The 288358-nt window shown below is 46.6% G+C and overlaps 3 protein-coding genes and 1 pseudogene across 18 annotated transcripts; 2 read left to right on the top strand and 2 right to left on the bottom strand.

Moving 5' to 3' along the window:
- Positions 1-8458: 8458 nt before the first annotated feature.
- Positions 8459-123403, top strand: MTM1 (myotubularin 1). 7 transcript variants are annotated; one of them, XM_060183550.1, is made up of 16 exons: positions 8459-8531; positions 26827-27025; positions 36362-36434; positions 40780-40852; positions 43274-43368; positions 55791-55901; positions 61401-61502; positions 74957-75040; positions 77063-77212; positions 84112-84300; positions 92488-92673; positions 101456-101662; positions 103288-103380; positions 103883-103996; positions 112129-112305; positions 121672-123403. In XM_060183550.1, the coding sequence occupies exons 3-16, from the start codon at positions 36372-36374 to the stop codon at positions 121837-121839; spliced, it is 1812 nt and encodes a 603-aa protein (XP_060039533.1). In that variant the 5' UTR covers positions 8459-8531; positions 26827-27025; positions 36362-36371; the 3' UTR covers positions 121840-123403. The 7 variants fall into 7 exon arrangements, with proteins under 7 accessions (XP_060039533.1, XP_060039534.1, XP_007530549.1 ...); XM_060183551.1 differs by lacking the exon at positions 43274-43368 and having other exon boundaries at positions 8465-8531; XM_007530487.3 differs by lacking the exon at positions 26827-27025 and having other exon boundaries at positions 8480-8531.
- Positions 123404-148195: 24792 nt separating this feature from the next.
- On the top strand, positions 148196-206927 carry MTMR1 (myotubularin related protein 1). Of its 6 annotated transcripts, XM_016191460.2 has the most exons (17): positions 148197-148540; positions 155263-155368; positions 169639-169662; positions 171752-171802; positions 175349-175424; positions 178036-178130; positions 179372-179479; positions 183239-183340; positions 183676-183759; positions 184860-185009; positions 186376-186564; positions 189095-189280; positions 189923-190129; positions 195182-195274; positions 201116-201229; positions 203068-203244; positions 205335-206927. In XM_016191460.2, the coding sequence occupies exons 1-17, from the start codon at positions 148392-148394 to the stop codon at positions 205497-205499; spliced, it is 2076 nt and encodes a 691-aa protein (XP_016046946.2). In that variant the 5' UTR covers positions 148197-148391; the 3' UTR covers positions 205500-206927. The 6 variants fall into 6 exon arrangements, with proteins under 6 accessions (XP_060039526.1, XP_016046946.2, XP_016046947.2 ...); XM_060183543.1 differs by lacking the exons at positions 169639-169662; positions 171752-171802 and adding an exon at positions 174895-175017 and having other exon boundaries at positions 148196-148540; XM_016191461.2 differs by lacking the exon at positions 169639-169662.
- Positions 206928-208164: 1237 nt separating this feature from the next.
- On the bottom strand, positions 208165-281783 carry CD99L2 (CD99 molecule like 2). Of its 5 annotated transcripts, none has more exons than XM_060183540.1 (11): positions 281601-281783; positions 237983-238039; positions 224885-224950; positions 224717-224800; positions 222420-222482; positions 216994-217038; positions 216542-216661; positions 215290-215380; positions 212336-212401; positions 210877-211942; positions 208165-210531 (listed from the first exon to the last, which is right to left on the bottom strand). In XM_060183540.1, coding segments are annotated over exons 1-9 (594 nt in total). In that variant the 5' UTR covers positions 281668-281783; the 3' UTR covers positions 208165-210531; positions 210877-211942; positions 212336-212400. The 5 variants fall into 5 exon arrangements, with proteins under 5 accessions (XP_060039523.1, XP_060039521.1, XP_060039522.1 ...); XM_060183538.1 differs by lacking the exon at positions 215290-215380 and adding an exon at positions 213098-213115 and having other exon boundaries at positions 281601-281776; XM_060183539.1 differs by lacking the exon at positions 215290-215380 and having other exon boundaries at positions 281601-281771.
- LOC103120125 (NEDD8-activating enzyme E1 catalytic subunit-like) lies at positions 260242-261843 on the bottom strand (annotated as a pseudogene).
- Positions 281784-288358: the final 6575 nt, after the last annotated feature.

Here is a 288358-nt window from a genome sequence, read left to right as displayed (position 1 = left end):
ATTTTATCGAGTGAATATTTCCATTTGACCTTTGTTGTTAAAATTCGGAGTCTCCAGCTGGCCGGGCTAGCTTCACGGGCGGGTAACAGACGCGGAGACAACGGCTGGGCAGGGAAGCTGTATTTCTTTATTCAGGATCAACGATTTATAAACTAAGACAAACTAATCACCAAACAGAACTCTGTTGCTTCTTTCCCCCCGCGGTGGCGCAAGCACTTCTCTTACTCTCCAACTCTGGAACTCTGGAACTATGGAACTCTCTCGGGGTTCCTTGGGGCGGGGCCAAGTGGGCCCACGAAATTAGCAGGACTGATCCAATTTTCTTGGCGGGGGAGAGCTAGAACAACCCAATGTAAAGCATACAACAGACCTTAATAGCTGGGAGGGTGGATAGTGTTTGTCAATGAAGAATAATAGGAGGTTGGTCCGAGTTTTTGTAAATATTGAAGAGATTTAATGTAGTTAAGGCTTTTGCCAGCTGGATATTGGGGGGGTACATTTCCCCTTTTTATTTATTTAATTGAGCCTTAAGGGTTTGATGAGCCCTTTCGACAATGCCTTGTCCCTATGGATTATAGGGAATGCCTGTAGTATGAGTAATGTTCCAGAGGGAACAAAAATCTTTAAATTGTTTTCTGGTAAAATCAGCTCTATTGTCAGTTTTAAGTTGAAGATGTATGCCCATTACAACAAAACAGGAGAGCATATGGCTTATAAGCTTTTTTGAGCTTTCTCCCGTCTGAGCTGTAGTTCACATAAACTTAGAGAAGCTATCAATTGAGACAAACACATATTTTTGTTTGCCAAAGTTGGGTATATGGGTGACATCAATTTGCCAAAGAGTGTTGGCTTTTAAGCCTTGGGTGTTAACCCCAAGATTTTGAATAGCAGATGTTTTGATTAGACCTGCACAGGAGGAACCTGTAGCAAGAATACGTTTCAACTGTGCCAGAGAAACATCAGAAATTTTAGGGTGTTTCTTTCTGTTTCTACACACACATACCCTCCACATACACACAAAGCCACTCAGTTTCTCACAGAGATAGCTAGCATTAAATGTGTAGATCACTTTTTGGGAACATAGATCTTTTTAACAGTGTTTACTTTTAGATTCTATGATGACTGTGTGTCTTTCCATTCCTCTGTTTTAATTTTTCTCATCCATGTTTTATTATTCTCAGTACCCATGTCTTTCCCATCCTTGATTCATTCTTAAGTTGCTGATTCTTCTTGATTGATCAACCTTAAACACTAAAAATTCCATTCGGGTTCTTCATTTATATGCTGACATTCTAAGTCTTTCCTCATTTTCCCCCTCCTTCTTGCATCTATTCCTGTTTATTTCCAATCTCCCATCTGTGTGTGTGTGTGTGTGTGTGTGTGTGTGTGTGTGTGTGTGTGCGTGTGTGTGTAATAGCATGTTACAGTCCCTCAGCATGACTTGGGACATTTCATTCAAATTAGGAGGGGAGGTTAATAATCAGGATTTTTAAGCACTTTAAATTAAAAATATTAATATATTTTTATGAGAGAAGAGGGAAATAGAGAGATAGAGGGAGAGGGAGAGAGACTGGGTGTTGGTGCACTGGTTAAGCACACACAATACAGTGTGCAAGGACCCAGGATCAAGCCCTTTGTCATCACCACCAGGGGGAAAGCTTTGCAAGTGGTGAAGCAGGGCTGCAGGTATCTCTCCGTCTCTCTCCCTCTCTATCTCCCCCTTCCCTCTCAATTTTAGGCTGTCTATACCCAATAATAAAGACTTAAAAAATTAAGAGAGAGGTGGGGGGAGACTAGAGAGCCATGGAGCTCTGATTTCTGTTAGTGCCAGCAATTGAACCTAGAACTTATAGGTTTCAAGCATGTTAACTCCTCTTCACTAGCATGATGCGATATCTTTTATGCCTCAAAAATCAGTTCTGATACAACAAAACTAACTGCTGAATCCTGTGGAAACTATGGTGATTACTCTCGGGAAAGGGGGAGAGGTGGGAGGAGTGGAGAGTTTTCCTGTTTAATTTTTGTCAAATTATTTATGAGACAGAGCATCATTTTGGAACATGTCATGCAAGATTTGAACTCAGGACCTCATGCCTGAGCGTCCAATGCTTTATCCACTGTGCCACCTCCTGGGCCATAAGAGAGGTCAATGTGAAGGTGTGATAGCTTGGAACTTTGGTGGTAGGTGCAGAGAAGCATATACACACACACAGAGGAGTGAAGCCAGACTCCTGAAATTGCATAGTGTTGCAATCCAATGCTAAATCAGTCAATGTGACTATTTTTTTAACCATAATAGAAGCCATGCCAGCCTCTGGCTTCTGGTTGGACTGGGCTTTGAACTGGGAACCTTTAGTGACTCAGACATGAAAGTCTTTCTTGCATAGCTACTAACCAGTCTTCAATGTGATTTTTTGAAAAATCCATTTTGAGTGCAATGCACTGGTATGAATCATGCAAATTTTTCTCATGGCACTGCCTCTAGAATACTTTTAGTTTGTGAAACTGAGTTGTGATATGTCTGCATTTAATACTTTAATGAGAGAGATACAGAGAGGATGACACAGATATAGATGATAGATAGATAGATAGATAGATAGATAGATAGATAGATAGATAGATAGACTGACCAATCAGAGCTCTGATCAACTCTGCCTTATGGTGGTGGTGCTGGAGACTGAACCTGGGACTTCAAAGCCTCAGCATGAAAGTCATTTCAGAACCATTATCTCTCCAGCCTCAAACCGAAACAAACAAACAACAACAAAACTCTTAAAGGGGAGCAGGGGGGGGGTCTCTCATATGAGGTGGCCTATCTTGTTAATGGCTTTTCTTAGATTTGTGATGGCACAAGGGCCTGGGGCAGGTCTGTCACTGCTGCTCAACGGTTAAGGGCCCAGAATCCTCCTGCACTGCCCGATGTTGAGTAACAAAGGGGGTTTCTCTGGGAGCATTGTGATGTCACAGTAACAGTGGTTGCAGGTCTGGCTTGTTCTCTTGCCTGGAGTGCTTTTACCACTCATTCCTTGGCTGGAGTTTTTATCCAGCACATGGGAAAATAGACCCTGTGGACCAATGGGAGGCTCTCACAGTAAGTGGAAGGGAAACCCCAGTAAGAAACAGCAGGGTTCAAAAGAAAGGAAGGAAAGAAAGGAAGGAAGGAAGGAAGGAAGGAAGGAAGGAAGGAAGGAAGGAAGGAAGGAAGGAAGAAAAGGGAGGAAGAAAGGAAGGAAGGAAGAAAGGAAGGCAGGCCCAGCTTCTTGTCTGTATGTGGGCATGTAGTCTGAACCCACAGTACAGAGCTTTAGTTCCTAGGCCTTCTTGAGAGAGACTGTAGGGGAAACTTCTAGCTTCTGGGGTACACAAGTGTGATGCTCCATCTCTCTAGACAGGGTTGCTAACTTACACAGAGCCCCAACAGCTAAGCTTCCTAGATTTCAGGTAAGCCCTGTCTGCCCCATCCCACAGGGGTGTCCCTCCCCTTCTGACCCCTGGGTGAAGGTGGAGGGGGTTTTCACTAGCCCTGCTGACCTACCTAAGCTCTTTGGTCCTAGTCTGGTAAGTGTCAGCACTGTCTCCCCTTCAAGGCCCTTGAGTAACTGGCTACCCACCTGTCCATTCAACCAGACAGACAGACTGGCAATCCTGGGCAGTCCCAGGAGACATGAGGCAGGCTACTTCCTCCCCTCTCTGCCTTCTTCAGCCTCAGCCTGACTGAGACAATTTGCAGAGAGTGAAAGCTGCCCACTTCTGGGTTAGGCTTCAATGAGTCTGGGCAATGGTGGCTAGTATATAATATTCATCACAGTCAAAATCTAGCACATTTTCATCATCCTGCCCCACAACCCACAGTTCCTTCTTGACTCTTTGAGTCAGCCCTGTCCCCATACCTGTGGCCTCAGTCACCCACAAATATGTTTTCCCTCACTCTAGTTCACCCTTCCCTAAACGCAACATACATGGAGCTAGGCCTTCCTAACTGCTTGCATATTTCACATAGCATGGTAGGTCAGAGATGCTCTCCTGTCACAGTGCTTGTAGCAATGGCTCTTTCTGATTGCCCAGTACCACTTGGTAGCATGCACCGATCACCAGATCACAAGCTCTCTTGTCCTAGAACTAGGGATCCAAGTTCTTTATCTTTTTATTAATATTTATTAGTGAGAGGGATAGGAAGAGAGAGAGAGAGAGAGAGAGAGAGAGAGTGAGAGAGAGAAAGGGCCAGACATAACTCTGCCGCATGTGCTGCAGGGGGTTTGAAATTAGGACATCATGCTTGAGGTCACGTTATCCACTGTGCCACCTCCCCAACCACTTATTTATTTATTTATCTATTTATTTATTTCTTATTGGATAGAGACAGAGAGAAATTTAAAAAGGAGGAGAAGATAAAGAAGTAGAGAGACAGGGGAGTTGGGTTAAGTGCACGCGGCGCAGAGCGCAAGGACCTGTGTAAGGATCCCGGTTTGAGCCCCCGGCTTCCCACCTGCAGGTGAGTCGCTTCACAGGTGGTGAAGCAGGTTTGCAGGTGTCTGTCTTTCTCTCCCCCTCTCTGTCTTCCCCTCCTCTCTCTACTTCTCTCTGTCCTATCCAACAATGATAACATCACCACCACCAACAATAATAACTACAACAATAAAACAACAAGGGCAACAAAAGGGAAAAGAAATAATAAAAACAATTAATTAAAAAAAAGAAGTAGAGAGACAGAAAGATACCCACAGCCCTGCTTCACCACTTGAGAAGCTTTCCTCCTGCAGGTGGGGACCAGGGGCTTGAACCCGGGTCCTTGCATACTGTAATTTGTGCTCTTAACAAGGTGCACCACTGCCTGCCACCCTAGGACCACTTGCCATGTTTTTTTATTTTTAAAATTTTTATTATATTTATTTATTGGATATAGACAGCCAGAAATTAAGAGGGAGAGAGGTGATAGAGAAGGGGTCAGAAGGTAGCACAGCAGGTTAAGCACATGTGGCACAAAGTGCAAGGACCAACATAAGAATCCCGGTTCAAGCCCCTGGCTCCCCACCTGCAGGGAAGTCGCTTCACAGGCAGTGAAGCAGGTCTGCAGGTGTCTTTCTCTCCCCCTCTCTATCTTCCCCTCCTCTCTCCATTTCTCTCTGTCATATCCAACAACAATAACTACAACAATAAAAAAACAAGGGCAACAAAAGGGAAAATAAATAATAATAAAATAAAGTTAATTTTTAAAAAGGTGATAGAGAAGGAGAGAGACAGAGAGACACCTGCATCCCAGCTTTACCACTCATGAAACTTTCCCCTTGCAGGTGGGGACTGGGGGCTTGAACCCAGGTCCTTGTGTACCGTAACATATGTGCTCAACCAGGTGCACCAGGGCCCTCTTTTTTTTCGTTACCAGAGCACTGTTCAGCAATGGCTTCTGGTGATATAGAGGACTGAACATGGGACTTCAGAGCTTCAAGCATGAGAGTCTCTTTGCATAACCATTATGCTTTCTACCCCCTCCCAGAGACCTTTATCTTTGTAAGAATCCTTTTTACAAGGTTTTTGGGAATGTTAGAATACATGACTTCTCCTGAACATGAGAGTCTGTCCCCAAGTCTTACCTATCAACACCTAGGGATGTATTGTTGGGTCCTGTGGAAGTTTCTCTTTATACACCACTGCCAAATTGTTCTCCAAAGTACCAACACCATTCTGCCAAGGCTGGTTTTGAATGAAGGGTTGGGACAGATGTAGGAAGGCAGAAGTCCTCTCTGGTTTTCCTACAGGTAGAAGCCAGTCCTAGCACCTAGCTGCTAATTCCTCACAGGAAGCTTATAGTCGATGGTCAAAGCCCCATTTCACAGATGAAGAAACTGAGGCAGGCAAAGAGATATACTTGTCAGAAGCCATATACCTAATACATGGAAAAATTATAATTTGAGCCCAGGGTCCCTTGTGCTTACTTGTGTGGTGGTGAGTCTCCCCACCCCAATAGTCATCTTGACAGCTTGAGGACACTGCTGGCTTGACACTCAGTGCCCACATTCAGCAGTCTCCTTGTGTGAGGACACAGCCAACATTTTGCAGAGGAATGGCAACCCTTATTCTCAGAGAAAGCAGCAAATGATTGGAGGAGTATGAAGTAACTTTCCCAAGGCCAACAGCCAGCTCCTTTATCTAGAAGACAGTCAGTCCCTCCCTTTCCCTCGCCTTCTTCCACCCTAGAGACCAGAGGTAGAACAAACAGATTGCTGTCTCCAGAGGCCACAGTGGGGTCTGGGAGGTCACCTCATGGGGGGAGGGTGGCAGGCATGAGGGAAGTGTGTAAAGGGAGGGAGTAGGCCACAGGCAGGCTGGTTTCATTCTCAGGCCTGTTTCTTTCCTAGGCATTCCGGGGTGGCAGGAAGTAGCTCACCTGGCCAGGCCAAGGGTACAGAACTTCCTAGCCCTGCCTGCTCTATCCATGTCCCCTAACTTGGGAGAACAGGATGGAACACTAGAGAACAGGAGACACCTCCCTGGACACCAGCCTATGCTTTGACAAATGCTGGAGGACTGTGTGTGGGGGTGGGGGGTGGAAGGAGTGGAGTGGGGAAGGGCTGTAGCCCCAGCATGAGTGAGGCTAGGGCAAGGGTATGTGGGAGATGCTCCAGAGCCTTCTGCTTTTCCAGTCATCAAAGTGCCCACACCTACCTGGGAAGGTGGCAGAGCAGTAGTCCCCACCAGTCCTCTCTGCTTGGGTCATGTCCTGCTCCAGCTGGGGTGCAGGCTAGGGGTTGGACCCAGGCTTCAAGTGTGGGAGAAATGTCCATAAACACCTCCTTACGAAGCGAGGTGGTGGGGGTGCTCCTCTGATCTCTCCCCAGCTGAGCCAATGGCTTTGGTGTCCTTGAATCTGGAGCCTGCTGTGTGCAACTCCCTCAGCTAGCTGATGTGCTCCCTCTAGTTCCACTCTCCTCCCTGGCCCCAGTTTTTCTTTGTTTCTTTTTTCCTCAGATATGCAAGGATCAAATCTCTTTGAAAGTCAATAGGAATGTGATTTTAAGTAGGCAGCAAGGGACGGGGAGTCAGTAGAACAGAAGTGTCAGCAACCACTGACCTCACTGCCGAGGAAGACCTCCAGGAGACCATCCATTTCCCCCTCCCTGGGATCCAGTGCTGGTCCTGTCCTCAGTCTCTCCAGGGGCATGGCAATTCCAGCAGAAAGTAACAGTGTGAAAGGTCTAGAGGGAGTAAAGAACTTGCCTGTTGCTGAAAACCTAACCCCGGGGGAAGGCTGGGGAGGTATAACTGGGAAAGTGGCAAAAGACTATGTTGGAGTCTGAAGAGCCTTGGTTCTCAAAATAACTGTGGACTCTTCAACAGGGTTAATATCTTATATAGTTATAAGCATCATGACTTACATACATGTGCATACATACAAACATATCATATACATGTCTACCTAAATATATTGATATAATGACACATAGTCTAGAGGTATGATTGTTTTATGGTGTTATTTATATATGTACACATATACAGGTATCAGGTAAAACAGTTGTATAAGCGAACATCTAGATGCTGATACAGCATAAATATGAAAACTTAATGTGTTTTGGGGACGTAGTACAGTATTAGACTATCAAGCATGGTGCCATGAGTTTGACTCCTTGCATCACAGGTGCCCAAGTGACGCTCTGGTTCTGTCTGTCCTCTCTCATAAATAAAATTTTTTAAATGAGAGGAAAATTTAAAAATTTATTCTATACATCTGAACTGTGTATGCCCAACTCTTTTTTCAATGCAAAGAATATTACAGCGTTCTGTGTCTTGTTCAGTTTCTTTGATTCTATCATGCACTGAGTTCTGTTCCCAAAGTCGTCTTCCTTCTTTCTCTTTGTCTCTCCTTTCTTTGTACTTCATTAATGGTCATCTGCCTCAAAGGTCAGACAACAGAAAGAACTCTCACCAAGTTTCCAGAGCGGTGGAATAGGAAAGACAGACACTTGGGCTGTGCACTGACTTTTGCAAAGTGTAAATTCCCCACCAGTGACATTTCTTCATACCGTATGACAGTTCAATTTCACGAAGCCAGCTGGCTCTGTGTACCTAGTGAAAGCTCGATGTAGTGACATCTACTAAAGTTTGATCTAGACAAGTTTACCCTTCAAACTGCCCATTTCTGGAAGAAAAATAGACTCCTGGAACTACTCTTTCCAGTGGCCTCCGTTCTGTGCCTACTCCCTATTGGAGAGGACTGCCCTATTGGCCCAACTCGTCTGTGGCCACGCCTCTAGAACTACAACTCCCAGAAGCCTCCCAGGCTGCGTGCTTCCTAGATTCTTTCCCAGCAGCCTACTCGGCTTGAAGTCCGCCCCCTAAGAGGCGCTCCCTGGCCGCTTTCCGCCCGTTCACGCCCGTCATGTGATACAACTGACCAATCAGCGCGCGGAGGAGGGCGGCGGGCGGAGGCCTGGGGGCGGGGCGGGTCCAAGGGGCGGGGCCTGGAGGGGGCGGAGCGGCCCCCCCCCTCCCAGAGCGGAGCAGCCTGGCAACCGCGGTGGCGCCCGGAGCTCGAGGTGAGTGCGCGCTCGCGGCAGGCCTGGCACCGAGCTGGGCGCTGTGGGTCCCCGTGGTGGGGGGTCGACCAGGAGAAAGTTGGGACTCCCTGGGCCGGCGGGTCCCGCTGAGGACTTCGCACCCCCGCCGGAATGGGCGAGGGAGCTAGCCGAAGCGCATTCGCTGTCCCCACTGGACAGGACCGAGGCCGGGGAGCAGCCAGCAGGTGCCTTGGGCTTCCCTCTGTCCTTCCCACCCAGAGTCCCAGGGTCGGCGGCGGGCGAAGGTCGGCACGGGAATGGGGGTTGGCGGCCTGGGGGCGCCAAGGTGGGGGTGTCGCTGCCGCTGCCAGGACTTTGCTTCCCGGTCCCGGACTGGTGATCGCGGCCAGGCAGCCGCCCTGCCTCCCCAGCGACGCTCCGCGGCTGGTCCTCGCCCTGCCCTCTGGCGCGGGGTGGGCGCCGCCGCATCCCCCGCGGGCGCTGCGCAGTGGCCGCAGCCGGGACTGGTGACGGAGCGGTCATGGGCACTCCGACCAGGGGTTCGCTCTCACGCTTGGGAGGTCGAGCTGCTTTTGCAACTGTTGAGGGAAGATGTGAGACCGAACGGTTAGTTCCCTGATACGCAGTCGGAAGTCTGCACAGGCATGAGCAAGCGCCCTTGGCCGGGTTGCCTCCCTTCGCAGTCTTCTGCACTCAGGAAGTGAAAACTAATTTTAGTTTGTGCCTAAGCAAATATGAAATGAGTCTGCTGCAGAGAAATTACATATGGGCGTCCTAGACGCGAGCAGAGGACGAGGCAGAGTGGATTGTGACTGCTTTGGAAACGGACACAGTAGACCTTCACCAGGATGGAATCTTGGCACATTACAATTGACCGAGACCTTGAAATTCATAGAGTACATTTGTTTCCATGGTGGGGAAACTAAGGCCCGGAGACGTTAACAAAAGCGGCCCAGGCTTCAGGCAACATCATGGCAGTGCTACTCTCCCTAGTCTTGTTTCTGCGGGTATTTTTGTGACTGCCTAGCCTGGGTCATTTCCCCCCTTTTTTCTTTTAAACCACAGCTTAGTTTGGTCCCTTGTAAAGTTGTAAAGTACTCTAGAGACTGAGCCAGTACTTTAGCTGTACAATTCTTAAGACCATTTTGACTTTTCACAGGTACCAGATTGCCTAGCGAACGTCAGTCAGGTTTGGCGCTTTGCTTTCAGATGGGAGGTGTGACCACTTCCATGAGTACCAGATTTGACTCAGGATGACTTTTGACTCTTTCATAAAACCAGATCTCCCCTTGAGATCCATCATGCCTCCGTGGGTACTTGAGAGTTGAGTGCTTACTTTGACTTTTGGAGTCTGATTGTCTCCTTCGAGTTCTGTCTTTAGTTTATCAGCTTGTAAATGGTGTCATTCATTCACTGAACCCTGCTTGCCCATCGTGTGCCCGCTGTGCTCCTCCAGCACTGGGTGGAGACAGACCAACTGATGAGCTTCTTGCCTTAGCTATGTGCAGGGAAACGGGCAGTAAGATCCACTCTGCTGCATTCTCCGATAGACCTGAGCTCTGTGAGGAGAAACAGCTCAGAAATCCATGGCTGGCAGTCTGGCAGGCAGATTGAGAGTGCCTGGGACATTCCCACTGTCATCTGCTCCCCCACTACACCAACTATCAGATCCCAAAGTCCATCTGTCTGGAGTTTGTTCTATATTTCTACAGCCAGTGTCTCTTGGCTAAGCTCAGGCCAGCCTCATTCTGACCTGTGCCTCCGCCCCTCCCCCCACACACACACATGCAGAGTGGAAGTGGTTTCCAACAGCGAGGGAGGTTTGTTGTCACCTTGGTCAGGCTCCTGCCAACTGCTTTCCAGAAGGGGCTCTGTCCCTGCATGCTGGTTTGTGTTGGGAACCAGCCATCTGATGTGACCCACAGTCGCTGTGCTCTGTGTGGTCTGCAAGGCAGCCAGTCCAGTTTGAAATGACCTCAAAGAAAGCACCCAACTTGTCAGGAAGGAAAGCACAGATCAAGTGGCTCCCATCCATCTATCTGCTCAGGGCCTTTTCACTTCTGCCATATTTGCATGCGCAGTGGCTTCCCAAAAAACATTTTCATTTCTGCAGGTTCTGAAAAGCGATTAAAATTACCCAAAATAACCCCCCTCCCATCCTTTGTTCCAAAGTGAAAGGAGGCTGAACAAAATGCAGTTCCTTGAAAAACCACTGAAAGAACATGTGGTTCTAGCTTCTATTGATGGTTCCAAAAGCAGGAGAGAAGCCAAGGCTCCTCGCGGCTTTGCTTTGCAGGAGGCCTTTCTAGCCAGTGGCCAAAGGCTTTCAAAGGCAGTGCCTCTTGTGAGTTCTCAAGGTTTCCCACTTTCTAAGTGAGTGAGAGAGGCTGTTTTCATGATTTCTTCAGTAATTCCCCCTTCGTATTGCTGACCTCTTTGAAGTTCTGCTTTCTCCATTAGGCAGTTTCTTGGTTCATTATTCCTTTTTGGCAGCTGGGGAGGGAGGAGGCAGTGCTGTCATTTGCTTGTAGGTGCTGAGCCCGCATGGGAGTTTGGAACCCTGACCCAGATCTCTATGTCTTGGGACAAGTTACTTCTCTCTGTGCCTCAGTTGCCTGATGCGTGGGGTGGACAGGAATCGTGAAGGCACATCCCACGAAGGGTTGTCAGCATGGCCAAGCAGCAGTCTCTGCAAGGTGCTGGGCTTTATGCCTTACACTTAGTAGGCACTCAGGATAGGTCCACTTGTGCTGACTTGGACTTCACAGAGCTTCCATTTCTTTATTTTAAATAAAGAGCACAGTGTGCTGCTTTGCCCTGTATGCATCCCAGGTTCGAGACTGGTCCCTGCTGCATTGAAGGAAGCTTCAGTGCCATGGTCTTTTTCACTGTCTCTATAAAAAATAATGAGAGAGAGAGAGAGAGAGACTGAGACCCAGAAACCGTGCCCATGTCCTAGGAGGTTCAGAAAGCCTAATTTTCCAGACTTATCTCTGCATTGCATTCTCAACTCTTGTTTTTTCAGTTGTGGGAAAAATGAACTCCCCTTGCTGCTGGGATGCAGAAATGACTCAAAGCCATAGTTTGCGGCTCTGGACTCTTTTTTTGTTTTGTTTTGTTTTGTTTTGTTTTTTCCAGATCCTCTGCTTTGTTCACACAGTGACAGCAGAGGCCCACTCCTCACCCTTCCTGGGAGCTTGGGCTTTCATCCTCAACGCTTACAATGTCTGCTTCTGTAGCGAGCCCTGAGTACTTGCCTCATCTCTCTCTCTCTCTTTGTCTATCTGTCTGTCTCTCTTTAAGGATGTGGCTGGCATCTCTGTAGCTCTTTGGCATCCTGCACCGAGGTTTGCTTTCTGCTGCTGCCCATAGAACAGCCAGTGTCTACAAGCTTTTGTCTATGTGAGGTGCTGGACAGCTTTCTGCTTTGGGTTTCTGGAAGCTGAGTTCATTCCCAGCACTGCCCACCTTGGAATACTGGACACATCACTTCTCCTCATGGCTAGTGAAGCCATTGGCCCACCTGCTGAGTTGTCACTGGACAATGACAGTCCCTGAGACCAGCACTCACTGGTCTAGCCAAAGTATCCCCCATATCCGGGGACTCAGCTGCTGCTCTCTGCCTTGTTACAGAATGGAAGTCTTTCTGTCTCTTTCTCAGCTATACCTTTCCTTCACTCCTCAGTGCAACTCAAGAATGTGCTGCCTCCCCACCCCCACCCCATCTTCCCTGCTCCCCAAATCTAGGGGCTTGAGGGGACCGTGTCTTGAGTGCTACATTCTCGTGACTTGGATTTACTTCTCAATATCTTTTTTTTTTTTTTAACCAGAGCACTGCTCAGCTCTGGCTTATGGTGGTGCGGGAATTGAACCTGGGACTTGACAGAGCCACAGGCTTGAGAGTCTGTTTGTATAACCATTATGCTATCTACCCCCGCCCAACTTCTCAATATCTTGATAAGACTCCACAAGTTCTTCAGTATTCCATGTCCCTGAATTGACAGTTATATAAATGCATCTCACATATTTGTCTTCATTACATCATAAGAACTTTTCCTGTATTTCTTTCTCCTTTATTTTCCTCTTTTTGTTACCTTTTTTATTGTTGTTGCAGTTATTATTGTTGTTGTTATTGGGGTCAACGTTGTTAGGACAGAGAGAAGTGGAGAAAGTAGGGAAAGACAGAGAGGGGGAGAGAAAGACACCTGCAGACCTGCTTCACCGCCTGTGAAGCGACTCCCCTGCAGGTGGGGAGCCAGGGACTCAAATCGGGATCCTTATGCCAGTCTTTGAACTTAGTGCCATGTGCACTTAATCCACTGTGCTACCGCCCGACTCCCCTTTTCCTGTATTTCTTTTTAAATTTTTTATATATTTTTTTATTTATAGAGTGGAAATATTGACAAGACCATAGGATAAGAGGGGTACAATTCCACACAATTCCCACCTCCAGAACTCTGTATCCCGTCCTCTCCCTTGATAGCTTCCCTATTCTTTATCCCCTTTCCTGTTTTTCTGATATCATTCATTTGACAGGAATACCTGTGTATGTCAGTGCTAATTTATTTTTCATCTTCCAGTCCCATGATAGAGGGTCCTGAGTGCGCAGATATCTTCTGGGCATGTGAAGTCCTCCCTGTGCCTTACTGCACAGTAGACATTCAGCTTATTGAACTTGAACTCAACAAAGGAGCATAGAGGAAGGTTGCTTTGATTCGTTCATACCTGTAAATTCCACTGGATACCCAGAGCTAACTGCTCTTCACACCAAGCATCTCTCCAGGGCCAGTGAGTGAGTGACCAAGAACATTCTGCAAGTCCACACACAGCTTCCCTGCTGTTTATTTCCAACTCTTGGCGTTTGCCATTTGAGTCTTGATGTGTTTCCTTTTTGCTTAGCTCCTTGATAGTTTGGTAGTGGGGCAGGAGTTAGGAAGTTCAAGGGCAGCACTGGAAAGTAAGACTAAAAGTTCCTAGTTTGTAGTTCATCCCACCCACATCCCTACCTGCCAGCCCTGCCTGCGCAGCCCTGCCCTACCTCCAGCTCCTGATAATTGTAACATGTTGGTATCAGCTCCTTGAGCTTCCTGGAGATGAAAGCCGGGGAGCTGATAGTACCTGTCCAAGCAGGCGGGCTGCCACGCCAGGACTGGATGGGCCACAGGACGGCTCCTTTAACACTGGCTGGTGCCACTTGAAGGGCCCTGCTGTGCTCTGAGGTAAGGACAGGTGAAGAGGCCTGTGCCATGCCAGACCCTGCATCTACAGTTGGACCCCGCATCTACTGTTGGGCTGTTTGTTCAGGTGCTGACTTCCGGCCTGCCAGTGCTGGTGCTGCCTTTGACACTGTGGCCTCTCCCAATCAACACCCCACTTGCGCTCCCTAGTTCCTGTGTGCTCTTTGCACTTGCCTGGGAGGGAAAGGGAGAATCCTACACCGCCTCTCCCCCGACACACACACAGCTGGGCAGCTTATTTCTGGAAGTCTAGGCTGAATGTATCCCAGTAGGCAGCTTCGTCTTTCTGTCATTACCACTTCAGGAAGACAACCTTTCTCAGAACGGTCCCCTCACATCCACCCAGATGTTCTTCGTTGTTGATAGAGATGGACTGGATGCCCCAGAAGGAATGCCCCAGAAAGGAATGCAGTGTCTTATGCCCCACCCAGATCTACAGAGATGCCCTCCACCCCCCCACACACACCTCTGCAGACACCTGCATTTCAATAAATCCTGAAGGCTGGTCTAAGGGGCAGGTCACACCCTGTCTTGGATCCTTGGAGAGAACGCTGTCCCTTGGAAACATAATGTCAGAGGGCCAGGCAGTGGTGCACATGGTTGAGAGCATAAATTACAGTGTGTAAGAACCTACGGTCGAGCCTCTGGCCCCCACTTGCAGGAGTAAAGCTTTGTAAATGGTGAAGCAGTGCTTCTGGTCTCTCTCACTAGCTGTTCCCTCTCAATTTCTCTGTCTCTATCCTAAATAAATAAATAAATAAAATATTTAAAAGAAAAATATACATACTGGCAGCCTCTGTGCTTTATTTATGGGGCTCGGTGCCAGCACTATGAATCCACTGCTCTTGGTGGCCACCCCCCCCCATTTTATTGACAGGACAGAAAGAACTTGAGAGAGGAGGGGGAGATAGAAAGGGAGAGAGAGATAGATACCTGCAGACCTGCTTCACCGCTATGAAGGGTCCTCCCTGCAGGTGGGGAGTGGGTTCTTGAAGTTATGTCCTTGTGCCTGGTAAAGCGTGCACTCAACCGAGTCCGACACTGCCCAGCCTTATATTTTATTACTTTTAATATTTATTTATTTTTGCCACTAGGGTTATCAGTGGGGCTCAGTGCTGCCGCTATAAATCCACAGCTCCTGGTGGCCATTTTTTTCCAGTTTTTTTCTTTCTATTTTTAAATTTTTATTTGGCAGGACAAAAAGAAATTGAGAGGTGGTAGTGATAGGGAGAGAGAGGGGGGCTGGGTGGTGGTGCACCAGGTTAAGCACACATAGTATGAAATGCAGGGATCTGCACAAGAATCCCAGTTCAAGCCCCTAGCTCCCCACCTGTGGGGGGGTCATTTCACAAGCAGTGAAGCAGGTCTACAGGTGTGTATCTTTCTCTCTCCCTCTCTCTCTCCCTCTCTATTTCTGTCTCTCTCTGCTCTCAATATTTCTCTTTTCTATCCAATACATAAATCCAATAAATAAATAGTGACCACAGGAGCAGTGGATTCATAGTGCAGGCACTGGGGCCCCAGCAATAACCTAGGAGGCAGAGAGAGAGAGAGAGAGAGAGAGAGAGAGAGAGAGATACAGACCTGCTTCTCCACTTGTGAAGCACCCTCCCTGCAATTGGGGAGTGGGGGCTAGAACCTGGATTCTTGTGCATGGTAATATGTGTGCTTAACTGAGTGTGCTTCCACCCAGCCCCCCACCATACTTTATTTTTTCCACCAAGTCCTGGAGACTGGTGTATGCTGCCTTCACATTACACCCAGGTGGTACATTTCACAGTCACATAGTCAGTGCGCCAGGGATTGGACAAGCCCCATGTCCTGTGTTCCAGAGCTGCCTGGCTGAAATCAGGGAGGGTTCACACTGTCCTCTGGGCTCGGTTTGTATTCCCCCAGGCCTGTGGCATGGCCCAGTTGCCCACAGGGTAGACAGCTCAGGTAGGAAGGCCATTGGGCCCCAGCCCCAGCCACAGGCTGTATAACCGGAGTGAGGTTCCTGTGACAAGCCCTTGGCAGAGTCTATAACAGCGCTCATGTGAGCAAGGTCTTCTCTCTGGAACAGTTGGAGAAGTAGGGCTCAGAAATCAGCTTTGGTATTTGTGTGTCATGTGTGCTTCTTTCTTGAGTGGATCTTCAGAGACCTCAAGGAATATGTCCTTGTTGGCCTTTGGGGTGCGGGTACAGAGTCCCTAAACCCACAGTAGTTTGGACCAGTGCTTTATCATGCTGGCTGCCCCTATAATCACTTGGGGAGCTTGAAATTCCTGCTGCCAAGGAGATAGATGTAGTCTGGGGAGTGTTGGTCCCCACACCCCCACCCCCACCCCCCCGTGCAGGTCAAGAGGCAGCCTGTGGTTGGAGCACTCTTCCCATGTGCTCGGTGGCACCTGGACAGGGCATTCTGGGGGAGCCAGAGTTGAACTCCATGGGTCTGAGCTGGTCTAGAGCCATCCTCTCTGCCAGCGATCACCTTGCAGGGGCCCATGAGGAAAGGGTCTGGCATTTGGCTTGGAGTAGCCAGCCACATTGAGGCACCTGGTGACCTTCCCTTTGCCCATCCCCAGGCTGCCCATCTGGAGGCTGTGTCAGGAGGTCCGGATGAGGCTCAGGACCTGCGTTTGGTTGGGGACATCAGTGGGAGGGACTTCTATCAGCATTCTACAGTCCCCCCTTTCTTTTTATTTTATTCTAATAAGAGAGACAGAGTAACTGGGACCAGTGGTGGCACCCCTAGTTGAGCGCATATGTTACAATGTGTAAAGACCCAGGTTCAAGCCCCCTGGTCCCCACCTGCAAGGGGAAAGCGTCACAAGAGGTGAAGCAGGGCTGCACGTGTCTCTCACCCTCTCTACCCCTTCCTTCCCTCTTGATGTCCTTATGTCTTTATCCAATAAATAAATAAATAAATAAATAAAATTAAAAAGCAAACAAACAAGAAACTGGGGAATGTTATGCATGTACAAACCATTGTACTTACTGTTGAATGTAAAACATTAATTCCCCCCCCCAAAAAAAAAAAATCAGAGTAAAAAAAAATGGGAAAAAAAAAGAAAGACAGAGAGAAAGACAGCACCTGCCCAGCTCTGACTGATGGTGGTAATGGGGATTGAACCTGAGACCTTTCATGCCTTAGGCATGAGAATCTTTAGCAGAACCATTATGCTATCTCCACACTCTCCAGTAGTCTCTCCTTTCTACCTTAATGGAGATCCCCCCCCCCCGCCCTTGTGCTTTGAACATGCACAGTTCCACCACTCGTGGCTGACTTTTTCATTCAGATCTGTAACCAGCCAGACAGGGAGGGAGAGATGCCACAGTACCAGGCCCGGGCTGCACACACGGCAAGACAAACACCCAGCAAGCTGTGTTTCTCCAGCCCATTTTGCCCTCTTTAAGCCTCATCGCAGTGGGCAATTTTCCCACCTGTCTTTGTATCACTTGCCTCATTGTTGTGGCTGGTGTGGATTCACAGCCTTACTCATTGCTGCAGTTATTTGATGATTAATTGATTGATTTACATTTTTAGTGTCACCAGGGTTATTACTAGGGCTCAGTACTGGCACTGAATCCACTGCTTCCACCGACCATTTTTTCCTTGTTTTCTTTCTTTCTATTTTTATGTGATAGGACAGATAGAAATTGAGAGGGGAGGGGGAGATAGAGGAAGGCAGGGAGGGAGGGAGAGGGGGAGAAGGAGAGAGAGAAAGAGGAGAGACTGGCAGCATCACTGCCTGGCCTTCCTCACATCGCTTTTTGATTACTTTTTTGTGTGTAGAAACTGTGTATAGTTTTTCAGTTTTATACTTCCATTTGTCCTTTTTCAAATGTGATTTAACATTTTTTTCTTTAGATACTAGAGACAGAGAAGTTGAGAGGGAAGAGGGAGAGAAAAACACCTGCAGCACTGCTTCACTGCTGGTGAAGCTTTCCCCCTGCAGGTGGGCTTGATTGCGGGCATGATAATATGTGCTCAGCCAGTTGTGCCGCCGCTGCTTGACCCCCCCTATTTGTCCTTTATAACAGCTCTGGAGCGATCAGTGGCCTGAAAAATCATTTGCTCTGGCACTGCCAAGGCAAGTGGAGCTTTGGTCATATTGTTTCTTTCTTCTTCTTTTTTACTGTATTTAATTAATTTATTTATTAGATAGAGAGAGAACTTGAGAGGGGAGGTGGACATAGGGAGAGAGAGACAACTGCAACACGGCTTCACCACTCAAAAGGCTTCCCTCGCTGTGTGGAGACCAGAGGCCTGAACCCAGGTGCTTGCTGATGGTAATGTGCACTTTGAACAGGTTGTTTCACCAGATGGCTCCTCGGAGCTTTTTCTCCTAGCAGCATTTGACACTCATCTTTTAGTTGATCAGTATGTGTGGCCTGTGGATGATGTCATAAACCCCCAAATAGCCTTTGGCATAAACCAGGTTCCTTACCCGCATCTGTTTCTCCATATGGGGTTTGTCCTCTTGCCTCCTGTTCGTGTGCCCTGATGGGTCATGACCACAGGCTGTGTGATACCCTCCCCTGTGGTTTCTGCCAGCATAACCCTGCTGACCACAGGAGGTGACTCACCTGTCTTCTGTGAAGCGTCACCTGCTTTTTATTGAACTGTCTGTCCTGAGTAAGTGTTCTTAATTTTTTATAATCTTTATTTACTGGATAGAAACAGCCAGAAACAGACAGAGGAAGGGAGAGATAGAAAGTGAGAGGGAAGGGGCGAGGTAGTGGTGCACCTGGTTAAGTGCTCACATTACCTCATAAGTGTACGAGGACCCAGGTTCAAGTCCCTGATCCCTAGCCGCAGGAGGGAAACTTCACAACTGGTGAAACAAGGCTGCAGGTGTCTCTTTGTTTTTTTCCCTCTCTATCTCCACCCCCCTCTTAATTACTCTCTGTCTCTATCCAATAATAAATAAATAAATAGATTTAAAAAATAAAAATATATAAAATAACAATAAAAGCATTACAAAAGAGGGAGAGACAGAGAGACACCCGCAGCACTGCTTCACCACTTGTGAAGCTTTCTTCCTGTAGGTGGGGACTGAGAGCTTGAATCTGGGTCCTTGTGCATTGTAATGTGCACTTAACTAGGTGCGCTACAACCCAGCCCTCTGAGGTTTTAAGAGTCCTTACGGTTTTTGGATACAAGGTCTTTATCTATTAAGGGATCTGCAGGCTCCTTCTCCCACACCAGCTTGTCCTTTTATTCTCTCCACTGTGCCTTTGGCAAAGCAACACTTTTTTTCTCTATTTATTTATTTATTAAAAAATCATTTTAATGAGAGAAATGCAGAAAGAGGAGGCAGGAATATATATGCAGAGAGAGAGACACCAGAGTACTACTTAGCTCTGGCTGATGGTGGTGTTGGGGATTGAACCTCTCCTTTCCTGTCAGGTCTCTTATCACCTTTGCTGGAGATCAGCTGACTGTGGTTAGAACTTGTGTCCTGCAGGCTGGGAGTATGGATCGACCTGCCAATGCCCATGTTCAGCAGAGAACCGATTACAGAAGCCAGACCTTCCACCTTCTGCACCCCATAATGATCCTGGGTCCATACTCCCAGAGGGATAAAGAATAGGAAAGCGGGAGTCGGGCTGTAGCGCAGCGGGTTAAGCGCAGGTGGTGCAAAGCACAAGGACCAGCATAAGGATCCCGGTTCGAACCCCGGCTTCCCACCTGCAGGGGAGTCGCTTCACAGGTGGTGAAGCAGGTCTGCAGGTGTCTATCTTTCTCTCCTCCTCTCTGTCTTCCCCTCCTCTCTCCATTTCTCTCTGTCCTATCCAACAATGACAACAACAATAATAACTACAACAATAAAACAACAAGGGCAACAAAAGGGAATAAATAAATTAAATAAATATTTAAAAAAAGAATAGGAAAGCTATCAGGGGAGGGGATGGGATACGGAGTTCTGGTGGTGGGAATTGTGTGGAGTTGTACCTCTCTTATCCTATGGTTTTTGTCAGTGTTTCCTTTTTATAAAGAAAAATAAAAAGAACTTGTGTCCTGGACTCTGCTGTTCTATGGATCTTCACACAAGTCTCCATTCCCAAAGCCTTCTAGTCAGTTTGGAAATAAAGTATCCTCCCCCTCCCCTCACCTTGAGACTTATTTTGCCTAATCTTGGCCATCTACCTTCCCATACTAATTTTAGAATCATCCACCTATATAACAAAGCCCATCGTATCTTGACCAGGGACTGCATTGAAACCATAGACCAATATCCATTTCTTAACAAGAAGCCTTTTAAGATTTATTTCTTTTAAAAAATTCCTTAAGCTTTGTTTGTTTGATAAGACAGAGAGAAAGAGAAATTGAGAATCGAATGGGTTGACAGAGAGAGAGAGAGAAAAAGAGAGATCTTTAACACTGCTTCACCACATGGGGACTGGGGGCTTGAACCTGAGTCTTTGAGCATGGCGATGTGTTCACTCAGCTGGGTGCATCACTGCCTGACCCCTTAGGATTTCTTTCTACATGCACTTGGACCTGTTTCCCTTTGAGAGGGGGCTTGTGCTCTCCAGGGTATGAGTCTTATGTATGTCTCCCAAAGTATTTCCTCTTGTGTCACGAATATTAGTTGTATGCTCAGTGCTTTGTTTTTCATGGATAATACAGGTGCAGTTTTATGCTTACCTTGGAACCTTGCAACCTTATTGAGTTTTGCCAGACTAGCTTCGCGGGCGGCGCGGGCGGGAGAGAGACGACCAGGGACTCATGGCTGAGCTGGGAACGCAGTTCAGTCTTTACTGAGCGGGAATGCAGTGTGATCTGGGTAGCTCTAATCACAATCCTGTCCTATATATAATCTCCTGAGGCGGAAGTGTCAGGAGGAGGAAGTACGTAGGATAGGGGGTAGGGAGAAGGAAAAAGCGCTGGAACCAGTGGGGATTAAACCAATGAAAACAATGACTATGTAAATAGACCACAGCGTAAGTAATACAAGCGAACCTAATGTGATGATCAGAACAGAAGGTCTTATAAGCAGAATTTAGAAGCATACCAAAAGAGTTTACTTAGTACTTGTAAAGTTTTCCTGCAGTATCCTTAGGACCATTTTCCATATACCAGCATGATGTCTGCAAACCGTTTTACTTCCTTCTTCCAACAACTTTTTTTATTTGGGTAGAAACAGAGAGAAATTGAGAGGGAAGGATAAGATAGAGACATCTGCAGCATTACTTCACCACTCATAGGGGCTTGAACCGGGATCCTTGCTCATGGTAACACGTGTGCTATAGTGGATGTGCCACCACCTGATCCCTTCTCCGAGTATCTTATGCCTTTGATTTTTTTCTCTTTCCTTGTTAACTTACTGCTAAACATTCTGCCCTGTACCTCTTAGAATATCCACCCTTCTTCTTCCCCAGTGGAGGGAACACATCTGATCCTCCTCCTCTGAGAATGATGTTAGCTATAGGCTTTTCCTGAGTACCCTTGGCAGCTTCTGATTTGCTGTGAGGTTGTGGTGATTAGATGGTGATTTCGTGTTGAATTATGTTTGTAGAATCTGTGTCTCAGATGTGGTCACATCAGATAGCATGTGTCACCAATATGTCAACACATTTATTTCTCACTAGCAGTCACCACTACTCAGATTTCCTCCATGTCTTGGCAGTCAGTGTAGAGCTTCTTGGGGGCTCCTTCCATTATTCTGTGGAGTGCCATGTGTCACTCCTTCAAAAACCCTAAATAGTCTCTGTGTCAGATTCTTGTGCCTTGTTGTTATGGTGCTGGAATTTTACCATATTTTTTCTAATATATATATATTATTTGTTTTATTTGAATAAGATACACATGCACACACGCACGCACGCATGCACGCGCCACAGAACACTGTTCAGCTCTGGCTTATGGTGGTGCAGGGGATTAAACCTTAGACTGTGGTGCCTCAGGTATGAGAGTCTTTTAGCAGAACCATTATGCTATTAACCCTACTCTTTCAGTCTTCTTTTTGCCACTCTTTTAACCCTGATTTTAGTTCCTCTTTATTTTCAAGACTTTCTTTCCTATTTTATTTTTCCTTAAGATTATTCCTTCTATATCTACTAAAAGTTCCTCCTTGCTAATAATGACAAATTCTAAATGGGGGGGGGAAGAGAATGAGAATATGACATGTGGGCATGTATGTGTGACGTAAACAGCAGCAAAAGAAAAGTTTCCAAGGGCCAGGAGATAGTGTGCCACGCATGAGGCCCTGGTTAGAGCCTGGGTTCATGGAAGCACCAATGTCAGCACTGTGGATGGGTGGGTCAGTGGGGGAGCTACATAGATGGTGGAATGGTGCTGTATCTCTCATCTCTGTTCGTCTCTAAATAAATTTTTACAAATGGCCCCAAGAAATGCTCAATGTGGTCAAGCACACACGAGGCCTTGAATTCATGCCCTAGTGCTGCATTTGCAAATAGAGCCCAGTCCTTTTGTCTTCTTATGGGACAGGCATGAGTGGAAACTCATCAGAATCCAGTACTGGAATAAGGTCCTAATCTTTGCCTTCAGAGCCCAGGCCACCTTCTCTTTTTTCTTTTTTCTTTTTTCTTTTTCTTTTTCCTTTTTCACTGTTTAGTTTTTCCTCCCCCACCCCAACTTCAATGTCACCGTGTTGAGGACATATTGATTGATGCGCAGGGCTGGTGTTGTCAGAAGGCACATCTTCACAGTTGCCATCAATGGTGTGAAGTCTTGGGTGAGTGGCATCTGGCATTTGGCTCTTGAGCAAAATCATCTCTGTGTAAATCCCTCTTCAGTATCAAGAGTGGGCTCTCATGCTATGGGAAGCATTGTTTTTCTCTGAAAAAAGTGGGATGAAATAAATTCATAAGATGCTGTCTAATGCTTTAGACTCTGCAGGAGTTTCCAAACAATTACTGGAGTGTCCTCTGCACAGTTCTCTGCCTGTCTGAGCTAAGTGCTCACACTGACAGAAGGGGCTGCTTGAGAAATGTCATACAGTTTTATTTGTTTGTTTATTTGTTTTTATGGAGAGGTTAATGACTTACGTACAGTTGTTGATACCTGGGTATAATTCCCCATCTCACCATGATAGGTGTCTGCAAAACACTTTCACCTCCAGCTTAGGTCCTTTTCTACCATCATGCACAGGTCCTGAGACAACCTCCCCCCCCGCGTGCCCCCTGTCCTTCTTCCCCAGAGTCCTTTACTTTGCTGTAATACAACCAACCAGTCCAAGTTTGACTTTGGGTTTCTCCTTCTGTTCTTGTTTCTGAAGTTCTGCTCATGAGTGAGATCATCTCATATTTATCCTTCTCTTTCTGGCTGATTTCACTTAACATGATTCCTTCAAGCTCCATCCAAGATGAGGTGAAGAAAGTTACTTCATCATTTTTAATAGCTGGGTAGTATTCTATTATGTGTATATACCACAATTTTCTTAGCCACTCATCTGTTGTTGAACACTTAGGTTGCTTCCGTATTTTGACTATTACAAATTGTGCAACTATAAACTATGGATGGGTGTGTTTGCTTAGTTGAATTTGCTCCAGTGACCTGATGACAAGTTCTCATAGCATCTAAGCTGTCCCTCATTCAGTGTTTAGTCTTCTTTTGTCCTTGAGGGATGTCAATATCCATTTTATTATATATTATGTATATATATTATATGAATATATATAATGTCCAATATGTATATATTGTTGGACAGAAAGACAAATTGAGAGGAGAGGGGGAGATAGAGAAAGAAAGAGACAGAGACATCTACAGCCTTGCTTCACCACTTGTGAAGCTTTCTCCCTGCAGGTGGGGACCAGGGGCTTGAACCTCGATCCTTGTACACTATAATATATGTGCTTAACCAAGTGCGCCACCCCCTGGCCTCCAGCTATTCATTTTCTTGACTGTAGTTTATTTTTTTTCTCCCCAAAACCCTGCTCAGCTCTGGCTTATAGTGGTGCTGGGGATTGAACCTGGGAGCTCAGAGCCTCATGCCTGAAAGTTGTTTGCATGACCACTATGCTGTCTCCCTGCCTCTGTTGACTATATTTTGAAAGAACTCTTCTGTGACTTAAAGTAGGATTGCAGTGGGATGTAGTGGCTCAGTGCCTTATAGACTTGAATTTGGGGCATTTGCTTAGTCCTCTTTTTTTTAATTGTTTAAATTTATTTTATTTTATTTATTCCCTTTGTTGCCCTTGTTGTTTTTATTGTTGTAGTTATTATTGTTGTTGTCATTGTTGGATAGGACAGAGAGAAATGGAGAGAGGAGGGGAAGACAGAGAGGGGGAGAGAAAGACAGACACCTGCAGACCTGCTTCACCGCCTGTGAAGCGACTCCCCTGCAAGTGGGGAGCCGGGGTTCGAACCGGGATCCTTATGCCGGTCCTTGTGCTTTGCGCCACCTGCGCTTAACCCGCTGCGCTACAGCCCGACTCCCTTGCTTAGTCTTCTTTGAGAACTGGCAGCCAGGAAAGTGATTGGCAGGTGGAGCACAGGACTGGCATCCTTGAGGTCCTGGGATTGGTCCCCAGAACCCCACAAACGAGAGTGATACTCTGATTTGCTCTCTCATTCTCTCTCTCTTTGGCTATCATTAAATAAAAAATAGTATTTAAAAAAACATAAAAGGAAGGGTAGAGTGAATTTTTGTGACCAGCAGATTTTTTTTTCATGGATGTGATATTCCAATGAGCCTTTAGTTCTTTTTAAAATATTTATTAATTTGATATAGTCAGAGTGAAATTGAGAGGGGAAGGGGAGATGAGAGAAGGAGAGAAAGAAAGATACCTGCACACTGCTTCACTGCTCATAAAGCTTCCCTCCTATAGGTGGGGAGTAGGGGCTTGAACCTGGGTCCTTGTACATTGTAACATATGTGTTCAACTGAGTGTGCCACCAACTGGGTGTGCCACCACCCGGCCTCAGTTGTTTTGATTCATCTGTGGAAGAAGGCATGCATGTCATGTTCTAGTTTATTTATATGCTGGAGAACCCACTGGGAGTGGACATCTGTCAACAGGTAAGAGGACCAGACTGACTGGGTTTGGATTCTTCCATCCACAGGTCTCAGTGGGCATGCTGTGTAGCCTTCCTCTTTGGGGAGGGGTGTGCTGTCATGAACACAGTCATGGGAGTTGCCTGCAGGGACTGAGTGAGTTCATCTTGGGGAGCAGTAAATGGTAGTGTGGTCACATGCACTGAGTAGAGGGTCTGCACTGGTGCTACCTGCATTATAATCTTTCCTGCTTTTTACTTCACACCGTTCCATTGTCTTTATTTTGGTTTGACTTGTATTATTTTTTCTTAATTTCAGCTTTTTATTAATGATTCACAAAGTTATAAGTTAACAGGGGTATAGTTCCACACCATTCCTATCACCAGAGTCTGTGTGTCCCCACTGTAGTTCTCCCAAGGTCACAGAAATGGGTTGACTCTGTCTGTCTGTTTGTCTGTCTGTCTGTCTATCTATCTATCTATCTATCTATCTATCTATCTATCTGTTCATCTTATTCACTTCTCTGGCCCTGCCTTTACTTGTCTATTAACTTGTATTATTTTCATTCATCACTCCAAGACAATTCCTTGAAGACCTATCTCTGTTTTTTTTAATCTTCCAGAGTAGTTGCCCAGTATATATTTCTTGATTGCTTTTTAAAAATTGAAGTGGAAGTTTATTTCACTGTAATGACATTTTTATCTGTGTAAAACTAAGAGTGATAATGTAACAAAGTGGCTACTTTTAGGGGGTTCTTGGGTCATCCTGAGAAAGAATTCATATGAGGCCTGGGAGACAACACGGTGGTTATGCAAAAAAATATTGTCATGCCTGAGATTCCAGTTAATTCCCAGCACCACCATAAGGCAATAAGTCAGAGCTGAACAACGCTCTGGTAAAAAACAAGCAAACAGGCCTAGGCAGTGGCTCAAAGTGGTTGAGCACACGTTACACTATGCAAGGACCTGGGTTCAAGCCCCCAGTCCCATCCTGCAAGAGGAAAGCTTCATGAGTGGTGAAGCAGGACTGCAGGTGGGAGAGAAGAAGTATCTTTTCTCAACCATCCAAGTAGTGGTCCCTTTTTACAGAGACCCCAGGAAACTCAAGTAGTGCACATACATCACTTAGTGTCTGTCCCCTTGCCTCTTGAACTACTGCTGACAGTGTCATGTCACCTCAGGGTGGTTGGCTTGCCTACTCTTTTCTCCCATTCTCCATCTTCTGTGGATAATCCAGATTTCTCAGTGTGTTTATGCAGGGTCAAAGGTGAGGGGAAAACCTCCCACAAAAATCTCGTTGTCTGTCTTACATATGTGTACCCAAAGTAGGAGAGATTTACAGGAGTGTCCATCCCAGCACCACTTGCAGTGTTGGTACCGGGAACTAGTTCCAACAGCCTCTGAGAAGAGATTGGAAGACAGAGGATGGACATTGTACTACTGTGCAGCAGTGCCAGTGACATTCAGTGGTCCAGTCGTACGTTGCTTCAACAACATTAAGTCAATGACAGACTGTGTCTTGTTGGAGGGCCCTATAGACTCTATCATTGCATGCATTTCTCGGAACTAGTGGAGACCGTGCACTATGACCCTTACCAGGGTGCTGTGTGAGGAAAGCAGGGGACAGAAGGATGCCTCACACGTCCACGTATGTCAGAGTCAAAAGACACTTACAGTCAGTGGATGATTTAAGGCTATGTGCCAATGCAGAAGATTAGAAAGTCATTTAAGGGGGTTGTTGACAAAACTAAACCCTGATGAGGGAGGTTGAACGATGTTTTATGGCCAATGACTAACTTTTCCACTGTCAGTAGAGATAAATGAGGTGACGCCATATTCATACATTCATAGTCATTTGTTCACTGAGTCCCCACACTGCTTTGTCGAGGTGCCACTTGAGCAACGCTATGAACCGTAGCCCCTGCCACTTGGGCGTTGTGACCTAACACAAACACTGAATGTCCGGGTGTGTGCTGAGGAATTGACTCAGTGGTAGAGCACAGGACTTGCACACCCAAGGCCACAAGTTTGATCCCCAGCACTGCCTGTGTCCGGATGATCTTCTCTTTGGCTCTGTCTCTTAGTCTCATTAATCAATCAACATGTAAATCTTTTTATTTTTTTAAAAAAGAATGTCCATGGAGAAGTACGAAACACCACAAGAAGTGAGATAAGCATATGGAAGAGTGAGGTATGTGCACCTGTGCATGTGCTTTCCTGGGGAGGTAGGAAAGCTCCCTGGGTTTGGAAGCAGGTACATGAGGACCCGGTGCCAACACAACTCCTGCTTCTCCCAGTGAAAGCACCTGGAGGAACCGGTCCACACACAGGCTAGCATCTCCAGCCTCTTCTGTCTACATCGGCTCTCGAGTTCTTTCTGGTTCCTTTTCCACCACCAGCAGTTTCACTTGGGGAGATGTTTTTTGTCTGAAATACTCAGTGCCTGGGCTTGCCTTGGGGGGGTCCTCCGCTCAGAGCTAAGGACGTCTTTGAAGAGCCAGGAGATGCTGTGAATGGACACCTTCTCAACTACCAGGGTTAGGACTGTGGGCATGTTGGTTGTTCACCTTCTGCAGTTAACCATTTCAGCTTTTGCTCAAGGAGGTGCTTTTTTCTGATGTGCTACAGATATCTTTGGGGGAGCTCGTTCTTACAGGGGAAACTTGTTCCACAAAACATGCTTTTGTCTTAGAGCAGCTTGGCTGCGTTCTGGAGTTTTGGAATTGGCAGGGAAGTGAGGAACTTGATCCTGCTCCTATTTTTAAAACTCTGTTTACTGGTAGGTATTTGACTGTCACAACAACCATTGGTGGATTGGATGGTCTGTTTAAACTTGTGTGGTGTCATGGCTTGGTGGCCTTCATATATTAAAAAAAAACAAGTGAACCTGATGGTCATTGACTTTTCTAAGAGTTAACATGCTGGTTTCAGTTTGTAAAGCATGTGTAAGTTGTCCTACACTGTGGCCCTGGCTTAGCTCTCCAAGGCCAATCAGCTGTCTTGAAGATGTGCCATTTGTCATGAAGGGACCTCGTAGCAGGTTGGGTGGATCAGCTCAGATCCAGCACTGAGCAGTGGTAAAAAGGATTCCAAAGCATTGGCCAATAGGTCTAAATGGCTGCATCTAACCAAAGGCCTTTGCATTATTTAAAGGAATATAAGCAAGTACATTCTGATCTGTTAAAAAATATTTATCTTATTTATTTTTATTGGGTACGAACAGAAATTGAGAGATAAGGGGAGGTAGGGAGATAGGAATATAGGGGTAGAGCAAGAGAGAGGGAGAGGGAGAAAGAGAGAGAGAGAGAGAGAGAGAGAGAGAGAGAAAGGGATGCCACATGAAGCTTCCCCTCTGCAGGTAGAGCCCAGGGGCTTGAACCTGGGGACTTGCACACTGTAATGTATGCTTTCTGTCAGGTGCACCACCACCCAGACCCTGGAGAGAGAGTCTTGTTGACACACAACAATTCCTTTTTTTTCTTCTTTTTAATATTTTTAGATTGTTTTATTATATTGTTTATTTTGGATAGAGACAAAGAAACTGAGAAGAAAGGGAGAGCTAGAGAGGGAAAGAGACACCTAAATATTGTTTCACTGCTAGTAAAGCTTCACCCCTGCAAGTGGAGACCAGGGGCTTGAACCAGTGTCCTTGCCTATGGTAACACGTGTGTTCAACCAGGTGTGCCACCACTCAGCCACTCTCCTCTATGGCTGCATTAGTGGAGCAACACAAGGACGAAACTGGAAATATTTTCTCTTTGGGCCCTTCCTCAAAGGAAAATGTATGAATATGAAGTATATCAACTTTTGTCTGAGTACTATGTGTAAAGTACACATACATATTCATAAGCCGAGTCGAAGGAAGTCTGCTCTTACTTTTGGTGACTCATTTTGCACTGTTACCTGGTTGAGCATATGTGCAGGTCAGATTGAGAGCGACCCTGGTCTCAAAGTGGCTGGGATGTGAACATCATCCCCCTTCTATAAGCATATATATATATTTTTATTTTAATGATTTTATGTATGCTTTGTATAGGGACAGGAATCGAAAGGAGGGGGAAACAGAGAGAGAGAGAGAGAGGGGGAGAGAGAGAGAAAGAGAGGCCTGCAGCACTACTTCACCAGGGAGGGGGAGAGAGAGAGAGAGAGAGAGATTGACCTGCAGCACTACTTCACCAGTGAGGTAGCTTTACTCCTGTAGATGGAGGACCAAGGCCTTGAACCTGGGTCCTTGTGCATGGGAACGTGTGCACTCAACCAGGTGTGCCACTGCTTAGCCCCTGGGCAAACAACTGATTCTCTGGCTTTCTAAGTAGCCAGAATGAACACACCTGACTATCTACTGAGTGACTTTTAAGTTTGGGTTTTATTGCAGCCAGGGAAGTGACTTTGCGATAGAAACCCCCAGATCTGCATTTGCTCACTCTGCTTTCCTGCACCCCTTCTCCATAATGAGATTTGCGGGGGGAAGGGGGGAAAAGGGTGGCTCTGGGTTCCTGGTGCATGATGGTGGAAATGGACCTATGCTGGATGTGAAAGTCTATTATGGGGAGATGAGAAAATCTACCCGTATGTCTGCAACTGTACTATAAACCATCACCCCCCCATAAATATAGAAGAAAGAGATGTTAGATCCCAGTGTTGAGCCTACATCCTACGTCAGGGAATTCTGTCTTCATCTGAAAGCCAAAGTTGTCCAAACTTGTTGCTTCTGTTGTTGTTATTTAAGGCATTAGGGGAAAAATGAGCCCTAGCGGAGTTGGGGCAAAGACAGCATGTTGGTCATCCAAAAAGGCTTTCATACCTGTGGCTCCTAAATCCCAAATTTAATCTCCTGCTCCACCATAAAGCAGAGTTAAGCAGTGCTCTGGGAAAAAAAAATGTAAAAAAAAGGGAGTCGGGCGGTAGTACAGCGGGTTAAGCGCAGGTGGTACAAAGCGCAAGGATCGGCATAAGGATCCCGGTTTGAGCCCCTGGCTCCCCACCTGCAGGGGTGTCGATTCACAAGCGGTGAAGCAGGTCTGCAGGTGTCTATCTTTCTCTCCCCCTCTCTGTACTGCCCTCCTCTCTCCATTTCTCTCTGTCCTATCCAACAACAACGACATCAGTAATAATTACTACATCAGAAAAACAATATAGGGCAACAAAAGGGAATAAATAAATAAATAAATAAATAAAGGACTAGAGATAGGAGGTAGTTCCGCATGTAGAGAGCCGTGTTTCTTATGTGTGAGACCCTGTGTGGAGCCCCAGCACCACACAGAACACCACCACACTGACTGACTGAGCTCCATGTCTGCTGAAGTGGTGATATGGTGTCTCTTTCAAATGACAATCAAGAATAGAAACTGGAGCAGGGCACCCAATACATGCAAGAAATTCTGAATTCAGTCCCTGGGACTACAGAATAAATCAGTGCATTGGGCCATTGAAAGAGCTCCCCGGGATAATGCACTGCTTTGCTGTGTGCATGACCCAGGTGTGAGCCCAGCTTCTGCTACACTGCAGAGAGCTTCAGTGCTGCGGTCTCTTTCACTCTCTCTCTGTCTTCTCTGTCTCTATCTGAACATATAAATAAAATCGAAGTTGGGTTATCAGAAAAGTCGAGGTGTATTTTTCTCCTATAGTTTTCTATACAAAAATGTATCATGGCCTTTCTAACAACTTTAATAACAAAGTGTATTTATTTCAAAAAGTAGATCATTAAGCAAAAGACTTAAAGCTTGCTCATTAGGCATTTGGATTCAAATGGCCAGTAACTAAAAGGGTAGCTGACTTTGGTAAAATTCATTATAGTGGGGAGTCGGGTGGTAGCTTAGTGGGTTAAGTGCAGGTGGCACAAAGTGCAAGGACCGGCATAAGGATCCCGGTTCAAGCCCCCGGCTCCCCACCTGCAGTGGAGTCGCTTCGCAGGTGGTGAAGCAGGTCTGCAGGTGTCTATCTTTCTCTCCCCCTCTCTCCATTTCTCTCTGTCCTATCCAACAACAATGACATCAATAACAACAACAATAACTACAACAATAAGAAACAACAAGGGCAAAAAAAGGGAATAAGTAAATAAATATTTTTTTAAATTCATTATAGTGTCAACTATTGAGCTATATTGAAACTGATGTTGGCATTCTGAGGACATAGAGAGACTTGCCAGGCCTGTAGTTCCATAGCCCCAGGTCTGGCTCTCCTTCTCGAACATTCTACACAGTACCGCATGGCATACCCAGCTCCTATCTCAGACATACTTTGCAGGCCCCTTTGAAAGAGAAGCTTTCTAACAAGGTCACACTGGCCGTGTGTGCTCTTCCTGTAGTGCTTCACTTTCTCTCTGCTACTTGGAGGCTCAGTACTAGTTTGTAGAAGAATGGACCACGGTTTCTGCTTTCAGTAATTATCCTTTCATCATTGAAAATAAAAAAGCATATTGTTTGTTAACGAATGGAGCAGGGCCCTCAATGTGTGCTTCTGTGTTCTTTTTGCCCGAGCATGACCAAGTGGAAAAGAGATAATAGCCACCGGAGCCAGCCAAGTGCAACAGCCTGCCCAAGGTCAACCAGGAAGCCACCGGGTCAGCCTGCTGCTCAGCTTCTGTCCCCTCTCAGCATCAGTGGGACCCTCTCCGCAGAGAGGCTTGCCTACATCTCTTCTTGGAACTGACTCAGGAGACCTAGCCCCTGGGTTTTCTCTGATCTGTCCTTGGTCCCCCTCTGGGGTGGCCCCAGTAGAGTGACTGGCTAGGAAGATGGCACTTCGTAATTCTCCAGGAGCTGCTAAAAGGGAGTCAGTCCAAAGTGCTAGCAGCAAATTCGCACTAACTTGGGATGGGATTCTGGGGATTCTGGGGAGCCAGGAGTGATTTCTGCTGAGTGTGAGGCTTCTCTCTGGGGTAATGAGGCGGGTGGGTGTGTGTGGGTGTGTGTGTAGGGGGGTAGGATACAGCTCAGCGCTTATTCTCAGAGTCAGGCATTTATAGACGTGACCAGGTGGGGCTGTGTAGCGTGTACACTGTATCTCTAAGGGGATAGAAAATTGGGGGAAGAGGGCATTTCTGTTACATTTCATTTAGTTTTCAACATTTTGTTTATTCACTCATTCATTTATTTATTTGGTAGGACAGAGAAAAATTGAAGAGGAGGGAGAAGTAGACAGGGAGAGACACCTGTAGAACTGCTTCACTGTGTGTCAAGTTTGCCCCACCGCCCTGAAGGTGGGGACCAAGACCTTGAACCCTGGAGCTTGCTCATGGTAACTTGTGTGCTCTACTGGATGCACCACCGCATGGCCCCGCATTTAGTTCATTTTTCAATTGAAACCTAAAAAAATGAATCTGAAAGAAAACAGGAAGATGTATCTGCCTTCTCTGGCTAATGAACAGGAATAGGAGGGTGCGAGCAGAGCTGATGTTCATGCCACCTTTCTGACATGCTCTTGACTGTCTTGTAATGTTTGCACAAAGACATAGAGTTCTTATCAAAATGTTGTCAGTATTGTGTCTAGTCTCTGAAAAGTCTTCATTTCTGGTACTGCTGGAAAAGAGTGTCCCCCCTCAAATATATATATATATATATATATATATATATATATATATATATTTGCTTCCAGGGTTATTGCTGGGGCTTGGTGCCAGCACTACGAATCCACTGCTCCTGGAGGCTATTTTTTCCCATTTTGTTGCCCTTGGTGTTGCCTTTGTTATGGTTGTTATTGTTGTTATAGCGGTCATTGTTGTTGGATAGGACAGAGAGAAATGGAGAGAAGAGGGGAAGACAGGAGGAGAGAAAGACAGACACCTGCAGACCTGCTTCACTGCTTGCGAAGCGACTCTCCTGCAGGTGGGGAGCCGGGGGCTTGAACCAGGATCCTTACGCCGGTCCTTGCGCTTTGCGCCATGTGCACTTAACCCACTGCGCCACCGCCTAGCTCCCCCCTCAAATATTTTTAAAATATTATTTATTTGATAGGACAGAGAATTTGAGAGAGGAGGGGGAGATAGAAAGGGAGAAAGAGGGGGTCGGGCGGTGGCGCAGTGGGTTAAGCGCATGTGGTGCAAAGCGCAGGGACCGGCGTAAGGATCCCGGTTCGAGCCCCCGGCTCCCCACCTGCAGGGGAGTCGCTTCACAGGCGGTGAAGCAGGTCTGCAGGTGTCTATCTTTCTCTCCCCTTCTCTGTCTTTCCCTCCTCTCTCCATTTCTCTCTGTCCTATCCAACAACGAATTGCGTCAACAAGGGCAATAATAATAACCACAACGAAGCTACAACAAGGGCAACAAAAGTGGGGAAAAATGGCCTCCAGGAACAGTGGATTCATGGTGCAGGCACCGAGCCCAGCAATAACCCTGGAGGAGGAAAAAAAAAAAAGAAAAAAGAAAGAAAGGGAGAAAGAAAGAAAGGCACCTGCAGCCCTACTTCACTTGTGAAGCTTCCCCCCTGAATGTGGGACTTGAACCCACATTCTTGTGCTGGGTAATATGTGTGCTCAACTAGGTGTGCTATATCCCAGCTCCCCAACCCCAAATATTGAGTTATCAGCATCATTTCAAGACATTTCTGGAACTCTGGGTGACTTGGCTATGATTTGAGCTTGGGGCTAAAACACTTTGCAAAGCCCACTGTACTAATCTGTTCAAAAATCGAATTCATTCTATTCTATTAAAAGATTATCATTCTTTTTTGTCCTCATTTTTTTCTTTGCAATTTTTCATTTTTCAACATTTTGTTTATTCACTCATTCATTTATTTGTTTGATGGGACAGAGAAGTTGAAGAGGAGGGAGAACTAGACAGAGAGAGACACCTGCAGAACTGCTTCACTGTGCGTAGAGCTCCCCCCTGCATGTAGGGATCAGGGCCCCCACCACAGGTTACAGTGTTTAAAGCTAACAGTGTAGTGCCACACTACACCCACCACCAAGGTTCTGTGACCCCACCTTCTCATTTCCCAAAGAAAATAAATAGGGCTATCATTCTTTAATCTTTTCCAAATTTTCCTTCTAATCTTAGGTTGTGCTACCCCTTGTAGTTTCAGATGTTTGTTTTTCAGGTTGAATATCCCTTTCTATACAGAAGGATTTCGTTTTCCCCTAATGGTTCCTGGTTAAGTCTCAGTAGTCACCCCTACTTCCACTGCTCTGGGTTCTGGAGGACAGTATACAAGCTCACCCCACTGAGACATATATCAGTGTGGGGTGTTCTGCACTTGATCAGTAACTCTTTGGTGACCCCCAGCCATGCTGTGGGAGAGCTGAGTCCTGGCAGGTAAGCCTGGCGGGCTTCACCTTCTCTGATTGTCCTTACCTGGCCATGTCCTCGCTTCGTCATCCTGGTGGCTACCCCCATCTTCATCTATTTCTCCTCACCATTGGGCTTTTAAAAAAATGTTATTGCCGCCATGGTTATCACATAGGGCTCGGTGCCTACACAATGAATCCAGAACTCCCAGAAGGCATTTTTCCTTTTTATTTTTCCCCCTTCTCTCATTATTTGATGGGACAGAGAGAAATTGAGAGGAGAGGGGAAGAGATAGATAGATAGACAGACAGACAGACAGACAGACAGACAGACAGACAGACAATTACTGCACTTGCTTCAACACTTGTGAACCTTCCCCCCTACAGGTGGTACTGGGGGCTTAAACCTACATCTTTTCACATGGTAACATGCCCTCAACCAGGTGTTTCACCGCCTGCCCCCTCGGCCTATTTTTAATGTGTTTCCAGGGAATGAACCCAGAGTCTCATATGTGTATAATCCCACTGTGAGGCCTCTTTGGCTTGTATGTTAGAGGGTAGGAGAGAGAGGAGAGTTCCCAAAGGACTTCTCTACTACCCTTGGGGCTCCCTTGCTGTTGTCTGTGGTGCTGGGGCTAGAACTCCTTAATGGTAATGTGTGTGCTCTATGTGCTGAGCCATCTCCTCGATTCTGGGGTCTTCCCCCCTTAACTCATTTAAAATGTTTTTTTTAATATTTATTTAATTTTTAAATATTTTATTTATTGACTGATTTGATAGAGACAGAAAGAAGTTGAGGAGGAAGGAGGTGATACAAAGGGAGAGAGACACCTGCAGTAATGCTTCACCACTTGCACAGCTTTCTCCCACAGGTGGGGACCAAGGGCTTGAAGCTGGGTCTTTGCACATTGTAACATGTGTGCTCAACCAGGTGCGCCACTACGTGACCCAAAGATTTATTTATTTCCATAAGAGAAAAGCAGAGAAAGAGAGAGGAGACCAGAGTACTACTCCACTGTGACTCGTGATGGCACCAGGGATTGAACCTGGGACCTCTGAGGCTTCTGCATGAGGTCTAGAACACAACCTCTGCACTATCTCCCTGGCATGCTCCTTCCTTCTTTTCTTCCTTCCTTCTTTCTTTGGAAATGTTGATTTGTTTGCAAGACCGCTGTTGCCACAGCGCTACAGTTTCATGTCTCTCCAAGGTAGGTGTCAGCATGCTGTGCCTTCCACCACCCAATTGTCCTTTGCCTCTACTGGCAGGAGACCTGGGGACCTGTCTTTGGGACAGTGACCAGCCATGCACAGAGGTCAGGTCATAGGGGCTTACACACAGCTGTGGGCCTCTCTGCCTGCATGCCTATCTCCTGGTGGACTGTCACTCTTTCGCGAGCCTGGCAAAAAGCATCCATTCTGCACAGGGACTGTGCCTATGTCTCCTCCCCAGCATTAACTTTGATAAATAGGATGGACAGCCTCCCCATGTTTCGCTGGCACTGTGATCTTTGCAAGTCTCAATAAATCCGTGAGTTCAGACCATGCTATGTGTGCTCTGAATGGGATGTTTTCATTTATGTCTCAGCTGCAATGAATATGCATTATTTAAATGGAGTCTATATTTTGCCCCAGAAAATGGTGATCGGCTCAAATCTTGCTGATTTGATTTCCTTCCATTTCCTGTCACTTTCAATCACTTCCCTTGAGCGAAAGCATCTCTTAAAGGAGGAATTGTGTGTTTAGTTGTCTATCGTTTTCATCATTCTGCTGGGCTGCTTTGAAATCATCTTTACAAGTCAAGTGTGGAAAGTGGAATCCTACTGCACAGTTAACAACCGGTAAGGGCTTTGGTTTATTTATTTTTATTTTCCTCAGAGAGAGGTAGAGAGACACCAGAGCACTGCTGAGCTCTGGTATATGCAGTGCTAAGGGCTGAACCTGGGGTCTCTGGCATGTATGCCCTGTGCTCGACCACTGAGCTCTCTTCCTGGTCCGACATTCAAGGTTTTTAGTTGATAGTTTGCACATAGGCTACAAATTACTGATTCAGGTGCTTCCTCACCCCTGTGTGTGCTGGGATATCTTGTCCTGTGGGAGTCCCCCCATAAATCCTGTGCAGGCCTAGCCTGATGTCATCTACTGTTCCCAGCGCCTACATTTTCAGTTGATGTTGAATGTTGTCTTGTGATGCTAGCTGGTGGTATACCCAGTTGAATGTTAAAATGCGCAAGGACCCAGTTTCATGTCCCCGGCCCCCACCTGCAAGAGGAAGCTTCACGAGTGGTGAAGCAGTGCTGGTAGTGTCTGTCTCTATCTCTCCCTCTCTCCTCTCAATTTCTCTCTATCCTTGTATAATAATAATAATAATAATAATAATAAAGTAAAGTTCCTTGAGTATGGTTCTGGTGATGGAAACAATCAACTTGAATGTTGTCTCTCTTGGTAGAGTTTCCAGTATGGCCTCTGCACCAACTTCTAAATACAACTCACACTCCTTGGAGAATGAATCTGTTAAGCGGGTAAGTTGAATTTTCACATTTACCTCTATCTCATTCTCTGCTTGGCTCTTTCCTTATTTGAATAGTTAGCTGTTCTTTGGTGTTACTGAATTATTTCTTTCATTAGTCACTCCCATAACAGAAGTACTTAAACACACAGAGGATTGCTTACCATCCTACCCTGTTCCAGAGCATTGTAAGTGAGTTTTGCTTTTCTGGATTCTTCTGTGGAATTCTGGTTGAGAGCCTGTTTATCAGTTGAGCTGCTGTGGACATTGCATCTGAGGTCCTCCTCCATCCCTCACCCTGAAAGCTTTCTTTGACAGAGATTAAGGCCAAGGACCACAGCCTAGTCTACTGTTACACCTTCCTGAATATTGGTGTCATTTTCTATTTGTGATGATAAAATAGCCACCTGGTCTGAACAGATACAACTTTAGCAGAAGATCGCATGGCATAGCAGTGGTGAATTGCAGAACTAGAAGGAGATTTGGGGAGACAAATGATTGAAAGTAAAAATGGCTTTAAAGTATTTTTTTTAATTTGTATTCCTTCAAGACTTTTGAATGAACACCTGACTACCCAATGGAAAGGTAATTCAAACTCCTGCCATCAGTTTTCAGCCTAAAGAATGCAAACTGGCATCTTTTCCCAGGTGTAACCTCAATTCATCCTTTTTAAAAAATGTATTTATGGGGGTCGGGCAGTAGTGCAGCGGGTTAAGTGCATATGGTGCAAAGTGCAAGGACTGGCATAAGAATCCTGGTTCGAGCACCCAGCTCCTCACTTGCAGGGGAGTTGCTTCTCAAGTGGTGAAGCAGGTCTGCAGGTGTCTGTCTTTCTCTCCCCCTCTCTGTCTTCCCCTCCTCTCTCAATCTCTCTCTGTCCTATATAAAGACAGTAATGGCAGCAATAAAAACATCTACAACAATGATAAACAACAAAGGCAACAGAAGGGAAAATATACCCTCCAGGAGCTGTGGATTTGTAGTGCAGGCACCGAGTCCCAGCAATAACCCTGGAGGCCAAAAAAAAAAATAAATAAATAAAGGTTTTTTTTATTTATTTTGGATAGAGATGAGAGAAATTTCTCTTGGAGGTGAGGGTGAGATGGAGAGATAGAGATAGAAATAGAGATAGAGAGAGAGAGAGAGAGAGAGAGAGAGGGAAAGAAGAGAGAAACCTACAGTACTGCTTCACCATTCATGAAGCTTCCCCCCTGCAGGTAGGGACTGGTGGCTTGAACCCATATCTTTGCACATGATGATATGCATACTCAATCAGATGCACTGCCACCTGGCCCCCGATCCATTCTTTTATTTCCTTTAGAAAGAGAAAAAGAATAAGAGACACTGAGAGAGAGATACCACAGCACCACATCACCATCCATGGCTCTTCTCCAGTGTTGCCCCTAATTTTCCCATGCGATTCTGGGGCTCAAACCCAGGATCTCACACATGGAAAGTAGTGCTCTAGTATGTGATCTTTCTCCTGACCCTTGCATGATTCTTTTCTACTGATGTGAACATGATTTCGAAGATGTTATATTATTAATCTCCCTTAAATGTACATGGCAAGTAATTCCTGTGTGTTTTTTTTAAATGCATTTTATTTGTTCTATTTTAATGAGAGGGAAAGAAAGACACAGAGAAAGACACAGAGAGTAGTGCACTGGAACCTGAGACTTCAGAACCCTAAACAGATTTTTTTTTTGGCATAACCATTATGCTATCTCCCACACCTAAAGGGATCTTCCCCCCCCCCCCTCAGGACACTGCATAGCTCTGGCTTATGGTGGTGTAGGGGACTGAACTTGGGATCTTTGGTGCCTCTGGCATGAAAGTGTTTTTGTATAGCCATTATGCTTTCTCCCCAGCCCCCCAAGCTATTGTTAGTTAACCTTTGAAGTATATTTGTAGCATTTTGTTTTGATTTTTGAAGTACAGAGGTTTAAAGTCTTTCGGCAGTCACATCCATGGGTCCTTTCTGCAAAGTTTGCTTCTTCGAGTATCATGTTTTCAGGGACCTTTTCAAATTGCCAAGATTATATATATTATATAGATATATAAGATTATATATTTAAAATGTCTACTATATAATTATGTTTTTTAAATTAGATCTTAGTAATTTTATGGTATAAGAAGTATCTCTTAACTAAGGAATAACTTCAAGAAGGTGATTATAAATATTCATGTTCCATGGATATGAAGTCTAGCTCATGTTAATTCTATGTTGTCCTGTGTTAATCAAACATTCACTTCCCTGAACCAGCAAGATAGCTCACTTGGATAGTGCACCTGTTTTGCTACATTCATGACCCAGGTTCCAGCCCAGCTCCCAACACACTGGAAGATGCTTCAGTGTTGTGATGTCTTTCCCTCTCTCCCTGGCTGCATGCTGAGCCGGTTAGGCATGCTCTCAGTTAGTGTGAGGATCCGTTCTCCCGTCTCATCACTTCTAGGTAGTATTGCTCGTTAAGGAAGGCATACATCCTGCCCTGCTAGTGAAAACTGCATCTTAGGTCGCAAGCACTAGTGCATGTTAAAGGTTGACTGCGGATTTGCATTTTGTGTCCCAGCACAGAGAGAGAGAGAACTGTTAAAACCCGGTGAAACCTGCCTCTGGCTGCTCCATTCCTCCGCAGGTGTCCAGGCCCGTGGTTTTTGTGTCCTCTTAGCTTAGGTCGGCATCTTCCCTGCCAGTTCCTATGGTGCCTATGCATCTTGTTTCCTGCGTCTAATTCCCCTCCAGGGGGAGTATTGCTAACTTCACACATGCAACGGTGGCAGGGAAACAACTTGAAAACATAGAAAGAAAAGAGGCCACAAGCCCAAATAGGTGTTGTGCGCACCCCCACCATAGCTGCATAAAGAAAATGCCACCTTCTCTGGGCATCCATGTCTCTATGACTAGCTGGGCAGATGTCATCCAGAACTCACCACTGGGTTCAGGAGGCCTCGCAAACAAAGCAGTAAAGCAAATCATTGGCTTCTAAGGTCTTGGTCAGCTAAGAAGTTTCTAGACCACCCTGAGCTCACTGCCTACACAAGGAGGCCTCTTGGGACAAGAAAAGAAAAAGTCCCAATTTGGGGGGATGGGCAATGGCACACTCAGTTGAACACACACATTATAGTATACAAGGACCGAGGTTCAAGCCCCTGGTCCCCACCTCCAGGGAGGGAAGCTTCACACATGGCAAAGCAGTGCTGTAGGTATCCCTGTATCTCTGCCTCTCTACCTGTCTCCCACTTCCCTCTCAGTTGATCTCTTTTCCATCAAATAAAAAAAATAAAGAAAATATCTTTTAAAAGAAGTCTGGTTTGGTATAGCAGCTATTTTTGACATTGTATGAATCTCCTGCCTAATTACTGTATTGTTTTTGGAGGGTTTTTAGGTAAGGCCACATTGAAGCACAGTTCCCAGGCTACTCTTAACAAAAGATGACAAACTATGGAATAGAAAGCGGCTGCATACGTGCTCAGTGCTTGTGATTTTGTAGCCCAACTTGAAAACACAGAAAGAAAAGAGGCCGCAAGCCCAAGCAGATGTTGTGTGCATCCCCACCATAGCTGCATAAAGAAAATGCCACCTTCTCTGGGCATCCATGTCTCTATGGCTAGCTAGGCAAAGCTTTAGGAAAGGATGTTTCAAATCCAATGCTGTGGAGAAGCATGTTAACACTCTTTACAGACTGGCAGGTAACATTGCAAATGAATATTTAGGTCAAGGTGCATTTTTTTTAGTATTTTATTTATTTATTAACGAGGAAGATAGGAGGAGAGAGAGAAAGAACCAGACATCACTCGGGTACATGTGCGCCAGGGATTGAACTCAGGACCTCATGCTTGAGAGTTCAGTGCTTTATCCACTGTGCCATCTCCTGAAAGTTGTATTTTTTGTTGTTTGACTTTTCAGTGCCAGTGTTCTATAACAGGCATCTTGCTCAGACTTTCTCTTGAATAAGTCTGTTTTGGGCTGCTCACATGCCAGGTGGCGTACACACATGTGCAGATAGACCGTGACACTTTCTTTTTTTTTTTTTTTAATTTAATTTTATTTTATTTATTTATTCCCTTTTGTTGCCCTTGTTTTTTTATTGTTGTAGTTATTATTATTGTTGTCGTTGTTGGATAGGACAGAGAGAAATGGAGAGAGGAGGGGAAGACAGAGAGGGGGAGAGAAAGACACCTGCAGACCTGCTTCACCGCCTGTGAAGCAACTCCCCTGCAGGTTGTGAGCCGGGGTTTGAACCGGGATCCTTACACCGGTCCTTGTGCTTTGCGCCACCTGCGCTGAACCCACTGCGCTACAGCCTGACTCCCCCGTGACACTTTCTGATGTCCCTGTGTCATGTGTTTTGTTCCAGACTTCTAGAGATGGAGTTACTCAGGATCTGGATGAAGCTGTCCCCCGACTTCCGGGAGAGACTCGGATTACTGGTAAGGAGCCCAGGAGGTTGGGATCTGCAGAATTTGAGAAGAGGTCCAACAGGGCTTGGTGGGTTCAACTCCTATAACTCTTTAGAATTCATCAAATGTGGAAAAATAGGTGTGCTTTGTTTAGAAGTGTTCAGATAGAGAGCTCTGTCTTTGTTCCTTGATCTCAGAGTTCCTTCAAAGCTCCCCACCCTTGGGCTGGGTAGTGGCACACCTGGTTGAGCACACATGTTACAGTGTGCAAGGACCAGGGTTCAAGCTCCCAGTCCCCACCTACAGAGGGAAAGCTTTGCAAGTAGTAAAGCAGGACTGTAGGTCTCTGTCTATGGATCTACCCATTCCTTTCAATTTCTGGCTATTTCTATCCCATAAATAAGTAAAGATAATAATATGTAAAGGAAAAGAAAAGCTTCCCATTCTTTGAGGCTAGTGACTTATATCCCCTCAGGACTTTAAACTGAGAATACAGTGGGGGAAAATGTGCATTGTCTCCCAAAAGTTTCTTTTGTGACTATATACTCTCATGACTTGAGGGCTATAAGTAAATGATAGCCACACTTGCTTATCTGTTGGATAGAGACTGTCAGAAATTGAGAGGGAAGGGGGTGATAGAGAGGAAGAGAGACAAAGAGACACCTGCAGTCCTGCTTCACCACTTGTGAAGCTTTCCCCCTGCAGGTGGGGACTGGGGCTTGAACCTGAGCCCTTGCACGCTGTAGCATGTGCGCTCAACCAGGTGCACCACCACCTGGCCCCAAGTCACACTTTCTAGTCTTTGTTGTATATCTTTAAAATGATCAACTCAAAATACTTAAAGTAACTATTTTCTCTTCTTTGAAATTCAGAAGAGGGTGCAGATAACATAATGATAATAGTCAGGAGACATTTTAATTGTTGATTTTCTTTTGAAGGGCCAGGTCATTCTGACTTAAGACCACAGAAGTGTCTGGCAGATTCCAAGCCAAATACTGGCATGGTGGATACTCCCTACTTCATTTTAGGGTTGACACTGCCCTCTCAGATTCCTACTACATGTAGTGACATTATGATTACAGGGACCATTTAGACCTATTCTCCCGTGATCTGGGATGTTTGGGTTAAATGGTTAGAGCATGGCGCCAGTGAAGTGAGGGTCACAGCACGGTGTCGTTGTGAATGAGGGAGGTTTGTATCATGAGCAATGAGTCTATGTTGCAGACTTGTATGTATCTACCCCAACATCCAGGTCAGAACAAAGCCAGTCCTATTTTTGATGGTCCTTATACATGAACTTTTGCTATTCTGTTATCACCGTCCAAGTCTGAACCCAGTTAGTGAGTTACCTACCATATTAGCATGAGGAAGCCTTATTGGCAGTCCACATTTAGCACCTGAGGAGAAAAGAATTTCCATTGTTAAAACAAAAAATGAGAGATTTAAAATCAGTGATGTTTTCAAAGAATCTTTGAAAAACATTTTCATTATAATAAATGACTTCCTGGCTGGAGCAAATAGCATAATGCTTATGCAAAGAGCCTCTCATGCCTGAGGCTCCGAAGTCCCAGGTTCTATCTCCTGTACTACCATAAGCCAAAGCTGAGCAGTGCTCTGGTGTTTCTCTCTGTCTCTCTCTCTCTCTGCATCTCTCAAAAAATAAAATAAAAATAAATTAAAAATTAAGAAACCACGCAGTTTTAAAAAATGACTTCCCTGATTAATTCTGTTCTTTTATTTGAGCTTACTAAAGGTGTAATTTTTTTTTTCTAAGAACCATCCAGGAAATGGCCTGGAATGGAACATTGAACACATTTATTGGGACATATTTACACAGAAATTTTTGGCAAACTTTCCCATGAAATTGGACCCTTTATCCAATTATGTGATCATGTGTCATTTTTTTTATTTAAGAAAGTATTAATTAACAAAACCATAGGGTAGGAGGGGTACAATTCTTGCCTTTCTGTTTTAGATAACTTAAGTGTTTGAAATGAATAGACAAAATTCTTCTATGAACTTTTAAAACAAAGACTAGCTTACACTGCAGAAGTGTTTCCATCTCTGCTGCGAACATTCATTTATTAAGAGCACCGTGTTTGTCTGAGTAAAGGTTAGCCAAGCTCAAACCCCACCTAGATAGAGGAGAGTCCCATGGGAGCATTCTAGATGGATTACCATCCTCTGGTTGAAGTGGCTCAAGAGTTATCTTTACTTGGAATACCTCTGGGGAAGCAGCAGTAGCACTGTTCACTTCTACCACCAGTCGCTACGCCTTGCCCCAGGTAGTGACATCATTTAGAGCAAGTGCAGAGAAGCACCCCAGCACCTGGCGGTGATTTTTCTATTTTAGTTATTGCTAGCCAAACAGTTGATATTAAGTTTGTGCCATTTGTTATGTATCTTGGTAGAAATTTCCATTATTTTAGGGTACTTTTTTTATCTTAATAGACAAAGAAGTTATTTACATATGTCCTTTCAATGGCCCCATTAAGGGAAGAGTTTACATCACAAATTATCGTCTTTATTTAAGAAGTTTGGAAACGGTGAGTAGACTCTAACAACATAAAGATGCTCTTTACTGTTAAAGATAATGCTGAACTGTTTCTTTCCTACCTTGGCAAGTGAACTGAGGTGCGGATTAACAAGGGAGAGGGGCTATATTTGCTTCTTAACTCTTAATTTTGGGCTTATGCGAAGCTCATCTCACTAACATCTTTGTGTGGAAAGAGGCAAGCAAATAACAAATGAGAACCTTGTCCTTTGTCAGAGTGGGGTGGGATTGGTGACAGTCCCCTTTGCTAGTTTGGAAACCATGTATAACAGGCCTGTTCACCAAAGGCACAGGTGGGAGCTACTTGGGAAGCCCAAGAAATACCGCAGATGCCCTAGCTATTCCATATCAGGCACCTGCATTCATGAAAGCACAAAAGAGGAGGATGGCTCTGTGGGTCCCCCATTAGGATCCTCTGCCCTAGAGCTTTCCAAGAGTTTAGTTGCAAAGCACCAGGGGGCAGTTTGAATTTTAGATGGCTCCGGTATGACTTATATCCCACCCATGAATGTGTACCATGGCATCTCAAGGGCTGTTCATTTGAATGGAAAGTTTACATAGAGAAGAGACGCTCTGGAAGGTCCTTGTGGCTGTTCTTGAAGTACCTGAGTGGTGTGGTAGTTCTCCCTTGCCCTGATCAGTCTTCAGGGACAGGGAGAGTTTGGTGGAGTAGATGGAGGGGACAGGCAGGTGCAGTGCACACCGTAAAGTAGGCCTACAACAGCTTGTACACAAGTGATGTGAAGACTGTGTGTGTGTGTGTGTGTGTGTGTGTGTGTGTGTGTGTGTGTGTGTCGGGGAGGGCATCTGTTTGATTGCTTTTACCACCTGTTCCTGGACGGCAGTTTTAATATGAATTACTTTGCTGCTTTTCAGACTTCTTTACATTATGTTCATTAGTGTGTCCAAGTTTGGGGAAATATTCTTAAAACAAATCCATTTGCCTTTGCAGTGAGAGCCTATTCTATTGTGTTCACAGCCTGGCTACGTGCTGTTGAGATTGGCTTTTTACTCCTATTTGTCTATCTATCTATCAGGCTTCTGTGGAAGCCTGGAGCCAAAGAAGTGTTTTGGTTTTCCAGAATGTGAAAAAAGATTTTGGAAATCAACACGTCAGTAAGCTGGATGTGAACCCTTGGTGACAGTTAGAGTTAATCATTTCGTTAGATGAGTCTTAACTACCTAGGAGAAAAGGAAGCAATTGGGTGTTGATATGCGCCTTGATTGAATCAAGGTATGTGGCAGGCCCTAGCAAGGACATATGGTGTACTAAAAGCTCATTGCCAGCCGAGAAGAGTGGTTACTAACACACCTTGCTGGGGTGGTGGGGTGCTCCTTCCTCTGCAGTGATTGGGATACCATGCCAGTGAGCCCACAGGAGCATAAATGTCCAGTATGTGAGAAACACCAAGTGTCTAACAAACTGGATGACAGAATTGGGGTTAGAAATGGCCTTCAATGACTATGATGTTAGGGTGGGAGTAGTTACCTCAGTAACTGGTGGAGGAGGTCTCTGTTCAAGAGGCCACCACTTACTGGGTCTAGTAATGGGACATGATTGGTTAGAAAGTCAATGTACTTGTAGACTGAGCTGACGGGAGTACAGTATAATGAAAGGACAAAGAGAGGTGGTAGGCCCATCTGAAGGCTTGTGCTCAGATTCAGGGGCCCTGTTTGAGAAGGGGCATTGACCAACTCAAGAAGGTTCTAGGCTACTGAACAGGCTGTCACTTGAATGAAGATGGAAGTAGAAGCTGGTTTTCTGTCCTGAGAAATGAAGGATGTGGGACAGTGGGACCCTTGGGATATCTGGCACTTATTCTGCACAACTGGATTAGATGAGTCCTTCATAGCTCCCGCCAGTCAGATGGGAACAGACTGAGGGATTTTCTGCAAATTCATGTGAAAGCCAGCAGAAATTAGAATGGAAGCCAATGCTCTGATGCCCTTTCCCTCTGACACTCTTGCCTGTTGACTAACCATGCAGCCCCAGGTCTGTTTTGTGTTGAACTGGGCAGTCATTAAAATTGTGGAACTGTGGTCAGATATGTGTATGTGGTGTAGCTGCAACTCCACAAAACAAGTGACAACTGTAGTGAAGAGATCAGAGGTAAATCCATTCAATGCCCCAGGACTGGGGGTATGTGGAGGGTGGGAGTCTAAATGTTTGGTTTTCTGCTGTCCATGCAGAATGAGCATAGATTCCATTGATTGGTGGTTGAGCACTTAGCTAGCTGTTTATCCTGCCTTTGACACTCTGGAGGGTGGGAGTTGTGCTGGGTTTGTGTGTGTGTGTGTGTGGGAGGGTGAATGCAATGCTCACTCGACACCCACAACTGTTTGCTTTCTCCATTGAGTTTCTGCTAAGCATGTTGACCGATGGGCCACAATATTTAGTCCATCGATAAAAAGCCAACTACTAATGGCAGAAAACGCATCAAACTGGCCAGAAAAGTGGTTATACAAGAATCTAAAAAGCCTGGTCGTTATAATGTTTCTCCAGTCCAGTCCAGTCCAGGCTAACAGTGTTAATTGTGGATTCTGCTACAAAATGTGAATGTTTTTGTGTGCGTTTGCCAAAGGGCTGTCTCCTCCCTGGCATTTTCAAGCAGCTCCCTGTGGGTTTCTGGCCTGGCCACACTTCCTCGGGTGTCAGGGACAGACTCCCCAGGCCAGGAGGCTGTCCCAGGGGCCTCCTTCCATTGGGCCCTCCTTGGTGGTCTTCGATCCCACTCTGTCCTGCCTGCTATATCTGATGACCCCCAGTTTTATTTATTTATTTACTTATTTATCTATCTATCTGTCTATCTGTCTATGTTTTTACCAGAGCAGTGCTCAGCTCTGGCTTATAGTGGCTGGGAGTTTGGAGCCCCAAGCATGACAGTCTTTTTGCATAACCACTGTGCTAGCTACCCCTTACCCTCAACTCCCCACCTTTAGCTCAGATGACCCACTTACCTCTCACTTCCGAAACTATTATTAACCCCCCCCCCATTGCCCACAGATTCAAATATGCTCTCTCGGAGGCCAGAAGATGGCACAATAGGTAGAATGTACACTTCAGTCAGCAATGCCTTAGCTGCTGTGAGCCTCTGGGTTCAATCCCCAGCTTCCCATGGGAGCACCATGGACAGCCCCCAGGGAGAGCTCTTTGAGTGGTGGGCCAGTGCTGGGGTCTCTTTCTTTGTCTCCCTATCTGGCTCTTCTCTGTCTTTCCCTCTACATATAGAAAAATAAATAAATAATTATGTTGGGAGGCTTCCCTGTAGTACCACACATACAAGACACTCCTGGTTCATTCCTGGTACTGCATTAAAAAATAAATATATATCCTTAGGACCAGTGTAATAGCTCCCTTGGATAATGTACCATGTGACTCAAGAGGTGGCACAATGAATAAAGCATTGACCTTTCAAGCTTGAAGTCTTGAGTTCGGTTTCTGGTATCATTTGTGCCAGTGATGCTCTGACATGCTTGCTCTATCAATCTCTTGTTAGTAAATGAAATATGTAACAATCATTTGAAAATGTATGTCTCATAAAAGGATAAACACCCCCCCACACACACACACCGGTGCCTTACAGGATGTACTCTCTAAATCCCTCAGCTTCCACTCATGCTGCATGTGCCATCCTGTGCTGTGCACACTGAGCCCCCTCCCCTCACATGGAATACCACCTCGACAGCCGTTCCTCTCTGGAGCCAACCCTACCTGAACTTTCTTTTCTCAATTCAGTGCCCAGGGATGATCCGAGGCCACTTCCCTGACTTAATTTTTTCATTCTTCGTTTCTTAGTTCAATCGAGGAAAAGTCAGAGAGAGAGACACACAGACAAACAAAGAGACAGAGAGGAGAGTTACTACTCCACGACCCATGGAGCACGTCTGATGCCTTGCAGTGCTCCCATGTGGTACCACTGGGTCATGTGTAGTAAGGTTAATACTGCACTGCAAGCTAGGCCCTGACCCCAGCCCTCCTTCAGATTCTCACTCCTGAGCTTGTGACACTGTCCCTTGTGGCCACAGCCTGTTTACCATCTCTGGGTGGGTACAGTTATTGGTCTGCAAAACCACTGTGCTCCGAGCACACAGGTGGAGCCTGGCCCAGCGGGGGCCCAGTCTGGGGAGCCAGAGGAAGGCCTTCTGTCTTACTGACACTGGCAGTGGTCTTGTCCAGGGGCAAGGCCTTCCTTGTCAGACCAGCCCAGGGGCCGACTGATAGCAGCTATGCCAGCAAAGTGTGTCTGGTGAGTCCCTACCAGCAGAGGCCTGCCTACTGTGCTTTGGCCACTTCTGGGCCCCTACCACACCCAGGCATGGCACCAGCACTGCTGTAGGACTCTAGAACCCCCACAGCTGCCCCTGACCTTAAGGCCCTCAGGACTTCAGGAAGATAGCTTCTTAAGGCTTTCTAGGCACACATGTGGGGAGTTTCCTCATGGGTGAGGACAGCTGAGCTCTTTGTTCATTCATACCTTCACCTCATTCTTCCAGAAACATCCAGTGAGGCCCCATGGTGATTGGGACACCGAGTTGGGTGGCTGCTGTGCCGACGAGTGATTGTGGAATCACTTGGCTAAGCCTGAGGAGGTTGCATAATGCTGGGAGGTGACTCCCAAGTGTGGCTGTCCCTGCCAATGAGTCATAGATCTTTATAGAGGAGGTGACCTCTGAACCCAGTGTGAAAGAATGCTAACAGGTTCCCATACAAGAGGGGTGCTGGGGGAGGGAGGGAGGAGGGGCAGGCCAGTGAGGCTTCTTGTCCACCATGCCTTTCCTGTCACAAGCCAGAAGAGCAGGTGGACCAGCAAGACAGCCAAGTGACATGCTGGAACAGAGGGACAGAAGGGGCATGAGGCTGGATTCTAGCACATTCCAGGCCCTGAGACCCTGTGCAGGATGACTGGGTTTACGAACTCGGCTGTGAGAAGTTTGTCAAAGTCAAGGATGAGAGCCTCAGACTAAACTTTTGTGAGAGACCTTCCCCAATGTGGCTGCTGTGTGGAGGGCTGGCAGCAAGGGGAGCAGTAGGAGGCCCCAGAGGATGACAGAGAAGGGGGTGGCACAGTGCACTTTGACGCTTCTAGCTTTTGCAAATGGGAGCCTCGAGCTAGCAAGATGACACAGAGAGAAGCATCCCATATTTCTCCCTGGAGTTCACTGTTTGAGGGGCCTCTGGGTTCTTTCCTGGCTGTATGTTCCCTGGAACTTCCTAGGTAACATAGTGGGTGAATCTCCCAACCTCACTCCCTGTTGTGCCAGCAACAGCGTCCACCCTTCTTCAGGACCCCCCTGTGTTCTTCATATGCCCTGATAACACCACCATTTAGTATCCTGTCTTTTAAGTATTTGTTAATGATGGGGGGGAGAGAGAGAGAGAGAGTGAAAAGAGGAGGAGGAGGAAGAGGGAGCCCAAAAAGTGCTCTGGCATATGCAGTGCTAGGGACTGGTCTCAACCTCATGCTTGAGAGTCCAGCACTGTCTATGCATCACCTCCCAGGCCGCTAGTGTCCCATCTTACCCATCCCCAAATCAACAGCTGTCCCCAGGTGTGCAGCTGATGTCACTGTCACCTGATGAGGAAGGCTGGCACGTGCCATTTTTCCAACCATTGGTAATCCAAGTTGTGTGTGTGTGTGTGTGTGTGTGTGTGTTTTGTTTGTTTTGTCTTGGTTTTAATTTGGCTCCAGGCACTGAAGACAGGGGCTTGTGTATATGTGATCCAGCTGAGTGGCCTCCCCTGCCTGATGTTCTAGCCTTTAATCTTTCTGAGACAGAGATAGAGTGGAAGGAAGCGGGGAGAAGAGGGAGGGGCCGCATCATAGCGTTTCACCACTCATGGGGCTCCCCTGGTGCCATCCATGCCCCCCCATGTGGTGCCTGGGCTGGAACTCAGAACTTCGTGTTTGGTAAGGCATGTATTCTACCTGGTTTGCTTCTAGTGCATGTACAGGGAATGAATTGATGACCTGTGGTTTTCATGATGCCACTGAACCACCTGCCCAGCTTAATGCTTCCTTATTCTCTATTTTTAGAGAAACTCAGAGAGAAGAGAGAGATACCACAGCAGCACTCTACCACCCATGGCGCTCACTTTGTGCTGCTCATGGTGCTCTCATGTGATGCCAGGGCTCAAACCCAGAGCCTCTGGCATGGTAAGGTGCATGCTGTCCCCATGAACCCCCTCCCGGGCCCTGGGGTCACTATTCCTGATGTCACCAATAGAAAGTCTTCATGCAACCCACTCAGAGAATCATCTTGTTCTCCTCTGCCCTCAGTTCCACTTTGTCTGTGTTTCACTCATCGCTCTTGGCACTTGTGACCTGGCCTTGTGGCTGTTTGGGTCATATGTCTTGTCTTCCAGACAAGGTCCCAGGTTCTGGAGCCCCCAGTGTCCACTGCAGTTTCTGTGACATTTCAGAGAAAAGATAGGGATCCCCCTCTTCTGCCTGCCGTGCTTCAACAATTTCACACACCTCAAGTCCAATTTCACACACCTCAAGTCCTAGACGGCTGGCATGTCTCGGGGACTCATTTTCTGTTTTCTGTGGAGTCATTCAGTCCTGACACTCTTCTCTCCCTGGAGAGGGACAGAGACGGGCAAGATGTCAGCTGACTTTGAGCCTGTCTGCCCTTGGGTTTGACATTCTGGCTTCCATGTGGGTGTGGAGGCTCAGGCCTTTACTATTGTCTCTGCATCTTCCTGCATTGGTGCCAGGTTGGCATTTAGGGTACAGTGGCCAGGCCTCACAGCAGACTGCTTCACAGGTGCACTCTGCATCTGTGAACCCACATAGTCAAAAGTGGGGGTTGTCTGGGCTTTTGGACGTCAGTCCTATGTTAGAGTGACTTGGCTGAATGTGCCAGCTAGACCCCCCCACATAGAGGCCTGCCAGAGATTATTGGTCAGTTCTGTTTGCAGAGCACAGTAAGGGCCTGCAAACACTGAAGTCCCCTCTATTGTGCTCTAGCGACCACGAGACAGGTCCCAGGCTGTTCTCTCTAGCTGTCCCTACTTTATGGATCAGGCTGCCTGTGAGGTACAGTCACTTGTCAGAGTTTCCAGGCTAGTGAATGTCAAAATTCTGGCTTGAGCTGGCTGTGTCTGGCTTCAAAACTGGTGCTTAGCGGTCTTTGTTTTATTGTCTTTATTTATTTATCGCATAGAGGCAGCCAGAAATCGAGAGGAAAAAGGACATAGACAGGGAGAGAGACAGAGAGACAACTGCAGCACTGCTTCACCACTTGTGAAGCTTTTCCACCTGCAGGTGGGGACTGGGAGCTTGAACCCTGGTCCTTTCTCATTGTAACATGTGCGCTCAACCAGATGGACCACCACCTGGCCCCTCAGCAGTCTTCTCTATGATACACACACTCACTGTCTTAACTATGAGACACACATTCTCTCACTGTTAACTTTCTATGAGGACAGTCCACTCCCAAGAACTTGGAGCCAGATGATCAGTTTACCCAGTAGAGTGCACACCTTACTGTGCATGAGTCCCTGGGTTCAGCTGTGACACCACGTAGGAGCACTATTAACAGCACAGGGATGTTGAGTGGTGCCTTGGTGTTTCTCCTCTTTCTCTCCCTTCCTCTCCAAGGAAGGAAATAATGAAACATTGGAGGGAGCCGGGCGGTGGCACACCTGGTTAAGCCCACATATCACCATGCACAGTTCAAGCCCCTGCTGCCCACTACCAGGAGAAAGCTTCATGAGTGGTGAAGTAGTGTTTCAGGTCTCTCTCTCTCTCTCTCTCTCCTTGTCCTCTCCTCCCCTCTCAATTTCTCTCTGTCCTATCAAATGAAATATCAATAGAACGAGGAAAAAAAGTAGGAACATCCAGGAAATAGGTTGGAAAGATATGCTTGAAATATCCTACTTGAATCTCACCACTTTTCTGTTGTTCTCATTTGTGGTATGTTTTGCATATGACACCATGTATGAACTCACATCTCTACCACCAGTCAAGAGAGATGACTGTCCCAGTCATCCCCCAAGAATTCCCTCAGGCTGCCCCAGAACAGTCACACCCTCTGGAAACACATCTCTGTACTTCTGTATGTCTTGTCATTTTTACAATGTCATGAATGGAACCATAGGGCACATTACCTTTTTGGTGAGAGCCTTTGTCCATTCACTGTGACGTTCCCCAGCTTCTCCTGGGCTGTGAGTAGTCAGAAGCCGCTCATTTGTGTGCCTGAGTGGTATTTCCCATGATCCGTTTTGACAGTGCTGCCCTTGTTGGGTTTCTAGATAGACCCAAACTGAGCTCATGTTCATGCAGAAATGTGTAGTTGGCATGTTGTGTTGTAAGAAAGGAGACTGAAAGTAGAAGCAAAACTTTCCTTTTATTTCCGTGCCCCCCTCCCAAGGCATCTATTTTTTTTCTTTTTAATTGCAAGAGCAAGCGAACAGAGTACTGCTCCACCATTTATGATCTTCGCTTTGGTTTCACTTGTTTGTACAGCCTGCCAGAAATTGAACCTAGGGCCTCATGCATTTGAGACCTACACTGCTGAACCACTTCTCAGGTCAGAAAAGGACTTTATTTTTCTTTAAAATTGAGGGGAAACCCTAGTGATCTATTTTTTTAATTTTTAATTCTCTTTATTTATTTACTGAGTAGAGACAGAGAGGGAAGGAGGTGATAGAGAGGGAGAGAGACAGAGAGAAACCCGAAGCCCTGCTAAACCACTCACAAATATTTCTCCCTGCAGGTGGGTCTGGGGGCTCGAATGTGGGTCCTTGTGCATTGTAGCGTGTGTACTTAGCCAGGTGCACCAGCACCCAACCCCAAGGGCATCTTTCTAAAGAACAGTAATTTAGAGCCTGGGGAGGTGGCTCAGCATCAGAGCACATGCTTTGCATGCACAAGACCCTTGGTTTGATTCCCAGCACGGCATACAAACAAGAAAGGCAGGACGGGTGAGGGAATTCAGCAGTAGAGCAAAGGCCTTGCTTGCCTTACATCCCTGACACCACATAGGCTAGAGCTGAGTCGTTCCCTGCATTCTTGTTCTCTCTCTTTTTCTCTCTCCCCGCCTCACTCTCAATCTCCATTTCACTGCATTCCACAAATTAGTTTCCTTATTATCAGAGTCCTCTTCCTCTTGCATAGTGTTAAAGAAAATGGTGGATTTAAAAAAAAAATGTGTAACTCTTCCTATCATGGTCTGTGTGACTACATATTTTAATCACAGTAGTTTGACTGCGTATTCTGTGTGCTGCTTGCCCCCATTCAAATGAGTTTTTCCATGCACTGTGATTATTTGAGAAGCTGCATGCCTGTCCATCGACTGGGGGAGCTATTGTTCAGCTCGTTGCCCACCCCTGACCATCTCTGGCCTTATCTTGCACATGCAGCCATTTCTACCAGTGCGTAATAGCTGCAAGCTCAGTACGTAGGACTGGAATTGCAGACAGGATGGATCAAACCATTTTTCACCTTTATTGGGGGATTAATGTTTTACATTAGACAGTGACTACAATAGTCTGTACATGCGTGACATTTCTCCATTTTCCTCATAACAATACAATCCTCACTAGGTCCTCTGTCATCCTTTTCCAGGACCTGTACTCTCCCCCCCCAACCCCCCACCCCAGAGTTTACTTTGGTGCAATACACCAACTCCAGTTCAGGTTCTACTTGTATTTTTTCTTCTGATCTTGTTCTTCAACTTCTGCCTGTGAGTGAGATCATCCCATATTCATCCTTCTGTTTCTGACTTATTTCACTTAACATGATTTCTTCAAGTTCCATCCAAGATGGGCTGAAAACAGCAAAATCACTACTTTTAATAGCTGAGTAGTATTCCATTTTGTATATAGACCACAACTTGCTCAGCCACTCATCTGTTGTTGGACACCTGGGTTGCTTCCAGGTTTTGGCTATTACACATTGTGCTGCTTAGAACATAGGTATACACAAGTCTATTTGGATGGTTGTATTGGGTTCCTTAGGATATATTCCCCAGGAGAGGAATTGCAGGATCATAGGGTAGGTCTGCTTCTAGCCTTGTGATAGTTCTCCAGACTCCTCTCTACAGAGGTTGGACCAATTTACATTCCTACCGGCAGTGCAGGAGAGTTCCTTTGACCCCACAACCTCTCCAGTATTTGTTGCTTTTACCTTTTCTGATATATGACATTCTCACAGGATTGAAGTGGTATCTCATTATTGTCTTTATTTGTATTTCTCTGACAATCAAAGACTTGGAGCATTTTTTATGTGTTTCTCAGCCTTTTGGATCTCTTCTGTGGTGAGTATTCTGTCCATTTCCTCTCTTCATTTTTTAGATGAGGTTATTTGTTTTCTTGTTGTTGAGTTTGGCAAGCTCTTTATATATTTTGGTTGTTAAACTCTTCTCTGATGCATGGCATGTAAAGGTCTTCTTCCATTCTGTAAGGGGTCTCTTTGTTTGAGTATTGGTTTCTTTAGCTGTGCAGAAGCTTTTTAATCTGATGTAGTCCCATAGGTTTATACTTGCCTTAGTTGTCTTTGAAATTGGATTCGTTTCATTGAAGATATCTTTAAAGTTTAAGCAGAAAAGAGTTCTGCCAATATTTTCCTCTTAAGTATCTGATAGTTTCTTGTCTAACATCTAAGTCATTGATCTACTTGGAATTTACTTTTGTATTTGGTGAAATATAGTGGTTCAGTTTCATTCTTCTGCATGTTTCAACCCATTTTTTCCCAACACCATTTGTTGAAGAGACTCTGCTTTCCCCATTTAATAGTCTGGGCAAATTTGTCAAAGATTAGATGTCCATAGGTGTGGGGGCTTACTTCTGGGTCCGCAATTCTATTCCACTAGTCAGTGTGTCTATTCATGTTCCAGTACCAAGCAGTTTTGATGGCAATGGCCCTATAATCCAATTTGAGATCTGGGAGTGTGATGCCTCCAATTGTGTTCTTTCTTCTTAAGATTGTTTTGGCAATTCCAGGTATTTTCTGGTTCCAGATAAACATTTGTAGCATTTCTTCTATTCTTCTAAAAAATGTGTTTGGGATCTTGGTGGGGATAGCATTAAATTTGTAGATGGCTCTGGGTAGTATATTCATTTTGATGATGTTAATTCTTCCAACCCATGAACATGGAATACCTTTCCACTTCTTTGTGGGATCAGACCATTTCTATAGTCCTTTTAGTGTGAATTCCCAGCCCTGGGTTCAAATTGCAGTCCTTCCCAGTTTTCTTTTTTTAGCAAGCTGCTAAAGCTTCTGGCCAGCCCAGGGACCTTGGCTGGGGACAGAAGGACACCCCTTACATGTGGAGCTGTGTGGCAGAAAGTGAATTGGTGTACTCTGAGTACACTAGGTGTTCTGGACATGGCAGCTGCTGCTCCTGGTGTGATGACAGCTGTGTCACACTGCACTCCCTGTGATGCCCACACCAGATATCTGAGGAACCATGGGCAGGCTTCACCATGCCATCAGCCGTACTCTTCGGGAAATGCACTCTTGCCTGAGATGGGCACTGGGGAGGGAGCATAAGGCAGAGAAGCAGGTACACCAGCAGTCTGATCCAAGTGGTCTGAAAGTTCAGAGGAGAACATGGGAAACTTCAGTTAATTTGGAAAAGCAAAAATCTGCTGATCCAGAGTTTAAGCCCCTGGGAGAATCTTGGTAGTCAGGAAATCTAGATCATAGTGGCCAAAGGGAACCCTGCACTTGGAGCACTCAGACCTGGTATCTCAGGATGACTACTACTACTATTACTACTACTGCTACTGCTACTCCCACCTCTTCTTCTTCCTCCTCTTCCTCCTCCTCCTCCTCCTCTTCTTCTTCTTCTTCCTCCTCCTCCTCTTCTTCTTCTTCTTGTCCTTCTTCTTCCGTTTTTACTTCTTAAAAAATCATTATCTTTCTTGTATAGAGGTAGTCAAAAATTAAGAGGGAGGGAGGAGGTAGGGAGAGAGACAGAGAGACACCTGCAGACCAGCTTTACCATTCATAAAGCTTTCCCATTGCAGGTGGGGATTGGGGCCTCAAACCCCAGTTCTTGTGCATTGTAACATGTGTACTCAACTAGGTGTGCTACCACTCTTCCCAGGACTTCTTGAAGATTGGTGAAGGGGTTCAGTTGGCCAGATGAGATTACTGCATGGGGAAACCTGCAGACACAAGCTGGCAAGGACAACATGGACCCTTCAGTTGTGACACTGGAATGGGACCCTCCTTGGGGAGGCAGGGCAGAATGGCAGATGTTGGCGGGTGGTGGGTGCATCTTAGTTGTATAATAAACTAGCTTACTGCTTGCTCTCTCATGTGTATTGTAGATCATATTTTGTCCTCAGAGTAGTAAAAACCTTCCTGAAAGTCTGTGGTGACAGTTTTGATGTGTGTTTGATGTTTTTTTTTTTTTTTCACTTGACAGAAATATTGACCTTTGTCTTTTTGTCCATTGCAGGATTCTACTCTAATTCTTGATGTTCCTCTGGGCGTCATCTCCAGAATTGAGAAAATGGGAGGCGCAACAAGTAGAGGAGAAAATTCCTATGGTCTAGACATTACTTGTAAAGTAAGAGTTTCAGTGCTTTCTCACACAAAGAAACAGAGGTGCTGTAGTATTGAATGCTAAGGGGAACATTTCCATGCGGGTCTAAAGTCAGTCATAGATGCCTGACCTCCATGGCAAGTGGTGAGTGGGGTGGGGGAGAGGAAGGCTTCAGTGTGTGAAGTCTCTTCCTGTCTCCTCTGTCCCTTTCTTTCCATCTGAAAAAGTTGGCCCAGAGCTGTGAATCTCCAGCAGTGAAAATAAATAAAGTCAAAGACAGCAACCTATTGGGAAGTGTTCAGTTCTAGAAGGAGCAGGAGGCTGGCTTGGAAACCATCTGTCTCCATGGGTCTCATATCCAAATATGGACCATAGTCACCAGGCAGCATTTGTATTTAAATGTCAGAGTCTGGTTTCTATCTCAGATCCAATTGACAGATATTCTTGGAGGGCTGGGGCCTGGAAGCTGGAGTTCTAAAGTGTCTCCAGCAATTGAAGTAGCCGTGCATTACAGAAACCGGCGCACCTGTTCTGTACAAGCCCAGGCAGATGTTTTAGTTCTGGTTGCTCTGTTCCTATTGAACATTTTTCTTTGAGTTTTGGTTTTCCAAGAGTCTTTTTATTCTCCCCGCCAACACACACACACCACCAGGTTTTATTCCTGGGGCTCGGTGCTGGCACTATGAATCGACTGCTCCTGGTGGACTTTTCTTCTTCTCCTCCTTCTCCCTCCCCTTCTTCTAATATTTCATTAATATAATAGAGAGGAATTGAGAGAGGATGGGGAGAGAGAGGGGAAAAGAAGGGTAGACACCTGCAGACATGTTTCACTGCTACAGATGGGGAGCAGGCTTAAACCCTGGTCTTTGTGTTTGATAATATGGGTACTTAACTGAGTGTGCCACCATCTGGCTCCGAGATTCTTTTTATTCTTGCAGAACTGGGGCCTCTCCTGTGTATGATTTTGCTTTTCTGGGCCACTTTTTCATTCAGATAGACAGAAAGAGAAGATAATTCACCATAGAACTGAAACTTCTCCTGGTGCCATGGCACCTCCCATGTGGTGCTGGGGCTCAAACCTGGGCCAAGTGCATGACAAGGCACATGATCTATCTGGTAAGCTAGCTCTCTTAACTAGAGTCCCATTGTTGAGTGGGGTGGGAGTTTGCTGTCCTCCACCTAGTCCTACTTCTTCATTCTGGAGAAGGGGAAGTGAGACCTCCCTTGAGTGGGATTCGCAGCCTAGGGCTGTCCATACTGCCAAAGGAAGAAAAGAATCAAAACTCCAGTCTCCTCTCCTGGCCTCGTGCACTCTGATTGTTTAGGACCAGCTGCTAGTTCTAGTGGGATTATGAAAACAATATGGAGTCTTGTCTCTGGTTTACAGAAGATCCCATCTGCACATTGCCCCAAATCAAAGGATTCCATCCTGATTAGACCTACAGTGAAATTCTCCATCACTTCCCACTTTGGCTTTGTTTTTTCTTTCCAACATCTCCCGTCTCTGACCTCACCACCAGCTACTCACTACCCTTTGGGGCCTAGAAAAAGGGGACTTGACTTTTAAGGAAGGTTTTTTTTTTTTTTTCGTCTGCTTTGTATTTTGCATAAAAGGACCTTTAGGAGGCAAACATTTTATTATAGTACTCAAGGGAAAATGGGGTTGCTGTTTTGACAACATTGAAATAACCTTCCCTTGAATAGAGGCTTTAAAAAAATAAAGCCCTATTGCCTACTTTATTAATAGGAAAACCAGGGTTCTATTATTAATCCCTTGACTTAATAAGACAGAGCCTATTGCTGCCCTTTCCCTGCCTAGCCTAACAACACAGGGCTTAAGAACAGCTCAAATGAGATGCATGTATGTTTCCCGGAATTAGCACAGAGTCCCGCGGTGGTGGCCAGCAGTGTTGTAGCTTAGCCTGCTACAATTCAGTCATCTCCCAGGAAACCTGCTGTTCCACCTGCGCTAACTTCCCTCATTCTCAGCTCTCCAGCTGTGGTCCCACCGACACTGGCAGTGGAGTCAAGTCCTGGGAGCAGTTGACTGTGGTGAGGTCCTTGCTGTCTCTTCATCACAGTTGAACTCAATGGCAAAAAAAAAATAATAATAAGTCATTTTGTCTTGTTACACATTGAAATTATTATCATTTGGATCATCAGCAGAACCCCCCCTCCCCAATATGTTGAGATAGACAAATTCTACTTTCTGGCCATGGGGTAAGGAGAAGGAGGTGATAGAGTGATCTACTGGCCCAAGTAGGAACAGGAAAATAGGAGCTGAAGCCCCTTGGCTGTGGGGGAAGGGGTCCATTGCAAACCTTCCAGAAGGGCTTCATTGGGTGGGAGTGTTTCCTTTCCAGTTGAGTGTATTTTGCATCCCAAGCCAAGAACTGGTAGTCCAATTACCTTAGGATTATTTTCAGCCTCACGTTTGGGTTTTCATTCTTTTCAAAATGAAAGCACTGAGTCTGGGGCTGACAGGACCCCCTTGGTGCCAGCTATATGGAAAAGGAGTTGTCTTGGGTCATGCATGCCTGGTCTTAGGCTCTACTTTTAAATTTTTTATTAGTGATTTAATACTGCTTTACAAAGTTATAAGATAATAGAGGAACAATCCCACACCGTTCCCACCACCAGAGTTCTGTGTCTCCAGTTCCTCCATTGGAAACTGTAGTGGTTCTCCCAAGGTCACAGATATGAGTTGACTATTATTTCTATAATTATCTACTATCAACCTATCTATATTTTGCCCATTTTTTAGGGCTCGGCTTTTTTTTTTCCCTTTTGTTGCCCTTGTTGTTTAACATTGTTGTGGTTATTGATGTCATCGTTGTTGGATAAGACAGAGAGAAATGAAGAGAGGGGGAGAGAAAGACAGACACCTGCAGACCTACTTCACTGCTTGTGAAGCGACTCCCCTGCAGGTGGGGAGCCGGGGGCTCGAACCAGTATCCTTCCGCTGGTCCTTGCGCTTTGCACCATGTGCAGTTAACCCACTGCGCCACTGCCCGACTCCCAAGGTTTCAGCTTTCTTACTAAGTCATACTTATGACTATTTCTGAATGTCTTTCCTTTTTTCTTTTTTCCTCTTCTCTCTCTGGGTCCTGATAGAATTGGGTTTCAGAGCCCTCTAATTGTCTTTCTTTAACTTTTCTCCCTTTCTGGGAGTATGGACCAAATTTCTTTATGGGAGTACAAAATGTGGGAGTTCTGGCTTCTGCAATTGCTTCTCTGCTGTACATGGACATTGGCAGGTGGATCCAGACCCCTAGCCTATGTTTATCTTTCCCTAGTGGGGAAGGGCTCTGGAGAAGTGAGATTCTAGGACAGACTGGTGAGATAGTCTGCCCAGGGAAGTCAGGATGGAATCACAGTAGCATCTGGAACTTGGTGTCTGAAAGACAGTTAATATATGAAGCAGGACAAAATGTCTAATAAACAGGAACCAAAAGTAGAAACAGGACAGATGAGAATAAGGATCTTAGAGTAGAGAGAGCTAGGAAGTCTATTTTAGGGATGTTCCTAGGGGTCCATGACTTTTGTAATTTTTGCTTGAGCTTGATAGTGAACATTAAGGTGGACTGAAAATACTGTCTGGGAAGACTGTGTCAGAGTTAAGAACAGACCTAGAAAGCTGCATTAGGGCAGAGAGTACTTCCCAAACTTGAAGTGAAAATATAAATCCAGTGAGCTGTTTACCACATCAGTCTGACCCAGGGCCTGTGTATATTCCTGTTTAGCACAGGAGTCTGTGTAACCTCTGAGTCCCTGTCAGTCTGAGCCTGCAGGTGAGGAGTGGAGCAAGCTCAGACTGACGTTTCATGAGTGCTGAAGCAGGCTGCAGATGTCTATCTCTCTCCTTCTCTATCTCCCTCTCCCTTCTCAATTTCTTCTGTATCAAATAAAATAGGGAAGGAGGGAAGGAGGGGAAAATGGCCACCAGGAACCGTGGATTCATAGTTCTGTAGTACTGGTGCTGAACTCTGGTGATAACCTTGGTGGAAATAAAATAAATCAAAAAGGAAACAAACAAAAGATTCATTTTTTTCTTTTTTATATTTTATTTTGTTTATTCCCTTTTGTTGCCCTTGTTGTTTTATTGTTATAGTTATTGTTGTCATCATTGTTGGATAGGACAGATAAATGGAGAGAGGATGGGATGACAGAGAGGAGGAGAGAAGGACAGACACCTGCAGACCTGCTTCACCACTTGTGAAGCAATTCCCCTGATGGTGGGGAGCTGAGGCTTGAACCGGGATCCTTAAGCTGGTCCTTACGCTGGTCCTTGCACTTTCCGTCACGTGCGCTTAACTCGCTGTGCTACTGCCCAACTCCCAAGATTCATTTTCATTTGAGAGAGACACCAAAGCACTGTCCCTCTCTGGCATAAGATGATGTTGGGGATTGAACTTGTGACCTATGAGCAGGGAACCACAGGCATGCAAGTCCGGTGTTCTGCTGGTTCACAACCCCCCATCCACACCCCAGAATCAACCCTTAAAATCTGAATGGGGGTCAGAGAGGTAGGTCACCAGGTGCTGTTCATGTCTTGCCATCTGTGACTGAAGCTTGAGCCCTGGCACTACGTGTGTGTGCCACAGCAACGGGGGAAGCATTGGTGCTGTCATCTCCATCTTTCTGTCTCTCTAATTGGGAAAGTTGGCCTGTGTATAAAAGAAACCATATGTGTGTGAGCTTCTGACTCCACAGAAATGAATAAAGGTTGGGAAGATAGCATAATGGTTCTGTGAAAGTCTTTCATGCCTGAGGCTCCAAGGCTGCAGGTTCAGTCCCCAGCACCGCCATCAGCCAAATCTGAGCAGGGCTGTGGTAGAAATATATCAAGGAATAGGATTTGAATTGGAGCATTAATTTTCAGTTCCTAGAAGCGTAACTCCTCTTACCACAGGACTCTTTCACTTGGTTTATGTAGTACTGTCTGAAAGTAATATTGCCTGGGAAAAACAGAGCACTCCTATAGGAGCTGGGAATGCCAACTATTTCTCAATTTTGGGGCAGAGGGAGGTTGTCTGTTGTGTGACAGTGTGAGGTTCTGTTTCGTAGCAGATACACATTGGAGCAGTTCTCTGAATAAACTCGTGTTTAATAATAACAAAGCCTCCCGACATACAATTCCGGTCAGTGGAAGCAGTAGCCCATTTTCAAGTTCAAGGCCAACTGTGGGTTGGCCTTGTGGAGGATGTATTTTAGCTCTGTGTTCACTTTAGCATGAACCAGTGTGTCTTTATCTTCCTGGCAGAAGGATAGGCATTTTGAGGTGCCCCTAAAGTCAATAGTTCAAACACACACACACACACACACACACACACACACACACACACACACACACACACACACACTCACCAAAGCTGCCATATTAATATTATTGGTTCCCAACCCTATCAGGGAAGTTACTCTGCTACTCCGGGAGTTCACATGGAGGGCTTTGAAAAATAATGCTGCTAATGCAATGGGCTTTATCTGGAGCCTGAACTGTCCCCTTTCTCCTCTGCTCTACAGGACATGAGAAACCTGAGGTTCGCGTTGAAGCAGGAAGGCCACAGCAGAAGGGACATGTTTGAGACCCTCATGCGATATGCCTTTCCCCTCACTCACAGTCTGGTAAATTCAGGGTTCTCCTGGGCAGCAGGGGGTACTCAGGGTCTTGCCTGACTTTTTGTACTGTGCTCCCCAGCAGGGCATGTGTGGGTGGTGGGTGTGATGTGGTGACCTGTTCCTAGACAGCAATGGGTGGTCCAGTGGGTACAGCCCCACTGGAGTCTGTGAACCTCACCCACAGTAGCCTGCCTTTCCCTACCTGGCCCACATGCGCAGGCTCAGTGGTCATCGGCTAAAGGCCTAAGATCATGAGGTAGCCAATGGGTGCCTTAGTGCGGCTCTGTGAAGTCTCATCCCAGAGTTCCATGTGCTCGCTCAGCTTGGAGGTCTAAAGAATGATACCTGAGGGCTTCCCAGGTATAAAAGGTGACCATCCTCAGAGTCAACTGTCAGCCAGGCAAACACCTCTGTTCTCCAGGTGGGCCAGGCCACACTGAGTGGGGAGGGTCTACATTTCTGAAAGAGCGGCCTTTCAGATGGCATCTGAAGGTGGTTGGCATATATCCAGCAGGACATAGTAACTTCTTTATCACTTGACTGAGGACATTTTGGTTTATGGACTGTTGTCATTGTAGGGGTAGAGTTCTGCATTTCCCCAAGAGAGCTGTCGCCTCACCACACCTCCAAGACAGGCTTCCAACCTGAAGTCGTTTACAACCTCTGACCTGATCCGTGCCACGATTCAGGACACTCCCTTCCTGCTTGCCCAGTAGGAAATTCTAATAGTGCTCTGCTTTACCAAGTGTGACCACAGTGAAGCTGTGGGAAAACTGGCTTGTGCCAATTCTTTGTCTTCTGTCCTGCTCTTTTTTCTTTTTCTTTTTCTTTTTTTTTTCCACTTTATTGAGGGTTTAATGGTTTACAGTACAGTTATTGACACCTCTCATATTCCCATGACAGGAGTCTGTAGAACACTCTACCCCCAAGTTAGGTCCTTTTCCACCACCACACATCTGGACCCTCAGCCTATTTCCTCTCCTTCCCTAGAGTCCTTTGCTTTGGTGTAATATACCATACCCAGTCCAAGTTTCACTTGATGTTTTCCTTTTTTTCTGTCTTGGCTTCTTCAGTTCCACCTACAAGTGAGCTCATCTGATATTCAGCCTTCTCTTTTATGACTGGTCTCACTCAACATGAGACCTTCAAGTTCTGTCTTGTTGTCACCTTTTTCCTTTCATGCTTCTTCTTACCTCTCTCTTCCCCTGGACTCTAAAGGAACTTGGATTTAAACCCTTCTAGGGGAACCCAAGAAAGAATTCTTTAAAGTGCTTAGGGAGAAACAGCTTTCAGCGAGGGAGTAATTGTCCATCCCCAGCCTCACAAAGAGGAAAGATGTCAACAGCATTGCTACTGTGAATGCATTTTGAGACTTTTCTCTGGTTTTGTTTAAGTAGTGTCACTGTAAAATGGGTTGTTCTCTTTATTTTCCCCAGAGTCCTCCTCAACTTTGGCTGATGGTCGTAATGGGGATTGAAGCTGGGACCTCAGAGCCTTAGGCAGGAGAGTATAACATCACCATTATACTGTCTTCCCAGCTTTCAATGATGTCTTTTTTAGATTACCTTTTTAGCTTTTAGGATAAAAAGTGTGTTGAGGAAATTCATCTTTGAAATCTTTATCAAGGGTGGGGAGACAGCATAATGGTGATGCAAAAAGGCTCCCAGGCACTACAATAAACTAGAGCTGAGCAGTGTTCTGGTTAAAAAAAAAAAATCATTCTCAAAGTAGGAATGTAAGGGTGATTTGAGAGATTGTGGTGTGGGAACTGTGTCCCTTTCTGAGACTCTTATCTCGAGCCCTGATTTATCACCAGTTTGGAGGAAGGCTCCCATGGAGCTCCTTTCTGAGCACTGTGATAGGGAGCAGTAAGGAGTAACAAGAGACCCTCCTGGGGGTGGATGGAACGTGGGCTTAGGTTTGCTAAGCTTAGGGCGGCTGAGGGGAAGCCCACCAAGATTGTAGTCAATAGTACTTTGCTCAGGCCTGGCAAGCTGGGGATCCTCTCCAGTGGGTGAGATGGTGGAGGGTGTGGCATTTCAGATAGACTTGGCTGACTGTGCCTCCCGACAGAGAGGGGCCTGGCTGGTGGCTTTGCAAGTATTTCCAGGTGGCCAGTTCTGTTCAGCTGGGTGTGGAGCACAGGGGCAAAGCCTGGGTGTGGTGGGGCCTGGGAAGTGTTAGAGACCTACTATAGGCACAGAGTGTTCAAACTGGAGTCAAGGTCATGGACAGATACGAGAGCAGTGCCTCTGTTTAAATGCAGGTGCTGAAATTGTGTCCACATGAACAGAGCCTGCCTGGTGACCCTCTCAGGAAATAGTTTGATTGGTGAGGTTGTAGGCTCAGTGCCACGGTTCCTCTTTTATTGATTTCCTTTCTCATGAATTCATCTTTCCCTCAGATGGGATAATCAGAGAGAATATACAGTGTAGATGAGAGGTTTTTAAAACTGTGAATCCCAACCCATTGTTAAGTCATGAAATTAAGTTGCTAGGCTACAGCCAGCGTTTTAAATGGAGTAGAAGAGAAAAATGTTCAGATCACAAGACATGCTACAGACTAGTTGGTGTGGGGAGTATCCTGGGTTCTAGTGGAAATTACCTTACTTTCTCTTAGAAAGGGTCTAGAAAATTTGAAAAACACTCTGAGGCAGGCAGGGAGGTAGTTCAGTGGCAGAGCATGGGACTTGCATGCGGTGGACCCAAGTTCACTCCCTCAGTCAGCATAGACCAGAGTGGTGTTCCAAGCTTTCCAGCCTTTCTCTCAGAAGATGATTTTATGGTTTTCCGTGTGGTATGGGGGCAGGGGTGAGCCAGTGGTTCTGTGCATGCGCAATACTGCCATGTGGCCTCCATGGCCCAAATGGGAATAGTGCACAAAAAACAAAAGCCAGACAGCTGAACCTAGAAGGGACAACTTGGGCTTTAGAGGTTTAGTTCGTTGTTAGAGGTTTTAGGATGTCTGTTAGTCCTGGGCAGCTGAGGACAGAGATGAGAACGGAGTTGAGAAAGTTCTAGCAGAGCAGTTGGATTTGTGGGGTGACTAGCTAGCATCAACAGGAGAGGGGGCTGATTAGGAGGAATGCCCATGCAGAAGGTGGGACGGGGGGTGACATGGGGGCTATGACTGTGGCACTTGGGGTACAGTGAGTCAGAGGTAGGTGCGTGCTGGCAGGCAGGTGGCTTTGGTGGCCCAGTGCTAATGCACTGAGACCTTTTCCGGTTTGGCTGCTTGCAGCCACCGGCATCCATCAACGTGGCCATGATTGCCACAGGAGAAAGCGGTCAGTGAGAAGAGGTGTGACGGGCCACTCCAGGAAATGTCAGCCTCAAATGGCTGTGATTGTGGATGGGCGGTGTGGGACGCACTTTCTCCAGAATGGCTCAGATGACATTTCAGATGTGTAGCTGGGCACCTTCACTGCCGCGCAACTGAAAATGCATTTCCCCATCGAAGAAACAGCCGTCCCAGAATATCAAGTTATTTTCCTGGGGTGAGGGGGCGCAGGAGTGGGAGCAGGAAAATGATGTAAATGAAAGTGCAAATGGCATCTCCATGCTGGCTGCTTTGTTTTCTTTCTTTCTTTGTTTGTTTATGTATTTATTTAATAGCCACCAGGGTTATTGCTAAGGGCTTTGTGCCTGCACAACAAATGCACCACTCCCAATGGTCATTTTTTTCCTTCCTCTTTTTTTTTCCTTCACATTATTTGATGAACAGAGAGAAATCAAGAGGGGACAGGGAGACAGAGAGGGAGAGAGGAGTGATACCTGCAAACCTGCTCCACAGCTCTTGCAGCTTATCCCCCTGCAAGTGGGAAGCAGGGTCTCAAACTTGGGTCCTAGCTCGTAGTAATGTGTGCACTCAACCAGGTGCACCACTGCCACACTGGCTGCTTTGACCTGCGAGACTCTGGCCAGGTTTGGGGGTTCCCTTACCCCTACTGAGGTTCTCAAAACCCACATTGAATGTGGCAAGTCATGGCCAGTGGGCAGAAGTCACCACCTAACCTGGACATGTCAGCCAGAGTCATCCACTTTGCCAAATTTCAGTACCTGCTATGGTTCTGCCTTAAAATTCTTGACAGCCTTCTCCCCTCCCTGGCCTGGAAGCATCTTATTTCATACATGAAGGGGTCTCACTTCTTATGTGTTTTCTGTGCAAGAGAATGAGGTGGTTTCCTATCGCTCTTCTGTTACATGGAAACTTTTTTGGCAAAGGTAAATGCCTTTGATTGACTACAGAGAATAAAATAGGAGAAACTGCTCCCTGAGGTCCCTGGTCAGACGCTGGCAGCACTCTGTGGGAATCAGTAGTCTGTACAGTTTGCTGAGTGGGAGAGAGGCTCACTGTTTGAACGTAGAGTTTTCTTTGCTTCATCCAAAGGGTCTGATTTTCCTAAATGTCATGTCTCTGGATGTCTGTACCCTTGGTGGTGGTGGTGGAGGCATTATTTGAAAGCATAGTTAAAACCACACAGTAGTGGGCTGCAGAGACAACATAATGGTCCTGCAAAAAGACTCTCATACCTGAGGCTCCAAGATTGCAGGTCCAGTCACCAGCACCAACATAAGCCACAGCTGAACAGTGCTCTGGGAAAAAATAATCATAATAAAGATTTAAAACCAATTAACTCTACAACTTGGACTGATGAAATAGCTCACTTGGATAGTATGCCGCTTTGCTATATTTGTAACTCAGGTTCGAACCTGCCCCCACCACATTGAAGGAAGAATTGGTGTTGTGGTCTGTCTATCTATCTATCTATCTATCTATCTATCTAATCTATCTAAAATAACAACTCATCTTGGAGTAGTAAAACTCTAGTGATTGAAAAAAAGTGAAATGAAAATAAAACTACACAGCTTACACAGCCATTCCCTGTAGTAGTGTGGGAATTAGTTTCTTTTTTTTTAATTGGTTTTTAAATTATTATTTATTTATTTATTCCCTTTTGTTGCCCTTGTATTGTAGTTATTGTTGTTGTTATTGATGTCGTCGTTGTTGGATAGGACAGAGAGAAATGGAGAGAAGAGTGGAAGACAGAGAGAGGGAGAGACAGACACCAGCAGACCTGCTTCGCCGCTTGTGAAGTGACTCCCCTGCAGGTGGGGAGCCAGGGGCTCGAACCGGGATCCTCACACCAGTCTTTGGGCTTTGCGCCACATGCACTACCATCCTTCTCCCAGGAATTAGTTTCTTCTGTGATGACCTTCCTTTGGGATGAAAATGATATCTATCAAAGGAAGAGGAAGCAGGACCATAGGAAAACATAGGGGAATATATATAAATATAGATAGTTATAGAAATACTATTCAATCCATATCTGTGATCTTGGGAGAACTACTGCAGTTTCCAATGGAGGGAATGGGGATACAGAACTCTAGTTTCAGGAACAGTGTGGAATTATACCCCTGTTATCTCATAATTTTGTAAATCACTAATAAAATTTTAAAAAATACAGTATCTGATTGATTCTCAAGCATCTGATTCTGAAACACTTCATGGCCAGTTATTGATGACAGTGACCTGCTGCCTTCCATAAGGTGCTGGGACCCCAGTTCAGGAACAGAAAGATAGCTCAGCCTCTTCAGAGGACAAAAGTCATAGCTTACGCAGTGTTTCTAGATGTCATTAAATAGAACGAACTCCAAGCTTGACATTTCTGGCTACTCAGTGTGCCTTTATATAAGTGCTACTTAAAAATAATGACTCATTGAGCAAAAGCTAAAAATTTCTTGTCATACCAGACTGTCCAAGACACAACACTGGTAAATATAACTACACTTAAGTGACAACATGCATTCTCTTTGTGAGAGCTGTTTTTATCCCGAGTGTGAAATTGAAGATTTTCATCTCAACTTTGGCCTTTCGCATTTCTGAAATGTTACTTCATGCTATTTTTAATCTTAGAAAAAATGCATATGGATGCATCTTTATTTTGAAAGTCTCCATGGTTGGTGTCTTTTGGTGAAGTGCCCATATACTAACAGGAAAGTAAACTGGTGGCATTACTTTATCAGATGCAGCTCTATGTAAATAGCATTAAAGGACATAAATTATGATAAGGTCTTGTATGCTACAGCAAATCCTAACAATGGGATTTTCAAAGTTAACCCAGTTGCCAAATAACTTGGTTATAACAATAACTATCTATTGCCATCTTAAACCCTAAGACAGCAGGAACCATCCCCTTTCTCTATAAAGCCCGTATTTTTCCCAGTCTTGGAACCATTAGGGTGGGGCTCACTTTCCTGCATGATTCTCTCGGTTCATACCAACTGATACTGCGTCTGCTGATCCCAACCTAAGCAAAGCAACCAGTACCAACTCAGCATATTTCACTTTGGACAGTGTCCAGAGATATTAGGCGTGAGATGTCAGCCCTTAAGCTTTATTATTCTGCCACCAGGTTTCAGATGCTACCATGATAACAACCTAACTTTCCTGCGCAGATGACACCACCAGTGTGTCCTGCAGCCCTGCCTCCCCACACCCCTGCTCCACTAGGGAAAGAGAGAAACAGGCTGGGAGTGTGGATCGGCCTGCCAAGGCCCATGTTTACCAGAGAAGTAATTAGAGAAGCCAAACCTTCCACCTTCTGCACCCCACAGTGATCCTGGGTCCATACTCCCAGAGGGATAAAGAATAGGAAAGCTGTCAAGAGAGGGGATGGGATACGGAATTCTGGTGGTGGGAATTGTGTGGAATTGTATGCCTCTTATCCTATTGTCTTGTCAATATTTCCATTTTATAAATAAAATTATATAAATTTAAAAAATAAAACTTAAACTCCAGACACTTCACCTGCTAATATTAGGTTTTACCAGTTCTCAGAGGAGAGCTTTAGTCAGGCTTGCAACAAGCTTCCATTTGTGGGAGATTTGGCCCTTTCTTCTTGGGGGATTAATGGTTTACAGTTGAAAGTAAAATACAATAGTTTATACATGCATAACATTTCCCAGTTCTCCACATAGCACTTCAACCCCCACTAGGTCCTCTGCCATCATGTTCCAGGACCTAAACCCTCCCATTCCACGCACCACACCCCAGAGTCTTTTACTTTGGTGCAATACACCAACTCCAGTCCAAGTTCTGCTTAGTGTTTTCCCTTCTGATCTTGTTCTTCAACTTCTGCCTGTGAGTGAGATCACCCCATATTCATCCTTCTGTTTCTGACTTATCTCAATTAACATGATTCCTTCTAGTTTCAGATGGACTTAAAATGGTGAAGTTACCATTTTTTAATTGCTGAGTAGTATTCCATTGTGTATATATATAACACAATTTGCTCAGCCACTCATTTGTTGTTGGGCACCTGGGTTGCTTCCAGGTTTTGGCTATTACAAATTGCACTGCTATGAACTTAGGTATACGCAAATCTTCTTGGATGGGTGTGTTTGCTTCCTTGAGATATATCCCCAGGAGAGGAATTACAGAGTCATAGGATCGGTCCACTTTTAGCCTTGTGAAAGTTCCCCCAGACTGCTCTCCACAGGAGCTGGACCCATTGGCATTCCCACCAGCAGTGCAGGAGGGTTCCTTTGTCCCCATGACCTCTCCAGTATTTGTTGCTGCTACCTTTTCTGATGTATGACATTCTCACAGGAGTGAAGTGGTAACTCATGGTTGTCTTTATTTGCATTTCTCTGACAATTAATGGCTTGGAGCATTTTTCCATGTTTATTGAATTTGGCCCTTTCTAATAACGACGTGCACATGAGTGAGGTGGCTTTAATGCTTGCTAAGTAGTTATGTTCAAGTCTACCTTTCTGTTATGCTTGTAAGCTCATCTTTTCAAATCCTTGCCTTGTTTTCTTATCTGAATCTTTATGGGAAATAAATGTAAGAATCAAAATATCTGGAGAAAAAAAAAAATAGTCCCGGTCCTCAACTGTGGAACAAATCAGCATGATTCTTTTTCTTGTTTCAGTACAGCAAGTTGTTTATGGGCAGCTTGGGCTTTTTTTCCCCCTCAATCACTAATTGGCAAGGAAATATTGGTTTACTAGGTTGTGGTTGTCACAGGGGTACACTTCCACCTCTCTCCCAAGATCGGGGTCATCGCACCTCACCCTCCACCAACTTGTCATTTGCCTGCTATATAGAACATTGGGTCGGGGATGACTTAGTTTTGACAGAACACACACACACACACACACACACACACACACACACACACACAAAGAGGGGGGGGGGCATGAACACTAACATTTAACACTTTAAGAATTAGCATTTCTTGGCATCTAAGTTAATTTATTCAGGTGGTTAAAATACCAGCTTAAGCATACTGCATTTCCCACTTGGAGCTCCAGTTTGGTATCTAGCATGTTGTGTGTGTTTCCCCACAAGAAGCATCTGGCAGTTCTGTGATATTTTTTTAAAGAAAGGATTAATTAACAAAACGATAAGGTAGGAGGGGTACAACTCCACACAATTCCCACCACCCAATCTCCATATCCCACCCCCTCCCCTGATAGCTTTCCCATTCTCTATCCCTCTGGGAGCATGGACCCAGGGTCATTGAGGGTTGCAGAAGGTAGAAGGTCTGGCTTCTGTAATTGCTTCCCCGCTGAACATGGGCATTGACTGGTCGGTCCATACTCCCAGTCTGCCTCTCTCTTTCCCTAGTAGGGTGGGTCTCTGGGGAAGCTGAGCTCCAGGACACATTGGTGGGGTCTTCAATCCAGGGAAGCCTGGCCAGCATCCTGGTAGCATCTGGAACCTGGTGATTGAAAGGATAGTTAACATATGAGGCCAAACAAATTGTTGAGCAATCATGGACCCAAAGCTTGGAATAGTGGAGAGGAAGTGTTAGGGAGGTACTCACTGCAAACTCTAGTGTACTTCTGCTTTCAGGTATATATTTTTATGGATATATATAGTTTATGGATACGTGTGAACATAAGCTCTCTCTCACAGAAACTGGTGTATATCTAGGTTATGGGACTTTGTTAGAAAGTGAACCACCTGAGATGAAATTAGAGTGTACTATAAAAGGAAAGGTCTCACCCGAGTAATGAAGCTGAAGGGTTATCATTCCACACGTGAAGTCTCTGGACACAGTCTGAGGTGAAGTATGTTGAGGTGGTAATCGTTGCGTTGGTTAGGTTGTGATCGGCGGATGCAATATTATTTGGTATGGACTGGGAGACGCATATGGGAAAGCGGGCCCTATCCAAGGGTTCCAGGACTGGGGGAAGTAGGGGCTCTATAGTGGAGATGTGAGGTTCCTGCTGTCTTGGGGTTCAAAAAGACAATCGATAGTTAATGTTATCATCACATTACTTGGTAATTGGGTTAACTTTGAAAAGTCCTTTTGTTATGGTTTGCTGTACAGTACCCAGTATCTTGTATATAGCTGTGCTATTGGATGCTTCTAATCTACTTGGTCTAGGCTTTTGAGAGAGTCCGCATATCAAATACACAGCCTATATATTAAAAAGATTCAGTTTGTGTTTTGAAAAACTTTGAGACATACAATTGATTTTCCCCCTCTCATATTAATTAACTAGTGATTTATATGTCTACATTTTGCTAGGAGTGTACATAAACACCATTCCCACCACCAAAAGACTGACGCATCCCTCCCACCCACTCCCACCCCCCACTGGCCCAGGAAGCTGCATGTCTACCCCTCACCACAGGGTTTTTACTTTGGTGCCCTACTTACAATTTGATCAGGTCCTGCTTTTAGTTTCCCTTTCAGATCTTCTTACTCAACTTCTGGCAAACGCTAGAAGATGAAGAAGAACTCAACTTCTGTTGATGAGTGGGATCATCCCATACTCATCTTTATCTTTCTGACTTAGTTCACTTAACATAATTCCTTCTAGCTCTGTCCAAGATGGGTCAGAGAAGGTGGCTTCATTGTTCTTGAGAGCTGCATAGTATTCCATTGTGTATATATACCACAGCTTTCTCAGCCACTCATCTGTTGTTGGGCACCTGGGTTGCTTCCAGGTTTTAGCTATTATGAATTGTGCTGCTATGAACATAGGAGTACACACCTCTTTTTGGTTGGGTGTTATGGAGTCCTTGGGGTATAACCCCAGGAGAGGAATTACTGGATCATATGGAAGGTCCATGTCTAGCCTTCTCCACAGAGGCTGTACCAATTTACATTCCCACCAGCAATGTAAAAGGGTTCCTCTGTCCCCACATCCTCTCCAGCATTTGTTGCTGCTGTCCTTTTTGATGTATGCCATTCTTACAGGAGTGAGGTGGTATCTTAGTGTTGTCTTAATTTGTATTTCTCTGACAATCAGTGACCTAGAGCAGTTTTTCATATGTTTGTTAGCCTTTTGGATCTCCTCTGTAGTGAATGTTTTGTCCATATCCTCTGCCCATTTTTGGATGGGGTCATTTGCTTTTTTGGTGCTAAGTTTGCTGAGCTCTTTATATATTTTGGTGATTAGTTTCTTGTCTGATGTATGGCATGTGAAGATCTTCTCCCATTCTGTGAGGGGTCTCTCTATTTGTTTAATAGTTTCTTTGGATGTGCAGAAGCTTTTCAATTCGATGTAGTCCCATTGGTTTGTTTCTGCTTTAGTCTTCCTTGCAATTGGGTTTGATTCATCAAAGATGTCCTTGAGGTATAGGTGGGAAACTGTTTTACCAATGTTTTCCTCTAAGTATTTGATTGTTTCTGGTCTGACATCTAGGTCTTTGATCCATTTGGAGTTGGTTTTTGTTTTTGGTGAGATAAAGTGGTTTAGTTTCATTCTTCTGCATGTTACAACCCAGTTTTCCCAGCACCATTTATTGAAGAGAGCCTCCTTTTTCCATTTAATCCTTTGGGCCCCCTTATCAAAGATTAGATGCCCATAGGTGTTGGGATTTATTTCTGGGCTTTCAATTCTGTTTCACTGGTCTGTGTGCCTATTTTTGTTCCAGTACCATGCTGTTTTGATGATGATGGCTTTATAATATAGTTTAAGGTCTGGGAGTGTGATGCCTCCATTTCTGTTTCTTTTCCTCAAGATGGTTTTGGCAATTCTAGGTGTCTTCAGGTTCCACATAAATGATTGTAGTGTTTGTTCTATTCTCTTAAAGAAGCTTGGTGGAACTTTGATGGGTATTGCATTAAATTTGTATATGGCTCTGGGGAGAATATTCATTTTGATGATATTTATTCTTCCAGTCCATGAGCATGGGATATCTTTCCATTTCTTGGTATCAGTTTCTATTTCCTTGAGTAGCAACTCATATTTTTCAGCATCCAAGTCTTTCACTTCTTTGGTCAACTTTATTCCTAGGTATTTGATTGATTTTGCTGAAACAGTAAATGGGAGTGATTTCTGGATGTCTTCTTCTTCAGATTTAGTGTTTGCATAAAGAAATGCCACTGATTTTTGTACATTGATTTTGTAGCCTGATACCTTGATATATTGCCTAATAACTTCCAGTAATTTTCTGCTGGATTCTTTAGGTCTTTCTATGTATACTATCATATCATCTGCAAATAGTGAGAGCTTGACTTCTTCCCTTCCAATCTGTATTCCTTTGATTTCTTTCTCTTGCCTGATTGCTATGGCAAGAACTTCCAATACTATGTTGAAGAGTAACGGTGACAGTGGACAGCCCTGTCTAGTCCCCAATCTGAGGGGGAATGCTTTCAGCTTCTGTCCATTGAGTATGATGTTGGCTGTAGGTTTGCTATATATAGACTCCACTATCTTGAGGAATTTCCCATCTATTCCCATTTTTTGTAGAGTTTTGAGCATGAATGGGTGTTGGATTTTGTCAAAGGCTTTCTCTGCATCTATTGAGATAATCATGTGATTTTTGGCTTTGCTTTTATTGATGTGGTGAATGACATTGATTGACTTATGGATGTTGAACCAGCCTTGCATTCCTGGGATGAATCCCACTTGGTCGTGATGAACAATCTTTTTGATATGTTGCTGTATCCGGTTGGCCAAGATCTTGTTTAATATTTTGGCATCTATGTTCATCAGAGATATTGGTCTGTAGTTTTCCTCTTTTGTTCTGTCCCTATCAGCTTTTGGTATCAGGGTGATGTTGGCTTCATAGAAGGTGGAAGGGAGTATTCCTGTTTCTTCAATCTTATGGAATAGCTTAAGAAGTATGGGTATTAACTGTTTCCTGAAAGTTTTGTAGAATTCGTTTGTGAAGCCATCTGGTCTAGGACTTTTGTTGTTGGGGAGATTCTTAATAACGGTTTCAATTTCTTTGTCTGTGATTGGTGTATTTAGAGTTCTGTGATTTATAAACTCCACTAAAATGTTGAGGTCCAAGGCTGGTTCTCACAGCAGCACCAATGTAGTAGCCATGTTTGTCAGATTCCCAGGCCAGTGTTAAAGTGACTGATGTCATCGCCTTATCCCGTGTATTTGAATGTTCTTCACAATGTGGCATCCTTCTGGAATGATTTCATTAGCCTATCGTATGTCACTATGATCAGGTCACTGTAGTTCTTTTAATTACTTGTGTTCAGAGTTATCTTAAGCTATTAAAGAACTGATAGAGATCATTTGTTTGGACTGTGAAACTTGCATCTTCTGATGAGTTGTATACACTCCAAGCCGGTGATTTTAATACAGGCTACGAAAGGATATTTGAAGCAAAAGAGTTGCTGTCTTATTAACCACTGAGTGCTATGTAGGTGGCATGTAGCCACCTACATGTACATGGGAATGTAGCCAGTTTGTCACAAGAATACAATGACATCAGTGCACATGCTTTCTTTTACTTCTGGACTGAACGTTCAAGCAGCAGACCCTCGTATTTTACTTTGCTGTGAACTGGAGGCTTCATTCTCTTACGCATCCTGGGAAAGATGCAAATAACTGAAAACCAAGAAATGAACAAAAATGAGGGATGGAGGGAGCACTTGAGTCACTGAGTCTGGTTGGAGTTGGGGCATGAGGGTGGTTGATGTGTAGGAGTTATTGGGGCACAGGTGGCATCTGGAGGCATGTGATCTGTCAGTATTCCCTCAAGAGTGAGCCTGGGGGGAGAGGAGGTGAGAGGCTGAGTGTTTCACTTCTCAGGGATCAAGGCATTGATTGGGAATTCACAGAGAGAGCTAATTAAGACATTTTCTCATGTCCTCCTGTCACTGCTCCTCCTAGAGACAGCCACATTTTAATGATCATTCCACAGTCTTCTTATTTCAGAGGCTTTTTCCTGATCAATTGTTAAAACTGATAAAGGAACTTTTTTTTCTAATAGGAAATCTGATTTTCTGCTTAGTGTCATTTTAAAAAATGAATTGAAAAGATCTGTGTGGTTGTAGGAAATTGAGGTCTCAAGACAGAAGGTAGTAACAGTCTTATGGAAATTCCCTACTGCTATTTGTTACCAGTCTCACTTTGGCCTGTGATAACATGGGCCATGAATCTGGCAACAACTCCAAGAATGTCCTATTAGCAGACTTCATTCCTTCTTACAGAACTTGAGACCCTTTCTTTTTTTTCCCCTGACCTTCCTAGCCAATATTTGCATTTGCAAATGAAGAAAAGTTCAACGTGGATGGATGGATGGTTTACAATCCAGTTGAAGAATACCGGCGACAGGTATGTCAGTAGGCCCTGGGACATGTGGTGGACTCACATGTGGTGACGTTATGTCATCCTTAGCCATACCCTTTGAGAGCCATCCATATAGTTACTAACTATATATAGTCAGTGGCAGTGGACATCAGTAATATGCAGCTCATGAAATAAAACAAATGCTTGAGGGCTAGAAATTTCAGACCTATTTCTCTCCCTGACTGGGAAGGGACACTTTGAGACTTTTGTGCATTTAACTATGACTGGCAGTTCAAGTTCAATGGCATCACTGTAGCCATCAGATTCAAATAAATCAGAATTTTCCTAGAGTGATGTCTCTTTCAAGAAAGCTTGGACTGCTTTTTATTTCCATTGCCTTTATCGCTCTTCTATTGATATATAACCTTTGTCTATAAATGCAAGTCTTTGTCATACCAAAAGCCAGAGACTCGGTACCAGGTCACTCTTCAGCGACAGATATGGCTGGCATTTTCATGACAAGGGTCCTGTGCATGTTCTGTAGCAAGAGTTGCACTTTGACCTCTGATGTCATCACATTTATAAGACAGCTAAGCACTTTAAGATGGCATTTTACATGATTCCCATTCTCCAGAGCCCTGGAAACTGTTAACAAATCGTGTTGAGTGTTAAGCCACACAACTCTAGACTCAAGACAAGCCTTCTTGCTGCCATCTTCACTTCCCACCCCTGGGGGATTTCCTTTTTTGGTCTTCATCAGCAGTGTCTATGCAGAAGCACATCCAAGGTGGGGATGGGAGCTTGTCTAGAGTACACTCATGAGAGACTGTGTCCTACTGCTTCCAGAACTGAGATGTTGACTCTTGAGTTTTCAGAGGCTGTCTACACCTCTAGTTTAAATGACCTCCGTTCTGGCTCAACTATTGAGGTAGATGAAAGACTGTCACACCGTTTTTGCAGGTTTTAGAGGCCTCTACAGCACTGGGTACTGAGACACTTAAATCTTATTTTGGCAGTGTCATTGACAGTGTCAAGACTTTACTGTGCGTGAGGTCAGAGCCTCTATGTCGCAGCAAAACAGCCCCCTTAGTTCCTGTGATTGCATGCATGCATGAACTGTTGAAGGTAATTTTGTTCTGGACTGCCGTTATATTCCATCTTTTTTTCTTATAACCTTCTGATGGGACTTTTAACTCTCTAATTGGACTCAGCATCAGACTCATCTGGTCCCTCCTCCATAGGGACCAGACCTAAAACCAAGGTACAATGTCTGTCCCCAAGGCAAACACCCGCCTAGCTCACTTCTGTGTGTGTATCTGTGTATCTGTGAGTATGGGGAGAGAGTATTCCACCACCTCTGGATCTTGTCTGGACGAGATGCAATTTTGTAGGCCGACCATGGGATGGGAGGGTGCCTTCCGTGTCTCCCTAGAGCACTGGCCGCCTGCAGAGAGTCAGATGGCTGCATTGCTCAGGCAACCTGGAGAGCAGTCACCAGGCCAAATAACTCAATTGACAAAAACTCATAGGAGGTGGCGAAATGAGCCTCCCCAGAGGGGCTTTCCTCTACTTCCCCTCTGTGACTTTCTTCATTAGTATAGCCTCTTTCTACGCTGGAGCAGACAGAAGCCTGCTGTCAGGTTTGGGTGGGGAGAGGAAGTTTCCAGATCTCTTTCCTGCCCTCAGATAGACATAGGTTGAGAAGACGCAGTGCACTTTTCTTTGGGCTGGAAGGGGGTGGGTGCATGGGTGAGGGGTGGACTTGGGTTCCTCTATGTTGCACCAGTGGTACAGGCTAGTTTGCTGTGGAATAAAGGAAGACCCAAATCCAGAAGATTCTGTATTACCACTTTGAGCTTAGACCTATGGAAACCCACCAGTGTTTTGTCCTGTGCTGTTATGTTGTCTGGAGTAGACATTGGCTCCCTTATGAAAACCTGTAGTGTCACTTCCCTGTGGTCAGAGAAGCATGTATAAGTTCTGCTAGGAAGAAGAAAGGAGAGCCCCAAGGTCCTTTCCAAAGATGATGTCAAACGGTATTGACTCAGACTTCCTCTTATCCTGCAGGGCTTGCCCAATCATCACTGGAGAATCACCTTTATCAACAAGTTCTATGAACTGTGTGACACCTACCCCCCACTCCTGGTGGTCCCATACCGTGCCTCAGATGAAGACCTCAGGAGGGTGGCAGCATTCAGATCTCGAAACCGAATCCCAGTGAGTATGGCAACCAGAGTTTGATTCCTAAGGAACAGTGGCCAAGGAATCCTGAGAAACACTCATGAAATTGCCGTCTAGCCCATAAGAGGCAGCACTTGCCTGGTAGGAGTTAATGAGTGAGGACAGACAAGTTATCAGAGCAGAGCAAATGATGTGCTTTCAAGGTAGTCAAGCATTTGTGGAGGAAAGGAGGCAAAGGCCAGTGGTGGAACACCCAGTAGAGTACATAAGTTACCATGAACAGGGACCTGGGTTCGAGTCCCTGGTTCCCATCTGCAAAGAGGAAGCTTCATGAGCAGTGCTGCAGATGTCTCTTTCTCCTTCTCTATTCTCCCTTCCCTCTTCCCTCTTAGTTTTTTTGTATCTATTAAAAATAAAAAAGGCCACCAGTAGCAGTGGATTTGTTGTGCAGGTATGAAGCACCAGCAATGAACCTGGCGACAATAAAATGAAATAAATATATAAATTAAATAATTAACAAAAATGGAAGGGAGGAAGGACAGGCCAACTGTAGTTTTTATAGCACAGTAACAAACATCAGAGGCTCTGAGTCAACATGGACTGAGGCACAGTGGACGGAGCACACTGTCTTCCAGCATAAAGCGCTCAACATCCGGCTTCCAGGTCCACTTACCTTGAGCCTGCTAGCTTCTCATCACATTTGCAGGCTGCCTCCAAACCACATGCAGATAGGAGTCAAGTGAAGATCTTTGCAGACAGTGTATTTGCAGTGTCGAGGATCACACAGTTCTCTGTGGCCTGTTATGTACCTGTCAGACTATCTACTCTTAGGCCATAAATTTGGACGACTGAAACTTCAGAGAATTCTTTTCCCCTCCATTAATTTTCAGGGCATGTCATAATAAGGACACAGTTTTGTTTTGTTTGGGTTTTGCACAGTTGAAACAACAAAGGCTGAAGAAGTTAAGATGTAATGTCACCTTGACTTTAATTTCTAAGTGGAGATGTTCTTGTACTTAAAAGGACATTTGTGTAAAACTATCAAAGTAATGATTCATGACTTTGAAAGCAATTTGCTTCTCTAATTACAAGTGCTCTTCATATCTCCTTGATATATATTATACTTGACAGTATGTTCTTTCACTAATTTGCTAGAACATGATGGTGCTGAGGAATCTAGGTGACTCTTTTCTTTTTCTTTCTATCTCTCTCTCTTTTTTCTCTCTACAGCTTGTTGCCTGCACAATTCCACTCCTCCTGGTGACCATTTTTCCTTTTGTTTTTCTCCTTTCTTTGATTTGATAGGAAAGAGAGAAATTGAGGGGAGTGGGGGAGACAGGAAGGCAGGGCGGAGGAATGAAAGACCCCTACAACACGGCTTCACCCTCATGAAGTTTCCCCCCTGCAGGTGGGGAGCACAGGCTTGAACCCAGGTCCTTGCCCATGGTCATGTGTGTGCTCAACAGGGTGTTCATCACCCAGCCTTTCCTTTCATTTCCTGCCTCCACATGCTTTCTGTGTCCTAACCACAGGCTCCATGACCAGCTGACTTGCTAATTCATGCCTTGTCAACAAAGAAAATTAGACCAGGGACATGTGGATTGAAGTTTGCTTACTCCTTCATTCACTTATTGAGGTGGTCTGGGAGGTAGCACAGTTGATAAAGCATTAGACACTCATGCATGAGGGCCTGAGTTCAAGCCCCAGCAGCTCATGTACCAGAGTGATGTCTGGTTCTTTCTCTTTCTACCCCTATCTTTCTCATTAATAAAATCTTTAAACAAAATTATTGGGTATCAGCTGTGGCAAAGTTGTATGTGTATGTGACGGGGGGTGGGGGGAGAAGGGGGAATGAGAATGGAGGTGGTTGAGGACATGAGAGGCAATGAAACTATTGTGCCCAGATTACTGGGCCCTGACTGCCATCTTGATCCAGTAATTGCCATTGTTCTTAATGAGTGAGAGTCCACTGTAGAATGAATCATGTGCCTATTTTTTTCCTTAGTTAGACATCTTGTTGATTCTTCTTACTGTGTGGTGGCCACAGATTCGCCTTTGCTTTTTTCTGAGAAAATGAAGACGTCTCCATCCGTAGAGAGACTTCACTTGGTAAAATCTCAATAAATGTGCTCTTTCCAAAACACCTTCTATGTACCTGATTTTTGACAGCAACCCAGGAAATATCTGTTTTTTTTTCAGTATAAAATCATTTGTATTTACTACTCAGTTCTTTCCTAAAGCTCATATAAAGTATGAAAATTGAAGAGAAAGTGATCTTGCTGTTTTGTATATAATAGCCTGCAGAATATTAGAAAATAACATTGGCTAATGAAAGGATCCTTATACTCTAATGATCCCATTTGTGGTTCAGTATGCCTTGGTCTCACACCGACCTGTCTTAATGTCACAGAAACCTTGACAGGTATTTAAGTGTTTTAGAAAATACTGATCAGCAGAAAGAGCTCTGCCACCTGGTGAGAGCAGCAGTGGGAATCCTGGCCCCAGCCTGTGCAGACTTGGTTTTATTTGGAGAAAGAGAAAGGCAGAAATCACCCCGTGATCTGTCTCCATCTGCTTTTTTCTAGCGCATGCTATCTTGTAGGAACTTTCCATACTGATCAGTATCTGCTCATACCATGCAGATTGCCACGATGCCTTTAATTGGCTTTCTCTCAGAAGATATTGATGTTCTGTTGGCTCTTTTGTTGTTATAGAAAGTGCTGTGATAACATCTCTCAGTGGCTAACTCTTTGTGGGCATGCTTAATTATCTACTGCTTCTAGTTACTTTCACCCAAATAGCCTAAAACACTTTTGCAAAAGCACTTGTAGCGGCTGATTCCTCAGAAATAGTTTTATTTGCATCTGCTTTGAGATCCCCAGATGAAAATGAGATTAACAGACAAAACAACTCAGAACTAGCGTTTCATAACTTTGGAGGGGTTCTACTCTTAAATCCCCCCAAGCAGAGAGAATAGGACGAAGGCAGGCAGATTCTGCTCTCATTGGGCCATCTCTTGCCTGTGACCTAGTGAAAATCATGACTTGATGACGAACTTTACCAAATTTGAAACCTCTTTTTAAAAATATTTTTATTCATTTATTTATTATATAGAAACAAAGAGAAACTGAGGTGGAAGTGTAAGGGAGAGAGGGAGCAAGAAGGAGACACACCTGCAACCCTGCTCCAACACTCTTGAAGCTGCCCCCTACCCCCCTGTAGATAGGGACCAGGGACTTGAACCCAGGTGTTTACACATAACAATATTTGCAGCTGGCCTCAAGAAGCTTCTTCTCTGTGTAGCAGTTTGCTTTTGTTTATTGTGTGTTTGAGAACGAGACCAGAAAGAACACTGCCCCCCCTTATCATATTTCATTTTGGTTTTGTCTTTCTTGATTTTATGCTATGTTGGGGGTGAAGCCTAGGGCCTCATCCTTTTTTTTTTTTTTTTTTCTTTCTTTTTTACCAGAGCACTGCTCAGCTCTGGCTTATGGTGGTACAGGATATTGAATTTGGGACTTGTTTGCAGAACCATTATGCTATCTACCCCTGCCCTCCGGGACCTCATTCTTAAAAGTCCTATGCTCTACTGCAGTGTCACCTCCCTGCCCTGCAAGCTCCTCTTTTAAAAGTGATCTTGACAGGGCCAGGTGGGTGCACCCAGTTGATTCCACACATTACCATGCACAAGGACCTGAGTCGAGCCCCCACTCTCCACCTGCAGGGAAGACACTTCACAAGCAGTGAAGCAGGTCTGCAGTTGTCTTTCTGTCTCCTCCTCCCCTCTCAATTTCTCTCTGTCCTATTCAATAAAATAGAAAAATCAGGGGGATGGTTGCCAGGACTGGTATTATTTGTAGCACCGGCACTGAGCCCCAACAAAACCCTGGTGGTAAATGAATGAATAAATGTGATCTTGCAGGAAAAGAGGAAGACCTTACTGGTAGGGCACATTTCCTATAATGTGCATAGCACAGGTTTGAGCCATAGCACCACCTAGGAATACCACAGCACCAGGGAAAGCTCTACTGTGGTGTCTCTCTTTGAATGAAAACATTGGCCTAGGAGCAATGAAAGCATGCTTATGTGAAACCCCATTTCTACACTCACCCAAAAGAATGTTCTTGTCTCTATAGTGTTACCTCATTTGTAGACCTCCCCTTGCATGCAACAGGTCCTGGGTTCCATCCCCTGGACCACAGAAGAGAGGCAGAGACAAAAGCAATAGGACTCCCTGCATGGTAGGGCTATGATTTGCCCTTCTGTGTCTGCCACTCTTATGAAGAATCACCATGGACACACACAGACCTCATACCACATCAGTATGGCGTACCCCTTCAGCTCACACCATGTTGTGTGTCAGTCACATTGCCATATTTCCAAGTCATTGTGGTGGGCACCAGTGTTTATCATTTTTCACCATGGTGAGGTGAGAGATCCTGGTATGCTTTAAACATTTTTTTATTTACTTGTGATTTACTGGGTAGAGATAGAGAGAAGTTGATGGAGGAGGGGGAGATAGTGAGGGAAAGAGACAGAGAGACACCTGCAGACCTTCTTCACTTCCTGTGCAGCTTCCCCCCTACAGGTGGGGATCAGGGACTTGAACCTTGCACGTTGTATCATGTGCTGTAATGGGTAAGCCACAACCCAGCTCCCCCCTAGGTATGCTTTAATGAAATACTACTACCAACCAAGTGAGTCATAGTTTTAAATGCAATTCTGGGGAGGGGGCCAAGCTCATACCCATTTGTGACACCACTGAACAACTGCCCCAGCCTAGTCTTTATTCTATATATTATGAGAGAGGAGAGAGAGACACCACAGCAATGTTCCACCATCCTTGGAGCATCCTTGGTGTTGCCCCCAGAGCTCCCATGTGGTGCTGGGGATGGAACTCAGGGCCTCACACACAGTAAAGCATGTGCTCTACCCACTGAGCCACCTTCTGGTCATCACTCATTTAAAGTGGGCACTGTTCTGGTTTTTGTATGATGCCATCAGACACCTTTTACAGGTATGGCTTCCCACGTGGGCATTGGGACAGCAGGTGCCACTTTGTGGAGAAAAGGGGGAAGGCGGTTAGATTCTAGGTTGAAGTGATGTTCTGTTCTCTCCCTTTCTCCTCTCTCTCTCTCTCTCTCCACATAAATGACTAAATTCATTAATTAATAGTGGTTTTTTTTTTTTTTGAGAAAAGCATATAAGAGGCCAGGTAGTGGTGCATCTGGTTGAGCACACACATTACCATGTGGAAGGACCCAGGTTCAAGTCCTTGGTTCTCACCTACAGGTGAGGAAGTTTCCCAGGTAGTAGGGCAGTGCTGCAGTTATCTCTCTCTTTCCCTCTCTATCTTCCTCTCAATTCCTCTCAGTCTCTATGCAAGAAAAAAAGAAAGAAAATATTTACAAATAAATAAGTAAATAAAGTATTAAGGGGCTGGAGAGATATCTCACTGGGTAGAGTGAATGTGTTGTCATGTACACAGCCAAGGTTCAAGCCCCTAGCACCACATAAGCGGCTGCATAGCACCAGGGCAAGTGCTGCTATTTCTCTTGCTTTCTCTGTGTCTCTGTCGTCTATCTCTGTAAATGAAAATGCCACCCAGAGTGGTGAAATCACAAGTGTGTAAGAGCCTTGCTCCACAAAAGAAGCCAAACACTGGAATGAGCTGGGAAGATTTGTATTTCTTAGCTGGGTGGATAGAGCATGCTTAGGGAAGCCTTTCCAGCACGTATCCTAAGGAAGGAAAGATAGCACTGTCATCGCTCATTCGGATGGCCTTTTGGGAGCCCACTGTCAGTGATCCACATGAGCAAGGTCACCACCTCAGCAAAGACACCATGACTGCTAATGCTTGGCTATTTGTAGCATGTGCCCTATCTCACAATAATGTGCCCCTCCACATTATTGGGAGGTTAATCATCTACGGTACAGTTGTTGACGCTTAGCTACAACCTCTTATCTCCCCATGACAGACACTTTCTCCCCCAAGCTAGGTCCTTTTCCCCCCACCATCCTGCACCAGGACCCCAGAGCCCCTCCATCCTCTCCTTTCCCCTCCTCCCCTAGAGTCCTTTGCTTTGGTGTCATATACCATGACCCGCTCAAGTTTGGTTTCCCTTTTCTGCCTTTGTTTCTTAAATTCACCTGTGAGGTAGATCATTCAGTATTTGCCCTTCTCTTTTTGGCTTATCTCACTTAACATGATACCTTCAAGTTATTTCCATGTTGTTACAAAGGAGATGACTTCATCATTTTTAACAGCTACATAATATTCCATTGTACATATAGAAACTTTCTCAAGCACTCATCTCTTATTGGACACCTGGGTTACTTCCCAGTTTTGGCTATTATAAGTTGTGCTGCTATGAACATAGGTATACACAGATCTTTTTGGATGGGTTTGTTTGGTTTCTTAGGATCTAGCCCCAGGGGAGGAGTTGATAGGCCATAGGGTAGGTCTACTTCTAGTCTTCTAAGAGTTCTTCAGACTGTTCTCCACAAGAGTTAGACCAATTTACATTCCAACCAGCAGTGCAGGAGGGTTCCTTTGCCCCCACAGCCTCTCCCAAATTTGTTGGCACTATTGTTTCTGATGTATGACGTTCTCACAGGGGGGAAGTGGTATCTCATTGCTATCTTTATTTGCATTTCCCTGACAATCACTCAGTGTGCATTTTTCATATGTCTGTTGGGTCTCTTTGGAGAAGATTCTGCCCATACCTTCCTACCCCTCCCCATGCTTCTATGGGAGTATCTGCCTTTATTGTTGAGTTTGGTGAGCTCTTTTTGTGTTTTGGTTATCAGTCCTTTGATGTACGACACATATATATTTTCTTCCCCTCTGTAGGAGGTCTCTCTGTTACGGTGGTGATCAGTTTGTCCTTTTCTTGACAGTTTTCATGCGCTTACCATCTCTGAACCATCCACAGGTGCTGTCATGGATCCATCCAGAGAACAAGACGGTCATTATGCGCTGCAGCCAGCCACTTGTGGGCATGAGCGGGAAGCGGAACAAAGATGATGAGAAATACCTTGACGTCATCAGAGAGACCAACAGGCAGATTTCTAAACTCACCATTTATGACGCGAGACCCAGTGTGAACGCTGTGGCCAACAAGGTAAGGGGTTTTCTGGAAGCTTCCTTTCACTGGGTGCATGTTCTTCTTGATGTGTTCCCATTCAGAGTTTATATAAAGCAGGTGTTCTGATCAGCAGAGCTAATTCAGGTCACTAATTCACTTATGTGGGAAGCCCATGCACAGTACTGTTGAACTATATTTGGGGGGGGCAGGTGAGATACTATCTTAGTGCTCCACCATCGATGGAGTCACCCCAGGCTATCCACAGTGCTCCCATGTGGTGCTGGGGCTAGAACCCAGGGCCACACAAATGCTAACGGTACATGTACTGTACTTTGAGCCTCCTCCTGGGCTCCTGCACTTCTAGAAAAAAAAATAAGGAAGCACACCTGGAAGTTATAATAGGTAAAGGTGTATCTTAGAAAGGAAATGAAGGCAGACTGTAGCATTATAAGCAGCAAAGCGGTCTGCAGACATCTCTCTCTCTCTCTCTCTCTCTCTCTCTTTCTTCCTTCTCAATTTCTACCTCTCCTATCAAACTTTTCTTAAAAAGGAAAAAAAAAGTGCCGGCCAAGAGTAGTGATGTCCTAGTGCCAGCAGTCAGCTTCAGTGATAACCGTGTAGGCAAAAAGAAAAAAAAAAGAAATTTGTTAATTTTTATTTTTATTGGATAGAAACACTGAGAAATCTAGAGGGAAAAGGTGGATAGGGAGAGAAAAAGAGAAACACCTACAGCACTGCTTCACCACTCATGAAGCTCCCCCCATGCAGGTAGGGACATGGTATTGTGTCACTACCCAGCACCCTGTCTCTGTTCTTACACTGTTCTGATAGAAGCAATGAAAATGGTTTTGAAATTCTGTGAAAAGTGATCAGCGAGCCAAATTGATAGGTGAATTAGAAAACCAAATATTAGGGGCTGGGTGGTGGCACACCTGGTTAGGCGCACGCACTGCAGTGCGCAAGGACCTGAATTCGAGCCCCTGGTCCCCACCTACAGGGGGAAAGCTTTGCAAGTGGTGAAGCAGGGCTGCAGGTGTCTCTCTGTCTCACTCCCTCTCTATCACCCCCTTCCCTCTTGATTTCTGGCTGTCTCTATCCAATAAATAAATAAAGATAACAAAAAAAGAAAACCAAAAATTGAGGAAATCAAATCAAAATATGAGTATCTTCTTGGATTCATCCTTAGTTTCATATATTTATTTTTCCTTTTAAGAAAATATTTATTTCAAGGTGGGAGGGTAGATAGCATAATGATTATGCAAAGAGACTCTCATACCTGAGGCTTCAAAGTACCCTGTTCAATCCCCTGTACCACCATACCAGAACAGTGCTGTGGTTAAATATATATATTTCTTTATTATTTTTATTTTTTATTATTTTTATTTATTTATTGGATAGAGAAAGCCAGAAATAGAGATGGAAGCCTTGGATAGAGAGGAAGGGAGACAGAGAGATACCTGCAGCACTGCTTCATCACTCGTGAAACTTTCCCCCTGCAGGTGGGGACTGGGGATATGAACCTGGGTCCTTGTGCATTGTAACATGTGCTCAACCAGGTGCGCCACCACCTGGCCCCCAAATATATATATTTCTTAATGACAGAGAATAAAGAGATAGAACGCAGGCATCATTCTGGAACATGCAATGCCAGGGCTCAAACTCAGGAACTCATGCTTGAGAGTTGAAAACTGTATCCACTACTCTAACTCCTGGCTCACCCTATATCTGTTTTTCTACTCATCCCTTATGTAAGTTTCAGAGTGCAATATGTGCAAAGAATACAGTCTTTCCATGCGCACTCAGATGGAATAGGGTGTAACATTAAAATGAAGCATTTAGAAAGAATATTTGCAGGAGCCAGGTGGTGGCACAGCGGTTTAAACGCACATGGTGGAAGGCGCACGGACTGGTATCAGAATCCCGGTTCGAGCCCCTGGCTCCCCACCTACAGGAGGATGGCTTCACAAGCAGTGAAGCAGGTCTGCAGGTGTCTATCTTTCTCTCCTCTCTCTTTTTTTTAAAAATATTTATTTTATTTATTTATTTATTTTTGTTGCCCTTGTTTTATTGTTGTAGTTATTATTGTTGTTGTCGTTGTTGGATAGGACAGAGAGAAATGGAGAGAGGAGGGGAAGACAGAGAGGAGGAGAGAAAGGCAGACACCTGCAGACCTGCTTCACCGCCTGTGAAGCGACTCCCCTGCAGGTGGGGAGCCGGGGTTCAAACTGGGATCCTTATGCCGGTCCTTGTGCTTTGCGCCACCTGCACTTAACCCGCTGCGCTACAGCCCGACTCCCTCTCTCCCCCTCTCTGTCCTCCTCCCTTCTCTCTCGATTTCTCTCTGTTTTATCCAACAACAATGATAGCAATAACAACAACAATAATAACAATGACGACGATAAACAACAAGGGCAACAATAGGGAAAAATTATAAAAAGAAAGAAAGAAAGAATATTTGCAAAATGTTGAAGTGTAGAAAGCAAATACTTTGGAGGCCAGGTGGTGGCACATTGGTTGAGCACACATATTATTATTATTATTATTATTTTAATCTTTTATTGTATTTTATTTATTTATTATTGGATAGAGACAGAAATTGAGAGGGAGATAGAGAGGCAAAGAGACAGAGAGAGACACCTGCAGCTCTGCTTCACCACTCATGAAGCTTGCCTCCTTTAGGTGAGGACCAGTGGCTTGAACCCAGGTCCTTGTACGTGGTGACATGTGCACATAACCAGTCGTGCTACTCCCTGACCCTGAGCACACACATTATTATCCTCAAACCTGGGTTCAAGCCCCCTGTCCCTTCCTTCACGGAGGAAGCTAAAGGAATGGTGAAGCAGGTCTGGAGGTGTCTCTCTTCTCTTTCCCTCTGTATCTACTCCTCCTCCCCTCTCAATCTGTACCTATTAGTGAATAATTTTTTTTTTAAACCAAAGCACTGCTCAGCTCGGGCTTACAGTAGTGCAGGGGTTTGAACCTGGGACTTCAGAGCCACAGGCATGAGTCTGTCTCTTTACATAACCATTATGCTATCTAGCCCTGCTGTACCTATCTATTAAATTAGAGGGGGGAAAAAAGCAACAAAGAAAAATGAATTTAAAAAATAGATGAAAAATGGTCACTGGTAGTGGTGGATTCATCATGCAATGAACATCAACAGTAACTCTGGTGGCAAGGAAAAAAAGAAGAAGAAAGAAAAGAAATGCCATATATATATATACTAGCTCTGAAGTGCACTGCCAAGGAGATTTCTTGAAATGCCTCTTAAACACTCAGGAAATAGACCTGTGTTTCTCTTAGTAATGAAGAGAAGGAAAAAGCTCGGGCTTTAAAGGTCTCTAGATGTGTCAGCTCTTTAGAAACCCTGAGTGTCCGCCTTTGAGCTGCATCTCCCTGCCAGCATCTGTCTCCATAGCAACGTGCCCTTGGCCCTTCACTGCCATCCTGCTAGGCCTTCTGGGTTGTTCTTTTCTGCTGCAAAGAAGAATTCAGACCTAAGCAGAATTGGAAAAGTTGAACTTTGGGGAACCCTATCTCTGCTTGACTAATTGCTTCCCACCCTTCTGACTCTCTGTCCCCTTTGAACTTAATTGCTCCTCTCCTGCAGATCACACATTCCCCACCCCCATGCAACAAACAAAACCGCATCATTTTGGATTCAGCCGATAGATACCAAGTCTATGGGCAGATCAATTCTAGCCACAAGCTGATGCATTTTGGCTCCTACACAGCTCTAGATTACAGTGGGGCTGCCTCACTGGCTGTTTTTGCGAGAACTTTTGGTGCTAATAGATACTGATGTTTGTTTGTTTATTTTTAGACCAAAGCATTGCTCAGCTTGGGCTTATGGTGGTTAAGGGATTGAACTTGGGACTTTGGAGTCTAGGCATAAAAGTCTTTTTGCATAACCATTATCCTGTCCCCCCATTTTTTATTTATTTATTCATTTATTTGGATCACTTCTAGGTATTTGTGAAAGAAAGTCTAGAGCTAAGAGTCTCTTTGAAGGGAGCTGGGCGGTAGCGCAGAGGGTTAAACGCACATGGCACAAAGCACAAGGACCGGAGTAAGGATCCCGGTTCGAGCCCCCGGCTCCCCACCTGCAGGGGAGTCACTTCACAGGCAGTGAAAGCAGGTCTGCAGGTGTCTATCTTTCTCTCTCCCTTTCTCTGTCTACCCCTCCTCTCTCTTTCCTATCTAACAATAACGATATCAATAGAACAACAAGGGCAACAAAAGGAAATAAATAAATATTTTTTTTAAATTAAGAAGTTAAAAAAAAAGAGTCTCTTTGAAGACTATCCTTGGTCTGAACAGGGAAGCCACCTATGAGGGAAGCAGGGAGCCCAGCTGTGGGAGAGTGACAGGTTTGCAGCTGTAGCAGAGCCTCGGCTCCCAGTCCCTCCCAGGCCATGGAGTGGACATTGGTGACTTCCAAGGACTTGGTACATCCCAAGCATGATCGCTAGATGCCTGTCAGGTGTTCCTACCCGAACTCTGTACCTCCCTGGAGTGGGGGGGGGGGCAGATGACCCACTTGCCTAGTTGGTCGTTAACTGGGAACTTACTGAAATGAGCAAAGTGAAAATTTACTGTCTTGGAGACCAGATAGTGACATACTCACTTAAGCACACGTGTTACTATGCTCAAGAACCCAGGTTTGAACCCCTGGCCCCCACCTCATGGGGGAATCTTCATGAGTAGTGAAGCAAGTCTACAGATGTTTCTCTCCCTCCTTCTCCTATCTCCCCCCTCATCCCCTCTCAATTTCTTTCTGACCTATCAAATAAAAAAAAAAAGAAGAAAGAAAGGAAAAAATGGCCTTGAGGAACAGTAGGTCCATCATGCAGGTACCACCGAGCCCCTGGTGGCAATAAAAACAAAGAAAAAAAACGTTTACTGTCTTACTACTCTAGAGTCTGTGTATAGCAGGGGCTGAAGACAGATTTCTGTGTCTCCAAAATGAATCTCTTGTCTTGTCTGGTAGCCATCCTGCCCTGGCTCTGACACTGGCACTGTCCCTGGCAGGACACTCTAGCCTTTGTGTCTGTGACCACCTCACTACAGCCGTCCCATTGTCTCAGGTGTAAAGAGGCAGAAGTTGGCATGTGCACTTCTCTGCTGCTTCCTCCTGGCCTCCAGGCCCTGTCGCTGTCCTGATCCCAGCACTAAAGCAAAGTGCCTCTGCTTTGACTAGCCCTGTGCCTGTCCTGGTGACTGCCACTCACCCAGGTGTCTTTACCCCCTTCCATGGCCGGGGGCCTTTTAAAAGGCCAGCAGCCACATGGCTATGCCGTGGGGAGATAGTAAGCAGAGAGCTTAAGAGTTGAACAGCAAAGTCTGAGTATTATTTTTGTCCATGGACAGCGGGCATCTTCAGTAGGCCATGGCCAAGAACCCATGCATACCCTGGCACATTCCTGCTTGCAGGATGGCAGGAGGCAAGAGCCATCTTGTCCCTTCTGGAAACCCTCTGTTCTCTGAAGTCCCACTAGGTGCCCTGGTCTATCTTTAGTGCCTGTAGGGCAAAGCATAACACATAAGCTCCTCTTCCCACTGGCCCAGCAGAGGCAGTGATGCCCATTTCATAGTTTTGGTGTCAGAGACAACATGGCAGAGAGAGACTGGGAGATGGCTCAGCGGGTAGAGCACATGTCCTCCATGTGGCAAATGCAGCCCCAGAAGAGCTCCAGGGATGGTGGAGTGGTGTTTCGGTGTGGCTCTGCAGTCTCAGTCACTCACCAGTGCCGTACATGTGTGAAGGGCCCAGATAATTCCCTGGCATCACCAAAACCTAAATTAATTACTTAGAAGAAAGTCCATAAGTAATATATCTATTTAAAGTATGTCTTCTTTTATTTATTTATTTTTTTCTGAATACTGCTCAGCTTTAGCTTATGGTGGTGCATGGGATTAAACCTGGGACTTCGGAGCCTCAGGCATGAGAGTTTCTTTGCATAACCATTATGCTAACGACCCCCTGCCCATATATCTGTTTTTTTAACTTAATTTACTTGACAGGACAGAGAAAAATGGAAAGGGAAGGGTGTTAGGGTGTTAGGGAGAGAACATGTGGAACATCACTTCACTGCTTAGGAGGTTTTCCGCCTGTAAGTGGAGACCCAGGGCTTGAACCCAGATCCTTGCACATGGCAGTATGTGTACTTAACCAGTCTACTACCTCACAGCCCCATAACTAATATATTTCTAAAGCAATATTCATATTACCTAGGACCTCAGAGTGGCTAGTGTGAGCTGTGAAAGCATGTAATTCCTGTTTAAATTTTTTATTAGTGATTTAATATTGATTTGCAAAATTATAAGATAATAGGGATATAATTCCACACCTTTCCCACCACCAGAGTTCTGTGTGCCCATTCCCAAGATCACAGATATGGGTTTACTATTATTTCTATTACTGTTTGTCTTTATTTATATGTCCATTTTTTTTCCTATGGTCCTGCCTTTTCTTCCTTTCTAAGTCATACCTACTACTTCCGAGTGTCCTTCCTTCCTTCCTTCCTTCCTTTTTTCTTTCTTTCTTTCTTTCTTTCTTTCTTTCTTTCTTTCTTTCTCTCTCTCTCTCTCTCTCTCTCTCTTTCTCTCTCTCTTTCTTTCTTTCTTTCTTTCTTTCTTTCTTTCTTTCTTTCTTTCTTTCTTTCTTTCTTTCTTTCTTTCTGTCCCTCTTCTCTCTGTGTGTCCTGGCGGAACGGAATTAGAGTTCACAGCTCCCTGGTCATCTTGCCCTTATAATTCTTCCCCCTCTGGGAGTATGGACCAATTTTTTTTTAAGATTTTATTTATTAGGAAGATAGGAGGAGAGAAAGAACCAGACATCACTCTGGTACATATGCTGCCAGGGATTGAACTCAGGACCTCATGCTTGAAAGTCCAATGCTTTATCCACTGCGCCACCTCCCAGACCACTGGACCAAAATTCTTTATGGGGTACAGAAAGTAGTTCTGGCTTCTGTAATTGTTTCACTGCTTGTTGTGATTAAAATTAAAAGGACTTGGCTGCAGCGTGGCTGTGAGCGGGTTTAAACTATCAAGGAGTTATTAGGGTGGTACAATAGTATGGGATGTGTATTTTGGGTACAGCAAGATAAGCAGTCATCGGCAGAAGTATAGTTACTCATTATGGCTGTAGAAAAGTCTTAAGAGTGTACTGGCTAGCTGAGTCACACGTGTTCCGTTCCCAGGAGAGGCAGCCATGGCAGGTACCTTGAGCACACAGGAAAGCTCGGAGCTGGGAGTGAGCAGCCTGGAACCGACAGCAGGCAGTGTCCAGCAACAGCACCTCCTGGTGCATGCTTAAGTTCTGTCCTGATGTTACCCTGACGTCAGCCCATATGTAAATTAGTCCATTCATCAGCTATATGCTAATGACATCACAACAACTGCTGAACATGGATGTTGGCGGGTTGATCCATACCCTTAGCCTGTTTCTGTCTTTCCTTAGTGGGGTAGGGCTCTGGAGAGGTGAGGTTTTACGACACATTGGTAAGATCATCTGTCCAGAAAGTTCAGAAAAAATTGTAGTAGCATCTACAACTTGGTGTCTCTTGGCTTAGTGAGTTTTTGGAGAGATCCTGATTGTATTTTGTTGAGTTTTCATGTGATTTTTCATTTTTTTCTAGTTTATCAGGAGCGCTATCTGAAAACAGGTCCTAATCCATAGCCATGCCTCTGGCAACTCTGCATATAGTTCCTTTGACTCTGTGAGGCCTAGGATGTTCACCCCCATGCCATAGAAGAGGACATTGAGACTCAGAGGCTAAGTGCTTCACCCCAGATCACACAGCCAAGAGACACCCAAAATAAACTATCAGGTGCAGGTTGATTTCCTCAGGCCCCATCATGTCCTAGGTGAACACTGGAGCAAGCCAGTAGCACCCCCAGAAGACGAAGTATTGTCCCTCAAGTGGTAGAAGGAGAGGACTGTTAACACCCACTCTGGTCTTCCAAGGTCCAGAAGCAGGGTTAGTCATGCCAGAACCTCTAGGAAAGGCCTCTTCCTTGCAGATACCCATCCTCAGGAAGATGCCAGCCTGCCCTCTTTGTCCTGACACTGGTGGCTCAGCACCAGGTCACAACAGTTACTGGATGTCCCCAGGAGGGTGTCAGCTTGGTTCGGAGGGCTGATAGTTTTGGAGGTGTCTGTGAAAGTGACCTGTGAGGGAGAAAGCCCAACTGATGGCTGCTCTCCTTGTTTCCTAGGCAACAGGAGGCGGCTACGAAAGTGAGGATGCCTATCCCAATGCCGAACTCTTCTTCTTAGACATTCATAACATCCATGTCATGCGGGAGTCTTTAAAAAAAGTCAAAGATATTGTTTACCCAAACGTGGAAGAATCACACTGGCTGTCCAGCTTGGAGTCCACTCATTGGCTAGAACACATCAAGGCAAGTACACCTGCTTGAAGTTTCAAACGTTGATCTCTGCTTTTCTCATAATCCCCTGTGGAGTATAAGTAATAGAGTTATTTGCCATTTTTTATTTGTGAATAATAGTGATTTATAAGATTGTAAGATTACTGGGTATATTTCCACACTGTACCCACCACCAAAGTTCTGTGCCCCCACCTCACAAAAATAACTACCATGGTTCTCACACACTCTTAGAGATAGTTTATTTGCTTCTACTCTCTCTTTCTTCCTTCCTTCCTTCCTTCCTTCCTTCCTTCCTTCCTTCTTTCTTTCTTTCTCTCTCTTTTTTTAAGTTCCTGCATTTCAGGCCTCTTGACTCCATATATGAGTGAAGTCATATGGTAATTGTCTTTCATCTCTTATTTGAGTACATGTAATCACTTCCAGTTCCATCCATTTTGTCCCAAAGGACACAGTATCATCTGTTTTTAATTGCAGAGTAGTATTCCACGGAGTATATATCCCATAACTTCTTTAGCTATTCACCTGCCAATGGGTATTTGGCTGTTAATGAATACTGCAGCTATGAAAATAGAGGTGCATATCTCCCTTTGAATTAGTGTTTGAATGTTTTTGGATAAATGCCCAAGAATGGTATTTCTGGGTCATGCAGCAATTCCATTTTTATTTGTTTAAGTACTTTCCAGCCCAGTTTTCCAAAAGGGCTCTACCAGTTTGCATTCCCACTAGTTGTGGAGCAAACTCCCTTTTTCTCCACAACCTCGCCAATACCTTTTATTTCCTGATTAGTTGATGTAGGCCATTCTCACAGGTGGTAGAATCTCAGTATAGTTTTGATTTATATTTCTCTGTTAATAAGTGAAGTGAAGCATTTCTCCGTGTATCTATGTGCCATCTGTATCTCTTGTCTAGTAAACTGCCTATTTGGTTCTTTGGACCACTGTGTTATTGGGTTATATATCTTGATGAAATTTTTTAAATACAAAATATGCACTTAGCTGTATTTTAATCAAAATGAATTACTCACCAGGACAGGACTCGCAATTTAATTCCTTAAGTCAAAAACAAAAATAATAATAAACAGGGACACATTATTTGTGGGGCAGGATTGTGTGCTAGATGGCTGTCCACACCTTTCTAATTTGCCTAGTTCAGACAGTACTTTGATAGCCTCGACCTGAGTCATTTCAGCATGTGCGGGGTCTCATTCTCCACCTCCTCAGCACTGAGTCCTGGAGTTGCCCACATGGATTTGTTGAGGAACTGCCCATCTGTTGTCTGAACATCACCGAGCATCACCTTCCAGGCCCCAGCAAGATTGCCTTACTGCGACTCGTCACAGGTTGACTGACTCTAAGATATGCATGTTGTATTTTCACTGTATTCAGTGCTCCATCTTGACAAAACACCCAAAGCCTCCATTCATTTTTTAATATTTGTTTAATTAAATTTTCGTAGTGTGACAGAAAGGAATCAAGAGGGGAGGGGATGATAGACAGAAAATTGCAGCCCTATTCACCACTTATGAACCTTCTCTACACGTGAAATCTGGGAACTTGAACCTGAGTCCTTGCACACTGTAATGTAAACACTCTACCAGGTGTGCCTCCACCCAGCCCAGATGTCTCCATTCTTTTTGAAAGTCAAAGTTCTTGAAGTTATCTGAGGCAGCCAGCACTCTAGAAAGATGCCTTTTAGTTCTGCAAGCAAACATTCATGCCAGCAAGCGAGCTCGCCTGGATAGTGTGTACCTGCTGTGTCAAGTGCATGATGCAAGTTGGAACCTGGTCCCACTACACTGTGGGAAGCTTTGGTGCCGTGGTGTCTTTCCTTTACCCCTCTGTCACTCTCTTTTGTCTGAAAGTAAATAGTTGGTTCAGAGTGGTGGAGCTTTAGTGGAGGGGGGATCAAAACAAACAAAAAGGCTGTTTCAAAGAGGTGAATGGTTTTTCTTTCTCATAAGGTGATCCTGGTTTATAAGATCAAACTTTTACTCCTGCCAGGGCTTCGAGCCTACTTAAGTCCACTACTTCTAGCAGAACCCCTCCTTCCCCCTTTTCGGTCACAGAGAGAAACAGGGAGTGGGAGGGACAGATAGAGAAAAGAGAACACAGTGCTACTCTACCACTTGGAAAGCTTCCTCCTTGTGAATGGTGCTCCCATGTGGTGCCACGATTGAACCCGGTCCTTGTATGGTAAAGCTGTCCACCAGCTTTCTTTCTTTTTTTTACATTTATTTATTTATTTATTTATTTATTCACTTTTGTTGCCCTTGTTGTTTATTGTTATAGATATTATTAATGTCGTTGTTGTTGGATAGGACAGAGAGAAATGGAGAGAGAAGGGGAAGACAGAGAGGTGGAGAGAAAGATAGACACCTGCAGACCTGCTTCACCACCTGTGAAGCGACTCCCCTGCAGGTGGGAAGCTGGGGGCTCAAACCAGGATCCTTACGCCGGTCCTTGCGCTTTGTGCCACGTGCGCTTAACCTGCTGCGCTACCGCCCGACTCCCCCCTGCTTGGTTTCTGACATCTCCCCTCTCCCGATGAGTGAGCTCTTCAGGTGTTTGTCTTTCTCTTCTGACTTAGTTTGGTTTAACATGGCTGCCTCCAGCCCCATCCATGTTGTAGCAAGTGGCAACCATTCTAGCAGCTCTCTTCCACTATGTAAAGAAACCACAAATTCCTGGGTTTTTTTTTTTAAATTTTTTATTTAAGAAAGGATTAGTGAACAAAAACATAAGGTAGGAGGGGTACAACTCCACACAATTCCCACCACCCAATCCCCATAACCCACCCCCTCCCATGGTAGCTTTCCCATTCTCTATCCCTCTGGGAGCATGGACCCAGGGTCGTTGAGGGTTGCAGAAGGTAGAAGGTCTGGCTTCTGTAATTGCTTCCCCGCTGAACATGGGCGTTGACTGGTCGGTCCATACTCCCACTCTGCCTCTCTCTTTCCCTAGTAAGGTGTGTCTCTGGGGAAACATTTAATTATTCATTTATTTATTTTTGGAGACAGAAAGACAGAGAAAGAGAGAGTGGATGAGACCACAGCACAGAAGCTTTCTTCAATGCAATGAGGTCTGGGCTTGAACCTGGGTCACACACACATGGCAAAGCAACGCACTATCCAGGTGAGCTATTCCGCTGGCCCCATAGGCAACTCTCTTATCCACTTACCTATCTCTGGGCACAAAATTTAGCTCCCTGTCTTGACTATTGTAAAAATCTCTGCAGTGAACATAGGTGTGCAGATAGCTTTTTGGATTGGTGACTCTATGCTTCACACAGATAGTTACCTAGATTACTGGATCCTATGGTGGCTTTACTTTGGGCATTGTAAAGCATCTCTAGACTGTTGCCCGGAGGATCAGGGCCACTTCCCTTTCCATCAGTGGTGTAGCAGATTTCTTTCTCTCCATGTCCCCACCAGCACATGCTGTTTCTGTCCTTATTTTGTGGCCATCCTCACCGGTATAAGGCATTAAATCACTGTTGTTTTAACTTTCATACCTCTTGTACTTAGTGATTCTGAGCAGTTTCTTTTTGTCTAGCTATTGGCCCTCTGTGTCTTCTTCTTTGCTGAAGTGTCTTTTCAGATCTTCTGCCCATTTAAAGTAATTTTTAGATAGGAACAGGGAGGCAGAGAGAGAGAGTGTGTGAAAGAGACCACAGCATCAAACCTTCCTTCAGCGCAGTGGATGCTGGGCTGAAACCAGGGTTGTGCATATGGCAAAGCAGTGCCCTATCCAAGTAAGCTACTTCATGAGCACTCCTTTATGTATTTATTTATTTATTTATTTATTTTTGTTAGGGGTATTTTTGGCTGTTGTATTTTAAGTTCTTTATTTTGGATATCAGCACTTTGACAGGTAGGTGCTGTACTTTTGAAAACATAGTATAAAAAAAAAGGAAGGATTGAGGGTCATTTGATTTTGAAAAGGAGTTTTGTAGACAAAAAGCTATACAAAAAGTATATACAAAAAGATATACATGAGGCATTTTTTATTTCTTTTTTTTTTTTCCCTCCAGGGTTATCTCTGGGGCTCAGTGCCTGCACTCTGAACCCACTGCTCCTGGTGGACTGGTGGACTTTTTTTTTTCATTGTTGTTGTTGCTGCTATTGTCATTGTTGTTGCTGCTGCTGGATAAGAGAGAAAGAAATTGAGAGAGAGGGGAAGACAGAGGGGGGAGAGGAAGATAGACACCTGCAGACCTGCTTCACTGATTGTAAAGCGACCCCCCCCCTGCAGGTGGGGAGCCGGGGGCTCGAACTGGGATCCTTGAGTCCATCCTTGTGCTTCACACTATTTGTACTTAACCTGGTGTGCTACTGCCCAGCCCCCTTTAATTTCTTTTTCATTATCGTTGTTGGATACATACAGCCAGAAATGGAGAGGGGAGGGTGTGCTAGAGAGGGAGGGAAGCAGTCACACCTGCAACCCTGCTTCACCACTCGCAAAGATTTCCTCCTACAGGTGGGGACTGGAGGCTTGAACCTGAGTCCTTGTGCACTGTAACATGCACGCTCAACAAGGTGTGCCACCACCCAGCCCCCCTGACGCATTTTTTAAAGAAAATAACTACACAGACCTTAAATAGTTAGTATACTTGGATTTCATAGTAATTAAAAAGGAAGAGAAGTTATGACTGGACAGTGAAATACTGTGCAGCCATTAAAATCATGCAGAGGGATATCTAATAGCATAGAGGAAAAGCTCCATGTATGAAAGTGATAGGGCTTCAAGAGCCCCAAGTAAAGGAGAATTCTGTTTGTACACAGAGAAGTTAAGAGAGACTGCCAACATGTAACAGTTATTTTTTCTGAGTTGATGAAACTGTGATCATTTTCTTCTTTCTACTTGTCTTTGGTTTCTTTATATTTCCCAGTGAATATAAATTCTTTTAATCAATAAATCAGAAGCTTTTTTCCCCCAAATTATTGTTAAAATGAGTCTGCTTTGAACTAGATAGAAGAGAAACTGGGGCGCCGGGCAGTGATGCAACAGTTAAAAAAAAAAGCACAAGAACTGGCCTAAGGATCCCGGTTGAAGCCCCCGGCTCCCCACCTGCAGAAGGATCGCTTCACAAGTGGTGAAGCAGGTCTGCAGGTGTCTATCTTTCTCTCCCCCTCTCTGTCTCCCTCTCCTCTCTCCATTTCTCTCTGTCCTATCCAACAACAACGACACCAATAACAACAATATTAATAACAACAAAGATAAACAACAAGGGCAGCAAAAGGGAAAAAAAATAGCCTCCAGGAGCAGTGGATTCGTGGTGCAGGCACCGAGCCCCAGTGATAACCCTGGAGGCAAAAAAAAAAAAAAAAAGAAGAAGAAGAAGAAGAAGAAGAAGAAGAAGAAGAAGAAGAAGAAGAAGAAGAAGAAGAAGAAGAGAAATTGATAGAGAGTAGTAGCTCAGGGATGGCAGGTGATTCACATGGTAGAACACACAGGTTTCCATGCTTGAAGAGCTGGGTTCAAGTCCTAGGGCACCGCATGGAAGTACCTGCAGGGGGTTGCTTCACGGGTGGTAGCAGAGTGCTGCAGTGTCTCTCCTCTTTCTCTGTCCCCCTCTCTACCTCTCCTCTCTAGAGAAAAGAAAAAAATGGCCAGTAGGAGTCATGCAGGCAGTGAACCTTAGTGGTAACCTTGGTTGAAAGAGATAAATATAAGTAATGGCTCTGAAGTCTGGGGAGATCAGAAGTCAAGACCAACTGCAAAAGAGGAAGTATAGAAGTTGGGACTCAGGAGACTAGCTGGAACATGTAAAGGGCTCCTATAGGTTTTTATAGTTTTCTCTATAGAGAAGGAACTACAGAAGATAGGAAAGGAATTGTCACTGTTCCTTGAAGAGGCCATGTGTGACTAGACCGTACCTGGGTCCCTGTAACAGCATGTGACTCAAGACTCCTCAGGTGTAGATCAGATCTCAGCAGCTGAGATAGGGGAGTGGAGCTGTGCATAACTTTGAGCTGGTCCTGGAAGGTGCATGGGATGGGTAAGGCATTTGGGCTGCTCTGACAAACTCTGGGAGAAAGGATTCTAGCCCTCTTCCAGCTTCCAGTGGCTGCTGACATTCCTTGGCTTGTGGCCACATCATCCCAGTCCCTGCTTCTGTGGTCACACAGTCTTTCTTCTGTCTGAAATCTCTATCTGCCTCCCTTCTATCAGGATCCATGGAATATCATTTCAGTGCTGCTGAATAATCCAAAACAATTTCCCCATCTCAGAGTCATTAATATGATCACATCTACAACGCCTCTGGTAATATTCACAAGTTTCCAAAGGTTAGGATCTATACCTCATGGGTGGCCATTTTTCACTGCTAGAGACATGGTCTGGCCATCAGTCACCTGCACTCAGATGACATAGGGGTGTTCCACAGGTGGATTCTGATGATAGGTGTACAGCTGTATATATGACACCTTTACCCCCATGGACTACATGGGGAAGTGCTGTGATTTGTAGACTCTATCACTCACTGTATGTGCCTGACTTGGCAGACACTGGCATCGGAGGGAGAATTCAACATCCATCAGTTCAGTGGTTCTGTTAAGTCATTATCATCATCAGCAGCAGCAATATTATCATTGCCACCAAGGTTAGCAACTGGGGTTTGGTGCCTGCACAATAAATCCAATGCTCCTAGGAGTCTTTTTATTTTAAAATAGACAAAACTTGGAAGGGAAAGGAGGAGATAAAGAAGGAAAGGGAGACACCTGTAGTACTGCTCCACTGTTTCTGAAGTTTCCACCATGCAGGTGGGAACCAGAGGCTTGAACCTGGGTCCTTGCTCATGGTAACATGTGCTTGCTATAAGGTGCTCCACCTTCTGGCTGCTATGTGTACTGCTCCTTATGAGCCATTTCAGTGTACAACCTTGTCAACTGAAAGTGCAGCTGGGGAGACGGTGTGGTGCTAGAGCAGTGGACTCGTATGCCCGAGGTCTCCAGTTCCATCCTTAGCATCACATATGCGAGAGTGATGCTCTGGTTCTGGTTCTCATTAATAGGGAAATGAAAGGCCAGGTGGTGGTACATTTGGTTGAGCTCTTATGTTACAGCATGCAAGGACCTAGGTTCAAGACCCTTGCTTCCCACCTGCAGGGTGGATGCTTAACAAATGGAAAAGCAGATCTGTAGTTTCTCTCTCTCTCTCTCTCTCTCTCTCTCTCTCTCTCTCTCTCTCTCTCCCTCTTTCTCTCTTTGTCTCCCACTTCCCTCTTGGTTCTTCTCTGTATCTATCCAATAAATAAGTTAAGTTTAAAAAAATAAGTGAATGAATGTGTCTTTATTTTCATTAATAAAAACAAAGGGCAAAAGGTGATGTCCATTCTTTCAAGCCTGAGATCTAGATTTGACCTGTTTGACTTATTTTTCTAATGTGATCACTATTGTGGGCTAAGCCACATCACCACCACCACTCTGCACATGTGACAGTCCCAAACCCTGGCATCTCCGAGTGTGACCTAATTTGCAAAGAGGATTGCAGGTGAGATGAGGTCACACTTGGGTCAGGTGGGCCTGATCTACGGGGACTCTGTCCCCAGGAAAATAAGGGTAATGCTACCACCAGCCAAGAAGCTCCCAGAAGTCAGGAGAGAGACCTAGGACTGAGTCCCCTGGAGAGAGTGAGATCTTGCCCGCTCACTTGATCCTGACCTTGGCCTGACATGCCACCTCCAGAGTTGGAAGATGATCCATTTGCACTGGCTTTGCAACCAGCAAGTTGTTCACATATACTCATAATCCAAAGTGCAGAATACAGTTCAACTTTTTGGTCTTTATTTTCTTAATATGTAGTTACATTCAAATGTAGTTTCTACACACGAAGATCAACAGGTCCTCTCTTGTTTTCAGATTTTTTTTTCCTGAACCTTAAGAGCATTTTCAAACAAGACATGCTAGAGTTAAAAAGAGGCCTTTCAGAAACTATGGTATATATACTCAGTGGACTACTACTCAGCCGTCATCAAAGGGGAAACCTTGTCTTTTGCAGCAACGTGGCTGGAACTGGAGATGATGTTGCTAAGCGAAATAAGTCAGGCAGTGAAAGACAATTTGTGGGTGGAGCGGCCAGGTGGTGGTGCACCTGGTTAAGTGTACACACTACCGGTGTGCAAGGACCTGGGTTCAAGCCCCTGGTCCCCACCTGCAGGGGGAAATCTTCATGAGTTGTAAAGCAGTGCTGCAAATGTCTCTTTCTCTTCTTTATCTCCCCCACCCCTCTCATTTTCTCTTTTTTCTCTATCCAATAATAAATAAATAACATTTTTAAAAAATATGGATGGTTTTGGTCATGTGTGGAGTATGAATGACCAAAGCAAATGAGTCAGTAAAATACAGGAAAGGGCTCGGGCTGTAAGAGAAGGGAGGGAAAGGGTAGAAAAGGCCTTGGAGTCCTGGTTCATGATTGATGGGAAAGGAGCTGAGTTGGGGATGAGAGTGTTCTGTACACACCTACTACAGGGAGATGGACAAATGTACTCATGTATCAACAGCTGTACTGCAAAGCTTAAAAATAATCTCATGGACTTTGAAAACCCTGATGGCTTCCAGAAGGAAAGGAGAGGGGGAGGAAGACTGGGCAGGGGGATCAATGTGCCAGTGAGTTGTCACCAGAACTTTGGTGCTGGGTAGGCCGTGGCTAAAACACACACAGAGGTGTGAGCCCGGACTTGCACAAGTGGACAATCTTATGAATGCACGGTGGGTGACCGGTGCTTACAGCAGCCGTGCTTTCAGATGGAAGAGTGCCCTCAGCTGCCTCCTGACTGTCGTGTTTTTCTTGGCCAGCTTGTGCTGACGGGGGCCATCCAGGTGGCGGACCGGGTGTCCTCTGGGAAGAGCTCCGTGCTCGTGCACTGCAGTGATGGCTGGGACAGGACCGCCCAGCTGACATCCCTGGCCATGCTGATGCTGGACAGCTACTATCGGAGCATTGAAGGGTTCGAGATACTGGTACAAAAGGAATGGATCAGCTTTGGACATAAATTTGCATCTGTAAGTATTTGGATCTGCTGCCTTTATTAGTTGTCATGTTCCTAAAATTTCTTTGTGTATGGGGAGTCGGATGGTAGTGCAGTTGGGTTAAGTGCACGTGGCATGAAGTGCAAGGACCAACGTAAGGATCCCAGTTCGAGCCCCCAGCTCCCCACCTGCAGGGGAGTCATTTCACAGGCAGTGAAGCAGGTCTGCAGGTGTCTATCTTTCTTTCCCCCTCTGTCTTCCACTCCTCTCTCCATTTCTCTCTGTCCCATCCAACAACTACGGCATCAATAACACCAACAACAACAACAACAGTGAAACAACAAGGACAACAAAAGGAAATAGATAATAATTTAATGTTTTTAATTTTCTTTGTGTATTAGGACTGGGGGATAGCTCAGCAACCAGAGCGTGTTCCTTGCTGTGTGTGAAGCAAGCCCTGGGTTTGAATCCTGACACCACATGGGAGCACCAGGGGGAGCACCATGGGTTGAACTTAACACAGCTGCATAGCTTTTGACCATTTAAAATTTTTATTTAGGTTTTACTTTTATATTTATTTTTGTTTATTGCCACCAGGGTTATTACTTTTCTTTGTCTTCTGTTTTATTTGGCAGAACAGAGAGAAATTGAGAAGGGTGGAGAGATAGAAAAGGAGAGATAGAGACCTACAGACCTGCTTCACCACTTATGAAGCTTCCCCCTACAGGTGTAGAGCAGAGGCTTGAACTTGGGTCCTGGTGCATGATGGTGTTTGCTGTGCTGGGTGTGCTACTGCCTGACCCACGAACTATTTTCATTTTTAAATGTACAGGTTTTTTTGTATAGAGACAGAAGCTGAGAGGGAAGAGGGAGATAGGGAGAAAGACAGAGAGACATGTGCAGGACTACTTCACTACTCATGAAGCTTTTCCTTGCAAGTGGGAGCCAGGAGCTTGAACTTGGGTCACTGCACACTGCAACATGTGCTTCAACCTGGTGTGCCACCACCCAGTCTTTAAATGTATATATATATATATTTTTTTTTTTTTCTGTGTGGGAGAGAGAAGATGGACTGTGAGCACAGCTTCACCATTTTATGCAGTCCCAGGAGTTGAACATAAACAGGGCATGCACTCTGTCTACCAGTGAACCACCTCCCTATACTTTTAGGCTCTGTCAAACTCTCCTGGTCAATGTGAATCACATTTTCAGGTACCAAGAAACAGTGCTCAGAAAAGAAATGGTGAGTTTTTAATCTTACTTTTAGGAGAGAAAGAAACTCACTTTACTTATTATGATTCGGCCCCATTGGACACTACTTCAAGCCCTGAAACTTTAGCGCATCCTCTTACCCACTGGTGACAGTCGCTTCAGGACAGTCCAGTCACATCTCTACAGCTTCCCAGGGTGTGTCCTAGTCGGGGGGACCAGTCGCATAGCTCACCTGATACGATAGTACTTTTCCATATGACCTGGAGCTTGCAGGCACGTACATGCCTCATTCCTGTTGTTTCCAGAACATTGTGCAGTTTACTCCATCACCATGGAGAAACAGATCTCTGAGTTCCATTTTCCTGCCACAAGGCTGACTCTCTCTCTCTCTCTCTCAGTCATGTGCTTGGAGACTAAAGCTAATCACCTTCATCCATCCATTTCAGAGAATAGGCCACGGCGATAAGAACCACGCTGATGCCGACCGGTCACCCATTTTCCTCCAGTTTATTGACTGTGTATGGCAGATGTCAAAGCAGGTAAGAGGCACCAAGGAGGAGAGTGATATGGAGACAAATGCATCAACCTGGAGGTCCTAGCTGGACCTTCCTCAGAATAACACAGGGCAGAGAGAAAGAGAGAGGAGACGAACTGTGACTGGTTGTGTGTCAACGGTTGGTACGTGGGGGCTTGTGGTTTGAGTCTCACACTCTGCTTCTGGAATGTGTTGTGATGGTGTGGTCAGGTTTCTGTGTTTCACTGGATCAGCTCTGCTAATGTAGGGGAGGTGGGATGGACAAGCCTGAGTCTTCTCTGCTCACTTGTGTATAAGCAGGTCTGTGGGCACCACACCTCAAATGATTAACCCTTAAGCCCTCACCCCAACCCCCACATGTCCTGGGCACTCAGTAGAACCCACAAGTCTGGCCTGTTGTTTCTGCTGCTCCTTTCCTAACCCCTTCCTCCACAAGCGGGCCTGAGGCCCTGCATGCAATGGATGCCAGCCAGGTCCTCACGTTGCCTTGGCCTGTGTTTGTTTAGTTCCCCACAGCTTTTGAATTCAACGAGCGTTTTCTAATGACCATTCTGGATCACCTGTATAGCTGCCGGTTCGGGACTTTCTTATACAACTGTGAGTCTGTTCGAGAAAAACAGGTGAGTGTATGGAAAGGCTCATCTTGGGGCTGAGTGGTAGCGCAGCGGGTTAAGCGCACATGGCGCAAAGCACAGGGGCCTGGGGTAAGGATCCCATCCTGGTTCGAGTCCCCAGCTCCCCACCTGCAGGGGGGTTGCTTTGCAAGCAGTGAAGCAGGTCTGCAGGTGTCTCTCTCTCCCCCTCTCTGTCTTTCCCTCCTCTCTCCATTTCTCTCTGTCCTGTCCAACAACAGCAATGACAACAATAACAACTACAGCAAGCAAAACAACAAGGGCAACAAAATGGGGAAAATGGCCTCCAGGAGCAGTAAATTCGTAGTGCAGGCACCGAGCCCCAGCGATAACCCTGGAGGCAAAAAAGAAAAGAAAAGAAAAGAAAAGAAAAGAAAAGAAAAGAAAAGAAAAGAAAAGAAAAGAAAAGGCTCATCTTGTTCAAGGCTGCCCAGAGGCACATAGTCTTCTGAGAAAGGAAGAGATGTAGCCAGGGAGGGGTTTGGCAGGTGGAACAATCTCCTGTCTGACGCTGACCCTGAGTTCAGGACTCAATGTGTCTGCTAGTCAGTGGGACCAAAGGCATTAACTTTGCCCCTGAGAGAGTAGGAGGGACCCTCCAGTTATGTAAGTCTTCCTCCCCCAAATGACAGAAGATGCCAGAAACGGAACCTGTGAAAGGCATGTTCCCACAGGGATGGGGGAAATAAGAAAGGACTCACAGGGCTGGGCAGTGGTGTACCTGATTGAGCATACACGTCACCATGCGCACCGACCCAGGTTCAAGCCCCCAACCTTCACCTGCAGGACAGAAGCCTCACAAGTAGTGGAGCACTGCTGCACGTCTCTTTCTCTTTCTCTACTCTCTCTCTCCCTATTTTCTTCTCTCTGCCCTATCATTTTTTAAAAAAGAGAAAGTAACTTTCTGTAGCAAAGCTGTGGGAGCTGGAAAGCCAAATGGGTGGTGACTGAAGTCACTGGGTTTAGGCAGATCTGAAAGTGACAGAGGGAGGTCGAGGGGAAGCCCTGTGTGTCTCAGAGATGCCCAGTGGCTCAGGAATGGTTGGTAGCAGGTGCCGGGGGCAGGAGAAGAGGAACATAAGTACCAGAACTTCTGTTTAGAATCTGTGGCTGCTTTCCTGGGCCCCTCTGCCAGAGAGTCCTCTGCCTCTCGAACTGAGGACTGATAGATTTCCTCTAGGCAGGGTGAGAAAGAATAGGCTAGGGATGTGAGTGCCATCAGAGTGTGAGATGAAGGCAGAAGAGGGGGCTTGGGAGAGACCCGGCTCATGCCCATCCAACTTCGGCAGGCAGCATGGAAGAATCCTCTCAAGGGATTGGTGGTAGCACATCCAGTTGGGTGCATGTGTTACTATGCACAAGGACCCGAGGTTCAAGCCCCTGGTTCGTACCTGCAGGGGGGTCATTTCAAGAGTGATGGAGCAGTGCTGCAGGTCCCTCTTTCTCTCTCTCTCTTCCTCTACCTCTCTCTGTTTCCCCTTTCCCTCTCAATTTCTCTCTGGCTCTGTCCAATAAATAATACATATGTATGTATATATGGAATCATCTCAATAGGCAAGGCTGACAAGACAGTGGAACTTGAGTATCTTGTAATAGGCCACTGCAGGAAGCCACCTGAGGGCTCCTCAGAAAGCTAAACACAGAAGGGCTAGGAGATGGTTCAGTGGGCAGAGCAGAGTGTGCATCTTACCATGTGAGGCTGTCTTGTTCCCTATACCTCGTCAGCACCATGGGCAGCACCGGCAGCCTTTCCTGGCTGGGATAGTAGTGCTGTGGTCTCTCGCTCTCTCTTTCTCTCTCTTCTTTTTCTCTCTCTGTCCGACTCTCTCAAGATAATCGCATGAGAGAGCTGGGCTAACAAGGCCCTTCAGCAGCATCCTTTGTGCACTAGGCCCTGCATGCAGTCCCCAGGGGGAGCTCCGTGCATGGCAGAGTAGTGCTTTGGCTTCTCTCTTTTCCTCTCCCCTCTCTCCACCTAAATAAAAAAAGAAGGGAAGAATTGGACCTTAGTATGACTCAACAGTCATCCTGCAACACGTGCAAGGGGCCAGGAAGTCATTTCCCAGTGTAACATTAGAAAGAAAGAAAGGAAGGAAGGAAGAAAGAAAGAAAAGAAAGAGAACGAATGAAAGGAAAGAAAGAAAGAAAGAAAAGAAAGAAAGAAAGAAAGAAAGAAAGAAAGAAAGAAAGAAAGAAGGAAAGAGTCATAAGATCTAACAGTTGCACTCTGGGGCATAGACCCAAAGCGTGAGACAGAAATCTATGCCTAGATATTGATAGCAGTTCCACTCAGAGTAGCTTCTGGCAGAAAAGTCCATTATCCCCAGCTAACAGGTGACAATAGCCAGTGTGCCCCACCCATAGCCTGAAACACTAGCTAGCCACAACTGTGTACTGCATCATGGGCGAAATCTGGCCCCATGCTCAGGGAAAGGGACCATGCGTGGAGTAGTTCCACGTGAGTGTTATGACCAGAACAACACATCTCAGAGGCAGAAATGAGGTTGGCTGTGGGCGGGAGGACTGGGGGAGGGGCTGGTTACTGAGTACAGGAAAGAACCCTTTGAAGTCAGAAATCTAAAACCACATGATCAACAGAAAGGGCCACCTCAGAAGAATCGGGAGATCAAATCACAGTCTTCCAGAAAGTAAAGCAGAGAGATGGAGGTGGAAGACAGAGGCCAAGAAACCTAGGGATATTGGTCCTGAAGGCCCAGTGCCTGAGAAACAGGGATTCTATAAAAAGTAGAGAAGGATGATCAAGATATCACTGACATAACCACGTGGAAGTGTACAGGTTTCCACAGAGAAAGACCAGCCATTCCAAAGCACGTGTTTTTTACCATTCTGGAAGGCAGCTATGCTTACTTCTCTACCACCAATGCCTTTTCACCATTCAGAACAGCAGGGAAACAGTGGAAATGTCTCCAGCTCCCAAAGGCAAAAAGAATGGCTTTTTTAAATCAAGAGACAGAGGTAGGAAGACTCTGGATTCTTCAGCAGTGCTACCAGAAGCTGGAAATCAGTAGAGGACTGGGGAGCTACGGCAGCGGTAGAGCAAGTCCCTGTGACTTGCACATGGGAATGTCCAGGTTTTATCCTCCCACCACCAATGGCTACTGCTGAGTGGTGCTCTCTCAGAAAATATGAAAATAAAATAAGTCAAGAAATCCATAGAGGCTTGTCTTCAGAATTTTCCAATAAGGCTGTATTTACTTATTTGTTCATGTATTTATTTTAAGAGAAGCCAGACCACTACTGAGCTTTGGCTTATGCAGTGCTGGGAATTGAACCTGGGATTTCAGGTGTGCATGTTCCGCACTCTGCTACTGAGCTACCCTGGAACACCTTCAGAATTTTAACTTTTATTTAAAGGTGATTTTAGTGTGGTGGGGAGAGAAAGGAGGAGGAGGAGGAGGAAAGAGAGACCAGAGCAGTGTTCAACTCTTGTTCATTGTGGTGCCAGGGATTGAACCTGTAACCTCTGGAACCTCAGGCATGCAAGTTGGTACTCTAACAGGCTGAGTTCTCTTCCCAGCTCCCACCTTCATAATTCACCTAGAATCCTTTCGTACCAAACTGCCAGCCAGATCTGAAGGCAGACCAGAGAATCTGAGCCATACTGTGGGGTAGCATTAAGACTCACCTTCCACAACATCTTGACTCTGGAAGTGACTGGAATATGCACTCCATGAAAACAAGAAGAGCACGTAGAATTTGGGAAGCAGATACTCCAGCACAGAGAGGCAGAGGCAGCCGGGGGATTCTTGGGGCCATGTGGGACCATCAACCCTCTTTCTCCTCTGAGGATGAAACTATATGCTCTGGGTGGCTGAGTATCTTAGCAAAATCTGAGCCATTGGCGAGTATCTGTGTGTTGGCTTCTATTTTTACACCTGCACAAGCATGACATTCACCACGGGCTGTTCTGCAGAAAGCGGTCCTTCACCAGAAGCAAGTGGGTTGGATTTCTGAGATCGATTCATCTGATCATGGCGTGCAATGCAGTGAAGCTCGTGGCTTCAGGAAAGCCCATGAGAAGCTTTTGGTGGGTTCTGCAGTCACTTGACTGGTCCTTTCTTACTGAAGTCACCACTAAGAAGAGTTGGCTGGGGAGTAAGTGGCAAGAAAAGAAAGCACACAGTTTCAAGAGATGTTAAATCGAAGGGAAATACATCCACTACACACACACACAGGTGCAGGTAAGAAAGCAGGCTCGTCACAAGGCAGTGGACCTGGTGACAGATGGCCTTTGCTTAGCCACAGCGCTCTGCACAGCCACAGTGCTGGGAGGGAGGCTGGGAGGACAGCAGTCATGACTGGGAAGATGGCATTTGCCACTTAGCACTGAGAGCCAGCAAGTGCCAAGACAAGCCTGCTAATTAGAGAGATGCATCAAAGTGCCAAATGATCAGATGAATACGTCGGGCTGAGCTTCACTGATGGGAGACAGACGACCAGGGACTCATGGTTGAGCTGTACTCAGTATCTCTTTATTCATGCAGGACGCAGCACAATCTATACCAAGCTAGACTAAACTAACAACTAACTAAAACGAACAATGTTGTCTTTATATATACTTCCCAAGTAGGGTGTGAACAGGATGTGACGCAGAGAGGGTAGAGAGAAAAGTGACTGGTGAAAATCAGGGTGTGACAAGGAGAGGATCAGGGTGTGACAAGGAGAGGATCAGGGTGTGACAAGGAGAGGATCAGGGTGTGACAAGGAGAGGGGGTGAAGCAGGTGAGAATTCTACCACTAAACCACCAATGCCCTGGAGGGAAGGTGGTGCTTTATGTAAATGTAAAAGTGATTTATGTAAATAGATGGCAGTGGTTATGTAAATAGAATACAGTGGTTATGTAAATAGAATGCAGTGTTAAGCAGGGGGGATTTAAACCAAATGAAACAGAAGGGGGTTTTAAAAGCAGAATTAGAAGATACCAACAATTCCCCCTTTCTTTTTAACTAATGGCCATAGTATCAGGATTGTGGGGTGAACAGAAACCTATATCGTACAGGCGTTTTCAAAAGAACTGGCATAAGACATGGAAAACAAAATAGGCGAACAGCAATAACCAGTGTGATGCCAAAGGGAACGTTTCTTGCCTCAAAGGGCAAGGCCTAGCAGGCGAAAGGGCATTTCTTGCCTCTGGGAGCACTTCATGCCTCTGGGGGCATCTCTTGCCTCAAAGGGCGTTTCCTGCCTCTGTGGGCATAACCTAATAAGGAGGGGGAGTTTTCTGACTCTGTGGACAGAGCCTGCAGGCGAGGGAACGTGGTCTATAAAGTCTCAAGGCAATTGGCTGAAGTTAGTCTTTGAGAAACACAGCAGTGTGTACCAGTAAGTCCAATGGAAGTGTCAGTCCAAAGTAGATGACCACGGAAGAAAATGCCAGAGGATGAAACGCTGCACGTCTGTCTCGATGGGGAATGTCGGCCACCAGAATTCCGCTTTTTTGTAGAAAGTGAGCTTTGGAGTCTGTTAATCTGTTTCTTCAGGTCGTGCCAGGTCACATCATTGGTTTCCAGGGGTGTGTTGTAGTCATTCCATCTTGTGGGCGATGTCAGAGAACAGGAGTCCAAATGGATTTCTGGGAATTCCATTTGAGTAGATGCTTTTTCATGTGAAGACTTGACTGCTGAACTTCACTTACTTGTCAAACAAAACTTGTAGCAGATTAGAAGTTTACTATAATTGATAACTCCATTATTATTGGAAGTCCTTTCTAGTATGATTTTAAGGTTTGTTTAAACAGTTTAAACTCAATAAAATGTGGAAAGGTAAACAGAAGAACCACGGTAGAAGCCTCAGGCATGAGAATAATTAACATAATCATTGCACTATCTGCCCTGCCCATAACTCATACCGTTTCAGGATTAAACATTTCAGATTTATGCCAAGACATAAAAAGAAATCAAAGGAGGAAAAAACAATTTTTTGGATTGTTTCTGGATGTCTCTAGAAATCATGGCTGCGTCCAGCATTTTTTTTAAGTCAGTGTCAAGCAAAAATTCAGTCATTCAAATCACTCTCTTATGAAATGCAACTTGAACCAGATTATGCAGATCTCACCATGTAGTATCATGAGTCCTTGGAGGGCGTCCTAGTCCAAAAAGCTCCTCAAAATTCCATTTAGGGTGCTTCTGACTGTTCCTGCTGGATTGCTTCAGGCACCCATTTTTAAAAGTATCCTCCCATCGAAGAAAGAATCAAATCAGGAGAGTAGAACTAACTACGTGTCTCCATTCTTGGGGACTGCCACGGTACTGGAGAATGCTCCTCAAATTAGAGTAGTCCTTCTCCATGGGAAACATGCGAGAAGAAGTCCAGAAAGTCCCAGTGGAAATCCCCATGCATATCCCAAGGTCTACGATCACGGTCATAAAGAACCAAATTGTGGCCCAGAGCAAAATGTAGTCCTTTTCCTCAGGAAACATGAGAGAGGGAATCCAGAAAGTCCAAGGAGAAATCTCCGTGCATCTCCCAAGCTCTATGATCCCAGTCATAAGAAAACAAAGTTCCCGGTCAGGGAACCGAAGTGTGGCCCAGAGTAAAATGTTCCAGAGACAGAGAAACTGTCTCATAATGAAACAGTAGAGGCTTTGGTGAAAAGTGACTGGTGGAAGATCAGGGTGTGACAAGGAGAGGATCAGGGTGTGACAAGGAGAGGGGGTGGAGCAGGTGAAAATTCTACCACTAAACCACCAATGCCCTGGAGGGAAGGTGGTGCTTTATGTAAATGTAAAAGTGATTTATGTAAATAGACGGCAGTGGTTATGTAAATAGAATACAGTGGTTATGTAAATAGAGTGCAGTGTTAAGCAGGGGGGATTTAAACTAAATGAAACAGAAGGGGTTTTTAAAAGCAGAATTAGAAGATACCAACATGATTCGATCTCAGAAATCCAACCCACTTGCTTCTGGTGAAGGACCACTTTCTGCAGAACAGCCCGTGGTGAATGTCATGCTTGTGCAGCTGTAAAAATAGAAGGCAGCACACAGATACCCACAATGCAGTGGAGCTTGTGGCTTCAGGAAAGCCCGTGACAAGTTTTCAGTGGGTTCTGCGGTCACTTGACTGGTCTTTTCTTACTGAAGTCATCACTAAGAAGAGTTGGCTGGAGATACAGCAGATCATTATGCAGAAAGACCCTCATTCCTGAGGTATCAAAGATCCCAGGTTCAACCCCCAGCACCACCATAAGCTAGAGCTGAGCAGTGTTATGGCTTAAATAAAAAATTCCAGAGTCTGTCTCTGGTTATCTTAATACTGACATTTCCAGTTCACAAATGGTCAAAATTGGTTTGCAGGAAACAAAAACTTGGACTGGTGAAATAGTTCATGTGGATAGTGTTCTGCATTGCCATGCGTGTGACCCAGGTTCAAGCCCAGTTCCTACCATATTCTGTGTTCAGTGTTCTAGTATCTTTTATTCTCTGCCTCTCTTGTCTCTATCTAAAAAATAAAAAAGGGAAGGAAGGGTGGAATAAAGGAAAGAAAAATTTAATTAAAAGCATGGAGATGTGGGACTAGGTAGAAAGCATAAGGGTTCTGCAAACAACTTTCATGCCTGAGGCTGTGAGGTCCCAAGTTCAATCCCCAGCACCACCATCAGCCAGAACTGAGTAGTGCTCTGGTTGCCCTCTGTCTTCCTCCCTCCCTCTATCTATCTATCTATCTATCTATCTATCTATCTATCTATCTATCTTCCTTCCTTTCATTCTTTCTCTGTGTCTTTCTCATTAAAATAAAATAAACAATATATTGAAAGCAAACATGAAGACGTGCCTAGCTGTGAGGCATGAGGGACAGCAGACTATAACAGACTAGATGGTGAGGGTTTGGTGAGATGGGCTGTCACAGCAACAACCACCTAGCAGTGTGACAGATGAACCATCTGGATGATTGATCCCAATGAACTGTGGGCAGTGCCCCCGCACCCCACCCCCTCTCTCTGCATGGGAGGGGACCCTTGAGGAGGCCTTTCTCTGGGCAACCATTAGGAATCATGGGCCCGGCTTTCCCAGGAGGCCTCAGGGGGGTGATTACAGGGACGATGCAAAGAGTGTGTGGTTTCAGGGTGTGTTTGCTCATATCATCCACTCTGTCTTATAGAATGTCACCGAAAGGACAGTCTCCTTGTGGTCGCTGATCAACAGCAATAAAGACAACTTCAAAAACCCCTTTTACACGAAAGAGATCAACCGAGTCTTATACCCCGTGGCTAGCATGCGCCACCTGGAGCTGTGGGTGAATTACTATATTCGATGGAACCCCAGGATCAAGCAGCAAGTAAGTGAGGGCATGCAGTGGGAAGCCAGTTGGGTAATGACTGAGTGTTGCCAACACGTCAGCTAGCTGGGATTTGGTGGGCTCTTTAAAGCTGTCATTGAGCTGGGAAGACAGCACTGCACAAAACCTTTCCTGCCTGAGGCTCAAGGTCCCCAGGGTCAATCCCCAGCACCACTATCAGCCAGAACTCAGCAGGGCTCCGGGTACTCTCTCTGCATCTTTTTCACTATATCTCTCTCACTCCTTAAAATCAAACAAATCTATTATTAAAAAAAAGTCAAGAGGAAATAGATTGAAAAATCACCCCACTTGTGTTTAAAAGTCTCTTGAATGTTTTTTGCTGAAATGTGGGTGGCTGTCAAACTCCAGGCCAGTTTACAACTCTTGGGAGTAGATTTCCTGTGAGTGACTCACAGTTCCTACCCATCCTTGGCACATTCTTTGTCCCCCTGCTTCTGGTGTGAGTGCTCTCTGCTCTGGAGCTCCATCTATAGAACCAGGCAAACTGGCCTGGCAGCTCACTGAGTGTGCAAACAAAGAAGCAGAGCATAGGTGGGGCAAATCGTTCAGCCCCTAGAGTGCAGGCCTTGCATAACTGAGAGTCCTAGTTCGGTCCCTGGTGCCACACGTACCACAGCGGTGCTCTGACTTCTCATTATTTCTCTGTCTCTCGTGGCTTAAATAATTAAAGAAGTCTTTCCAAAATAAATAAATATATAGTGAAAAATGAAAACAGTGGTTTCTGAAGTTCAAGACCCCACGCTTTGTTAAACACACACTAGGACTTCCCATTATCCCAGCCCGAGTCTGTCCCAAAGCCGACCAGGGAGGGTGGCAGAGTAGGTGAGTGGCTGACATCAGCACTGCCTGGTGCCTCTGGAAGGGGAAGCCTGCTGTTTCCCTCCCTCTGTGGGCCCAGCCCGTATTCTGCAACCCCCTGTGGGCATGTGTGTTCGAAGTTGGCACTCTCTCCTTGCAAGGTCTCGGCAATGTGCTGGTTGCTGTATGTGATCTCTTGGAAAGTGCGGGAGCTCCAAGCTGGAGAACACAGCCCTTGCTTACTTAGCAACTTGAGGACACTGAGGGAATTTGTTTAGCACCACTTCTAGCCTTTAGAAGATTAAGTGAAGAGGAAATTCGGATTTTCCCTGGCTTCTAAGTACTTTTAGCAAGGATTTGTGCCTTTTCTAATTGGAAAATCCTGTGGCAGGGCCCGGGAGATAACTGAACAGCGTACTAGCTATACAAAGACTCTTATGCCTAAGGCACCAAGGGTCCCAGATTCTATCCCCAACACCACCATAAGCCAGAGCTGAGCAAGCGCTCTGAGAAAAATGATAATGATAATAATAAATATCCTGTATCAACCCATTTGTACTTCGAGAAATCCTTAAAGTGGAAGGCATTTGAAACAGTTCATGACTGGATATACAGAGGGGGTGAGCTGTTGGCAGGGCCATGACTGGACGTATCTGTCCCCCATGCTGGCACAGAGTGTCATGGTCTCCATCTAGGGTGGAGGTTTGTCTTTTGAGACTGTTGCTGGTCTGTAGAGCAATCTGTGAAACCTGCCTCAAAAGGAATCCAAAAGGCCTTTCCTCTGTCGGTTTCCAGAAGGGTAAAGATTCCTGCAGACCGTGTTGCCCAGCACCAGGCACTGTACAGGCAGGACGCAGATTGAGTGACAGACACTATAGCACTGCAGTTCCCTTCAGTGAGGTCACAGTAGCAGAACTCAGAACTGGCATGTTATGAGGTCCCAGGCTCAGTCCTCATCAGCACTACATATGCCAAAGTGATGCTTTGGTTCCTATTCTCTCTCTCTCTCTTTCACTCTCTCTCCTCCCTCCCCCTCTTTCATTAATAAATGAATGAGCACATTGATACTTCAAAATAAGTACATTTATATATTAAAAACCTAAAGGACTATACATGCATAATGACTTTATTTATTTATTTTTATATTTATTTAATTTGTTAGGACAAAGAGAAATTGAAAGGGAAGGGGGGGACATAGGGAGGGAGGGAGAAAGGGAGACACGTGTAGCCTATTTCACTGCTCTTGAAGCTGTGCCTCTGCAAGTGGGGCATAATGACTTTTTTAATTTATTTATTGGGGGACTAATGGTATACAGTCAACATTAAAATACAATAGTTTGTGCATGCATAACATTTCCACATAGCAATACAACCCCCCACTAGGTCCTCCTCTGCCATCATGTTCCAGGATCTGAACCCTCCCTGAACCCAGAGCCTTTTACTTTGATGTAATACACCAGCTCCAGTCCAAGTTCTGCTTAGAGTTTTCCCTTCTGATCTTGTTTTTTAAAATTCTGTCTATTAGTGAGATCGTTCCCATATTTATCCTTTTCTTTCTGAGTTATCTCACTTAATATGATATCTTCGAGCTCCATCCAAGACGGGGTAAAGAAGGTGAATTCACCATGAACCTGAAACTTTGGAGCCTCAGGAATAAGAGTCTCTTTGCATAACCACTATGCCATCTGCCCTTGTTCACATCTCTGTTTTCCACATAACAATTCATCCCCCCTCTAGCTCCTCCTCTGCCATCATGTTCCAGGACCTCAACCCCCCCCCACTACCCCAGAGTCCTTTACTTTGGTGCAATACACCAGACCCAGTACATGCAATACACCAGACCCAGTACGTGGAATACACCAGACCCATTCCAAGTTCTACTTTGTGGTTATTGTTCAACTTTTTTTTTTTGTAATTGGATTTGTTTCGTTGAAGATGCCTTTAAAATTTAGATGGAAAAGAGTTCTGCCAATATTTTACTCTAAGTATGGGATAGTTTCTTGTCTATCATCCAAAGAGTGTTGAAATCCCCTCCTATTACTGGGTTGCTGTTAATACATTTCTATAGCCTTTTCAGTAGATGTTTGATGTATTGAGATGGCCTCTCACTGGGTGCATAGATGTTAATAATCATTAAGACCTCTTGATTGACTGATCCCCTGAGCATTAATGACTTTGAAGCATCAGAAGCTACACAGTAGGTGCTGTAGGCAGTCCTACAGAAAAAACACCACCCCCCAAGAAACTCCTGAGCACTGATGGGGACAGCAGCACTTCCCTTCAACAGCTATTGTATTAGCTTGGAAGAACTAGCCCAGGTTTGCATCAAGGGGTGAGAAACCTTTGTGAACTGACCTGCAGCTACCCCATGCCAGACCTCAACAGAAGACTAGCAACTGACAACAGGAAGTCAGATGCCACCAGGCTAACCCTAATAAATGAAGAAATTAAATAAGTTAAAAAAATTGGAGAAGGGGGATCTGGCAGAGGCGCACCAGATTAAGCACACATAATATGAAGTGCAAGGACCTGCGCAAGGATGCCAGTTCAAGCCCTCACTCCCCACCTGCAGAGGAGTAGCTTCATAAGTGGTGAAGCAGGTCTTCAGGTGTCTATCTTTCTCTCCTCCTCTCTATCTTCCCCTCTCCTCTCAATTTCTCTCTGTCCTATCCAATAAAATGGGGGGGGGGGGAATGACCACTTGGAGCAGTGAATTCATACTGCTGGCAGCAAGCCCCAGCAATAACCCTGGAGGAAAAAAAATCTGAGAAGCAGTAAAGGAAGCCAAAACTCCCACCTTTTGTCCCTTAAAAGGAATTTTGGTCGGGAGGCTGGGTGGTAGCGCAGTGGGTTAAGCGCACATGGCGTACAGTGCAGGGACCAGCATAAGGATCCTGGTTCGAGCCCCCGGCTCCCCACCTGCGGCGGGGAGGGTCGCTTCATAGGAGGTGAAGCAGGTCTGCAGGTGTCTATCTTTCTGTACCCCTCTCTGTCTTCCCCTCCTCTCTCCATTTCTCTCTTCCCTATCCAACAACAATGGCAGCAATAGCGACAACGATAAACAACAAGGGCAACAAAAGGGAAAAAATGGCCTCCAGGAGCAGTGGATTCATAGTGCAGGCACTGAACCCCAGTGATAACTCTGGAGGCAGATAAATAAATAAATAAATTAATTAATTAAATAAATAAAGGGGGAGTCAGGTGGTAGTGCAGCAGATTAAGCGAGGTGGCACAAAGTGCAGACAGGCGTAAGGATCGCAGTTCAAGTCCTCAGCTCCCACTTGGAGGGGAGTCACTTCACAAGCAATGAAACAGGTCTGCAGATGTCTATCTCTCCCCCCGTCTGTCTTCCCCTCCTCTCTCCATTTCTCTCTGTCCTATCCAACAACGACAACAACTATAATAACTACAACAATAAAACAACAAGGGCGGGAGTCGGGCAGTGGCGCAGCGGGTTAAGCACACATGGCGCAAAGCGCAAGGACCGGCATAAGGATCCCGGTTCGAGCCCCGGGCTCCCCACCTGCAGGGGAGTCGCTTCACAGGCGGTGAAGCAGGTCTGCAGGTGTCGATCTTTCTCTCCCCCTTTCTGTCTTCCCCTCCTCTCTCCATTTCTCTCTGTCCTAGCCAACAACAATGACATCAGTAACAACAATAATCACAACGATGTTAAACAACAAGGGCAACAAAAGAGAAAATAAATATTAAAAAAAACAAGGGCAATAAAAGGGAATAAATAAATAAATAAATATTTAAAAAACAAGGGCAATAAAAGGGAATAAATAAATAAATAAATATTAAAAAAGAAATAAATTGAAAAAATTAAAAAGATGACTGGAGGACTCTGCACTCCAATTCTATCAGAACATGGATAGAGTAAAAGAAAAAAGGACATTCGGAAGTAGTAGAAGGCGTATCTGTAACTTAGAAAGCAAAAGAAATCAGGACCATAGAAAAAAAAATGGGCAAAATATATAAATGTAGTTATAATAGTCAACCCACATCAAGAACCACTATAGTTTCCAATGGAGCAAATGGGGAAACAGAACTCTGATGGTAGGAATGGTATGGAATTGTACCCCTGTTATTTTGTAGTTTTGTAAATCACTAGCCAAAAATAGAAGAAGAAAAAGATTTTATAATTAATTAATTAAAAGTACACTTTAAAAAATGGCTCAAAGCCCGAGATAGCTGTACCACTGCCTGCCTGCCGGGCATCTGTCCCGTGCTAGCCTGGCATGTGCTTCACTTCAGAATTCAGTTCATAAATGGAAAATGGAGGGATGATACAAATGATAATCACTTGCCTTTTAAGTTCATTTTTTTAAATTTCTTAAAATTTTTATTTATAAAATGGAAATATTGACAAGACCATAGGATAAGAGGGGTATAATTCCACACAGTTCCCAACACCAAAACTCTGTATCCCATCCCCTCCCTTGACAGCTTCCCTATTCTTTATCCCTCTGGGAGTATGGACGCAGGGTCATTATGGGATGCAGAAGGTGGAAGGTCTGGCTTCTGTAATTGCTTCCCCGCTGAACATGGGCATTGGCAGGTCAATTCATACTCCCAGCCTGTCTCTCTCTTTCCCTAGTGGGGTGGGGCTCTGGGGAAGTGGGGCTCCAGGACACATCGGTGGGTTGTTTGCCCAAGCAAGTGAGGTTGGCATCATGGTAACATCTGGAACCTGCTGGCTGAAAAGAGTTAAAATATAAAGCAGAACAAATTGTTGACTGATCATGAACCTAAATGCAAGAATATTGCAGATGAAGATTTGGGGGTCTCTGTTTGGGGAAAGATAGTAGGTCTATTTTAGGTATATTTCAAGGGGCCTATGACTTTTCTAGTTTTTGCCTGAGCCTGACATCTGATATGCAGGTGGACCCAAGGTATTGTCTGGGGAGATGGTGTCATAGTTGGAAAAAGTACTAGAAAGATGTATCAGGGAAGAGAGTAGTTCCTAAATATGGGGACAGTGTCAGAATATTGTTAAGTGTAAACCCCCTCGATTTTATCTGGGGCCCATATTCAGCACAGGAGCCTATGTAACCTCCGCATCCCTATAGGTCTGGGCTCACATTCTGTGGTCACGGCTAGGAACATTCCAGGCTGCACTAATTTCAGGACCAGACTTTCTCAGGTGGTAGGTAGAGTATGTTTTCCAACCTCCCTTTCAGAGAATGGGGTAGTCCCTACCATTGTTGATCCACACTGAGGGCAAGGTCTTGGAGGGGCCCACAGAGGAGTCCATTATATTGTTCCTGATGGATATGACTGGTGACAATCGAGAGAGGGATCTGTTAGAGGTCTAGACCCATCATGTCTGTGTGGGGAACCCAGGACTCCCTGACTAGGGCCCCAGCGGATGGGGTGGCCTGATATTGACTACAGAGTCATCCTTAAAGGATGCCAGTCTCTTGCCCTTATTCAGCTTTTGTAGTCCTTACTTTGACAAAGTTAGCTTTGGAGTGATTGAGGGATGTGTAATAAGTAGTTGAGGAGGGTATCTAGGTCTAAGTAGAAACTATTTAATTAGGTATATTATGGTGTCTTTTTCGTTCTTTCTTAAACCAGCACTGGGGATTGACTGTACCAGGCTGACAGAGGAAAAAAAGAGATAGAGAGCAGCACCAGAGCCTCCCACCAGAGCCACAGTACTCCCATTGTGGTGTACTGGAGCCTGAGTTGCACACTTAGCAAAGCAGGTGCCTCCCAGGTGATCTACCTTGCTGGCCCCTGTTCTCCATGTCAGCAATTCTCACAACTCCTTCCCCATGGTTCTGCCCAGAAATGTGATTGTCGTCCTCCCAACCCTGGACAGCTACTCTCTCTTCTTGCTTCCTTCTAGTCTCTTCTCAGCCTGGCAACCACTAGGACCCTTAGCGTGAGTGCATCCCTCCATTCATCCTCCCACTCCCACTCCCACTCCTCCATCGGCCCCAAGAAATCCCAACCAGAATCTGGGGTCTTCTGTGCTTCCCCCACCCCCACTTTATCTGTCCCATCTCCTGACTGTTACCCAACAGCTCTTGCTCACATTCTGGGCTTCAGTCCCCCTTCAGTGCCTCCCCTCCCACCACCCGGCCCAGCACATAAGCCACCACCACCACCCGTGCCCTGTTAACCCCTATTTCTTTTCCACTGTTTTCACCTCCTTCCAGTAGCCAGTGCACCACCACCACCACCCCCCACCCACCCCCTCCAGGCTGATAGACTAGTTGTATGTCTCCCCCTGCTGGAACAGCAGCACCATGAAAACAGGAACTTGGGGTACCTCTGTTCCCCTGGATCTTGCACATGCAGCCATAAAGAGCTTCCCAAGGGGGCTCAAAGCTTTGAGGGCAGCTGGGAACAGTGGAAGGTGGGCACAGTGCTTGCACTGAAGGCCGACACTTCTGTATGTCTGGTGCTTTCTTTACAAGGCTAGGTTCAGGCTTTCTAGATGCCAGCCCTTGACCACTGTGGAATGTGGTTGTGACAGTGAAGGGGGCATCCGGAGGGCTGTGTGGTTCATATCCTGCCCTGCTGGTGATCACAGTATGGATGCCTGCTGTGAGCATCAGAGGATTCCACACGTTGCTGCCCATTGCTCATTTCTCATGTAAGCATCCAAAATGAGTCTTGTGGGGAGATCATCTCCTGTCCCAGCAGGATGTAATCTTCAGGTGCCTCTGCTCTCCCGCTCACCTCTCAGTGAAGCTGACCTGGAAGCCATGCAGACAGTCATCTGAGCCACTCTCCTCACACTCCAGCAAGGCCTTTCTGTACCAGAGCCGCCCACTTGGCCAAAGAAGAGTGAGATTCCTATGCTCTGGAGAAATTGGGAAGCACTAGGAATAAGCAGCTATCACTGACAGAAGCGGAAGACCACGTCCCCATGGGGAACAACCATTTGGTAGTATCCTGCAATGTGACAGAGACTAAAACGCAGCCACGCCATCCAGGGCCGCCCATTTAGGCCTACTGCCCTCTGGGCACAGGAGCCCGGGCTGCACCAGTCGGCCATCAACAGGGGGATGAGGGGTGGGCACAGCCTCACCATCCATTCATTCCTTCCCTGGGACTTAGCAGAGCTAAGGTTCAGACACAGCAGCTGGTAGAGAGGTCCAGTGATCAAGAAATGAGAATATATCCATCAGTGCCATCTTGCCCAGTACTGAGCGGTCTCTTAGAGTCTGGAATATTCTGCATACTCAGCAGAAAGGTGGCACCTGTCTACACGGGAAGGATGGCTCCATGCTAACGTGAGAAGAACTGTCACCTCTGGAAGCCACAGATGGGAGCTGTGTCAAGAATGATATATTTCAGGAGCGCAGCGGGTTAAGCACATGTGGCGCAAAGCGCAAGAACCGGTGTAAGGATCCCGGTTCGAGCCCCCGGCTCCACACCTGCAGGGGAGTCGCTTCACAGGTGGTGAAGCAGGTCTGCAGGTGTCTGTCTTTCTCTCCCCCTCTCTGTCTTCCCCTCTTCTTTCCATTTCTCTCTGTCCTATCCAACAATGACGGCATCAATAACAGCAATAACTACAACAACAATCAAAAACAAGGACAGCAAAAGAGAAAATAAATAAATATTTTAAAAAATTTTAAAAGAACGATACATTTCTCAGGAGGAAATGCGGATCTTAGTCAATTTTTTTGGTGACAAACAACTGGGTACTTTAGTTCCTTTTCCACTTTCCTGCACTCTGTGAATGTGCTTTGTTGTCATTTTAATGTTTGCTTTATTTATTTTGGATAGAGGCAGAAAAAAGTTGAGAGGGGAGAGAAAGATATAAGGAGAGAGAGAGAGAGGAAGGGAGAGAGAGAGAGAGAAACCTGCAGTCCCGCTGCACCACTCATAAAGCTTACCTCCTACAGGTGGGGACCAGGGGCTCGCACACTGTAATGTGTGCACTCAGCCAGGTGCACCATTGCCCAGCCCCCTCCTTGTTTTGTTTTGCTTTGTTTTTGAGAAGACAGATTACAGGGGGCTGGTAGGTGGTGCACCCAGTTAAGTGCATAGTACCAAGCACAAGGATCCGTCTTCAAGCCCCTACTCCCCACCTGCAGGGGGGATGCTTCACAAGCAGTGAAGCAGATCTGTAGGTGTCTAACTTTCTCTCTCCCTCTCTATCTCTCCCCCCTTCCAATTCCTCTCAGTCTTATCCAATAACAGAAAAAAAAGGAAGAGAGAAAGAAAGAAGGGAGGGAGGGAGGAAGGAAGGAGGGGAGGAGATGGCTGCAGGGAGCGGTGGATTTGTAGTGTAGGCACCAAGCCACAGCAGTAATCCTGGAGGCAAAAAAGAAAGAAAGCAGAGTATACGCCACCATACATGGGATACCACTGTCGCTGTAGAGGGTGCTCCCCTGTGGTGCCAGGGATGGAGCCAGGGCTTCCTGTATGGAAAACATGCATTCTAGCCACTGACTTGCCTCCCTGGTCCTTCCTGTCCTATTCTGTCCAGCTGGGAGGATCTGAGGAGTGGCATGGGGGTGGAGGCAGGTGGCCGGGTGGTGACTGGAGGTGGCTCTGGGCAGTTGTGACCACCCTGTGCTTCCCCAGCAGCCCAACCCAGTGGAGCAACGCTACATGGAGCTCCTGGCCCTGCGGGATGAGTACATTAAGCGCCTGGAAGAGCTGCAGCTCGCCAACTCAGCCAAGCTCACAGAGCCCTCTTCATCCCCTGCCAGCCCCTCCCAGATGGTGCCCCACGTGCAGACCCACTTCTGAGAAAGACTCCCAGCCCTGTCTGCCAGGTGCCGAGTCAAAAGACCACTGACTTTCATGTGGGGCCTCTGTACAAAGTAGAGTTTAATAAAACAAAGATTCGCCTCCTTGTAGAACTTGAACTAACATGATCTTAAACTCTTGAATATGTGCCTTCTAGAATACATATTACAAGAAAACCACAGTGTGGCCACAGCAGTCGAGAGGAAGGAGCCAGGCTGGGGTTCTGGAAAACCGGGACGCCTTTCAGATGCAGTTTGTGAAAGAGAGAATGTAGATTTCCTCTGCCCCTTGTCTGAGGAAGTCAAGGGCCATGACCACGTCCTTCATGGGCTGTCATGGGAAGAGTGTTACTATAAATGATGATCTTCTCAATCTTCCCTTAAATCCCTCTGCCAGTGAGATGGACTTTCCATGAGCCACTCCTAACATAAGCCCAAATGCAGAAATATGGGGTGGGGGGAGGGCATCACTGCCAAAACCAATTTGAGCTCAGCTCTGGGGCATTATCCAAAGCAAGGGGTTGAAACGGTTGCCAAATTTTATACTCACTGAAGTATAAAATAAGTGACTTAAGGAGAAATTGCTGTGTGTGTAGATGAGCTTTTCAAGTCTTCTCCCCTGATTTTTAAGAGAAGCCTATTTTTATATATACATATATATCTAAAAGATAGGGCCAGTGGAATATGATCGGACTTTTCTTTAAACTTTGCCAGTACTGTCGTCTCAGTTCTTTGATGAGCTTGCCTGAATGTCTGCCCCAACTCTGGGTGGGTAGAGATGCCAGAAATAGCCCTGTCACCAGGGTGTGACATCATTCTGCTGCTTAGGTGAATGTTTTCACCTCAAAACGTCATTCTGGTAAAAGCACTTCTCTGCCCAGGTGGAGGAAGACTGGGCTTCTGTTGCCAGGCCATCATTCTTGGCCGGAGAAGCCCCTGATGTGCACTGTCTGGTGAGCGTGTCCCTCAAGTCTTATGCTTATGAATTTCAGCTTAAGTGGTGTGAGGTGTCCCCCTCCCACCCCACAAGTGTGCATCGAAACTGGTTTTACATTTTTTTTTACTTGAAATAACCGGCAATTTGCTTTACCCAGGTTTTTTTTTTTTAAGTATCAAATGCACAGTTCTATTTGCTATCAGACCTAATTCATTTCATAAGGATCTTTGTACAAGTTAAGGTTGGAGTTAAAACGATTAATGTGTTTTACAGTGATTTGTAAAGGACTATTTATAGCTAATATGGGTTTGTTTTCAATGAATTAAGAGAAATTAAATATATCTTTGTAAATTATTTTATGTCCTAGCTTAAATGACCTACCAAATAAGACATCTCAACTAGAGTAATGTATGGATTTTGTATGTAGAAGAAATTTTATTAGATAATCTCTTGCTTTTCGTAAAACGCTGTAAATATTTCATAACTTAACAAAGTATCACTTTGTATGAAAAAGAAAGAAAGCTAATACTAATAGCTTCAAGCATTTTGTGAAATTACATGAGAACTTTTTCATGGCAATGATGACTAAAAGACCTGCTGTAATAAATACTGAACTAAACTAAACTGAGCTCTGTCTGCTGGTGTAATTGGTCTCAGCCTTCAACGGGTCTTCTCTTCCTGGACCTGCTTCACATGCTTGTTACCTAGCACCTTGGCGGGCTTGTCTCCGAGCCCCAGCCCTCCTGGACACATGTGTTCATCCAGTATGCAGATCTGAAGTCACAGCTGTCCAAAGTCAGGCTTACCTTTGGGAAAACTTGGGGCACAGACTTGCCAGACTTCAGGCCTGGGATGGAGACCCAGCAGTTGTGGTTTCCAGGCTGTAAGAGAGAGAGTCAGGCTGACTTCTGGAGGTTGGTTCTGGGGAGAGGCAGCCATACCTGAGATGGGTCTCGAGAGATGCTGTAGAGTCCTCCAAATAATACCACCAGTTGGAAATTCTGTCATTTATCTCTGCATCCAAAGAATACCACCACATTCTAGCAGTGAACTAAATCAGCATAGGACTCAGTGTGTGTCCTTTAAAACTACAAATCGGGAGTTAGTGCACGTGGCGCGAAGCGCAAGGACCAGTGTAAGGATCCCAGTTCGAGTTCCCGGCTCCCCACCTGTGGGGGAGTCGCTTCGCAGGCAGTGAAGCAGGTCTGCAGGTGTCTCTCTCTCCTCCTCTCTGTCTTGCCCTCCTCTCTCCATTTCTCTCTGTCCTATCTAACAACGACAACATCAATAACAACAACAACAATAACTACAACAACAGTAAAAAAAGAAAACAAGGGCAACAAAAGGGAAAATAAATAAATATTTATTTATTTTTTAAACTACGAATCTTTGAAGAGTTGGGTGGTGGTGGCACGTCCTGTAGAAAGCACACCATTACCATGTGTGAGGACCTGGGTTCAAGACCCCAGGCCCCACCTGCAGGGAAGAGGATTCACGAGTGTTGGAGCAGTGCTGCAGGTGTCTCTTCCACACTTTCTCTCGATCTCTGTCTTTCACCCATTATCAAAACAATGACCCCCCCTGGGATGGTGGAATCCTACAGGCAAAACATGGTGAGAATCATGGTGGCAAAGAAAGAAGGGGGGAAGGAGGGAAAAACCTATGAGTTGCTGAAATGCTTTGCAAAGTTCTTCCTCCTTATACAGAGCCGTGTTTGCTCCTCTACACGAATTCCTGGACTTGGAAGCATTCTCTTGCTTCTGACTGATCTTCACCTGAGGAGCATGGCATTGGCTCTGAGCATCACCCGCATGCCCCACATCCCAAGGCATCCAAACAAGTGTGTATACCGGCATGAGACTTTCACCTTCTCCGGTTCCCACTAAGGGCAGCTCTGCCTTCTGGAATGAAATAGGATCTTCTCATGTCCTGAGACATCCCTTCAAACAATTTAGAATCTTTTTTTTATTTTTTTCCTCCAGGGTTATTGCTGGGCTCAGTGCCTGCACTATGAATCCATCGCTCCTGGAGGCCATTTCCCCCCCTTTTGTTGCCCTTGTTGTTGTAGTCTCGTTGTGGTTATTATCATTGCCACTGTTGACGCTGTTCGTTGCCGGACAGGACAGAGAGAAATGGAGAGAGGAGGGGAAGACAGAGGGGGAGAGAAAGACAGACACCTGCAGACCTGCTCCACCGCCCGTGAAGGGACTCCCCTGCAGGTGGGGAGCCGGGGGCTCAAACCGGGATCCCTACGCTGGTCCCTGAGCTTTGCGCCACATGCGCCCAATCCACTGCACCACCGCCCGACCCCCTAGTATCTTTTTTTATTTTTCCAAGTTCACATGTATCAGCTCTCTAGACTCCACATATGAGTGAAACCATCCAGTAGCTGGTAGTTATCTTTCATTTGTTTCACTAAGCATAATCTCCAGTTTCACCCATTTTTGTCCCAAAGGACACAATATCGTCTTTTTTACTGCGGACTAGTATTCCACGGAACATATATCTCATGACTTCTTTAGCCAGTCATCTGTCGATGGGCATTTTGGCTGCTCCCACTCTTTGTCTATTGTGAATAATGCAGCTTTAAACATAGAGGTATATATTTCCCTTCTAATTAGTGTTTGGATGTCCCTTGGATAAATGCCCAGGAGTGGTACTGCTGGATCTTTAGGTGCCCCAGCCAGCAGGGCGGTGAACAGGGGCTAGGCACCTCGGGACCTGGAATGACAGGGACAAGAGATGTGAAAGAACGACAGCAAGACAGGATTCTGATCAAGCTGAAAAATTTTATTGTGTTCACAGGCATTATAAGGCTTTGGGGAAGGGGGAAGTGCAGGAGGAGGAGGAGGAGGGGGAGCAATCATCAAAGTGGAATGTTCCTTGCAACATACAATGGCCGAAACCATGTTTGTTACCACAACTATGTGTTGTGTCACTTGATTTCTGATAAATGGTCTACCTGAGGGGAAATGGCCTGCCCAGGGGGAAATGAAAACTTGTCTCGAGGGCTTCCATTATTTCAAAGCTTATCAAGCAGAGAAATGGCTCCTGGCATCTCCTCCTTTCGTTATAATTTAACTGAGGTAGGCAATGGGGGGTGAGGAGTAGAGACCTTAACAGCAGTTTTGGTGGGCATTTACCAGAGGGAAGAAGTATTGACCCGATTCCTCCCGCGGGGTGAATGTAAAACCAATCTTCCCGCATCTTTTAAGGCTCTTGGTGTCTTTTTGGGGAGGGGAGGCAGAGCCACAGTTTCCAGGGAAACAATTTTTGTTGCTGACACCAACCTCCATGCAAATCAGGTTTGCTTCACGGGAGACTCAGAGGCGGATGATAGGGTCCTCCCCCTGCAGTGCTTTGCCTCGCACCCCTTACTGGCGTCCTTGCCCTGCCAAGGTTGGATGTCTCAATGCATAATTCTGAGTTTTATGCCATCCGAAAAGGAGGTCTGTCATCCTCAGGTTCAGCCAGGCCTCTATCAGCCAAATCAAGTCTGTGATAATGTATTTGCAAAGGTTTTGATGCCAAGGAGTCAATCTGCTGTTTTATAAAATCAGTAATCTCATTGAAAATAAAGGGTCCTAAGGTAATCATTAACAAAAGACTAATCAAGGGTCCCATAAGGGGATCTGTAGTGACTCAAGACTATTTGTGGTGGAGTCTATAACCTGTTGTAATTTGTCAGAAAATTCATGGGAGGAATATATAGAGTGTCCTAGCATGCCACCAGCAAGTCTAAGGGAAGCAGTCAGTGGATGTTATGTCCAGGGGAAGAAACACAGCACGTCTGGTCCTCTGGTGGTTGTCAGAGCCAACTGATGAAATTTTTCTTCTTCATAGAGAGTCAGCTGTGGAACAAGCAAAACTAGGAGGCAAGGACCAGGTAGAGAAGAATTGACATGAAAATATAGGATAGTGTTGTACCAAAACACAGAGGAGGTGCATACACAATAGATGAGGTTCCTTGAACATGAGGAATATTTTGAGAAAAGTGAGCAGTCAATAAACATGCAAAGATGAAGTCAGCAGTGGTAGGTCAGCAGAAAGAGAAGACTTGGATAGGCTGGTGCGGTTAGCTGGAGAATATACTGCCATGGCGTCCTTTGTGGTAAGGACTTGCCAACAGGGACTGTGGATTTTGCTAGAGCAATAATGTCATCCACCATAATAAAAGGAAAACAAACATGGACATCCAGTGTTGAAAAAGGAAAAAGAATATGTCTTTATGACTGGAAGGGTGGGTGGCTTTGCCAATGAGATATAATAAATGTAAAATTCGAATTTTTGTAAATATTAAAAAGGTTTAGTATAGTTACTTCATTGACACTTTAGACAACTGAATACTGGGGGGTGCATTCCCCTTATTTTTTAATTAATTAAGCTTAAAGGTTTTAGTTTTTCTTGTTTGAGCTGTAGCCCACATAAATTTGGAAAAAATACCAACTGAGAAAGAAAAAATGTTTTTGTTTACTAAACATGGGCAGGTGAATTACATCAATCTGCCAGAGAGCATTGGCTTTTATCAATGGAGATTAATCTTAAAAGTCTGAATAGCAGGATCTTAATTAAACAATACAGGAGCCAGTAAAGTGCTCTCACTATGGCAGGTCAAGCATTAAAATTTTAAGAGGCTTTAAAAATGAGAAAAATTTTAGGATATGAGTGACTTTAGGAGTCATCACACACCCATAAATAAAAAATGAAAAATGTTTAGTTTTAAATCTTACCATATGAGCAGTCAGTTCTTCATGTGCAGATGTACCTATGATTATTTACTTAGGGAGAGAACTTGTACCAACTTAATTGATGATCTAATGGTTAGAATTGGCTTGAGTTCTTTCATATGATTTTAGAAGGCTCTTTATTAAAATATACCAATATGTTATAGAAAGTCAATACCTAATGTGTTGATATGATAAAATGTTTACCATTTTTTAACATTATTTCAAACTGATTAGACATTTTAAGCACACTATTATAACTTTAGTTTACTAAGATCTTTACTCATCACAAGGCTATCATGAGTAAGCATAGATATAAAACTCTTAATAGATTTTGCTCCTTAGAACTCTAATATGGCAACTTAAAAGGCTAAAATAAAATCTCATAGCTTAAATGTTTAAGATAATAATTTTGTTAAATCAGGATTTGCCAAAACAAATCTTCTATCAGACCAAAAACACTATTTGCCAAGAATAAATCTCTGACAGCGTCTTAAAACAAACCAGATAATTTTTAAAAGCAGAAAGATATAAAGAGGAAAACCAGAGCAAAAGCCTCTGGCATGTAAATAATTAGCATAACCATTGTGTTATCTTTTGCTAACCCAAGCCAGTCTTAAACAATTTTAAGTAAAATGTTAAACCTTGTTTGTTAGGATCTTTGTTTATCACAAAGCTATCACACCCTTAGGGCAGCCATGAACAAGGGTGGGTACACAACTTAGTTGATCTTTCACTTTGATTTGGATAGGTAACTTAAAAGGCTAACATAAACCTTATAGCTGAAATGTTCAAAATAAATTTTTACTATTAACATTTTTTAGATGACCATTTTACACTAAATAATTTTGTTGAATCACATCTGTCAAATGAAAAATTTTATCAGGCCAGGAATATCATGTTTAACCCATTTTTCCTGGCAAGGCCACTGCTCTACCCAGACTGGGTTATTAGAAAGCCAATCAAACATGGAATTTGTTACAAACAGTGGCAGTTGGTATTGGGGTGCTGGTAAGATTTACAATTCTCACAAGAGTGAGAGAGACTGTAGAGGCATTTTACCATGCCTAGATATCTCAGAAAATCTTTTAACTAATGAATTGATGCTGATATTAGCTATCAGAAGGACAAAACTGTCCTATATTTTACTCTGGTAAAGGTGTGCCATCTCTATGAGTCGGGATCTTTAAAACCACATTTAGCTTAACTAAATCTTATTTAAAACTTAAAACAAACTTTAGTTACTTAGGGGTTAACACACATTAATGAAAACAAGGTACAGACTTAAAACAGACATTCTTGGTGAAAAGAAAAATTTTCCCTTTGAAAAGCGGCTTTTGGATTTCTAACTCACAGCCACTCCACCCCCCCCCCAGGGGCGTTTATGACTTAAAATGATTGACTGAAGTGTTTGTCAATCTGTGGAGCAGGAGCTCTGTGCCGTGATTGGCTGCGTGGATGGAACAGGCAGGCTTAGTTTACCGCCACACATGGAGAAGCGCGGAGAAAAATCTTTGAAAGCTTTTTTTCTAGGCTAAGGTACATTTTAGTGTTTTAAAGAAACAAATCATTAAATTTCTATCAAAAGTGTGTACTGGTTCTCTGATTAATAGCTTTTAAGTTAAAGAGAACGTTTTGTTTGATTGATTTCATTCTTTTTCTAAAGAATAACTTTCTAGCCAGATAAGATCTCACTCAGAATTGGTTTAACACTTTCTGAGAGTAGAGGGAAAAAAGCTGGATATTTTTGGCTGGCTAGTTTTAAGATAATGTCAAATCAAGAGCCCACAGTTCTTTAACTAATTGTAAATGCTCTAATTTTTTCTTCTATTAATTTTCTAAGGGAAGCTGTTTTTTGTGCTAGTTGAGTTTTAGCCTTGGTGGTGTCGGCCAAGTCGAGGACTGGAGCACAAAACGGAGGGGTGGTGGCGTAAGGAGGCAGTCTGGACAAGGAAGAGCGTAGGGGTGGCTGGTCAGGATTATGATATTTGGCCATCTCTTCATCAAGGGATAAGGCCTCTTCAGGAGAAAGACTATCATCAGGCCCATCTTTGGCGGGGGGGTCTTAAGGTTGTCAAAGAGGGATAAATCTTAACAGGAGGGCACTTAGCAGGCGCCTCAGGGGCGGGGCCTCCTGAATCAGGCATGGGAATAGAGACAGACTCACAAACAGAAGGTGGCCGGAAGTGTCCCTGTAAGACTTTTTCTCCCTCTCTCATGACTCACTGTACATCAGGACAATGTTTATAGACTTTGAGTATATCATTTACTTAATTCCAATAAGAAAAAGCCTGGACTGGAATCTTTTCTGGACCAAAGGTCTCATAAAAATCTCTTAAACAGTTTCTTACTCTAGCCCATATTTTTTCATCAATAGTCCCCTCTAAGGGAAAACATGGACAAACATCACTCACAAAATAAAAAAAAAACTTGAGATCCTTTTTCTTAACCCTTACTCCTTGTGTCTTGAGGGACTCCTTGAGTCCTTTAATAAACAAGTCTTGTTTACCAAATTCATGTCCCATGGTAGTACTTACCTCGCCGCTGTGACACTCCTCCAGATGCGACTCACGGCCGGGCAGTTCTGTGGCGATTTATGCGAGCCTTTGCGTTACCCCCTTGGCCGCGGTGGCTCAGTGAATTAGGATAGGCCTATCCTCTCGATCAGTGGTGTTCCTAGGTCCAGAAGGCTTCTTCGCCCCACGTTCGGGCGCCAGATGCCCCAGCCAGTGGGGTGGTGAACAGGGGCTAGGAACCTCGGGACCTGGAATGACAAGGACAAGAGATGTGAAAGAACGACAGCAAGACAGGATTCTGATCAAGCTGCAAAATTTTATTGTGTTCACAGGCATTATAAGGCTTTGGGGAAGGGGGAAGTGCAGGAGGAGGAAGGGGGGAGCAATCATCAAAGTGGAATGTTCCTTGCAACATACAGTGGCCGAAACCATGTTTGTTACCACAACTATGTGTTGTGTCACTTGATTTCTGATAAATGGTCTACCTGAGGGGAAATGGCCTGCCCAGGGGGAAATGAAAACTTGTCTTGAGGGCTTCCATTGTTTCAAAGCTTATCAAGCAGAGAAATGGCTCCTGGCATTAAGGTACTTCCATTCTATTTGTATAAGGACTCTACACACAGTCTTCCAAAGGGGGCTGCACCAGTTTGTATTTGGATTGATTTTTGATGATGTGCTCAGTTTTCTCTAGGTCTTGGGGAAAAAGCAATAGTCAAAAGTTTCACAACCCTACAGAATACAAGTCTGTGGTTTGGTCATTTGGACAGGCCATGTGGCATTCGGGGGCACTAGGGGGCATTAGGCAAATGAAGGATCATGTGCAAGGGACATTCTGAAGAAAGGAGTCTCTTTTTCCAAGACAGACCAGAGCACTGTTATGTCATATGCAGTGCTGGGAACTGACACTCGCAAAGCTGGTGCTGTAACAGAGTTGCCTCCTCAGCCCCACATATGCAACCATTTCTGCTGGAGCATGAACACCTGTGATTGGTGGATACCAACTCCAAGGAAGGGGGCACCCAAGGCAAAGAGGAAGCACATGCAGCTCCCAGACAAGAATGAGGTGAGTGCATTCATGGGAAAGTCTTCTGCATGTGAAGCAGATCACAGCAGGTTTCGCCAGGGTCCTAGGAGCACTGTCAGCATGATGCAGGGGCACTAGAATTTGAAATATGCCTAAGACTCTCAAATGTCTATCAGAAGATTTACAAATTAGTTAAGGGATTATCAGAAAGTCTTTTGTAGTGGACAGATTTGGAAGATGAACGATTAGCAAAACAAAGTAGTCTCACTCCCCACCCCCTACCCCCCCTGCACCGGCTTAGATTCAGATATGGATGTTTCCTTACCTGCAATAATTTGTTCTTTAAAGCAAATAGGGTGGGTAAACCCATAGACAAACGAGAAGGCCTGGCCTTGCATTTTCTAGTAGCCTGGAGAAGATGTCTTCTGAGTTACAGCAGTTAAGACTTCAGTGCTTCTGAAACTGCCTGCATTTCAGAATGCATTCCACAGAAGCCACACAAGGAGACTACTTTAAATCCCAAACCTGTTCTGGAGAGAAACCTGGATGAGGTGTAAGTTGGAGGGTGGCGGAAGGGGAGACGCAGGGTCCCTGCTGGGGTAGAAAGTGCTTTGTGGGGGAGTCAGGTGGTAGCGCAGCTGGTTAAGCACACGTGGCTCAAAGCTCAAGTAACCGCATAAGGATCCCAGTTCGAGCACCCGTCCCCCCCGCCCCCCCCTGCTCCCCCCGCTCCCCACCTGCAGGGGAGTCGCTTCACAAGCAGTGAAGCAGGTCTGCAGGTGTCTTTCTCTCCCCCTCTCTATCTTCCCCTCCTCTTTCCATTTCTCTCTGTCCTATCCAGCAACGACGACATCAATAACAACAACAATCATAAATACAACAATAAAACAACAAGGGCAACAAACGGGAATAAATAAATAAATATTTTTTAAAAAGTGCTTTGTGGGTAAAGGATGTGAACTTTTCCGTCTCTGGGGTATAAGGGAGCCTCATCATCCTCGTAGGGAAGACAGCCCTTCTCATAAAGCACTGTAATCATGTGTGCACAGATAGCAATCTCAACACAGGATGGAATGTGTTATGTGTATTAATTGCCTGTTTTTGCTGTAAGAAAGCATACCCATAAACTGAAGGTGACTGATCACCTTCCAACACTCGTTTATGTCCTTTCATTGTTCATGAGGTCACAAATCCAATCCAGGTCTCAAAGCCTACCATAAACACATGCTAGGACTGAATTTCTCCCAGAAGCTCCAAAGCAGAATCATTTTCTTGCCTTTCCCAGTTTCTAGGGGCTACCTGTACCCCAATTCCTCCATCATCAACAGAGCATCCTCAAGAAACCCACTTGCCCCCTCAGCATTTAAAGGACCCAGGCAGTTAGATAGGACTCACCTGGATAGAAGACCACTTTCTTTAATCCCTCCTGCCATCTTGATGCTCCTGGCAGTGTGGCCTCTTCACCACTTCCAATTCTAGGAATTATCACATGGATATTTTTCTGGGACCACTTTGACACCTCCTGTACCTCATTCCCCAGGTTAGTTGGTAGGGTAAGATGTCAGAGATGCTGCCAGGATTTGTTTTGTTTTGGTCACTCTAGTTGTGACTGAGGTTCTGAGTCTACTGCCACCTGAAGCCTGATTCAGCTGGTTTCTACTTGGAAACTAATGTAAGTAAAATGGTTGCCAGTGGCCATCTTCAAAGAATATCTGGACTAAAGGGAGGGGAGGGCATTGACTATTTAGTGCATAGTGAAGAGGGACATGGGTGGGTGATGGAAGATGGTAAGAGACTATACCTGTATGTCAACAACTGTCTTGCTAACCATTATTTACTTAATAATATATAGATGATGATGATGATAGATAGATAGATAGTTATAACTGCATAATCTTGCCCAATAGTAAGCCAGGCCAGTCATGTGTTTCCCATGCACTGGGTCACCTATTATGACAGAGGTGGACAGAGGACTTTGGGGCAGAGACTGGGACTCTGGACAGAGTTCTCTGGGACTGTGGTCAGAGCTCGGTCTTGAAACTGGAGGAGATGTCTGTTGCCTGTGGTCAGGGAGATAGGTGTGTGTTCAGTTACAGTTCAGAGACACCTCCCCCATGCAGACTAGCCAACCTTCCAGAAGCCTGCCTTTCCCCAGCATGGGACAACTAGTGCAGATGAGGGGACATTTGGGATGTGGCTGTCCATATGCTACCCTCTGTAGCATGCAAATGTGTCAAGTGAGTTAACAAAGGGGAATTTAGGCTACAAAGAGTGAGAGCTGCTAAACAGGTGGTCTGACAATGGAGAGATGATTCTAGATTGCCGAGATGAGCCCATAGTCATTGCAAGGGTCCTTAGAAGTGTAAGAGAGATCACTTCAACCAAGTATGGCAAGTGGCTTGAGGAGAGTCAGTGCTGCTGGTCCATTGCTGGCTTTCCAGTTTGAGAAAGGAGGCATGCGCCAAGAAATGGTGACGCTTCCTGAAGCACAAAAAGGTCAGGGTGTGACTCCTCTAGAGCTTCCAGATAAAACTCAACCCTGCTCACCCCTTGATGTTAGCCCAGTCTGTGTCAGACTTTTGACATCTAGAAGTGCAAGAGAATGCACTCTTGGTATTGAAAATGTCGAGTTTGGGGGGACTGGTCACACACAAGGGGACAGATCATTTGCAGGAGTCCATGCCTGACCAGATTATTGCAGTTTTAGCCCCCCCTCACACACACACCAATAGTAGGGGTCTGTAAAGGAATTCAAATTAGCCTGGAGCAGAAGAAGGGAAAGGAGATGAAAGGTGGCTTGAGAAGTAGCTACTAGCTAATTTTATGGATGCAGTCCAAATCCTCTTCACTTGAGTGCTCCAGCCTCAGTCTTGTGGCACCTCCAGCAGCTTGACCAGAGCAATGCAGGTGCTTTCAAAAGGAACACGCCTTCCTCCAGGCCTCTAAGAGCTTCACTGAGAGCTTGCCAAAGAAAACCAACAGTCTGTGGTACAAAATAGCCAAGATCAAGGCCCTAGGGCAAAACACCAACAGGAAAGGATTCATGAGATGGCAGAAAGTCTTTTCAAGGACAAATCTGATGACAGAATGCTATCCAGAATACACCAAGGAGGGCTAGGTGGTACCACACCTGATTGAGCACACATTAATTACCATATGCAAGGGCCCAGGTTCAAGCCCCAACTCCCGACCTGCAGGGGGAAAGCTTTTACAAGCAGTGAAGCAGATCTGAAGGTGTTTCCTTCTGCCAGGAGCAGCAGATTAGCAGTGTCATTACAGAGCACCAGCAATAATGCCGGTGGCAGAAGAATGAAGACAAGGAGAAAGTGAGGGAGAAGGAGAGGAGGAGGAGGAGCAAGAGGAGGAGGGGGGAAGAAGAGAAACTATACAAAGGATGATTCAAAGAGGACAAGAAGAAAAGAAACAACCAGATTCAAGCATGGGCAAAAGATCTGAATAGCCACCTCCCCAAAGGAAGTGCATATAGCAAGTTAGAATGAAGAGATGCTTCCTGCGTATGTCACTAAGAAACTAGGAAAGTAACAAGAATAAAACTTCACTCTGCACCTGTCAGGAAAGTGTGGGTGCAGAGCCTTTGATACCACCGAAGGCCGGCAAGGACCAGGACTGGGATCAGCAGGGATGCTCACACATTGCTCCTGGGGGGATGCAAAATGAGACAGCCACTCTGGAAGACAGTTTGGCTGTGTCTTGCAAAACCTGGGCATGCTCTTACTAGCCCATGCAGCAGTCATTCTCCTTGGCATTTGGATAAGTGGACTGGAAAATTCTGTACACACATATGCACACACACACCCCCTCAGGTCTCTTTATAATTTTCCTTCTTGGTGGCACACTTGCGAAGCCACCAAGATGTCCTTTAGAAGGTTGATGGATATAAACATATGCTTCAAAGGAGCTGGGCAGTGGCACACCTGGTTGAGTACACGTTACAATGTGTAAGGACCCAGGTTCAAGCCCCTAGTCCTCATCTTCAGGGGGAAAGCTTCACAAGTGATGAAGCAGGGCTGCAGGTCTGTCCTTATCTCTATCTCCCCCTTCCCTCTCCATTTCTCTCCATCTCTAGCTAATAAAGTATTGAAAAACTAAAGATGTGCACATAATTTAAAAGTAAATAATAAAAATGAAAAAAACAAACAGATGGTTCATGCAGAGAAGGGAGGGGACAACTCAGCACTGAGAAGGAATGAGCTGTGAAGCAATGGAGACACTGTGGCAATGACAACTGCTACCTTAAGTTGAAGGAGTCAGCAGATGGTGGGGTAGGCTGTTAGTATGTGGGTGCATGGCCGAGCAAGGTCTCTGTACTTTTCATTTCATTTTCCTACAATCATAAAAGTGTCCTCAATATACGTTAAGCCTTTGAAAAAAAGGTAGAGTACAAACCACAAATCTAAACAAGGATACAGGAGCACCCAGAGCCTGGAGATGGGAGCAATGCTTGTGTGTGTGTGTGTGGGGGGGGTGTCACAGGGGGCAGGAGGCAGGGTACCCTCTGCCCAAGCTCACGTCCTCGTCCCCAAGTGCCAGGAGACCCAGGATGACACAGGACACGGGACAAAGGGAACAACAGAGACTTTTGATCTGGACTACGAGCCAGTGTCATCAGAAGCCTCTGGGTGGGAGAGCCCAGCCTTGCAGAGAGTTGTGTTAGTGGGTAGTGAAGCCCAGGGTCCAGGACATGGCAAGTGTTGGAGTGGATTCTTCGAGGTGACAGAGCCTGTGCTGCCACAGGCAAGCAGAGTCTGGGGTCATGTGCACAGACAAGGAGACACAATAGTGTCAGAGTGGATCACTTTTGGTGAAGAAGCCTGTGTGTGCTGTGACAGGCAAAGGGCAGTCTAGGCACACGTGTACACACACACACACACACAGAGAGAGAGAGAGAGACAGAGGGAGAGATACACAGAAGTCTGGGCACCTCCCACCTCCTACCATGGTAAATAAGGAGAATGCACATATAGAGTGGTCCAGGAGATGGTGCAGTGGATAAAGCATTCAGTTCTCATGCATGAGGCCCTGAGTTCCATTCCCCAGCAGTACATGCGTCAGGGTGATGTCTGGTTCTTTTTCTCTCTCCTCCTATCTTTCTCATTAACAAATAAATAAGTCTTTAAAAAAGAGAGGGAGTCGGGCTGTAGCGCAGCGGGTTAAGCGCAGGTGGTGCAAAGCACAAGGACCGGCGTAAGGATCCCGGTTTGAGCCCCCCGCTCCTCACCTGCAGGGGAGTCGCTTCACAGGCGGTGAAGCAGGTCTGCAGGTGTCTGTCTTTCACTCCCCCTCTCTGTCTTCCCCTCCTCTCTCCATTTCTCTCTGCCCTATCCAACAACGATGACATCAATAATAACTACAACAATAAAACAACAAGGACAACAAAAGGGAATAGATAAATAAATAAATATAAAAAATTAAAAAAGAGAGAAAGAGAGAGAAGGGGGCCAGGCGGCAGTGCAGCAGTGGGTTAAGCGCACATGGCGCGAAGCCGAAGGACTGGCTAAGGATCCCGGTTCCAGGTCCCCCCCCCACCTGCAGGGGGGGTCACTTCACAAGCGGTGTCTATCTTTCCCCCTCTCCGTCTTCCCCTTCTCTTTTGAATTCTCTCTGTCCTTTTCAAAAACAACAGCAATAACAACAGTAACAATACAACAACAACAATAAGGGCAAAGACAACAAAATGGGAAAAATCGCCTCCAGGAGCAGTGGATTTGTAGTGCAGGTACCGAGGCCCAGTGCTAACCCTGGAGGGAGAGAGAGAGAATATTCATGCACGCGGACACAAACATTTTCCTGTGGTGCCCTCGCCCTTGTGTACGTGCCTACACAGCACACACGCACACAGTCGAGGTCCACAGATGGGGTAGGTGAGCGCATCTCTTCCTGGGAATGCAGATTAAGAAATGAGGTTCCAGGTGTCATCAGGATGCTGGCCAGACTTCCCTGGATTGAAGACACCACCAATGTGTCCTGGAGCTCAGCCTCCCCAGAGACCCATCCTACTAGGGAAAGAGAGAGGCAGACTGGGAGTATGGACTGACCAGTCAACGCCCATGTTCAGCGGGGAAGCAATTACAGAAGCCAGACCTTCTACCTGCTGCAACCCACAATGACTCTGGGTCCATGCTCCCAGAGGGATAGAGAATGGGAAAGCTATCGGGGGAGGAGGTGGGATATGGAGACTGGGTGGTGGGAATTGTGTGGAGTTGTACCCCTCCTACCCTATGGTTTTGTTAATTAATCCTTTCTTTAATAAAAAATAAAAAGAAAAAAAGAAAAAAAAGAAAAAAAAGGAAAAAAAAAGAAATGGTAGATCGCAAAAAAAAAGAAAAAAAAAGAAATGAGACTCTTAAAGAAGCCAGACCTTCCACCTTCTGCAACCCACAACGACCCTGGGTCCATGCTCCCAGAGGGATAGAGAATGGGAAAGCTATCAGGGGAGGGGAGGGGATATGGAGATCGCGTGGTGGGAATTGTGTGGAGTTGTACCCCTCCTATCCTATGGTTTTGTCAATGTCCCCTTTCTTAAATAATAAAAAAAAGTGAGAATCTCTGCCCCCCACCATACACTACTAGGTCGCGCCCAAACCGCAGGACCCCAGACCCCTGCCCTCCTCATAGCCATGGGGGCTGCAGTGCCCCATCTTGTATCTCCCCAGGAGAGAGGGAACCCACGGAACGCAGCTCCAGCCGATGACAGCCTGAGCATCGCTAGCACTGTTGTTGGGGTGCAGTTGCCTCCCGACTCCACCCCTGCAAGAGAACTAAGGGGTCTGAACTTGGGTCCAATGGGGGGGTGTCTTAGATCAGCAGAGTGGCAACCCCAGCCCACTGAGGCTCCCACCCTATGAAATTCCCAAAGGATGCCTGCAGGGCTTAGGGGGGTGGTGGTTTACTCAGGGGTCAGAGCCTGAGTGTGAGGGGCACAATTTCAAGTTGGCAGGAGGGTGTGGGCAATCATCCCAGAACAGAGCGTGACGACCCTGCACCCCGAAACAGAGTCAGATTTCGGAGGCGCCCAGCATGGGTGGGGGGGTCTGGGGTCAGGAGCAAGGTCTCAGGGTGGCTGAGAAGGACCCCGTATTCTGAGGTAGATATGGTGATGACACTGGAAGGTTATGAGGAACCAGCAACCCAGAACAGTATGAGAAGCAGAAAACGCCTGGTGGGAGGGCGGGCAGGTGGGAAGGAACATGGGAGGGTGAGAGGGCGCGTCGCGTCGGAGGGTGGGAGGACCGGAAGGAGCATGGGAGGGCGGGAAGGCGGGAAGCAGCATGGGAGGGCGGGAAGGCGCAAGGGAGGACTGGAAGGCGGGAAGCAGCACGGGAGGGCGGGAAGGCGCAAGGGAGGGTGGGAGGACGGGATAGGCCAGGCAAGGAGCGCGGGGGGGGGGGGGGGGCACGTGCCCCCTGCACATCCGGGTGCTCAGGCCCGCTGGTATATAAAGGGCGGCTCACCGTGTGCTCAGTCTGCTGGCGATCGGCGACCGGAGGACGTGTGCCTGCAGGACGAGGGTGAGCATGCCACGACCGCTCAGGGGCCTCCAGACTCCTCTCCCACGATCCCGAGACAGCACCCAGGGCCCGTCGGAGACCCCCGAGGACCTGGGGGGGAGAACCGTTGGTGGCGTTGGGGTGCACGAGCCGAGCCGAGCCGTCCCTCAGAACTCGGGGTCAGAGGCGGGCTGAGGGCCGCGGGGTGGTGTGAGAGGTGGGGCGCCTTCCCGGAGTCGGGGTCCAGACGCCAGGACGGCCTGAGGAGCCGCCCGGCGTCCCCCGAAACCTCTGAGGGTCCCTGCGGGATTGTCCGGGTGCGGCGCCCCTCGGCTTCCCTCTCTCAGATCTCGGGGGTCAGGGGCGGGCTGAAGGCCGCGGGGTGGGCAGGGGCCGCCCGGGTTCCCGGAGTCGAGGGGTGCTCTCTGGGACCCGCACCCCCAAACTGAGGGGTCTCTCAGAGGTCGCGGGCCCACAGAGGGGGGGTGGGTGCCGTGGGAGTCACCGTGAGGTTCCCCAAGGGAGGAGGATTGAGGGACCTGCACCCCAAAACTGAGGGGTCTCAGAGGCCGCAGGCCCACAGGGGGGGGCTGGGTCCCGTGGGAGTCACCGTGAGATCCCCAAGGGAGGAGGATTGAGGGACCTGCACCCCAAAGCTGAGCCCTCTCAGGCGCTGCTGCTGTTTTCAGGCCTTGGTGGGGGAGAGGGACGGGGTTGAGTGGGTGGCGGGCGTCCTGAGCTTTTCAGCAGAGTCCCCGGCAGGGGTAGGGGCTGGGGGTGGGGGGAGGAGCGGGGCCTCTGGCCCGGAGGGGGGTTGGAGGCCCCACGTCTAGTCAGGGTGAGAGCACCCCCTCCCCCTTCAAAAAACAACGGCCACCGAAGGTGTCTGCAGGGGCGGGGCAATGGGGGGCGGGGCACAGCACCCCTGCTGAGGGGCGGGGCTGGGCGCAGAAGCAATGCCACAGAGCGCCAGAGGGGGCGCACCTCCACCCACAAGCCGGTACACGCTCCCCACCCCCAGGGATAAGAGAGCCTGGATGCTGTCTGCACAGCCCAGGAGGCAACAGGCAGGAAAAGAGGGCACCTGGGGGGGCTGGAGGTGTGAGTCGGTGTGCCCCCAGGAGATGAACCCCAGGACACAGGCCTCCTGCAGCCTCTTCTGACCAGGCCAGCCCAGGGATGGGTTCCAGAGACCTGAGGGGCTCCCTCACCACAGAAGTCACCAGGGTGTGAGCCCCAAACTTCAGGCTGGGGCGGCTGCAGCCTGAGGAACCTCTTCGCTTTTCCTTCAGGATCTGACGGACGTTGCCCAGGAGGACAGAACCTGTGAAGCCCCACGCACCCCGGAAAGCAGCCCACGGTGAGTGACCACCACAACCACCACCACCCCCAGTCCTGTTCTGGGAGGTGCTCACACCCCCTCTCTCCCTAAGCCTAGGGTCCCACCCGACACTCCACGTGTTGCCGCTGCCTGTGTGACCATCGTCGTCATCATGTCTTCTCGCCATGAGGCTGAGCTCCAGGAGATGGAAGAAGAACTTCAGCGCCCAGAAGAAGTCCCTGCCCTAATAGGAGGGCAGCTGTCCTGGGTTTACGAGGAGCCCCAGAAACTCTGCTTCTGCACTTACTCCTCTCCGTCCTCCTCTGGCTCCTCCTCGCCCTGCGTGGAGTTCCCAGAGTCCCTGCTCAGGCTGGCTACAGGGAGACACGATGATCCCCAGAGTCCTCCCAGGGATGAGGCCCCAGGGAACCCACCGGAGGAGGAGGAGGAGGAGGAGGAGGAGGAGGAGGAGGTGGAGGTGGAGGAGGAGGTGGAGGAGGAGGAGGTGGAGGAGGAGGCAGCGGCAGCGAGCAGCAGCAGCCACGGAGAGAAGGATGGCGCCTGGGGTGGGGAGGAAGAGGAGGGCGGCAGCAGAGAAGAGGCTGGGGCAGGTGCTGGGCTGGAGGCCCAGGGCCCCCTGGCCCCCTTGGGAGAGGATGAGCTCCAGGAGAAGACGGTTGACCTGGTGGCCTTCCTGCTCCACAAGTACCGCATGAGGGAGGCCCCCTCCGAGACTGAGATGCTGAGGGCGGTCCTCCCCAACCAGGAGGAGCACTTACCTCTCGTCTTAAGCCAGGCCCACGAGTGCTTACAGCTGGTGTTTGGCATCGATCTGTACAAGCTCAGCCCCGAGGCCCACTGCTACGTCCTGGTCCCTGCCCTGGGCCTCACCTACGACGGGATGACCGAGGACGAGGACAGCAGACCCAAGACCGGCCTGCTGGTGATGGTGCTGGGTGTCATCGCCCTGGAGAACGACTGCGCCTCGGAGAAGGACATGTGGAATGCGCTGGGCACCATGGGCGTGTATGACGGGAGGGAGCACTATGTTTACGGGGAGCCGCGTAATCTCCTCACCAGAGTGTGGGTTCAGGAGCAGTACCTGGTGTACCAGCAGGTGTGCGGCAGCTGGCCCCCCAGCTATGTCTTCCTGTGGGGGCCCCGGGCATACACTGAGACCAGCAGAGAAGATGTCCTGGAGTTCCTTCTCAGAGCCGATTGGAAGAACCCCAGTTACTTAATGCCCTTATCTAGAAGCAATAGGGAAGGGGGCCCTGAGGCAGGCACGCAGCCCCCAGGTGGGCATTCATCCAAGCATGGGTTTATTTTTCTGTGATGGCTGGGGCCCCGAGCTTTATGTCTATGGCAGGAGTATCTTGTATGTCATTTCCAATGAGCTGTTTGAGTTTGCTGTGAGTCAAAACAAAATTGTTGCCTGTGTTTGTGTGTGCCCCCAGTTCTGGGGAGACGCCCTACTGTTTTGAGAAACCTCCCATCAGCGTGTGACCCTGAATTCCACGGCTGAGCATTACAGTGGGAATTTCATTGGGAATGTCACCAGAAGTTAGCAGTTACATGGTTGTAATCAAGAGGTTGTAACTTGAAGGGAAAAGCAAGTGGATTCTTAACTGTTCTGTTATTCAATAAAATGAAAATGCATCTTACCTGGATTTGCTTGGTTTATTCTAGAAAGTGGGAGGAAGGTGATCTCAGTGGCCAAGTCCCTTGACCGTGGGCTGCTTTCTTCCCACTCACTGAGCCTCCACTCGTGAGTGGCCCTGGGTTACTAGAAGGGACACTGGTGTGGACACACCCCAACCCATACAATGATGGTCTGTGGGGGGGGACACGGTGAGAGGTCCCCTAAAGCCAGCAAAACAAGTGAAGAGGGAGAGAAGTCAGGTGTGAGTGTTGGTCAGGGCAGTTGGGGGCTCTGGAAAGAGCAATTCTTTCTGTAGGTGATGGCACTGATCTGGGGTGGAAGGGGACAGACTTGCCAAGGTGCTTCTCCCCTCTTAAGTCAGGGTTTCCTGAGACAATGTCTTGCTCCTTGATGGGAAGTCCAGAAGCCCTTGTGCAGACCCTCCCTACCCTACCTGGAGAAGCAGAAGGGTTGCAGTGCAAGGACCATGTACTCGGGTGACTTCAGTGATGTCACTAGGTCAACTGTACACCCAGGCTGGGTCTGCTGGGGTTGAAATGCATGGAGACACGTGTGTCTGTGGGGCTGCTAGGAGAGGCCTCTGGAGCTCTGGGTACTTGCACTATGCTAGCTGCCCTTTGGCTTCCCTAAAACTATCCAATCCAGGAAGTCCCCCCAGCCCCTGACCCAGAGCAGAGCTGAAGTTCCCCTGTACATGGTCCCTTCTGCAGGTGAAGTGTTCCCTGGAGGGTAGAGGCTCACAACCGCAAAGCGAGGGGGTGGGGGTGGGGCTTCCACTGTGCCCCTGACTTCTGTGAGTTGTAGGGGGCTTCAGCCTCAGGCTGCAATCTGCTTCCTATGCATTTCCCAGAATATGTGCAAATAGGGTTTTTTTTTTCCTCTTTCTCCAAGAGCATTGTTCAGCTCTGGCTTATGGTGGTGCAGGGGATTGAACCTGGAGCTTCGGAGCCTCTGGCATATGAGAGTCTGCATATCCCTGAGTCTCTAGCTCCTTCTACTTCCCTTTCGTTAATCACTCCCCAACCTTGTTATCTCTCCATGCTCCAGTAACCTCTTTCCACGTCTCAGCCTCTAACTGATACAGCTTCCTAGGTCCCATTGCCATAGAGCTAACCCAAAGGCTCACTCGGGAGATACTGATGAGCTGCCCCCAGGTACGATTTTCACCCTGTATTTTTCCAAAAGAAGGGAAGGGAGAGAGGAGAGAGATACCTGCAGGGGCCGGGTGGTAGCGCAGCGTGTTAAGCACACAGTGTAGAGTGCAAGGACCCACACAATGATCAGGGTTCGAGTGCCCGGTTCTCCACCTGCAGGGGGAGGGGTTGCTTCACAAGTGGTGAAGCAGGTCTGCAGTTGTCTTTCTCTCCCCCTCTCTTTCTTCCCCTCCTCTTTTGATTTCTTTCTGTCCTATCCAACAACAACAACAGCAATAACAACATGGCAAAAATGGCCTCCAGGAGCAGTGGATAACCCTGAAGGAGGCGGGGGGGGGAGAGGGGGAGAAGGAGAGAGAGACTGACTCCTGCAGACCTACTTTGCTGCTTGTGAAGCTTACGCCCTGCAGGTGGGAAGCTAGGAGCTAGAACCCATATCCTTGAGCAGATCCTTGTACTTAGTACTATGTGTTTAATCAGGTGTGCCACTGCTCAGCCCCCCCAGCTTGTTTTTTCTTCATAATTTTCCCCTCCGATCAAGGTTATCACTGGGGCTCAGAGCCTACAGGATGAATCCACGATTCTCAGTGGCCATTTTCCCCATTTATTTGATTGGACAAAGAGGAGGGGGAGATAGACAGGGAGAAGGAGAGGCACTTGCAACACTTGTTTCACCACTTGGCAAACCTCCCCCTTGCAGTTGGGGACGGGGGACCTTAAACTCTGGTCCTTGCACACTATAATGTGTGCTCAGCCTGGTGTACCACTGTCTATCCCTGACAAAGTGTGTGTATGTGTGTGTGTGTGTGTGTGTGTGTGTCTGTACGTGCACGTACTTGCACGTGCCTTCTTATATGGATATGGTTTTCAGAAGGCTGGGACTGACAGGTTTGAAGTGGTGTCTCCTTTGCTTCCTCTCTGTGATGGTTATTATTATTATTTTTTACAGAGACAGAGAAATTGAGAGGGAAGGGGAACATAGGGAGGGAGAGAGGGACCAGATAGTGATACAGCTGGTTGAGTGCACACATAGTGTGCAAGGACCTGGGTTCAAGTCCCCAGTCCCCACCTGCGGGGGGGGGGGAAGGGAGCTTAACGCATATTTGCATGTGTCTGTTTCTCGCCTTTGCTATCCCCCCTTCCCTTTCAGTTTCTCTTTCTTATCCCAAACAAACAATTAGATAGTAATTTTAGAAAAGTGAAAGGGGTGGCACAAAGCGCAAGGACTGGCAGAAGGATCACGGTTCGAGCCTCTGGCTCCCCACCTGCAGGGGAGTCGCTTCACAGGCGATGAAGCAGGTCTGCAGGTGTCTTTCTTTCTCTCTCTCTCACTGTCTTCCCCATCTCTCTCCATTTCTCTTTGTCCTATCCAACAACGACGACATCAATAACAACAACAACAGTAAAAAGACAACAAGGGCAACAAAAGGGAAAATAAATCAATAAAAATTAAAAGAAGAAAGAAAAAGGAAAGGGGGTCGGGTGGCAGCACAGTGGGTTAAGCGCACACGACACAAAGCACAAGGACTGGCATAAGGACCCTGGTTTGATCCCTCGGCTCCCCATCTGCAGGGGTGTCTCTTCACAAGCAGTGAAACAGGTCTGCAGGTGTCTTTCACTACCCCTCTCTGTCTTCCCCTCCTCTTTCCATTTCTCTCTGTCCTATCCAATGACAACAATAATAATAACAACAACAATGATGAACAACAAGGGCAACAAAAGGGGAAAAAATAGCCTCTAGGAGCAACGGATTCGTAGTGCAGGCACCGAGCCCTAGCACTAACCCTGGAGGCAAAAAGGGAAGGGGCCAGATGGTGGCACACCTGGTTGAGCTTACACATTACCACACACAAGGACTTGGGCTTCAGCTCCTGGTCCCCACCTGCGGGGGGGGGGGAGGTGCTTTACGAGCAGTGAAGCAGGTCTGCAGGTGTCTGTCTTTCTATCTCCCTCTATCTCTCCTCCCCTCTCAATTTCTCTCTGTCCTATCAAGTAAAATTTTAAAAAAAAGGCTGCCAGGATCAGTGGGTTCGCAGTGCAGGCACTGAGTCCCAGTGATAAACCCTGGTGGCAATAAAAAAAAGTGGGAGAGAGAGAGAGAGGCCTACGACCTGTGCTTTACTGGGCGTGCTTTACTGGTCCTGGTGAGGGCTGCCTGTGTGCAGTTCACTGGGCCACAGGGCACCTGACTCCCCAATTAGACCTTATGTCTGGGTGTGACTGGAAGGGATCAGTAACAGGACTGGCAGCCTGAACAAAGTGTGTGTGTGTGTGTGGGGGGGGTCCCAGTAAGGGTGGGCAGCATGCAAACCACCAAGGGCATGGAAAGGATAAACACTGGAGGAGCATGGACCCCCTTCGCTGCACTCTGCTGAGCTGGGAGCCCTGTCTCTTGCCTTTGGTGCTTCTGGGTCTCTTGTCCTGGCCCAGCCTTGGCCCTATACCACTGCTCTTCCCCTCTCAGCATGGCTCCCTGGCTTCTCAGCTGGCAAAAAGGCAGGTCATGGGGTCTGTAAGCCTCCAGAGTAGCACGAGCCAGCTCTTCATTGCACCTCTGTCTACCTGTCTGTCTGTCTATCTATCTATCTATCTATCTATCTATCTATCTATCATTTATATACCTATTTACCTCTCTACCAGTCTATTGTCATTTCATCAATCTATTGGTATATCATCTACCTCCCTATCATCTATCTACCTATCCATCATATATTAACCTGTCTGCCTACCAATCTACCTACCTATAATCAATCTATCCATTTATTGATCAATCATCTATCTATATGCCTAGTATCTATTTATCCATCATCTATCTACCTACTTACCTATCATTTATCCAGTAAGTATCCAACATGCATCTGTCTACCTACCTATTTTCTTCCTATCTGTCATCTATCATCTACTCATGTATCATCTATCTAGTATCTATCTGCATATCTAGTACTATCTACCCAGTTTCTATTTAGTATCTATCTACATATCTAGTACTAGCTAGCTATCCAGTTTCTAGTATCTATCACCTATCTAGCCATATCTATTTGTCATCTTATCTATCATCTCCTTACCTATATATCTTCTATCTACCACCTGTTTTCTATCTGTAGTCATCATTATTTCTGTCTACCCAATATCTATCATCTACCTATCTATTATTCATCTGTCAATATCTATTTAATATCTATCATCTGTCTATCATCTTTACCTACCAGCCTATCTATCTACCTACTCACCTATTTAGCATTGTCTATGCAGCATCTATTAATCTATCTATCTGTCATCTTTCTCTCCCAGCGGAGAACACACTGGCCTGCAAGTTCATCACTATTCTCTTTCCCATGATGTTTCATGAGCAGCAGTTGCTGCTGTTTGTTTCTTCTTCCTCTTCTTCTTCTTCTTCTTCTTCTTCTTCTTCTTCTTCTCCTTCTCCTTCTCCTTCTCCTTCTCCTTCTCCTTCTCCTTCTCCTTCTCCTTCTCCTCCTTCTCCTTCTCCTTCTCCTTCTCCTTCTCCTTCTCCTTCTCCTTCTCCTTCTTGGTATAAACAGAAAAAGGAGAGAGGGGGGGGACAGCACTGAAGCTTCCTTCATGTGGTGGGGGTCAGGCATGAACCTGGGTGGTACATATAGCAAAGCTATTTTGCCGGGTCCTATGAGCTTCTAAGGAAATGACAGATGATAGATGACATAAAGATTATATCAGGGTATGTCTCTGTCTTCTGTGTCCTAAGTTGACTTAAAGGAGTCCAGTCTTAGAGTGTCCCAGTGAATTTCTCTCTCATCTAGTTTTTCATGAAAGCTATGGGATTTAAAAGATGTTTAAACTAACATTGTTTTCATTCTGAAAACGGGGAGAGATGCTCATAGCCTCTTGTTACAAAGCACTCACTGAACATGGGTGTCTTAGTCTGTGTGAAGTGCCTAGACACAATACCAGAGTCTGGGGTGTGGTGGAAAAGGAAGCTAAAATCCCAGATCAAGGCTGTGGTTGGCTTGGGGTCCCAGAGCAAGCCCCCTTTCTGGATAGCAGACAGCTATCTGCTGGTGGAGAGAATATAACCAGGCTCTTGAGTGTCTCTGTTCCACAAAGGCACTAATCCCATCACCAGGGCCAGATTTGATGACCCAGCCACCTCCCCAAAGTCTCACTTGCAAATTCCCTCAACTCCGTGTTAGAGTTTCAACATATTAAAGGGAGTGGGGGGTGCATGAACATTGAGTCTGTGAAGGGAAGTTAAACATGGGATTGAGCATCCGGAGTGGTGGTTCAGTGGTCTGATCACATGTGTTGCAAACTTTGGGTCAGTGCACGTGGTCAGAGTGGAGCTCCTGGAGCTCTGGGCAGGTCTCTCTGTGTCTGTCCCATGAAACAAGGAAATTCACAACAAGATGAAACAATAAAGATACTTAACTGAATCTTTTAGGAAAATTGAAAGCTGGAGACAGTGGGTCTCCAGAGAGTGTGGCCATCTCCCCTCCTCGCTCACAGCCATCTGCTCAGCACTCATGGGGTACTTTCATTCTTGCAGGCTCTCTTGGCTGTAAGGTGGCTGCTGGAGAGCCAAATGGGGCGTCCTCTAATGAAAGTTATTAAGCTGGTGGGATCTTGGACGAGGTAGCTCTCTGTACACAATTTTGCCTTTTGTCAGGAAGTGATTGATTTCCTTAGTATTTTAAGAGGGGAGTCTGGGGCACAGGAGTAAGTCCATTTCCATGGCAATCGCCACCCTGCACCCCAGCAAAATTAGGGGTGAGTATAGAAAGGATAAGCTGGCTGTTAGACAAACCCAGCAAAGGAAGCAGAGAAATAATTCTCCCCCCACCCTTCAGGAAGGAAATGGCTTAAATGCCTTTTTCATCAGCTATTGCCTTGATTTTCACAGCGCTGATTGAAGCACCAGAAGTTCAATGTTGCTGTGAATAGAGACCAGGGCGGAAGTTAGGAGGGCAGCCTCAGAATACTTGGTTGCTCTGCAGATGGCAAGGAGGTGGGCATGTGGGGGCGGAGGGGGTGGTGGAGGAAGAGAGAGAGAGAGAGAGAGAGAGAGAGAGAGATATGGAGAAGAGAGGAAATCGCTCAAAAGTCTGGAATTGCTCCTGCATCAACATGTCAAGACGAGGGTCTTGAGGATGGGTGGGCGGCGGGGAGGGGGCTCAGGGCTTGAGGGAGGGGAAACTGGCTTTTCCCCCGCTCCGATTTTTCAGAGAAAAAAAGTGTGGGAATCCAGATGGTTTGGGGTTTTCTGTTTAAGTTCCACTGCCAAACGACGGGGTGTCAGCGCCAGATGTGCATCCTCGGACAGCCCTCGAGTGTGTCTGCACGGCGCCCAGGTCGGCCCCCAAGTACCACCCCTGTTTTGGAGAACGCCCCCCTCCTTTGCTTACACCCCTCGAGCCTCTGGGTTTGGCCTCTGCGTATCCGGCCAACTGCAACCCCGGGGCAGCGGGCCAGGGCGCTCCCGCCGGCTGCCACAGGCTGGGGGGCGGGGGTGGGGGGGTTCAGGGGTTCGGCGTCCAGGTGGGGCGTGGGTGTTCTGGCCCCGCCCCGCCCCGCCCCCCGCCCGCCCCCCGCGCGCGGCCTTGTGGGTACCGCTCGTCGCCAGGTGACAATTAATGGCAGCGGCCTGAGGCGGGTGCTGGTGGCGGGACGTTCCGGGGCGCCGCTCCCCTCGCGATCTCGGCTTTCCCGCGTGGCCCGGAGGCCCAGCGCGCCATGGATCGGCCGGTGGCGGTGGCGGCGGCCGCGGCGGCGGCGGCGGGCGGCGAAGGCGGCGGGGGCCCGGCGGGTGTCAGGAGGACCCCTCGGGTGGCGGGGTGCCCTGTAGCCGGCTCCCGACAGCCCAGCGTGGAGACCCTGGACAGGTGAGTGGGGACGGCCTCCTCTCTCCGCCGCGGCCCTCTGATCCCCGATCCCGGTAGCCGGCGCGAGGCCCTCGCCCTCCCCTGGCCCCTTCCAGGCTCCCTTCCCCGGGCCCTGCCGAAAGCCCAAACACCCAGCACCCCTCATACGGGGCCCTGCCTCGTATTACTTCCGCTTGGAGGGTCTGAAACCCCAGCACCGCAGGGGGCTCGCAGTTGTCAGGTCGTGTCTGGTGCCACCTCCCTCCGCCCTGCCACACGGCATTCGGGAGGTAGAGGGACTACTGCCACCTGGTCCACCCCCCGTGACTGTGCCTCGAGTGAAGACCCAAAGCCCGCCCGTGCTCCCCTCCGCCCCCGCCGCCTCTGGGCTCTGGTGGGGTGGGGACAGCCTGCTGGAGTGGTGGTGTGGGGGGGCTGAGCAGGTGCGGTTGGCGGCAGAAGGGGACCTGATGGGAGCTCCTGGGACAGGAAAATGCCCCAGCTGCTTTTGATACAGTGATACAGGCCACAGCCTTGGGCTGACTTGGTGACAGCAGGAAGGAACTTGTGGGCTGTTTTCATCACAGAAGCCACCTGACCCTGTGGCAGGTACACGACTCAGCTCCATCACTTAGAAACCTAAGGTGACCGGGTTCAGCAGGGAGGGCCTCCCTAAGCCCTCCCCCACCCCCTCCCGTTTCTCCTGAGACCAGGAAGATGCAGCTGTCCCACACCTTGGCTATTTCAGTGACACCACAGCACAGCCCAGACATTTCTGCCAAGCGTGGGGTCAGAGGCAGATGTTCATTCCTGCCTGCCTTAGTCACGCACAGATAGGAACTTCTGGGAGGTTCCTCAGGCCAAGGAATAACACCCAGTGCTCCCTCCCTCCCTGCCTCCTTGGAATTACAATGTACTTTTCTAAACTGGTCTCCCCGGTCCTCCTCGGTCCTCAGGGTCACTGCTAAGCAATCCTGGGGAAGCCGGGACTTGGCGTTGACTGCTCAGGGGTTCACTTCCCTGCAGATATTCTAGAATGTCTAAGAGCCAGGGTAGTTCGAGACCATTATGTTTCCTGTCTAGCTTACAAACGAACAAGCGATTTTATTTCAATTTCAGTCTCAGTTACTACTGCTGAGTGCTGGAGCCAGAGGTCGCATGGAAGTGCTCAGTATGGGGTATACGTGGGAACCCCCTGAGAAGCCTGGGAAGAACACCAGGTGGCTAGGCTTCCCATCCCCTCCACACCTAACTCTGAGCATCTGCTACAGGAGGGTCATCCTGGGGCCCAGGAGTTGATATTTTTCATGTTGGCTGCACTGTGGTGCACAGGGGTGGCTTGGAGTCTTTCTCTGTGGGGGTGGAGCAGGAGGTGGGGTAGGGGGGTGGGAAGCCAACACAGTCTAAACTGAGTGGCGGAGACTGAGAAGTGAGCCTCTGGACAGGGTGGGGGGGAGTGGATCTTTGGCCCTGGGAGTGGAATGTGCTGGCAGGCAGGGAAGTGGTGAGGGGGAAGACTGGGGTCCAGCTGGCTCTTCCTCGGGATGTGGGCCTGAGCTTCTCAGGCTCGGCTCTGCATTCTGTCTGACCCGAATCCCACTCACTTCAGGCTTGTTGCAGAAGCACGTTCTTGGTCCCACTCTACATCCATCCTTGACCTCTAGGGTCGAGCCTGGGATGCTGCACTGGTTTTTTTTGTTTGTTTGTTTTTGTTTTTAAACTTTTTGTGAAGTTGGGGCCTGGAATATGAGTGGTTTCACTGCTCTTGGGCCAACTTTCAGGCCAGATAGAGAAACCACAACACTATAGGTCCCCAGAGCTCCCCCCATGCTATGGTACTTCCACGTGGTGCCAGGACTTGAATGTGCCACATGTGCTGCACAAGACACACCCTACTTGGTCGGTTCTCTCTCCCACTGGGGCTTCTGCACTTTGAATTACCTCCTGAGCTCTGAGGAGGGTAGGCAGCCACCTGTCCCGGCATTCTCATGATTGTCTTGTTTTACTGGTCCGACCAGTGCAATCTCCTTCCACTCATGTGCCTTAGTTTCAAGGGAAGGCCTGTGATCACCTGGCTCTGGGGGCCACAGGAAGACTTTGAGCAGGTGAGGTTGGGATGGGACTGGCATTGGAACTTTCAGTGGTTCCATGCAGCCCAAGGTGACGGAAGAGGACCAGTACCCCCAGCCCAGCCCTGCCCACATGGTGTGGGAGTTTGGCACCAGCGGAAGACAGAAAGCAGGCCAACCTCTCCTCCAGGGGAGGACAGACAAGCTGGGGAGGCAAGACCTGGGGGGTTGCACTTTGGGGTGGGCTGTTCATGGAAAGCCAGACTGAGGGGACACCCGTATGTGACGGATCCAGCATATAGGTGCTTAGGGTCTGTGCGCCTGTCCTCTTGTCCTCCTGCAGGGAGGATAGGGGAAGAAGTGTTGACAGGACAACAGCAGAAACCAGTGGCCCCAGCGGAGGGCGGGGGACAGGCAGAGGGTCCGCTGCAGGGGGTGCTGTCCTCTGGCGGACAGTGGACTGAGGAGGTAGCTAAGAGGCTGATATGGGCATCCAGGCTGAGGGGGGCAGGCTGGCCATGCCTGCGAGGGGAATGACCTCCTGAGTAGGAATGTTAAGCAGCACTGGAGGACTTCGCCTCACATGAGCCTAGAGTGTGGGGGCCATTTGTGCTGGGGACCAGGACAGGAGTGGGGGGCCAGGGCTCAGGGGGAGCTCATTGTTGAGCTTGAAGAACACAGAGAAATGGTGGGCGGGCGGGGAAAAGGAATTGGAGTAGTAGTCGGGACAGGAGACTTGCTGGGACCCTCATCAGCAGTGGTGTGACTTGGTGGGTTCTGCGCTGTGGGAGTGGGAAACAGCCCGCTTTGGGGTCTGGGTTGCCTGGATCACTGACTGGGACAGACACCCAAGGGGGCTGGGTAGACAGGGTGATTAGTTGACTCTCTGGGTCCCCATTCCAGTGGCTAGGGCTCTCATGTCTTGAGCTCCCAGGTCCAGAGAGTTGAAGCTTGAGAAGCAAATTGGGGAGCTCCAGCCAGAAAGCTGTGATGGGGGCAGGAGGTAGGGAAACAGGCCTGCCCCCCCCCCGTTCTCTCCTCTGTCCTCACCCCACTCACAGCAGTGGAAGCTGACCCCACACCCCTCCCTCTGCTTGTCACCTACTCATCAGAGGATGTGGCTTGCTTGAGGTGACAACGCAGGACCTGCATCCAGGCCTCTACTCCTGGCCAGGGTGGCTCTGGTTGCAGGTGACAGAAAGCACCACCCAGTCCGGAAGGCAGTGTTGAGATGGCCGCTTGCATCTCAGGTGGCCAGGGCTTCCTAGTGCCCGCTTGTCCTTGGCTCTGTTTATCTCTACAGTCTCCCAAGGTGGAGAATGGACTCAGCTGAGCTGGTTGAGCCTCCTCCTAGAGGGCAGCGACACAAGGCCTGGCCTCCCTCCCCCGCCGCCCGCGAATCCTAGGGAAGCCCAAGGCCGGATCCCCACAGCAGAGAGCTGGAGGGGGAAGGGCAGTTGGCGGCAGCAGCTCACCCTCTGTGGGTGACCAGGTGGTTTCAGCCTTCGACTTGCAGCCGGGGTGGGTGCCGGTAGAGGAAGGAGCAGCCCAAGGAGAGAAGTGAGATAAAACCGGGCACTCGGATGACTTAGCTTTGAAAGAGGAACCTGAGCTCCCTCCCTTTCCCTCTTCCTCTTGTCTGCAGCTCTGGTCAGTCCTTGACTTATGTATGACAGGAATCAAGGGCTGCCTATCAGTGGTGCTTTGAGTTGGATTCCCAACCCACAGACCCCACACCCTGACTTTCTGGATCTCAGACCGCAGTGTAGATCACGGCTAGCAAGCAATCCTTCTTTTCATTTAAATTGGGAGCTTGTTTCATACACAGCCTGGGGGCTTCAGGTTTTTCTTTCCCTTTGCTTTTTTTCTTTGATTCTGTATGGAGACAGAGACACCTGCAGCACTGCCTCATCGCCCATGCAGGTGTGTATTTTCTACTCTTGAAATGCCTGAGATGTATGCAGTGCCTCACATGTGTGGGAAACCACTGCTGACTGGCCTTCCCAGGCCTTTAGAGGGAGGAGAGGGGCGAGACATCACAGCACCATATCACCATTCCCAGAGGGCCCTTAGTATCATTCCTGGCGCTCCCACGATGATATGATTTTTTTAAAAAAATTATTATTGGATAGAGATAGAGAAATTTATAGGGGAGGGGAAGATAGAGAGGGGGAAGATACAGAGAGACATATCCAGCCCTGCTTTACCACTTGTGAAACTTCCACCTGCAGGTGAGGTCCAGGGGCTTGAACTTGGGTCCTTGCTCACTATAATGTGTGCATTTAACCAGGTGCACCATTGCCTAGCCCCCATGATGTGATGTTTTTAAGGTGTTGAACATTCTCTCTCTCTTTGCAGAGAGACAAATTGAGGGGTATTGGAGAGGGAGAGAAGTGAGAGAAACACCTGCAGCCCTCTTTCACCACTTGTAAAGCTTCCCCTCTGCAGAGGGAGGACCAGGGTCTCAAACCTGGGTTCTTGTGCACTGTACCATGTGCATTCAACTGGGTGCATCACTGCCCAGCCCCTAGGATCATTTTTTAAAAAATATTATTTATTTATTTATTTATTTATAAAAAGGAAACACTGACAGAACTATAGGATAAGAGGGGTACAACTCCACACAGTTCTCACCACCAGAACTCCGTATCCCATCCCCTCCCTTGATAGCTTTCCTATTCTTTATCCCTCTGGGAGTATGGACCCAAGGTCATTGTGGGGTGCAGAAGGTGGAGGGAGGGTCTGGCTTTTGTAATTGCTTCCCCGCTGAGCATGGGTGGGGGTCGATCCATACTCCCAGTCTGCCTCTCTCTTTCCCTAGTAGGGTGGGTTTCTGGGGAATCGGAGCTCCAGGACATATTGGTGGGTTTGTCTGTCCAGGGGAGTCTGGTTGGCATCATGCTAGCATCTGGAACCTGGTAGCTGAAAAGAGAGTTAACATATAAAGCCAAACAAATTGTTGACCAATCATGGACCTAAAGGCTGGAGTAGTGCAGACTGAAGAGTTGGGGGGGTGGGTCTTCCTATGTAGATATGCTATGTAGATAGCTTAGTAGACATATTTTAGTCATATTCCAAAGGGCCTGTGGCTGTACTAGTTTTTTTTTTCCCCCCTGAACCTGAGATCTGATATGCAGGTGGATCCTAGTTATTGTCTGGGGAGGTGATGTCATGGCTGGCAGAAGGACCAGAAAGCTGGGTCAGGGAAGAGAGTAGTTCCCAAATATGGGAAAGGTGTATAAATATTGTTGATTCTAAACCCCATCGATTTGATGTGATCTGGGGTGCATATTCAGCTTAGGAGCCTATGTGACTTCTGCATCCTCCTAGGGATATTTTTAACAGTGGAAGCTACCTGCAAGGTAAACTCCTGGAAGCACCTTCTACCATCCTCCTTGAGTTCTTCAGTGCTATGACACGCTGTGGGAGGAGGAGGGTCCTGAGTACTCTCTACCTACTTTGTTTATGTGGCCTGGCCACCTCCCAGTCTCGTGACCTTGGTCATGCACCAGAGCCTTAGCTTCTGCACCTGTAAGATGGGTCCTTGAGGTTCTGGCAGGGTTGTATGCAGAAGTGCGGTCTTGCTTCACTGCTGAGTTCCCGTCGGTGGCAGGAAGGGCACTGTCTCACCCTCCAGCTGAGTGAGCTGGGCACTCTGGTTGGGTCATATCCTAGAAGGACAGACTCTGTTTAGACAACTCTGTCTTCTGTCAGGGCCTGCCACCTCAGTGCCTGAGTTTTCTCACCTCAGAAGCAAGTTGGCTAGTCCCTGTTCAGCATTTTTTTTTTTTAACACACCACATTGTTGGCACAAAAACAGACTGGAAGAGCCTTTTGCAGGTTGTCAGAACACTTAACAGGAATGTGCAGTAGTATTATTATAACATACAGGACATCATTTTTCTAGCCTGTTCTATTAGAAACCCACTGTCAGCTTTGCTCAGTTAAGAGTCCCTTTGATTCACTTGAAATTACATTATGTTTCTAGATTTAAAGCCACCAACACAAAACTGATTTTTGAAAAGCATATGCTTTGAGACAAATACTTGGTTTTAGAATACATTTTTCTACTACATTATTTTTATTTATTTATTTTTAATTTATTTTCCCTTTTGTTACCCTTGTTGTTTTATTGCTGTAGTTATTATTGTTGTTGTTGATGTCATTGTTGCTGGATAGGATAGAGAGAAATGGAGAGAGGGGGAGAGAAAGACAGAGACCTGCAGACCTGCTTCACCACCTGTGAAGCATCTCCCCTGCAGGTGGGGAGCTGGGGCTCGAACCGGGATCCTTATGCCAGTCCCTGCACTTTGCACTACATGCACTTAACCCGCTGCGCTATTGCCTGTCCCCTTCTACTACATTATTTTAACAATATTCACTCCATGTAATTGTGATATGATAAAATTCCATTAAATGACAGAGAATAATGTGCTTACTTGACCAAGGCCAGAATATTAAACTTTAAAAGAATTTAGCAATTCAGTTAAGCTCACCATGGAACCTAATCATACTTCCTCATTGTCTTTTAGTTTATATTAAATGTAAAGGTAACTCATCTAATAGCAACTCACTATCTGAAAATGGGAAATGGACACGTACCCCTAGCCATTGCTTATTGTTTCACCTAAAGCCTGTGTCTTAATAATACATTAATCACGCTGTTTCTTTTAGTCCTACAGGATCACATGTTGAATGGTGTAAACAGCTTATAGCAGCTACAATTTCTAGTCAGATTTCAGGTTCAGTGACGTCAGAAAATGTATCCCGAGATTACAAGGTAAGCAATTCTGAGTCTTTCCTTCCTTCTCAGTGTGCTAAGTAGCTGAGGAGTTTTGCTTTTTCAAATGACAGTCTTCCCCCCTCAACAAGGCCCAGCAGTCCCTTGTTAGGGAGGAGGGAAGAAGGGTACCTGCTGTGAGCGCTGCCATGCAGAGGAAGAATATACCGTTTGGCAATGGAGAGAGAAGGCTGTCTTTAGATTGTGATCAGCTTTTCAAAACCCAGTTCCTCTTTGTCATGATAACTGTACAGGCTCTCTTTGTTAGTATTTGGAAGTGTTGGCAGCATCTGAGGAACTCTCCCTGACTTCCCGGTTTGTTTTCGTATTTAGGTACCACCTGTTCGAATTCTGCATCAACAGGTGAGACTAGAGTGTAAACACTTGCAAAATCCCAAAGGAACACCATATGGACAGCATGATTTTTTTCAGTCTTTACTCAAGTGAGCATTTTCTTCTTGTTTATGGTAAAAGTTGAGTTCTCTGCTTTAAAAAAATATATATTTATTTATTCATTTATTGGTTAAAGCCAGAGAGACATTGAAAGGGAAGGTGGGGACCAGGGGCTTGGACATGCGTGCTCTACCAAATGAGCCACTGCCTGCCCCCCCATCTCTGCTTCTTTTTAAAAGTTCAGCATAATTGATTCCTCATCAAGGCATTGGGCTTCTTCATTTCTGCATGCTCAGGTACTCAGGGAACAATTGTAAACTCCATTCGTAAGTAACTTAACCTGCCCAGTCTTTGGTGAGGCAGTGGGTAAACTTGGTCTGAATGGAAGTAAAGCAGTAGCAAGTTATAAACTGAAACTGCAATACCATTAGGTTTCAGGGTATTACAGCCATGATTGCCTAATAGCAGATGATCAGAATTATGTGCAAATTACCTTCAGTACCTACGACTAAACTCGATCGACAGTCTCCCAAACTCCCAACAGTCCTTGCCAGACATCGCATCTTACAAACCCCTTAAGAAATGCAAGAAAGACCCTTAACTCATTCCTTATCACAGAAACCTTGTTTAGAGGGCTCTGACCCTGGCTCTATAGGTCCGAAGTTTCACAAGTGCAGAAGCTGACTCAGGAGGTATTTCCATTCAGATCCGCTGGGAGCTCCTGCTTATCCTGGCCCAGGGCTAGCCGAGCCACAGGTCAGTAGCAGCTGGGTAATCCAGCCAGCTCCAGGAGTGTGCATGGAGTTCTTGCAGATTTTTCTTCCCGCTACTTGCTTCTTATGCTTGTCTACACCTCCAGTCTCCACTAGGCAAATATGCCACCTTCAGGCCCAGTGAGTGTTTGCAGGATCACCGTCACTGATTCCTGGTGTCTCTTTATCTCTCTACCCTCCTGCAATGCAGAATGGAGAGACTCCAGGGATCCTCTCAGGAGAGATTAGGTCCCAGGCGCTGGAGTAGTTTTCCTTATAGACAATGAAGTGGGTTGGGAGGACTTCATTATGGTGGACTAGTTGCTAGCACCATGTGAGTTCTGCAGAAGACTTGCTGTTAACTATGACTATAGGAGAGAGTGGCCACTGCAGGTTTGGGATTCTATTCTGTTTATAGACTGTGTGGAGCAGGGCGAGCTTAGCTTGATATGGTTTAACACACAACATTCAGGAAAAAATAAAATAAAAAGGCTTTTCTGTATTTCAGAAATTGAATTTTAGTCTCTCTACCAGAGCATAGCTAAAACCTTTGATGAAATATTATGAGGATTCTTTGAAGTTGTCTTTGTTTTATTTGCCCTGTAGCCAAGCATGTGAATTCAGTGTGAAATTTGATTCAAGAGTTGCTATATTTACTTCAAGGAGGTTTTTTTTATTATTATTTAAACAGCAGCTGGTACTGTTCAGGACTCTTTCCTGCCTGGGGTTTCTGGTTTGACCCCCAGCACTGCATGGACTAGAGTGATTCTTTGACTTGTTTCTCTTATTCACATGAAACTATCTCAGATAAAAGAAGTAAAACAAATATGTAAACAAAGTAATAAGCATATGTGCTTCTAAACCACAAGGATAATCTCACATGCTCCTTACAAAGAGATTCTTCAAGTTGGGGTCCCCACGATGGGCTTTGGGGACACCTTTGGCATGGGAGCCATTGCATGGCTTGTCCTGAAAGGTTCAGATACTATTTCTTGGGGGTTTCATGTGAACTGCACAGGGTTTTAAATTGCCCATTGTGCAAGAGACCTGTTTGCCGCACAGTCTCAATTTGGGATTAATTTATTAGAGGATACATTCAGGGTCAGAATTTAAATGGTAGCAGCTGTCTCCCTGGAGCTGTGTGCTTCCATCTTGACTTGAAATACTGGCGCTGTAAGCTGCTGGGAGTGGGTCTACATTTTCAGTCTCCCCAGCCTTCACTGTACATGATGGGACTGCTAGTTTTGTAAGGCTTTTTAACATGTCATTCATTTAAACCTTAACACAACTCATTGTGGTAGCTTTTATTGTGACCATCACTTAAATGAAGATACCAGCTTTCAAGCTAACTGATTCACTTAGTATCACACAATTAGACCATGGGCTTTAACCCAAGTCATCCAGTTGGAAAGCCGGAGTGAGCTGTCAACTTTTGCGTCCCTGTATCCTACTTTTTAAAAAATATTTCTTTATTTCTTTATTCCCTTTTGTTGACCTTTTTATTTTATTGTTGTAGTTATTGTTGTTGATGTCACCATTGTTGGCTAGGATAGAGAGAAATGGAGAGAGGAGGGGAAGACAGAGAAGGGGAGAAAAAGATAGACACTTCAGACCTGCTTCACCGCCTGTGAAGCGACTCCCCAGGGGCCGAACCAGGATCCTTGCGCCGGTCCTTGCACTTTGCGCCATCTGCGCTTAACCCGCTGTGCTACCGCCCGACTCCCTCCTACTGGTTTTTCAAGAGAGGGTCTCTGGGTTTTCCTACATCAGAACTCCCTGCTATGCCTGCAAAAAAGGCAGTTTTGTTCCCTAGACCGCTTCGTGAATCATTATCCCCATAGGCCTGCAACCAAATGCCTCCTCCCTTTCTTTTGGGGAAAATATTGCTTACTTTTGTAGGAGAGACCAGAGTACTACTCTAGCATATGCAGGGCTGAGGACTCAATCTGGGCCCTCACACATGCAAATCCCGTGCTCTGCCCTGAGCCACTTTCCTGACTCACCTATTTCTTACGTACAATACAATCGAAAAAACTAGGCTTCCAGAATTCACATCTGTTGCAGCTGGTAATGGGATTGTGTTTCTTTCTTTTCTTTGTTTTTGCCTCCAGGGTTATTGCTGGGTCTCAGTGCCTGCCCTACAAATCCACTGCTCCTGGAGGCTATTTTTCCAATTTTGTTGCCCTTGTTGTTGTGCTTGTTGTAGTTGTTATTGTTGCCATAGCTGTTGTTGTTGGATAGGACAGAGAGAAATGGAGAGAGGAGGGGAAGACAGAGAGGAGGAGAGACAGACACCTGCAGACCGGCTTCACTGCTTGCGAAACAACCTCCTGCAGGTGGGGAGCCCGGGGCTTAAACCGGGATCCTTACGCCGGCCCTTGCACTTTGCGCCATGTGCCCTTAACCCGGTGCTACCACCCGACTCCTGGGATCGTGTTTCTGGCACTTTCTTACAAGTCGGAATGATGAGCAACTAGTGTTAGGTTTCAAAGACTATTTTTAAAACCTTTTTTATTTACTACCACCACAAACCAACAGGTCATGGTCAGATCACCCAAAGTGGGCTAAGGATAGCTGTAATATCATGTGAGTACCAATGCTATGTCATGGGTGTATTCGTTATGTCCCATGTTATGTAACTACTTCAGTGCATATTAGAAGAACAAACACAGCAAACATGGCTCATGTTATCATGGATGTTACTATTGAGAGCCTGGTGAAATTTGAACAGAGTGGTTGAGGTCTCTCTGTAGAGATGAAAGCTAAGGGCCAGGCGGTGGTGCACTGGCTAAGCACTCACATTATAGTGTACAAGGATCTGGGTTCAAACTCCTGGTCCACACCTACAGGGGGAAAGCTTCAGGAGTGGTGAAGTAGGGTTGTAGGTGTCTCTCTGTTTCTCTCCCTCTCTACCTCCCCCTCCCTTCTCAATTTCTCTCACCTCCCCCTCCCTTCTCAATTTTTCTCTATCTATCCAATAATAAATAAAAGTCTATTTTAAAAAAAAGAGATAAAAGCTAATGCTAGCATGGGTGGTACTTAGAGCAGAGCAGACTTACAGCACTGATGTGTGCAATGACAGATGTGTGAAAAACACCATGCCAGCTGGAGGGCCAGACAGCTCTTTTGTTGGACTGGGAATCAACTACATGTATCCACGTGTGTTTACCCCAAAGCACCCTGAAGATTTGCCTAAGAATCCAGGGTAGCAGAATGATTCACTCCCTGCCCCTCCCCCCCAACTCAATTACTTGCCTTTTACTGAGCTAACAAAGGAACCAAAGTCTCTCTTGAATTTGTCAGTAGTGTTAAAACAAGATATGACTATTTCAGAAAAAAAAAAAAAGAGATAAAATAGTTACAGAATGTAATGGAATTTTTGAAGAACTATGAGTTGTGATGACACAGCTGATCACTTTCTATTGTTTTGGAAGTAGAACTAAGCCCAAAAGAGGAACATGGTGCACTGCAAAGTGTACTTAGTCAGCTCTGCGGCCTGCTGGAACCCAGTATGCTTTCCTTATCTGTAAGAAGAAGACTTTGCATTAGATTGCAAGTCTCAGTTCCTTTCATTCTAGAACTTTCTTCAGTTCTATTTTGTCCAAAAGATTTTGATTATGGTCAGTCTCAGGGAAAGCAGGGCACTCTGGATTTTATGTACTGCTGGGGGAATGAACCCAGAGCATGGAACCGAACAGCATTCTGGGACTGACATTTCTGTGTACTTTATAGAGAGCAAGGGTGGCAGGCGACGAAGGGACAGAGCGGGGGGGAGAGGTGGAATAGTACCACTCCATCCAGGGGACTCTTCATAGTGCCGTCCATGGTACTCATGTATGCCAAGGTTGAACCCAGTGGTGCATGCATTCTGTGCTCTGCCCAGTGAGCTGCCTCCCAGCTCTGAAACACTGTAGTTTTAATCACCCTCCTCCCTCTGGTCCCAAACTCATCATCATTGTTTCTCTCCCTCTCTTATTCTTTGTCCATGGACACAAAGTGATTAGAGCTCTCCCTTAGACACTGTGAAAAAGTAAAGGAGGAAAGGGAATGGCATCCAGCACTAAATCCAGTCATTTAGTAGGCCAATACAGTGATTAAATTCTTCACACTCCGCAAAATTTTTGAAAGGATTTTACGAGGCAAGCAGGAGACAGTCTGTGGGAAAGGCCTCATTAAACTTGAACTTGGTTCTGGTTAATATTTCTTAAATCAAGTAATCGTGTCTGAAAAGGGACACTTGCTCGTGGACTTTCAGAATCTGTGCCTGTAATCCACTGGCAACCCTTTGGCCTCACTGAGCCTCTAGCTATTAAATCAGAGTTTGCAAACACTGCTGTATACTATGGACAGTTAACAAGCGAAGCAGCCATGAGGGGGCCGTGGGGGACTGGAGAGTACAGCACATGCCCTAAAGCCACTGAACACCCTCCCCTCCTGCCTGCTGGAGCTGTGGGACTCCAGCTCAAATCCATTGTGACAGAGACAGAAGGGCCACCCCTCCCCCTCTCCTGGCATTGCATCTGGAGAAGGAGTCTTTCTTAAAAAAAAATATTCAGATTTGCACTTCTGCAAAGTAGGAACAGATTTACTTTTCCTTGTTCTTTATGGAAGTACAATGATCAGGCCTGGGCAGTTAAAAATGACATGAGGATGCAGTGTAAGATAGAAGTCAGAGTGGGCAAGGAGCCCCAGCTCCCAGCAACCTGGAAGTGCCATTGGGCACTGACAAGCAAAGCCTTCTCCCTAGCCGGAGGACCAGGGAAGGGGCAGCAACACAAAAAGAACGCTTTCAGGGGGTCAGGCAGTGGCACACCCAATTGAGCACAAAGGTTACCATGCTTAAGGTCCCAGGTTCAAGCCCCTGCTCCCCACTTGCATGGGGGGAAGCTTCACTAGTGGTGAAGCAGTGCTGCAAGTGTTTTTCAGTCTTTATCTCTATGTATACCCCTCCTCAATTTCTCTCTGTCCTATCTAATAAAAGTAGTAAAAAAATAAAAGGAACACTTAGAAATGAGCAGGTTCCCTACCCCAGTCAAGCAGCATAAGGAAAGTGACAAGGGGTCCCCTCCCCCGCCTCCAGTGTCAGTGGAGCCCTAAGGGGAACCAGGAATATTGTCCCTGTTTAGCTGCAGTGTCCTTACCCAAAATCCTGCTAGAGCAGTGTCAGAGAAAGCAGCTAAGACAGAAGGTTTCAGTCAGATCCACACTCTCACACAGTCTTCCAATGTCCAAATTTCCACTGAGGATCCCTCATCATGGCAGATCTCAAATGGAATGCACAGAGCGAAGCGAGATGCCAGAACCCAGATGCCAGTGATGTTGCAACTACATGAAACAAGCTTTGAAGGAAGCCGTCATAAGAGTGCTTCAAGAAACTACTGTAAATATGCTTGAAACAAGAAAAATACCAAGTGAGAGAAAAGAGAGAAGTTTCAGCAAAGAAATATGAAGCTTAACAAACACTCAGTGGCAGTTTTTCTATTTATGTATTTGTGCATTTACTTATTTTAGTTTTGTGATAGGGACAGAAAGAAAGTGAGAAGGAAGAGCAAGATAGGTAGAGAGAAGGGGCCAGGCGGTAGTACAACAGGTTAAGCACACATGGCATGAAGCACAAAAACCAGCGTAAGGATCCCAGTTCAAGCCCCCAGCTCCCCACCTCCCCACCTGCGGGGGGCTCACTTCATGGGTGGTGAAGCAAGTCTGCAGGTGTCTATCTTTCTCTTCCCCCTCTCTTTCTTCCCCTTCTCTCTTGATTTCTCTCTATCCTATTCAACAACAATGACAGTAATGACAATAATAATAGTTACAATAACAAGGGTAACAACAAGGGCAACAAAATGGGAAAAATGGCCTCCAGGAGCAGTGGATTCATAGTGCAGAGACCGAGCCCCTGCAATAACCATGGAGGCAAAAACAAACAAAAAAAGAGGTAGAGAGAGCTGTAGCCCTGATTCACCATTTGCGAAGCTTTCCCCTTGCAGGTGGGGACCAGGGCATTAAACCGAGGTCCTTGCACATTGTAACATGAGGTCAACCAGTCTACTTACCTGACTCCTATTATTATGGATAGAGACAAATTAAAATGGAAGAGGGAGAGAAAGGGACACTTGCTTCACTGCTTGGGAAGCTTCTCTCCCTTCAAGTGGGGACTAGGGACTTGAACTGGGTTCTTGTGCACTGTAATGTGTGTGCTCTACCAGGTGAGCTACCATTCGACGTCCCAAATGGCCATTTAAAAACTGAAATTTGGTGGCACACCTGGTTAAGCATATACATCACCGTGTAAAGACCCAGGTTCAAGCCCCTGCTACCTACCTGCTGAGGGGAAGCTTTACAAGTGGTGGAGCAAGGCTATAGTTGTCTCTGTCTAACTCCCCCTTCCCTCTCAATTTCTTTCTGTCTCTATACAAAGATCAAAAGTGAAATTTTCAATAACCAAAATTAAAAAAAAAAAAAAAGAAGAGCTTTGATGGATGGCTTCAGCAGCAGAATTGGGGAGAGGTCAGAGACAAGAAGTAGATTTTTTTAAATATATATTTTTTAAACTTTATTTATTTATTTCCCCTTTTGTTGCCCTTGTTGCCTTTTTTTATTGTTTTTGTTATTGATGTTGTTGTTGGATAGGACAGAGAGAAATGAAGAGAGGAGGGGAAGACAGAGAGGGGGAGAGAAAGATAGACACCTGCAGACCTGCTTCACTACCTGGGAAGCGACTCCCCTGCAGGTGGGGAGCCAGGGGCTCGAACTGGGATCCTTCCGCCCATTCTTGTGCTTTGCACCACGTGTGCTTAACTTGCTGAGCTACCGCCTGACTCCCTAGATCTTTTTTAAATGTAGCTGTAGGAAATGAATTGAGGATCTTGAACATGTGCAATACCTCTGCATGGTTTTGTGGTTCTGTATATTTGGGGAGAGAAAGGGGAGACGCCACACCACCACTCCACCATCCGTGGCTCTCCCTGGGTGCCATCCGTGACGCCCGTATGTTGTGCTTCTGCTCGCACACAGAGCCTTATGCATGGAAGGCTTGAACTCTCCCGGGTGACCCATCTCCCATCCTCCAATGATTTTTCTTCTCGAAAATAAGTTCCTTTAGAGGTATACGTTTCAAGGTAATTCAATTAGAAAAACAACAGTAACAACAACCTATCTTGATCTGATGTAGTGCCATATCATGTCCGTCTGGAGTTCAACCCTTTGAGTGTCAGCCCTGTGACTGTCCAGTGGCAGCTGTGATCCTTCAGTCCCTGCCCCCCCCCCCGCATCATCTAGGGGCTTCACATATTCAGTGGACATTGCATGGAAGAGCTACGTGCAGTGCTCACTTATCTTCACAGACAAGAGTGCACAGGCGGACGGAGGAGGAGTGTGGGCATGGCTGGGCATGGATCTGGAGACGGGTTCCATGAACATGGTGCTGGGCTTCATGCAAATAACAGTAGGGAACAAGCTCCCACCACATGTGGAGCACGTGGAGGCAGGAGTGCGAGCTAAGGTAGTGGATCACAGGGCCAGGCAGTGGTGTATCTGGTTAAGCGCAAACACTGCAGCGTGCAGGGAGCCAGGTTCAATGCCCTGGTCCCCACCCCCAAGGGGAAAGCTTCATAAATAGTGAAGCAGGGCTGCAGGAATGTCTGTTTCTTTTCCTCTCTCCTCCCTTCCTCTCTCAGTTTCTCTGTCTGTATCCAATACTGAATGAATAAAATACACACGCACGCGCACGCACACGCACATGCACACACACGCACATGCACACACACGCACATATAAATATAAGGTGAGCGAACAGAAGGCAGCTGAGCAGGGCAACCTCCTGGGAGGTGGGAGCCCTGTGGAAAGCAGGTGCATGGGTGCTCCACTCAGCTTGTTTAAGCTTGAATTCTTACTCTGGGGCTGGGGAGGTAATCCCATGATTTATTCAATAGACTTTCCTGCCTGAGGCTCCAAAGTCCCAGGTTCAATCCTGGATACCACCATAAGCCAGAGCGTCTCTTTGGCAGTAGAAGAAAAAAAAATAATAAAAAGATAAATAAAAAGAAGAAGAAAGAAGAAATTCCCAGGAATTCTGCTATTGTTGGCTCTGTGACCTTGTGAAGGTAGCTCATCCCCCTGCTGCCTCATTTGCCTCGTTTGTCATATGGGGAGACTTCCCCGCTGACTTGGAGGGTCTACATGACCCACAGAGAGCACTTAGCACTGGCTCTTCTGGGCAGCCCACTTTCACCAACTGTCCTCTGGTCCCTGTAATGCCAGCACGGAGTTGGCATCTCTCTGAATCACTTCCTTACCTTTATTTATTTATTTATTTATTTATTATATTTATTTTCTTATTTTCCCTCTTGTTGCCCTTCTTTTTCATTGTTGTAGTAGTTATTATTATTGTTGTTGTTATTGATGTCATCGTTGTTAGATAGGACAGAAAGAAATGGAGAGGAGAAGACAGAGAGGGGGAGAGAAAGACACCTGCAGACCTGCTTCACTGCCCGTGAAGTGACGCCCCTGTAGGTGGGGAGCCGGGGGCTCGAACCGGGATCCTTCCACCGGTCCTTGCGCTTTGCGCCACGTGCGCTTAACCCGCTGTGCTACCGCCCCACTCCCTGCTGTACCCTTTATGGGGACATTGACTGTTACTTCCTGAAAAATTAAGACAGAAGCCAGATTCTACGCAGAATCACCCCCAATGTGTGGAGTTGTTACCCCTCCTATCCTACGGTTTTGTTAATGTCTTCTTTCTTAAGTAAAAAAAAATGTAATAAAATAAAAGAATCACCCCCAAGTTGGTGGGCCTAGGCTGTACCCTCCTTGTAGCTGGCGCGCAGATGCCACAGAGCCCAGGGAGCAAAGGGGAGCACACCTGCTCCCCGAACTCACAGAGAGCAGCGGTCTGCCCCAGAAGGTGACCTGAACAGAGCCCAAGGGCTCAGCACAGGGTTTTACCACTTGGAAACGTAGTATGGTGCAGACACTGGAGGTCCCCCTGGGGTTCACACCACTGCTCCCCCTTCCACTCCGTATTAAAATCAGGTTCAAGAAGATGCGCCTCTCTGTGCCTGAAATGGCTCATTTCAGGAGAGGTGCACACCGAGTTGGATGGAAATGCTTAGTTCTCCTATTAGGGAGGGGGTTAGCCTCCCTTTATGGCCTCTGGGTATCTCCTAGTCCTGTCACATCAATGCGAAACCTCTCGTCAGGCTTCAGCTGTCACTCCGTTTACAAAGTGTCAAAAACTGTAGTGACAGAACACAGGTTGAGGTGAGAACATGCTCAAGCAAGGTTGTGGAGGGAGAAGTGGCCGTGTTGGTTTCCTCAAGCCTCAGGGAGGAAGAGGGACTGTAAGGAAGTAGGTCTGAAGGGCAAAGTGGGCTTTAATCCTCTCTTCCTTCCTTCCTTCCTTCCTTCCTTCCTTCCTCTTCCTCTTCCTCTTCCGTTTCCTTCTCCTCCTTTCACTTCCTCTTCCTCTCTTCCTCTGTGTGCTCCTTCTCCTTATACTCCTCCTCCTCTATTTTTGCCACCAGGGTTTTTGCTGGGGCTTGGTGCCTGCTTGACTATGACTTTCTGGTGGCTCTTTCCCCCTCTTATTTGATAGAAGATGAAAGATGGAGATAAAGGAGAGAGAGAGACAGAATGAGAGAGACCTGCAGCACTGTTCCACCATTCATGCCATTTCTCCTCTGCAGGTGGGGACTGGGGGCTTGAACCAGGTCATTGTACGTGATAATATGTGCACTCTGCTAGGTGCACCCCCACCTGGCTCCCAGACTGGGCTTTTAAGTTTGGAGCTCAAACCATGGAAGCCAGCCTTACACGGCCCCTCTGCTATATTGATTCTTCCTTAAAAAGTGGGTTGATTATGTTTTCACCTGCCAGGGTTGTACTGAGAACAGAATGAGTTAGCATAGACACCCCCCCAAAAAAAACCAAACTTTCATGAGGCTGGAGAGATATAGTCAGTGTGTTAAAAAAAATCAAGGGTTGTATGCATGAGGCCCCAGAGGTCACAGGTTCAATCCCTAGCACCACTTTATGTTAGACACAAATGGTTCTCTGTACTCTCTCATAGAAATAGATGGATCTTTTCAAAAACGGTTGCATGAGTATTCTGATACAACAACTACTGAAGGAAGACCATACAAAACTAAGAATTGAAATTTCAACTGGCAGACATGGAGCATTGGAGGGAATAGTGTTAGCAAAGTTCAGTTTTTCATTTGTTGAAATGGAAGGTCAGCAGATAATGTTTATGGCTGGCAAGTCCTGAAGTAGAAGTGGACTCCTGTGTGTGGTAGTGGAGGCAGTATTCAGAATTGAAGCTAGGTCAAAGTAAAGGGGGTTCTCACTATGGAACGAAGCTGAGGAATCAGCTCAAAATGGCCCAGTTTCTCTGGGGCTTTTTGTTGTTTACACTCCAGCACAAATTTCATTCCTTTTACTTTTCTGAGGAGTAACTAATCAGCCACACACCTCACATATTGATTCTTTTTTTTTTAACTGTTAATTGCCACTAGGATTATCACTGGGGCTCTGTGCCAGCATGATTCCACTGCTCCTGGTGGCCATTTTTTCCTTTTTAATTTTTTTATTTTCTACATTATTTGATAGAGCAGAGAGAAACTAAAAGGTAGGAGAGATAGAAAGAGAAGGAGAAACATCTTTAGACCTGATTCACTGCTCATGAAGCTTCCCCCTACAGGTGGGGTGTTGGGACTTGAACCCAGTCCTTGAGCCTGGTCCTTGAGCATAGTAATGTGCTCAGCTGGGTGTGCTATGATCTGACCACCCTTTCTTTCCCCCAGGTAAATTAAACTTTTATTGAAAAAAAAACATGCTAGGGAAAGAGAGAGAGAGAGAGAGAGAGAGAGAGAGAAACAGGACTGAAAATTTCTCACATGTTAATCCCAGGAAAGAGAGAGAGAGAGAGAGAGAAACAGGACTGAAAATTTCTCACATGTTAATCCCAGGAAAGAGAGAGAGAGAGAGAGAGAAACAGGACTGAAAATTTCTCACATGTTAATCCCAGGAAAGAGAGAGAGAGAGAGAGAGAGCAAGGAAAGAGAGACTTAAATGGTTGCAGTCAGGGGCAAAGAGAGAGCCCCTTTTATTTATATATACTTTTTTTTTTGCGTTCACAATTCACTGTTTTGAGTGGAATCTTCCTTTTAAATTTCATCTAGAGGGAGACTGAGAGATGCACACAGAGAAGGAATTTTTATGAAAGATCGCAGAACCATTTGTAAAACTCCCCTGGTGCCATACATAGTGCTCCATGTAATGCTGGGGGATTGAACCTGGGCCCTTGTCCATGGTACAGTGTGTGAGCTATTGTGCAGCCTAAGTTGACATATTTAAAGTATACAGTTTGGGGGCCGGGTGGTGGTGCACCAGGTTAAGCGTACATAGTATGAAGCACAAGGATCCTGGTTCAAGACCCTGGTTCCCACCTGCAGGGGGTTGCTTCACAAGCAGTGAAGCACACCTGCAGGTCTCTCTCTCTCTCTCTCCCTCTCTATGTCCCCTTCCTCTCTCAGTTTCTCTGTCCTATCCAATTACAAAAAGAAAAAAGAAATCCACTGCTAGGAGCAGTGGATTTTTAGTGTCGGCTCTAGGTTCTAGCAATAACCCTGGAGGCAAAAATAAATAAATAAGTAAAATTAAAAATGAAAGTATGCAATTTGGTCAGTTCACATGTAGGTAGCCACTTGTCATCACCACAATTAAGATGATAAATGTATCTTTCAACCCTTCCTTAAAAAAAAAAAAACACCAACCACAGGTTTAAGCTTCTTGTTCATAATAGTCTACATTCATGAACTTATGGACTGTAATTCACCCAGAGCCAGTGTCACTTAATTCAGAAAAACTCTAAGTAGAGCAGAGTGCTTCCTTGGAATGATGACACCATGATGTTTTCTTCTTCTTCTTCTTCTTCTTCTTCTTCTTCTTCTTCTTCTTCTTCTTCTTCTTCTCCTTCTCCTTCTCCTTCTCCTTCTCCTTCTCCTTCTCCTCCTCCTCCTCCTCCTCCTCCTCCTCCTCCTCCTCCTCCTTCTCCTCCTTCTCCTCCTTCTCCTCCTTCTCCTCCTTCTCCTCCTTCTCCTCCTTCTCCTCCTCCTTCTTCTTCTCCTTCTCCTCCTCCTCCTCCTCCTCCTCCTTCTCCTCCTTCTCCTCCTTCTCCTCCTTCTCCTCCTCCTTCTTCTTCTCCTTCTCCTCCTCCTCCTCCTCCTCCTCCTCCTTCTTCTTCCATGATCAGCTTTCCCATACAACATCCAGTGGCCAGGTGACAGGGTTCTGACAGTGACAGAGACAGAGACAGAGACGAAGACAGTCTTCAGACTGCTAGCCCCATCCCATCCTTTCTTGCCTATGGCCCCAGGTGTGGCCACTGTGTGCTCAGTCAGGGCTCACCACTCACCAGCTCCACATGTAGGAGTGAGCTCCTTGAAATCTGTGTTCCAGTTTCGTAAAGCTTGACTTCTACGTGGGACAGCAGTAGGGGATTAGTCAGCTACCTCTCCTCCCTCCCTAAGTAGCAAGACCAGAGAGCTGAGGCAGCCTACTCTCTGTGGTCAGCCATATGCGGGGATATAGTGCCATAGTCCTAAGCGCCATTTGGAAAATAACGCCCCCAGAACCCAGGCAAGATGGTCATTTCACTAGCTTTTATGATACCATCACCATGAGAGCCGAGCTGTGCTCTTGGCCAACTGTGGCAACTTCTATAGATTTAGGGTTCACTTTTCCTTCTGTCGGCTGACTCCCAACTCTATTGAGATCACTGCTTCTGTGGGGTGAATGAATTTGGCATTCCAAGCAGATACTCGGGCCAACTTTTCCAATGGAGCCTGTTGACAAGGGCTGGTAATAGCACTTGACAGGTGGGGTTTGTGTTGAACCTGATGCTGTGTGTCTTAGCCTAAGGGTGACAAGTGGCTCCAAACCCTCGACTTGCCTGCACATTAGAATCCAAGCAGGTTAGGATTGATTTGCTATCAAGCACAGCTTGGAGGGCAAACATGTTAGGATCGATTCGGTAGCTTTTGTGGCAAGGAGGAAGTTGTTGCTTAGAGGGGGTCGGCTCTCCAGCAGTCATGTGCCCGTGCTGATGATGTTCTGTGTTTTGACTAACAGGTTTTCAGGAGGCCTGATATCAGGGTAAGGATATTTGGCTTTTGGCAATGGACTGCTTTCTTGTGTGTCCCTGTGCTTTATGGAACACTTGGCCTCTGGAGTGTTCTCTGCCTTCTCCCTGGTTTTGATGAGTCATTCAGATCAATTTGCTCTGCTGTGTCATAGCTTTAAGTGTTCACTGGAAATGCTTTATTTGTTCTGGTGTTTTTATGTGCTGCAAAGGCCCATGTGTGTGAGGGCAGATGCTAAAGCCACTTGCAGCAGTGCTGTGCAAAACTGACTCCTTGTAGCATGTGAGTTCTGACCAAATGGATGCGCGTGGCAGGACCCCCAGAGCTCTCTTTTCATCCTATTTATCATGTAACCTTTTCTGAAAAACTGCCCCCCCCAAAAAAAAACCAGAATGCTCAGTTACCCCTCCTGGATGGAAGGTCTCAAGTCACCTTGTGTCTGCATGCTGAACTCACAGAGAACAAGAGCTCATCTGGAAGGGAACCATAGCAAAGTTGATCCTGTTTAGTGTTTGGGAATATGAAGAATTATGTGGGGCAACTTGGGGAGTGTATTTTCCTCACAACTTTCCTTCCCTCTATTTCAGAGCATTTATAAAGCAAGACACAGATCGGTAACATGCATGCCTTTAAAACACAACTGCCAGGGGTTGCAAATTAACCCATTTCCAATAATGGCAACCATGGGGAATGTGATAGACTAATTTACTGACGTCAGCTTACCCCTTTTAGTCTTACTGAAGCCGGTGAAGTAGTATGGAAATCAGCAGGTTAAGCCACAACTCTTATTGTTCCCGTTGGCCTATCTTTATTGAGTTTTGTTTCCTTTTGCTTGTAGGAGTCATTTGTCTTGCCATGAGTGTTTGGCTTTGCGCTTGTGCTTGGTCTTGAAAGGCTGCCTTCCTTTTATTTTATTTTCTTTTCCCTGTTGTTTACTCATTTGTTTTCCTGTTTGAATAATTTTGTCATTGTGCTAAAATTGGAAATTTCCAAAGACTGGCTGCATTTAAAACATGGTAGTGCAACTGTTTACCGAATCCAGCCTGGTAGTGCAGTAGACACATGTACTAGGTAGGTACTGAATTTTAGTAACGAAAAGAAAAGGGTGGAAATGTTCAATTCCTTCCAAATGCTGCTACTTTGTCATCACTTGCTTTTAAAAGACATAGCATAAATAAATGAATAAATATAAAAGACACAGAGTCACTGGAATCAAAGTTTCCTGAGAACAAATGTGTCTTGGCTAAATGTTAATATTTTCAGCCTCAGAGACTTGCTGAAAACTTTTAAAGGGAGTTATAACTGTAGCATCTTCATTATTCATAGTCTTTTGATCACCCGCTGAACAAAAGGTTTGAGTCTTAAAATTGATTACTTTTAAGAAGAAATTAAACTAACAACAGTCTACCTCTAAAAGCCTAGGAAAAACTGAAATACAGACGTGTGACCTCCAGCTGTTTGAAGCCTATTGCTACTGGAATTAGAACTACTTATGATGGCACTGATTTGTAATGCATAATATTGGATTATCCATAGGCAATAAATAGCAGATTCAGCATGTGGTATGTGCATGTGAATGGCAATTTTGTTAGTATCGGTGGCACTGAGTCCTGGGCGGTATACTCGTTTTTCAAAATACATGAAGACTATTTCGAATCCATGCCTGTGAACTGCCTCTGCCTTTGGACCAGACTTTGCCATTTACCTGGTCCCTGTGGCTTGCTCTATTTCCCAAGCATACCATGTGTCCATTATTTTGTTCTTGTTGTGCCATGTTACAGTACTGCTTGACTTTGGAAAGACAGTACCTTTTTTGAGACCCACAATGTTTGTTTGCTTTTTGTTTTTCTGCCCCAACACAAAGCACAGACATAAACCCTCTAGATGACCCATTTGTTCTTTCCTTTACTCCAAGGGGGAAAATGTTGTGATTTGCAAAGCTGTGAAAGGTGTGTCGACTTTTACATGCTTACTGTTTCTTTTACGAAAAGAACTTCTGTCCTTTCACCTATCTGTTTTGCACGTCTCTCTCTCTCTTTCTCTGTCTCTCTTTCTCTCTCCCTCTCTTGGCCTTTTCTTGTCGTGCCCCTGGTGCTGTGCAGGAGATTCAGGAAGAACACAATGGCTACCCTTCTGAAGCCGAAGCTGATCAGGTGGCAAGTTCTGCGTGTTCATCTGTGTGTAGCGCCAGACCGTGTATCTAGAAGCCATTTCATACTAGATTTCTAGATGATAAGCAAAGCTCTTCGAATGCTTTCCCCACTACGGTAGTGCTCTGTCCAAGTTCAGTAGATTCTGTTATGACATTATTTGCAAGAATTGGTTTATCCAACATGTTGTCACCTAGCAGAAATTCACTTACTTGTGCTCCTTGCCTTTCCCAGCGAGCAGCCTAGTCCCCATGGGGTCAGCAGGGCCTTTGCAGAGACTTGGAAGGGAGAGGCAGCAACCTGCACACTCTTGGATGGTGTGGACTTTGCTTTTGGTTCATGTCCAGGACACTGTTTGCTGCCTTGTAGGGATTCTTGGGCTGAGCTCCTAGATTAGATATTTATTAACTAAGAAAAAAAAATGCTTCTTGAGTACTCTGGAGTGCTTACTCTTTGCTAAGAACCTCTGCCCTCTGGGATCCTCCAAAGCAGCAGAACTTTTCCCACAGCCTAAACAGAAAAAAAAAAAAAGTCCATTTGTGAAGCCACCAGAAACCCAGCACCAGGGAAGAGTAGTTTGTGGTGCCTTTGCCCAGTGCTGCCCTCCTATAGTGATCCTGAAAGTAGCCTGGAGAACCTAGTTTGAAAGCCATTGTTCTGGGCATACAAGCCATATGGGAACTGTTACTCAGACACTTAGATATAGGACAAGGTGAAAAGCAGTGGTATGAACTACTGAACATCCTGAAGGACTAGGGGCCATGGGGACAAATTCAGTGTGTCTGATGGGCCTTCGGGGTCAGCCAAACAGAGTTTGGCTGAAAGCAGCTGAGGGAATTCCTCAACTGGGCAACACTTGGAGTAAAGGCACCAAGAGGAATGAATGGGTGTATTCATGAGATCAAACTTTGCTCACATGAATCTACTCTTCTTTGATTATGCTGTACATGGGTTGGATAAATCAAACGTCAAATCATGTCCTATGCAACTTGACAGTTGCAGTCAAAGCTTCATATAGCCCAAGTCTTGAGTCTCATTTCTTAACACCAGCTCTGGCAAGGGAATCTACTACTCACAAAGCAATCAGCCTTTCAAAACTGTTCTGTTGAATTCCTGTGCTGTAGCTACTCATGCTTCCTGTATAAAGTCTACCTTTGATGGGGAAAACTGAAGCATGGAATCATTTACATATTTTATTCTCATAATATATATATATATATATTTTTTGCATTACTTAAAAAGCATGTTCCACCTTTAAGTATCCTCAGTGACAAGGTGATCCTATCAAACCATTCAGCATCATAGAAATGACTGGGTGGTTCAGGTCAAGTGTAACAGGACTATCAGAGAAGAAGCTTCTCATCTTCACCTTGTCTTGAGAGCCTTATGTTGTCAAAATTTCCTAATCACTAGTCCCTTCCCTCCACAACATTTTCGTGGCTAGTCCTGCTCAAGGACTTTAAAGTGTTCTATGCAGTTTTGCTTTGATGCCTATCAGTGAACCACACTTCCCCATCCCTTTAGAGTTGCTTGATTGCAACGACTTCTTTAGTCAATACATTTCAGTCACCACTTCCAATTTATTTTAATATGTTAAAGAATTGAAGTTTTTGTTATAAATGATCATATTTGGCCATGAAAATAAGCCTTAGCAATATGACATTGAAAGTAATTTGAAACTTAGATATTGATTAAAATAGCCTTGTGACTTGGTGACCATAGTATGAAATTAGTCACCAGTCAGACAGTGAATTGAAGAAAGCACACTTTCAGATCAAGGCTTTTACTAAGATTGGTGATTTTTTTTTTGTTATTTCAAACTGGACATAGAAAAAAATATAAATGCTGGCTTATGCTTTATTGTGAAAAATATTCATTTTCAAAGCAGATGTGAGTATGAAAATGCGTTCTGAGATATTTTTCCATGTTTCACTTAACAGTTCTCGACTTTCCTAACATTTTCAGCGGAAAAGTGTCTTTAAAACCAGTCTGGACTACAAAGTCAAGCAGTAAAATTATCTAGCTGGAACAATGACCCCCGCCCCCATCTCTGTTATTCTAACCTGTGTCTGGAGGAGGGACTGTAGTATGGAGTGTCCTCCCGGCACACCGGTCAGAACTTGGCTAGTGGCTAGCTAGCATTGGCTTGGTCCTTTGCCTTCTGACTCTTTTCCTTGTTTGCTTTTGTAAAATGGTAGTAAGCTACTAGCTATGATGGTTCTCAATTAGCCTTAAATTCTCTTTCTTAATATACACATATACTTACCTGTAGGAAATAGCTATTTTGAAGTTTTGATGATTTAGATTAGAATTATAAAATAGGTCCACCTTCAGTAGTTGGATTTACTAAATCATGCTGTAAATTTAGCATTGTCCAATCTGTTTTCCACCACGTCCAACTGAACAGGTATTTTTTTGGAGAAAGCAGAACCTGATCACAGAGGTACAGAGATGCAGTGTATTCTACCGCCCCCTGGTGGATTTGGCATGCATTAACACACCAGGCACCACGATAAATAACTAAATAGATACACATAACCCAGTTTAACTTGCTTTTAACCCAGAATTTCCCAAACTTGAAAAGAAAAAAAATATATTAACATTTCACGGAAATTTAACACTCTATGGAACATAGCTAGGGAGTTTCTGGGGTTTCAAACTCCTGAGTCTTATTGCTGACACAATGTCAGATATGCCAAGGAGAAAGGGTACAGCTTTCCTCACAGCATCTGTCTCCTGGGGGTGACAGTACCATGGAAGAATCCCCACTGTGGGCTCTGTTTCCTAGCTTTGTAGTCTGAACATACTGTTTTCTTAGCCCCTCTGGAATCATGGGAACCATCCCATCTAGCTTGGGAGAGACTGGCGGAAGTGCCCATGTGGATATTTGAAATGTGGGCATGTGTCTTCCCAGCCACCCTTTCCTGAGCATTACTGTGGCCAGGAAAGCTAATAATGCATCAGCCAGCTTCCTGGGAGAAGCCAGATGAACATTCTGGTCCGCACTAGTGCCTGCAGTGCTGTTGGCTGCCATCTGATGGCGCTCTCTGGTGGCCTCATGCCAGATCCCCATGCGAGGCTTTGCACACACACAGGCCTTTGCCCTGCTCCTGCCCCAGCTCCTCTGGTTCGCTGCGGGTTTCCCAAACTACCTCCGAGGCTGGCTAGGCACCGCCAACGAATACTGGCTTTGTCTGTTTTGGTTTCATGCTCAGAAGGTAACACTTTTCTGCCCTTGACTCCCAATTCTAGAAGCCCCTCGCCGTAGCTGTGTGTGTAGTGATCACACTGTCTTTCTGTCCCGTCCAGCCATTTCTGTATTAACGCGTACTAACTGTGCTCTTGGGATGTGTAAGCACTTGCTTGAATCTGTGGCATGGTGTCCTGTGGTGCTGAGCTTTGAGATTGCCTTGGGAGGGGTGGGGGCATACCTTCTGCACGCTGCCTTAACCCTATAGCCAGAGCACAGACACACACAACCCCCCCCCCCCGCCCTGCTCGTTTGTGCTGATGGAAAGTGACATTTGTTCCTGTCTGCTTTGCTGCCAGGCTCTTAGGGATGGGAATAAACTGGCACAGATGGAAGAAGCTCCGCTTTTCCCAGGAGAATCCATCAAGGCCATTGGTAAGTTGAAGAATTTCTTGGGCTCATAGAGACTTGTGCCAGAGAAGGACACTTTCCTTACAAGCCCAGGCCAGGTATGTGCAGGAGATCAGCCTGGCTGATTGAATGAGGGACTGATGGACAAGGCCTGTTCATTCTTACTGCTGTTGTCCTTACGAGGTCCATACTCCCAGAAGGATAAAGAATAGGAAAGCTATTAGTGGAGGGGGATGGGATATGGAGTAATGGTGCTGGGAATTGTGTGAAGTTGTACCCCTCTTATCCTATGGTTTTTGTCAGTGTTTCTTTTTTTATAAATAAAAATTAAAAAAATATAAAGATGCCTGCCCATAGAAAAGTACTGGCAGGCCAGGCTGAGAGTTGGCAAGACACCTTCTGTCTTCTTTTTTTTTTTAGTTATATTATTTATTTATTTATCTGTTTATTTATTTATTGGCACTTGAAATGTATCCAGGGCCTCACTCATATGTGATACCATGGAGCATCATCTCATGCCAATTATTCTTTTTTCCTCCTCCTCCTCCTCCTCCTCCTCCTCCTCCTCTTCTTCTTCTACTTCTTCAAGGAAACAGAGGGAGAGATAGATAAAAAAAATAATAAACACATTATCTCTGCTCCAACACCCATGGAGTTTCCTGGGTGCTGGTCATGGTTCTGAGAGAGGAGAGACCCCATAGCTCTGTTCCACCATCCATGGGGCTCCTTAGGTACTGTCCATGGTGCTGAGAGAGGAGAGACTCCTCCCCCCCACAACCCTACCCATCCTCCTTGGAGCTCACTGGGTGCTGACCATGGTGCTGAGAGAGGAAAGACACCACAGTCCTGCCCCAACCTCCATGGAGCTTCCTGGATGCTGTTCTTGGTGCTGAGAGAGGAGAGACACCATAAGGATACACCCCCATCCGTGGGGCTCCCTGGGTGCTGCTTATGGTACTCACATGTCCTACTGGACCTCAAACCCACGGTCTCGCTCACAGCAGAGCATGTGCTCTGCTGCTCTGCTGGCTGAATAGTTTCATCTCCCCTCTGCTTTTTCATCTCCTCTCTGCTTTTTCTTGGTGAGTAGTATTCTAATGTACACTCTTATCACTGCTTCTTATCCAGTCGTCTGTTGGTAAGTATTTCGGTGGCTTCTGCTATTTGGTTCTTACAGGTAAAAGTACTGCAGATATTTACAAATGAGCCTCTTCTTTGTCCTATAATCCTCCTACATCCCTTGGCCCAAGCACACTAAGCTCAGACATTCACTGCTCACTGCCCTCTCTCCTCCCTAGCTCTTCCATTCCAAGTGAAGTGAGCCTCTCCTGAGCTTTTTTGCTGCCCACATGGTTATGACAGTATCTCTCAGGTTGAAACATGTTGGTGACTTCCAGGTCACAAGACACTTGTGGCTGGCACTGTGTCCAGTGATACCTAGGACCCCTGCACAGAAGCTGCTTGGCATAATAAGTTATGGGAAAGTCTAATGCAATGAGAACTGAGATAGATGAAAACTTGAGTGTCTTTTGTCCCCTTCCAACTCAGCTATCACTGTTTTGTCATCCCAGAGGAAGGGCACTTGGGAAAGACACCAAGATGTGCTTTCTTGGTGCTAGGCTTGGATTTTTTAAAACTCAGAATCAAACACGTTGTTAGTTCCTAAATACGACTAAATATGTTGGTACTGGCACTAGGAAAGTCAAAATGCATGTGGAAACTGATGAGAAGTCTCTCTCTCTCTCTCTCTCTCTCCTACTTCATTGGTAGGTTTTTAGTCATCTTTTACCTGGTTTCCTTTAGAGATACCTTAGGGGGCAGTGGTTAGCCTTAGTTAATTTCCAGTGGCAGTTATTTATGAAACAATAATCTAGAGTTTTCAGAATCTAATTAATGCTTTTTTGAGTATGAATAATTTCTCATTCAGAAAAAATGTTAAACCACCTGAAAAAAAAAAGACAAAATGTAACATATATTGAGGTCCTCTACTTACTTAAAATCTCATTAAGGAGCAAATCAGAACTGTTGTTGTTGTTGTTTTTTTATAGGAGTTTATAGGAAGACTATCCTTCTGTGTCTTTATTTACAGCAACAACACACTCAAAATTCCTAGTAAAGCAGAATCACACTTATGTATACTCAGAAATTCATGTTAATATTTATTGAGGAGGGAGTCAGACAGTAGCGCAGCGGGTTAAGCGCACAAGGACCGGCGTAAGGATCCCGGTTCAAGCCCCCGGCTCCCCACCTGCAGGGGAGTCGTTTCACAGGCGGTGAAGCAGGTCTGCAGGTGTCTATCTTTCTCTCCCCCTCTCTGTCTTGCCCTCCTCTCTCCATTTCTCTCTGTCCTATCCAACAACAACATCAGTAACAACAACAATAATAACTACAACAACAATAAAAAAAGGTTTATTGAGGAAAGTTGGTGATAGTTGCTCCTTGCTTTTTATTTTCTTTTCTTTATTAAAATATTTTATTCATTTATTCATGAGGAAACTAGGAGGAGAGAGAGAAGGAACCAGACATCACTCTGGTACATGTGCTACTGGGGATTGAACTCTGGATCTCATGCTTGAAAGTTCCATGTTTTATCTACAGCCATCTCCCAGACCACTCCCTTTGCTTTTTCTTGCAGTGAAAGATGTCATGTATATCTGCCCGTTCATGGGAGCAGTGAGTGGGACCCTAACTGTGACAGACTTCAAGATGTACTTCAAAAACGTGGAAAGGGTGAGTTCTTCCAAGTGTGCTTGGAATCTTGAGAAAGCAAAGTAAACAATGAAAAGGAAAGGACTCTACAACCCCACCACCTGCAGACAACCAGGCCCTGACTTTTTAGATCTGCCCAGATGGAAATAAGTTGGTGCCTAGAAAGAAGTGTAATGAAGCAGTGCTATAACCTGCTGGACCAGTTCACCGGCTGTCTCAGTATAGTTTCCTAAGGCTTCTCTCACACCAGACTTCGTTCTTTATAGGGACATGAAGCAAACAAACATGTCTTTTAAAAAATATTTATTTTGGGAGTCAGGCGGTAGGGCAGCAGGTTAAGCGCAGGTGGCGCAAAGTGTAAGGACCGGTGGAAGGATCCCAGTTCGAGCCCCCAGCACCCCACCTGCAGGGGAGTCGCTTCACAGGTGGTGAAGCAGGTCTGCAGGTGTCTATCTTTCTCTCCCCCTCTCTGTCTTCCCCTCCTCTCTCCACTTCTCTCTGTCCTATCCAACAATGACGACATAAGCAATAACTACAAAAATAAAACAAGGGCAACAAAAGGGAATAAATAAATAAATAAATATATATTTATTTATTTTGTTTTAATGAAATAGAGAGAGAAAGCCCAGTGCATTACTCATCTCTCGGTTATGGTGGTGCTGGGAATCAAACCTGGGACCTCAGAGCTTCAGACTGGAGAGTTTTTTTTTTTTTTTTTTTTGTAGAACCATTATGCTGTCTCCCCAGCCTGTGTTTATTTTTCAATGCAGCGATAGGGTCTCAGACATACTTGATGCTATTCTACTATTTTAGTCTGTTTTTAAGGTTATAGTTTTTTTCTGTATATTTTATTTGATAGAGAGAAATTTTAGAAGGAAGGGGGATAGAGAGAGAGAGACAGAGACACCTATAACCCTGCAGTTGGGAACCGGGGCTTGGACCCAGGTTCTTATGCACTGTAATGTGGGCACTTAGCCAGGTGTGCCACCGCCTATCCCCTAGTCTCTGATTTTAGAGGAGTGGGCAGAAAGAGAAATAAACTGCAGCGCTGTTCCAACATCTATGGAATCCCCTTAGTGCTACAGATGGTGTTTCCATGTGGTATCAGGAATCAAAGCCAGGGCTCCACACATTGCGTTGCCCTTTATCCTGCGAGCAACCTCCTGGGTCCCCAGACATGTATTTTAACCCAGTGAGGACTCAGGATATGCACACTCACGTGACTGTCATGGATTGGTGTTGATCTGACTTTTTCTTGCCAGGACCCGCATTTTGTCTTGGATGTTCCCCTTGGAGTCATCAGCCGAGTCGAGAAGATTGGAGCGCAGAGCCAAGGAGACAATTCTTGTGGCATAGAGATCGTGTGCAAGGTACAGCTCACACAGGAGTGCGAGTACCAGATCATTAACCCACACCTTCCCAAAGTGTCTGTCTGATCTTGAAACCTGGGCCACACGCCACTGTGCCAGCTTTTGGTTGAACTTGAGTAGTTCCAAACGTAGTGGAAGGCTGAGAGATAGCTCACCTGGTAGAGTGCACGCATCATCGTGCACAAGGGCGGGGGTTTGAGCCCCTAAGCACCACGTGACAGATGGCAAATTTGATAAGTGATGGAGAGGTGGTGTCTCTCCTCACTGTGTTTCTCTCACTCTGTCTCTCTTACTTTCTACCTAGAAAGTAGAAGGGAAAAAAAAAAGTCCACTGAGAGCAGTGTGAAACCCCAGTAAGGGCACACTGGTGGCAGGAGCTCTTGCTTAAATCTCTCTTCCGATTCCTTTGTTTCAGGGGGTAGAAACTTGCATCTTTTTTTTTTTTTTTTTTTTTTTTTTGAAAAAACAGGGTGAATTTCAGGGCAAACAGGATAGGGCCTTTATGCCACCAGGTCAGGAAAATGGGGTAAATTTTGAGGCAGACAAGGAAAAGGGAGGTGGTATGAGTTTCTGTTCTTTGTTTTTTTCTTTCCTTCCCTTTTCTTTTTGAAAATCATCCTAACCTATTTACAGCTTCGACAGGGAAGCTCCTGCAAAACAGTTTGGGAAGGACTCATTGTATTCTTCTGACTCAGTTTACCCAAGATGAGTGTCCTTATCACTTTAGGGCTATGTCCGGTCACCCTGTCCCTTTAAGGTCACAGTTTCAGTCTCTGCGCAGAGTGATTTGTGCTCCTGGGAACGGACATTTGCAGGACAGAGGCCTCTTCCAGCCATCTGCCCAATCTCCTAGCCTTACAATAGCCATTAAAGTCAGTCTCTCTGTGGAAGTCTTTCTAATCAACACAGACCCGAAAGCCAAGTGCTGATTGATACCTGGTACATTTTGGAGTGGTCAGAGGGAAAGGAGGGTTAATTGCTTGTAGATCCTCTTCCAAAGTTGGTGGTGGGAGTGGTGTGCAGATACCTGTCATGGGGAGATAGGAAATGGTACTCGTGCAGTGACAACTGCCTTGTTTGAAAATAATGAAATGTCATTAAATTCCTAATAAAATGATAAGAAAGGAAGCAAGGAATAAAGACCCTCCTTTGAACAGCGGACAGTCAAAGAGTTCCTAAAGGGATAGGCTCTATCAGTAACTTTTTTTTTTTTGCCTCCAGGGTTATTGCTGGGGCTCAGTGCCTGCACCATGAATCAACTGCTCCTAGAGGCCATTTTTCCCCCTTTTGTTGCCCTTGTTGTTGTAGCCTTGTTGTGGTTATTATGGTTATTGTTGATGTCGCTCATTGTTGGATAGGACAAAGAAAAATGGAGACAGTGGGGGAAGGCAGAGGGGGAGAGAAAGATAGACACCTGCAGACTTGCTTCACCGCCTGTGAAGTGACTCCCTTGCAGGTGGGGAGCCAGGGGCTTGAACCCGGATCCTTACTCTGGTCCCTGCGCTTTGAGCCACGCACGCTTAACCCACTGCGCTACCACCCGACCCCTATCAGTAACTTTTATGATAAAAAAAAAAATGATCATGAGGGGCTGGGCGGTAGCACAGCAGGTTAAGCACACATGGTGAGGAGTACAAGGACCAACACGAGGATCCCGGTTCGAGCCCCCAGCTCCCCACCTGCAGGAGGGTCACTTCGCAAGTGGTGAAGCAGGTCTGCAGGTATCTGTCTTTCTCTTCCACTCTCTGTCTTCCCATCCTCTCTCCATTTTTCTCTGTTCTGTTTAACAACAGTGACAGCAATGACAACAATAATAACAACAATAAACAACAAGGGCAGCAAAAGTGGAAAAATAGCCTCCAGGATCAGTGGATTCATGACAGGCACTGTTCCCCAGTGATAACCCTGGAGGCAAATAAATAAATAAATAATAAATAATAAATAAATAATAAGGGGGGTCGGACAGTAGTGCAGCGGGTTAAGCGCACATAGCGCAATGCGCAAGGACTGGCATAAGGATCCCGGTTCGAGCCCCTGGCTCCCCACCTGCAGTGGGGGGGTCACTTCACAAGCAGTAAAGCAAGGCTGCAGGTGTCTATCTTTCTCTCTCCCTCTTTCTCTCTTCCCCTCTTCTCTTTGTCCTATCCAACAATGACATCAATAACAACAATAATAACCACAACAATGATAAAACAACAAGGGCAACAAAAGGGAAAAAATAGCCTCTAGGAGCAGAAGATTTGTGGTGTAGGCACTGAGCCCCGGCAGTAACCCTGGAGGCCCCCCAACAGATGATCATGGGGGCCATGCAGTGGCTTACTTCATTGAGTACATATGTTCCCTTGCATAAGGACCTGAGTTCAAGCCCCTGGTCCCCACCTGCATGGGAAAGCTTCACAAGCGGTAAAGCAGTGCTGCAGGCGTGTGTGTGTGTGTGTGTGTGTGTGTGTGTGTGTGTGTCTCCCTTTCTGTCTCCTCTCAATTTTTCTCTGTCCTATCAACTAAAAAAGAAAATTAAAACCTTAAAAATGTGATCATATGCTGTAATTTCCACCTGAGCTGTTCATTTTTGTTTTGTGTCCTGCCTCCAATGTATCAGATAGAAATGTGTAGGTTAACTTTAGTGATGCCTTGTCTGCTTTTGAAACCCCTGAATGAAATGTCTGATTTTCACTGATGTTAGCAACAGCCGTCCCTAGGGGAATTGCTGGGGCTCTTTCCACATTCAGTTACCGCAGTCCTGCACATCTCTTTGATCTGATCATGTCTCAGAACAGCAACCCTGGGCTGGCATTAGAATATAAACAAAGCCACTTTTCCATTTTTTTCCTCTAAGATGTATTTATTATGAGAGAGGTCTCTCTCACTCTCTCATCATTCCTGCAGGCACTTGTGGTAATGGACTCCACAGAATCCCATGCATGCTCAGATGTGCATCAGCCTGGTGGATGTGGGTGTCTTGGTAGCCCAAGATATCTGAAGCAACAATCAGTAATCCAGTAGCTGTGCTTCTTTCATTTAGGTGGCTTGACTGAAGGAATCTAAGTCATCTGCATCTATAAAGTATTGTATATACTGTATTATATATAAGGTTATATAAATCATGCCACTGCCGGAACCCCTCTTCTCCCAACTTGCTCGTACCTGAGTTTGTTTGTGATCGTACTTCTTTCCAAATGTCATGGAACGTTAAAGAAGATATCTGTATTTTGCTAATGGCATGGGTCTAAAAAGTGGGGTCGTGGTTCAGACCGGCCCTGGGAAGGAAGTGCACCCTGCAGCTGGCCTCCCCAGGGAAGTCCCTGCTCACATGCACTTGCAAGAGTAGGGTAAGGTGGGGTGTCACTCAAGAAACAGCATTGCAGTTTCTGTAGGGATAGCACCGAGGGTCACTCTCTATGTGACACAGGGTTCTAGCTGTGGGGACAGGGAACTAGTATGCTGTCTTCTCTTCCTGTTGTATGGAGGGTGAGGGTTCTAGAATTGACTCCTCAGGCATTTTAAGGCTCTCAGCAAATTCACTGCACAGGACTTGGTGACTTGGGCAGTCTGACTCACCCTGTTTTTGGTTTCAGCTGGTGAGTCCTACCCCTGTCCCCTTTGTTGTACTTTCCTTGGGTTTAATTGTAGTGGAAGTGTTTTTGGTAATCACCTTTGCTAGTTGGAACAAGATAGATTATAACATGAGAACATACCAAAATACCATGCGTCTGGACTCGATGTGTGTTGAGTCAATGAGTTGTACTCATTGTTTTACAGGATATGAGGAACTTGCGACTTGCTTATAAACAGGAAGAACAGAGTAAACTGGGGATATTTGAAAACCTCAACAAACATGCATTTCCTCTTTCCACTGGCCAGGTATGATCATCCTAGTAAACCATTTTCATGTTTGGGTGGCGCAGGGGGCCTAAAATTTCATGTCTCCTGTTTCCTTTTCCAAAGGTTTACTTTCTCTCTATTGGGAACTAATATTAGAATATTTAAAATTTGTCAGCTTGTGGAATGATTAAGAAAAGCTGCCAGTTTGATGCTTCAGAAATTTACAGATTAAAGTAGGGATTTTGATACATTCATTGTGTCACTGAAAATGCAGTGATAATGGGCATACAATATAGAAAAGAAATGGTGGCATTCTTTTGTTCTCTGTTTTTTGTTTTTGTTGTTGTTGCTGTCATTTCTGTTTTTGTATCCAGACACTATTTGCATTCAACTATAAAGAAAAGTTTCCAACGAATGGATGGAAAGTGTATGACCCAGTATTTGAATATAAGAGACAGGTAAGTCGATTGCTTAGCAACTTGAAAGTGATCAAGTTGACCTTCCTTTTCTTCTTTAGAAGGTTAGAAAGTTAGTGGGAACAGGGAGTTGGGCGGTAGCACAGTGGGTTAGCACACTTGGCACAAAGCGCAAGGACCGGAGTAAGGATCCCAGTTCAAGCCCCCGGCTCCCCACCTGCAGGGGAGTCGCTTCACAAGCGGTGAAGCAAGTCTGCAGGTGTCTATCTTTCTCTCCCCCTCTGCCTTCCCCTCCTCTCTCCATTTCTTTCTGTCTTATCCAACAACAACGGCATCAATAACAACAGCAACCATAACGACAACAATAAAACAACAAGGGCAACAAAAGGGACAATAAATAAATATTAAAAGAAGAAGAAGGTTAGTAGGGACAAAATCTACAGTAAGCAATCCACAGGTCCAGCTTATTCATCTTGGGGTCCCTCACGACCAGAATACCCCCTTCTCCTCAAACCAAACTTTTAAAAATGCCACTGTGTGCCCGCCATTTTCCAGATCTTCCCGGAGTACACAGAGGATGATACAAAGCAAGCGTGCCTGAAGGTTTCTACTGATGCTCTGATAATGGAGTTGGTGCATAAGGATCAAAACCAGTGGCTGAAATGAGATTTCCAGCACATGGTGTGATCGCATCACTCTGATTCTGTGTCCCTGACGTGCTAGCCCTTTAGTGTGTGGTTTCAGGATATTCCAAAAAGATATCTGTTCGCTCACGACATTGTGTCTGTTGCTCCTCCTTATATTCAGTCACGCTGATTTATGTTACTTATTTTAGACATTTGTAAGAAATTTCTTTTGTCTCTCTTCCCATGAGTATTGTCAAGAACAGCATTATGCTCATTCCTTATTGAAAGCACACAAGAAGAAATGTGCAAATAATTACCTGGTTTTGAGTCTGCTAGGAACATTTTAAGGTCTGTGGATTGTTTTAAATGGGTAGGAAGTGGGTTTATTAGACAAATGTATATTAAAACTTTTGAGTAGCAGTAAATGATGGTTAATAGAAAACAAGCAAATGTGACTTGGGATGGGTACTGTTGGAAATGGTCTAAGTCTGCTTTCCCCTTCTTTCTTTTTCTCAGGGCTTGCCAAATGAGAGTTGGAAAATCTCCAAAGTAAACAGTAATTATGAGCTGTGTGACACTTACCCTGCCATCATCGTTGTGCCTACCAGCGTCAAAGATGATGACCTTTCCAAAGTGGCAGCCTTTCGTGCGAAAGGCAGAGTCCCTGTAAGTAGGAGGCTTTTGACACTGAGATCTGCACACGTACACTCTTGGATGGAATACAAAAAAAACAAGCAAGCCAGGAAGGCATGTGGTGAATAAAATGGGAAGGAGAATGGTAAACCTGAAGATATGAACATGTCTTTGATTCTCAGGAAGTACCTTTCCTTTATAATAGCCTGACCAGAACTCAAAGGCATCATGTCGCCAGACAAACCAGAAAGAGAAAGACCAATATGAAGTGATCTCACTTATACTTAGAACTGAAGAACAGAGAACAGGAAGGGAAAACACAAGGTGAAACTTGGACTGGGTGTGGCTTATTGCACCAATGCAAAAGACTCTGGGGAAGGAGGGAAAGAGACACGATGAAGAGACACGACTTCAGTCAAGGGGAGATGAGAGGCTGTGCCTGTGTGTTAAACATTAGACTGTAAACTCATTTGTATTTGGTAATATTTTTGAATCTGTTGCTTCAATTCAGAGATTTATATATGATTTTTTTTTAATGACCTGATTATATAAACATTTTGTTTGTAAGACTCAGCCCCATATGAGTTGGCCTTGCTAAAATCCAGGGGGCAACATCACTTTTAATAGAGGAAACAGGAGAAAGTTCATATGCCATTGCCTTCACCTAAACAGTGGGCATCACTGGATTGATTGAATCATCCTGGAGAAAATACACCCTTACTTGGGTGCTGAGTACAGTAGTAGCAGAAGAGGGATCCCACCACAAAACTAGACCTCAGAGCCAGCAGAGGTGGTGGATCTTTGAGCTGCTTTATTGAAGCACGGCTGGGATACATACCCTATACATGTTTGAGTACATGTGCAATGTGGAGCTGTGGAGCTATGAGTACACCATGAGATTATAACCACCATGAGCTGAGGAAGGTGATGGTCTTGATCTGTTCTAACCCTGCGTCTTTTGGCCACAGAAGGAAAACCAGGAGGTTTGGGGGCATAGCTTTAGATTTTATGAGAGACTGTATATTAACTGTGTCCTCACCCTGTAAGCTGTGACATTGTTGAGGCACGTGTTTGTTTTTAACTCAAAAGACACAATAATCTAGTCAGTCAAACAGGAATGGGGCTTGATGTCATAACTGTCTGACTTAGTCTCCGCCTTTCTTGGAATCACAGACTTTGGGAGGTGGAAGGGATTTCTAGAGCTCCTCTGGTCAGACTTGTTTTAATTTGACCCAAACACTGTGTCCCATAGCTGCTCTCATGGTGTGGTTGGTCCAACCCTCTTCTTACTTTGAGGGCTATCATGAAGAGAAGCCATGTTTAAGAGAACTTGTTTGACTAGCTGGTAATCGGAACACGTTTTGGACCAGTATTAATAGTTGTCACTCTTGAACACTAGGTATTGTCCTGGATTCATCCAGAAACTCAGGCAGCAATTATCCGTTGCAGCCAGCCACTTGTGGGCCCCAGTGATAAGCGCTGCAAAGAAGATGAGAAATACCTGCAGACAATAATGGATGCAAACGCGCAGTCCCACAAACTTATCATCTTTGATGCGAGGCAGAACAGTGTTGCAGACACCAACAAGGTACATTCTCCAGGGGCTCTCTTCTCAGGTGCTGTCTGAGAACCGGTCCACTCTACTGGTAGCCTCTGGTGCCCCTCCCCTCCTGAAGGTGGGGCCCTATGGAGTAGCCCAGCACTGTACTCTGAGAGGTACTATAGGGTCTTGTGCCTTGCTCACGGCTTCTTCACAACTCTGTTTGCTGAGTCAGATAAGGAGAGCCTTAGAAAGAGAGTACCAAGAATCAAGGATGAATTTTAGCAAAATCAGGAGGCTCCTGAGAGTCCCTGTAGCCCAGTCAGTGTTGTGATTGCTTGAGCAGTGAGTGCATAGCTACTCTGAAGCTTTGGCAGAATGGCATCAGCGGGGGTTGGAGATAGCTCGCCATGCTGGAGACTCTGTGTTCCAGCCCAGGACCACATGGGAGTACCAGAGAGCACTTGAGGAGGCTCTATGGATGGTGGAGTGGGTGGTGCTGTGGTGTTCCTTTATTCTCTAAAAATATAGAATAAACCCACTGGGCTAGAGGGTACCCAGCGATATGGAGCATGTGCAGGGCCTTCGGTTCCTTCTTCAGTGCCGCGGGGAAACAGAATGGAAAAAGCGAATGGAGTGGAGTCAGCTCTGTGAAAGTAGGCGAATGCAGGAAGTTCCCTTCGGGCACCGGTAGCAGCTCCTGTTCAAGCCCTTCTAGCTGAAGGGGACCAGACTACCTGGTGACAAATCAAGCTTCTAGACCCACTCTCCATGTAAGAAAGGCTCAAAACAGTTGTTTACAGTTCTTGTCAGTGGTGTGCGGCCTTCCAGTTGCCCAGCTGTGAAAGCATGGCTACTTCACTGTCCTGTGCCAGGCCCAAGGGGATTGGGCCAGCCCTGCTCAGACCCACGCACGCCTCACTGCATCAGGAGTGGTACATTTATCTCCTCACACTAGTAAATTGTAGGTTCAAAAACTGGCTTATTGAGGAAGCTCTTTGATAACAATAAACTCCCTATTTAAACTAGCCCGATCTTCACAAGTCAGTGACACTGGTGCGTCCACCTTGTGACTATCACTGCTGTGTAATTCCAGACGACGGTCAAGTTGGTCTCCGAGTGGAAACCCTATGCCCATTCTCCAGCCCCAGCCCCAGCCCTGGCCATCTATAGATTTGCTTTTTTAAAAAAAAATTAAAAAATATTTATTTTCCCTTTTGTTATTTTTTATTGTTATTGTAGTTATTATTGTTGTTGTTATTGATGTCGTCGTCGTTGGATAGGACAGAGAGAAATGGAGAGAGGAGGGGAAGACAGGGGGGAGAGAAAGATAGATACCTGCAGACCTGCTTCACTGCCTATGAAGCGACTCTCCTGAAGGTGGGGAGCTGGGGGCTTGAACCAGTATCCTTATGCCGGTCCTTGCGCTTCATGCCACATGTGCTTAACCCGCTGCGCTACTGCCCGACTCCCCAGATTTGCTTTTTTTCTGGAATTTGTACAGACACAGAGTTCCAGACTACGTGTCTTACTATGACTTTGTTGTGACTGACTTCACCTAGTGTCACATGTTCAAGACCCAGCCACGTGGTAACCTCAGCTCCTTGTGTAACTGCAAAGTAACCTGTCATTTGGGATTTAAGGAAAATTAAATGCAAATGTAGCACTGAGGGTAATGGCTACCTGTTGGTAGTCACATAGTGAAATCAGGTCTACGATTAGCTTAGTTTGGGTCTAGGTGAAGCAAAGGCCTGGCATATGTGAAGTGCCAAGCTTAATCCCTGGTACATTATATGCCAAACCTAAGCAGTGCTTCTCTCTCTCTCTCTCTCTCTCTCTCTCTCTCTCTCTCTCTCTCTGCCATAAAATAGATCATTCTGGCTACATATGCAACCTAGGTTTGAGCCCGATTCCCCCCTCCCCCTGCCTCTCTGCTTTTCTGTCTTAAAAAACAGATCTTTAGAATAAGTTACTTAACAAGATCTTATTTTCTGGGACCTGTGAATCATTTTACTTATTATATAGGAATACTGTACTAGTTGCCTTTTCTATTTGGACAGATGACACTAACAATTTAAACCTGATTCTCCCTGAGAAAGGGCTGGCTGACAGTGGTTTCAAACTGTCAATGGGCCATGGATGTTAAGTTGTGTTCTCATGAGTCTGAATTTTTGGTAGCTATGAATATGGTCTGAGTTTGGAATTGAGTCTTTGCAACTGTGACTGTGTTAATAGGAAGTTATGTCACATTCAGTGGGCCCTAGTTCAGTCCAGTGTTGCCCTAAGAGGAAGGACACAGATACAAGGAGAAGGCTGGGTGATGATGAGGCAGAGGGTACTGTGTCAGGTATCCAGGAGTACCTGGAGCCACCTGAGACAGAGAAGGCTCCACCCCAGGAGAGCACCACTCTCATTTCCAACTTTAGCCTCTGGAACTGTGAGAGATTAAAGCCTCTGGGTTTGTGGTGTTTGTTCCCAGGTCACTGGCAGGGCTGCAGGGGGCTCGCTGTGAATAGTTAAGTTGGCTGCTTCTCAAATGGACTCTGAAGAAGTGAGATCTGTCTTCTGTCTCCGACAGGCCAAGGGCGGAGGGTATGAGAGTGAAAGCGCTTACCCCAATGCGGAACTCGTGTTCTTGGAGATCCACAACATCCACGTGATGCGGGAGTCGCTTCGAAAACTGAAAGAGATTGCGTACCCTTCCATTGATGAGACCCGGTGGCTGTCCAATGTGGATGGGACGCACTGGCTGGAGTACATCCGGGTAAAAGGGCTAGCTCGCCACACAATTTCTGTTCCTGGTCTCTGTGTCAGGGCTCTAAGTCTGACTGTCTATGTGGTTTCTCATCACTGAATAAACACATCCTTGTCGTGTACTATAGCTCTCTCAGCCTCCCTGTCTAGTATCCAGACTGTGGTCTGGGGAGGGATTGTGTCCTCTAAAAAGGAGACAGTGCTGGCCTTAGATGAGGCTCTTAAAGTACTTGGTAGTGGGGCCGAGTGATGGCACACCCAGTTAAGTGCACGCTTTACCAAGTGCAAGGACCCCACCTCCCCATTCGAGTCGCTGGTACCTACCTCTGGGGGAAGGGGGGCAGCTTCACAAGTGGTGAAGCAGGTTTGTAGGTGTCTCTCTCCCTTTCTGTCTCCCAACCCCTCTCGATTTATCTCTGTCCTATCAAAATAATAGATAAATAAATAAATACTCGGGGGCCCTTTAATAAAGGGCCTTATTTGCTGCTGTTAGTTTTTCTTACTAGAACTTTTTTGTTGTTTCTTAGTTGCTCTCAATTGATTGTGTCCTTGTTTGCTTCATTGGCCTGAACAGCAAGTATTTACCCCAGAGTTCATTTCTGCTGCCATAGAAGTCACGAACAGCCTGGTCTGATTGCCCTTTTACCTGCAGATGCTCCTTGCGGGGGCAGTAAGAATCGCTGATAAGATCGAGTCTGGGAAAACGTCGGTGGTGGTACATTGCAGCGACGGCTGGGACCGCACTGCCCAGCTGACGTCTCTGGCCATGCTGATGCTGGACAGTTACTACCGTACCATCAAAGGCTTTGAGGCTCTCATAGAGAAGGAGTGGGTCAGCTTCGGCCATCGCTTTGCTCTAGTAAGTTGTGCTGTTGAAATACATGTGTTGATCACTTTGCTCTATTAAATGCAACATGCAAGCACATGTGCATGCACACACACACACACACACACACACACATACACACACACATACATGTCCACACTCCCAGGTGTTCTGCTCTATGTCAGACTTGAACTGCCTTCACAAAGCACCCTAAGCCTTGTTTATTCCTGGACATTCTATATATTTTATTTTTTAGAGTAGGTTAAGTCTTTTTTTTTTAAACTTTTTTTTTCAATATATTTTTTTCAATATTTACTTTATTTATTTATTCCCTTTTGTTGCCCTTGTTGTTTTATTGTTGTAGTTATTATTGTTGTTGTCGTTGTTGGCTAGGACAGAGAGAAATGGAGAGAGGAGGGGAAGACAGAGAGGGGGAGAGAAAGATAGACACCTGCAGACCTGCTTCACCGCCTGTGAAGTGACTCCTCTGCAGGTGGGGAGCCAGGGTTCGAACCGGGATCTTTATGCCGGTCCTTGTGCTTTGCGCCACCTGCGCTTAACCCGCTGCGCTACAGCCGGACTCCCAAGTAGGTTGAGTCTTAAAAAAGACTGTAGTCGAATTCATTTAAAAGGGGATTGGCCAGTGGCACAACCAGTTGAGTGCACTTTACCATGAGCAGGCACCTAGGTTTAAGCCCCTGGTCCACACTTGTGGGGGTGGGGTGGGGCCTTCACCAGTGGTGAATCACTTTTTGCCTCTCATTTTCTCTCTGTCCTGTCAGATCAGATCAGATCAGATCAAATCAAATCAAATCAAATCAAACAAAGACAAGAATTCATAGGCCAGAGAATTCATTTAAAGTGCACAGTTGAGAACATCAAGTCTTTTCACAGTGGTAGGCAGAAAGCTCCTCTATGTAGCTCCAAAGCCTTTACCTTCCATCTCTGAGAATGTGCCTGTAGCTGTAGGATCCTCATGGAAGTGGGAGCTGCTGGCCCTCTTCCAAGCCATCATTCCCCCCCCCCCCCATAGCCAAAGTTGTAAGATTCAGAGCTGAGGTTGTCACTTTCAGTGCGGCCGTGAGAGCTTGCTGTGTTGTGCAGGGCATGCTCCACTGTACCCTTCAGAGCCTGTGGTGACCTGGCTGTTTTTGCCTCCCTTCTCTGGCCTCCTCTCTAGAGCCTCAGCTGTGTCCTGCAACATGTGACACCCCAGGTGTCCCCTGCCACAGCCTTAATGAATAGCCACTTAAGAAGCAAGCACTGTCCCTCTAGCTGGTCTCTAATGGGACCTCCCACACGACTGTGACATGCCTGACTCTCCATCCTCGTCTCCCTAGACCCATCCTAAGATGGCCCTTTTCTGCCTCTGTGACATCACCACACCCATCTCCAACATAGAGCCTTGGGAACACTCTGCTGCCCTTGTGGTTTGCATGTTTTCTTCTATAACTGTTGGGCTGTTGGAAAAGTTATTATGTATCTTTCTAGGTTTTGTATGTAGAAAAGCATCATGAATTTTCTGACAACCCAAGTAGATTGCAGGTGACTGATTGACCCTGTGCCCCATTATCTTGGTACCCCACATGCCTAGCCAGGGGCCAGGTTTCTGATGGGCACTGAGGGGCAGGCAGGAGGCCTCACATGTTCCCTAGTTGCTCAGTGAGCAGCTATGGAAAGGAAAGATGAAGATTAAGTTGTTAACTCTTGGTGCTGAACTCTGTATGGTACATTAAACCCTGATACCCAGGCTCTCCCTTTTTTTAAAATTGTTTTTATTTACTTATTGGATAGAGACAGCCAGAAATCTAGAGGGAAGGGGGTGATAAAGAGGGAGAGAGACAGAGAGACACCTGCATCCCTGCTTCACCACCTGCAAAGCTTTCCCTCTATAGGTGGGGACCAGGGGATTGAACCTGGGTCCTTGAACATTGTAACATGTGTGCTCAACTAGGTGCGCCACCACCTGGCCCCTTTTCTCCATATTTTTTTTACTGGGGTGGGGGTGAACATCTAAACTGGGGCATGCAGCTCTGTGGGGAACAGTCACCCTAGGATCCAGAAAGCCCACTTTTGTGTACGCACCCCAAAGAAGCAAACATGTCTCTTTTGCACAGCCTTGTTGGTGGCTGTGGGACTCAGCCTCTGAAAAGCAGAGGCAGCCTGTGTCCACCAGCTGAGCCCATGTGGCCCCATGAGACCGAGAAGGCAAGAATGGGCGGGGCTTTGTGGGCATGCCAGCATAACATAATCTGAAGAGGGGTGCAGTTGTACCCCTTGAAAATCAGCTGTAGCTCAGTAGTGAAAAAGTTGTGATGCGTGCCACAGCCTGGCTGGATCTTGAGGGCCTAGCGCTGAGTGATACAGAGACAGAGTTTGTGGGACTCCGGCCCTGGGAAGCTCCAGAGCAGCCAGACTATGTGACAGGAAGTAGAAAGGTGGGTGCGGCAGGGAAAGGGAAGGAAGGGGAGTGTGGGAAGTCATCTAACAAGGAGAGTTGTACTTTTATACCACGAGAAAGTTCTGGAGGGGGGTTCACAGTGTTTGGGCAGCCCACGATGGAGAAGCTTAATGTCACTGAGCTACACAGTCACAATGGCTAAGGTGTATTTCTCACACCCTCCACCCCAGCAGAAAGCAGGGAAGAAGATAATAGTGAGGGCAGGATGGTGGTGCCCTTGGTTGAACACACATGTTACCATGATCAGGGACCTGGGTTCAAGCCCCTGGCCCCCACTTGCAGGGGGAAAGTTTCATGAGTGGTGAAGCAGGTCTGCAGGTCTATCTATCTATCTATCATCTCCCCTTCCCTCTTGATTTCTCGGTCTCTATAAAAAATACATGAATAGGGGCCAGGTGGTGGCACACCTGGTTTGAGCACACATGTTACAGTGTGCAAGGACCCAGGTTCGAGCCGCTGGTCCCCACATGCAGAAGGAAAGCTTCACAAGTGGTGAAGCAGTGCTGCAGGTGTCTCTCTGTCTCTCTCCTTTATCAACCCCTTCCCTCTCAATTTCTGACTGTTTCTATCCAACAGATAAAGATTTAAAAAATTAAATTAAAAAAAAACATGAATAGCGTGAGAGATAGATAGCATAATGGTTATGCAAAGAGACTCTCATGCCTGAGACTCTGAAGTCCCAGGTTCAATCCCCTGTACCATCATAAGCCAGAGCTGATCAGGGCTCTGGTATAAAAAATGAAAATTAAAATTAAAAAAACACATAAATATGCTTTCTTTTCCCCTTTCTTTTTCCTTCTTCTCTTCTCTTTCTTTATTCCTTCCTTTTTTTTTATAAGCCAGTAGTGTCCTAGGCTGTTGTATTGACTTGGGTGTTCTGTTTCCCTGTTGTTAAATCCTTCTTGGTGACTGTTATGGGTCCAGACACCATGGGGGGGACAAATATTTCTCACTTTCTATGTGTTGATTGAGCTCCAATTGCAAAAAATTCTCTCCATCGCCCTTTGCTCACTCATCAGACTGGTTGAAGTCTCTCATGCTCATTTTTGAGCTACATTATTTGTTTTAAATAAAGTTCAATTCAGTGGACGCCAGGCTTCAACCTGGGACTAACAACATGGCAATGCAGAGCACTACCCAAGTGAGCTATTTTGCCAGCCCTCAAACTGCTTTTTAACTTGACACTTTCAATGTGTTCTCAGTCCTCTTCATATAGTTACAGTTCATTTTTATTTGACCTGTGAAATAGCAAAAGGAAGGTAGAATATGAGAACATGTAAGAGTGGAATCAGTTACATCTCAGTAAAACCAAGGGAACAGAAATGTCCTGCTCAGCCACCTCCAGCAGCCCCTACCGCCACATACCATGTTCCCTCAAGAGTGAGATCTGGGTGCTCCGTAAGTCGAGCATATAGACTGTTGACCCTTATTCCTACTCTCAGACATAGGGCATTTGAGAAACGTGCCCTTTGCTTAGGACTTATTTTGAGAACTTACTTAATGAAACATAATAACTTGATGAGAGAGACAGACAGAACCAGAGTGTCACTCTGGAATATGCAGTGCCAGGGATCAAACGCAAGGCCTCAAGTCTATAAGTCCAGTGCTCTACCACTGTGCCACCTCTCTAGCCACTACTCATAGCGTCTCGGTTGCAGCTATAGAAAACACTGTGCTGCCAGAGCCCCGCCCCACTAGGAAAAGAGAGAGGCAGGATGGGAGTATGGATTGACCTGCCAACGCCCATGTTCAGCAGGGAAGCAATTACAGAAGCCAGACCTTCCACCTTCTGCATCCCACAATGACCCTGGGTCCATACTCCCAGAGGGTTAAAGAAAGGAAAGCTATCAGGGGAGGGGATGGGACATGGAGTTCTGGTGGTGGGAATTGTGTGGAGTTGCACCCCTCTTATGCTATGGTTTTTGTCAGTGTTTCCTTTTTATAAATAAAAATTATATACACACACACACACACACACACACACACACACACACACACACACACACACCTGGCACAAGGACCTGGGTTCAAGCCCATGGTCTTCACCTGCAGGGAGAAAGTTGTACAAGTGGTGAAGCAAGTCTACAGGTGTCTCTCTGTCTCCCCCTTCCTCTCAATTTCTCTCTGTCCTAGCAAATAAAATAAAGTTAAATAAAATGTGTCGGGCTGGGTGGTGGTATACCTGATTGAGTGCACATAATATAGTGTGCAAGGATGTTCAAGCCCCTGGTTTCCATCTAAAAGGGGAAGCTTTATGAGCGGTGAAGCAGGGCTGCAAGTGTGTATATGTCTCCCTATCTGTCTCCCTCGCCCTTCTTAATTTATGTCTCTATCCTAAATAAATAAATAAATAAATACATACATACATACATACATACATACATACATAAATAAATAAATAGAAGGCAATGTGTCAGAACCCAGTACACCAAAGTTTTTTGTTTCATGAGTCATGGGGCCAGTTCATGTCAGTGACCCTGGAAGGGTTACTGCCTGGGATTGGAGGGATTCTGTTTGGCCGTGGGGCAGACACAGTGAGGGATGCTAGCCACCAGACAATTTTCCAGGCCTTCTGGGAAGCCCACTTCCCACCTTAACCTGTTGGACATGTTATCTCTCCTCAGCGAGTGGGCCACGGCAATGACAACCACGCAGATGCTGACCGATCACCTATCTTCCTGCAGTTTATTGACTGTGTCTGGCAAATGATGAGACAGGTGAGAGACTTGGAGTTGGCTCACACTTCCCCTCAAACTGGGGATCACCTACACCTGTGTCTCTTGTCACTGGGTGTGGGCGTGTGGATGCAGGCATGGGGAGAATGCGCCTCCTACTATTTCAGTCACATAGCAATATAAGCTAAGGGGGCCAGACGGTGGCACACCCCATTGAGCACACATGTTATAATGTGCAGGGATCCGGGTTTGAGCCCCCAGTCCCCACCTGCAGAGGGGAAGCTTCAATCTCCTCCTCCCCTTTCAATTTTCTCTCTGTCCTATCCAATAAAATAGAAAGAAAAAGAAAAATAAGAAGGGACCAGGTGGTAGTATACCTGGTTGAGCACACATGGTACAGTGTGCAAGGATCTGGGTTCAAGCCCCCAGTTCCCACCTCCAGGGGTGGCACTTCAAACTGGTGAAGCAGGTCTGCCTTTCTCCCACTCTATCTCCCCCTCCCTTTTCAACTTCAATCTGTTCTGTCAAATAAAAATAGGAAAAAGAAAGGGGAATGACCTCTGGATCTGAAGTACCAGAACTGAGCCCCAGCAATAACCCTGCTGCAATTAAGAAAAATAATTATAAAAGAAAGAAAGCAAAGCAAATGTTGGGGGGTCCCTGGAGTCCTCAGGTCCTCCCATCCAGAGTCCTGAGAGAAATGAATATCTGGAAGCCTATGTCAGAATTCTACAAGTTACCTTGCTCAGAGTGCTCCCTCTGGTGGGCCTGGGGCAGTCTGTAGGTCTTCTAAACACCCCTTGGTTCTGGTGTGAAGCCAAAAAGCATCAGCCAGCAGCCAGAGAATGCTCGGCTTGCAGGCCTGGGCTGTCTGCCTCCCTCCACCAGCCTACCAGGGGATGAGACTCCGGGACAGTCTGCTGAGACTTTACTCAGCCTCCCAGGACCCTGAGGGTCCCCTCAAATGCTGCCTTGGCATTTCTGACCAGCAGATAGCACCTGGGGCAGTAGGGGCTAGAGAGCACAGCCGCATCTCCAGGAGTCAGAGCAAGGGACTGGGCAGCCAGAGGAGATTGCCAGAGTCTCTGCTGTCACCTTGGACTTGCTTCAGAGCAGCCTTGAGAACCCTCTGGAAATCCCTTTTCCCCCAGCGTTGGCTGGCACAAAGCCACAGTTGGAGGGAAGGGCGTGGTATTGGAGGCAGACACCTGCTGGAAGAGTGACAGGTCGTAGCCACTTGTCCCGTGCAGTCACCCACAGCAGCATCTGTGCTAATGCCATCAGGAACAGGACTCGTGGACACTACCTTCAGGTCAACAAAGGGTTTCAGAGTCATTCTAGAACAGAATTGTCTGCATGGTGCCAGGGAACAGAACAGGGGTGTCGCAGGTGCATTAACTGAGTGACCTCTCTGGGTGAGCTTTGTGATTCTATATACTTAGAGGGAGACGGAGGGGAGGACAAGGCACCGAAGCTCTGTTTCACCATCCACAGAGCCACTGGTCCTGTCCAAAGTGCTCCTGGGACTGAGCACAGGTATCAATCCTTGTAAGGCACACACAGTACCTGCTGGGATTTCTCTTGACCCCATTTTAGGGAAAAAAAATCTTGGATAAGTGGGATACAAAAATAATGGTTCCAGATGAGCATTTTTTTTTATGATTGTTAGGTAACATTTTCATCCCCAAAGCCTCACTGCACATGTGTGTGAGTTTACACTAGTTTAAACTGGCTTTAATTTGTCCTTGTGCTAAGGGCCTATTTTCATATCTGACTAATACCATTTTTGTACTCTTTATTCAATTTTTTTTAGAGAGAGAGAGAGGAGAGGAGAGAGAGATAGAAAGAGGCCCCCCACAGTACTAAGGGTCCTTCAATACTGTGAGGTCTGGGCTTGAACCTGGGTTGTGCACATGGCAAAGTAGCACACTATCCAAGTGAGCTATTTCATCACCCTTGTATATTGAATTTTAAGTAAAAGAAAGGGGGTTTGTACTATAAGATGTCAGCTGCCTCTCCAAGCTTTGAGTCTACCCGTGAAATACAAGTAATTTCTTCTAGAATAACACTAATGCCAAGTAGATGCAGCAATATGACCCGATTTTATTAACTAAGTCACGATTGATTGAAATGCAGCTTATTAGACAAGATGGATTTATATAACAAAATTGATTTACTTTTCACTTGCTGGTAAATCCAGAGGTTTTCAGAACTGAGAAGAAAAGCCAGTCAGTGTGTACATAATCACTCTTTCAGACTAAGGGGAAGAGTGATTGAGGAACTATTTAATAGAGTCTGGAAGACATTCTCCCATGGCAGAATAATTATATTTAAGTTATTAAAGTATTATTTGACTAACTATTTAGTAAAGCCCTAGTTGAGCAGACACTTGACACTTTAGATAGCCTTGTCCCGGAGGGGTGCAGAATTTCACGCTACATTTCTATGGCATTGCTGTAACCGTATATTTTAGGTATATTGTAGAGTTTCCAGAGAAGAGGCCCAAACAAACTAAACCACAGAGACTTAATTTTTCACTTGTGTCCCTCCAGCTACTGCTGTGTCTCTTTATCAACTGTTCTTTATTTTTATTTTTTTGATTTGAGTATAATACCACAGTGTCCTCAGAATCCAAATAGCAGGCCTGCTCCAACATAAATAGCAGAAGCCGGGAGTTGGGCTGTAGCTCAGCGGGTTAAGCGCAGGTGGCGCAAAGCACAAGGTCGGAATAAGGATCCCGGTTTGAGCCCCCGGCTCCCCACCTGCAGGGGAGTCGCTTCACAAGCGGTGAAGCAGGTCTGCAGGTGTCTTTCTCTGCCCCTCTCTGTCTTCCCCTCCTCTCTCCATTTCTCTCTGTCCTATCTAACAACGACAACATCAGTAACAATAATAACTACAAGAACAACGAAAAACAAGGACAACAAAAGAGAAAATAAATAAATAAAATATTTAAAATAAAATAATAAATAGCAGAAGCCCTGGAGTTCTGGTTGCAGAACTGGCTGGAGGCCACCCACCCTGACTTCCCATACATTGTGCTCCTCATTTGGTCAAAGAAAGGTTTTAGAACAAACCCCCCCCCCAAAAAAAAAAAAAAAGAACAAACCCCGCCAGGTTCCCAGATCCAGGCTTCCAGATCCAGTCTCCCAGACCCCAGGGTTAAGAATAAAGACTCATACAACCTCAAAGCATGCCAGTAGAAGTAGTATTGCCTGTCAGCAAATATTTATGGGTGTTTGGAAATAAGATACAGAATTGCCACTCCGGCCTTGCTTTAAGATTTCAGTATATGTCAGTGCATGTGTTTGCTCAGAATTCATAAATGTCATGGTGCCTATAATTAATAGAGCATAACTAAGCTACATAGGAAAGCAACAGGGAAAGTGGACATAGTGGACTTGGCCATCTGGTATTTTATGTATTGCTGGGAAATGAACCCAAGAACTCACTGATGTGTAATGCCACTGAGTAACCTCCCCAGCCTAAAAGCCCCCCTTATTATTAGAAGCAGAGAGGGAGAAGGGGTGAGACACCAAAGTACTGCTCTATATCCATTAAATTCTTGTCCTGTTTGTTCAAGATTTATTTATGAGAGAGAGAGAGAGAGAGAGAAGAGAGAAGAGAGGAAGAGAGGAAGAGAGGTGGGATGGAGAAGGAGGAGGAAGGAGAGAAGGTAAGGCAGAGAGAACCAGAGTATCACTGTGGCATATGTGGTGCCAGGGATTGAACTCATGACCTCATGCTTGAGATTCTAATGCTTTATCCATGGACCACCTCTGAGTCACAAGCTGTTTTTTTTTTTTAACTTAAAAATTTTTTTTTAATATTTATTTATTTTCCCTTTTGTTGCCTTTGTTATTTTATTGTTGTAGTTATTATTATTGATGTCATTGTAGTTGGATAGGACAGAGAGAAATGGAGAGAGGAGGGGAAGACAGAGAGGGGGAGAGAAAGACAGACACCTGCAGACCTGCTTCACCGCTTGTGAAGCGACTCTTCTGTAGGTGGGGAGCTGGGGGCTCGAACCAGGATCCTTACTCTGGTCCTTGTGCTTTGCACCATGTGCACTTAAACCCGCTGCGCTACCACCCGACTCACTCAAGCTGTGGTTTTATTTGGTTCTATCCATGGTGCTCCCAGGGGGTGCCAGGGATAGAACTGAGGATGTGTCACTGGAAAGGCTTATGCTCCACTACTTTTAAAAGCTAATCATTTGGAGTGTGATGCCATTTTCAGATTTGCCAAGTGACAGTCTCACAGGTTCTGTAGGCCTGGGAGAGAATCAGCCAGCAGTTAATTCATCTCAGAACAAGAACCTTAGTTCTACTACCATCACAGCTAGGTTCTAGATGTTTCTGAAGAAGTGGCACTCTGATGGAGCTTCTTAGGAAAAAGTACTTTCTTTGAGAGCAACCCCTAACATATTTTGCCTAAGGTTGCTGAGCAGAATTCCTTAAGCTGGCAGATGTAAGAGCCAGTTGACAAGAAACACTTCAGGTGTGGGTTGGCTGGGCCTAGATGGACTTGCCTCTAACTGAGATGTTTGTCCCTGATCTAGGAAAGTAACACAATGAAGTCACAAATAGACTTGCCCATCAGTGTTATTCCTAAGATGATGGGCTTGACCATGGTCACAAAAGGCACTCTGGGGACTGATTTATTTATTTTTACCTCCAGGATTGTCACTGGGGCTCGGTGCCTGCACTACGAATCCACTGCTCCTGCAGCCATTTTTTTTTCTTCGACTTTTTTGGATAGGACAGAGAGAAATTGAGAGGGGAGGGGAAGGTAGAGAGGGAGAGAGAAAGATAGACACCTACAGACCTGCTTCACCACTTATGAAGCGACTCCTCCTGTAGTTGGGGAGCTGGGGGCTCGAACTGGGATCCTTGTGCTGGTACTTGTGCTTCGTACTATGTGTGCCACCGCCTGGCCCCCTGAGGACTGATCTTGAAATTAGCTGACTTGAATTCAGCTTTGGTGGCTGTGTATCTGTCCAGTTTTGCTCTGATTGGCTCTCAGCCCTAAGATAGATTTCCTTGTGTCTGTGTTCGAATGCTGGCACATTCTCACAGTCCCCCAGCGCCCACCTGCTACTGGTCTTATATCATGTCCAAAACTCGCCTCTTCACAGCTGCTAAGTGCCAGCATCTGGCCAGAATCTCTTAGCACTGCAGAAGTTCTCATGGGAATGTTACCAAACCCCAGTTAGATCTACCAAGAACAGAAACTGAGATCCGTCCTTCTATCAATGTGGTGCATTGCAGTAACTGTAACATTGGTCAAGTGTTTGGGCACATTGCGTTTCTGGGATGCACCCTGTTTGCTCATATCACGTCACCTTTTTTCCTACATGTTGTAAGGTCAGGATCTGGAATGATGTGTTCCTGGAGCCATCACTGTGAGAACGCTTTTCATTCTGAGTCCCTGCATACATAGACACTTTGGGATTTCTTCTGGAGTCATGTTGGTGGCTGCTGTGCTTTCAGCTCCCCCATGTAGAAAGAGTGAGGCTCTACCCATTTGCTTGTCTGCTTGGGGGTCAGAGGTACTTCCCACCTGTGATCACCTGTGGCAGTTGCTTCATGTATTTCTGTTCTCTCTGATTCTGCCAGAAGGACAGATGTGGACCCCGTTCCTCCTGCCGTGGTGGAGTGGTATCCTTCTCGGGCATTGGAGGGGGTTTCAGCCCTTCTGGCTTCAGGCCCTGGTGACAAGCTCTGACTCAGATCTAGAGAGCTGAACACTCTGTGGGCTTAATCTTACCGTTAGACTTTGACTCTGTTCCAAGCTACAGCTTAACTGCCTTGTGAAAAATGGTCAGTATACTGTGTTTCAGAAATTGAACTGTAAACCTAAACCATATTTCCCTCTTCATTCCAGTTTCCATCAGCTTTTGAGTTTAATGAACTATTCTTGATTACGATTCTGGATCACCTCTATAGCTGCCTCTTTGGGACGTTCTTGTGTGACTCTGAACAGCAGCGACTCAAAGAGGTATGTGTGATCGCATGTGAACCTTTATTTTAAAAATACTTTTCTCTTTTTTATATATTGTCTTAAATTTCTGTATGGGGGGGTCAGTGGTTTACAGTTGACAGTAAAATACAATAGTTTGTACATGTGTAACATTTCCCAGTTTTCCATATAACAGTTCAACCCCCACTAGGTCCTCCTCTGCCATCATGTTCCAGGACCTGAACCCTCTCCCCCTTTATTTATTTATTGGATAGAAACAGCCAGAAATCAAGAGGGAAGGGGGAGGGAGAGAGAGAGAGAGAGTCACACGCAAAACTACTTCACTGTTCACAAAGCTTCCCTCCTGCAGGTGGGGTCAAACCTATGTCCTTGTGCATTGTAACGTATGCGCTCAGCCAGGTGCACCATCGCCCAGCCCCTGAACTTTTAGGTCGTTTTCTGCTGATTTTGGGAAATGGTTTCAATGATCCCTAACTCACATACTTCAACATGCACTCAGAACTTATGTTTCTTTTTATTATAGGCTTAACAGGGCCCCATCCCATGAGACCTTGGGCTATGTGGACTTGATGGCAAGTTTCTAGCAGTGGAGGAAGCTCATTGTTCTCCATGTCCTCTCAGACGCTTGGTTTTGTGTGTCTTTTCCACTGGAATGTGTCTCCCGTGGACAAATATTCATTCAGAGCATGTTCCCATTTTTAACAGGATTGCCTGTAGAACTGTAAAGTTGCCTTCTATTAATATATCCTTTACATATTCATGTCCTTTATCAGATATGCTAATCGCAGAAATTTTCTCCAAGTCGGTGGGCTGTCTTCTTACATTTCTGATGTTATCATTTGAAGCTCACAAGTTGTAAATGTTGAAGAGGCCCCAGTTGGGCTATTTCTCTTCAGTTGCCTACACTTCTGGTGTGATAGCTAAGAAATCACTACCTGGCCCAATATCAGGAAGACCTCACCCTGTATTTTCTTCTAGCAGTTTAGTCATTTGGGGCTCATATATTCAGTTCCAGGACCCACTTTGAGGTTTTTGTACAATACAGCTTCACTGCTCTTGCTTTTAATACATATAAATATATTAATATTAATAATAAAATATATTCACAATTAATATATACGATAGAGACAAATCAATAAGGAAAAGGGAGATAGATAAAGAGAGACACTTGTAGCACTGCTTCAGTGCTTGTGAAGTTTCCCTCTTGCTGGCAGGGACTGAGGGCTTGAACCTGGGTCCTTGTGCACTTTTTTGTGCGTGCTCAGCAAGGTACATTGCCCCCCCGCCCCCGTCCCTTGTTCTTGGTTTTGATGTCGCTATCCTTGATCAGTGGTTGCGTCTCTCTGCCCCGCTGCATCGCTCCCAGCCTGTTTTCCTGGATAGTGGCACATGTGGTCACAGCAGCTCCTCATACACATCATCATGAAATGGACTGTGATGGGGAGATGGCAGTGAGTGACCTGTGCACACTTGTGTCTGTGCACATGTACGTGTGTGTGGTGTGTGTGTGTGTGTGTGTGATCTATGAATGCCACTTCCCCCAGTGTTCAATGCTGAACTGCTAAAGGGAACTGGAATCCGAGCTGTCGTCACCACTGGATGCCTGCAGCCTGTGGCTCTCCGGAAGTGACTCTTCTGACATCACAGACCCAGTTGCCATTCATGACCTTCCCTCAATCTGTTTTTTTTTTTTTTGGGGGGGGGTGTCCAGTGTGTGTTTCCTTGTCATTCTTGGCATGTGACGGTGCATAGCAGAAGTGGATGGTTCAGAAGCAGGGCATACCCACGTCAGGTCAGTTCACGAGGCTTTGCAGACAAGTGGCTTTCTCTCACCGCATCCCATTTGTGCTTTCCAGGATGTGCAGACAAAGACTATATCTTTATGGTCTTATATCAATAGCCAGCTGGACGAATTCTCCAATCCTTTCTTTGTGAATTACGAGTTCCACGTCTTATATCCTGTGGCGAGTATGAGCCATTTGGAATTGTGGGTAAACTACTACGTGCGATGGAACCCACGCATGAGGCCTCAGGTATCTTTTGGATTTTCTTCTTTTAAAATTTATTTATTTATGTATTTATTTATTTTGGATAAAGAAAGAAGTTGAGAGGGAAGGGGAAGATGAGAGAGAGACAGAGAGACTGAGGCCTGCAGTACTTACTTCACTGCTCATGAAGCTTTCTGTTTCCATATGGGGACTGGGGACTTGAACCCAGGTCCCTGTGCATTGTAATATGCGCTCTTAACCAGATGCACCACCACCCTGCCCTCTGGATTTTCTTCTTTGTAAAATAGCAGGTCTGTCTTTCCAGGAATAGCTGGCACTGCAGAATTGTGTGCACTCAGCCACCAGAGGGCTCCACCCTGCCTTTCGGTGGCCAGTTCTATGTTCATCTTTAGAGGTCAAGATAAAAACCCTTAGTAACTGTCTCCAGGGCAAATGGGACGTTGATGAAGTCCCTTTAATGGGACTGACCTCACATCTTTCCCTGGATTTGACTGAGGGGCTGTTGGTGGCTGTTACCCAGGGGCCACAGGGAAACAGCCAAGTGGTGACTGAACAGTGCCCTGTGGTCCTGGGTTCCAGATATGGGGGCTACCCCAGAAATAAGGCTGGCCTGCATCACATTGTAAATACCTCCTTCCCACTGTGCTTGCTCACACAACACTTCTGGCTGAGAGAACCTTGGAGGACAGGGCAGGGCCTGGCAGCCGCTAACACTTGCTCGCCAGCGGTGTTCGCTGCCTAAACTGGGGCCACGGCTCAGTTACCACCTCTGAGGACTCCCCAGGTGCTCCCTCCCAGCCTCTGCTCTGCCCTGGGTGGACAGATATTTTCTTTTTCTTTCTCTTTCTTTCTTCATTTCTCTCTTTTTTGAAGAAAAAAACTTCTCCTTTATTAGGGGATTCATGTTTTACAGTTGACAGTAAGGACAGTAGTTTATACATATATAACATTTCTCAGTTCTCCACATAACAGTACAACCCCCACTAGGTCCTCTGTCATGGACAGATATTATCTGTCCAAAGCTGTAAGGCTTTGTTCTGTCATTGTCCAACTGTGCACATGCGCCCGTCCCATCTTCCTTCCTGAGGCCCCTTCTTCCCTCTCAGCATCTAACAGTCTTGGGGCATATATCATTTCCTAGTGGGGCACAAAGTCAGCGGTGGTCTTCAGCCCTAGAGGCTGGGTGCTTAGGACAGGCTTCTTCTGAGGTCACGAGTGGGGTCGGTCCCAGCCTCTGTCCTGTAGGTCTTCCTTGGTATGCCCACTGAGTGAGTCCTCTTGTTCGCACTGTCCCTTTCCATAAGGAGATTGCTCAGACTTGCAAATGGGAACCACTCTGATGGTTTCATATTGCCATGAGCTCCTGGCTCTCATCACACCCTGGGGCACTGGTGGCTAGCATCTCAGTATGGGTATGGGGGAGGGGTACACAGTCCCAGGACACACCTACTGGGGGGAGGAACCAAAGCAGCCCTTCTCCCTTGTAAATTGCCCAGTGCTTGAGCTGCAGTGGCCCCATCACTTCACTGCCCTTCTCTCCCTTCTGGAATGGTCGCTCATCAGAGACTCAGAGCCAGGCTCTACGTGAGCAGCTGGCTACCAAAGACAGTGAGAAAAGGCAGGGGTGCTGGTCTGGGGGTAGTTGGGGGCCCTTTTCCCCAAGGTGAGGGCCTGATTGGCTGCCGGGGACTCAGCCAGAGCAGGCTGCATGCTGCCAGGGGTAGCTCCTGGCCTCGGCCCCACCTGGCACACTGCCACCATTACTCACTCACTCGCTCTGAGGTAGGCAGTCTCTCTAGCATCCACCTGTGTTGTTATTATAAAGGAAGATGACACGAGAAAAGATGGGAGGGCAGTTTTGGGGCCTGGGGTGTGGCTGTGGGGACCACAGCCTCACAGTGGATGTTACTAAGGGGAGCTTGAGGGCGAAGCATTCCAGCTTCTGGAATCCACCTAGCAGCCACTAGCGAAAAGGTAAGCCTGTCTGTGGCTGCTTCACGTGGCCTCAGTGGGGACACTGGGTGGGGACATCGTGCTGGCTGCTGGGACTGTCCGCAGATGAGAGTAGGGTGTGCCCAGGCAACCGTCGAGCCCTGACGCCTGTGTCCCTTCAGATGCCGATCCACCAGAACCTGAAGGAGCTGCTGGCTGTACGCTCTGAGCTGCAGAAGCGTGTGGAAGAGCTGCATCGCGAGGTGGCGGCTCGGGCCTCGTCTTCCTCCGAGCGGGGCTCGTCGCCCTCACACTCGGCCACCACCCCTGTGCACACATCGGTGTGACCCCGAGGGCACCACCCCATGCCATGAGCTGTGACCTGGTCCCTTAGGGTTAGGCCCGGTGCCCTCCTGGGTGCCATTTCCCACCAGCGACCGTGTATGGCTGGGTAACAGTGTAAACTGTACAGTGCTCTCTGTGTTGTGAACACTCTTTTGCCTTCCTTCCCTCTGCGGGTGCTGGGGGTGTGGGCTGGGGGTCAGTCTCCCCTTCCCTTCCCTTCCCACAACCCCAGAACACCAAGCTCAAGGGGCTCTGCTCTGTTGTATGACAGTGGCATGCTTGGTGGCCAGCAGAGGTGGCCTTCTGTCTCCAGTCATCTCCCTGCCCAGGTTTTTCCACACCAGTCAGGAGTGGGTGTATAGAGAAGGTATTTTTAAAAGAGAAACATGCCTTTATTTTCCTATGCCCACTGTGTGACAAGTTCTGCCCCAGCGAGATGCCATTGCATCCGGTCATTTTCTGGCTGTGCCTCTGGCCTCGGCTCACTGGTTCTGTCTCCTGAGGGGACCCACGCCATGAGTGATGCTGGTGTGGCTTCCCTGGCTTGGTCTGTGGCCTGCGAAGGGGAGCGAGGATGCCTCGACTCCACTCCTGTGGCAGTTACACTGCTGTTTGGTTCGAAACAGGTTTTTTCACCTGCATGGCTGAGCCTGCCATTGTGAACATGTGTCCCCTCAGCCTCCTGCTTCCCCACCTTCACTCCCTGACCCGAGTGCCATCAGATGGACCCCACTGTGCGCCAGACCCCCTTCCTCAGGGCCCCTCTTCTGCATGGGCCCAAGCAGACCGCACCCAAGGTGGCAGATGTTAGGCCCAGGCCTATACATTGACCTTATTTTTGAAACAGTGTTCTTGAAGCAAGTTTTTTAAATGGTGAAATACTTAGAGAATAGATGTTTTTCAACTTTCAGCCTTCTAAGTCTTCTGAAAAAAAATTTTTTTTTTTTTTTGCTATCACTTACTCAAGGTTACCTGATAACTGGGAATCAGTTCTCCCGTTTCATCATCTGGGGAGTTTGATTCTAATGGAGCATCACTGATATCAGCCTTGAGTCTCAGCTGGGGTGAGAGCTCCTCATGGAGTGAGTTGCTGTGATGTGAGATGGGAACGGTTACTACTCTTTCCAGAAGTGCCACTCACCCGCTGCTGCACTGGGACTGTGGAGCTGGGATGGACTGGATGGCGAGAGAGGGCTCCAGAACGCCCACCTGGCCGGACCATAGCACTTAGGGGCCCCTTTCTGTCCCTGGAGCAGAATGTGCTCCAACTACCTGACATCTAGTTTGTGACTTAAGCAATTCTCATGTCCAGTTCTGATTAACTGTCCTAGAGTATACAACCTCTCCAGGTGAGTTTGAGAACTGGTACAATACTGTTTCTGCTGCCTCGAATGCGCGGTTCTCCAGAGTGATTAAATTGTCAACCCGTGGTCTCTGTGGTGGTTTCTAATGACGTGGGCGGGCGTCGCCTTTGGGGAAATGGCTGATGATAACACAGGTATCACTCTCATGCACGGTGCTTGGCACACAGCCAGAGTGTTTCACATGAGGAATCCTCCACTAAGTGCGCATTGCACAAGTCTTTCAGGTCTTGAGTGTACTGAAATGACCTCAAGTGCTAGACTGGAGAGAGAGAGCACAGTGGCCATTTAAAAGTTTTTGTGCCTGAGACTCTGTGGTCCCGGGTCCAAGCCTTCTCAACACCAGGAGCCAGAGCTGAGCATTATCATCATTATTATCATAATTATTAGGATATTATTATGATAATTATCATCGTCATTGAACAAGGTGTCCAGATCATAGCAAAGGACTACAGACTCTTGAGAGTCGAGCTCTGAGGAGGTGGTGCTATGCTTCTGGGCATGTTTTCTGGAACAGCAAAGCTACCCTGGGCTCCCTCACCACCACCCCCCCACACACAGAGTGATTCACAAGATTATCGGATAACCGGAGTATAATTACATACCACTCTTACCACCAAAATTCTGTGCAACCCTCCCCTCCCCCCAAAAACTTAACCACCATAGTTCTCCCAAGGTCATAGTTATGGGTTGACTATATTTTTCCAAGTACATGTGTTTCAAGTCTATTTCACTTATGAGTGAAATCATCTGTTCTCCTTTTCCCTTTACCCTCTCAGAGAAGAGAAACAGCACCTGGCTTCCTCAGGTGTTCTCCAGATTTTCTTCTCAGTCATGGGAAGGGTCTTGGTGGAATTGGGAGTTCAGAGCCCTCTGGTCATCTTCCCCGAACATTTTTCTCTTTGGGGGGTATGGACCAAAGTTCTTTTTGGGGTGCAGAAGGAAGATACTCTGGTTTCTCTAACTGTCCCACCCCCAATTCCTGAAGCCTTTGTGTGTGTCCATGAGAGCAGTGTGTGTGTGTGTGTGTGTGTGTGTGAGCGCGCGCACACGCGCGCGTGTGCAGTGCATATTCATGCGCACGAGTATCTACGATGGCCTGGAGAAAAACACACTATCGGGCCAAGTGGTGGCACACCTGGTTGTGACAGACAGAGAACGACAGACATTACCACATGTAAGGACCTGGGTTCAAGCACCCACTCCCTACCTGAGGAGAGGGGCCGCTTGATGAGTAGTGGAGCAGATCTGCAGGTGTCTCTCTCTCTCCCCCTCTCCACTCAGTTTCTCTTTTTATTCTTTTCCATTTTATTGGATAGGATAGAGAGAGACTGAGAGGGGAAGAGGAGATAGGGAGAGAGACAGTTACCTGCAGACCTGCTTCACCACTTGTGAAGCACCCCCTGCCCCTGCAGGTGGGGAGAAGGGGCTCGAACCTGGGGTTTTGCACAGGTTCTTGTGCATAGTACTATGTGCGCTTAACCAGGTGCACCACCACCCAGCCCCCTCAATTTCTGTCCTATTAACTGAAAATAGAAAAGGGAAAATAGGGGGTCAGGCGGTAGTGCAGCGGGTTAAGCGCATGTGGCATAAAGCTTAAGGCCCAACATAAGGATCCTGGTTCGAGCCCCCAGCTCCCCACCTGCAGGAGAGTCACTTCACAAGCAGTGAAGCAGGTCTGCAGGTGTCTGTCTTTCTCTCCCCCTCTGTCTTCCCCTCCTCTCTCCATTTCTCTCTGTCCTATCCAAGAATGACAACAACAACAATAAGACAACAAGAGCAACAAAAGGGAGAATAAAAATAAAATAAGAAAAGGGGAAAAAAGGGGGTGAATGGCCATTGGGAGCCATGGATCCATAGTGCTGGCACCAAGCCCCAGTGGCAAAAAAGAAAAAAAAAAAAAGCTCTTGGTTCAAGTGTCCGGCTCCCCACCTGTAGGGGAGTAGGGGAGTTGCTTCACAGGCCTGAAGCAGGTCTGCAGGTGTCTGTCTTTCTCTCCCCCTCTCTATCTTCCCCTCCTCTCTCCATTTCTGTCCTATCCAACAACAACATCAATAACAACAACAACTACAACAATAAAAAACAAGGGCAACAGAAGGAAAAATAAATATAGAAAAATGAAAACAAACAAAAAAAAAGCTCACACTGCCTTTCTTATACAGTCCTGTCCCCAGCCATGATAGGCGGGAGTCACAGGAGTTGAGAACATGGTACTGATTTCCTTTGAGACTGAAGTGGCACATAGCTGCCATTCATGTGACCCTGACCATGCTGCTGGCAGCCACTGTGTGGTGCTCCACAGGACTGACCAGGTGGCTTCTTGGTTTGCCAGCCAAGCTGAATGGTGCGAGGAACATAGTACCCTAAACAGGCCACTGTCCACATGGCTACAAGGGGTGCAGGAGTCCTGTCCCTGGCTGTCAGGTTCCTGGCACAGTGGGTGTGGTGCTGCCTTTCCAGGTCCCAAGGGAGTGTCCCCAGAGCTAAACTGTCCAGCAGGAGTGCACCCCGAAAAGGGCAGGGAAACATCAGCTGGAAGTTTCTAATTCCTTCACCCCCCCTTGGCCCATCACTCCCCACAGGCCACTGGCATTGATGTCCTGGGAGCTGGGCCTCTTGGTGAGTGGCTAAGAAGAGAATGGGGGGGTTAGTCAGTAGAGCAGCGGGTTAAGTGCATGTGGCGCAGAGTGCAAGGATCGTGCAAGGACCGGCGTAAGGATCCCGGTTCAAGCCTCCAGCTCCCCATCTGCAGGGGAGTCACTTCACAAGCGATGAAGCAGGTCTGCTGGTGTCTGTCTCTCCCCTTCTGTCTTCCCCTCCTCTCTCCATTTCTCTCTGTCCTATCCAACAATGAACGACATCAACAATAAAAATAATAACCACAACAAGGGCAACAAAAGGAGAAAAAAATGGCCTCCAGGAGCAGTGGACTCACGGTGCAGGCACTGAGCCCCAGCAATAACCCTGGAGGCAAAAAAAAAAAAAAAACAGAGAGAATAGGAACCCATGAGGAGCTGAGAACTGGTGTCCATGGAGGGAGCTTCTCTGACATCCCAGCAGGGGGCAGAGTGGGTGGCAGGTTGTCCCTCTCATCCACTTCACTGGAAAGTGAGGAGGTTGGGATAGGCTGCCCAGTAGAGAGGCTATGACACCCAGGGACAGCTAGGCCACAGGAGTCTCTGTAATGCCCCAGCCTTGGAGTCATGGTGAGAAGGACCTTGCTGCAGGCCTTGGTGGCCTCACTGCCTCCCTTCTACACGCCTGCGGGGGAGGGGGTTGTTCCAGAGCCATATGAAGCTGTCAGGTCTCGAGACAATGTCCCCTTGTGCCAAGGTCACGGCTATGTGCACATACCTTCTGGCTGCAGAGTACTGGGACTACCAGCCCTTGTCACCGTCAGGAGGGACAGGCAGGCTGAAGCTCGTGGGAGGGCCCTTAGGACCATGTTTCCCCCACCTTTGGGGTGCCACACAGGGCTCTCCTCAGCTCCAGCCCCAGCCCCATGGCCCTGGCTTGTTAGGGAACCTTCACCCCACAGTGGGGAAGGGTGGTGTGGACCCAAAGGCTGACTAGAAGGAAACAGGTTGTGGTCTAGTAACACCTGCTTCAAGCCAACACAGGGGAACCCACTGCAAGGCAGTGGTGTGTGTGTGTGTGTGTGTGTGTATGACACCTGCAGGGCAGAGATGCTGGATGTAACACCCTGCTGGTTTGGGCCTTGCATTCTGTGTGTGTGTGTGTGTGTGTGTGTGTGTGTGTGTGAGAGAGAGAGAGAGAGAGAGACCTGCAGGGCAGAGATGCTGGATGTAACACCCTGCTGGTTTGGGCCTTGCATTCTGTGTGTGTGTGTGTGTGTGTGTGTGTGTGTGTGTGTGTGTGTGTGTGTGTGAGAGAGAGAGAGAGAGAGAGAGAGAGACCTGCAGGGCAGAGATGCTGGATGTAACACCCTGCTGGTTTGGGCCTTGCATTCTGTGTGTGTGTGTGAGAGAGAGAGAGAGAGAGAGAGAGAGAGAGAGACCTGCAGGGCAGAGATGCTGGATGTAACACCCTGCTGGTTTGGGCCTTGCATTCTCCCCCACAGAAGAGGATGCCACTGAAGATACTGTGAGAGGTCTGGAGGACAGGCCCTGGGTGGGCCAGAGGGAATGTTCCAGCAGTCAGCTCTGCTTGGGTCAGAGAAGACAGCTCTGGTCAACTCGAGGGGGGCCAGTGCCTCCCACACTTGCCACCAGAATAGGACAGTCAGGAATGTGACAGACAGACTGACCAAGCCAGATGTAGTGTATTTCACTAAACCACTAAGCCCATCCCTCCCTCCCTCCCTCCCTCAGGTAGGCATCTCTCAGCAAGCTTCGGCTCTCCATGCACAGGCCAGAAGCCTGAGGCCTGGCTGCAGAGTAAGCACACACAGCAGGAAGCCACTCCAGTGCAGGAGTTACTCTGACCCTCCTGGTGTTCCTAGGAAGCCCTGCACACTTAGAGGGGAGTCAGGCCTGAGAGGAGCAGCTTCCAGCTTTCCCAGAAGATTCCTAATGGCCCCAGGGCAGGACTTGAGACTTGGCCATTTGCACTTAAATAAATGAAAAGCTCTTTCCCTTGGGTGTGTGTGTGTGTGTGTGTGTGTGTGTGTGTGTGTGAGAGAGAGAGAGAGACAGAGAGACAGAGCTGGAAGGAAGGGGGCCCCTACCCCTACCCATAGCCGGTGCTCAGTAGCTGCTTCCTCTCATGAGCTCCAAGAGAAGAGGGTACCCTTTGGTCACAGCCGACAGCCTATACAGTGCGGACAGCCAGGCCTGGGTGTAGACCCCGGTCCCCAAGCTCTGGGGTCTCCCTTCACAAGCCCCACCAAAGTGTGGGGGCAGCTGGCTTGGAGGCAGGTGTGGGGTTCAGGCTCACACCTGGGTCTGTGTGAGGCCCCACAGACCCTCTCCGTGGGTACACAAAGACCTGGGTTTGAGGGAAAGCTCGTACTCAGGAGAATTTGGTGATGTCGCGGGAGCAGGGCAGCAGGGTCCATGGAATGGAGGCTCAGATCCGAGTGGGCTCAGGCGGCTGTGTGGCCTGTGGCTGCAGCGAATACTTCACTGTGAAGAGCAGAGTCTCGTGAGTGTGCGCGAAACACATGCATGGACACATACAAGCACACACACTCATAGGCATGTACGCACAGGCCAGCCCAGTCCTGCAAGAGGAAAACCTGTCTGCCCACCCCCCCCCCAACACACACACAGGAGACCCCTGGAGGGAAGGAGGTAGGTGGCAGGCCCAGGTAACATCTGCTCAGTTGGAGTATCCTGCTGTGGATAGTGGGGGTGCTCTTGCCACCCCGGCTTAGTTCTGGGATGAATCGGCAAGTGGCTGTCTCCTGGTCTCTGTACCAGGAAGCTGGGATGCGCCTGCTGGGGGGTGAGGGGGGCCAAACACATGCTCCGTCCCTGCCAGCCCCTGCTCTGCTACATCCATCAGTGACGCCTCACCTTGGGGCTCCTCGCACACCACAGCCTCCAGGTTCTCCCCCTTCACGTAGTCAGCGTGCACCCCTTCTGTAAAGGGTGAAGGCGGCATTAGTGACGAGATCCCCAAGCATGACTGAGGACTCTGGGAAACAGCACCCCCCCAGTGAGCCTTGACCACCACCCAGTGTACCCCCAGGGGTGATCCTGCTTAGGAGTCCCCATCACCCTTAGAATGATGGCATGGCACACCCTTCCCCAGCAAGACTCCCCAGGGTCCCCATGCCTGCTGGGGCAGAGAGAGCCAAGGACCATGGGTGGGGCCAAGAGGGGCGTGGCTTCACCACCCACTGAGGGTGACACTCTGGGAAAGGCCAAGCGTGGGTGTTTGGGGTGACCACTCAGTGGCGGCACTGCTCCCTTGTCACTCCCAGTAGGACTTGGGGACACCAGCAGGCAGGCCAAGTGCACAAGCCGTGTGTGGAGCAGGGCAGGTGACAAACCAGGGGACACTTCCCAGCTGTGGACAGGGTCTAGGACAGCCCCCAGGTCATCTGTCATGGGGCACCACCACTGTCCAGGCCCTGGTGCCCACATGCCGACTGGGGATAGCACAGCCTGGGAGGTGCTGCCGCTGCAGGCACACCAGGGAAGGCGAAGCTGGTAGTGGTGGCAGGTAGGCCAGTGGGGACTATCGGGTGCAGACAAAGGTGGTGGAGGGGCATGTGATGGATGAGGGGTGCAGGCCAAGGCTGATGGGGGGCAGGCAGGGTAGGACACCGTTACCTTGGGCATCTGTTGCATCTGAAGGCAAGACACAAAGCTGACATACCTGATGCTAGGACTTGCACCAACACCTAGCCCAGGGCCCTTGGTGGCAGCAGCGACTAAGGTGGGGACAGGCCCTTCAGTACATGCACTGTCCGTAGATCCTGAGGGGCCAGCTGATAGCACTTTGGCAGAGCTCCTCGGGGGTGCTTAGTCACCCCACAAACACCCACAGGGCTCATCCTACTGGCCCTGTGAGGTGTCTAGACTCACTATGCCCCTTAGGGAGCTAACTATTCTGTCTAGCAGGGGGCGCTGTGGTAGCACAGAAAAAGCAGCTGAGCCACCAGGCCTTAGAAAGAGGCTTCCAGGAAAGAGAAGGGACCCCCACCCTCCACCCAGCACCCAGGCGGCCAGGCATGCTGAACAAGGTGAAGTATTGAATGTGTGTGTGTGTGTGTGTGTGTGTGTGTGTGTGTGTGGTGGGGGACAGAGGCTGATGGAACTTTCCAGATGGTGGAAATGGTGTAGAGCCACCCCAGGACCAGGAAGCTGGTCCTGGGAAAGCCAAGAAAGCAGTGAACAGAGCTGGGGGAGTTTCTTCAATTCTGGGGGACAAGCCCCCTCACGAGGGTTCCCCTCCGTGAGTGTGGGTTGTGTATGGATAAGGGACCCAGTGAGCTCAGCGATGACAGTGACAACACTGGCAGATGGGGTGGGGAGGGTGGAGGTGATAGGAGGAAGGGGAGCCCAGAGGCCAAGGGCTCATCTCTATACCACAGTGTCTGAGAAGTCTCATCTTAGCCTCAAGCCAACTGCCTATGGAGCCTAGACTCCACCCCCATTCCTACTGGTGCCCCTATACTTGTAGTTCCTGTCTGGGGCCCCCTTGCCCACCCCTGGAGACCCCCACTTCCTTGTCTATAAAAGGAAGGGTCACTGGGCTAGTGTGTGACCCCAAGCTGTGGCCCCCTCCGCAGGCCTGCCTGTCTGTATCCCATGGCATGTTGGGGGTGGATCTGAGACTTTGAGAGTGAGCTAGAATGACAAGGGTCCTTACAGGGTAAGGGGTACAGAGAAGGGGACTTGGGACTCAAGTAACAGGAGGGGTTCAGGACCACAGGAAGCTGACGCCCTGTGACCTAGGACTCCTGGTGTCCACATGGGGGAGAACAGGTGTGTTGCTCTAAGCTGGTTTCTTAGTTCTGGCCCAGGGGGCAGTGTTCAGGTCAGGCCCACTTCGGGAGCTCCCCTGTTAATGTTGGGAGCCCATCTGGCTTTGTGTGCTGCTCTCTGGTAGGGTGACCTGGACAGTTGTGCAAGGCGCGCACTGTGGTGTGACTGCTAGCTAGCTGCCCAAAAGGGGTGATGGCCCAAGTCGAGTACAGTCCAGGAGGAAGGACTGCAAGCATGAGGCCACATGGAAAGTCCAGGTGTGGTGCACTCTGGAGAGGGCTACATCAAGGACAGGTGAGTGGCCATTGGGACAGAACTCAGCTGAGGGCTGAGGAGATGGCACCATGGTTCTGCAGAAGCCTTTCCTGCCTGAGGCTCTGTAATCCCAAGTTCAGTCCTCAGCACCGCCATCATCCAGAGCTGAGCAGTGCTCTGGTATCTCTTACTCATTAAAATAAACAAATAATATTTACTTAAAGAATAGTTAGGGGAGAGTCGGGCAGTAGCGCAGCGGGTTAAGCACACACGGTGCAAAGCGCAAGGACTGGCGTAAGGATCCCAGTTCGAGCCCCCGGCTCCCCATCTGCAGGGGAGTCGCTTCACAGGTGGTGAAGCAGGTCTGCAGGTGTCTATCTTTCTCTCCCCCTCTCTGTCTTCCCCTCCTCTCTCCATTTGTCTCTGTCCGATCCAACAATGAAGACATCAACAACAATAATAACTACAACAAACGACAAGGGCAACGAAAGGGGAAAGAAATAAATAAAATATAAAAAAATTATTTAAAAAAAAACAAGAATAGGTAGGGGCCCACCTGCGGGGGAGGGTGGCTTCGCAAGCATTGGAGCAGGTCTGCAGGTGTCTATCTTTCTCTCTCCCTCTCAATCTTTCCCTCCTCTCTCAATTTCTCTCTATCCTATACAACAAAAACAAAAATGGTAAAAATGGCCACCAAGAGCAGTGGAGTCGTAGTGTAGGTACAGAACCCCAGAGATAACCCTAGAGGCAAAAAGAAAAAAAAAGGTAAGGGGAGATACCATAGTAGTTCTGCAAACAGATTCTCATGCCTGAGGCTCTGCGGTTTCAGGTTCAATCTCCCAAACCAATAAGTCAGAGTTGAGCAGGGTTCTGGAAAAATAAAATAAAATAAAACCTGCTGGGGCCAGATGGTGGTGGGATGACACCAAAGTGAGCGCACACATCACAGCGTCCAAGGACCCAGGTTCAAGCCCCTGGTTCCCACCTACAGGGGGAAGCTTCACAAGCAGTTGAGCAGTGCTGTCGATGTCTCTTTCTCTGTCTCTTTCCCTCTGTATCTTCCCTTCTCAATTGCTCTCTGTCCTATCAAATAAATTAATAAATAAAAAATAGAAAAAAATAGGGAAAAAGAACCTGCCCTGTGGACTCCACCTGGAGCCCAACTCAGCAGGCAGAAGCCCACCTGCTTGACGCTCATGAGAGAACGCTAATTCAGGGTTCCATTGTGCTTCTGCATTCCCCCCATGACCAGACTTCAGACTCTTGAATAGCTGTAGGAATGGAAACCAGGGGAGTCGGGTGGTAGCACAGCCGGTTAAGCGCAGGTGGTGCAAAGCGCAAGGGCTGGCATAAGGATCCCGGTTCGAGCCCTAGGCTCCCCACCTGCAGGGGAGTCGCTTCACAGGCGGTGAAGCAGGTCCGCAGGTGTCTGTTTTTCTCTCTGTCATCCCCTCCCCTCTCCATTTCTCTCTGTCCTATCTAACAACAACATCATCAACAGCAACAATAACTACAATATAAAAAACAAGAGCAGCAAAAGGGAATAAATAAATAAATATTTTTTAAAAAAGGAAAGGGAACCAGAATTCTGTGACCTGAGAAAGCAGCACATGAAGGGTGCTTGGCCTTGCTCTTGTTATCAGCTTGGAGCTCACGGCTGCCAGAGTGGGGTAGCACGGGGTCTCAGAGCCCCGAGTCAACAGCAAGCCAAAGCTGGTAACTCCAGGATTCCAAGGCAAGCCCCAAACGCCCTTGGATGAGAGCCAAGGTCATTGGGAAAGCCCAGCCCCCACACCCCCCGCCCAATTGGCAGGAAGCTCGATAGTGTCCAGGTATGGTGCCCTGCATAGTCCTTAGGTCCAGCTCCGTGTTCTCTGCATGTCCCCAAGGGGTCGCCAAACTTCAGCTCTGTTGCTAGCACCCTCACGGGAGTGAGCTCAAAGCTGGGCTGGCACAGGCTGTGTTTTGGCCCATTTCCCTCCGAGGCCCTGTGTCCCTGTGGGACTGGGGATGGGTGGTGGAGACACTTACGCTGGATGCTGAAGCAGAACTTCTTCTGCTGGTAGGAGATGTAGCTGGAGATGGCGCCGAGCAAGGCCATGGCAAGGGCACTGGCCACACCAGCAATGGTGCCTGTCTCTGCTGACATTCCTGGAAATTGGGGAGGGTCCGGGAGGAGGTCACATGCTCCCCACTTGGGGGGCTCTGCTCAGCTCATGCTCATGCCTGAGACCCCCACGGCAGCAGAGGCTATGGCACTGAGCACAGAGCTCAGAAGCCTGCCTCGGGTTTGCCCCAAGTGCTGCTCAGCTTCCAAGGCCCTTTGATCCCAGACTGGGAAGGTTACTTGGGCCACCCCCCTGGGTGTGGGATTTCTCACTCAGTCCCTTCCATGCCTTTGGGGACTCCCTCAGAAAATCTCAGGGAAAGCCCAACAGCTGCCTCAGTGCTCTGTCACACAGGCTGTCCGACAGGAAACGCACCAGATCCAGTGTCATCGTTGCTGTTGCTGCCAAACCTGCCGTCACCTGTGGAGAGCATGAAGCTCTTAGCGTCTGTGGGGCAGAAGCAAGGGAGGGAGGTCCCTCCCCGAGGTCACAAACCCCACCCCTCCACCCACTATGTCCAGACGAGCCTCTTGATTTTAAAATCAAGTCCTTGTGCCCCAAAATGCCCCCCTCCCATTACACATAGCTCTTTTCCAATCCAGAGGCGCACTCTGCTCCCCCTTCCTAGGCTGAGGCTCATCAGCAGGTACTTCGGTGGGCCCAGAACTCACCACCCCAAGTCTTGAAAAGCAGCACTGGGCCTGGCCTCTACTCATCAGAGTCTCTAGCAGCTGCCTCGGGACACTTGTCACCTCTGCCTGAGGCTCTGTGTGCTTCCTGTCTCATCACATCCAGAGCTTTCTGCTCTGGTTGCTGAGTGGTGTGCTGCACACTGTCCCAGCAAGTGGCCAACTCAGGATTTGCAGTCAGGTGATACCCCCTGAGCTAGCTGGCAGAGCTTTTGAGTGCAATATTGCAGAGATGGGGAGCCCACAGCCCCCCTTTTTTCCTTTATATTTTATTTGATAGGACAAAGAGAAATTGAGAGGGGAGGGGGAGACAGGGAGAGCGGGAAAGACAGACATTGGCAGACCTGCTTCATGCTTTATGAAGCTGGCCCCCTGCAGGTGGGGAGCATGGGGCTCAAAGCAGGGTTCTTGTGCAGGTCCTCATGTAGTGTGCTTAACATAGTGTGCTAAACCAGGTGTGCCACTGCTCAGACCCTGTCAGGGAATGTTGTTGACCTGCATGGTGGTGGTGGCCCCAAGGGCCTTCATGTAGTGCAATCTCATGTACACACACGTACACACACAAGACTGATTATGGAGTATGATGCCAACAATCAATTTCAGGACCTCATGCTTGATAGTTTAATGTTGTCTTCACCATGTCACCTTCTGGGTCACCATATTATATATATATATATATTTTTTTTTTTTTCCTCCAGGGTTATTGCTGGGCTCAGTGCCTGCACCATGAATCCACCGCTCCTGGAGGCCATTCCCCCCCCTTTGTTGCCCTTTTTTTTATTGTTGTAGTAATTATTGTTGTTGTGATTGATGTCATTGTTGTTGGATAGGGCAGAGAGAAATGGAGAGAGGAGGGGAAGACAGAGAGGGGGAGAGAGAGACAGACACCTGCAGACCTGCTTCACCGCCTGTGAAGCCACTCCCCTACAGGTGGGGAGCCGGGGGCTCGAACCCGGATCCTTACGCTGGTCTTTGCGATTTGCTCCACATGCGCTTAACCCGCTGCGCTACCGCCCAACCCCCATATTATATTTTTTAAAGAAAGAAGCAGTCTAGAGGACTGGGCAGTGGCTCTGGTTGAGCAAATATGTTACCATGCACAAGGGACTGGGTTTGAGCCTCTGTGCTGCATCTGCAGGGGGAAGCTTCACGGGCAGTGAAGCAAGTACTACAGGTATCTCTGTCTTTCATCCTGTCTCTTCCTCCCCTCTCAATTTCTCTCTGTCCTATCAAAGAGAGAGAAGGGGAGAGAGGGAGAGGGAGAGGGAGAGGCAGAGGCAGAAATGGTTTCTGGGAGCAGTGGGTTTGTTAAACAGGCACTGAGCTCCAGTGATAAGCCTGGTGACAAAAAAAGAAAAAAAAACTTGGAAGGAGAGTGAATGAAAGCTGGTGTGTTTTCACCTGACTGGAGTCCCTAAGTCAGGTTAGAGAGCCCTGGCAGGGAGCAATGGAGAATGAGTCTTTATAAAGAAGTAGAGACACAGCTTCTGCAGGGAGGGGGTGGAGGACAGAACAGAAGGGGATAGTCACCCTGCACATCAACACACCTACACTAAGATCAAACTGGCGGGAGTTGGGCGGTAGCGCAGCGGGTTAAGCGCACGTGGCGCAAAGCGCAAGGACCAGCTAAGGATCTCAGTTCGAGCCCCCGGCTCCCCACCTGCAGGGGAGTTGCTTCACAGGTGGTGAAGCAGGTCTGCAGGTGTCTATCTTTCTCTCCCCCTCTCTGTCTTCCCCTCCTCTCTCCATTTCCCTCTGTCCTATCTAACAATGACGACATCAAAAACAACAACTACAACAACAATGAAAAACAGCAAAGGCAACAAAAGGGAAAATAAATATAAAAAATTTTTTAAAAAAAGATCACACAGGCGAGGACAGGGTGGTTCCATTACTCGAGGTGGGTCTCTCTTTCCTTGCTTTCTTTGAATTAATTAATTAATTTATTTATTTGTTGTTGGATAGAGACAGAGAGAAATTGAGAAGGGAGGGGGGATATAGAGAGGGAGAGAGACTGAGAGACACCTGCAGCCCTGCTTCACCACTCATGAAGCTTTCCCCCTGCAGGTGGGGACCAGGGGCTTGAACCTGGATCCTTGCACACTGTAATGTGTGCACTTAACCAGGTGCGCCACCACCTGCCCCTCCCCATTAATACTTGAATCTCACACCCTGCACAACTGAGGGACACAGAAGGTAATCAGTACGGCCCTGCCCTCTCTCCCTCCAGAGGTACATGGCGGGGGGTTGACACCCCCAATGTTGATCTCAAAAGCTCAATACTTTTATCTTCAGGAACTCCTGACCTCTGTGCTTGTAAGGAAGCACAATCCTAAGAAAATGACCAAAATGTGTTATCCCCCTCCAAAAACAAACAAACAAACAATCAAACAAAAAACACCGCCCAATCATGTGGAGTCAATGCTTACATGTCATGTGTGTAGGAAATCTACGGAGAAAGAACAATATAGGACATTCTGGAGGTGTTCCAGGTGGCACAAGCCTGAAGCAAAGTCAGATCCCAGTATATGGTGTATATGTGCCACTTGCTTCCAGAGTCATGGGCACAATGTCATGTCTTCTGTTCTGGGCGTTCTACTCCTTTCTCTGTCGCCACATGCATGCTGGGCCTAAGAGGACAGTGGGCCAACCCTGGGGCCCTGGTATGGGACATTTCCCCAGTCCTCTAGCACCCAGTGGAAGCAACTCTGAGTTCCCCTGGCTGGAGATTGGATAAAGGGAGTGGCCCACAGAAGGCACACAGTCATGGGGTCCTTAGGGGTCATAAGGAAATGGGCACAGTGTGTTGGTCTCCAAGGATACACCCTACCTGAGGGAGTCAGGGAAGGACCTGCGGGCAGAGACAGCACTGCATTTTGCCATGGGCACTTGTCACTGGCTTGGGACTCGCACACCAGTCTCCTCCAGCTCCACAGCCTGGGCAGCAGACCCAGAAGGTGACAGCAGAGCAGAAATACAGAGACCAAGATTCCCAAGAGCAAGAGAGTCCCAGGCCTTGGGGAAAGAATGAGAAAGAACAGGTGACCAAAGGCATAAGCAGCAGAGGCCACACAGGACCACTAAGAAGTAATTGAGGCTGAAGAGTAATGCCTAGTGCATGGGACGAAGAGCTGGATGGGACAGTGGCAGAAGCTTGTCCATGAGAGACTGTCACTGTCATCCACAAAGTATGGGCTCCTCTGGGACCAGTGGAGTGTCTGTGTGAGAAAAGAGATATCCGACAGAGAAGACACTATAGCCACGTCCTCTCAAATGAGAGTTGTGGTGACATTTCATCTAGAAAGAGTGACAGTGGCTCAGGCTGGCAGTGCTACCTCGAGGGTCCCCTTTCCTCAGCAGGCTGTCTCTTCTGGAACTAGGACGTTCCCTCTGCCCGTGGCGTGGGCATGTGTGCAAGGAGGAGCATGTCTCCTTCCTCAACACCAAAAGGAACAGAGGGGCTAACTTCAGCCACCAATTGATTCTCCCTTACAAAAGCAGTTCAAATAGGAGCCCAATTAAAGGCACTCCTAACACTTCTTCTTTGCTTAAACACATCGTCTTAATAAGGGGTCTCTTCCCAGTTCCCCGGACGTGTCACTCAGATTCGCATCTGAACATGCTCACACGTGCTGCCTGCCCCAGCAGCCTGCTGCAAATACCATTTGTCACCCAGGAGTAATTGGCTCATTTGCTGGCTTTGCCCTTTAAGCACTCCATGTTCTTCTGACACCTGCACACCACTTACAATCTGTCTGAGTCCGCTCTTTGCAGCCGCTGTCTGCAAAGGTGTTGGAAGGACAGAGCAGCTCCAGTCTCCTTTCATCAGGACAGAGCACTGCTCCACGCAAAAACTACAAATGCCAGAGCCCTAGCTGACCCACATGGGGGTGGCAACGTGCCAAGCAGACACACAGAGCCACCACACGCACAAACACGGCCACCCACCAGCGCCAAGTGACAGCTCCCTGTCACACTGCAACAGTGACGATGGCATAGGATCCTGCAAACCTGCTCAGCCCTGTCAAGTCCGAGAGCACTGTCTCTGAGCACAGCTGCTATACTCGGGTCAGAACTGGACATGGAGAAGCTAAAACGCTGGAATCTTTGGGGCTTTGGGAGGAAACACACATCTGGTCTGGGGGGCAGGAGACCATTCTGACTGAAGTCAGGGGTTCTCACACCAATACCCAATAACATTCCATAGAGTACACTTGTGCACATGCACACATGCATGTGCGTACACATAAACACACGCACAAACACACATAGACACTCACACAAACACAGAGACACACAGACACACACACATGAGTGCAGGCCAAGTATGCTGAAATGAAAACAAGTTCCTATCAGTTCCATGAGAGTGCCCTGGTTTTCTCAGTGGGGTCGATGTCCAATGGGCTATGGTGAGGTGGCAGCCTTGAAGGACAACGGGGTGCAGTAATTTCTGCAGACTAATCTGCAGAGATCTCTGCCACATTTCAACTATGGGAAACTGAAAGGGCTGCTTTAGAAACAGTCTGACTTTCTATGGGTATCATTCTACGGTATTGCTCTTCCCACTCAGGGCTGGGGGGGGACAGATTCCACAGACTGAGTGTCCCCCAGTGGCTGTCAGTGGTGCTTCTGCAAGGGTGGGGGCCTTAACCCATGTGGCACCAGGGTTGGAGGCACAGCCTGGGGAAAGGTGTGACTTTTCCAAGAAGGCCTATTTGATTTATTTGTTGATTGATTGATTGATTTCTGAATAGAGACTAAGAAATTGAGAGGGGGTGGAAAGAGAGAGAGAGAGAGAGACCTGAAACACTGCTTTACCACTTGAGAAGACACACAGGTGTCTGCAGGTGGGAAGCTTGAACCCAGGTTCTTATACTCTGCAATGTGTGCGCTCGACCAGATGCATCACCACCCAGTCCCCCAACCTGGTTAATTAATTCCCCCCTTGAACTGCACACCCCTCCCATTCCAGATGAGCCCCAATTTGTACACAGGACCGTTGTGAGCTACGTCTCCTCTCCCAGTGATCTAAACAGGCTCTGACAGCCTGGTGAGAACAGGAATGGTCAGGAAGGAGGATAAGGGGGTCCTGGGTGAAGGGGGGCTGGCTACCTTTGCCCTTGTCCGGCTTGTAGTCACCACCTACGATGTCTTCCAGATCCTTGTCGGAGAAGCCTAGGAAAAGCACACTCACGTTGCAAAGTCAAACAGCCTTTCTCACTTGTAAAGCCTGGGCGAGTTCATGTCACACAACCCTTATCCCTAAGAAAGATGCCTTGAAGGCACCCCTGGCTTGTCAGGCCTGGATCCCAGGCAAGAGGGGGTAGAGTGTGCGTCTTGTATGTTGCAGGCGCTGGGTTCGAGCTCTGGCACTAAAGGGAAAGAGGATGCCCTCAATGACTGTGGCAGGCAGTCTGCAAAGGACCCAAGACAGCACCCATCTTTGCCTCTCACATCTCCTAGGGTGAAGGGTTCAGAACAGCTGCATCACTGCAACTCAGTGGTCAGACGCGGCAAAGGTACAGGGACTTTGCAGATGTGATGAAGGCACCACACCTGTCTGACTTGGCATTTAGCAAATGTGATTATGCTGCTGGTACCCTCCTGGGAAAATAATACCTTTTCAACAAACTCTAGATCATGTCCTATTGGCCTTCAAGAAGCAGTCTGTCCACAGTGACATGAGCATGGACAGGGCCTAATGCCAGATGAATGACCCCTGAGATCTGGGTGGCACCCTCAACTAACTCAGCTGTTCTAGAACTACTCGCCACAAGGAGATGTGACAGCAGAGATGGGTGGTGTCCTCTCCCCCACCCCCATCCCAACCAACGAAAGACAACAGGGCTCACGGCCAGTGGCTGCAGACACAGAATTTTGAGGGCCATATCATTACTTGGAAAGCACTCAGAAACCCTCGTCCACTCCTCGCCAGCCTCTAGTTCCCAGGTCCCAGAATGATTTCATGAAGCACATGTGCTCCTCTCGGCGCAGGGCTGTCATTACTGTGTTGGGTCCCGGAAGTTTAGATGACAGAGCAACACTGGGCAAACCATGGGTACAGGAGGATGTGATGGACATGTTTCTGAAAACAAGCCACAAATGGCTGTCACTGCCAAGGTAACCAGTGCTGGATTGTGGTACCAATGATGAGATTTCAAGAAAAAAACGAGCATTCTGGAAGTCAACATTCACTGCCATCAGCTTAGCCACTTCCCAGGACAAAAAGCCTTCCCTGACAAGATGTTCATGGCAAACACATGTGAAGCTGGGGCACAGCAGAGGGAAACTTGTCATTATGTGGGAGTGCTGATAGGCTCTGGGCAGTGGCCTTGTCCAGATGGACAGAGAGTGACATGACCAAACCTCCAGTGGGCAAATGAGTCCTTTCAAGCTCAGGAGAGTCCCCTGAGGGCTGACTGGCACCAAGCAGGGATAAGGCACTAGTGTTGCTTTGTGTTCCACCCTCCACATGACCTTGGAAGAACCTGCACTGAACCGGTCATATTCTTAGTGTATCAGGAAAAGAGAAGTCTACAATACTGCCTGCCCTTCCCACTTGCATGTCTATGTAAGGCTACAACTTTTCATATTGTTGATTTTTTAGAAATATTTTAATTAATTTATTATTGGATAGAGGAAGAGAGAAATTGAGAAGGGAGTGGAGATAGACAGGGAGAGAGAGAGAGATACCTGCAGCCCTGCTTCAGCACTCATGAAGCTTGCCCCCTGCGGTGGGGACCAGGGGCTTGAACTTATGTCCTTGACCACTGTAATGACTGCACTTAACTGGGTTTGCCACCTCCTTGCCCCCATATATTTTTATAGAGAGTGAGAGAGACAGATATATATATGTAGAGAGAAAGAGGCGCAAAAGAGATCACAGCAACACAGCTTCCTTCAATGCAGTGGGGACCAGGCTTGAACCAGGGTTACACACCTGGCAAAGCAACATACTATCTAAGTGAGCTATTCGGCCAGCCCGTCTTCTTCATTTCTGTCCACAGAGCATAGGGTCACAAGAGTTGAGTTTAGATGTCCACCTTTCCCTCTGAGCTAGACAGGCTAGAAATGTGTACCCCCAAATCCTACTTCCATATGTCTTGGTCCTGCCAGGTGTGCTTATTGCTCATAAAATACTTTGTGTGAACATGTATGGGTAAATGATAGTTCATTTACAGTGAACTGACAAACTTCTTAGATGTTTTCCAGCTTTGATTCCAACATGGCTACCCGAGAAACAAAAGCCTTTGTTTGCACTCTTCACTAGTTGGGGGCAGGGGGTCTGAGATCAAACAGTTTGAGAACCTCTGTTTCAGGGCTCTGTGCCCTGCCATGTCCCCAGCCCTGCCAGGAAACATCCAGACCAGGAGCTCAAGTGGCCTGGCACATCAACAGTCTGGCCATACCTCCACCAGCAGGGTTGGGTTTCCTATGACCTTTGTCTGGATCGTTGCGGTCATCCAAGGCATCGGCCAAGTCAAAATCCTTTCCTGAAAGTGCAGGGAAATTAGTACACACAGGTAGTGGCTTTGGACACGACCCCAGGGGGAGCTGTGTGGGGGCGGCCAGGGTACCTGGAGGCTTGAGTGGAGCTCTGGTTGTTGTGGGTCTCTTGGTTGTAGTGGTGCGGTCCCATCTTGCTGAAAAAAGGGAGATGTGAGGGGAACACACTAAGTAACAAAGTGCAAATGCCACTTTAGGACTCAGGGAAGTGGTTTCTCAAGTAGCGAATGCCATCTTGGTTCTGAGACCCACTAAGGGCTCTCCGGAAGCATTCTGGGTGACAGTGAGATACAAGGTGTAGGTGCGACAAATGGGTTCTGCTCCCTTCTTGTCAGTGGTGCCGTCCTCAGTGGGAACTGGTGAAGGGGGCTGTGGCTGAGTCTAGATATATTGGAGGCACAGGGTCTGGGCAGCTCCAGAGTGTGACCTGGGAGAGTGCCAGGCCTGGTTTCCACCAGCCAGCATGGCACATCACAGATAACTCTGACCACATGGACCATGACTGCATTCCCAGCACAGTGTGGGAGTGTCTCCTGAACCCAGCACTGAACAGCAGACACACACACCGTTTTGGTGTGGTGACTCCCCTAAGCATTCCTTCTTTGACTCCATAAAATCACAGGCTTTCCTTCACAGTGGTTACACAATAAGATGCTGTGCACAGATTTTCCAGCCTTCTCTTTTCTTAAGCAGGAAGACTCTGTAGTGGCCACTTCTACTATCTAGAGTCATAGAAGGAACACAGTTTTCAGTAAGGTAAAGGCAGAGATCAGACAGGCTTAATGCTTGCTCTCTCTCTCTCTCCCCACTCCTTACACACACGCACACACACGCACACACACAGACACACACACACACACAGAGAAACAGAGAGAGAGAGAGAAACAGAGACTCACACACACGTCATTCAATAACTATGAGCCACTCATAAATCAAACCAGAGGGCTGGGGAGACAGCAAAATGGTTCTGCAAAAAGTCTTCCATGACTGAGACTCTGAGGTCCCAGCAACAGCATTAGCCAGAGATCAGCGCTTCCTTCTTCTTCTAGCGTTTGCCCTTCTTCCGTAGCCAGTCAACAGCGTCAGGTTGAGCCTGATGTAAAGTTTCGAGACCTCCTTTGAATCTGGAGAGGTGGCAGTCGTTGACTATGTGGGTCATAGTCTGTCTGGAGCCGCAGGGGCAGTTCGGGTCGTCTCTAGCGCTAATGAGATTTCATTGTTCACACTCGTTCTACAGGGTCATTAGTACTCTTGTTACCTAAGACAAGCTAATCTAGCACAAGTTAACTATAGATCTATAATCCTTGTGAATTTGGATGTAGACACCTCAAAATCTAGCAGCATATTAAGATGATTGACCACAAGCAAGTGGGATCAATGGCAGGAATGCCAAGATAGAACATCAATAAGAAATATAAATTAGGGAGTTGGGCGGTAGCACAGTGGGTTAAGCGCATGTGGCGCAAAGCACAAGGACCGGTTAGGATCCCGGTTCGAGTCCCCGGCTCCTCACTTGCAGGGGAGTCCCTTCAAAGGCGGTGAAGCAGGTCTGCAGGTGTCTTTCTGTCTCTCTTCCTCTCTATCTCCCCCTTCTCTCTCAATTTCTCTCTGTCTCTATCCAATGACAAATTAAAAAAAATTTAAAAAAAAGAAATATAGATCAACCGCATCCTGTAATAACGGGGAGGATGGCACAGCACAACAACACATTATGGTAAGACTATGTAAGAAACTAGGGCTGGAAAGGTGTTTTCTCAACCTAATGAAGAACATCTACAACAAATCCACTGCAGACATTAGACCTAGAGATGGAAAGACTACAAGTCTGTCTCCTAAGATCAGCAAGAAGATAATGCTGTCACTTTCACCACTTTTCTTCAACTACAGTGGAAGTCCTACTAGGGCAATTTAAGAAGAAAAAAGATCATGTAGTTGGAGAAAACAGAAGTGAAACTATCCCTTGTCCAAGATGAAACAATCTCATTAAACGCATACACACTAAAGAATCCATCCCTCTATCAGAACCAATAAGTTTGATAAAGTTGCATGATATGACATCAGTGTACAAAAGTCAGTTGTATACCTGTATGTTAGTAATGATCAATCTGAAAAGGAAAAACACACTTTAAAGCAGTACAAAAAGAATAGAATTCTTAGGAATAAATTTAACCCATGAAGTTTAAAGACCTGTACACTAAAAACTAGAAAACACTGTTGAAAGACATTAAAGTGAGAGAAATAATAAATAAATAAATAAATAAATAAAACATCCCATGTTCATAGATTCATAGACTCAGCATTAAGATGACAATATTACCCTAATAAAAGTGCATATTCTATGTAATCATCACCAACATTCTAACTGCTTCTTTCTGCACAATGAATAAGATGATCCTAAAATTCAGATGGAATTTCATAGGGCCTTAAAAGACCAAAGTACTCTTTTTTTAAAAAAATTTAAATATTTATTTATTTATTCCTTTTTGTTTCCCTTGTTATTTTATTGTTGTAGTTATTATTGTTGTTGTTATTGATGTCGTTGTTGTTGGATAGGACAGAGAGAAATGGAGAGAGGAGGGGAAGACAGAGAGGGGGAGAGAAAGATAGACACCTGCAGACCTGCTTCACCGCCTGTGAAGTGACTTCCCAGCAGGTGGAGAGCCGGGGGCTTGAACTGGAATCCTTATGCAGGCCCTAGCGCTTTGTGCCATGTGTGCTTAACCCGCTGTGCTACTGCCCGACTCCCCCAAACTACTCTTAAATAGTACCATCACAATTAAAGGAGTCACACTCACCAAGTTCAAAACTTGCTGTCAACCTACAGTAATCAAAAGGGTGTGAAATATGTATCAGAAGAGACATGTGGATCAACATTACAGAAAGTCCAGAAAGAAACCCTCATATGTCTGGCAGATTTTCAACACGGTCCCAAGAACATTCAATGAAAGAAAAATTGTCTTTTTAACAAGAAATGCTGGGACAATCAAAACATGCACACAATAAAGAAAGAAGGTCACCCCTACTTTCCACCATATATAGAAATCACCTAAAATAGATCACAGGCATAAAAGCTAAAGCTAAAAAAAAAAAAAAAAAGAAAGAAAGAAAAGAGAAAGAAAGAAAACAAACAAAAATACTTAGATAACATGACATCTAGTTTGGCAACGTGACCTTAATAGATGGAACCTACAGCATGAACAACAGAAGATATCAGCTTAGACTTCATCAAACTTAAAAAGCTTTGAGCATCTACGAATCTATCAGGGAAGTGGAAAGACAGCCTATCAAATGGGCAGAAGAGTTTATAAGCCACCTATTGGAAATAGACCAGACTTCTGAGTTTACTGAAATCACTGAGTGTTAAGAAAACACTCTGAGTACTACAGTAAGGTCCTACTTCACACCTGCTTGGATGGCAATGAAAAGAGGGAAATAAAAACGTAGCCATAAAAATCTTAACCACAATGCTCTTAGAAGAAAACACAGGGGAAAAGTTGACAAGAATATAATTTCTTGGATAGGATACCAAAAGTGATGCCACAAAAGCCAGTAAATAAGCGTTATCCTGACACGTCACCCTGATCTGGACCTATGCCAGGAGCCTGCATGGTTTCACAGGCAGAACGCCAAATGGAAATTATAGGCACAAAATCATCTCCAAATGGATGATATGTGTAGGTAAGAAAAAAATGGTATTGCTGAAACCATTAAGCAACCATAAAAAAAGTCAGTTGCCACTAGAATATTAGCTTGACATGTGCATGGCCCCAATAGTTTGTATGTATAAGAATACATATTTGGGGGCTGGGTAGTTGGCATACCTGGTCAAGTACATACATTACCATGTGTGAGGATCGAGGTTCAAGCCCCCACTCCCAGAGCACTCGCAGAGGGAAAGCTTCACAAGTGGTGAAGAAGGTCTGCAGGTGTCTCTCTATCTCTGTCCCTCTTTATTCCCCTTCCCATCTCAATTTATCTCTGTTCTATCAAATGAAAAGAAAGGAAAAGATAACAAGACACCAGTAGTAGTGAACTTGTTGTGCAAGCACTGAGCCCCCAGCAACTCCTGGTGGAAAAAGAAAAGAATATTTACTTGATCCAGTTTTAAAAATACCAACTGACCATAGATGTGAGTGTAAAGATCTACACTTCCAGACTCTCATTCAGGCCACTAATCTGCATGCTGATCCTGGGGCCAGACCATGCAGTCTGGTTCACCAAAGCTTCATGGAGTTGAGCCTGCTATGCACTTTCCAGATAGGTCTGTCTGCCTGCTTTGGAGAATGAGGGTGTCATTTTGAGAGAGATTGTTCCCTTCTCTCTCTCTCTCTCTCTCTCTCTCTCTCTCTATATATATATATATATATATATATATATATAAAATTTATTAATATCTATAATTTATATTGAGAGGTTAATGGTTTAGAGTACAGTCTTTTTTTCTTCTTCTCACCACTCCTGTCACCAGTGGTCTGCGTCCCCAACCCCACTCTCATAGATAACCACTACAGTCCTCCCAAAGTCTTAGATAGAGGCTCACATTTTTTTTTCACATTCATATGCTCAATTCTCTACATTCCACATGAGTGAAACAATTCTGTAGTTGTCCTTCACCTCCTTACGTGCCTCACTAAACATAATTTTCTCAAGTCCATTCATTTTATCCCAAAGGACACAATGAAATCTTTTTTATTGCTGAGTAATATTCCGTTGAGTATGTGTCCCATAATTTTTTAAAAAATATTTATTTATTCCCTTTTGTTGCCCTTTGTTGTTTTATTGTTGCATTTATTCTTCTTGTCGTCATTGTTGGATAGGATAGAGAGAAATGGAGAGAGGAGGGGAAGACAGAGAGGGGGAGAGAAAGACAGACAACTGCAGACATGCTTCACCGCCTGTGAAGCGACTCCCCTGCAGGTGAGGAGCCGGGGACTCAAACCGGGATCCTTACCCAGTCCTTATGCTTCGCGCCACCTGCGCTTAAAACGCTGCACTACCACCCAACTCCCCTATCCCATAACTTTTTTATCCAGTCATCTGTCGAAGGCATTTTGATTGTTTCCATGTTTTTTGCTATTGTGAGTAAAGCTGCTATGAACATGGGGTTGCATATATCCCTTCAAATCAGTGTCATTGCATCCTTTGGGTAAATGCCTTGAAGTGGAATTGCTGGGTCATATGACATTTCCATTTGTATTTGTTTAAGGGGTCTCCATCCTGTTCTCCATAATGGCTGCACCAGTTTGCATTCCCACCAGCAGAGTAGCAGAGCTCCTCTCTCTCCACATCCTCTCCATAATTTTTCTTCTTTTATTGATGGTGAGGTGGAATCTCAGTGTGCTTTTAATTTTCATTGAGAGGGTTTGTTCCTTCCAGAGCTTGAGCCTATGGTGATGTCGAACAGGAATTTGGATGTGTGCACTTTTCAAGATGCCACTAGCTACAGATTTTCTTGTCATGTGCCTCTAAGTAGGATTTGTCATTCTCGCTAATTGAAATGAGAAGAAATATAGCTTCACATGAAGGAATCAGAACTGTAAGTCAACGTTACCCAAACAAAAAGCTTCTAAAAGGCGGTCAGGTGGTAGCACAGCAGGTTAAGTGCAGGTGGCGCAAAGTGCAAGGACCAGTGTAAGGACCCTGGTTCGAGCCCCCGGCTCCCCACCTGCAGGGGAGTCGCTTCACAGGTGGTGAAGCAGGTCTGCAGGTGTTTGTCTTTCTCTCCCCCTCTGTCTTCCCCTCCTCTCTCCATTTCTCTCTGTCCTATCCAACAACAATGACATCAGTAACAACAACAATAAAAACAAGGGCAACACAAGGGAAAAAAAAGAGCTTCTAAAATACAGGAATCTGTTTCTGTGAAGTCTTTCTCAAAAGGACAAACACAGATGCTGGTGCCGCCAGGCCAGCACCATACCCCTGCCAGCAGTGATTCTACACAGAGTGTGCCGCAGTGGGGCAGCCACCGACCTGTTTCTGTGAAGCCTTTCTCAATAGGTGTTGGTGAGGTTGTGGAAAAAAAGGAACTCTGCTATATTGTTGGTTGGAAAACAAACTGGTACAGGCCCTTGGAGGACTGTATGAAGAGTCCTTCAACAAATAAAAATGGAAGTATCTTGTGATCCGACAATACCAGTCTTAGGCATTTATCCAGTGGATACTCAAACACTAATTAGAAGAGACATAGACACCCATATGTTCATAGCTCCATTATTCACAATAACCAGAGTAGAAACAGCCTAAGTGCCCATCAACAGATGACTGGCTAAAGAAGTTTTGGGATATATACTCCATGGAACACTACTCTCCAATCAAAAAGATTGGAGATTGTGTCCCTCTGGGACACAATGAATGGAACTAGAGGTGATCATGCTTAGCAAAATAAGAAGAGATGAAAGATAACTACCAGATGGTTTCACTCAGTTGTAGAATCTAGAGACCTGAAATACACAAACTTGCAAAAAATAAAATAAAATAAAGAGTGAATAAAAAAATAGAAAAAAACCAGAAACAAGAAAACCGTAAGACTTTCTGAGAACTCTGGTGGTCATCTTTGGGAGGTGGGAGGATGGGGTACACAGAACTTAGGTAGTGGGTGTGGTGTGGAATTAGACTCTGCAATCTTGTAACCCACTCTTTATCACAAATAGAAAATGGAAAAAAAAAGCCTAAAAAAAGCACCATATAACATGAAAAAAAGTCAAAGCTTACAGGATGTTCAACTACACTAATAGGAAAGGTCTGCAATTAGGAAATCCAGAGACAAGACTAGCAGTGGTTGACAGGGGCTGAGGCTGTGACAAGTCAAGAAAGCAAGGGTTCTAGGGGGTTTCAGAGGTGGTGGAAACAGTCTCCAGTGAACTCTCATGGCAGCTCCCCAACACCTTTTTTTAAAGTAATTATTTTATTTATTGGATAGACTGTCAGAAACCTAGAGGGTAGGGGGAGATAGAGGGAGAGATAAAGAGAGATACCTGCAGTACTGCTTCACCATTCGCAAAGCTTTACCCCTGCAGGTGGGGACTGGGGGCTTGAACCTTGGCCCTTGAACACTGTAATATGTATGCTCAACCAGGTGCACCACCACCCGGTCCCATTCCCCCCCAACACCTTTCAAACAGACCTCAAACCACTGAGCAGCACACTATTAAAGGGAGAAACCCATAGATGTCAATGTTACCTAAACAAAGCGGTGCTTATGTGCTGCTACGGCAAAATGTCAGTGCTCACAGTGCCTGCTGAGCCACCTCCTGGAAACATGCCTTTCCTCCCACATTCTCCACACTCCAGAGCAACCCCAGCCCTGTCCTTTCCCAGAGCTCTTATAACAGAGTTCTGGGGATCAGGAGCTCTTGCCCTGCTCCTTGAATATCACCCTGTCCCCAGAGAGGCCATTCCCACTTGGCCTTCAAGCAGCCACCCTTTACCCCTCTTTGAGTTCTTCCTGTTCGATCACCCTGCTGCTCTCAGTCCAGGGAACTCAGTGATATCTTATTTGATGTGACTTAATCTGTGCCCTTACATACAAAATTCCAAGGAATGAGAGAGAGGGAGAGAGGGAGAGAGTGGGAGTGGGAGTGGGAGTGGGGGAGGGGGAGGGGGAGGGGAGGGAGAGGGAGAGGGAGAGGGAGAGGGAGAGGGAGAGGGAGAGAGAGAGAGAGAGAGAGAGAGACCTCTTGGAAATCTCAGTTACATGAAGCCTAAGTTAAAATGGAAAGAAAGGATGGCTGGTTGATGTAGCCTACAGAAATTCCATTTACCCATTGGTGTCATGTTCTGGTGCTCCCATGGGTCCTGGACACACAGGATGATGGGTGTTGAGGAAGATCAGATAGACAAGAGCATAATTAATAAGAGTGGTGCAAATATTAAAAGTTCCCATTGGGATGTTAGCACAGTCATTAGCTAAGGGTCTGTTTATGCTTGTCGTTTTTGCTTTGGTTTCGACTTCTGGTTTTTTTTTTTGTTTTTTTTTCTGGCCAGGACTGCTTTAGGAGATGTTAAATGACATTCTTAAAACCACCACGGTAGAGAGTCTGGCGGTGGCACAGTGGTTTAAGCGCAGGTGGCGCGAAGCGCAAGGACCGGAGTAAGAATCCTGGTTCGAGCCCCTGGATCCCCACCTGCAGGGGAGTCGCTTCACAGGCGGTGAAGCAGGTCTGCAAGTGTCTATCCTTCTCTCCCCCTCTCTGTCTTCCCTTCCTCTTTCCATTTCTCTCTGTCCTAACAACGATATCAATAACAACAACAATAACTACAACAATAAAGCAACAAGGACAACAAAAGGGAATAAATACATAAATATAAAAAAAATGTTGAAGCTGGAAGGTCGACATACCAGACCTGGTGTCTCTGGATATAGTCTGAAGTGAAAAATGTCAAGGTGAAACTGGTTGCCTTGATTTGGTTGAGATGAGCAGATGCAGTATCAAATAGTGTGTAGGTCCAGTGAAGAAGCAATTACAGAAGCCAGACCTCCCACTTTCTACACCCCACAAAAATCGTTGGTCCATACTCCCAGAGGAATAAAGAATAGGGAGCCTTCTACTAGAGGGGGGGGGGGTTATATGGAATTCTGGTTGTGGGAATTATATGGAATTGTACCTCTCATACTACAACCTGGTTGATCATTATTAAATCACTAATAAAAAATAAATGTATGCATTTTCTTGGGAATTTCAAAGGATACCTACATGTAAAAACTCATGAACATACTCCAGAAATATTATAGACTATTACTGAAAGTATCCTAAGGTCTCACCTGACACAAAAATGAATTCTAAGAGATGCCTAGACTTGAGCACATCATTCAGTTTCAGTTGACTTTCATATATGGTGTGAAGTAGGTAATCAACTTCATTCTTTTGTATATGGATCTCCAGTTCCCAAAGCCACTTGTTAAAGAGACTATTGTTTTCCCCATTAAATGTATATGGATCTTGGCACTTTTGTGGAAAGTCAACTGACCACAAATGTAAGGGTTGCCTTCTAGCATCTTTATTCAATTCAATGACACTAGTAATATACCATCTTGATTACTGTCAGATTGTAGGGAGTTCTGAAATTGGTTCATTTTCTTCTTTTCAACATGTTTTTGCTTTCTAGAAGAGTTCATTGAGTTTACCTTCCTACAATTTTTTTAAATAATTTATTTCTTTATTGGGGAATTAATGTTTTACATTCAACAGTAAATACAATAGTTTGTACATGCATAACATTCCCCAGATTCCCATTTAACAATACAACCCCCACTATGTCATTCATCATCTTTCATGGACCTGTATTCTCCCCACCCACCCACCCACTCCAGAGTCTTGTACTTTGGTGTAATACTCCAATTCCATTTCAGGTTCGATCTGTGTTTTCTTTTCTAATCTTGTTTTTCAACTTCGGGCTGAGAGTGAGATCATCCCATATTCATCCTTCTGTTTCTGACTTATTTCACTCAACATGATTTTTTCAAGGTCCATCCAAGATCGGCTGAAAACGGTGAAGTCACCATTTTTTACAGCTGAGTAGTATTCCACTGTGTATCTAGACCACAACTTGCTCAGCCACTCATCTGTTGTTGGACACCTGGGTTGCTGCCAGGTTTTGGCTATGACAAATTGTGCTGCCAAGAACATATGTGTACACATATCTTTTTGGATGGATGTGTTGGGTTCCTTAGGATATATCCCCAGGAGGGGAATTGCAGGGTCATAGGGTAGGTCCATTTCTAGCCTTCTGAGAGTTCTCCAGACTGTTCTCCACAGAGTTTGGACCAATTGACATTCCCACCAGCAGTGCAGGAGGGTTCCTTTGAGCCCACACCCTCTCCAGCATTTGCTGCTGTTACCTTTTCTGATGTATGACATTCTCACAGGAGTGAAGTGATATCTCATTGTTGTCTTGATTTGCATTTCTCTGACAATCAGAGACTTGGAGCATTTTTTCATGTGTTTCTCGGCCTTTTGGATCTCTTCTGTGGTGAATATTCTGTCCAAGTCCTCCCCCCCATTTTTGGATGGGGTTATTTGTTTGTTGGTATGCATGAGACCCCTTCTGTTTCATTTGGTTTAAATCCCCCCTGCTTAACACTATTCTATTTACATAACCACTTCATTCTATTTACATAACCACTGTTAACAAGTTCCACCCTCCCTCCAGGGCATTGGTGGTTCAGTGATAGGATTCTCGCCTGCTCTGCCCCCTCTTTGTCACACTCTGATTTTCACCAGTCAGTTTTCTCTCCACCCTCTCTATGTCACATCCTGTTTCCACCTTACTTGGCAAGTATATATAAAGACAGCATTGTGAGTTTTACAGTACTGTACTTGAGTTTAGCTTAGCTCGTCTTAGATTTTGCTGCGTCCTGCATGAATAAAGAGATACTGCCTACAGCTCAACCATGAGTCCCTGGTCATCTGTTACCCGCCCATGAAACCAGCCCGGCGAAAACAACATAACCCATCGAAAACAACATTTGTTGTCTTGTTGTTGAGTCTGGCAAGCTCTTTGTATATGTTGGTTATTAAACTTTTATCTGATGTATGGCATGTAAAGATCTTCTCCCATTCTGTGAGGGGTCTCTTGGTTTGGGTACTGGTTTCTTTTGCTGTGAAGAAGCTTTTTAATTTGATGTAGTCCCATAGATTTATACTTGCCTTAGTCTTCCTTGTAATTGGATTCGTTTCATTGAAAATATCTTTAAAATTTATGCAGAAAACAGTTCCTGAGGTCCTTGAACTTCTGTGCAAATATCAGAATAAGCCTATCTCTGAAAAAAAATTCTAGCTGGGTTTTAATAGGAATTATGTTACGTCTATTGGGTTGAGTAGATATACATTCATCACATTTGCCTACCTCCACCAGAGACCCACTATAGTCAGTAATTCCATTCAAACCAAATAATATCAACCATGGCTGACTCTGGCTGAGTCTGCCTTGTACTAAGTTCTCTGCCGAGTGCTTCACACAGGTTATCTCATCTAATCCTCACTACCATCCTAGACAGTCAGGCTTACTAGTGCTCTCCTGTGACAACTGAGAGGAACTTTCAGATGATTCCCAAGATGACAGTTTATAAGTAGCAGAGGCAGAGTTCTGATACAGGAAGTCTGACTCTCATGCTCCTACCATTCTCAATCCAGAATATACAAAGAGAACTCACAACCCCATAAAAGAAGGCAAGCAAGTCAGCAGAAAGATGCAAAGGATATGTACAATTTACCAAAGGGTAAAATTCAGGGGCCAGGGGTGGTACCCCTGGTTAAGCACACACATTACAGTGCACAAGGATCCAGGTTGAAGCCCCTCCTCCCTACTTGCAGGCAGAAAAGTTTACAAGTGGTGAAGCAGGGCTGCAAGTGTCTCTCTGTCTCTCTCCCTCTCTATCTCTCCTTCTCCCCTTTCAATTTCTCTCTGTCTCTATCTAGTAATAAATAAATAAATAAAACAGCTGGTAAATACAGATGAGTCCCCATTTACAATGGTCAGACTTACAATTTTGACTTTATGATGGTGCAAGAGCAACACACATTCAGAAGCAATTATACTTTGCTTTTGGAATTTGATCTTTTCTCAGGCTATTGATAGGCTGGAGTACTCTCTGGTGATGCAGGGCAGTGAGCTGTAGTTCCCAGGCAGTCAAATCATGACAAGGAAGAATTATCAATACTCCACAGTATTCAATCAATCACATGAGTCAGTCAACACTTTGTCACAAAGAGTACAAGTGTCAGATGACTTAGTCCAACTATAGCTTAGTGTAAAGTGTTTGAGCATGTGTAAGGTTGGCTAGGCTAAGCTATAATGTTTACTTGGCTAGGTGCATTACATTCCTTTTAATTTATTTATCTTTGTTTTACTTTCCAATACTTGCAACTTATAATGAGTTTATGTGAGCATACCCCCCCCATGGCAAGTCAAGGAATGTGAGATGATGCTTATGATACTGAGACAAATATATAATTTGTAGCAGGTAATTGTTTTACCCACTATAGTAGTAAAAATACTTTGACTGGTGACTTCTGGTGGGTACAGAAAAAGAGGTGCTCTTACAACAGTGCTGGTAGGATATCTGATGTCATACTCATTTTGGGGGGGAAAAGGCAATTTTCTATTGAAATTCGAAAAATGTACCTGAGTTGGCCTAGTACTTATGCTTTACTTGGACACAAAGCACAAGGACACACAAAAGAGAAAAATACATCTGACTAGTAAGGAAATAGCAGCACTGGCCATGATTAAAGTCAAATCACTGGAATCCCAGCTCCATGAAGCACTAGCTTGTCTCTGATATACAGGCATAAATATGCTGACGAGGGATCCCCCCTAGGTACATATCCAAATCCCAATTCCAGGATCCAAGAATATGCCCTTATTTGCAGCTATACTTAAGTCAAGGATCTTACAACATGGTCATTCTTGATTACCCAATGGGTCCTACAGCTAAGAAAAATTCCATAGATGAGATAAAAGAGCAGAAGGCATAAACAGAGGAACAACAGTGGAATAGGAAACAGGAGTGGTGCACCTGCAAGCCATGAAGCATCTCGGAGCCACCAAAAGTGAGGTGAGGTGAAGAAGCCTTATCCCTAAGATCCTTCAGAAGGCAAGTGGTTCTGTCACACCTTGACTCGGGAAGTATGAGAGAAGCCGTTTCTATGGTGGGAAGCCTCCATGTTTGTCATACTCTACTAGAAACACAGCCCAGTCTTGGGATGAGGTGGGATATTAGTAATATGGGTAGGAGACATGGGACCCATTAGTTTTACTTTATAAGCTTGCATGCAGTTTGCAAAAGAATTGGCTTCAGGCTCTTCTAATTTTCAAGAGAAATTAATAATAAAACCCAGCATTTGAAAAAAAATACACACATACACCATTAAAAAGACATTATAGCCAAATATATAAATGGAGAAATAGCTTCTTGGTTCACTTCAAGGTTCCTTTTTCTCACAGGTCACAGCTGGCATTTCTGTTATGATATGTGGCTTGGCATTCTGCACAAATGAAACAGTGGATTTTAGATAGTCAGATTTCCAGTTAAGTAATGCAATTTCTGGTAACCATATTTTATTTGATCAAGTGAAGTTCAGCCCACTTATAATTGTCCTGGGCAATGTATTCTCAGTGAGTGGTGTATATTGACTGCTTTTAATAGTTTCATTCAACTTCCTACTCACGCTTTACTGAAGTTTTCTCGACTGCATCCTCCAGCTTCCAGTCATCGTCTCCAGATGCTACAAACAAACAAACAAACAACAACAACAAAAAGATGTTTAGATTTAGCTACCTTTGCACAAATCAATAATGCCAAAATACTTTCCTGGGGTGGCCACTTCCCTTCAGACAATGTCATGAAGATGAGGTCACAAAAGGAAAGCAGCTGAAACTATCCTATATACACTTCCACAAGCAATTTATCTCCCACACAAGCCCCAGCACCCAGTAGCCAGTAGGGCAAAGGCTTAGTGACATGGAACCTGAAGAATAATCATACAAATCCCATCTCATTTACTGTATGACTTTTACAAGGAGTATCAGAGGCCAAGCTCCACTGTTGGGAGTGGGGATCTCTTCCCCCAACCCAAGTCTTATAGAGGTGGTTCTGCATTTGTCACTCCAGAGCCCTTTCCGTGGGACACTGGTGGCACCAGGTGGACTAGCTGCTCAGAAGTGGCTAGGGGAGGGGACTTAGCAGGGACCAGTATGTGTGAGGTCCTAGGGTTGATCCCCAGCACTGCAGATCTGAGTGGTACTGATTAGTCTTTCTCCTTCCATAAAATGAGAGATATTTCTTTTTTCTTTTATTTATTATTTATTTTAAAATTTATTTTTATTATCATTATTTTTTACTCAGAACTCTGCTCAGCTCTGGGCTGTTGTGGTGCAGGGGATTGGACCTGAGACCTTGAAGCCTCAAACATAAAAGTCTCATGGCAAAGCCACTATACTGTCTTCCCTGCCTAAGAAATTTTATTTATTTATTTATTTATTTGCCAGCAGGGTTGCCACTGGGGCTCAGTGCCTGAACTATGAATCCACTGCTCCCAGCAGCCATTTCCCTTCCCCCTTACTTTTTTTAAAGAGTAATTGAGAAGGGAAGGAAGATAAAGAGGGAGGGAGAAAGGGAGACACCTGTGTACCTGCTTCACTCTTTGCAAAGCTTCCCCCTTGCAGGTAGAGAGTGGGGGCTCTAACCCGGGTCCTTGCACACTGTAACATGTGCACTCAACTGGGTGCTCCACTGCCCAGCTGCCAAGAAATCTTTCTTAAAATGCACAGAATTGAAATGGCTCTGGGGAAATGATGTCCATAGGAGAATCTGTCTTCTCAAGAGGACCCATGTGGTCAACCCTGCCTGCAATTGAACTTGAACAGTTCTTCCTTTCTTCACCCAGGGAGGATAGGGGTGCAGCTTCCTGTGGGAGTGTACATACTGTTCATTCTCAAGCAGACTTCCACACAACCACTGACACTGGACAGTAAAAAGAGGAACACAGAGTGGAGAACAGAGTGGAACATCAGCTGGGGAGTCCTGAGATTCCCAAAGAGACATGATAGGCCTAGACCTCGACCAATCCCCTCTCTCCATTGTTACTGGTCATATCTATCAGGAACAACACAATACACACATTTGTAGGCCCCCATAGCACCTTGTCCTCAATGTGGATCAACAACAGCAGAGAATGTTCCATCCTCTGAAGGGAGGCTAGTCAACATACTCTATATTCCACCTGAGGAAGATGAGTCCTGAAATTGAGGCAGCTTGGAACATTCCTACTCATGACCACAAAATGTGAGCTCATATCTACAGGGATGCAGAGGTCACATAGGCTCCTAAGCTGAATATGGGTCCCAGGTCACATCAGATCGATGGGGTTTACAGTCAACAATATTTGTACCTCTTTCCCCTATTTGGGAGCTACTCTCTTCCCTGATTCAGCTTTCTGGTCCTTTTTCCAGCCATGACATCATCTCCCCAGACAATAACTTGGATCCACCTGCATATCAGATGTCAGGCTCAGAAAAAAAAAGGGGAGGGAGTCAGTCGGTAGCACAGTGGGTTAAGCACACGTGGTGCAAAGTGCAAGGACCTGTGTAAGGATCCCGGTTTGAACCCCCAGCTCCCCACCTGCAGGGCAGTCGTTTCACAGGTGGTAAAGCAGGTCTGCAGGTGTCTGTCTTCCCCCCCCTCTCTGTCTTCTCCTCCTCTCTCCATTTTTCTCTGTCCTATCCAACAACAATAACATCAATAACATCAACAATAACTAAAACTATAAAACAACAAGGGCAACAAAAGGAAATAAATATTTTAAAAAACTAGTATAGTCATGGGCCCTTTGGAATATAACTAAAATAGGCCTACTAACTATCAATAAAACGGAGACCCATCAATTTATCATCTGCACTATTCCAGCCTTTAAGTTCATGATTAGGCAACAATTTGTTTGGCTTTATATGTTAACTCTCTTTTCAGCCACCAGGTTCCAGATGCTAGCATGATGCCGAACAGACTTCCCTGGACAGACAACCCCACCAATGTGCCCTGGAACCCCGCATCCCCAGAACCCTGCCCTACTAGGGAAAGAGAGAGACAGGCTGGGAGTATGGATTGACCTGCCAATGCCCATGCTCAGCAGGGAAGCAATTACAAAAGCCAGACCCTCCACCTTCTGCACCCCGCAATGACCTTGGGTCCATACTCCCAGAGGGATAAAGAATAGGAAAGCTATCAGGGGAGGGGATGGGATATAGAGTTTTGGTGGTGGGAATTGTGCGGAGTTGTACCCCTCTTATCCTATGGTTTTTGTCAGTGTTTCCTTTTTTATAAATAAAAAGAAAAAAGTTCTAAAATAGACTTTTGTTAGTTGCTGCAGTGGAGTAGCTGGTATCACACTAGCCCTCCCATCACCAACATCCAAACACTAGACAAAGCAGATGAGGTAACAGCTTTCAGTAATTGACAACAAGCAGGGAGAGCCTGTAATTCCCCCAAATCCAAGTAACTGTGACTGTTAAATCCAACAGGTATTCATGGAATGAGTCCTGAAACTATAACCATCAGTGAGCTTTGAATGAGACCAGTGGACCAGATGGTAATACTGGAGCACTGCCAATTCCATGGTTTTGATGAGAGCACTGTGGCCATTCAGGAGGATAGCCTGATTTGTTTTTAAAGAATTATTTTTAGGAAACGAAGAAGGATCAAGAGGTAATGCTTACAACCAGTTCTGAAATGACTCAGACAAAAAGAATTTGGAGTAAATGTAAAACTGAGAAATCGAAATGAATAGTCTATGAAAATTTTGTTTATTAGACATCACTGGGACAGCTGGAAAAACTTGAATGGGGCCTGAAGATTATGAAGTGGTAGTGCATCAAGGTTAATTTCCCAATTCAGATGGTTACACTGCAAATAGCTAAAAAGAGAATGGGGGGTGGTATTGGCTAAGTAATTCCCAAGTGGTTTAGGGAAAGAAAAGAAGCTCCTTTTGCTGCCAAGTTTCCTGATAATTTGTAATAGTTTCAACATGTTAAAAACTAAAATTATTTCAATATGCCTCTTTACCAACTCAGCAATTGTATTTCTAGGTACTTGTTACACAGAAATACTTTAGCACTTACTATAAAGTTACAATGATCAAGAGTGTGACACTGGCAAAAGAAGAGATAAACAGGTCAACAGAATAGAACATAGAGCTCATACATGGACAGACATTAATAGTAAAATCACCTTTGACAAAGGCGCAAAGGTAATATAATGAAGGAAAACGTATTTTCAAGAAAAGATGCTGGAACTGCTGGGACAGTCATGTGCAAAAAAATTGTTTTTGACAGACCTTGTATTCTTTATAAACATTAACCCAGCATGTCTTACAAGTAAAGCACCAAATAATGAAATTCTAGATGCTTTGGGTTGTTTGATGACAATGTTTGATACAAATGAAACACACAATAAATGAAAGAAAGAATTTACAAACTAGATTTCATTAAAAATAGAAATTGATCTTCTCCAAAAGACAGTGTCACAAGAATGAAAGGAAAAGCCATAAACTGAGAAAAAATATTCCAAAAGGTACATTGATTATATATATGACGTTTTCAAATACAAAATACAAAGAATGCTCATGACTTTATCAACAAAATCTTGACTAAAAAAGGGTCACACTCCAGTGACCCAACAGCTGGGTACTCCTGAAGATCTAGGATATAAATCCACCCATGTAGACTTAGGTCCCAGGTCCACAACCAGCCTTGCCCCAGCGAGACTATGTTCCAGGCTGACCCCTTTGGACCCAGGCACCAGGCCAGCCTATCAACTGACCCAGGAACTAGACCTGCCAAGGTCATCACCAAACTGCATCCAGAATAGCAGAACAGGGTAACTTGTGGAGGTCTTTCCCTGACAAAGCCAGTCCATAAAGAGTAAAAGTAGTGTCTGTGTTTTCTTGTAATTTACACTATATCTTAAATGTACACACATCAAGGTGCAAGGATCATGAACAATAGCCCACTGAATTAACTAGTAAAGTTCCGAATAAGAATAAGTAATAAGAAATGACAAAAAAATCAAGCTGATACTCTTAGAGAGAAAGTATAAAACAGAGAGCTAAACAAGCTTAAGAAAACAATATATCAACAAAAGGAGACATTTAGTAAAGAAATGGAATTATTTTTTTAACCAAACAGAAACCCCAGGGTTGAAGAAATTGAAAAAAATAATAATCAAGAGTGAGACTGAACAACAGATTCAATCAGGTGGAAGAAAGAGCTGGAAGACAGGTCATTTGAAGTTATATTATCAGAAGGGTCCGGGTGGTGGCACACCTGGTTGAGTGCACAATGTGCAAAGACCCAGGTTCAAACCCCAGCGCCCACCTGCAGGGGGAAGTCTTTTCGAGTGGTGAAGCAGTGTTGCAGGTGTCTCTGTCTCTCTTTCCCTCTCTATCATCATGTTCCCTCATTCCCTCTCAATTTAGGGCTATCTCTATCCAATAAACAAAAATAAAAAGCTAATAAATTTTTTAAGTTATATTATCAGAAGAAAATGTAAAATCATGAAGAAAGACTACCTGACTTAGAGTGATGCCATGTAAAAGTAACTGACACATTATTGGAGTCCCAGAAACAAGAGAGAGGGAGGAGAAAAAAAATAATTAAAGAAACAGGTGGGGGGCCAGGTGGTGGTGCATCTGGTTGAGCACACATGTACAATGTGCAAAGACCAGGGTTTTAGCCCCGGGGCCCCACCTGCAGGAGGAAGGCTTTGCAAGTGGTGAAGCAGGACTGCAGGTGTCTCTCTGTCTCTCTCCCTCTCTGTCACCACCTTCTCTCCTGATTTCTGGCTGTCTCTATCCAATAAAGACAATTTAAAAATAATTTAAAAAAAGAAACAGGAGCCAAGAACTTCTGAAATCCGAGGAGAGACTTGAATATCTTAATTCATAGGGCTCATAGAACACCCCCCCCCAATGATCTTAAGACACATTACGGGACCGGGTGGTGGCACGCCTGGTACTGGTTGAGCGCTCGTGTTGCAATGCACAAGGACCCAGGTTCAAGCCCCCGGTCCCCACCTGCATGGGGAAAGCTTTGCGAGTGGTAAAGCAGGATTGCAGGTGTGTCTTTCTGTCTCTTTCCCTGTCTCTCCTTTCCACTTGATTTTTTACTGTCTCTATACAATAAATAAATAAAGATAATTAAAAATTTTGAAAAAGACACATTACAACAAATTGTCAAAGACATATTTTTTTCAAAAATGGAGGGAGATTAATGGTTTATAGACAACAATAAAATACAGTAATAAAAATAAAATATAGTGGTTTGTACATGTGTAACATTTCTGTTTTCCACATAACAATTCAACCCCCTCTAGGTCCTCTGCCATCATGTTCCAGGACCTGAAGCCCCCACCCTCACCCTCATCCCAAAGTCCTTTACTTTGGTGCAATACACCAAACCCAGTCCAAGTTCTGCTTGTTTTCTTATTTTTCAGCGTCGTTTATTTATTATTGGTGATTTAATAATGATCAACAAGATTATGAGATATGAGGGGTACAATTCACACAACTCCCACAACCAGCATGCCATTATGCCATCCCCTCCATTGGGAGGTTCCCTCTGGGAGCATGGACCAAAGATCTCTAAAGGACGCAGAAGGTCAGAGGTCCGGCTTCTGTTATTGTTTCTCTGCTGGACATGGGCATTGGCAGGTGGACCCATACTCCCAGCCTGTCTCTACCTTTCCCTCATGGGGTGTAGAGCTCTGGGGAGGTGGGGTTCCAGGACACATTGGTGAGGTCATGAAAGACAGATTTTTTAAAGCAACAAGAGAGGGGATAAAAAATTCACACACTCAAGGAAGTCTCCAGAAAGCTTATCCCTGGATTTATTACGAAGAAAAGGAGAAAAAAAAAGCCTTGTATGCTTAGAGAATTAGATGATATATTCAAGAAATTTATCACCATTAGAACTGCCTTATAAAAAGCACTGAAAGGAGTTCTTAAAGCTGATATGAAAGGATGCTAACTAGTAACATGAAAATATAAAACACATTGCTAAGTTTCTGTGTCTGTGGCAAAGAAGAGACCAGTGTCTCAGACTATGTAGCAGTTTCGAGAACAGTATCCAGGCTCAAGTCTGCTTGATTTGACTAACTACTCCCTAATCATCCAACTCTCTGGGGAACCAGCAATCCAACAAGCTACTTAACATGCTCACAATACCATCAGCCCTTCTGAGGGCCTCACCCCTTCCCACCGTCACTCTGCACTTGCATCTATGTTTAGAGGATACCAGACAGATCCTCCAGAAATGACAGGAATCCTGAAAGTTGGCACGTCAAATGTTGCTGCTCACTCCGGAGGAATAGGGGAGCTCCCTAGGATGCTCGGTGTGCCTGGTGGTGCAGAAGCCAACTCATCTCCTGCCCAGGCTTCTGTCCAGCCCAACTTTGTCTCTTAAACATGAAGCATGAGCCGGAGCACAGGCATGAATCCACGGCCATATCTGCCATTAAGCTCAGCAATTTAGGGGCTGGGACATGGCTCATCTAGCGGAGAAATTCTGGGTTTGATCCCCAGCACCACACGGCAACACCGTGGAGAGGACCCAGAGAGTCTCGTGGATGGAGGGGCAGGGTTTTGTGGTCTCTCCTCTCAGTACCATGCATAGCACTCAGAGAGCTCCATACATGGTGGGCAGGGCTGTGTGTGTATGAGTGTGGGGGGTCTCTCCTCTCTTGGCACCATGGGTAGTACCCAGGGAGTCCCATGGATGGTGGGGAAAGGCTGTTGGGTCTCTCTTCTCTTTTTTTCTCTTTCTAAAGTGTGAAGGAGTAGGCCCTAGGAAGGCTGCTAGGTGGTGCGATGGTATATGCATGAGGGCCTGAGCTCAAATCTGGGTGTGCAACCCCCCCCAAAATGAAGAAAAAAGGAGGGAGCCCTCCTCCCCAATTACATCTGACATGGGCCCTACTACAAGAAACGTATCTGTCCCCCACATCCACACACGCATGCACAGGGGCATGGGTGGTGATGCAAGAGCGCTTCTTATTTTTTATAGTTTTCTTTTTAAAAATATATGTATTTATTTATTATTGGATAGAGACAGAGATAAATTGAGATGGGTGGGGAAGGAAGAGAGGAAAAGAGACAGAGAGACACCTGCAGCCCTGCTTCAGCACTCAGGGGCTTGAACCCAGGTCCTTATGCACTGTAATTTGTACTCTTAGCTAGGTGTGCCACTGCATGGCCCCATGGGCATGCTTCCATATGGTTTTCCCACCTTTGTCCACCAGACATACACATCTGGGAAGTGGGATTCTTGTCTTGTTCACTTGGGAAAGTCCAGGAGGTCAGGCCTCTGTTTGTTCCCAGGCACAGGAAGGAGACAGGACATGGCCAGGCCTGAGGCATGCAGCACATTAGCGTAGCACTCTCAGTATCATTACAGCCCTCTGCAAAGGAGGAAAAGGGATCATTGATGGGCACATGCAACCTGGCTGCTTCTCAGGATGCTCAGGCTGAAGCCAGGCCTAAAGGGAGAAGCATGGCAGGAGAACTTGTTTCTAGAAAATGTCAGGTACTGTCACTTATTGAAAGTGACAGAAAGCAGGTAGCTCAGGGATAGGGAGCAAGAGAGAGAAATCACCGGTGGAGGCTGGTGGCTGGGGGGGAAAGAGGATGTTGGCATCCTAGTGGTAGTGATGGTTTCCGGAGTGTGCAGATGCCAGAACTGGCCACATGTAACACTGTCATGGTGCTCCAGCTCAGTCTATGCCCCCTCCACCTCAACAAAGCTGCTAAAGACACAAGCACACACATACCCCTGGGGAGGAAGAGTGGTGAGCGCATCAATCATGAGCATTAGTGGGTCTGTTCCCATGCCCCACTCTCCACTTGGCTGTCCTCAGAAAGCTGGAGTGGAGCTGAGGAGTCAGCACGGTGATTCTGCAAAAGGCTCTCTTGCCTGAGGCTCTGAGGTCCCAAGTTCAATCCTCACCATCACCACCAGTCAGTGCTGAGCAGGGCTCTGGTCTTCCTATCTGTGTCTTTCTTTCTGTACCCCCCCTCATTAAAAAATAAATAAAATATTTTTAAAATAGCACACATATTTAACTGCTGGACTTGTGGCTCTGTTGTCTCTGGTGGCAAAAATGTGATCAGGCTCAGAGACTGAAATGGAGTTTCCCTGGAATATGAGGCTGGGCCTAAGCTAAGCTTCACTGTCCCTATGAGTCGCCATCAGTGGTGGGAGGGACAGTCACTAGTACAAGAACACACGCGAGAGGGGAGGAGATGTGAGATGTGTGTTCCCTGAAGCCTTGCAAGGAACTTAGCCCTGGGATACTGGACTTAGCTCAGTGGGAGCCTTGGCCTTCCTACCTCCAGGTGGACGAGCTTGTTTGTGTCATCTTAAGCCTCTGCATGTGTGGCTGTGGGTCTCAGAAGACATAGGACCGATGCCCCCACCTTCCTCCTCCATCCTTGTTATCTGCTCTGTTACCAAACCTTCACCAAGTGTCTACTCCGAGCAGACGTCATCCGGGCCCCGCACGGCGTGCATGAGGCCAGGTGCCCCACCCAACTCTGAGCTGGGCTAAGCATCACTGAAACCCTTTCCAGCTCCTTTCTGCTAGACCCATAATGTCACATTTGCAGAAAGCAATTATTCTTATATGAAATAACTCTGAGTCCCCTTCTAGTTATGTATCTTCTAATTGGGTAATGTGACTGACAAAGGCCTTAATTATGGCCTGTGATTCACACCTAGTGCGTCATTAGGCCTCGGCTACACGCTGGCACTTGTGAACCTTACACCACTGTTCTGTCATTTGCACAGCTCTCGCCAATTACTGCACCCACAGGCCATCCCCATAAGGGGAAGCGACAAACACTGGTGCTCCTGATTTATCCATTTCAAGCGGTTTCTGGTTAGGTCACTTTTGCCCCCAAAAGGGGAGGAGCTTCTGGTGGGGACCCACTCTCTTCCCTAGGAATTTGGCTTACTGATCTAGGGACTTATGGGCCACCGTTCTTCTGGTAGGAAGTCAAAATACAGAGCCAGGGTGGGAGGCAGTTATCGTGGTTCTGCAAAAAGACATTCATGCCTGAGGCTCCAAGCTCCCAGGTTCCATTCCCAGCACCACCATAAGTCAGAGCTGAGCAGGGCTCTGTCTTTCTGTATCTTCCTCTCTTTATTAAAAATAAGTGACTAAAATACAAAATCCCCAAACACGGAGCCACCTAAGGCATGAAGGCAAAAAGGGAACATCACTGTGTACCTGAGTGCTTTCTTTTTTAAAAAAAACTATTTTATTTATTTATTCTTTTTTGGAGAGAGAGAGGCCAGCACACTGCTCAGCTCTAGCTCATGGTGGTGCAGGGATTGAACCTGGGACTTCATAGCCTCAGGCATGAGAGTATCTTTTGCATAACCATTATGCTATCTACTCCGCCCTGCACCTGTGTGCTTTCTACCTGGTGATGAGCAGCAGGTCCACAAGGGGCAGTCACGTGATCATTCGACCGGTTCCCCACAGAGTGTGGACAGTAAGGACTGCAGGGCAGCAGAAGAGGCAAGGGCCCTCCCAGAGGCTCAGGGGAAGCAAGGGGTGTGGCTTGTGATCTTATAGCTCTCAAAAGTGTGAGGATCTGTGCTTTGTCATGTTAAGTGCTCCCATTCGTTAGTGGTGCTTGGTAACAGGAGGCATCAGAGAGCAATACCAGCACGTATCACTTCTGTGTTTGGGAAGAATCCAGAGCAAAGAGTAGAGAAGGCAGAGTTGCTCCAGAGAGGCTGCCTGGGATCAGGGAGCTGAGGGAAACTTCTGAAACTCAGAGAAGGACAGGAGACACGTGGTGTCATTTGACTAGAGTCCAGACTGCACTCCAGGCCAGGAGAAAAAGACCCCTGTCCCCCCACACACAGAGATATGTGTGGGGTTGTGCATGGTTTCACAGAGCTGGCACCTGTCCTGCACCTGTTTGGTGAGGTGACAAGCCCATTTCCATCTGGGGCTGAGGCTGAGATCTGAAAGGACTCGGGACACAGACAAACACAGAAAAAGAGTACAGCCTCAGGTAGATGACATATGTGTTCCTTGTACCCTCAGCTCCACTGCTTGGCACAGAGGCCAAGGGGGTAGGGGCAGAGCCAGCTTGGACATGTGACAGGCAGAGCAAGGTGGGACCACATGAGGACAGAGAGAGGAGCCATCACCTCAGGGGACCTACACCCCCTGGAAGCACAAAGCCAGTAGAGCAAGCTGGAGACTTTGCAGTGGATACTGACTGCAGGCTGGAGAGACAGAATGACGGCACAGAGACGGCACAGAGACGGATGCACGCAGATATGTGTGTCTTGAATGGCACAAATTAAAAGCCACCTCCCAACGACAAGAGCAGGCAGTGAGCATGAGAGGAAGTAATAAAGAATAGCACCAGAGGGGACCTTGGGAGGCCGGTGACAGTGGGCCAGGCCTTGAGGATCTATGTGACCTCCATCCTCCACACTTAGGCTGAAACACAGACCAACACGATCTGTCACCATGGCTGAGGTGTAGGAGGGCCACTCACCATCATCCCCTGCAGGGAGAGACTCCTCCACCAACACACTTAGTCACTGAGTCACCTTCAACGCCTCCACATCCACCAGGTATGAAAAAGAGGACAGGCGCAGGAATTGTCATTGGGGTGGTAACATCTTATAACTGATTTTTCTTTTGTATTTGTTATTAACAGTGGGCTACAAGATTGCTGGATTCCATAGTTCCACACCACACCCACCGCCATAGTTCTGTGTCCTCACCCTCCCACCTCCCAAAGATATGGACCACCATACTTTGGACAAAGGCTTAGAGTCTGTTTGCTTTTTTTTCTTCTTCTCCTTCTTCTTCTCCTTCTCCTCATCCTCTTCTTCTCCTTCTCTGTCTTCCTCTTCTTCCTATTCTTCTTCTTCTTCTTCCTCTTATTCCTCTTCCTCATCTTCTCCTCCTCCTCCTCCTCCTCTTCTTCTTCTTCTTTTTGCCTCCAGGGTTATTGCTGAGGCTCGGTGCCTGCACTACAAATGCACTGCTCTTGGAGGCCATTTTGTCCATTTTGTTGCCCTTGTTGTTGTTATTATCATTGTTATCATTACTATTATTGTTGTTGGATAGGACAGAGAGAAATGGAGAGAGGAGAGGAAGACAGAGAGAGGGAAAGAAAGATAGATACCTGCAGACTTGCTTCACTGCGAAGCAAGTCCCCTGCAGGTGGGGAGCCGCAGGCTCAAACCAGGATCCTTACACTGCTCCTTGCACTTTGCACCCTGTGTGCTTAACCCAGTGTTCTAGTGCCCAACTCCCCTCCCTTTTTTGCCTCCAGGGTTATTGCTGGGGCTCAATGCCTGCACCATGAATCCACTTCTCCTGGAGGCCATTTTCCCCATTTTTGTTGCCCTTGTTGTGGCAACCCCCCCTTTTTTAAGTTCATGTGTTTCAGTTCTCTAGATTCCACATATGAGTGAAACCATCTGGTAGTTGTCTTTCATCTCTGTACTTACTTCCCTAAACACCATCACCTCCAGTTCCCTCCCATTTTGCCCCTATAGTAATTAAAGAGAGAGCAAGCAGGAACAGAGAGGGTATTTCTGGAATACAAGCACTTAAATCAATTCCAATGCACCTACAATCCCTTGTGGGCTTGCATAAATCCAGTATGCTCGTAGGACACAATATCATTTTTGATTACAGAGTAGTATTCCATGGAGTATGTACCCCATAATGTCTTTAGCCAGTCATCTGATGACATCCAGCCCCAGAACTTATTTATAGATGACATTTCACTGCACTGTGACATTACTGTGGCTTTGCTTTCACTAAGCAGATGAGGCGCCTGGAACCCTGTTCTGGCCTCCAGCTCGGCTCCTACCACCAGCAGCTCTGGGGTGGCTCAGCGACAGAGCTCCTGCCCCACACTAGGAGACTCCACTCCGGGGAGAATCAGCCAGGAAAGGGTTCCATGAGCTTCAGGGAGACCCGTGCGACTGGGTCTAAACCCACTGCTGTACAGCAAGGGTCCCACTAGCAGTACCGAAGAAAACCTGTGACTTGTGGGACTAGCTCTGGACTCAGCTCAGGTGACAATCCCTGTTGAAACACCTATGTCAGATGTGTTACTCAGAGCCCTTGTGGTCCCTGAATGATGGGCTCCTACATGAACAGACCCTCTGGATGTAGTGAGTGTTACAGCAATGCTATGTGGTGGCATGTGTTCAGCATTTCACAAGACCCATTCACCTGTGCCAAGGTGTGGGTGAACGCTACACCATGGGTGGGTCCTGAAAATAGGCTCCCAAGTGTTACACACTTCCATGGACAGGAAGTATGCAGAAGAGGCAGATGTCGGGGGCCAGGGGAGGGAGGGACTGTTTTGTGGACACAAGTTTTGTTTGGGAGTGAGAAAATGATGTGGAATGAGCAGGCATAATGGTGTCACGTACTTTGGGAAGCATCTGAAATGCATACTGATGGGCCAACTGGACTATCAGTGAGTCATGACCAAAGATGAGTGGAATGGTGGCACGGGGGGACCTGAACACTGAAATTCAGGGTACAGAGGTAGTGACACATTTATGAGGCACAGCCCGAGGTATCCACAGACAGGGACAACAGTGAGGGGAAGGGGAAAGTTTCCGGCATACAGAGAGCCCCATAAAGTGTCCCACTGGTTTCTAGGGAACATCCTGTGCGCTTCAGCTCACTGCCAGTGAACCTGATGAGTGCCTAGCTTTGGGCCTTGGGCTGTGTGGGCAGCAGAAGAGGCAGAGGCACCTCTGGGGATCCACCTGTGGGGCTGAACTGTGCCCCAATGCAGCCAGGGACTCACCACCATTTCACCTCCAACCAGGAGCACACAACCCCAGAGACCAGCCATGAAGTCTCTCTGCCATGCACACACACAAACACACACACTTTGGGGAGGGTATGGCATATGGAGAGCAGGACTCAGCAGCACCCTCCTGCTGCAGGAAGCCAGGATGTGGAGCCCGGACCACAGGCCTGCTGGCAACCTGCTCAAGGACGGCCTGTCGGGGGCCAAGTGCATTGGGCCTCTCACCTCCTGTGTGAAACTAAACAGCTTTCCTACCATCCCCTGACCTGTTTCCTCCTTCTCCGGGTCCATTCCAGACCTTCATGAAGCCACAGGGAGGACAGGTGACATCCTGGCATGGTTGTCAAATGTGCCTGAGAGGTATGAGGTCCGTGTCCACCTGCCACATCTGAGAATGCTTTCGTGGAGATCTCAAGCCAGTCCTCACTGGCGAGTAATGGGGCTCTGGCCACAGCAAAACCTCTCTCTCCTCAGGCCAGCTTGCCCCAGATCATCACCATCTGGTAAGTCACTGCCACTCCAGTGGTCAAGAAGCATTGGCTGAAAGTCAGGGTGATGTGTGACCTTGACTCCTCTTTTGGCTCACCACTCAAGTTTAGCCTACCTGTGAGGGAGACCAGCCCCACTGCCACCATCCAGGTCCATCCCCAACCCTTACCCCCCCGCCCCCGGCAAGCTCCTTGTACGTACTCACTCTAGAGTTCTTTCCCATCATGCTTTTCTTTCCTATCTGTGTGTAATCTGAATGTCTCCCCCTGAGGACTCCGCTGGAGCTCCCCAGGGCACTGTCCTGGTTCAGCAGGAGGAGCCCCTCAGTGTCACAGCGCCTGCCACCACCCATATGGCCAATCTGGAGATGGTCTGGGTCCCTGCCACTGTCGCCATCCTAGCCCTCTGTTTGCGCTCTCTGCCTTCCTCAATCAAGACCTAGTCTGTAACCTTTGCATTGAAGGCAGAAGAAAATCATCAGACTCCCTGCCTTAACCAATTTTCTCTGAAAATGATGATCCAGATGAGCAAATAGCTTCAAACCAGCAAAGCCTTTCAGAGATACTGATCTCTGGTCTGGGGGCAGGGGTGGGTGGTTAGGGGTGAGCTGGCTGGCTGAACAGGCTGTTCTCCCACTGCTGCTGACTGAAGCATTTGATTTCATAAGTATTAATCAAAATCACTCTTGATTATAGCAAAAACAACCTTTGCTATAATTTTAATGCAATTAACTGGAATATATGGTAATTCTGAGCAATCTTGCACTTGAGATTAAAGAACAGCCTGCCAGGAAACATATGAATAAAGCTTTAAGATCAAAATTTGCATAATTAGGTTTCTTTCCCACTATCCCAACCCCCATGGGCAGCTTCTATGGCTCTGAGAAAAGGCATTGAAAGGTGGCTCAAGCCCTCTGCTTCCCTTGTGAGATGGAATTTTCTTTTCTGAGCACACACTCATGCTTCCACAAGAAATCCTGGCTGGACTAACAGATGACCAGAGACAGGCATACAGTCCCAGAGTCCAGAGGCATTGAGTCCTCCTTTAAGATGCACAGCAGAGGACTGGGGAAACAGTAGAATGGTTCTGCAAAAGACTTTGCTGTCTGAGACCCTGAGGTCCCAGATACACTCCCCTGCGTCACCATCCACCAGAGCAGAGCTTTGGGATCCCCCCTCTTTTTTTCTCTCTCTCTCATAAATAAATAAATAAATAAATAAATAAATGTACGTATATGTGTGTGCATATATATATATATATATATATATATATGTGTGTGTGTGTGTGTGTGTGTGTTTCTCTCTGTATATCTCTTGTTAAAATAAATATAGAAAATATTAAAAAGATGCACAGCGGGGGTCGGGCGGTGGCGCAGTGGGTTAAGCGCATGTGGCGCAAAGCGCAGGAACCGGCGTAAGGATCCCGGTTCGAGCCCCCAGCTCCCCACCTGCAGGGGAATCGCTTCACAGGCGGTGAAGCAGGTCTGCAGGTGTCTATCTTTCTCTCCCTTTCTCTGTCTTCCCCTCCTCTCTCCATTTCTCTCTGTCCTATCCAACAACGAATTGCGTCAACAAGGGCAATAATAATAACCACAATGAAGCTACAACAAGGGCAACAAAAGGGGGGAAAAATGGCCTCCAGGAGCGGTGGATTCATGGTGCAGGCACTGAGCCCAGCAATAACCCTGGAGGAGGAGAAAAAAAAAAAAAAAGATGCACAGCAGAAATGTGGCAACACTTTCCATCTTATGTAGGTGCTCCTAATGTGAGCACTGTACACAGGTGTACTCCTGTTATGCAAAAGTCTCTCGACACTCTATTCCTTCCCAGACAGGTAGAATGGGTGAGAGGAGCAAGGCTCCACCACCCCTGGAGCTCCACTCATCTGTGCACGGTACTCACATACTCACATTTTGGGGGAGGGAGTAGACCCAGGGCCTGAGGCATGGAAGGCAGGTGCACAGTTTATTGAGCCTCTTTCCTGGCCCCCGCATTCCTGAAGAAACAAACTAGGCAGTGCACCATCCCCAAAAGACAGGCTTTGTTTACAAAACGTGTTTTCATGCCTGGTCACAGTGGATGTCTTGTCATGGAATTCTCCTGCCCCCTCTCCCCCCGCCTGGGAACTGCTACCACCATGAAGAGCTTACTTCCAGGTCATTCTAACAAGGGCTGTGGCAACCAGAGCCACCAGTTCAACCTTCTAACACCCTGAGGGTCCTATTCTCCTAGGGAGAGACTGTACTGTTTTGGGAGAGGAGAGAAGGCCACCAGACAGGTCACTGCAGAGCTGTGACAAGCAGGAGAGTACACACACACACACACACACACACACACACACACATTCCTGACAAAAATTGAAGGGATCACTCCCACACGCAGTACTGTGGCTGGGGCTGAGTGCTGGGGTCCTTGTAACAGTCTTGCCTGTGCCCTCCTCCCATCGGCTCGCATAGTATTTTCCCATTCAATCCCACACAAGAGAATATCTTTAACATTTAAAATGGTGTAAAATGTCAACAGTCCCATTTCCTCTTAAGTTATTCTTGGAAGTGTAGTAAAGTCTAGGCTGAAAGGTTAATATACCTTTAGTAGAAGGCTCAGCGGAAACAGAAGTCAGTGCTTTTGTTCTTTGATGCTTTGAAAACATGTGAAAAAGGAAGAAGGGGGTTGGGTTAAGACATCTCTAGGTCCTTGCCCATATATATATCTCAAGGCATGAGGTCTGCAGTCCTGGGGATGGAACACTGGACTTACATGAGGGACCAAGTTCAATCCCCATCACTGCATATGCCAGACTGATACTCCAGTTTTCTCCCTCTGTTGCTAATAAATGAATGATTCTCTTTTTTAAACCTGTAACACTTGGGAGTCAGCAGTAGCACAGCAGGTTAAGCGCATGTGGCGTAAAGCGCAAGGACCAGCATAAGGATCCCAGTTCGAGCCCCCCCCCCCCCCCGGCTCCCCACCTGCAGGGAAGTCACTTCACAAGTGGTGAAGCAGGTCTGCAGGCGTCTTTCTCTCCCCCTCTCTGTCTTCCCCTCCTCTCTCCATTTCTTTCTGTCTTATCCAAAAAACCTGGAACACTGCTCATCTCTGGCATATGACGGTGTCAAGAGCTAAACTTGGGAGCTCAGAACCTCAGGCATCAGAGTCTTTTGCAGAACCATTATGCTGTCTCGTCAGCCCTTAATAAACAATTTTTTAAATTATCTTTTTTTTATTTATTGGATAAAGACAGAAATTGAGTAGAGGGGGGATAGAGAGTGAGAGGGACAGAGAGACACCTGCAGCACTACTTCACCACTTGTGAAGCTTTCCTCCTGCAGGTGGGGACTGTAGGCTTGGACCTGGGTCCTTGCACATTGTAACATGTGTGTTCAATCAGGTATGTCATCACCCGGCCCCTATAAATAAATCTTTTAGAAAAAAAATAAATTGGGAGCTGGGCAGTGGAGCACCAGGTTCAGCACACGCAAGGACCCCGGTTTGAGCCCCTAGCTCCCCACCTACAGGGTTGTTTCACAAGTAGTGAAGCAGGTCTGCAGGTGTCTGTCTCTCTCCCTCGATTCTCAATTTCTGTCTTATCAAAAGAAAAAAGTTGAAAAAATGGCTTTCAGGTGTCGGGCTGAGCTTCACTGACAGGAGACAGACGACCAGGGACTCATGGTTGAGCTGTACGCAGTATCTCTTTATTCATGCAGGACGCAGCGCAATCTATACCAAGCTAAGCTAAACTAACAACTAACTACAAACAATCTTGTCTTTATAAATATACTAGCCCAGTAGGGTGGGAACAGGATGCGACGCAGAGAGGGTGGAGAGAAAAGTGACTGGTGAAAATCAGAGTGTGACAAGGAGAGGGGGCGGAGCAAAAACATATCATGAACCAGTGGGGATTGAACCAATGCCCAGGAGGGAGGGTGGTGCTTGTTAACAGAGGTTATGTAAATAGAATGAAGTGGTTATGTAAATAGAATGCAGTGTTAAGCAGGGGGGATTTAAACCAAATGAAACAGAAGGGGTTTTTAGAAGCATACCAACAATTCCCCCTTTCTTTTTAACTAATGGTCATAGTATCAGGATTGTGGGGTGAACAGAAACCTATATCGTACAGGCGTTTTCAAAAGAACTGGCATAAGACATGGAAAACAAAATAGGCGAACAGCAATAACCAGTGTGATGCCAAGGGGAACGTTTCTTGCCTCAAAGGGCAAGGCCTAGCAGGCAAAAGGACATTTCTTGCCTCTGGGAGCGCTTCATGCCTCTGGGGGCAACTCTTGCCTCAAAGGGCGTTTCCTGTCTCTGTGGGCATAACCTAATAAGGAGGGGGAGTTTTCTGCCTCTGTGAACAGAGCCTGCAGGTGAGGGGACATGATCTATAAAGTCTCAAGGCAATTGGCTGAAGTTAGTCTTTGAGAAACACAGCAGCGTGTACCACTATGTCCGATGGAAGTGTCAGTCCAATGTAGATGGCCATGGAAGAAAATGCCAGAGGATGAAACGCTGCACGTCTGTCTCGATGGGGAATGTCGGCCACCAGAATTCTGCTTTTCTGTAGAGAGTGAGCTTTGGAGTCTGTGAATCTGTTTCTTCAGGTCTTGCCAGGTCACATCATTGGTTTCCGGGGGTGTGTTGTAGTCATTCCATCTTGTGGGCGATGTCAGAGAACAGGGGTCCAAATGGATTTCCAGGAATTCCATTTGAGTAGATGCTTTTTCATGTGAAGACATGTAGTATCATGAGTCCCTGGAGGGCGTCCTAGTCCAAAAAGCTCCTCGAAATTCCATTTAGGGTGCTTCTGACTGTTCCTGCTGGATTGCTTCAGGCACCATTTTTAAAAGTGTCTTCCCATTGAAGAAAGAATCCAATCAGGAGAGTAGAATTAACCACATGTCTCCATTCTTGGGGACTGCCAGGGTACTTGAGAACACTCCTCAAATTAGAGTAGTCCTTCTCAGCGGGAAACATTCAAGAAGAAGTCCAGAAAGTCCCAGTGGAAATCTCCGTGCATATCCCAAGGTCTATGATCACGGTCATAAAGAACCAAATTGTGGCCTGGAGCAAAATGTAGTCCTTTTCCTCGGGAAACATGAGAGAGGGAATCCAGAAAGTGCAAGGAGAAATCTCCGTGCATCTCCCAAGCTCTATGATCCCGGTCATAAGAAACCAAAGTTCCCGGTCAGGGAACCGAAGTGTGGCCCAGAGTAAAATGTTCCAGAGACAGAGAAACTGTCTCATAATGAAACAGTAGAGGCTTTGGCAAACCTCTTCATAAGTAGAAAGGCAACCCATGGTGGATGGGTAGCCAAGTTTACTTATCTGGGCGATGGGTGGGTTAGGTCCCATGTTGATGCCGGTCCATGTTTCATTTCAGGGCTTATTTCAGTCCCTGTTCAGGTGCCATATGTCGGGCTGAGCTTCACTGACGGGAGACAGACGACCAGGGACTCATGGTTGAGCTGTACGCAGTATCTCTTTATTCATGCAGGACGCAACGCAATCTATACCAAGCTAGACTAAACTAAAACTAACTACAAACAATCTTGTCTTTATAAATATACTAGCCCAGTAGGGTGGGAACAGGATGCGAAGCAAAGAGGGTGGAGAGAAAAGTGACTGGTGAAAATCAGAGTGTGACAAGGAGAGGGGGCGGAGCAAAAACATATCATGAACCAGTAGGGATTGAACCGATGCCCTGGAGGGAGGGTGGTGCTTGTTAACAGAGGTTATGTAAATAGAATGCAGTGGTTATGTAAATAGAATGCAGTGTTAATCAGGGGGGATTTAAACCAAATGAAACAGAAGGGTTTTTAGAAGCATACCAACATTCAGGAATAATGGATTCATAGTGCAGGCATTGAGACCCAGTAGTAACCCTAAAGATGAAAAAAAAAAGAAAGAATGGAAAAGAAAAGAGAGAGAAAGAAAGAGAAAAAATAAAAATCTAAATCCAGGGGTGAGGTGGCAGCTCACCTTGTTAGAGCGCACATTTTCCATGAGTTAGGAACAGGTTCAAACCCCTGGTCCCCACCTGCATCGGGGAAGCTTCAGGAGTGGTAAAGCAGGGCTGCAGATGCCTCTCACAGTAAATAATCTGTCTCTTATTCTATTAAAAAAATAATATGGTTAATAGGAAAACAGTGGTGGAGTCATGTAGGCACCAAGCTGCAGGGAAAATCCTAGAGGCAAAATCAAAAGTAGTAAGGTCAACAAGAGGCTTCTCTGACTGGAAGAAAGCTGCCCTCACTGTCTTTCTTGATACCCATGGTGGTGTGGGTGCACTTACCCCCAATTTCTTGGTGCCATGGAGCTACATGGGAGCTATATAGTGAGTGCATTCCACAGGGCCAGGGGGCAGGTGGGCTGGGGAAGTGAGCATTCACAAAGCCAGAGTTTCAGGAAGGTGAGGTTCCAAAGCGAGAAAAGCCAGACAGCACTAACCACTGAGAAGGTGCTGGGGAAAGTGGAAAGTACAAAAGCTGCTGTGGAAAGCTCTAGCAGTATCTTTGAAATGTAGACATATTCCTGCCCTGTGAGCCAGGTATTCTACTTGGAGGCCTTCACCTGAGATGAAAACACAAACCCAAAAGAAGCTGCCTGCAAAAAGAGCCTGTACACAAGTGTGGCTAGCGGTCCGCTAGGTGGTGTTGGGAAAATGTAAACAATCCCAGAGCCCACAAAGATGGAGATAGAAAAACAAACCGGATAGTCTCTTGGCATTGAGTGGGGAACTGCTCAGCTACCCAGAGTGTTGCCTATTTACAAGAGTCTAAGTATGGAATCCACCCTAATGCCCACAGACAGATGGCTGGATCAAGAAGTTGTGGGGTACAGAATCAAGGGAATATTACTCTGCCAGCAACAAAGACAATACTGTATCATTGCAGACAAAATGGATTGCATTCGGGGTGACAATGCTAGATAAAATAACTATAAGGGCTGAGGAGACAGCAACAAATATTTTCAGGCCTGAGGCAACAAAGGTCCCAGGTTCAATCCCCAGCACTACCATGAGCCAGAGCTCAACAGTACTCTGGTAAAAAAAAAAAAAAAGTAAAAGGGGGGAGAGGGCAGATGGTGGTGCATCTGATTGAGTGCACACATTACAGTGCACAAGGACCCAGGTCCAAGGCCCCGGTCCCCACCTGTAGGGGGAAAGCTTCACGAGTGGTGAAGTAGGGCTGCAGTTATCTCTGTCTCTCTCCCTCTCTAGCTCTCCCCTCTCAGTTTCTCTGTCTCTATCCAATAATAAATAAAAATACTATAAAAGTAAAAGTAATATAGCAGATGAAAGACAAGTACCAGATGGCTTTACTCATGTGTGGAATGTATATAGAACAAACTTGCAAAAGTAATTACCAAACTGAATCACAGACCCTATGAAAGCAAACTATCAGACAGTATCGGAGGGGTAGTGACATGAAGTGAGGTATATCTTTGGTGTGATGGCACTGGAATTAGAAAGAAAAAAGGAAGTGCTAAGATGTCTTCCAACACCTTGAAAACAGTAAGCAGAATTGCAAAGGCCAGATGGAGGATAACAGGCACAATACGGTTTCTAAGCAATCCGAAGAGCACCACAACTTCACCTGGTCAGGCCTGTCGTATGCTTTACATTGGCTTGTTCTAGCCCTCCCCCGCCAAGAGAATTGAATCAGTCCTATTAATTTTGCGGGCCTGCTTGGCCCCGCCCCAGGGAACCCCGGGAGAGGGTTCCTGAGTTCAAGAGTGACAGAGTTCCTGAGTTCCTGAGTTCGAGAGTTTCAGGGTTACAGAGTAAGAGAGAGTTCCAGTGTGCCAGAGTTTCAGAGGGTTCCCGAGTACGAGAGTTCGAGAGTTCCTGAGTTCGAGAGTAAGGGAGAGGGTTCCTGAGTTCCAGAGTTCGGGAGTTCGAGAGTTCGAGAGTCAAAGAGAGAGAGTGCTTGTGCCGCCGCAAAGAGACAGCCGAGTTCTGTTTGGTGATTAGTTTGTCTTAGTTTGTGAATCGTTGTTCCTGAATAAAGAAATACAGCTGCCCTGCCCAGCCGTTGTCTCCGCGTCTCTGTTACCCGCCGTGAAGCAAGCCAGGCCGGCAAGAGCTTCCGAATTTTAACAACACAGGCCAGTGGCTGCTCAGGAGGCAGTGTGATGCAAACGGAGACTGAATAGAAGGGGTGTTTTATTATGTGCTGACTCTACCTCAATGCAACACTTTAGAACCTCACCAGAAGTGTACAAAATGCTTACACATTTCAGACTGAAGATCTTAATATCTGAGTTCTTCTTTGCCTGTACTGAATACCATAGTTATACTCACTTGGACAGCCACATTTAAATGACTATGGAGTCAAGCAAGAAGTAGACTATGCTCAATATGCTCCAGATGTCAGGCTGAAATGTTTAATGCTATTTAGAATTTAGTTTTCTTTAATGGGACATCTTTGAACATATGAACGCTTAAGTGAAAACTGAGGAATGTGTCCTTTGACACTAGTAACAAAATTAACAGAAAAGAAGGGGGTTGACTCATCCTCTCAATGAGACAATGCTTTTGCTCATAATTCTTCTTTCCAGGCATCAATCACTTCCTTTGTTATTAATGAAAATGCAAGCAAGCTCAAAGTCCAAAAGTCTTTCTTCAAGGGAAAGTTATATTTTTAAAAAGAGTGGCTATTGTTTTTTAAAAGTCAGATTTCAGCAACACTAATGACATCAAGTAAATTTCTCAGTACACATAAAGCATATTTCTGTGAGTTCTCAATGATATGCAGATTTATTTTCCTTAAGAAGCAAAATGAAGTTTGAATAGTATAGTCTGTGGTGTGGTGACATCAGCAAAGGCCAATTCTTGCCCGCAGACCAGTCCCAATTCTTTCAATGTCTTGGAGAGATCGGGTCTTGTTCTAGCGCCCTATTCTTCCATTCTAATGTGGCTGTGATGGCTGGAGATTCCATCTGCAGAGAAGCACTATTGGTTAAGTAATCCAAAACTTCCTGCTGTTTAGCTGATGTAGAAAACTGAATATTTTGAGGAAGCTGGCTACAGGCTGGGCAGTTCTCCTTTCTCTCTGTTTCAAATGTGTATGTGTATAGTCCATCTACATCATTAAATACCAAGTAATTATTAAGGGGAATATATGCACTTGTGGCTATTTTAAAAACCTCAGTAGCACAGACAGCTGCAATAACAGCATTTGTGGAAGCTACTGCAGGTATGATTCGTTTTACTACATCCTGAGTGAGTCTCTATGTAACACCTCTAATGTTATATTGTGATGCTTTTTCTAGTGATTTTTGAAAAATCCACTGAATATGATCAGGATCATATCCATCCCTTCTCCAAAAGACTGCTCCTTAGGCCACTGCAGTATCCTTACATATTCAATACAATGTTTTGGTAGTCTGGGCATAGATGCAGTGGTGCACATGGGAAAATTAATCTGTGGCGGATATAGTTCCAGTGTGCATTCAATGCAAGCAGTCATTCCAGGCAGACTCACTCAGGCATTCCCTTCAAAACCTTCTGTTCCCCCCCCCCCCATCTATCAAAGGGACAGTGGAACTTGGGTCTAATACACCATCCTCGTAATTTAGAAGAGATATCAACATGCCATTTATCCACCTTCTGGCTATGATAGAGTCCAGCGCACATACAATTATAAGGAATTGTCGATAGAAAGTATCATTAAAATCCTGAATCTTGTTGAAATGTGGAACTACATTGCAATTAGAAATTCTATCATTCAGAAATTCTGCAGCAACTTCTGCTTTAGGTCTTCCAACATCTTTGGGCCTAAATAAAAACTGCCTATTTAAATTGGAAACATCTATAGTGTCCATGTCTATAACATGAATCCGTCTAAAACCAGATAATGCCAGATTTTTCAGGAGCTCACATCCTAAGCCGCCTGCTCCAATGACTAGAACTTTATAAGTATCTAACCAAAACTGGAGAGATTCAGTGCTGGGTTCGAAATCAGGGTGTGTGAAGGGTCCAGATCGCTCGAGGCACTTCTTTACATGGTTCCAGCGACTGTCCCAGTTTCCAGTGTCCCCACACCCACCATCAACAGCCATTTTCTCAGCCAGCAGCTCCTCTATTCTCCTTCTTTTCTTCTCCGGCTCCTCGCCATCCGCCATATTGTTCTCCACCTCTTCCCAGGTTCCCCCACATCGAGCAGAGCCTATGGTGCAGAGCGGAGCCTATCACATCCATTCTTCATAAACTCTCTCAGAAAATTTAACAAGATGGAATACTCTCAAACACTTTCTATGAGGTTAATATCACTCTGATCCCCAAAGCAGGAAAAGACTCCACCAAAGAATACTAGAGACAAATATCCCTGATGAACATTGATGCAAAGATCCTCAACAAAATCTTGCTGAATGAAATCCAACAACATAAAAAGGCAATATCCAACAGACCATATGGGGTTCATTCCTGAGAAACAGGAATGAGAAGCAGTCCAACACCCACAAAGCAATAGATGTAATCCACCACATCAACAAAAAGAAAGATAAAAACAACATGGTCATATTAATTGATGCTGAAAAAGTGTTTGACAAGATCCCACAGCCATTTATGAGAAAGAGCCTTAAGTCATTGGGAGTAGAAGGCAAATTCCTCAACATAATAAATGATAACGATGATAAGCCTACAAGTAGCACTATACTAAACGCTTAGTTTTTCCTCTAAGATTTGGAACTAGACAAGGATGTCCACTCACACCACTCCTGTTCAGCATAGTCCTTGAGGTCCTGACCACTGCAGTCGGGCAAGAAAGAGGTATCAAAGGAATTCAAACTGGAAAGGATGAAGCTAATGTATCATTACTTGCAGATGACATGCTAAAATGCCTAGAGAACCTCTCAAACCAACAGTAAATTCAGTAAAGTGGTAGGATACACAATTAATATACACAAATCAGGCTGGCTCTATGCCAAGGGACACCTGGAGGTCATCTTAACTGCCCCACTGTTCTTTCCTTTTTTTTTTCTTTTCATTTACTTATTTATTTTCCCTTTTGTTGGCCTTGTTTTTCATTTGTTGTTGCAGTTATTATTGTTGTCATTATTGATGTCGTCGTTGTTAGACAGAACAGAGAGAAATGGAGAGAGGAGGGGAAGACAGAGAGGGGGAGAGAAAGACAGACACCTGCACACCTGCTTCACCTCCTGTGAAGCGACTCCCCTGGCCTGTGAAGTGAGGAGCCCGGGGCTCAAACCGGGATCCTTACGCCGGTCCTTGCGCTTCGTGCCACATGTGCTTAACTCACTGCGCTACCGCCCGGCTCCCTCACTGTTCTTTCCTTTAGCTAGCCGCCTTCCTCCTTTTTGCAGGCCCTCCTCTGCAGCATTCTCTGTTTCAGCCCTCACTCTCCTCCTCCTCCTCCAGGGAGCCCCCCGCCCTGCTCTGGGGTTGGCTCACTTCTGCACCTCTAAGACCTTCTCAGGAGATGTCTGGCAGCAGACCCATCAGAAACTCCATCCTTCATTGGTCTGATTTCTAGCCCCCCTCCTATCCCCCACCTCCCACACCATATGTGGGCAGCTGTCCCCACAACATATGTGGCCAGTTGTCAGAGCCGAGGTGCCCCAACCCCTGGGTAGAATAGCTTTGACTCTGGTGCTCCTGTGTCCACATCGCTGTCACATGCACTGCCTTTTTTTTCTTATGGCTTAAAAAAAAAAAAAAGGAGACCTCGCCCCTTTAAAGTGTATACATTCCAGGGCCCTGGGAGACGGTTCAGCAGGCAAAGCACACAACTCACCATGCACAGGATGCTCCAGGGTGCCTGCCGGCCCACCCCCAGGAATACCATTTGGGAGCACCAAAAACAGCACTAAGGGGCTCCATGGACAGTGGAGATGGTCTTCTCTCTCAACATACAGTTAAAAAATCAGGTGCTGGAGTTAGTTGCTCAGGGGTTTCACCCAGGCATGAGGTGCTGAGTTCATTCTCAGCATCATTGGGAAAATCAAAGTGTCTGACTCAGTAGCCCATGCAACATTTGTGAAGTTGTGCAACCCTCAGCTACGCCTAGTACTAAGACACTGGCATCACTCAGAGAGAAGCATATCCATTATGCAGATATGCTCAGTGCACCTGCTAACCACTAGCCAGTTTTATTATTTTGAAATATTTTTATTAATCATTTACAGAATTATAAGCTAATAGGGGTACAGTTCCACACCATTCCCACCACCAGGGCTCTCTGTCCTCATCCTCTCCATGGAGAACTACTGCAGTAGTTCTCCCAAGGTCACAGATATGGGCTGATTTTATAATTATCTATCTACATTTATATATAATTTTATTTGCCCATTTTGTTCTCAGCAGTCCTGCCTTCACTTCCTTTCTGAGTCACCCCTATACCTGTTACTACTTCTGAATGCCCTTCTTTTTTTTTCCTCTCCTCTCTCAGATAAGAGAAACTGTGCCTGTCTCTCTCTGGTGTTTTCCAGATTCTCTTCCTTTTCCGTGATGACATAAAAACAAAGATTCCTGGTGATAGATGCTTCGTGTCATGGTGGAATTGGAGTTCAGAGCCCTCTGGTCATCTTGCCCTATCAGTTAACCTCTGGGAGTATAGACCAAAATTCTTTTAGGGGTGCAGAAAGTGGGAGTTTTGGCTTTTGTAATTGCTTCTCTGCAGGACATGGATGTTGACAGGTCGATCCATACCCCCAGCCTGTTTCTATCTTTCCCTAGTGGGGTAGGGCCACCTTTCCTTTAAAAAAATTACATATATATATGGTCCAGGTGGTGGTGAACCTAGTAGAGCATATGCATTATAGTACTCAAGGACCTGGGTTCAAGTTCCTGGCCCCCACCTGTAAAAGGAAATTTAGTGGTGAAACAACACTGCAGTTCTCTCTCTCTCTCTCTCTCTCTCCCACCCTCTTTATTTCTCTCTGCCTCTATCCAACAAATAAAATATTTTAAAAAACTCATTAGTGATTTAAAATATTAGAAGATAATAGGGGTATATTGCACACTACACTCACCACCCTTCAATTGGTGTGTGCATGTCCTTTGGACAAATGCCTAACAGTAGTATTGCTGGACCATAAGGTACTTCCATTTTTATTTGTTTAAGGACACTCCATACAGTTTTCCAAAGGGATGCCCCAGTTTGCATTCCCACCAGCAGTGGAGTGAGTTCTCTCTTCTCCACAATCTCTCCAACATTCCTTGGCTGGTTGACGTAGGCCATTCTCAAACATGTGAGATGAAATCTCTGTAGTTTTAATTTGTATTTCTCTAATGATAAGTAGATCATTTATTCATATGTCTGTGGGTCATGTGTGTCTTTTCCTTAGAAAACTGTCTATTCAGTTTCTTTGTCCACTTTTTTATTGTGTTATGCATGTTCATCCCATAAATACAACTTATTATCACCCCATGGTAGGTATCTGAACACCATTCCCACCACCAACTTAAATCCTCCTCCACCTTGCACAATGGGCCCCCAGTGCCCTCTTAACTCCTTCTCCGCATCTCATCCCAGAGTCCTTGACTAGGTGCTTCCACAGACCACACCTAGGCAAGTTCATCCTACAGGTGGGGAGTGGAGGGCTTGAACCTGGGCCCTTGTGCTTGGCAATATGTGTGCTTAACGAGAAGGGCCACCACCTGGCCCCCAAAGTTTTCTCTCCTTTTATTTAACTTTATTTATTTACTTATTTATTTTGATTACAGAGAGAAACTGAGAGGGAAAGTGGATGAAGGGGGGGGGAGAGAAGAGAGACCTACATTACTGCTCTGCCACTTGTGAAGCTTCTTCCTTACAGGTGGGGACCAGGAGCTTGAACTTGGGTCCCTTATTTCTTAAATTCCATCTAAAGTGAGATAATTTACTATTCATCCTCCTTCTTCTGGCTTATCTTACTTGACACCCTTCAAATTCCATCCAAGATATGGCAAAGAAAATTTAATCATTCCCTATAGATCAGTAGTATTCCATTGTATATATATCATAATTTTTCTTTATTTTTTATTGCAGTTTTGAAATTTTTATTAGTGATATAATAATGATTAACAAGACTATAAGATTACAGGGGTATAATTCCATACAGTTCCCTGTCCCCAGAGTTCTGTCCCCCATCCTCTTCACTGGAAATTTCCCTTTATCCTTCTGAGAGTATGGAACAAAATTCTTTATGGGATGCAGAAGTGGAAGCTCTGGTATCTGTAATTGCTTCTCCACTGGATATGGGTATCAGCAGGTCAATCCATACCCATAGCCTATTTCTATCTTTCCCTAGTGGGGTAGGGCTCTGGAGAGGTGACACTTTGGAACACACTGGTAAGGTCGTATTCCCAAGGAAGTCAGGATGGAATCATAGTAGTGTCTGAAACTTAGTGGCTAAAAGGCGGTAAGATATAAAGCAGGGCAAATTGTTTAATAAACCATAAACCAAAGGTAGGAATCGAAGTGATAAAATTTGGGGTTTTCAGGTAGGAAGAAGCTGGGAAGTCTATTTTAGGTATGTTCCAAGGGGCCCATAACTTTAGTAATTTTTGACTGAGCCTGATAACTAACATGCAGGTGAACTATAAATATTATCTGGGAAGATGGTGTCAGAGTTGAGAATAAGGCTAGAAAGCTGGGTTAGAGCAAAGATTAGCTAGCTCCCAAATATGTAAACACTATTAACTGTTTGTCCCATCGATCTGATCTAGGGTCCATATCTATTCATATTTAGCACAGGAGAATGTGTAACCTCCCAGTCCCTATTAGTCTGAGCTTATAGTCCATGATCACAGCTGGGAACATTCTAGGCTACACTCATTTTAGGACCAGTCTTCCTCCAGTGGCAGAGTAAGTTGACCCAACCCTCCTTTGGAGAGGCCCACAGGACGGTTTATGATGTTCCTGATGGAAGTGACCAGTGATGGTGGAGAGATGCATCTATTAGATGCCTAGGTCCACCATATCTATGTAGGAATCCAAAGATTCCCTGACTAGAGCCCCAGATGGTGGGGGTGGCCTGGCTATTAACAAAAAAAAAAAAAAGGCAAATCATCAAAGTGAGCCAGTCTCACCCTTATCCAGCTCACCCAGTTGTTAGTCATTGAGTATCATTTGTTGTATCCAAACAGGTTTTGGGTTTATGGGATCTGGTCTCAAGTTGGGGAGGGAATAGACCTAGGCTTTTAGTGGGATCTAAATTAACCTTAAAGTTTTACTGCACTTCATTTGTTTGATGATTCTAATAGAGGTTGTCATAAGGACAATAATTGTCCTTTAGTTGATAGATATATACTTGGCCAGCACATCTCTTTGCCAACTGTAGACAATATTTCTTCTAAAGAGTATCAAGGAGGACCTTTTTGCTTTTGCTGAGCTGTATGAATTCCTAATGGATGCCTAACGTCAACCATTATCAAGTGCTTCCACTAACTCGTGTGGTTTCCACCTCCCATTTTCTTTTGCTAACCCTGCTCTATCCATACCTACAATTCTGATGTCCTCCAGGGAGTATCTTTCGGATTTTCCCACTTTCCTGGGATGAGCCTACCTCACCCCCAGATCTAAACCAGCAGGTTCCCAGTGCCGAAAACCCCAGGCCTTGGGTTTCCTGCCAGTGATCTCGCTCAACCTGCTGGGTCAGCCCTGCTCTGTCTAAGGGCCTGAGTTCACTGCTGGCTCTTTCTCTCCTATTCACCTCTTGGCTGTTTTCTGTTAGTGCCTATCTCCAGGGGCATTCCTGAGTGACCTGTCACTCAGGAAACATTATATGCCTATTGCAATTTTAACTGTGCTCATTCCAGAATGACACACAGTGGTAAGGAAGAATGAAAGAGCCCCCTGAATGCTGTCCAGTATACCCCAAAGGGCATGCTGCATAAATTGAGAATGTGTTATCTCAGACAGGCTAGTGACACTGGGCCAGCCCACCAGTTTGCTCCAACTCCTCCCCCCTTTTTTTTTACTTACACTTATGATAATGTTTGGTAGCAATGTACAATTCCATCAGATGTGGGCACAGCTTTGATGGCAGCCATCAGTCACGTGGAGCACTGTTGTGGCCATGCCCACCTCACTGTCCACTTCCCTCTTCCCCTCACCTGCTCCTAACCCCTAAGGACACCTATGATGCATTCTGTGTTTGTAGCAATGCTTGCTCATGAATGTTGTAGATAGAGAATCACATACAGTAGACTCTTCAGTGGTTTCTTATAAAGCAATGTCACTCACTTACTGGATTTCCACATATGGGTTTGATACATTTTTCTTTTCCTTAAGATTGTCCTAATATTGGCTTTTCTCTAGCTTCCTGGATTGTAAGAACACACTCTATATGACACAGAACACGGGGTTGGATGATGGAACACCGGGTTGAGTGTACAAGTCACATCATGCACAAGAATGCAGGTTCAAACCCTTGGTCCCCACCTACAGTGCCGCAGGTATCACTCTGTCTTTCTACCTCTCTGTCTCCCCCATCCCTCTCACTTAATAAATAAATCTCTATTAATAAATAAATCAATTGAATTTCAAAAATCACACAAAAAGACAAAGAACATACACTATGTGCCTGAATTGTAGGCCTTCCAGTCAACAGAGGCTATAGGTAGGCCATTGGGGAGAGGAGTGGAACAAAAGTTACATGTGGATTTTCCAGCCCCATGCTGTTTGCTCAAGGGCCAGCTGCAGTATATCCTGAGATTGCCTTCTCTAATGCAGTGTGATGAATCTGTGATCCATCCTGGTGGCTGTGTACACTAACAGTTTGCTCCTTTTCGTAGCTGGCTTATAGTCCGTGCAGTAGCTGACTATGGTGAGTTTACCCAGCCAACCATCAGAGGCCAGTGTCACTACATTTGTCTACAGGAAGCCTTAAAATTCTCCGAGTGTCCCTGTGTCACCTCTTTGTCAAAACACTAACTTGGATAGCCAAGGAAATGGCTTCAAGGGTAGACTCCTGACACTGCAGGGGCTGGAGCAGTGCACTGGTCTCCCTCTCTCTCTCATACATCTTTTATAAAAAATTAAATAAAATTACAAGATGAATTACATAGTTTCCTCCTCAAAGCTACATCATCTTGTATGGAAAAATCTGTCAGGAAAAAGGATGAAGTGAGCATGACTTTTTTTTTCTTTAACAGCTGACTTGCTCCTTCAGTTTAGGTTCCTAAAAACAAACTCCAAAGTTTCACTTTCTGTTTTTCTTTTCTGCTTTTCTTTCATAAGTCCCACATATGAGTGAGATTATACTGTATTCATCCTTCTTTTTTGGCTTATTTCACTTAACATGATTCCTTCAAGCTCCATCCAAGATGGGTATGGTGTGGTATACTGCACCAAAGCAAAAAAAACTCTGGGGAAGAAGGGCAAGGAGAGAGTTGGGGAGGGATATCTTGGGGTTCTGGTGCATGATGGTAGACAGGGACCTAAGTTGGGAGTGAAGGTGTCTTGCAGACACCTATCACGGGGGAGATAAGAAATTGTACCCATGTGTCAACACGTATACTATACGCGCCATTAACTTCCACCCCCCCAATTAAATGATTAAAGACATGAAAAAATTATGCCCACTCAGAAATGGGAAGGGAGGATTACTAAGGGGAGGCAGGGGACCCAAATCCCTGAGGTAGATAAGATGATTGTTTGGTGGAAGATGAAATGTACTTACACCTACCTTGGGGAAATGTACCCTTGTGACAACAAAACCCCCAACATTTTCTCCATAAACTGATATTAAAATAGGAAAAAAAAAGATACCATGATCCCCAGTGGCTGAGGAGATGGCTCAGGGGGTAGAACAAATGCTTTCAAAATGCCCATGTTCTGCCAAAGAAGCAATTACAGAAGCCAGACCTTCCACCTTCTGCACCCCACAATGATCCTGTGTCCATACTGTCAGAGGGATAAAGATTAAGAAAGCTATCAAGGGAGGTGGTTGGATATGGAGCTCTGAGGGTAGGTGATGTGTGGAAAAGTACCCATCTTATCCTATGGTCTTGTCAATGTTTCCATTTTATAAATAAATGAATAAATAATAAAAAAGAAAGCCACACCCTTCTTTTGAGTCTGCAGTCACCTTGAGGCTGGCCTGTGCCACCTTCCAGCATCTTTCCCTGAGCCATGGTGTAAGGTGGAATTATCTAGGAGTGGTTGAGCTCTCTCTAGCTCCAAGCAATGCTGGCCTGAGAAATCTGTTGCCCAGATTTCTCTTGTAACCACGGTAAACACCTGATATTTTAGAGTTTATTATAAGTTTTGGCCTATTAGAGGGCATGTAATGCTATCTTGTTACAACCTAATTTGCATCTCTCTGATCACTAGTGAGGTTGAGCATCTTTTCATATGTTCGTTGTCCAATTTGATTTCTTCTTTTATGAACCGCCTTGCCTGGTCAATGTTTGGGCTCATTTTTGTGTGTGTGTGTGATTCCTTTGCACTGGTTCTCAGACCGTGAAACATACTGAAAGAAGACCAGGACCCCATCTGAAATAGAAGCTAACAGGGACTGACACCGATCAGATGGGGGAAACCATCTGGAAAACTGTGCAGAAGCTATCCACCTGCAGACACTGATAACAGTTGGATGTGACGAGGTGGAGCTCCCTGCTCTCCAGCAGCCCAGAGTGCGAGTTGGGGCTAATCCACAAAGATCAGTGGAGACGTGCTTTACCCCCAGCCCACCTGCCCAGACGCAATGTTAAATAAATAGAAAACCTGAGTCTATAGCATCTTCTTGCAAAGTTCACAGTCTTCATTTCAAGCTCATTGAGGTGCATGCTTTCCCCTTCTGCTGATGGCTGGCTCAGTGAGTTCTTTATTTGGTCACAAGAATCCAAGCATAAGCCAAAAGAAGTGGCAAAGTAGAAAGACATACAGGCAAACACAAAAGAACGCAATCTTGAGAAAGCAGGCTAACTCTGGGAAGAACAGCAGCCCGACCCTGAACTGTACATCGAGTTTATGGACTCGGCTCATGAATAGTAACCCAGTATGGAGGAATGATTAAATAAGCCCCGTTATGCCCCCTTTCCCTCCTCAGTGCATTTTCTGCAGTGTCCATGGTGCCAGGCATGTGATGAGATAGGAGGCATAGGAGAGATTCCACTCAAACAAGGCTCTTTTTATTCTTCTGCCAAGGACCCAGGTTTGAGCCTCCACTTCCCACCTTCAGTGTTTCAGGTGTCTCTCTTTCTCTCTCCCTCTCTATTCCCCCCCTCTCAATTTCTCTCTGTCTATCCAATAAAATAGAAAGAAAAAGTGGCTGCCTGGAGCAACGGAGTCCTAGTGCCAACATCAAGTCCCAGAGATAGCCATGGTGGTAATAATAATAATAATAATAATAATAATAAATACTTAAATCAAGAAAAAGAAGCTTTATTATGTAAGGCTCGCATGGGAAGATCATGTCTGTATCAGTTGCACTCTCCACGACCACCCACTCTACTCACTCCCATACGAGCAGAGATGTCCTGAGCACTGGATCTGCTACGGCCATCAAATCAGAAGCAGTAGCAAAGACACAGTTGAGGTCAACACGGCCACAGCTATGGCTTCCCTCTCCTTCTGATCCTCCACCGTGCTCAGCATGTAAGCCACCCTAAAGTTCTGGTGGCTTCTCCTCAGCACCCCACTACCTAAGGGACAGTGGTGCTGATGAGGCAGTTGCAGCCAACATAAGAGTAGCAGCTCATGTGATGTCTAACAGTGTCACCGCATTGTCCTGGTACTAGGCCACTGTACTGTTCCTGGAAGTCCATATGGGGTCAAGGGTCTCACTACCGGGAGGCAGAAGCAAAAGGCTGGAAGGAGGAGGTGCTTCTGGGGCTGTTTCTCCTGGTTCCCCCTCTCCAGGCATCTGGCTCTCTCTTTCCCTCAGCCCCAGCCCTAACTGTTCTGGATTCTAAGAGCCCTTCACCCTGGGAGCCTATGAGCAGTAACCACTATCCCACAGTGGAATCCCAGTCTCTGTAAATAGTCTTTTGGTAAGTAATTCAATTACAACACTGAACGTACCACCCCTTTCCTGCCAGATGTGGCTACTGGGCCAGGTATTGTCCTGGATGCTAGGTATCCACAATGCAGAACACCAACAAACATCCTACCTTTTTGGACCCTAAACTGAGTGATAGGAACATGCATTAATTAGAGATACAGGTACAGTCGTGTTATTAGCAGAGGCCCAAAACACAGTCAGGAGGTGGACCACACACAGCTGTATCATGTAGAGGTTAAGAAGCCAAGAACAAGCAGGGTGGATACAGAAACATTAGAGTTGGAGGAGGGAGACATCAGTGCTGAGGAGAGAAATCAAGCCTTGGGAGGGGGGTGGGGGAGTCACAAGCATGTGAGTGGGAATTTATTTAAAGCCAGGAGGCTGGTGAAGATACCTGTGAAGACTGAAGACACCTCGGAAGACTCAAACAGAGATACCCCACAAGCCCTGAGGTGGGTGAGAAGTGTAATGGAGAACACTATGGGATGAACATCCTTATAGTCTGGCTTCCAGAAGGAGGGAGAGCAACACAGAAAGCAGCAGGGACTCTACCCCCGACACACAGCAGTCAGAAGGTAATTAACCAGAACCCCCAGACTACAAGTCCAAGTGGCGTGTTGTATGCGACACATAAAGATTAAAATATAGTCTTTGGTTCTTTGGAGGTGCTATTTTAGATAATTAGATTTTTTTGAGCTAGAGTGGAGTCAAATGAATGAATGATCTTAAAAGAGAGAGAGAGAGAGAGAGAAAGGGCAGCTGATAGTAATCAAAACTGCATGGCACTGGAATAAAAATAGACACAGAGATCAATGGACTAGAACTGAGATCCCAGAAATAAAACCCTCACAGATAGGGAGTCAATTTATGACAAAGAGGCCCAGAGAATAAAATGGAGACAGAAGAGAATTTTTGATAAATGGCCTTCAGAAAACCACACAACCACCTGCTGAAGAATGAAATTAGACCACTATCTTACACCATATACAAAATCGGACTCAAAATAAAGACTTGGGTGTTATCCCAGAAACCATAAAATATCCAGGATAAAGTTCCATTTTGTGTGACACACCACCTAACAAAGTTATAGAATCTAGATACAGACCAGGGCCCATGGGAAAGGGCACATGTGCACATGTATCCATAAGTTAGGGGGAAATATACACCTTAAAGTAAAAGTGTGCAATAGTCTGCAGTGACTCAGTAAGTGCAGCAAGCAAGTAGAAAGGCCTAAAAAAAAAAAAAAGACACCATAAGGTACTTAATCAAATAGTTTCTACTTAGACCTAGATAGCCTCCTCACTTACTTCTTACTGCACCTCCCTCAATCACTCTAAGCTTAGCCCTGTCAGATAAAGTAAGGGCTACAAAGCTGGATAAGGTCAAGAGACCAGCACACTCTAATGATGGCCTTTTTTTGGACACTACCAGGCTACCCCATCATCCGAGGTCTTAGCCAGGGAATCCTGGGATTCCCACACAGACATGATGGGCCTAGATCTCTAGCAGACCCTTCTGTGCACCATCACTGGTCATCTCCATGAGGAATAACATCATAAACTCTCTTGTGGGCCTCTGCACTGTTATTCTACATCGTCCTCAATGTAGAATAACAGTGGTAGACATCGCCCCACTCTCTGAAGGGAGGCTGGGTCAACATATTCTGCCATTTGAGGAAGACTGATCCTGAAATGAGTGTATTTTAGAATGTTCCTAGCTATGACCATGGAATGTGAGCTCATACTGACAGGGATACAGAGGTTACACTGACTCCTGTGATAAATACAAATAGACATAGGCCCTGGGTCAGACTGATGGGGTTTACAGTTAATGGTATTTATATACTTTCCCCATATTTGGGAGCTACTCTCTGCCCTTATCCAGCTTTCTGGTCCTATTCCCAACTATGACACAATGCTCCCAGACAATACTCTGTGCCAACCTGCACATTAGCTGTCTGGCCCAGGGAGAAATCAGTAAAGTTATGGGCCTATGGGAATATACCTAAAATAGACTTCTAGCATCTTCCAACATGAAGACTCTAAGTCGCATCTGCTATAGTCTTACCTCTAGGTTCCTGATTATTAAACAAGTTGTTCTGTTTTATGTCTTCATGCTTTTCAGCCACCATGTTGCAGATGCTGCCATGACACCAACTTGACTTCCCTGGGCTGACGACCTCACCAATGTGTCCTGGAACCCCACCTCCCCAGAGCCCTGCCCCACTAAGGAAAGACAGGAACAGGCTGGGGGTATGGATCAACCTGTCAACACCCATGTCCAGTGGAAAAGCAATTACAGAAGCCAGACCTCCCACCTTCTGCAACCCATAAGGATATTTGGTCCATATTCCCAGAGGGATAAAGAATAGGAAAGCTTCCAGTGAAGGGGAAGGGATACAGAACTCTGGTATGGTGGGAATTGTATGGAATTGTACCCCTCTTATCCCACAATCTTGTTGATTACTACTAAATCACTAATAAAATAAAAATGAATAAAAAGAAGGAAAAATATCCAGAATAAAATATTGGCAGAGCATGTCATGATATGACTTTAGGGATGTCTTTGGAGATTGGGAGTCTAAAATCAAGAAAAACAAAAACAAAACTCAAAAGCTTCTGCACAGCGAAAGAAATCATCACTAAAACAAAAAGACCCCTACTGAATGGGAGGAGATATTTACATGCCAAACATCAGACAATGGGCTAGTGATCAAAACACATACTGAAGTCACAAGACTCAGCAACAACAACAAAAATAAACAAACCCATTAAAAATGAGAAGCTCTGAATGGAAAGTTCACTAAAGAAGATATGCAGATATCCGTAAAAAAAATGCCCACCATCACTCATCAGAGAAATGAAAATCAAGACAGCAATGAAATACCACCTTATACCTGTGAGAATGTAATACATCAACAAGGACAGAAATAACAAGTGGTAGAGAAGGTGTGGGAAAAAAGAACCCTTTTACACTGTTGGTGGGACTGTGATGGAAAACATTATTCAGATCTTTCAAAATCCTAAAAATAAACTTTCTGTAGAATCTGGCAACCTCTCCAACACACATACACACATATCAAAATACAAAACCAAAGAGGTCATTGCCCACCCAGATTCATTGCAGCACTATATACAGTAGCCAGGATTTGCAAACAACTCAAATGCCCAAAGATAGATGAGTGAATAAGAAAGATATAGTCTATGGGCTGGGGAGACTCTATAAAGGTTCTGCAAAAGAAGTTCCTGTTTCAATTTCCAGCATCACCATAAGCTAGAGCTGAGCAGGGGTCTGGAAAAAAGGGAGTGTGTTTAAGGGGGTAAGGTATAGTTTATATACACAACAGACTAGGACTCAGCTCATCTCACTCATAGGTGCAACTTAAGAAACGAAGCAAAGGGGAACGTATGAATGAAAAAAAAAAAACATTAGTAAACCCTTATCTAGATTGGCAGATCTGAGGATACCAGCAAGCAAGGAAGGGAGGGAGTTCAAAGGAGTTGTGGGGGGGCAGTGCACCACTGTGAAGAGAGAGGGTACTTTGGTGGTGGGTGAGGTGTGCTGTATTTCAGGGAGATGTGCAACTATACCCCTGAGATAACTCTCCAGCAAAACATTTACTTAGTAAAAAGTAAATAAATACTAATTAGATGTTTATGGAAACAAGGACAGCTATGAAGGTGTCTTGGTGGTAGAACTGAGGGCTTCATCCTTGGCACTGCCTATATGGGTGCTCTGGCCCTCCTCACTCTCATAAAATTAAAAAAAAACTGAGGGGGCGAGTGGTGGCACACCTGGCTGATTACACATATAATTGAGCTCAAGGTTGGGAGCTAAGCAGTTCTGCGGGTATCTCTCTCTCCTTTTCCCACCTCAATTTTTTTCTGTCCTATCAAATAAAAGAAAATCAGAGGGAGGGTGGCTGCTGGGAGCGTCCGATTTGTTATGGAGTCATTGAGCCCTAGCAGTAACCCTGATGGCAAAAAGGAAAGGAAGGGAGGAAAGGTGGGAAGGAAAGATCACTGCGGTAAGAGGGCCCAGAACTCTGAGGGTCACCAAAGGGACACAAGGCCAGCTCAGTGATTCAGGGCAGGGGGTTGTGGGGGCGTGGTTATAGAAGATCAGCTCGAGTTCTCATAGAACCCTCCAGAGCCCAACTGGATGTAGTCAAGGATGCCAAGAAAGACAGCACCAAGAAAGAAAGGCAGTGTTTCAAGGGAGTCTAACTCTGTGAACAGCCAGCCACCTTCTACCTGTGTGCTTTAGTCACCAGCTGGCCACTTCCTAGTTCTGCCAGCTGGCGGGGGCCACCATCAAATGCAGGCATAGGAGTCCATTCCATCACCCCACCAGCTGCAGCAGGGACTAAAACAGAAAGCTTGTCCCAAAGAGCCCTGAGGATCTTCTGGAAAGTCTTGGCTCCTGCTCCTCTGCCTTCTGAGCCAGCAGGAGGCAATGGAACCTTTCTCAGGCCGTTCCTAACCCCCCAACCCCATTCTGCACTGGAAAGCTGCCCCCTCTCTTTCTATTTGGGGCAAGATGTCCCAGGAGATCCGAGCTGCAGGCCACATAGCAGCCTTAATTCCACCTTACTACTCAGTCCCCTTCTCAGCAAAGCTTGAGGGGGCAGCACCCAGAGACCAGGATGCGGACATCTCAGTGGGGCTGAGTGCAGCTTCTCACGAATTTGGGAGGACTGGAAGCTTCCACATGCCAACCAAGAATAACTAAGAGTCAGAGGGCTGGGTCTGTCTAGGGAGAGCTAGGAGACCCTGCAGCCACTCCCCCCCCCCCCCCCGCAATCCAGCAGGAACAGGAGATAGAATACACAAACAGGAGGGGCACAGTGCTAGGAGAGTCATCAACTCAACTCTGAGTTTCTAGAACTCTTGAGAACCAGGCCAGCTCCTCCCACCACACATCCCCAACACCCACAGGGCCTCATGGACCTCCTCACTAGCTTCCTTATGGGGACACCCAGAGGCCCCTCCCTGGGCCAGAGTCCTGTTTGTTTATTTATTTATTGCCACTAGGGTTACTGCTGGGGCTCAATGCCAGTATTACAAATTCACCCCTTCCAGCAGCCAAATTTTCTGTTTCTTTTTTTCTTTCTGTCCTTTCTATTTTATTAGGACAGAGGGAAACTGAGGAGGGGGAGACAGCAAGGGAGGGCGAAAGAGAGACACCTACAGGTCTGCTTCACCGCTTGTAAAGATTCCACCCTGCAGGTGGGATGTGGTGCTCTGAACCTAAGTCCTTACAAATGGTAACATCCGGGCCTAACTGGATGCACCACTGCCCAGGAACACCTATTTTATAAGTGATGTGGGGGGGGGGGGGACAGGCCTGTGATGTCAATGAAGCAACAGGAGGTAAATCCAAGCAGGTGACATCAAAAGCCACCAGTTACCAGAGCCCATCAATCCAGCACAGTGTATGCGGCTGGGCGGCAGAAGGAAGTGCACATAATGGTGACCCCGACACCTCCAGCAAAGCATCCCTATTCTCCTTTCCAGAGACCATTCCCAAACTCAGGTTTCAGCAGTACTGAGCCAACCCTTCTGAGCCCTGAGGGAGGGGCTTCCTCACCCACCTGACTCAGACCCCAGAGCCCAAGCCAGACCACAGACTCTGGCCTGCACCCTAGCCTGGCATCCCAGCGCCCCAGCCAGACTCAGGGCCTCTAAAGACCCACCCAGGCATCACCAGTGGTCAGCCCCTCATTTCTGCATGAACAATGCAGTCTATTTATTTATTTATTTTGCCACCAGGGTTACAGCTGGGGATCAGTGCCAGCACTACAAATCCATCACTCCTGGTCACTATTTTCCTCCCATCTCCCCTTTACTTTTTATTAGATAGAACAGAGAGAAATTAAGAGAGGATGGGGAACATAGAAAGGGAGAAAGAGAGACACCTGCAGACTTGCTACACTGCTCATGAAGCATCCCCACTACAGGAGGGGAGTCAGGGTTCAAACCCTGGTCCTTGAACTCAACTAAGCACACCACCACCTGGCTTCTCATTTTTTTTCTGCATAAATTACATACTATGTGATGCACCCTCTCAAAGTGTACTGTGAGGCAGGCACTGGCGCTCTTCGATCCAGAACTTTTCTTATCGTCCCCAAAGGAAAGTTGTCCCCATTGGCATTTGCTGCCCACTGCCGTGGCAACCACAAATCTGCTGTGTCAGTGGGTCTGCCAGCTCTAGGCATTCTACATGAGTGCAGATTCACAAAAGGCTGGCTTTGGCAGATCTCTATACAGGTTCCAGTTTTGTGCCCTGCCCGATCACCCCTTGCTGGGAAGGTATAGTGCAGGTGAGTGCTCCCACAAAGAGCCCAGCCTAGGTCTGGCCCAGCCTGGGCCTGGTGTTGGTCTGCTTCTAAATTCTGCTTATAAGATCTTCTGTTTTGATCATCACATTAGGTTCCCTTGTATTACTTACAATGTGGTCTATTTACATAATCACTGTTTTACCTGGGTCCCGCCCTGCCTGCAGGGTATTGGTTTAATCCCCACTGGTTAGATGAAAGCTTTCTATGCTCTGTTTGTGCTTTTTTTTTTTTTGCTCCGCCCCCTCTCGTAGTCATTTCCTTTCCCTTGTCACTTCCAGTGAAGGGATGCATCAAAGGCGATGTATCTGATTAATAAACGAGATACTGCGTCCCAGCTCAGCCATGAGTCCCTGGTCGTCTGTCCCCCGCCCGCAAAGCTAGACCCGCAAATGGCACCCTGAACTGGGACCGGCAGCCTGGCCCCTCCCTGTAGGGGCACAAGGACAGATTGCCACCAGCCCATTGTGCTTCTTATTGGCCTGTCACTTGCCTGGACCCTGGAGGCACCCGTGCTTGCAACTCCCTGTTTGGGGTTTTCAAGTAAACCAGTCCCACACCTCACTGGGTTATGTGTTTGTTTTTGTTGTTGTTGTTTTGTATTTTTATTGCCACCAGGGTTATCTCTGAGGCTCGGTGTCCGAACTATGAATCCACCACTCTCGATGGCCATTTTCCTTTTTTTTTTTTAAATGGATAGGACAGAGAGAAATTGAGAGAGGAGAGGGAAATAAAGAGGGAGAGAAAAAGAGAGACACTGCAGACCTGCTTCGCTGCTTGGGAAGTGTCCCTGTTGTGGGTGAGGAGCCAAGGGTTCAAACCGGATCCTTGTGCGGGCCCTTGTGCTTAGTACTATGTGTGCTTAACTGGGTATGCCACTGATTGGTCCCCTATGGTTTTCATCTGAGAAATGGGCTGCCACCCACTGCTTTTTCAAGACTGCAGGAGAATGGTCCTAGTGGACCCTGGAGACCAAATGAGTGACAGTGCTGACCCTGTTATGATCACAAAGACCAGCTGCCATTTCTGCAGATGTGCTCAGGTGAAAGTCCTTCGCAGGAGCTATCAGAACCTGGAAAATACAGAACTAGAATCCTGGGGGCTGGGTGAGCCTGGGGCAACTTGGTGGCACCTGGTCATTGAGGACTGGGACTAGGAAGCAAGAGACCCTAGGCCAACCTCACTGCTGTGACAGGAATCACACAGTGTACTTACTTCCACAGAAACAGAAACCATGTGGTCTGGTAGGTAAAGTGTTGGACTCTCAAGCATGAGGTCTTGAGTTTGATCCCTGGCAGCACATGTACCAGAGTGGTATCTGGTTCTTTCTCTCTCTCCTCATATCCCTCTCATAAAATTAAAAAAAGAAGAAGAAGAAAGAAACAGAAACCACCATCTGGCACATCCTTTCCAAGCAGGGTGTCGTCAGCGGCTCCAGGAAAGCTAGGGTGGGCTGGTCCCAGCATCTGCACCATGTAGGTACCTCCGCATGGCAGCCCAGAAACCTACAGCCCTTGATCTGAGAGGCCGCCAGTACCCAATCCACATCAGTATTCTAATGTGCCACTGAGAGTCCCAAAACGAGGGTCCTAACCTGAAGCCATTTTTTGCCCCAGAGCCCTGCTCAGCTTCGGCTTCTTGTGGTGCAGGGGACTGAATATCGGACCTTTGGTTCTTCAAGCAAGAAAGGCTTTTTGCATCACCATGATACTATGCCCCTGACCACTGAAGCCATTCTTAATGAGAGTAACAGAAGCTCTGTGGGTAGCAGCCCTGTGTGGGCGGGATCCCCTCTTCCAAAGTGCATGAAACTCTGCATCCAGAAGGAAGGGGTTATACAATGTGCGTAGCGTGCCTGGCAGACACCCAGCGTTCAGGAAAGCATGTCTGGCCCCTTGCAGACACCTTTGGGAGGGAGCCACCAGGCACTGCGGAAGAGGAAGCCACAAGATTCAGAGGACTTTCCCAAGGCCACATGCCTGTGAGCACAGGGGGTGGCTGCCAGGCAGAAGGGTATTACACAAGGTTCAGGGAAGCTGCCAGGCTTGGGACCAGTTCCCAACTCAACCTGTCATACCACAGGAGGCAAGTTATTGCCTCAGTCCGCACCACCTCCTTCTCTTCTGCAAAATGGCTGCACCACCAGTGGCAGCAAGCAGGTAACGTGTGAGGGTGGAGGGAAAGTGGGAAAGGGATGGTGCCTGGACCAGATGGAGTGTCTCAGTCTGCAGATGAGCACCTGCAGGGAACATCTGGAAGGAGTGCTGCCTCTCTATCTGCTTTTGCACTGCTGCCTTCAAGGGTTGCCCACCCATAGACTACATGAATCCAATGAGCAACGAAACTTGTTTCCAACAATGGCCTCATAGTGGAAAGCGGTATCTTAACCCCAGAGGGTAATGTGAAACAGAAAACTCCACAACCACGCTTTAGTCATTTTTGTAGCACTAATATCCAGACTGCAGTTCCTGTCAGTCTTGCCTCCCTCCTCCGCTGCCCCCACACCCAGGTCAGTCCCTAGAGGACAAAATGTGACTTGTGTTCCCTGCTGGGTTCTCAGTGTCCAGGACAGAGGGAAGCCCCCTTTGGGGCAAGCAGGAAGACCAATGTGTGTCGGAGGCACAGGAGCTATGCACAAGGGACAACTGCATTTCTGTCAGCGTCTTGGCCAGCAGTTGCATGTGGCATAAAGGCCACTAGGCTTTTCTGCTAGGACAGAGTGGTGGGTGTTCTGAGCTCCTGTGTCCCTCACTCATTGTCCCTCACTAGGGGTGCTGGGTAGCTCACACCATACTCCTGTGGCCAACTGCAGTGTTCTCTGCAGCCTCTGTCCTGATGTGGACACCAGATATAAATAAGTGTAAGTTGATTCTTCTGGGACACATCAGAGAACCTATTTTCAGCCACCGACTGCACTTGCTTTGAGAAGACGCTTCCTAAACTTGGTGACTGTGCAGGACACTACCCGCAGAGTCCCACTTGGTAGGTCAAGGCGGGACCTGAGCCTCAGCGCTCCTGTCACAAGTCACAATCCAGGGACCACAGAAGGAGCAGTCAGGGTCTAAGAAACTTTGTCCCTGGGTGTGGCAGGAAATCCCCTTTCTTCCTCCCTCCCTTCCTCCTCCTCCTCCTCCTCCTCCTCCTCCTCCTCCTCCTCCTTCTCCTCTTCCTCGTCCTCTTCCTCGTCCTGGGAAAAGTATCACCAAAGGGGTGAGTACCAGAAAGAAGCAATACCTGCCATATCGCCACCGCAGCCCCACTGGTGACAAAAGGCAGCAGGCTTGCGCTCAGGATGCCCGCACCCCAACCAACCCCCACGCCCGCCCCGGGAATCTGCTGCACGTGGCGGCAGACACCAGTGCTCTCTTCAAGTGCTCCCCAAAGCACAGCTGGGGACAGCTGTCAGCAGTGGTGACAGGTGCCAGCTCAGGGCTGCCAGTGAGGTCGCTCCCGCGGTTCTGGCCTAACAGCAGGAAGGGCCGGGTCCCCCGGGTCCCGCCGCCGCCGCGGGGTCGCCGCAGGTTCAGCTCTGGACCCGCGGCCCGGCCCCGGCAGGCCCGCTGGCAGGGATCGGGTGGCTGCAGCGCCCCGCGGAGAGGGCGGGCGCCCCTAGGGTGGGGGCCCAGCGCACCGCCGCCCGCCTTACCTCTCTGGACTTTGGCGGCCAAGGAGAAAGCGAGGTAGACAAGGACCGCCGAGCGCCAGGCCGGCATGGCTGGAGCTGGCGGAGGGGCCTGGAGGTGGGAGCCAGCTCGCGCGAGAGCGCCAGAGGGGGCGCCGGGCGGGGACTGGAGGGGACTGGGACAAGGGGCGGGCCCCGAGCTCCGTCGGAAGCCCCGCCCACGGCCCGCGCGGAGCACGGACGACGGGGGCGCGCCGGGCGCCATCACTGCAGACGGGAGGGCGGAGCCGGGTCTGCAGTCCCGGAGGCGGGGCCGTGCGGCGGGGGGCGGGGCCCGCGCAGTAGGCTGCATGGGCGGGGCCCGCGCAGTGGTGTGCATGGGTTGCGCTGGCTGCGGCCCAGCGTGCTAGCTGCTGGCCACCTCTAGCGGCCGGTTCCGGCGGCAGGGTGGCACCGCTCACACTCCAGTGGGCGCCGGCGACCAGCGAGCTTTCCAGAAGCTACCCCGTGCCCACCCCTGCGGGTTCCGCGTAAGCCCTATCCCAAGGGTGGGGAAAAGGCAGATCTCGGGCGCGCAGGTTGCGCCAACTGCGCGGAGGCGAGCCGGGACTGGGGCGCAGGGGCAGTGTCGAGAGGGTATGGGGCGCGGGGTGGCTGCGTTGTTGGCTCAAGTTCACAACCGCAGGGGCTTGTCTGTGACCGCGCGCGCTGGGCCAACAGGCGCCGCAGTGCTTCCCATCCCCCCCCACCCCACCCCCCGCACTCCCTGGAGGAGTCCTTCCGGTGCAGCTTTCCAGACCCTGAAGCTCCCTGACCAGCCACCAGCGAAAAGCCAGCTGCAGCCTATGCCACAGACGCAAAGGCTCCAGGGCCACCGGCTTCGGAGGACAAAGAAAGCGCGTGGATCCTGCTCCACCAGGATCCCCTCCACCCCGCGACCCCAGGGCCCACAGCCTGCTCCCACGCACTCCTCAAGCCCCCACTGTCCCTTTGGCAGCTGCCCAATGCCCATGCCCTCAGGCTCATGCTCCCTCACATCTCGCCGTGACTCCCACTGCCCTTGAACCTAATGGGGCGCAGGGGGCGCGGTGAGGGAGATGGTCTTCCTGACACAGTCACGGAGCCCAATTTTCCCCATGTGACTTCCATGTGTGCTCTGAGGTCTGGAACTGCAAATGGGACAGCTAAGCAATACGTGTTGTTGACCAGAGAACAGCCAGAACAGTTCATGGTCTTTGCATACAGTGACATAGGTGGCACATTCCAGACATCCACAGAACTCTTCTTTTCTATTCCTAGTGACAGCTGCAGGTTCATCTCAATAAAGAAGAAGATAGGGGGTCAGCCAGCACCATTCCTGCAGTGTCAAAGCTGATCGGGTACCCACTTAGTTACAGGTGCTGTACAACTCCCCAGGGTGGAAGGCCTGGCAGGCCCCACCCAGGCTGTGCTCAGGATTGTAAGGTGGGGGCGCCCCTATACCTCACCTGCTGGTGGTCGAATAGCTAAAGAAATGCTGGCAAGTGGGGCGCCCCTATACTTCACCTGCTGGTGGTCGAATAGCTAAAGAAATGCTGGTGACTATTCCAGGCTGTAGATACCCACCAAACTTTTACCAAATTCTGGGGACCCCAGGTCATTTGCTTGCTTTCTGGCCACAGTGCTCCTCTCTGTAGCAAGAGGACACTAGACACCTTGGTTCTGAGGGCCCCTCAGGTCTTGTGGGTGTCGGTCCAGTCCTGGCTTTGCAGTCTTCAAGTGAAGATTGGTTTCAGATGTTCTTAATTATTATCTTTATTTATTTGATAGACAGCCAGAAATCAAGAGGAAAAGGGATATAGAGAGGGAGAGAGAGAGACACCTGCAGCATTGTTTCACCACTCCCAAAGATTTCCCCCTGCATATGGTGACTGGGGGCTTGAACCCTAATCCTTGCTCAATGTGACATGTGCACTCAACCAGGTGCACCACCACCCAGTGCCTCCAGTTTCAGATGTCTTTCCTTATTGCAGAAAGACAACCAGAACAGCACTCTGGCTTATGCAGTATGAGGGGTGGTCAACTCCAAGGCTTCACAGAGACAAGTCCTGTGCTTCTACTCACAGAGCCACCTCCTAAGTTGCTGCATTTTAAAAAAATTAATATATTTTAAATTTCTATTTATTCCCTTTTGTTGCCCTTGTTGTTTTATTGTTGTAGTTAATGTTGTTGTTATTGATGTTGTCGTTGTTGGATAGGACAGAGAGAAATGGAGAGAGGAGGGGAAGACAGAGGGGGAGAGAAAGACAGACATCTGCAGACCTGCTTCACCACTTGTGAAGCGACTCCCCTGCAGGTGGGGAGCCGGGGGCTCAAACTGGGATCCTTACACGCCAGTCCATAACGATTTGCGCCACGTGCACTTAACCTGCTGCGCTACCGCCCGACTCCCAAGTTGCTGCATTTTTAAGGGTCAAAAAATAATCAGTTTCACATTGTTTTGTGACCTGAGACAGGTGTCTGGAGACTCAGCTGACTGTTTCCAAGAAGCTGGTGGGAACACAGCTCTGCTTCCCCCACCTAAGTTTGTGTTGTCTGACAACGTTCTCTCTGCCAACAAAGAAGACTTGAAGAATTGCAGCCTGCACAGCTAAAATTATTGACTAGAGGAGAGAAAGAGAGAGAGAGAGAGAGAGAGAGAGAGAGGGAACAGTGGTTGCACAGCAGACTTTCATGCCCAAGGCTCTGAGGTTCCAGGTTCATCCTGCAGTATCACCATTAAGCCAGAACTGAGCAGGGCTCTGGTATAAACAAATAAATTAAATAAATATAAATAAATAAATAACAATATGTGTTAGCCTTCGACACTTACCAGCCTCCAGCCCACATACCGGACAGGCAGACTGAAAGAGACTGAGCAAAGACTCAGACTGTCAGGTGCAACTGTGGAGTCGTGGGCATGTGCTCACTCCTCTGGAACATGGAACATACACAGGACACAGGAAAGGACACTTTACCACATGCCAAAAGACACCATTCAAAACAAAGATTATTGATTACTGTGCTGCACACACGCTACCTAGGTCAGTGATCCTATTTCACACCAATCTTCAGCTTGGCTTCTCTCTCAGCCTCTCATGAGTCTGGTTAGCCTAAGTCTCAAAGGGTAGATGCTCTGAGGGCTTTGTACCTGGGAGGCTAAGGGCCTGCCCAGAACTGGCTGAGCCTTCTGCTCCACAGCTGATCCATTGACAATCACAAATGAACATGAACTTGACTTACATGCTGGCATTTCTATGCTTAATCCATCGTCTTTGCAGATACACTACCACTGCACACCCTACCCCCTTGTCCCCATCCCCGCTTCAAGCTTCTTCCCACCTGTTCTTGAACCTCCCAAATTCTGAGCATCAACACCAAGTGGGAAACCATTCATCGCCAATAGCTCCTGGCCTGACAATGGTCGTGTTCCTCAGCTCTGAGCCAGGCCTGGAGGTGTCCACCAGGATAGGGGACAGATTAGAAGAGGCACAGAGGGCCGGGGCTGTGGGGGGTGGGAAGCTGATGCCAGCTAAGTTGTGGGGCTTCCAAGGGCTAACACAATTTTCTGCCCCTTTCCTCCCTCACCCCATTCTGTATGGTGCCCTGATGTGTTCTAAATATCTGGGTTTAGTGTTATGTCATTGCCACGAGTGCAGAACTCCTGCACTCAGTCCCAAGTGCTGATAACTCCATTCTGGAAAATTTATGCCTCCCTCCACTCACCCTATGCCTCTGTTGTCTTGGCTAAAGTCAGTACCACCTAGTAGCATCTGCCCAAAGCCCCCCCCACACACACACACACACATGGACCTGTGAAACCAAAGTACAGAGGGATCTGTGAGGTGATAGGGCCAGGGGCCCTACCTACGGTCCCTCTTTGTCCCTTCAGCTCCAAAGTCTGTTTACACAGCTGCAGTCACATAGGCACACCCAGAGACCCTACCTACTCCAGGGAGATATAAAAGGAGCCCATATTGGGGACTCTGTGGTTTATAATGCCTGACCACTTAAATGACCTATTTCTCTATTACCGGCAGCTGTGTGTTGGAACCAGACACGTCAGAAACTCTTCAGTTATGTCTTTAGTTCTGTCCCCAGCCTCTAGGGGTGTTTCACTCATATCACGGTAAACACAGTGGTCAACAAGCCCTTCAGGCTGAAAAGAAGCCTGCCTTATCTGACATCCCTGAACTTTGCCTACATTCTTGAGGTAGGGCAGGATTTGCAGAGTAAAGGCAGAATCTGATACAATCACTGGAATTGGAGATAACAATTCTGATATAGAGTGATTTACAAACTAGAAGAGAGACTATTCAATTATGTACACCCTCAAGATGTTTATGTGACCCTTAAGATGTTTCCATATGGTGACATATTTGACATCTCACACATCCCCCAGTAAAATAGAGGAAGGCAGCTGCCAACATGAGTGACACATGGTAGAATCTCACTACAAGTTGTGCACTGCTTGCCCACCACTGCAGACCTCCTTTCTCCACTCACAATGTGCTGAAGTCATTCTGTCAGCCCTGAGATGCAACGGAAACTCAGGGCCCTGGCATCAGGTCCTGAAACAGTGCAAATTTTCAATGAGCCCACACTCTCCCCTCCCATCTGCCCCCCATGCTTGGAAGGGCAGAAAGACTGGGCACACACAGGTAGCTGCCAGTGAGGCAAGGTTTCACCTAGACTTCCCGAGGTGCCAGAACCCACCCTGAGAAGCAGCCTTCTCCTAGTCCCAGGCCAAAGAAGACAAGGGGGGTTGTTGATGGAAGTCTCCCCCACAGAGCTGCATTACTGACCTTTTTGCTGAAATTCAGGCCTTTTTTATTTTGAATACAAAAGTCCCTTTATTTCATGAACAGATAGTAGTGTTTTGTTTAATGTGCTCACTTTGCAAAGTACAGTGTTGGCAATCCTAGCAGTCTGCAGATTTAAAGGCACTTCAAGTGACTTGCCAATGATATCCACAAGTCTAGGGATCTCTGAGGGCACTAGTGACATTCAGCCCACCCAGGGCCCTCTCCAGAGGCCTAGGGGGACATGCTTCACATATGAGTGAAAACCTCACAACTGAGCTTGAAAGCAGCTTTCCCTCTACCTGAAAAGCCTTCCTCTCAATGGCCATTTCATAGCACTTGAAGGTCCCCCATCATGGACTTGATTTCAGGGACAGACTTTCACACCTACTGGAGGTGTGCATCAGTTACTACACCCCCCTCCCGCCAAAGTCCTGTGCCCCAAAACCCCAAACCTCCAAACTTCTCACAGAATTGCCTGGTAAAATGATGTGATGATCAGTGTGTGTGTGTGTGTGTGTGTGTGTGTGTGTGTGTGTGTGTGTGTGTGTGTTTGCAGTGTCCTTTGTGTTAGTGATCCATATTTCACATCTGTGCCAAACCATCTTTGCTTGTTTCACTGTTCACTTGGGTTCTTTTCTGTCTGTTTGCTCTGATCAGAGCACACTAATCTGCTCTGGCTATTGGTGGTTGTGGGGATGGAACCTGGAAACGTTCCCATACAAGTCCTGTGCATTAAGGCTGCACCGCCTCCCTACACCCACCCATCATATCTGTTGACTGGTACACATACAACATTCATATTCTCTCTCTGCTCTTAGACTTCATAGTAAGGCAAAGTCAAGCAGAGCCTTGAATGCCATGCCAGTGAACAAGGGTGACAGGGACAGTGGCCCAGTGACTGTTAGTGTCATCTATGAGGAGGGGCTGGGAGTCATGGGCTCTGAGGGGTTGGATTCAGGGAGTGCTGATGGCCAGCCATATCAAGGAGAGTGACTGCACTGCATGGCTCTGCTGTCAAAGCAGGGGAGAGGAGGAGGTCCTGGGTGCCCTTTGGGAGAGGTGCTGTGGTCTCTGTACTATAGGCAGGCAGAAAACATTGTGGGAGCAGTGAGGAGCATCCCCCACCCCCACCAAGCTGGTTTCTTAGAATCCAGCTAATGAGAGGTCACAGACAGCCTTGCTGATGGAGGACAGGATTTGTAGAGCTTCAAGAGATCCACTGAGGCAAAGGTACCTAGTATCTTGGATTCAGGGCAGTGACTGCAGGTGATGTTTGGACTCTGTCCAATGGCAACTGGGAACCCTGAAGATTTTGTGGGGGGTTAAGATGAGGTTGCATGCTGAAGACATCAGACCAGCTTTTTGGATCCATTTCTTCAAGGACACTTGTGGCTCTGTATTGCAGATCCCAACATCTACCCCAGTAAGTGCCACTGCACTTTGGGTGACAGAAGTGGCTAACAAGTGCAATGGAGAAGATTTGGGAGGTCGGGGGGACACTGACATCAGAAGGACTTATGTCTGGGTTGCGAGGAGGAGTGAGGCAGTAAGGTCTGTCCCTGCCCACTTCAGGACTGCAGAAAATGAACAGCAGCTGTGGGGTTGGACTTCCAGCCCTCCAGCAAGTCACTCCTGCATTAGCTCTATCCTCATTCCAGACAGGCCTCACGGACTAGAATGTTCTGTAGCCAGGTGGCACAGATTCCCAGGAGATGTGAATCAGCTAATCACCTCATCCTTCAGATTCTTGTGTGAATTTCCATCCAGTGTCAGAGGGGCTTACTTAGCACAACAGAGCCTCAGCACCAGTGATGATAGTGTAGGTGACAACCAGGGTTATAGCTACACCAAGACAGACACAGACAGACAGAAAAGAAGGGAGTACACAGCCAGCCACAGGGTCAGGACATGGCTTCCAGGCTCATTATCATGAGAAGGAGTCCTCTTCTCTGAAAATCG

This window comes from Erinaceus europaeus, chromosome X (genome assembly GCF_950295315.1).
Source record: "Erinaceus europaeus chromosome X, mEriEur2.1, whole genome shotgun sequence".
In the NCBI taxonomy this organism is placed as follows: Eukaryota; Metazoa; Chordata; class Mammalia; order Eulipotyphla; family Erinaceidae; genus Erinaceus; species Erinaceus europaeus.
This window is presented reverse-complemented; position numbering and strand designations above follow the sequence as displayed.

Bases quoted from the DNA above. Each gene is read 5' to 3' on its own strand.
- MTM1 (XM_060183548.1), top strand. From the start codon at position 8,664: ATGGGCGAGGGAGCTAGCCGAAGCGCATTCGCTGTCCCCACTGGACAG. The intron at 36,435-40,779 runs GTAAGTTGAATT...GTTTTGTTCCAG, and splicing joins AGAATGAATCTGTTAAGCGG to ACTTCTAGAGATGGAGTTAC. The intron at 77,213-84,111 runs GTGAGTATGGCA...AACCATCCACAG, and splicing joins GATCTCGAAACCGAATCCCA to GTGCTGTCATGGATCCATCC.
- MTMR1 (XM_060183543.1), top strand. From the start codon at position 148,392: ATGGATCGGCCGGTGGCGGTGGCGGCGGCCGCGGCGGCGGCGGCGGGC. The intron at 183,341-183,675 runs GTATGATCATCC...TTTTGTATCCAG, and splicing joins TTCCTCTTTCCACTGGCCAG to ACACTATTTGCATTCAACTA. The intron at 189,281-189,922 runs GTAAAAGGGCTA...TTTTACCTGCAG, and splicing joins ACTGGCTGGAGTACATCCGG to ATGCTCCTTGCGGGGGCAGT.
- CD99L2 (XM_060183538.1), bottom strand. From the start codon at position 281,667: ATGCCGGCCTGGCGCTCGGCGGTCCTTGTCTACCTCGCTTTCTCCTTG. The intron at 216,662-216,993 runs GTGCGTTTCCTG...CCCAATTTCCAG, and splicing joins CAACGATGACACTGGATCTG to GAATGTCAGCAGAGACAGGC. The intron at 211,943-212,335 runs GTGAGGCGTCAC...TGCTCTTCACAG, and splicing joins GGTGTGCGAGGAGCCCCAAG to TGAAGTATTCGCTGCAGCCA.